Source organism: Cupressus sempervirens, chromosome 8 (assembly GCF_028749045.1).
Source record: "Cupressus sempervirens isolate cs-2001-9-10 chromosome 8, ASM2874904v1, whole genome shotgun sequence".
Lineage (NCBI taxonomy): Eukaryota > Viridiplantae > Streptophyta > Pinopsida > Cupressales > Cupressaceae > Cupressus > Cupressus sempervirens.
The window spans coordinates 810,147,700-810,436,057 of record NC_143125.1 but is presented as its reverse complement, the minus strand read 5'-3'; the positions used below and the strand labels follow the sequence as shown (position 1 = coordinate 810,436,057).

The window sequence follows — 288,358 nt, the reverse complement described above, 5'->3', positions numbered from 1 at the left end:
CATAACAAAGTAGCGACATGTTGACACGTGTTCTCAGTCGTCAGTGGGTCCAGGTATAAGTGCCATCAAAGAAAGAATTATGTACGTGGCGAGTTCTCATTGGGTCAATTGACTGACATGACAAATGCAACTCCTAGTTGTTCTCTCTGCACCACATGATCGTAGGATTTTTGAAGATCGACGGCGCAGTTTTAAATGAAAAATGTAGTGCCACTCTCTGTATTAATTAGACAAGAAAGCTTCATCCGTGAGGAAAAACAGAGTATAATACAAAGAGATTTCATCAGTTTCATCTTACGCGAGCAAAGATTTGGAGCCATTCTTGTGCAGAAGCAATTACTGAAAGAAAAGCGCACCAAGGTCTGGTAGAAATCGTGAAGTTCTCTGTTCGCGAAAAATTTGCAAGAATACGGAGGAAAATAGAGACATAATTCAAGTAAGTAATATTACCATAATCTTTGTAAGCTTTTCAGTTCTAAAAAGATAGTCCAAGATGCCTCCGAAGAAGGGATTTTCAGGTGCAATAAACTACTTGGATAGAAATGTGCATGATGATTTGCTTGAGTTGCTTCCTGAGTCTACTGTAGAAATGGTGCAAGTTAAGAGGTTAACCTCACTAAACCCTAGGCTAAGGATAGCTGATGGATTGTATGATAAGGGTAATTGGGTTCAGGATGCTCAAACTTCTCAAACTGGTTTGAGTTTATTCAAAAAATGGTTTGCAGAAAGGAAGTTATATGCCCCTCATGCCAATATATGGAATTTTGATCTTGGAAAGCTTGTTGTTCCCAGTGTGTTTATAGATTTTGACCTGCTTGAAGCTATAGCGAAAAATTATGATCAAGCCACTAAGGTAGCGAGAAGAATGGATGGTGAGGCTTTAGTTACCATCAGTCCAGAGGAGATTAGGAAAGTTTTCAGTCTGGGACCTCTCACTATGTATCATGTGCCCATTAACTTGATAGAGTTAGAAAAGGAATATGTGTCCAAAAGGGATGTAGTTAGACAAGGTGCACTGAAAGCCCACATAGGCCAAATTGGAGGCCTACCAACAATAACATCATCTTCTAAAGAACCATTCAAGAAATCATGCTTTAATGCCAGGGTAGTAGAGATATATAGGACCCTGTGTAGAGTCTTCGGAGAGGGTGAAGAAGATTTTATTCCGGTGAGCTTCATGTATATGATCACCCAAATCTCCTCTTTTGGTGTGGAAATAATTTTTGATTTTGCATCTTACCTGGCTAATGAGATTCACCAGGGATTGGTGGGGATTGCAAAGGGCAAGGTGGAAAAGGTTTGGGGTCAGTACTCCCTATTGATGCATATGTTTCTTTTTAAAGGGGCTACTTATTTCGGTAAAGAGATGGTTTTAAATAGGGAACAAGAGGGGGAGGCACTGCCAGTCCAATTATGGAGTGTAGACATGACTTGGGAAGCAGAAAATGCTAGCTTTGTTAGATCTGATAGGCACTTTGCCTCTAAACTAAGATGCCTCATGTTGAGTGACAATCCCAAAATTCCTAAGGCATTAATGCATCTTGTCAGGCCTATGGACAAACCCCATAGTCTAAAAGTTTCACATAATTGGGGAGATATTATCACATATCCAGTCTCAACTGTTATTAGGGTCTATGGATTCAAAGGGACACCCCATGTACTACCCTATCAGGTACCTTTAAAGGTAGGGATAGCTGAATTTTTGTGGCATTTGGGAGGAGTGGAGGAGACCTTTTTTGCACAAAAGGGGAACAGGATCAATTTTTCCTACTTGCACTATAGCTCACCAATTTGTGATAACTAAAGAAGGGTGGATCTTTCTCCACAAAATTTTGGATCAGTATAAGATGGCAGTGTCTCATGCTCATTTTTGTGACACAGAAGGTTTCTTAACTCTGCTCTTAGACTTAGGATCAAGCTTCGTCCAAGTCAGCATGATTTCTATTTTCCTGAAGATATAATAAGGAATGAATATTCTCTCCATGAGCAAGAAATAAAGAAAGAAAAATGGAGAATCTATTCAAAAGTTTTGGAATTCATTAATTTTTTTGACAAAGATTACAGTCCTCTTAGTAATGTTGAAACCAATGTAGATAAGATAAATAAGCTCATGAATACATTCTCTAAGATAATGGAAGTAATGAATGAGAAGAAACAACATTTTATTGATTCTTTTCTAGATAAAGCCAGAGAAGTTATGAGAAAATTGGGTTTCACTCACAACATTGGAATGGGTCCACTAGTTGTACGAAAGAAGAAAGGATATACTGTTGTTCAGCAGCAGATGCCCATTGTAAACAAAGAAAAGCAGGCAGTTGAATCTACTAGTATTGTCCTGGAAGAAAGACCCCCTGAACCTTCTCCCAAAAGAAGAAAAATTATAAGGGAAGAAGGATCCCCTGATGAAGGTTACTCACCTTCTCAAACTCCAATGAGAATTGAGGAAGAGCAGCTCACCAATGAGCAAATTGAACAAATGGGGTCACAAAGAGAAATTTTTGTTACTTAATCAGAAATTGATGAAGGGAACCCCCTGGAAACTCCTGTGCCAAGTTTTGAATTAACTGTAGCAGATTTCAGAGGAAGGGAATTGGACCCTATTTTGGAGCAAGCCAGTCAGCAATTTTTATCTGATAACAGTTTTGTAAGATCTAGGGCTTTCCATCAGTTTGCATGGAGGGTAAACATGCACATTTTTGAGCAAAGGTGTAAAAATATGAAAACAGAGCATCCAGAAATGGATGAGGCCTCCATTCAAAATCAAATAAAGGAACAAATGATGCAAGAGTTCCATAATATAACCCCTAATGAGGGTAGACAGATGGTAAAAAGTGCAAATATTTTATTATTTCCCAATTGGGATATTGCTGATGCATTAATTTTTAATTCTGTATCAAATAATTTAGAACTACAGGATCCAAATAAAGAGGAATTCTTGGGAATAGCATTCAGTAATGATCAAGTTTCCCTTGTTATGTGGTCACTAAGAAGAGGATCCAGGACTACTTCATCATAGCCTGACGATTCAGGACTAACAGGGAGTATCATTGTAAGGAGAGTTGCTGATACTTCAAATGTACAGGCAGCCCACATGAATGTGGATTATTCTAAATTTGCCTTGGCCACTGTAGAAAGAGAAGAAAAAGAAATGATTGATTTGCACAGTAAATATGAAATAGTGGTGGATGCTTACAATCAAGAGGTAAAAAAGAGAATTGAGCTGGAAAATAGGGTATCTCAATTGGAGAAGATACTTGAAAAAAGGAAAGTGGGAGAATCCAGTACACTGAGAATTGCATACCCTTCACAGTCATCTGTTGGATTAACCCCTATCATTGAAATACCTGACACCCCTGAAAGGCCCCAATTCTATACTGCAAAGGAATTTGAAGCAGAAAAAACCAAATTACATGAGTGGCAGATAGAATTTAGAAATCAGCAGGAAGAAAAATGGAAGCAGGGTGTGACATATCTGAGAGATAAAATACAATGGTCAACTTTTTATGATCAGTCGACAAGGATTGTAACCCTCATAGATGAGTTGAATAAAGAAAAGGATGGACTAACTTCTCTTGTGCAGAAATGGAGAGAGAGAAATAATGATATTACAATCATATGTATATCTGCAGTCCAAATGCCTTATCATCAAGTTGAGAAGATTTTTGATTTGTTGAATAAGTTAGAAAATTTTGAGAATGAAAGAGATTCTTTACAGAGAAGATTGATACTCTATTTTTCAAAATATCTTTCTGAAAAATTCACCTTATTTCCTTGCGCTTTAGAATCTGTTGATACAGTAAAGGAAAAAGAAAAATGGAAAAAGGAAATGGATGAGTTATTCGATAACAGAATAATAAACATCATTAGTGAGACTGGCCATTGGTTTTGGGCAAAGACAAATGAGGAGCTAGTAAAAATACAATTGTATTATACTGATATGAGAAAAGAATTGGATGATTTAGAAGAAAATGCAAATTCTTTAATAAAGATACAAAGAGAAACCCTAAGTTTTGATTGGCCAGATGATGATACTTTTAATAAATGGAAAAATTAGTTTAGGGAACAGATGTCAGAAGACAATGAGGAAGAAGATGCAAAATTAATAGTTACCTTTGTAATCAGCAATGATGACATGGAAAATCCCCAGGTTAAAGTGAGTTTGCAGGTAACAGAAGATGATACATCACTTACAGACCTCATGGGTATGTACTCCAAAGATGAAGAATAATTGTAAGATCAAATCACAACAACTAAGAAGCATAACAGAAAGGGACCCGCCAAGAAATGTTGTTGTAATTAACCTTTCTGTTATTTTGTTTTTGTCTTTCTTTAGAAGGACACCTGTCACCTTCTTTAGCCTGAAGCTTGTTGCATCTCACACTATTTAAGTGAGATCCCAAGGCTAAAGAAGGGTCAGAATTCTGTTTTTACTAAGTGTTGTGCTTAGTCCTTTTTTTGGTCCAAACATTTGAAAAGCAAGTTTGTAGTATACTTTTCTGTCAAAATTTCTGAGAATACATGAATGTAGAAAGAGCTGTGCTTCTTTTCTGAAGGTTTTTCTAGGTCTATTGTAAAGGATATAACATTTTCAAAGAAAATGAAAACAAATTATGAACTGTCCCCATATCAATTCTTTTTGAATTTTGTCTCCTTTTAAATACTTAGCTACCTTGATGTTGTGTGAGTAAAAGCTTATGCAATTGATTGCAATCTAGTAGGGTTGTATATCCATTTATTATTGTCGCTAATTCAATGGATTAAATAAGGGCTCTGATGAATGTGATGAGATTTCTTAGGTATTGAAAAAGATTTTTGAATGATAAATTCTGATAAGAATTGCTGATAGAATTTGTTGCAAAGCAACAAATTAGATCTAAGAATTTGCTATAGACTCTGAACCCCAATGGATTAGGCACTGATCAAAATTATTTCAGCCAAAAGAGAAGTATATTATAACTAGTATCATGAAATCAAATTTTACTTTTATTTCTTGTAAGATATTCAAAGTTGGCCAGCACTTGCCTGCATGGAATGTTTTAGCTTCATTTAGCCATTGCTGTTGAAAACATCTGCAGATCTATAGAAGATTTCTTGGCCATATCTGTTCAAGGGACGTGTTTACCAATTTGGTAAGAGTTATGTATATGTTTGAGGATTTAGAGATGAAAATCAGAATGAAACTAAGAATAATTCTCATACAGTTGTTCCATTTTTTAACCTTCCCCAGGTACACCTGCCCTGGTTTTGCAGAGCCAAAAGAGTAGAAAACCGTCTATGGTTTTGTTTGAAGTTGGGTCCTAGTACTTTGCATATGCAAGTGTTAATGAGAATTGGCTATTTATGTACTGATATCTATGTATTAAGCCTTTTGTCACTTAGTAGTTTTAGCACTGTTTTATAAATCAAAAACACCAACAAAATGGCGACTCTACTGGAGAATTGTCTAACACATTTGTAAAAAGTACTGCAGTTGTCTTTGGTCCTACTGTGTACGTGTGTGTCGTATGATCTTTGTTTTTCCCGTGGCTATATGGGAATCTTTTAGTGTCAAACCTTGAGGATTTAAAGAAGATAGAACCCAAGTACCATTGCTACACACTGACGCATCCAGCTTATCCAAGTGTCTTATCTAACAAGCAAGAGTTGCAGTCTTACAACATCAGTGATTGGTCTATCTGTGTCATATTCTTTGTCCCTACTTGTGTATTGGTTTCCTTCAGTCAGTAAAAGTGTTATTATGTTTTTCCCGAAAGAGGGTGGCGACTCAGTCAAGGTTTTGAAGCTAGTGCTTATTGTAACAAAAGAAGAATATGGCTGACAAGAGAAAAAACACAAGGGCTTACATGAGAGCCAATCCCGATGTATCAATGTACACTGATCTACCCCAAGGTGGTAGGAAGAACCAAAATAAGAAAAGAACAGATCCAAATCCTACTTGGAAACCCAGAGGTAATGCATCTGTAAATTCCCATTATCCACCAATAATAGGAAGAGAGTCATCTTCTCTTAGCTCTGAATCCGAAACTACAAGACTCTTAGGAGGTATTTTCAGTACCCCATTACCAGATGAGAGAGTTTTTCAAGACAAGGACGTATCTACTATGGGAATTGCTTCATTAAGACCAGAGCCTGTAGCAGATATAAATTGTGGGCTAGGATTTAGGAGTTCATCTGATAATCTTTTTAATCCCAGAGTAGCCCCTTATATAGAACCAAACCTTATAGATCTGGATGACCCGGCTGATTCCGAGGCAACCTCTGCAGACTCTAAAGAAGTGCAATCTGAAATAGGATTTTTGAAGAAATGGATTGTTGAGGAAGAAGCTAAACGCATTCATCTTGAAAAGGAGAGGGAGCGAGCCACTTTGGATGCAATAATAGAAAGAGATACTCTGCTAAGAAGGATGGCTGCTTTGAAAGAGCAAAACAAAAAATTAGAAGAGAATACTACAACTCTCCATAAGGATGTCTTTGGAGACGTTGATAATCTAAGAGCTAAAGTTCAACAACAGGAGAAAAGCCTAAATCAAAGGCAAGAACCAATTATTGCTCAAGTTCAAGCTTATAAACCTATTCAAGTTGATCCGATAGAGCCCACTGGAACAGCTCCAGATAAAGGGAAAGGCAAGGCTATAGGAATCCAAATAAATGAGCCTCAAGCTATACCGAGCAAACCTATATAACCCTCCATATCTAAATTGGATCTAGATCTTGAGAAGGCTCAAAAAGAGAGGGAAGATCTTGCAAAAGAACTTGAGAAGGTTGAGAATGAAGCTCAGGCTGCAGAAACTAGAAGGAAAATCCAATTCATAAAGTCTAATTCTGCATTGGCTTCATGGCCTAGTTTGTTTATCCCACCTACAAATCCTACACCAGTTAGTGGTCCCATAATCCTGACTCAGAAAGTACCTCAATCTGCTCTTACCTCATTTTCCACTATTGGCACTCAAGTCCCATTTGTCCCACCACCACCGTCCCAAGCTGCTCCCTTGAGTCAAGCTAATATAGGTAGTACCTCAAATGTTCCTGGTTTCTAGAAGAAACCTACATACCTGGAAAAGTATAGAAAAATATCATTTGCCGGTATTCCTGGTGCCCCCCATCCCATATCTTTTGATTTAAGGGATAAAGTGGTTAAGTTTTCTGGAAATAATGTTGTTACTGGTGAAGAACATTTGAGGATTTTCATTGACATGTCAAATGATTATGAAGTTGAACATGAGGACATGGTGATGAAATTATTTGTGCATTCACTAACAGAGGATGCGAGGGATTGGTTCAGGAGGTTGCCTAATGACAATATTACTTCATGGAGTGATTTGGAGAAATTGTTCAAAGAGCAATATGGGGACAATACTAATGCAGGATTCATGTTGAACGAGTTCAACAATATCAAGAAGAATCCAAATGAATCCACATTTGATTTCAATGTGAGATTTCAAAAGGGGATGTACAAACTTTTTTAATTTATGAGGTTAAATGAAGACGTCTGTCTCACAACCTATTTCAATGCTTTTGATAGCAAAATGGCTTATCAATTGAGAGATAAGGATCCTAAAACTTTAAGAGATGCCTATAGAGTTGCAGTGAATATAGAAAATAATAGAAAGGCATCTGGAAAACTAGGAAAGAGGGATGATCCTAAGCTTTTTAATCCTAAGAATAATAATAAAAGGGAGGGTGACAAAACTTCCATAGGAAAAAAGCCTAAAGAACCTACTATAGGCCACATTTTAGAAATGCTCAAGAAGATGAATCCCACTATTTTCAATAAGCCAAATGTTGCTGAGAGAACCCCTGTGAATAACAACAATTTCAATAGATAGCCTAGGATGCATAATTACCCTTACACCACTCAATGGAAAGATGGTAAACCAGTTCCCAACCAGACCGAAAATATGAAAGATAAGGGTACTCCAGACCCCCTGCTAAGGAACACTGTGAATATGAATGATGATGTACCATGGTGCATTATATGCCAATCACCTCATTCTGCTGATTATTGTGATGTTGCTCAGTCGTTCACCCAAGCTCAAGGAGTACAAGTTGAAGAAGAAACTGAAGAGAAAAATCATGATGATATAAGCTGCAATATGGTGAACACATGTGATGATTTGATAGATTCTGATTCAGAAGAGCTTGAGAATGATATTACTAGCCAGAGAATTGCTTACCAGTTACATCATCAGCAAATTTTTTCAGATGATGAAGGGTATGATACAAATAAGGTATGCAGTACATTTTCTGACATAGGTCTCACAACTTTAAGAATCCCCTCCAAGGAGGAAATTGATAGAATTACAGCCGAAATGATTTCACAATTCCATAGTAATTATAATTTGAGAAATAGAGTAATAAATAATGATGCAGGAAGGCCATCTAGTGTGTTCATTAAAGATACCACTCATAAGATGAATGATCAACACAAGAAAGTCAATATAGATGTGCCTAAGATCAAGGAGAACAAGGGTAAGAAATGGGAACCAAAGAAGAAGGTTCAATTTCAGATAGGTGAAGCAACAAAACCAATAGTGCAACCAGAGAAATCAGAACTAGATGTTATCAAGCAAAATGTGGTGCTTACTACTCAAAAGACTTCGATTCCAGGTACTATTGTAAAACCTACTGTGGTTGAACCTGTTGATATGATTTCCATGTTATCTCAAATTACTGTAAAAGTGCCCTTGTCTAAGCTTTTTAGAATTGAAGAGCATAAGAATAAGGCTTTTTCATGGTTGGGTGGAATAGCAAACAACAATATTATTGATGATCAAGCTGTATCCCAACAGACCCCATTAATAATAGAGGACAGTGGTATTATATCCCAGATTCCTCAGATGTTTTTAGATGATTCATCAGTTGCATTCATAGAAGATATTGATCCTTTTTTCCTTAGTCTAATCATAAAAGGGAAGACTTTAAAAAATTGTATGATAGACTCGGGAGCTTCCAACACTATAATGCCTTTCAAAGTAATGGAAGCCCTAGGATTGAAGGTGGATACTAAGCAAGGCAGATGCTGAGGGATGGATGCTAGAGAGGTTCCAATAATAGGTACTATAAATGCCTTACCATTCAAACTGGCTGCATTTCTTGAGGTAGAATTAACCATGTCTGTCCTTGTGGTAGATATACCTCCACACTACGGAATGCTACTCTCCAGGAAATGGAGTGCTGCCATGGGGGGGAGCCTACAATGTGACCTTACTTATGCCACCTTTCATATAGGGGACAAAGCTGTCAGGGTAAATAGGGAACCAAGGGTTAACCACATCTTAGGTGAAGAAATTGACAAAGATACCACTTGTTTCCTAGACACTGGGATTAATGCTTTCAGGGCTGAACTAATTATTCAGGAAGTGGAAAACTTGCCTGCTATCATTGAAAATGAGGTTGAATGTTGCATGAATTCACCAAAATTATGGACAATGTTCTTTGATGGGGCTAGTTCTAAAGAGGGTGCAGGGGCAGGTGTAGTCTTTGTATCCCCTGAAAATAACACTTTTAGGTATTCATTCACCTTGAAGTTTGCCTGCACTAATAACATCGCAGAATATGAAGCATTGCTGCTAGGACTCAAAGTGGCCATACATCACAAAATTAAGAAATTGTGTGTCATAGGGGATTCTGAACTGATTATCTCTCAGATCAAAGGAACCTACTCCTCCAAAAATAGGAGATTGAAACAATATAGAAATGCAGTCTGGGATCAAATAGAATTCTTTGATGCATTTGGGATCTCATAGAGAGATAGGACTCAAAATAAGATGGCTGATCTTCTGGCAAATGTAGCCATCAAGCCAAAAGAAATATCATTTGCAGGAATCTCCCAGATTGAGGTGCAAAACAGACCTTCCATACCTGACAACATTGAGAATTTGCAGGTGTTTGAAGATGACAAAGATATTACAATTTTTTTGCTAAATGAAGACAAGTACCATGGTTAGGAGATGGATTGCAATGGACTGATTGAAACCATAAATGGGAAAGAAACCATTTTTGGTCAAGAAATAATGCAATTAAAAACAAATAAGATGCCGAAGGGTTTGGTAGTCTTGGAAAATATTTTTGATAGCCAAGACAAAGTAAAATCAGGAGCAAACGACCCCAAACCCCAGGAGTTAGAAGAAATAAATTTGGGTACGGATGAAGTTCCTAAAAGGGTTTACATTGGCCAAGATCTGCCTGTTGAAATCAGGAAAGCATTGATTGACCTACTTAGAAAGTACAGGCATGTTTTTGCTTGGTCATATGATGACCTTAAGGCTTACAGGGAGGATCTTTTCCAGCATGTCATACCGTTGAAGGAAAATGTAAGACCTTTTAGGCAAAAACAGAGACCAATCAATCCTACCCTTGCCCCAAAAATGCAGGAAGAACTGACAAAATTGAGAGATGGTGGAATAATCAAACCAATTAGGCATTCCACCTGGGTTTCAAACCTAGTTCCTATTAGGAAGAAGAATGGAGATATTAGGGTTTGTGTTGATTTTAGGAATCTAAACATTGCATCTCTGAAAGATAATTATGGCTTACCTAATATGGAAGCCATGTTACAACAAGTGACCGGCTCTAAATTGATGTCAATGATGGATGGCTTTTCTGGATATAATCAAGTTCTAGTAAAAGAAAGTGAACAGTTCAAAATAGCCTTCACAACCCCTTGGGGAATATACGTGTATGTGAGGATGCCTTTTGGCTTGATTAATGCAGGAGCTACTTTCGAAAGAGCCATGGATGTAGCATTTCATGATTATATTGACAAATTTATGGTTGTGTACCAAGATGATCTTACAGTGTATTCTAACAAGGCTGAAGATCACTGCAAACACTTGGAAAAAATCTTTATAAAAGCCCTAGAATATGGGGTATCTTTAAACCCAAAGAAATGCTCATTTGGGGTCACAGAAGGAAAGTTATTAGGACACATAGTGTCTAAGGATGGGGTAAAAATAGACCCAGAAAGGGTAATAGCTATTGATAAAATCCCCAAACCAAAAAATGTGAAAAGTATCCAGTCCTTTTTTGGCCAGGTTAATTTTCTGAGGAGATTTGTTACCAATTTCGCTGAAATTAGTAGACCCATCTCAAAAATGCTCAAGAAAGGAGCTGTCATAGATTGGAATGGTGAACCTTCATAGGCATTCCAGGATATAAAGACTACAATAAAGAATGCTCCAGTGTTGAGGACCCCAGATTATGCAAAACCCATGCATATTTTTTTTTTTGCATCATTCCATACTGTAGTTGCAGTTTTATTATAGAAAAATCAAGAAGGATATGAGCAGCCTATTGCCTTTTTCAGCAAATCCCTGCAGCCTGCTGAACTGAAGTATGAAATAAATGAAAAGCAAGCATATGCTTTGGTAAAGGCTATAAAAGCATTCAGAAGTTATTTGGTAGGTGCTATTGTTATCGCTTTTGTACCTAGTGCTGCAGTCAAGGATATATTCTCTCAGCAGGAAGTGTCAGGAAGGAGGTGTAGATGGATCAATAGAATCCAAGAATTTAACATTGATATGCAGATAACAAAGTTAGTAATAGGTCAAGGTTTGGCCAAACTCATGGCCGAAACTAACCTAGAAGCTAATCAGATAAACCTGGTAAATGATGATCTCAGAGCTGACTTCTGTGACATGGACCAGTGTGACTGGTACACCAATGTCATACATTACTTGCAACATATGGAAGCTCCTCCCCATCTGCCTGACAATGAAAAAAGGAATACTAAACTGCAAGCCATCAGGTATATAATTGTTCAAAATAACTTATGGTGGAGAAACTTTGAGGGAGTTCTTTTGAAATGTGTTGATAAAGAAAGGGCAAAAGAGGTTTTGAAAGAAATGCATGCTGGAGTATGTGGAGGACATTACATGGCCAAAACTACTGCGCATAAGATAATGAGGGCTAGATTTTGGTGGCCTTCTCTGTTCAAGGATGCTCAAGTTATGGTTAAGAAATGTGATCCTTGTCAGAGGTTTGTTGGAAAGCTAAAATTCTCAAGAAATACTCCACTGAGGCCAGTTGAAACTCAAGCACCTTTTCAACAATGGGGTTTGGACTTCATAGGAGAGATCTTCCCCAAGTCTAGCACTGGCTATTCTTGGATTCTGGTTGCTACTGACTACTTTACAAAATGGGTAGAGGCTATCCCTACCAGAAATGCAACAAGTAAAGTGGTAAATAATTTCCTATTGAATAATATTATTTCTAGATTTGGATGTCCACAGTGAATTGTCACAGATAATGCTATGTGTTTTAGGTCTGAGGAGTTCATCAAGTTTTGTGATAAATATGGAATGACAAGAACATCATCTGCTCTGTATCATCCACAAGGGAATGGACAAGCTGAGTCCACAAATAAAAGCCTGTTGAAAATCATTAAGAGAACCTTGGATGATAATAAAAGGGCATGGGATTCCAAGTTACAGTTGGAAATATGGGCTGACAGAGTAATTGTAAAAAAAGCAATTGGGGTAGCTCCATTTGATTTAGTATATGGAATTCAAGCTAGAATGCCTTAGAACAACTTGATGGGACTATACAATTAGATCCAGTCATATGATGAAGATACAACAGATGAAATGAAAGAAAGAATGGATGAATTGGTAGGATTGACCGAAATCAGAAGAGAAGCATCTTTGAAGAACCAAAAGTTGCAGTTGCAAGTCAAAACACTCTATGATAAAAGAACTGTAAGCAGAAAATTTGAAAATGGAGACCTAGTCTTAATGTGGAATGCCAGAATTGAAGATAAAGGAAAACATGGCAAATTTGATCCTATTTGGTTAGGCCCATATCTCATTGAGAATGCTTGGGGTGAACATTCTTACATAATCAAAGATATATTTGATAATATTCTTGAATTGCCAGTTCATGGACAGTTCTTGAAGAGGTATTTTTCTTGAAAAAATACTTATTTTCTTCCATGAACAGTAGCTTTAGGGTTTCCTGTCATCTTTTTTCTGTAAATCCTTGTACAGTCGGGTTCTTCGTTTTTGTGTGTTGCTCTCTGAAGAAGTTGTCATCTTACCGAATGTGTCATCTGCTTTCTCATAGATTCTGAATTCTTGCATAGACTCAAGTAGTCTATCATCCCCAAACAGAGCCACTGTTGGTCTGACTTTTTGTGTAGTAGAAGTTTTCTGTTAAATCATAGAAAAGTCAGATGTTCTATTCCTAAGTGAAGCATAGGGTTTTGGATAATCCATCCATAAAAAGTAATCATCATGTAAACCCTATATCCTCTTTATTCATAAATTGTCGAGCGCAAAATTTTGATTTTTCAAAAAGAGACGAATATGTTGTCATATCCTTTTTTCCTTTTCTCCTGGGTTACCTTTCTTCTTATTTGTCCCAACCGTAAGATCCGAGTAGATCTACCATTTTCGTTACCTCGCTATGATAAGTTGCATGCTTATTAAGTATGGCGAGGTAACGAATGCTGAGTATTTTACGAGGCAGGACCGTAAAGTAAAGATACGGCGATCGAAGATTTGCTTATTAAATGATTTATTGTGCAGGTACACTTTCCAAGTTACCGTCCAAAAAGGATAGGGACCCACTAGAAATATCTGATATCAGAGCCGAAATGATGGTTTTTTCAGACGTTCTGCCACCTCACTATCGGAAAAATCAGACACTTCGCCGTTAGCGAAGTAGCAAAGCCTCGTAAAATGGTAAAAGGTCGGCAAGATCTTTGGTGACGTGGAATGATAAGTGACTACAGTAAATTTTGACATGTGCCAACTATGCAGAGATCTGATTCTCATCAATGCCTTTCTGACTGAATGTACAAAAGATCCTGAACGTCAGCTTGGAATGGATCAATGGAGCTCGCTACCTCGCTATGAAGAGTTGCGAGGGAGATAATTATAGCGACATAGCGAGTTGGGCACGCCGCCTTCTTTCTTAACAAGCCCTATAACTTATCTTTCGATCAATTCCAGATCAGATCCACTATTGTCGTCGCTTCGCGATGGCAAGGTGCTCGTTCTTTATGCATAATAAAGTAGCGATATGTTGACACGTGTTCTCAGTCGTCAGTGGGTCCAGGTATAAGTGCCATCAAAGAAAGAATTTTGTACGTGGCGAGTTCTCATTGGGTCAATTGACTGACATGACAAATGCAACTCCTAGTTGTTCTCTCTACACCACATGATCGTAGGATTTTTGAAGATCGACGGCGCAGTTTTAAATGAAAAATGTAGTGCCACTCTCTGTATTAATTAGACAAGAAAGCTTCATCCGTGAGGAAAAACAAAGTATAATACAGAGAGATTTCATCAGTTTCATCTTACGCGAGCAAAGATTTGGAGCCATTCTTGTGCAGAAGCAATTACTGAAAGAAAAGCGCGCCAAGGTCTGGTAGAAATCGTGAAGTTCTCTGTTCGCGAAAAATTTGCAGGAATACAGAGGAAAATAGAGACAGAATTCAAGTAATACCTGTCACCTTCTTTAGCCTGAAGCTTGTTGCATCTCACACTATTTAAGTGAGATCCCAAGGCTAAAGAAGGGTCTGAATTCTATTTTTACTAAGTGTTGTGCTTAGTCCTATTTTTGGTCCAAACATTTGAAAAGCAAGTTTGTAGTATACTTTTCTGTCAAAATTTTTGAGAATACATGAATGTAGAAAGAGATGTGCTTCTTTTCGGAAGGTTTTTCTGGGTCTATTGTAAAGGATATATCATTTTCAAAGAAAATGAATACAAATTATGAACTGTCTCCATATCAGTTCTTTTTGAATTTTTTCTCCTTTTAAATACATAGCTACCTTGATGTTGTGTGAGTAAAAGCTTATGCAATTGATTGCAATCTAGTAGGGTTGTATATCCATTTATTATTGTCGTTAATTCAATGGATTAAATAAGGGCTCTGATGAATGTGATGAGATTTCTTAGGTATTGAAAAGGATTTTTGAATGATAAATTTTGATAAGAATTGCTGATAGAATTTGTTGCAAAGCAACAAATTAGATCTAAGAATTTTCTATAGACTCTGAACCCCAATGGATTAGGCACTGATCGAAATTATTTCAGCCAAAAGAGAAGTATATTATAACTAGTATCATGAAATCAAATTTTACTTTTATTTCTTGTAAGATATTCAAAGTTGGCCAGCACTTGCCTGCATGGAATGTTTTAGCTTCATTTAGCCATTGCTGTTGAAAACATCTGCAGATCTATAGAAGATTTCTTGGCCATATCTGTTCAAGAGATGTGTTTACCAATTTGGTAAGAGTTATGTATATGTTTAAGGATTTAGAGATGAAAATCAGAATGAAACTAAGAATAATTCTCATATAGTTGTTCCATTTTTTAACCTTCCCCGGGTACACCCACCCTGGTTTTGCAGAGCCAAAAGAGTAGAAAACCGTCTATGGTTTTGTTTGAAGTTGGGTCCTAGTACTTTGCATATGCAAGTGTTAATGAGAATTGGCTATTTATGTACTGATATCTATGTATTAAGCCTTTTGTCACTTAGTAGTTTTAGCACTGTTTTATAAATCAAAAACACCAACACAATAGTAAAAATGATTTTTAGATATTTAAAGGGTGCACTTGATTTTGGATTATGGTATGATAGATCAAATTACTTAACCTTATGTGCATATACTAATGTGGATTGGGTAGACAATATGGATGACATAAAGAGTACAATTGATGGAGTATTTTTTATAGGAGGAAGATTGGTTTATTGGCTAAGCAAGAAGCATGATTGTATTTCTCAAAGAACAATAGAAGGAGAGTATCTAGCAGCAATGAATAATTGTAATCAAATCATGTGGATGAAGAAATTTTTGAAGGACATTGGAGTTGAGTTTACAGAACTTGTTATCATACACTGTGATAATACAAGTATAGTGACTATGTCTAAGAATCTTGTGTTACATTCTAAGACAAAGTACATATCTATTAAATATGACATTTTGAGAGATAAAGTTGTAGAGAAGGAGATCATATTAGAGTATATCAATACAAAGGAGTTGATAGAAGACATATTTACAAAGTCGTTACCGAATGATACATTTAAGTATTTGAGAGGTATTCTTGGGGTCATACCTCTACCTAATTATGAGTAGTTAATGCAGAGATTGCATTATTCCAATGATACATAGCACTGTTATTTATTTGGATTGGATGTTTTATGCTTCCTCTATCGGTGTGTATCTATGTTTGAGTTGAGTCATGAAGGACTCTTGGTAACTGGCATTTAACAGTGTCTTTGGACACTTTAGCTTGTTGAAGATATTATTGCAGTAGAATTGACATAATGATATCTTTGTCATCAATGTCAATGGGGGAGAAGATGTACATGAAAAACATCTTATGGTACATTAAAATGGGGGAGGTGATTTGTACATGAAAAACATCCCGTGGAGAAAATATTGATGCCAATTGGGGGACTATATCTATGGGGGGAGAAGTACATTGATAGAGAGTTGTTCCTAAGATTTAGATTGTATTTATGAAGAGGATTTGAAAAGAAAAATTGCATTTGAGAAGTTGCAACAAAGATATAGTTGGTATTCATGAAACTTAGATATTTTTCATCTATGTTGCCATCAATTACAAAGGGGGAGATTGTTAGCATGAATGTTGATGATATTCCTATGGGTGAGCATCCTAGCATTGTTTGAGCATTTGAGAGATTATTAGTATAATTGTGTGTTGCATTCATGATTGTGTTTTTCATTTATGTCAACATAGTAATGATTCTATGAAAACTACAGAGTAGCAGAAAGATATTGAGATCATTAGGTCCAAGGATTAAAGATGAGGAAAAGCATAGTTGAGGGCATGTTCTACAGAGTGCCATGATGACATGGCTAAGTGTATATGAATAAATATGAAGACAATTGACATTTATTTGAGATTTATTGAAGACAGGATTTTGGCAGAGTTCCTCATAAGCAGTTTTTGGTAATTGGATTATATCTCCTAACAAAGATAGAATATGGTTAAGAGCAACAAGATAGAGGAAGAAGACATGACAGAGATGGCATGGTTGATCTTATTAAGTATAAAGTTTCATGTATGAATACTTGTGAAGATTACAAGTCAATAGTGTCATGCAATTATGAAAAGATGTATTGTAACATGTATTGTATTATCTTAATGTGATCCTATTCTAATTATAAATTTAGAAAGCCTCAAGGATGACTCAATAATTAGTTTGAGGACTTGGTATAAAGGAATTTTTTTCCCTTGTGATTGAATGTGTAATTGTGGTAAGAAATTTTGATTATAGTTGTTAATGAAGTATATGTAATGGAGTGTGAAGACATAGATGTAAGATCTAGTGAATCTAATATTGAGTATCTTAAGATCAGACAAATATTTGGCATAGATAAGGCAAAATGAGTTGATAGAGAGATTGTATTTGGAAAAGAGATAGCAGTGGATAGTTATTTATTGGTATTATTCAATAAAGAATAATATAAAGGCCAATTGGACAGTCAACTCCATAGTCTTTCCCCTAAAGCTATTTGGACAATGGGTTCTTCTACCTTCCACAAGTCCTAATAGGGTTGGAATTTCCTTACAAGGATTCAAAGTCTCCTAACAAGGATTGACATGTAACAAATGTATTTTAATGACTCCTAATAGGATCCATCCTCTAACATGGAACTTATATATATCAATACATCACTTTGTGGGTACCATCCCCACTGCATTCTTCCCTTGGACAAAGGATTTCCCTAGTTAACAAACTTTTGTGTTATTGTTGTAGATGCTTAAAATCGACCAAAACACTATATTAATTCATTTAATATTTCTTTTGACATTATAATAAATTAATTATATTTTTCAGGTTCCTCTACTTATTTAATTAAATAGGTTCAGTTTTCTAATGTATTTAAATTTAATTTAAATGCATCCCCTCTAATGTGTTAAATTTATGTAATGTATAATACTCCACAAATCCATTTTTAAATAACTTTTAATTTATTTAATTCTCTCCACTTTATTAAATTCTTTAATCCTATGATTAATTTAAATTATATTTAATTTAATCTTAATCTCATTCTAAAACCTAGTCTTCACCCATCACTCTCATCCTTCTAAGCTTACCCATAAATTAATCTCACTTAATTATTCCTAAACACCTTTCTAAACACCTTTTAGCTCCTAAGTGTTTTCTTACACATGTGTGAGAAATTCAAGATCCAATAGAGCTTCCATTTATTCAAAAGTGTCTTACACTCATACACACTTGTCCCCCTTTCCTTTCTCTAAGGTTTCTCACACATGTGTGAGCAAACCTTAAGCCATCACTTTCATCCAAAAGGCTTATGTTGACCTTTGCATGGCTTGTCCCCTTAGTTCATGGGTCTCCCTTGTGGCACCTATGTGGATGGCACATAGATGCCACCTCCCCAAGGCATCTATCAAACCTATAAATAGAGCCCTTGTCTCAAGCATTTTCAATCTCCCTCATTTGCATTGTTATCATGCTAGTTTAGATTTTGAGTTTTTAGAGATTTTATGTTTTGAGCTAATCTTTGGTAGTTGTTTGCATTGTTTAAGTTTTTAGATTTTGCATTAGTTTTATGATAGCATTATATTGTTAAGTTTATTTCTTCATTGCATTCCATTCACATTCACATCCATGGAATCCTTTGAGGATGGCTTACTCATAGCCATTTCTTGAAGGCATTTCATGTACATTTTAGTATAGATTCACATTTTCATATTTTCATTTATTCATATCAGTTTGAAGGGATTCATTCATAATTGTGTTTGGGAGAAAACATCTACATCCCTCACACTTAAGCACACCAATGAGGCCTCTTATGTGCACCCTTGTTGAGATACTTTGAGGTTGCATGAGGATTTTTAATTTGTGGTTGCATAAGTTGTTAAACTCAAGTTTATCTTAATTGTATTTCATTTTGTTTCAAATCTTTCATATGCATGTGTACAACTAACATTTTCTTGTTTACGCATGCTCTTGATAGATTAGATTTTCTTGCATACATTTTGGCATGCTCGGTGGGACCCATGTCCCTTTTCCATTAGCAAAATCGATCAAAAAACTTGTCTTTTCACTATAAAAACCACTCATTTCCATCTCTATTAGGACATAGTGTTGTCTACGTAGATGCTTTGTCATCTCCACAGATCATCGTCTTTGCATTTTGGTGTCTCCACTAGATTCAATTGACAAAATTTGCCAAAAAAAAATGAGTTTTTTTTTGTTTTGTCATCTCTAAGGTTTGGATGTCTCTACATACTAAACTTTCATCTCCATAGTTTAATTTTTTTATCATTTGCATTGTGGACAACTAAAAATTAGTAGTTCACTTGATTTTCATCTCTGCCTTTGAACCGGTGCCTCCATCTTTGGACTGACATCTCTGCCTATAGAACTATCGTCTATAATGTTTTTGGCAATTGCAAGTTCTGTCGTCTATGTGGTTTGGCATCTTCATTCTTTTGCTACCATCTACGATCAACCAGAGTAAGTATCAAGTTTTTATTGTTTCATCTTCTATCATCTGTGAGTTGGTCATCTCTAAAGTTTTATCGTCTCTGCCTACATTCTATCATCTGTGATTTTTTTTTTTTTTAAAAGAGTATAAATCAAAATTTGAATTTTAGTGGTTCTATAAGATTGGGGTCATTCTAAGCTTATTTATGTATAGAAAAAATAACAACAAAAGTTAAAACAAATTTTCCCATAGATAGCTTTCACTTTTTTGAGATTTTGTTGAAGCTAATCAAGTTGTTTATTGCAGCATTACAGATGGGAGCATTTTAGAAACACCTAACCAAGTTTTCTTATAGGTTTTCTTTTATATTTTATTGCTCTTAGGAATGAACTTGAATGCTTAATCATTTTTCTTTGAATAAATGTTGCACTTAATGGGATAAATCAAACACACTCTTGAATGTCTGAACTTAAAAAAAGCATAATCAATTGAAAAAAACCTTTCATTTGGATGAATGTCAGTAAAACACAATCTTTAATGCCTTAAGGAAAGTCAAACTTTTTTTGGAATGAATACTTAGAAGTCAAATACACTCTTGAATGCGTAAAGGTCAAAGAACAATGCTATGATACACATTTCAATTTGGGTTTAAAATGAATCTCATCAAATCTTGAATGCTTAAGGTTCAAATAACATTGCAATGAAAATTTGGATTTGGTGCTTTAAATAAACACTCACTCAATCTTGAATGCATAAAGAAAATTTCTATATCCTTATCAAATTTCTTATGTTGACAACGCTCGATTTTCTTATGTTGACGAACTCTCAATTTCTTATGTTGACATCATTGTAAAGTTGGAAAGAACAATGCATGCTTAAACATGGGTGTCTTCACAAATAGATTACAAAACCTAATGCTCCATTAGAAAAGAACAAGTGTTTTTTTAAACCCAAGACCACTTATGTATTCACTCCTCTTGCGCCTTTGGGTGATCTTGAGTGCACAAGAAATAAGTGGCCTTGTTTTACACTTTTTAGGAGACCTACTTGGGGATTTCATCACCCCTTGGGACAACCTCAATTCTAGCATTCTGGTGAAGTATAAATATTAGGAGGTGAATCAAAAGACACCTCTCTTGGAAGTAAAATATTGTCACTCTTGGCTAAGCCCCGAAGAACTTTATACCTTTGGGAAGTGAAGGTGGAGATTTGGGTTATCATATCCTCCTGATTAGGTGACATTATTTTCTTTCATCTATAGATTTGGGCCTCACATACCTTGCATATATCGAGGACACCCCTAGCCAAGCTTGTATATCCTAGTTGAAACCTTATAGGATTGTTGGTGTGTTTGACGTGCTAAGTGCTCAAATAACCTCCCCATTTGAAGGGGACACACCATCTTAGATTTTTTTGTATATATATTTCATTGTATGCTTTGCATGTTATGCTTCAGAAAAATCCAAAAATATCATAAAAGTTTAAAATCCAAAAACATTTCAAAAACAAAAATAACAAAGAGAAGCTCTTGTCTTCCACATAACCTCTTCTATCCATCAAATTCATCACCATCATGCATATATTTTCTTAACCATTCAAATCTTTCCTCAAAATCTCAAATCCTCCTAATCATTACCTCATCTTCTTAATCATTCAATCAAATCCTTAATCTTCATCATATTCATGATTCATAATCCACATTGGGATCCAATTCCCTCATCCAATACTTTATACTCATGATTCTTAATCCAATCTCTTGTCAAATCTATTCTATTCTAATCAATTCCTAAGTCAATCCATTTACATCTTCAATCCAAAATCAATCAATCTTTCTTCATCTATTCAAATATTCTTCTAATTTAGATTTCATAAAATCTTTTACTTTGGACTCAGTAGCACCATCATAATCCTTGGACTTTAATCCTAGTTATCTTGAATGACCCAAATCTTATCAAGTTCATGTCAAACCTTCATCCAATATCAAATCAAATCAAAACATGTCTAATCAATACCAAGTCAAATCCAATCCAAATCAAATCAAACATAAAGTCCAAAATTTATCTTAGTCCCAAGTTCATATTTCATCCCACATCAAATCTTTCATCATCCCTCATCTAAGTTCCATGGATAAAAAATTTCTTCACCTAATGGTTGAAGATCTTCAAAGGCAATCTGGAGTTATACCTCCCATTCAACCTGCATATCAAATCAATGCTCAAAACTTCATATCTAATTCTAATCCATCTCATGTTCATTATTCTTCTACCTTTGACAAGGGAAATCTACCTCATTATCCTTCAACCACATATGATTCCATTCATATCTGACATAATTCCTCAAATATAAATGTCATTGCTAAAGAAATTGAGGAACTCAAGAATTCTAACTTGAGCCTAGCAAATCAAAATCAAAAATATACCTTTTTCCTCTTGCCCCATGTTTCAAAGACCATAATCCTCATATCCCATCCAACTCAAATCCTCCATGTAATTCTCTATACTTTGAGCTTAGTGTCTAAAAACATCATCCCAATCCCCTACCCATGTCTCAACCTCCACACAATCGTAATCCTCCAAAATCAACATCATCCCCACCTTGTAATAGGTTTATCTCCCTAGAAATCTTGTCTAAGTATAAAAACAAAAATAAAGTGATCCAATCACCCAAAGTCATACACCCAATTCCATCTCAAGACCTTCCTCCAAAGTAGGCCATTATGGATTCCTCTTCTCCTCTAGATCCAAGAATTTCTCTGTCCCATTATTCCCTTATCCCTAAAGATCCATTTATCCCTCTTAGTCCATCTCATGAACCCCTTCCTAATCAAGATCAATACATTCCATGTACCCTGCACATTACTGATTCCATTCCATCTCCAGAGTTAGCATCCATAGATCCTCCACTTCATGAAAATGCTCCTTCCACTCCATCCACTAATACTCCTCCATGTCAAGATCAAATTGCTCCATCTCATGGTTCCATTCCCTCCACTCCATTATATGATTCTATTCCAATTATTCCACCACATAATCCTCTTATAAGTCAAGATCAAAGTACCCCTTTATTTGTCTTTCATGATCCCAATCCATCTCAAGATTCTATTATCCCTCATAATCCCCCTCATGATCCTAATTCTCCACATGACCCTATCATACCTATCCAATCCACTCATGCACCCCATATACATGGCCTCACATCTTGTATTGAAAATGATAAGTATCTCATTGAAGAAATAATGTCTCAAGATGTTGTTACACCTTCCACACCTTTGAAATCCAAAATTCCTCCTTCCAAACCTGAATATTCCCATTATCCATATTCCAAGTCTATTTTGGGCCCTTATATCCATATTCCCATTCCTTCCTCATTTCTATCCATTTTAGGTCCTTATGTTCCAAACCCAAACCCTTCATTGCTTCCATCCATTTTGGGTCCATACATGCACCCATCCATCATATCCATGTTTGCTACTTCATCCCCTCACGCTCCTAATAAAGATCAGAAAAGGAACATTTCATTGAATTGCTTCCAATGTTCACCATCCATAAGCTCTCCATCCCATTTTTCCTCATGCAATCATAACATGGCCAATGGAAGCAAGTTGGATGTCAAAGATAAAGTGAATCAAGCCAAAAATCTGCAAAAATCCAAGGATCAACATGTCCCCTCTAAAAGACATGTTCAAGAAAAGAAAAATGTGATCCAAAGGAAAGAAAAAATTAGAAGGCCACAAAGGCTGAAAATAAAAAATGCAAAATTTATGTGGATTCCAAAGCTACTTAATGAATCCATGAATCTCAAAGAAAGTTTCAAAATGGCATCCAATTTTGTTAATCCAAAGGCTCCCTCATTCATAAATCATTCAAGCTTCCATTTTCCAAATCCATTTTGGGTCCTTATTTACCCAGATCCGCCATCCTAAATCCATCATCTCTTTCATCCATTTTAGCTCCCTATATCCCAAAATTAAAACTTTATCCTACATATCCTCCAAAATTTCCTCCATTTTGTCACCCTTCAAGGTGTGTGTCAATGACGATCTTTCAACCTCCTTCATCCACTCATTCATAAGTCTTCTAGCCTAGCATCCATCAACCATGTCTTCCTACCAACCACTCCACTCCCTTAATACAAACTATTTTATAGGTCCTTGACCTCCATTTTCCAACCCATTTAATCATTATTTTGACCATCCTACCAACATCTATGATAAAATAGTCCAAATTCCTTGAAAATAACAAATAAAAAAGAAAGAGAGATAAATATGAAAGGATACCATCCATATAAATAGATGCTTGAGTCCTCCCTTTGTTTTCCTATCATGAATCCAATGTCTTCCACCTCCACTTATCCATCCATTCACTTTTCCTCTTCCACTTGCACTCTACACTAGGGGCATGCTCAATCCATACCACACTGCCTTACATTTTCCATATACCATCCATCATCATTTTCCATCTTCGATCTTTTCTATCCTGTTCCTTTCATCCCTTCATGCTCACTTTTCATATCCATCTATTATCCTACATATTTTCATCCATTCACATATTTTATCTTGACATCCTATCCATATCTTGTATCGTATAGTCCTTGTCATGTTCATTTCCTCCATCCTCCATCCATACTCCTACATACTCAAATCCTTCTTTCACATTTCCTTGATCTTGGTTATCCCATCCATTTCATATCCCACATTTTATCCATACTCTTCATATCATTATCCCTATTTCATACCCTCCCTCCCATATCCCTTATTCATTCCACTTTCAGGCCTATGCTCCTGATCAATACCAGAGGCACAACAATAAAATGCTCATACATGCTTTGGAAATACACATTCCTTCCCTTCCTCCATATAATAGCCTTCACACCATCTTTCCATGATCATGCATCCTTTCCCACCATATTTCCTTCCATTTTCCTATCCTTCATATGGGGCATTTTTGGTAACTATTTTGAAACATGGTCCTTGGCTCCCCATTTTCTGATACCAGACCCTCTGGTCCCCCATATTGTTCCACAATTTAGATATCCCCACCTTTCTCATCCATTTACCATTCCTTGGATCTCCCTTGTCAATGGTCTCAATCTAATCCTTTTCATCAATTCAATCAATTCATTTCTCCTCTAATCTAACCATATTCCCTTCTTATAATCATTTCATACAAATCAATTTTCATCATCAATTCCTTCATTTTTTCATCTATTTGCATATACCTTGATCAAATTTCTAGTCTTCCATTGAGAAAAAATTCCTCTAGAGAACATTTATCACTTACTCTCTCACATTCCTCTTCCATTCCATCAAATTCTTCCACCATCTAATCACATCTTGTCCAAATTTTTCTGTTCATCATCTAATCTCATGATACTGAGCTTCACCACTACAAACTAAGCTTATCAAAATAGTGATTACAAACAAAACTTATACAAATTCACACTGAGACTAAATTATTTGAGAACCTTGTTCCTTTCACACAATTGCCAGCGAACAATCACAAACATTTCCATACTATTCAATCAAACAATCAATTTTCACATTATAAGATGTATCCTTCCTATATAGGCTTAACAAATTCACCATCAAAATAAAGTTCATGGCAAGAATTGTGGACTGAATGACTACTTGGTCATAAGGTCTTTTGTGTTGGAATGTCTTAATAGGAAGAGTGCTTCTGAGAGGGGGGGGTGAATCAGAAGTACTGGCCTTTTCTCTTGTTTTAAATCCTTAATAACATATAAATTAAATTAACATGCATGCATATAAACATTAAACAATGATGAGAAGCAAACATGCATCACCACATAACACTTGAGATTTTGGTGACCCAGAAACCCTCCAGGAATAAGAAGGTAAAACTAGGGTGGGGATGATACCCACAAAATTACTACAGCAATTGATTTCAACCACTTCTGATGGTTTTCCCTATTAAAGGCTTTACACACTGTCAGATGTGACCTGTTGAAAGGATTTACAAACACTTTACATGAAGTTTCACCCTATTAAAGGATTTACGTAAGGCTATTAAACCCACCTATCTCAATAGGATTTTCAATTTCCTAATACAATTGTGAAAGAGTATTAGAATAATACACCTGATTCAATACAATCTCTAATGTTGATCTTAGCCTCTTGATCTGCTCTTCTATCTCTGATCTCTTCTAGATCTGATCTGTTGAATGTATTTCCTATTCAATTCTAATCAACTAGATGTGTAGATGTTGTCCTTTACACTAAATCTTTTTCACCAATGTTCTACAACAACCTTAGTATTAGGTTATGCTCTTTCTTCTTGATTCCACACCTTCATCTATGGTGTTGTGGCTTCATTATATAGATTAGTGGTTCGTTATGCATTCTTGATTCAAGTGTTCCCACTCAAATCCTTGAAGTTCACCTATTGGCTACATGCAGTCTCTAATTTTCTGATTGGTTGCATGAGGATTGCATAGGTGGTTGGGAGGATTTGATCTTATCCTTTAATCCTATCATGATTCATGCATAACTATTTCACATCATGGTTTGTATTGACACAAACTCTTATGCTAATCCTACATTGCTCAGCACATGTAGTTTAACTGATGCTCAGTACTATATGTTTTTGTGTTTCTCGGCATCAGCTTTGTTTCCTATTTTACTCGGCACTTGTATTGCTCAGCACCTGCTAAATTCTATTATTCGGCACATGTTGGTATCATTTGCTCGGCACCTACTGTGACTTGCTCGGCACTTGTTTGAGTTCTTGCTCGATAAGCATTATGTGCTTGGCATCTGTAGTGTAAGTGGTTAAGTGTGTTGACACTCAATTGTCAATACAAATTATTTGATCAACAATCTCCCCCTTTGACATTAGTGTCTAAAACACTTAACTAATCATTCATGATCCAATCCTTATGTGTCCATTCTTCACTTACAAAATTTCAAAAAGATATTGTGAACAAAAATATATCTTATGACTCCCCCTGAGTTGATTATGCCTTATCATGTCATGAATTCTAATGTCTTGTGCCATTGTGCATGATGTTCTTTGTTTCTGTCCTATTCTTGTCTTCTGATCCTAATTGATGACGTTGTTTTCATATTATTACCAAAATTTTGTATTACCTTACCACTTCTTGATTACTTATCTCCCCCATTTTGTTATTTTCAATCATTCAACTTTATTCATGATCAAAATTTGGTAAATATACCTGTTATCTCCTTATCTTCTTGCTATATATATTTCTCCTCCTTTAATATATCTCCCCCTTAAAATATTATCTCCCCCTTTTTTACACTTACATCAAAGGGTTCTAAATGGTAATGCCATGCTTGGACAAAAAGGTTTTATTTACCTCAAGGATAATTTTGAGAGTTGCATCCCAGTTATTTAATGCAATGTCCAATGACTTGTGTTGGATTGCAAGCTTTGCTGCTAGATCTACTAGTCCTTCATATGTAGAAATATTCGGATCTTTCTTGAGGATTACTTCAGCATACATTTTCTCCTTGTGTAATACCTTCAAATTGGGTGTAATAGAGGTTTGAATTTGCATTAGCTTAGTTTTTATATTGGCCTCCTCGACTGTCAATGTAGCTAGTTCTCTTTGAGTGTGAAGCGTTTGTGCAAAATGCTTCTCACTATTAGCTGGGTTTGTTGGTAGCTGCGTGCTGGAAATCTGGAGACCTCTTTCCAAGTACAATATTTTCTAGTTTATTTCATGTGTGAAGTTGGAAAAATCACACAATTTTTTGTAGAGGGAAAAGATGTTCCCTAATACAATCTTTACCTTATCCAATTTCTTGGCTAGATCAACTTGTTCCAAAGTTATGTCATTTACTATCTTTTGATTGACCTTAACTTGAATCTTCTTCTCTAACCATTCTATGAGTTTAGCATTAGTATCATGGTCTTCATTATTTATTTGATCAACTATATCTGATAGTTGTTCAAGAATTGGCCAATTTGTATCTAGAGGCTGTAAACTAAATGCATCCATAAATATATCTTTGATTTCATTCATTGCCTATTTGTATTTATATTCCTTCCTCATTGTCTCTCGTCTCCTCTTTCTATCTAATGCACTTTGTATTTTGTTCATCTTTTCTTCAATCAAAGTGCTTGAATCATAATAGGGTATTTTAATTTCTTCAGCAAGCTTAGGAATGCCATAATGAATGGTCTTGGCTTCCCTAGTAGAACTCGAGCTTGGTCTACTAACTTGTAAAGCCAACATGTCAGTGCTCAGCTGCTAAAGAGGTTTAGTAGGAGTTCCTATTTTTGGTAATTCAACCAAAGTTTGTATTGCAGATTCCTCCTTATCCTGTGTTTCCTTCTTCTCTTCTTCTTGCTTGTCTCACTCTTTTTATGTGGTTGGGGATGTACTCATTGTCTGTACTGATGTACCTATGACTTCCCCTATTGTTGCACTTGGCTCTTGATGTGCTTGCATGGCTATTCTTGGTGGTGATGGAGGTGGTACAAATGAAAGTCCGTAATTTGAGTGATTTGAAGTGGTTCTTGTAGTGGCACCTCACCTTCCTTGATTTTATCTATTGACTTTTGTAGTTCTTCAACATTGACCAAGATAGTATTTGCACACAATTGTGCTTAAAGAGTTGTTTGGTCAAGGATCTTAGTGAGATCCTCTACAATTAGAGGACTGATGGTCTAACTAGTTGTATCAGTAACATCTTTGATTGTGATTGTTTCTACATGTGTGAAGGTGGAATGAGGAAGGCTTGAAGGTGCCAGATGTGTGTCATGCACATTCTAATCTATTTCATTTTCTTTATTTGTTTCCTCCTCTTCCTTTTCCTCTTCCATTTTCTTTTCTTCTTTCTTTTCTCTTCTCTCCTCTAGTTCGGCACTGGCTTCTACCTCATATTCCTCCTCAAATACATCATCAACCTTCTTGTATACCATTTTCCATGATTTTGTGGATTCCTGCATGACCTCTTCAATTTTATTTTGAATTATAGAGAATTCTCTATACTTGGGAGTGAATTTGTTGTTGTGCCTTTTGACTTCATTAACAATTTGACTTTTGGTCAAATCTAGCAACAAACTTGCTAGTGTAGATTCCCTTATTTCTTTCTCCACTTCCAAATAGAAATGACATTTATCTTCCACAATTTTGTATAACTCTTTTGGTAATCGCCCATCTAATTCAAGAGCTATATATTTATAGTCTTCCATCATTGCATATTCAAACTCTTCTATTTTGATTTTCTCTTCTTTAGTGAGCTTATAAAATTCAGTATTCTTCAAGACATTCAAACCATCATTCCTAATTTGTTTGCATAATTTGTCAATTGAAGTCTTAGGCTAACTTACCACCTTGAATTGGCTGATGTCTTCTTTGTCTTCATTAGTGTTAGGTTGAGCCACATACTTTCTTCTTCTTGGATCTACCTCAATCTTCTTGTTGGATTTCTTCCTTTTTGTTGTCTCTTCATTTGTCTTTTGAGTGGAAGTACATGTAGTAGCTCTTGTGGATGACTTTTTTGGTGCAGGCTTGGCCACTTTCTTTGGTTTTGGCTGAGGAGCAGGAGGTTTCTTTTCCTTTCTCTTAATAACTTTACCTTTAATGGAGGCTTCCTTGTTTTCTTCTTCCTTGGTAGTTTCATCTTTGCCTTCACCTTGGCCTTGGGTCAACTCAAGTGGCCCTTGTTCTAACTCATCTTCATCTTTCTAATCATCACCTTCCTCTTCATCATCACTAATTTCCTCAGCTTCTCCTATTGTACTTGTTTCTTCAACACCAAATTTATTCTTTATTTTCTTCACCAACTTCTCTTTCTTCTTAATTGATGTGGTTGTCTTGAGGTCTATTACTACCCTTGATCTAACAACATCATAGGTTCCAAATGCCTTTGTAGTTTTATCCATTTCCTCTGCAAGTAGTGTTGTGATTGCTGCTGAAGCTTGATCAACATCAAGCTCATATCCCAATGGCCTAATCCATCTTACTCTTGGGAGCACTGCTTGGATATAAGTATAGTCAATATCAACCAAAAAACAAATATCCTTTACATGCTTTTCCACCAGTGAAATAGGTATTCTCATTCTCCTTTTCATTGAGCTCTTGAAATCATCAAAATATACAGTCATTTGATCATCAAAACTATCTCCCATCTAGTCAATGAACTCATTAATTTGCTCAACAATTTTATTTGTTATGATCCCAGTTGACTTTGCCAAATGAGGGGAATTCCTTCATTACGTAGAAGAATATGCAAACTAATACTGACCCAAATTTACATTGAGATCCTTTATATTTTTTGATGGCTCCAAGATTTTCATTTATTTGCTGCAACATGAGCTCTGCAAGGTCATATGTGTGATCCTTCTTTACCAATTTATATGCAACATCAACAGCTATACAAGGCACACTATTCAATTTGTTGGACTGATAAAATTTGTGTGATATGACCCTCACAACAAAATCTAATAGGGGGTCTTTTACTATGTCAATTTTCATTCCCCTATTATTCCATTTTGCACTTGTGTTCTTCTCTATTGTTTCCTTTTTGTCACTTCTCAATGTCTTTGGTCGATCTAGGGTTGGAAAACTTGTGACCCTATGAACCATTTTCTTAGTAATTTTAACTGGTCCTTGCTCTAACCAAAATGATCCATCATGGATTCTGCTAAGTAATATGTGTATCCACTCAATTTTGAATACGATTGGAAAAATTAGGACTTTGGTTAAACCCTTCTTTTCTACAATTGAAAATTCATCTTTCAATATTCCATCATCACAGAGTTTGTTGTAGGCATTGTAGATTTCCAAGTCTCCTATGGCTCCTATTTTGCAATTATAACATTTTCGTATATCCTGAACCATAACAAATTTGTTAGGGATGGCTGATAGGGCACCTATCAGATCATTTTTGTATGCTACCTCTAGTATGGGCCTAAACTCAGGTTGTTTAACCTCATTGCTGACAAGTTGAATTTCATGGCTCTCTTTCCCTTTGGTGGACTTTGAACTAGATGTCATTTTTAACTGAATTATGGTTTGATGTTTAAAGTAAACTTCACAAACTATACAACTCAGCACCTAAAGGAAATACCTGGTTAAATGCTTGAGATCTCTTGGGTTGATGATGAATCACTAGAAATGGTTGATTGAATGCTTGAAAATTGCTTAATCATTCTCCTGGTAATCGCTCTTCATTTGAATGGCTCAAAATGAATTGACTTTCACCTTTAAGTAGCTCAAAAACCTTGCATTTAATGTATTCTTGTACCTTCACCTATCACTCGGCTTCCAAAGGTTTTCAACTCGGCATTTATTCTATTTCACTCAGTAGCTACTATCACACTTTACTTAGCATCTACTTGGTAATAATTGGTCTGTTCGACTCGGCTTATACTGGAGTCTTTCTCGGAAATCAAAGGCAACTTGGCATCTTCTTTCTTACTTTTGACTAGGCATCTTAACTCATGTAGATTTCTACTTTGCTAAACTTCATTATTCTTTAGGACTGATGTATGATACTTTCTTATGCTTATCAACCCAAAATGCTCATTTTGTTATTAGTTGGATGAGGTATGATCACTTGACCTCTTGGGTGAAGTGACCCATTGGATTTACTTGGTACATCTCTTTTTTGCCATGTCTTCTTTATGTCTATTCTGATGTGTGCCTCCTCAAATTTTCCTTTGCCCTTATTTACTTTAGTCTTGGGTTCCTTGGGCTTTGTTGGACAATTCCTGCGGAGATGTCTAGTTTTCAAGCAACTGAAGCAAGTAGTTTGGTTCAACCATCTTTTATAGTTCCCCTTGAAATGTGTTTTGATGCAATTCTGGGGTATGTGACCATACTCTTGACAATAATGACAAATTTTCCTTGTATTGTAGTCCCAATTGTAATGATGTACATAGTTGTTCCTTCTTACATGTTGATTTGGTGTCTACATAGGCTTTGATCTACATTCAAAGGCTCTATGTCCATCCTTCTTGCAATTGTGGCAATGTCCATCAAATCTTTGTGTCCTTATGACATTAGACCTGCAATCTTGTGTCATATGTCCTTGCTTGTTACACTTGTGACAATACCCTTTACTCTTAAGTATACTTTGCTCATTGATCCTTCTATTCCTACAAACATTAGTAGTATGCCCCTTTTTATTACAGTAATGACAAGTGGGTTTAGGATCCTTACCTTTTTCACTCCTTTTCTCAATACTCTTCAATGATTCACCAACTTCAGTGCTGGTGTATCCAAGTCCTGATGTATCATGGGTTGATCTTGGGGATTTCAGCAACTATTAAAAGTACTTGATAGCTTCACTTGACTTGTTGAGATTCTCTGTTGTTTCTTTTTCTCTCTTCAATTCATTCTGTAGTTTTTCATTTTGCATCCTCAAAGTAAAAATATCAATATCTTTCATATTGAGTTCATGATGAAGATTCATCAGTTGGCCAAGTGTATCCATCTGCATGTTTGAGATCCTTGTTAATTTAGTACATTTTTCTTCAAATCTATTTGCAAGATTTCTTTTGTCATCTTCCATCATGACTTTATCCTCAATTGCTCTTTTCTTTTGCTCAGTGATTTCACATAGCATCATGGCCTATAATTCATGCTCCATCTTACGAGTTCTTATCTCTTCTGCTTGAACTCTATTTTTCTCCATCAGTTCTGCTATTGCTGCATCAAATTCTTTGGAATCTCCTTTGGCAAATACTTGTGTGGTGTCAATCTCCTTGTAGTGAATATCATTTTTAGCTATAGCTATTTCCTTCCTTCTTTTTAAGGATTTTCTTAATTCCTCTCTAGCTTCCTCTACCTTGTGTGGAGCGAGATACATATCTATCACCTAGTTCTCAATGATCTTCCAAAGTTTGAAGACTTCCATCTTCAGATCTTTTCCTCCAAGTTGTTAAGCTTCTTCTTAAGATAATTTGGCTCTGATACCAATTTTTGGAATGTCTTAATGGGAAGAGTGCTTCTGAGAGGGGGCGGGGGGGGGGGGGGGGGGGGGTGTGAATCAGAAGTACTGGCCTTTTCTCTTGTTTTAAATCCTTAATAACATATAATTGAAATTAACATGCATGCATATAAACATTAAACAATGATGAGAAGCAAACATGCATCACCACATAACACTTGAGATTTTGGTGACCCAGAAACCCTCCAAGAATAAGAAGGTAAAACTAGGGTGGGGATGATACCCACAAAATTACTATAGCAATTGATTTCAACCACTTCTGATGGTTTGCCCTATTAAAGGCTTTACACACTATCAGATGTGACCTGTTGAAAGGATTTACAAACACTTTACATGAAGTGCCACCCTGTTAAAGGATTTATGTAAGGCTATTAAACCCACCTATATCAATAGGATTTTCAATTTCCTAATACAATTGTGAAAGAGTATTAGAAAAATACACCTGATTCAATGCAATCTCTAATGTTGATCTCAGCCTCTTGATCTGCTCTTCTATCTTTGATCTCTTCTAGATCTGATATGTTGAATGTATTTCCCATTCAGTTCTGATCAACTAGATGTGTAGATGTTGTCATTTCCACTAAATCTTTTTCACCAATGTTCTGCAACAACCTTAGTATTAGGTTCTGCTCTTTCTTCTTGATTCCACACCTTTATCTATGGTGTTGTGTCTTCATTATATAGATTAGTGGTTCATTATGCATCCTTGATTTAAGTGTTCCTACTCAAATCCTTGAAGTTCACCTATTGGCTGCATGCAGTCTCTAATTTTTTGATTGGCTGCATGAGGATTGCATAGGTGGTTGGGAGGATTTGATCTTATCCTTTTATCCTATCATGAGTCATGCATAACCATTTCACATCATGGTTTGTATTGACACAAACTCTTATGCTAATCCTGTGTTGCTCAACACATGTAGTTTAACTGATGCTCAGCACTATCTATTTCTGTGTTTCTCAGCATCGGCTTTGTTTCCTATTTTACTATGCACTTGTATTTCTTGGCACCTACTGAATTCTATTACTCGGCACATGTTGGTCTCATTTTCTCGGCACCTATTGTGACTTGCTCGGCACTTGTTTGAGTTCTTGCTTGGAAAGCATTATGTGCTCGGCATCTATAGTGTAAGTGGTTAAGTGTGTTGACACTCAATTTTCAATACAAATTATTTGATCAACATTTTGTTGATTTTATCTTTGTGTATTCGAAATAGTCTCCCCAATTGTTCCTTGATCTTCAATATCTTGGTATCATTTGAATGACTTAACCTGATTACACAGGTCATTTTGTCATATGATCTATTTTCATGATGCTTTAGCACATCTATGTTAGTTTCAAGTTATGGTTATGCATTTCTCATTGGGGGCAATAGGTTAGCACACTTTCCACCAAGATCCCTGTAAAGACTTTGGGTATGCCTAGACCTCTCTACTGTGTATATGTCATTTGTTCCATCATAACTATAAAAACTAAATCTATTGTCCTAAAGTCTTTTTTTTTTAGAGTCTAGTCCACGTAAAGGAATATTCTCATCTATGCTTCTATGGCATTTGGTGCATAAATCCTTTTGCAAAATCAAACTAGGGTGTGCTTTCCCATCACAACTAAATCCCATGCATTCATGTAGTTAAGCTACATTTAGATTAATCATTATCCAATTCACCCTGCTTCATTTTGATCTTACCAACAAGTCATGCAAGGCCTTCTTTTAAGCCTTTTCCTCCTCTTTTCCTTCTTGTGTCTATTTTTGATAAAATGGGGCCAAATATATTCCTTTTTGCCCCATTTCCTCAAGGGGGCGCCCTCCTCCCTTGTCATTGCTATGACACAACTCTTTCCAACTCTTTAGTCCTAAACACTATATTAATTGATTTAATATTTCCATTGACACTATAATTGGTTATTTATTAATTAATTATATTTTTCATATTTTTATACTTATTTAATTAAATTAATTTTTTTAAATAGGTTCACTTCTCTAATGTATTTAAATTTAATTTGAATACTTTCCCCTAATGTGTTAAATTTATTTAATGCATAGTGCTCCATAATTCCCCTTTTAAATAAAATCTAATTTATTTAATTCCCTCCGGTTTATTAAATTCTTTAATCCTATGATTAAGTTAAATCCTATTTAATTTAATCCTAATCCCACCTAAAACCTAGTCTACACCCATCACTATCATCCTTCTATGCCTAACCATTAATTAATCCCACTTAATTTATCCTAAACACCTTTTAGCTCCTAAGTGTTTTTTCACACATGTGAGAAATTCAAAGATCCAATAAAGTTTCCATTTATTCAAAAGTGTCTTACACTCTTACACACTTGTCCCCCTTTCCCTTGAACAAACCTTGAGCCATCACTTTTTTCCAAAAGACTTATATTGACCTTTGCATGAATTTTCCCCTTAGTCCATGTGTCTCCCATTGTAGCATCTATGTGTATGCCACATAGATGCCACATCTTGATCTATAAACTAGAATTTAAAAGTTTTATAACTTTAATCCAAATACAAATTTAATCCCTGATCCAAGCAGTAATTACATGGTATGTATTTTAAACTGTTGAAATCAGAAGAAAATTTATGGTTTAAACACAATTAATCAACTATGTGCTTAATAACAATAAAAACTTAAAGAATTGAAAGAATAAGAAAGAGAATAAAGAGGCACAAGCAATTTGATATAGAGTTCGTTTGGGTAGGACTACATCTCCAGGTCTGCTTCTCAATTAGAGGATCACTCTATTAATTCTACCAAAAAAAACACTTTGTTACAGAATCCAAGCTTTGAACATTCACAGTATCTTCTATGCACTTGAAAGCACTAGGCAATGTCTTGGTGCTTAAAAATTCTCTCACAAGGAAAACTATTCCTTTACAAAAACTCTCTCTGCAAAAATTGATCTATAAACTCCTTGTTATGAATCACTTAGAATTTCAAGATTCAATAGGATACAAATATATTAGAAAGATTGTAACTGGCATTGCTTGTAAACTAAGCAAATAATACTTAGAAATGCAAAAAATAACTAAGTAGACAAAACGTGCATCAGAAAGAACAAGAGACAAAATATTTGATTTTGGAGTTCACCAGACTTTGGCTACATCTCCAGATCTACAAACTTGCAAGATTGATGTAATTATTATGATGCAAAACTCATACATCACCATGGTCTTCCATGGAGTTACAATCTGCTTATCACTTCCATACTGTGATGATAGGAACTTGCTAGCAACATGTTCGTGCATAGCTCCTTCACCACTTTTTACAATGCTAAGCAATAAAATTGCAACTCTCTCTCAATGGGCATTAAGCCTTTACAAAAATGACTTTAAAAGTCATGAAAACTCTCTCAAAGAACTCACCAAGTTTTTATCTCTCAAGAGACCACTTAGCTTACTTACAAGAAAAACTCTTACTTCCCCAAAACTTGTTATCAAGAGTAAAATAACTCTCCAAGAATTTAAGAAATAAGAATACTCTCTCTTCTTACAAGAATTTTCTCTTTAGAGTTTTCTCCTCTCTAGGCTTACCTTTCAAAGGAAAATAATTCCCCTTTTATACTTGATATTGGCTATATTTGGCTTAAAACCATATAACCAATATAATTACTATTTACCTTATTTAAAATAACCAAATAACCCAAATCTCCCAATTTTACTACTATCATTGAAAAGAATGGCCCTTATAATTTTAGACTTACATTATAATATCCAAAATATAATAACCCATCCAAAACCATATCCAAGTAAATAACATCCCTTTTTGGCTTTTATAATTTTAAGTCATACAAAATAAACCAACCCCTTAACAAATAAAAATATATATCCCCTTTTTTTATAAAATAATAATCATAATAATATATTTTTCATATTAACAACATATTATATTTATACGTTATTTTAAAACTTGTTATATTATTAAGAGCATAAAATGAGGATGATGATATCATGATGACATCATCACCTCCCTAAGGCCTCTCTCAAACCTATAAATAGAGCCCTTGTCTCAAGCATTTCACATCTCCCTCATTTGCATTTATATCATGCTAGTTTAGAGTTAGAGCTTTCTAATGATTTTAGTGATTTTATGCATTGTTACTAACCCTTTGGTAGATGTTAGATTTCTTGAATTTATGCTTGCATCTCATGATAGATTACTATTGCTAGTTTGCTTCATTGTATTTCTATTTCACATCCTATAATCCTTTGAGATTGACTCACTCATAGCCATGTCTTGAAGGTTTTCTACACTCATTTAGTCTAGATTCACATACACTATATTGCATTTGCATTACATTGGGATTCAATAGTTTTCTTTGGGAGAGTACATCCACATCCCTCATTCTTAAGCACAATAACAAGGACTATTTTGGGTGCCCTTGTTGAGCTACTTTGTGGTTGCATGAGGATTCTAATCTTTTGGTTGCATAAGTTTTAAACTCAAGTTTAATATTAGTTGCATTTTGATTTGTTTTGACTCTTTGATATGCATATGTATAACTAATGTTTGCTTATTTATACGTGCTCCTAATAGGTTAGGTTTTCTAATTTCACTATTAGAATTAGGTTCATGGCAAAAACTTTGGACTGAATGACTAATTGATGATAAGGTCTTTTGTTGATTTTATTTTTGTGTGTCAACGATAGCCTTCCCAAGTATGCCTTGATCTTCAATATCTTTGTATCATCTAAATGGTTTAACCTGATTACACGTTTCATTTTGTGATATGATCTATTTTCATGATTCTTTAGCACATCTATGCCAGTTTCAAGTTATGTTTATGCATTACTCATTAGGGGCAATGAGTTAGCACACTTTCCACCAAGATCCCTAAAATTAATTTGGGTGTGCCTAGACCTCTTTAGTGCATATATGTCATTTGTTCCATCATGACTATGTAAACTACATCTATTATCCTAAAGTCTCTATTTTTTACAGTCTAGTCCATGCAAACAAATCTTGTCATCTATGCTACTATAGCATTTGATGCATAACTCCTCTTGCAATATCAAACTAGGGTGTGCTCTCCCATATGAACACAACTAAATCCCATTAATTCATGTAGTTAGGATGCATTTAGATTAATCATTATCCAATTCACCCTGCTTCATTCTGATCTTACCAACAAGTCATGCAAGGCCTTCTTTTAAGCATTTTTCCTTACTATTTCCTTCGTGTGTCTATTATTGAGAAAATGGGGCAAAATATATTCCTTTTTTACCCCATTTTCTTGAGGGGGCACCCTCCTCCCTTATCGTCGCTACGACACAACTCTTTCCACTCCTCTCCTCTCTGGAGCAACCTATATTTTCTTTTTTTGATATAATGTTGTCTCGACGTCACATCGAAGAGGGACAAAATGTAAACACTTAAAATCATCCCAAATGTTATATTAATTCATTTGATATTTCCTTTGACATTATAATTATTTATTAATTAATTAATTATATTTGTCATGTTCCTCTACTTATTTAAATAAATTTATTTAATTAAATAGGTTTAGTTTCCTAATGTATTTAAATTTAATTTAAATGCATCCTCTCTAATTTGTTAAATTTATTTAATGCATAATGCTCCATAAATCCCCTTTTAAATAAATTTTAATTTATTTAATTCCCTCCACTTTATTAAATTCTTTAATCCTATGATTAAGTTAAATCCTATTTAATTTAATCCTAATCCCATCTTAAAACCTAGTCTACACCCATCACTCTCACCCTTCTAAGCCTAACCATAGATTAATCTCACTTAATTAATCCTAAGTACCTTTCTAAACACCTTTTAGCTCCCAAGTGTTTGCTTACACATGTGTGAGAAATTCAAGATCCAATAAAGCTTCTATTTACTCAAAAGTGTCTTACACTCTTACACATTTGTGCCCCTTTCCTTTCTCCAGTATTTCTCATACATGTGTGAGCAAACCTTGAGCCATCACTTTCATCCAAAAGGCTTACGTTGACCTTTGCATGGCTTGTCCCCTTAGTCCATGGGTCTCCTTTGTGGCACATATTTGGATGCCACATAGATGTCAGCTCCCCAAAGCCTCTCTCAAACCTATAAATAGAACCCTTGTCTCAAGCATTTTTCATCTCCCTCATTTACATTGTTATCATTCTAGTTTAGCTTTTGAGTTTTTATAGATTTTATGCTATGAGCTAACCTTTGGTAGTTGTTTGCATTGTTTAATTTTCTATATTTTGCATTAGTTTCATGATAGCATGATATTGTTAGGTTTCTTTCTTCATTGCATTCCATTTACATTCACATCCATGGAATCCTTTGAGGATGGCTTACTCATAGCCATTTCTTGAAGGCATTCCACATACATTTTAGTATAGATTCACATTTTCATATTTGCATTCATTCATATTGGTTTGAAGAGATTCATTCATAGTTGTGTTTGGGAGAGCACATCTACATCCCTCACACTTAAGCACACCAACAAGGCTTCTTATGGGCACCCTTCTTGAGTTGCTTTGAGGTTGCATGAGGATTTTTAATTTGTGGTTGCATAAGTTGTTAAACTCAAATTTATCTTAGCTATATTTCAATTTTTTTCTAATCTTTCATATGCATATGTACAACTAACATTTGCTTGTTTATGTGTGCTCTTGGCAAGTTAGATTTTCTTGCATACAATTATGTATGGTGATCTTGCTATGGTTGTTGCATGTATTAATTACATGTTTCAAATTTAATATGGTTTATAAAAGTTATTTTAATTGGATAATTGATTCACCCCTTGCCCTCTTAGTTATCTTGGTGGACTTTACTTTCTAACATTTCCAATGGACACAATGTGTCCAGTCACCAACCACTCAACTTGCCAATTATTTTAATTTCCTTAGTTTTGATTCATCTTAATGATTTTACAAATTTATCCATTGTCCAATTCATATGGACCACACCATCATTTGAGCCTTATCTTACTATTCTGGATGATCTCGAGTGTGATTTTCTAACTTACATTGTAAAATATTCAATTATTCAAAATAAATGTTCATCCTGTCTCATTCAACATTACATTTTTCAGCTTCTCTGAAACAATGTTCAACGCAAGGTTCAGTGTTGAACCTAGAGCTCTGATATCATATGTAACATCCACTTTTATTAGGTTGTAGCTAACAACTAGCATATCATCAAAATATAGTTACTACTTCACATTCATGAGAAGGAAGTTTTAATAGTTATCTTACATGTTTATGCAAAAGAAAGAGATTAATGGTTACAATTAGTTTAACTAAAATATCAGATCTGACAATTAAAGGCATAATAAAATAAAACTAAATTGATCATTTAAACTTTGCAATACCCTAAATTTAGAAACTGGAATTCACCTAGGGCAACATCTTCAAAACCATGATTTAGTCCACATATATCAGATAGGGCATGAAAGTTATATCACTAAATCATAATAACCAATACCATTTAGGACAACAAAACTATTATAACATCCCTTTTTCCATTTCCAATAATAACAATTAAAAGTAAATAAAAGACACATTTATCATTTTATTCACATGAAGGACAATTATAACAACCATCAAGTAAGTTTGTCTCATATAGGTAGTTACATCTTATGATCACCGATTTCCTAATATATTTAAAAGAAAACTAATTACTAAGCATCAAAGGGAATAAATTATTAAACAATATTAATTATCTAACAATTTCTTCAACTTGAGGTTTCAAATATCATATAAGTAAAATACTCATTACTAGAAGATATTGAATGCAAATTGTATATGTTGGAAATGAAGAGAGTAACTAACAGGAGAGGGGTGAATCAGTTACCACAAAACAATTTCCTATCTGTAGATGTCAAATCAAACTTTACACTGATAATGCAATTCTTTATCCAGCTCAGTTAAACTAAGTTCTTACTGTAACTTAGTTAACAAAGCAATCTTATGAATATTAATTTGTTTTAACCTTTAGTAACATGGCTATAGAAGCATAAAGCATAGAGAAAATAACATGAACATAGATGACACCAAGATTTAACGTGGAAATCAATTTGGGAAAACCACCATGTAACTAGTTACAATATTTTCACTCTTATGAAGTAAGCCCTGTTAGGAGCTAACTTTGTTAAAGGTTACAATACATATTTTTAAGTATGGCCTTGTTAGAGGATTTAGATCACCCTACTGAGAGTGGCTTGGTTAGAGGTCTTCAAAACACTTCAATTTTGAAAAGTCACCTTGTTAAAGGATTTACAATCTAACTATTAAGTCACCTTTGTTAAGAGATTTCTTCATTGTTACAATGGTTAGAAGGTAATAGTAATTTGACCTAATTTATGAACTCAACTTCTTTTGTAGATTGAGATCTCTATTTTGGCTTGACCTATGGATCCTTATTGATCAAAATTCTTTGTAGCTTATCTTCCACACTTTCCTACTCTTCCTTTTTCTTCGATCACATATCCATCTTATTCCACATCATACATATCTCACACTTTACATTACACTCTTGATCTCTCTTATATATCATAAGCTTCGTCAAGTCATCTTGAATACCTTTTCAAATAATCATTAAACATCCAAAGAGTCAGCCTCAATTATTTAAATAATTTAACAAGTGTAATTTGCTAACACTCGATCAATATTGGAAGTTCTTTGATGCCTGACCACTTGATTAATACTAGAAGTCCTTTGATACCTAACCACTCGATTAATACTAGAAGTTGGATATCCTTCATTTCCCAATAGATTGATTAATACTAAATACCATTTATTGCCCAACTGCTTAGTTGATATTGAATATTGCAAGTTCTTCATTGCCTGACTACTTGGTTAATAGTGACATTTGTGTAACATCAATGACAAAATACAATTTGAAGAATTATTTCCAACAATCTCTCTCTTTGGCATCGATGACAATACAACATGTCAACATACAATAATAAACATATGAGCAATTAGATAATATCCTTATTTTGATTCTGATTCTCATCCATACCAACTCCCTTTGTCATTATGCTTGGATATTTCCTAGCTGCTTCTAATGAATTCTCCCTCTTGCATCTTTCATCACTTTATTGTGTACTTTTTTCATTATTCTCCCTCTTTGCTATAAAATCCATCATCTATATACTTTCATTTTGAGATACTAAAACTCTCCCTCTTTGCCATCAAATGCCAAAGGATACATACTTTGAAGTTACTATGTACTTTTTATACTAATTCATATGCAATATGCTCTACATTTCACACCTAAAGTGTGACAATATAGATCAACTTGATAGATCTTCAATGAAACTTGGTTGATACATCACTATTTTGTACTTTAGTGAGTATCAGATAGGGGAATAACCCCTAGTTTACCTCTTTGATACATAAATGCATCCTTAGGTAATGCCTTAGTAAATATGTCTACTATCCACTCCTTGGTGTTCACATATTCCAATCTCACCTCTTTATCTTGAACCAATTCCCTTAGGTAATGATACTTGATTACAATATGTTTTGTCTTTGTGTGCATCACATGGTTATTGGATGTATTGATTGCACTTGTGTTATCACAATATATAACCATTGGTTCCTTGATTTCCTCCTTCATTCGTGATAATAATTTCTTGACCCATATTATATTAGAATAATTAACTACTATAGCAACATACTCTACCTCTGCTATTGACTAAGAAATATAATTATGCTTCTTTCTTGTCTAAAAAATTAATCTCTTTCCAAGAAATAGTGCTCCTCAATTGGTGCTTTTTCTATCATCAATGCTTCTTGCCCAATTTGCATCACTAAAATTTCTTAACTCAATATTTCTTCCTTTCTTATAACATAAACCATATTCTTTAGTTCCATTTAGGTACCTCCAAATCCTTTTTACTGTCATCATGTGACTTTCTTTAGGATTTGCAGAAAACCTTGTAGTTATGCCAATTGCCAACACAATATTAGGTCTGGTGTGTACCACATACTAAAGTTTCTCAATCATTGATCTATAGGTAGTCTAATTTACCTCCTTTGAGTCACCATTCTTTGAAATTTTATGTTTAGTAGATATAGGTGTTCCAACTAGTTTGTAATCTTCCATTTTAAATGCTTTCAATGTTTCCTTGATGTACTTTGATTGAGTTATGTATATGCCATCTTTCATTTGAAGAACTTGTAGTCTAATAAAGAATTTTATCTCTCCAAATATAGACATTTCAAATTCTTTCCTCATTTCTTTAGCAAATTATTTCCATAACATCTCATGCCCTCCAAATATGATATCATCCATAAATATATCTACTAGCAATATCTTATCATGTGGTCCTTCCTTTATATACAAATTATTATTACCATTTATCTTTTCAAAACCAATTCTTACCAGATATCCATACAACCTTTCATACCATGCTCTAAAAGTTTGGTTTAGTCCATATGGAGCTTTGTGTAGTTTGAATACCATGTCTCTTTTGTTTGGATCAATGAAACCTTTAGGTCATTCAATGTAGACTTCTTCTTGTATGATTCTATTTAAGAAATCTGATTTTACATCCATTTGATATACTTTGAATCACTTTTTTACAACATATGCTAGTAGTATTCTAACTCCTTCAAGTCTTGCAATAGGGGTAAATGTTTCTCCATAGTAAATACCTTCTTCTTGTCCATATCCTTTACATACTAACCTTGCCTTGTTCCTTTTTACTTCTCCTTTCTCATTAAACTTATTTTTGAATATCCAATTTGTACCAATCACATTCTTATCCTTGGGTATAGGTACAAGAGACTAGGTGTTACTCTTTTCTATTTGCTTAATTTCTTCATTCATTGCCTCTATCCAACCTTGTTTTTCTAAAGCATCTTTCATAGATCTAGGTTCAAATTTACTAAGAAAGCATATACCTTTTAATTTTTTCCTTGTAAGGATGTCATCTATCTCTCCTCTAATTATTTGTTCAGGTGCATGATGTCTTCTTATATATTTTGCAAGTTTTGGTTCTTTCCTTTTTGTTTCTAAACTTGGTTCTCCATACTTGTGATCTTCTATCTTTTGTTTGGGCTTCTCTATCTGTGACTCAGGTACCTCCAACTAATTGGACTATAACTTAGGTTGTATTGCTTGTCACTCAATTTTCACTGCCTGTGACTTAGGTTGCATTGTCTGAACTAACTGTAGCTCAAGTTGTATTGCATGTGACTTAGGTCACACTGTCTATGACTTTCTAGGTAAATTTTGTTGTTGCTTAGCTTAAAATATTTGTGTTAAAGTCTCAAATTCCTCCTCATAGTAAACAAATTTTTTGTAGTCTCCAGGTTCTTTGTTGCTATGTTCTTCACTTTTGTTGACTTGTCATTTTGCACAATACTTAACGACAGAAATCCTTTTAAACTCCTCTCTTGAAAAGATGATCTGAGACCAACTCCAAGGTTTCGAGCAATCTTGTAACCTGCTAGAATTTGCTCAATTGAAGATAAATACATTTGTTCACAGGGAGGCCTTTGTTGGTTTTGACCAATTTCAGATAAGATTTTGAATCTGCTTACCATTTTGAAAGAATAAAAACACAAAAAGAAATATATTTTTGTATTTTATGTTTTTTTAAATGAATGCAATCTAACAATGCAACTATATCAATTCCTAAATTAACCAAGTGTTTGTAAAATAAAATAACAAAGATAGGGTAACAAAAAGTTTAAAAAAATAACTTGAAAAGTAAATTCTTAACAAACATAAGCTACAAAAAAACCACGTCTGAGAGTTAAGCCTTTGAAAAGATCAGTAGGTAACCAATGAAAATAGGAGCAATGCTTCCTCAAATCCACTGATGCAATCATCGATGGGAATTCAGTGACTGTAAGATGTTTCATTTTTCATCAAATCACAAGGCCACAAAAAGTGCACTCATGCGAGACAAAAAGCTATGTAGGAACAAAATGGATGATCTCTTCTCAAACTAAGTACATCAGTAGAATTTGTAAAACTGTAGTAAACACCAGAATTAAAAGATTGCTCAATCAAAATAACACAATAAAACAATTGGCTCCATTACACTCCATGAACATACATTCACAAAATATAACACACTCAAGAAAGAATCACTACACTCCAAATGTGAGCACCAACAACATATATTATTACATCAAAATAATGGCCTGAAATACATATTGCATTCCTGAATTTATAAGAAATATTATCCTCAATTTGTGTTGAGAGTGAGAGATATCTTTATGCAAACATATGCTTCTAAACTAATAAAGAAAATCTATTTATGTACAAGCTAACTGTGTAACTGGTGCTTAGCAGGATTCCATCCATATTTATATCATTAAATGGATGCATGAGCCTTAACATTTCTTAAAACAAAGAAAGCATGAGAAAATAAGAAGAAAGCCATTAAATGACATAGGAGTGTCTGAAAGTGCCAAAAATAGAAGCTCAACATTCACTAGATGTTTGTAGGAGTTAAATTGTCGTCAGAATACATTTTTCGATGCATGGAAAGCTCTAAATTTGGAACCGCTAATTAACTGTCAACGCAGCTCTAACTTCTTCAAAATCTTTATATGCACCTTGAAAGAAGTACACCTTAGAACTAGCACACATAGTGCACCTGGCACATCTCAGAAGCAGGTCCAAAAAATGCAAAGTTTTACCAAGTGTCAAAACTAAAATTCTAGCTTCTAGGTTTTGTTCCCCTTCATACCAAAGCTATGCCTAGGTATTTACTATTGAATTACTCAATAATCTCCATGACTTGGGTTGCATCTAGAAAATCTAAAGCTTCATATTTGTCCTTCACTTTTTTATTATAGTTTCCTTCCTCAATGCGAGTCTCTGCAAAATCTCCCAATTTTAATTCCAAATTTAATAATGCCTCTTCAATCCTAAATGTCTATCTAATATCATCATCAATGGAAGATTCTTCAAAAGTCTTCCAGAATTGTTCAACAACTAGTTCTATAGTCATCATTTTATCCCTCAAATCATCTTCAAAAATGTCTAAGCATGCATCACTGTAATATTTCTCTACCTCTAAAATTTTCTCTTGGGTTTAATCCTTAAACTTGTGAATATTTGCATGTAATATTTCCAATACTTTATTGCCACCCACAATCTTCTTTATCCAATCATCTATTTTATCTAACTCTTTTGATGTATATACATCCATTAACATCTAATACCTTTGACCCTTTATGGATTATAATGCTTGCATGTTCTTACCCCAACTATGTACTTCATCCATTAACCCAAAATCCTAGTTCAAGATAGCAACCAGCTTATCTACATTATTTTACATATTTTGCATATGGTGTAGCAGTTTGAGATTTCCTTATATAATCTTCACACCTTTCTCTTCAAAAATTTCTTGTCATTGCTGACAAGCCTTCAAAAATGGATCAAGCTACACATTCTCTTTATCCCTTTTCTCAAATGCTACATTTAAAGTCTCCTTAGAATTTTTAGGATTTTTAGGATATAATGGACCAACTACTTCATTTAGATATCCATTTAGGATCTTATTCTACTTTCAAAGTGTTATCAATTCTATCTCATCCTGCTCTAAGTGCCTAAACACTTCTTTGATTCCCGTTGTCACCATGAATTTGGCAGTGTCTACAATGGGTTTTCAAAGCATGACCTCCCCGATTTGATTATTTTTTGGAGTTAAATCCTCAATATCTGCATGCAAAGGAGGGATAGCAACATGTGCAAACAAGTCCTAATTCTGATCACTCATTACGAAGGCCAGTATTCATGCATCTTCTACAGGTGACTTAGGCTTCTTGAGAGCTTTAATTAATTCTCTCATTCCCTCTTCCTCAATAGAATAGTGTTGCCTTTTGTTTCTAACCATTACCTCTTTCCTCGACCATCTTGGAACATGTTCCATCAGATATTTATCCTTTGATGAAGATGGAGCCTATACTACTATACTTTTCCCCTTATTACTTCTCTTTGGAGTCTTCTCCTTTTGTGAGAGATCCACATTGGGCATCTTTGTATCTGTCAAGTCCACTGTCCTCACCTCTATGTCTTGAGAAGTCTGTTAAGGCTGCTCACATATTTGTCCTTCCTTTAACACTTCATTGACATGTATTTGTTGTGGCTCTTCTTCCTATTTAGGTTGCACTTGTTCTTCATTACTCGGAGGAAGAGGAGTAGTTGAACCTTTATCCACACAAAATGAATCTAGATTTGGTGATGGCAGAGCTATATCAGGTCCTTGTAGTCGTGGTGGTAGCTAATTCCAATCCTCTTGGTGAGATTGATTAGTCAGAGTATCCCTAATTTTATCTCCCACCAACTCAGTGCCAACCAGCATAAAATCAAAATCTAACATCTTAAAGATATTAGCCCCTTCATTCTCCAACTCATCGATCCATTATTGCAACTCATCCTCTGAAGTCATAGACTGAATAGGCTATGGAGGAATGGAGGGTGGTGTAATAGTGGAGCTTCTTCTCTATTTTAACTCTGTGGCCCTAGCAAGATGAGTCCTCTGACTCAAAGGGAGGTTGTTTTCTTCATCTTCATCAGCCTCTCCTGGAATAACCTCTGGCATTGATGGAAAAGGGATAACCTTTCTAATCACCTTTTGTCTCCTCTTGACTAGAGTTTTGATCTTTCATCTCTTAGGAGTAGATGGGGAGGCTTGTACCTCTTGTTCAGGTGGAGATACTTCTTGTTTTTCTACTTCAGCTCGTCCTTGCCCTTGTTCAATTGGTGGCACTTGAGGATTATCTTAGGTCTACATAATGTCTATATTCTCCACTCCTTGTAGATTCTTTGACCATTGCTGTGGTGGTGCTTGAGTTGTTCCTTCTGCTAGCTCAGCTTATTGGGGCGAAATTCTTTTCCTCTTGCCTTTACCCTTATGAGCCCTATAGTATCCAACTTCTCTGTCAAGTTGGTGCATTATTTCTAGCCCCACTAGAGATTTTTCCATGAAAGTGGGCATTGTTGCCTTGGCTCCTCTCCTTTTTACTGTGCAAGATGTAGCCTAGAAAACTACATTTTGAGGAACTGGATCCAGCTTGAATGGTCTTGTAGTGCCTACCTCTAAGTTACATTTTTGCTATCATTGCCAAACTCTTTTAGGCCAATTTTATGTTTGATGATTGGTACTATTATTTTAGAGATTATCAGATATTGTTTTACATTCAGTTTATTATATGATGAGATCACTTGGCACTCTATATTTCATGTATGATGATTATTCAGTGTTTTCAATAACTAATGATGATTAGTTAGATGGTTTATTATCACATATGTTTTATTATGGATACTTACCCCATATTGCATGTGTATGGTGTGCGTGTTTGTTTTCTTTATGTATGGCATTTTTGATGTGGTTAAAGAAGGGAGTCGTAGTCACCTGCTAGTTAGGATCTACACGATACACCACTTCCTGCCATTGCTTATTTAGGTTAGAATATTGTGTCTGTACATGCATGGATTTTATGCAGGTTGCAGGTACTGGGTATGGACTTCCCTGAATTGCCAGGATAAACGTACCCTATCACATTATCTCAATGGTAAGAGAGGGGAGATAAATCTTAAGTCCAAATCCTAAACCCTTTAGTCATTTGTCCTAATTGATAATTAGGACAAGTATCTAAGTCTAGTACCCTCTGAATACGTCATATGATGTTAATTTGTGATTATAACCCTTTGTTTGATTTAGTATGTGTTTTGCTATGATGGGTTTTCGTATGTTGTCTTTATGAGTCTTTGGTGTATTTTCTATTAATTAAGTCTAATTAAAATAGATTAAATTAATGATTTAATTTAATGGAAATTATTATGACACTTTAATATTTAATTGTATTTAATTAATTGAGAAATTAATTAAATAAAAAGAATTAAATTTGAAGATAAAAGTTTAAGGATAAATTTAAAACGTGATAATATTTATTTAATTTAATAATAATATATTTAGAGTTCATTTTTAAATAAATGCTAAATATTTTATCAATTAAGTTTCTAAAATGAATTAAAAAGTGAAAAGATATTAAATTATTAAAAGATTCTAGATCGCATGATGCGAGCATGAGTTGAAAATAAAAGAAATTAATAAAAAAGATAAAATAAGTGAAAATAATAATGTTATTTTAATTTCATAGAGTGTGCATGGGATTAAAAGTAATAAGGATTAAAAATAGAAGTCAAGTGGAAAATTAAATAAATTTATTTAATAATTCATTTAACGTGCATAAAAAGATAAAAGCAAAGATAATAAAAGTTAATTTGAAGTTGATTCTGGTGAGTGGAGAGTTCTCTCAAGTGAATGCACAATTAGTGCCCCGATTTGAGGAGAAAACTCTTTATGACAACTTTGGAGTTCATTTTTGAGGGACCGCGAAATTTGGAGACAATTTTTGGACACAAATTTTGGGAGACAAATTTTGGATGCGAAATTTGGAAGCGAATTTCAGAAAGAGAATTCTAGGAAAATTTTTAGAGAAAGGTTCTTGAAGAGGAGCGAATTCTCTCACAGTTTTCGGGGATTGCGTATTAGCATCAAGCTTAGGTAGGGTCTTATGTTTTGATCACTAAGTAATTACACAATTATCCTTTCTTGTCTTCTTCGTGTATGTGGATTATAAATTTGAATTCTCTGTGATGAAAGTTTAAATATTTCAATATTGTGAATTATTAATTGCTTGTCAATAATTTTTGTATACGTGAAGAATAATAGAGTTATCAGAAACCCTCGTTTTCTAGATTTAAGAAATTAAGATTTAATTTGGGAAGGGTTTGAATTTAAAAATGAAGATTCTAGATTAAAAATTCGAATGGTTGGAATTATTTTCTCTATCAGATTTTAATGGTAAATATCTATAAAAAGAAATTAATTAATTAATTAAAAATAAAATAAAAATTGTTTAATTATTTAAAATATTATTATGGGAAATCTAAAATAAAATGAATTAAATATCTTAATTGGATGGGGATTGTATCTAATTATACATGTTTGAAGGCGAGGGGGGCTTAAATTGTTTATTTAATTAAAGAAGAAATATTTTCTTAAAAATTATATATATATATATAACTTAATTGGGAGAACACATTTTTTTAGTTATTAAATATATATATATATATATATATATATATATATATATATATATATATATTGGGAGGGGGGGTTTAACCCCACCCCATCCCCTTATCTCTAAGTACGCAGCCTGCATGTGCAGGCGTACTATTGCACGCAAGCACTGCATGCGACAGTAGTCCGCCTGCCGCATGGCAGGCACCGTATTCTTTTGGCTGGCGGGCCCTAAACGCATGGTAAGTTTTAAATTTTAATTTTGTTTTATTACATTTTTAAAAAGTTACATTATATTAAATTTAATTTATTAATATTGATTTTAATAATGGTTATTTTTAATAATTGTTAAATTAATTAATATTAATTAAATTTAATATGGTTTATTTTAATTTAGTTATTAATAATTCTTATTTAATAATATGTTAATTATTAATTAATTAATATTTAGTAAAATATTAATATAGTTGTAGATTATAATTAAATTTTATTAAAAGATTTAAATTTTAATGATTAATTAAATGTTAATTATCTAGTTATTTCATAAATAACTAATAATTAACTTTATTAAATTTGATTTAATTGATTTCCAATATAAAGGGGAAATTTTGTTCTTATCCGAATATAGAAATGGGTTAATTGCAAGGGTTAATTCTGAAAACTTATTATTTGAAACAACTGGAACTTAAACCCTATTGTGTATTTCAAACCAAACCCAAACTATGAAACTGTATTGTTCTGTTTGTACTGATTATGCTTTGGGAGTTTTGGGGTTGTTTAGATGTTGACCAGTTTAGGTTGTTACCAGAGGCTCGGGGGTTATGTGATTATGATGTTATGATGATTTGTTCTCAATCTTTCTAAACCCAACCATGGTGATGTGTTGATATGCTCTATGATATGTATGGATTATTACTAGCTATTATTGCTTTCTAGTCTTCTTGTGTGAAGCTAAAGTGTATGTTTATGAGACATCTAACTTAACCATTTATGAGTCCTCAATCAATTATACTTGGGTTGCTTTCCAGTCGCCTTGATGGGACTGAAGTGTTTTCCTATGTTCTTGATGATGTCATGTTGTGACATGTTTTGACTTGACCTTTTTGGAGTCTTCGATCAATATTGTGATTTATTTTGGGATATTTTTCCAGTTGCTTGTTCAGAACTGATGGATATTGTAATTTATCATTGATGCCTTCAGTTGTTGTTAGAGAACTGTTGTGATCATTATGATTATCATTTGATGCTTTCCAATTTCCCATGGGAAACTGATGTGATTATTGTGGCTTATCTTTTAATGCTTTCCAGTCACTTGTATAGGACTGAGGTGACCTTGTGATTTGTAATTTCATGAGCCTAGGGTATTTTATTTATGTGTAGTGTCGAGAAGTGGATTGCAATGAGGGACGGGAGACCCGAAGTGGCTCTAGGGATGACTCATTGTAAGTTGTTTTTAATAAGTGATAACATTACACTAATTACTGACTTAATAAGATTAATTGTATGTTCTCACCCATGCCTCGAGTGCTAGTACAGACTAGGATGGGAGTCAAGAGAACACTTGGTTACGACCTTGCATTCCATAGTATGCCTCGTTAGTACGAGAGGATACTAGTGGATGCATGATCACTGGGGACTCGAGATTCCTAAGGGATTGCTTGGGTAACTTCCAACGTGATTCGTGTGATGAAACTTTCCTACTTGCATAGTAGGTTTCCTACATGTCTTTGTGTGCCTCTGGGTCTAGATGTCTATCTATGTTGGAACCTTTGAGTTAGTATACTTTTAGGATTTCCTATACTTAGAGAGTACTTGTGTTTTGTGTTTTGATATCCTGTTTGGGACTTGAGACTATCTCCTCAACGTGGTGGGAGTGGACCATTTAGGTTCCACGTGGTCGGGTGGTAGTGCTTTTTCACTCTTACCATTGAGATCCATTCGTAGTCACTGTGGCTGGAGCATTCTTTGTTGGCATTTACCTTCATTCTGTTCATGGATCATTATGGTGGATGGTTATATTTTATGATGGATGTTATATCTTTTGATGTATGGATGTATCTTGTATGGTGGTTGATTTCATTTATTTTACTGCACGTATCATGGATCCGAAGAGGATGATGTATTTCTATTTTTACATATGTATATTCTTTTAAGCCTTTCATACCCTGTGACATGTACAGTGGATGATTGAGCATTCTGAATTAATTTGCCAAGAGGCATTCTGAACAAATGTATATTATGGACTTTGGACTTTCTAATTATTCTTTCATGTGAATATTGTAGTTGTTAGATTTAGAATTAATTAAATTTAAATGTGACTCAACGTCTTGGGATCCTTAAGGAATGTAAACGGTTATGTATGTTTGTTGATGATTACATGTTATTGCTTCTGCTACTATGTGTTTGATGTTTATGTTATACTTTCTTACTTTAAAAAATATATTTAGCAAACTTAGTAAAACTTTAGGTTAATTCTTTTGGATCCCTTGGTAGGGCATTATAGGTCTTTTGATCTAGTCCTTGGTCAATTGGATAACATGCTTGTCCCTATGATTAATATCTAAATTTTCCTCCTCATCAATCTTTGCATTCATAATAGGTTGATCAAAAATCTTATCTCTATTATACAATGGATCCAGGACCTCTTGAGTATCTTGCTACACTATTTTTAAATAGACCTTTATCTTCAAGGCACTACTTATTAGATAAAGAGTCATCCTACAATAATCCCTTATACGGATTTCATAGTCATCTGTTGCATTCATCCAATGATCCTCTATTGCATCTTAATGTTGAAATTATTTCTTGTTACGTACTACACTCTTCCATTGTTATCAAAATAGGGATGAGGAGAGTTATATATTTCATCCAAGGGATATTGATCCCACTCAGACTCAAAAGTTAGAATATCATGTTTCTGAACCACACTAAATGGTCCTATAGTAATGGGCTACACCCAGGTTTTCTTATGTTGCTTTCTTACTCTCTCATATGCGGACAAAAGTTTTCATGCAATATGTAGCAATATTAGCCTATCACGTTGATACCTTGGGAGCTTCTTGGGATTGATAGTCATACCCGCTACCCTCAAATAACTAAATCTTTTAGATTGGATCTAGTAAGCACTGATTTCTATAATCTTTGTCGCTGCCTCATTTGACATCCTTTTCACATAATCCCCTTCAATGAACCAAATAATCCTGAAAAATAAAAGCACCACTCACTATTTTGTATTCCTTGCTATGTTCTGAAAGCTTTTTCTTCACCAACTGGGGGTATACTATATAAGGCCATGCACTTGCATCTTGCATGCATCCCTTTTTGAATAGTCCTTGATAGTCTGTCACTCTTGTAGCTAATAGATACACCAAATAGGATGTCATATAAAAATTTTGAGTGTTCTTGACTACCACCAGTTGCTCATCCAAGTTCTCACTAAGAATCAAAGCCTAATTAATTGGTATCTTTGTTGTTCAGATGGTCTCAATGAAGTGTACCATCCATATGTTCATGTGTCCTAATGTCGGTAACCCCATGAATCTACTCAAGAGTATTATAGAATAACTAATATCATCTTTCATATAGCCCCTTTTCATGTCCACTTTGATTGCTTTGCATCTAAGAGGAGTCTTCTTAATGAGATATGAGGATTGAATGATTTCAGATGCTTCCTCTCCATGTTCCCTGTACCACCTTTCTGCCTGATGATATGTCAATTAGATATATTGTTCTACTCTCAGAAGATGGAATAGCTTTTCTATGTTCTTAGGTCTCAAATCTAGCATGATCTCTTAAGTTATTCTTTTCATGGCCCTTTCTTCTGAGACATAGTTCTCTGCCAATGTCATGATCAATTTTGAAGACTATACTGATACCGAGTGATACACTACATTGACTAACCCTGATATGATAAGAGCAGATATCATCAAGGACCTCTTGGTAGGTTTGTTGCATAGAACTAGGAAAGCATTCTTATCGATATGACCAAGTTTAGTGTCTTGGACCTCTGAATATCCATCCTGGAAGCGTGATTTTGTCGGAACACCTTGAAACTTGAAAACCATTGGTTTTGAGGCCATCTTTACAGTGAGGGAGGACAAGGAAGAAGCCATTGAATCTATACAAAATCAACATCTATTAGTCTGGAGGTAGAAAAAACTAACAGAAACCCTAATGGCGACAAAAATGCCACCCAAAAACCCTAAATTGCCAAAACTATCTAAAAACAATAAAAAACCCCTATAAAACACCCCAAGAAGACATATTTTGGCACATCTTGTGCACCTCTAAGGTGTGCTAGGTGCACCTTCTCCCTTTATCAAACTCTTAAAATGAGAGTGTGCACCTAGCACACCTCACGAGTAGCACTAGGTGCACACCCTTACAACACAAAGGTTTTGGAAAGTGATAGGAAAGAGTGCACATTTAGTGCACCTCATGGGGTGTGATAAGTGCACACCCTTTATCATCTTCAATATATTTAAACATAAGTAAGGGTGCATAGTTGCACACCTTGGATAGGTGTGCACCTTCGCACCTTTATCCCAGGTAAGTGCCTTAAGTTTTATTAGTTTTAGGTTTTGTAAATACAAGGTGTGTACCTTTACCCTAGGTGTTGATGCCTTAATATTTTGTGTGCATTGTGTGTACGTGAGGGAAAAGGGAACCGAGTGCAGTGACGCACCTCAAGAACTACAATGGTGTGGGTGTGTGGAGTGAAGATTGAAAAAAGACAAGGAAAGAGGGCAGGGTATTAGGCTTTAGAGACTCAGGACTTAGCGCACCTCTTGGAGGTGTGCAGCTACGTAGTTGTGTAGCTACACATTTCCAAGGGGTGTGCTCTCCTCTTTGTGATTTAGTGCACCAGTGCACCTGGTGAGGTGTGCTAGGTGCACTAGTGCACATATTTACATGCAAAAAATGATCTTTTTCCTTTAGAACATGGTTTCTAAGAATCTGGGTAGAGACCCCAACTTAGGAAAGAACATTGTGCAAAACCCTAAAAAGACTCAAACCTTGGACTAGGGATATGAAAAGATAAAAAATAAAGTAGGGGGTCCTCATTTTTAAGCAAAATGGGGTGTGCATTGTGAAACCACAACAACTTCTTTCTACAAACTCATCAATCTTCACATGTGCACTTTCTATAGCTTTGTGAGTAGCAATACTCAAACATTTCTATGCCTTACTCTTATTGGAGTAACCTAGGAATATACCTTCATCACCTTTTGCATCAAGTTTTCCATTCCTTACATCTTTCAAGATATAGAATTTGCTTCCAAATACTTTGAGATAACAAAAATTAGGCTTATATCCATACCATAATTCATACGGTGTTTTGCCAGTACCTTTCTTCAGTTGAACTCAGTTTAGTGTACAAACTACTATGATGATTACTTCTCTCCAGTATTTTGGTGCAATAATTTTCTCAATCATTAGTATTCTTGCACATTCCACGATGGATATATTCCTTTTTTCTACTATACCATTTTCCTCTAGTGTCCTAGGAGCTAATACTTATTCTTTGATTCCTCTTTCGTTGCATAATTCATTAAATTCATTTGAGATGAATTCACCTTCTCTATCTAATCTCAAGTATTTTAGATTCATTCTTGCTTCCTTCTCAACTCTAGCCAAATACTGTTTGAACTTTTGAAAAGCATTAGATTTATCTTTAAGAACATTACACTCATCATCTTAGAATAGTCATCAACAATAGAATGAAGTATATGTCTCCATAGTAGCTTTCTATACCTATTGGTCCACAAAGATCTGTATGAACTAGTTTTAAAACTTCTTAAAAATTGAAAGACTTACTTCTGAAACTTCTTTTACTCATCTTTCCAAATTGACATTGTTTACACATGGCCATCTTAGGTTTCTTCAAATTTTGTATGCCTCTTACTCTTTTTTTCTTTCTTATGGTAACTAGGTTATCAAAGTTAACATGACACATCTTTTTATGACATAGCCAACTTTCCTCTATTTGTGCCAATAAAAATGTATTTTTAGTGATATCTAGGTAAAATAAATACCTAAATTGTCTGATTTCCTATTCCAACTAGGTTTCCTTTACCATCCAATAGCCTAGCTTTGCAAATCATGAATTATACCTTATATCCTATATTGTTCAGTTGTACCACACTAAGTAGATTGTGTCTTAGCCCTTCAACCCAATAGACATTGTCACATTTGATTCCTTTAGTTAATGCTATGAATCCCTTTCCTTTTACATAACATAGTTCATTGTTTCCAAACCTAACACTTTCACCATCATAGTGTTCTAACTGTTCAAACTTTGTTTTGTCACTAGTCATGTGATGAGAACAATAACTATCTATGATCCATGTATCATTTTTGCTAACATGAGAAATAAGTGTCATCTTTTCATTTTACTCATTATCAGATTCATTCTTAACAATAATATAAAATATTTCTTCTTCATTATCATTACTATCAGAATCTTTAGCAATGTAACAAGATTTATTACCTTTTTCTTTGTAGTCCTTGAAGTTCTTGAAGTCTTTTTTGCCTTTGAACCTGTTATTTCTTCTCTCATATTTATCTTCTTTGTTTGGACATCTTGTAGCAATATGACCAACCTCTTCACATGAGAAACAAATCAATCGAATTCTGCCTCTAAATTTTCCTTTCCCTTTTGATATTCTTTTTGCAAGCACGACTTCAATAACTTCAAGGTCTTCATCTGTTTCATCTTCTTCTTCATTATCAACCTACTTTCCTTTTGAGTTTCCTCCTTTTCTACTAATAGTTAGTTTGGCTTTGAAAGGAAATTCAAAGTTTGCTAGGATTAAGATCATAGTTATCAAAGTTATCCAATTCAAAAGTAGTCAATCTTCCCACAAGTGCATCCAAGGTTATATCATTTTTTGAATTGCATCTCATCTCTTGAATTGCTAAAACTCTAATTGCATAAATAGGAAGAAGAGTTCTTAATAACATTTTTTTCCAATATTTCCCAATTTATCTTTCTACTAAGATAAAACCAAAAATACAAATAACAATTACATGCAAATATAAATAATATCAAAAAATAATAGATCACATAGAAGAGAATGCAAGAAACCAAGATTTAACGTGGTTCACCCAATCCCTAGGCTACATCCACTAAACAACAGGTCTAATATTATTACAATCCAGTGATTACAACATGATTACAATCTATAATCCCTTACAACTCAATACTGCCACAAGAAGCAATTTTTGCATCACCCACAATGAAACAATCATGAACCCTTGACCCTTTTTATACAAGTATTTTGTCGCTTTAGGGTTAAAATTAGTTAGAACATGTTGGCCATAAAATGTCGATATAGTAGTCCCAAAAGTTATGGAGTATGTATAGTGCTTCCCTAATCAGTCACCACAATCTAACAATCTCCCACTTGGGGACTGATTAGGCTCCACAGTAAACAACATTCTCCCACTTGGAGACTGATCCTGTAGCTATGTCACTACTCCATGAGGCTCCCACTAGATCAAACCACCCTGGACTCTACTATTCTTTTATTCTTGTTTAGTTTAGAAGTCCAACTCAAGCTAAAGAGCAATTCCTCTTAGATATCTGAGAATCCATTTTACTACATTCCAATGCTCAATTCCTAGATGACTCATATACCTGCTAACAACTCCTACTGCATGTGCAATATTTGGCCTTGTACATACCATAACATACATCAAGCTTCCTACAGCTGAAGCATAAGGTACCTTGGACATCTTGTCCTCCTCTTCTTATGTCTTTAGACACATCTCTTGAGTCAACTTCAAATGACTAGGTAAAGATGTGCTAACAGATTTAGCATTCTCCTTAGAGAAACGTTGCAACACCTTCACAATATAATCAATCTGAGATAATGTCAATTTCATGCTCTTCCTATCTCTATATATCTTCATACCAAGGATTTTTTTTCTACCCCCAAATCCTTCATAGCAAATGCATGTGCTAATTATTCCTTTAACCACTTAATGTGATCCATGTTAGACCCAACTGCAAGTTTATCATCAACATATAAACATAAAATAATGTAGCTATTATCATCCCGTTGGGACTAAAAATTGCAAGGTCAATTTTGAGTACCATTGAAAAACTTGAGCCCTATAAATGCTTTTAAATGAGATTGTACCCAACTATCAGTTTGAGGCCTAAGAGGTGTTTAATGCTTCTAACACCTTTCATTTAGTGTTTCTATATGTTCCATGAAGTTAAACTAACATTTCGAACCATTATGCGAAGTCCCATTTTGAGCTAGTGTCAAAATTTGTAATTTTGCCTAAGTGTCAAATAGCGATCAAAGGCCTAGTTTGCATTTGAATATCTTTTACCCAGGAATATTTCATGACCTACTACTTTGGGGATGTTTAGTATTTATATCAAAGAACCTATGTTCCAAGTTTCAAGTCATTTTGAATCCATTTGACTAGGTTTCGAACCCCTCAAAGTTGGTCATTTACTGTTTTGTGCATTTGTGTAGTTGTTCACAATTCTGGGAAGCCTTGTTCGACCAATGATATCTTTGACCTAGTTGACCCAAATGAAGAAATTCTTTTTGCATTATGTTCCAGGGGTCAGACATTTCATATGTGCCAATTTTGAGATCACGATGAATCCATTTGGTCAGTTTGCTAACATGATTAAAAACCCAGTTTGCATTGTTTTGTTACGGCTAAGGTATCCAGATTGATTCGTACCCCTGTTCGGCATGTTATAACTTTGATCCTATGATTGGTAAGCCTAAATGGATTATGCTATCATGTTGTGTCCTAAAAATCCTTGAAGTATGCCAGTTCTTAAGTCATGACGAATCCATCTGCATACTTTCGTATGTCTGTACATTTGCCAAAAATTACTTTTTGAAACATTTCCCAGTTAAAATTTCCAAGTGCCTGTTTTCGAAAATTTGCCAAAAGCATCATGTGATTCATCATGAGCCAAAACCATAGATTTATATTCTCCTCATGGCAAAGAACCTATATCCTTGTTTTCAGAACCCCAAGTGATCAGCAACCTAGTTTTATAATGCCGAACTCGAGCCCAGTTTATGTTTTTTAACACTATTTGCCTGCAAGATAATTGAAGTATGGATGTTCGGCAATTAAAATATTTCAACTGGGAATTCGTCATGGGCTAAGAATTTTTAGTATGATAGAGTGTGTAGGATTGAACACTCATGCCAATTTTCATGGCTGGTTACTTGATTGAATCAATTTTTAAGGCCAGTTGACGAGTCTCTAGACACAAATTCACAATTTGCAAAATTGACTAAAAGTGGTCATGGCGAATGTCTTATTCAGCAACAGTGTTTTCTTGCTAGTCACAAGTCTCTAGTTTGTGGATTAAAGAAGATATTGTGAGAATGAACTACAATCTTCTTCCTATTTTTCTACATCGGCAATAGAGAGAAATAGGTGGCGATTGAGCTCTCATATGGTATGGTATGAAATGCTTTGAGAAAATAGCATTTTCATTTTAAGGCACAATATATGTTGATGGGATTTTGAAGACGGTTTCTAAAGCTAGAAAGTTTTAAGAACTTATTATTTAAATAGCACGTTATATGTTTAATAAACCATTTGGATAAATGTTTTTCTTCAAAAAAAATGTGCTAATGTTTATGATAAATAAACATTCAACATATACAATAAGAAGCCCTTTCTACTGGATGATTTTTTAATATATAAGGCAGCATTTTCTCAACTCCATCTACAGCAAGAATGAGTTATATAAATGGAACTCTGAAGCAGGAATTTGTACTGAGGGTTATTGAAGTGCATCATTATGTCTTGGAGAGTTTTTAGAACCATACGCTCTTTCAAAAGATTTTACATGAGGCATTTCAGACCTACTGTAGCAAAGGACCTGCAACAAACTTGACTGTAGAGTTGCTCTCTACATTTTTCAATAATTTACTAAAGAAAAGAAGTACTAAGAAACTGAGTGATAATGACATTGGTCTTGCTCTTGAAAACGTGGTGAAAATTCTTTCAAACTTTGAAGATAAAGATTTATTTGCAGAATTCTACAGGAAAAAACTTGCTTGTAGATTGTTGGTTGATAGAAGTCCAAAGGACTGTAATGAATGGAGCATGTTCACAAAATAAAGAGCACTGCCCACGCCCTGAAAAGGAGAGTCCAAGCAATAGAAAAAATGCAGGAAGACTCACTCTTATGTGAGCAAGAAAAAAATCACCAGTAGACTACTGTCTACACCCAATAATGTTAAGAAGGCTTAGCATTAAGAGGAAGACCCACCCTCTAAACCATACCTTGCATAGAAGTCAAACCAGAGCAGCTGCAGGCAGAGCATAAAAGCAATAAAGCTTTTAATCCCATATTCTTTGTGTACAGGTAACGTAGTGGTTTAAATACAAGTGCTTACAATAATCCTGATGTCTTAAATGATTGCGCCTTTTGTGAAGGCCATGTTGTGATGCATGGGGCCCTCGTAGTTGACCTGGACATGACAGTTGGAAGGAGACATTAGCATAATTTTACGCAAAGATGCAAGCATGATGATGTGGCACGCAAAATGAAGATGACATGAGATGTTGCCACATGTCTCGATCCAGCGGTGGGCACAAGCCTGCAAAACCAACATGCTCAGGAGATAAAAAATGCGTGAATGTGGAAAATCAACATGTGGCAGTGGGCCCAACTGGCAATGATGTGGCAAAGACATGCAGGTTCAGGTGAGATGTATCCAGATGACGACATGTGGCAAGATCAATGGTGTGTGCAAGCCCGCATTACAAAGTTGTAGGGTAGTTAAGAATTGCAGGAATGCGAGATGTTGCCACATGGCAGCGGGTCTCACACGTGGTGACATGGTGCTCAGGAGTAGGTGGTGATGTGGCAGTCAGGCGGGCCAATCACGAATCGACAGGTGGCGCTGGTCAAACTTGGGTTGACCCCAGATTTGAAGGATAGAGGAAAATTTTGAGGAGTTTTAAAAATGATTTTAAGTTATTTTTCAAAAAGCATGTCACATTCATATTTTAAATTTAAAAGGCATTTAATCTAAAGTTTCAACTTTAGATTATTTCAAATTTTTCAAATTTTAAATTTTCAAAGCATGCAGACCTGTGTTTCATACCAGAGGAGTATTTTTCAAAATGAAATTTAGAGGGTTTCCGAGAGGCTAGATATGCAATGTTATATATCTCTAGAACTGGGAGAGAATGAATTTTTTGATAATGGAGTCAGATTCTACACAAGAAGCCATTTGTTTGAGCTACACAAGGTTTTCTCTTAGGTTCCCAACTTGCAACCAAATTTAGGTATCAAAGTTCAGTTGTGATTTCCAGTGAGGTATTGACCTGAATGTGGGTAAAAGCGGTGAAAATGCAATTTGGGGTTGAATGTAACCACTTTCAAGTTAGTTGAATCAGGATTTCATGAGCATTTCATGAGGTTTTCAGATATTTTGATTGCAGAATGCTGTTCATCATTAAGCAGAGATATTTTCAAATCAGTTACAAGGTAATGATGAAATCAAATCAAATCAAAATGGTAGAGAGAAGAGAGAGGTTTTTCAGTTGCAAGAGATGGAATTCCAAGTGGATAGATGTCAGTTGCAAAACAAATCTGGGAATTCATCTTGACTATATCATTCTTTCTTTCTTTCATTTGAGGGGGTTGGCAGTTTTTCTCTAGATATACCAACAGGGTTCTAGTTCTACTGTTCAAACCAGGGGTTGTTGATGGTTTTGCTTCCTGTCTATTGAGCTAAGCTCTAGCAGTGAAGGCCACACACCTGTTTATGTGTAGATTTTCATTTCATTGTCATGTATTGTTATTCTAATATACTGGAATTTGATGCTAGATCATGTGAATTGTTTAGAGTTTCATTTTGTGTTACCAGTTTGTGTATTTAGTCTTTCCAGGGACAAATACAAAAGGGGATTTACGTGAGTTATCTGAGTCCTCTTATCTTGTCTCCTAATTCTTCATGTGTTAGTAACTTTGGGATTAAATGGATAATGTTCATTTGACTTAAGGCAGCTTGGATGAGTTGTATGTCAGATCTTTGTTGCTTTTGAGTCAAGCAATCAAGTAAATGCTTCATCATTCTGGTAGGGTTTTTGGGTGCATGAAGGGGATATTGCATAAGTATGGGATTTGAAGATTTGAGTTGATAAACTTGATTGTAATGCAAGCAAGTTAGGTCATCCTGCTGGTAATGAGGCACTGATCACTAAATCGGATGCAAGCTAATATGAATGTCGTTTGCTGAAAATCATTTTAATCAAATCAATTCAATTTTTCATGTTTTGTAGTGGGCTGAAAGGAATTAACCCTCACTCTCAACTTGTGAATATCATAGGATTTGTAATTAGCTATTGTAGATCAATGTCATTTCATAAGTCATTAGGAGATATAAGGGTTTTCATCTGCTTAATAGATTTAGGGATATGTTTTTACATGGGTATGGTATCAATTGAATCTAAGGTCTACCCGCCTAGGTTTAGCGAAGCCTAAAGTAGAAGAAGGGTCATGCCTTATAGTTGGCCCGGTGTCTGAAATGGCATGTTGAAAATGGGAGTTAGCTACCCCTAGATGTGTCATATTCTCATTGGGATAATTGAAAACCCTCCAGCGTTTTCAAACACCAACACATGCAACCTCTTAAAGTAAACAAAATTATATGAGTGACACCTATTATATCCATGCTCATGCATAAACCTAACAAATTTCATATACCATTACCGAGGTGCTTGCTTCAGGCCATATAAACTTTTCTTCAATCTTCACACTAAGTTCTCCTTACCTTTGACCTCAAATCCACGTGGTTGTGCCATATAGATCTCTTCATCCAAATCACCATGAAGAAAGGTTATTTTAACATCAAGCTACTCCAAATGCAAATTTTCAGTAGCCACAATACTTAAAACAATGCAACTAGAAGTCATTTTAACAACATGTGAAAATATCTCATCAAAATCAATGCCCTTTTTCTATGCAAATCCTTTCACCACTAACCTAGCTTTAAATCTTTTCTTACCTTCATCCTCTTCTTTTAACCTATAAATCCACTTATTCTATAAAGCCCTTTTACCTGCAGGTAACTTTCATAAATCTCATATCTTATTTTTCAGCAAAGAGTCCATTTTGTCTTTCATTGTAGATTCCCACTGAATCTTAGTATCTACCTGCACAAATTCATCATAACATTCAAGTTCACCAACATCAATAAATAAAATAGAATACAAAGAAGGAAAAAAATCTTTCTAGAGGTCTACTTAGCTTTGTTGATTTTCTAACATGCACTAGTGTCTGTGGTATTTGTTACAAATCATGAGGAATTGTTGGAACATCATCTTTTGGAGTATCATCTAGCACTACATAATCCTTTTCTTTCTTCTCATTTTGTTGTAATAGATCTTTGCACAATACTTTCTCATTGACTATGACATCCCTACTTCTTATAATTTTAGGATTTTCAAAATCCCAAAGCCTATAACCAAATTCATTAATACCATATCCGAAAAATACACATTTCTTTGACTTAGCTTCCATCTTGGTTCTATTTTTAGAATCTATATGAGCAAATGCTTCATAACCGAAGGTTCTAAAAAAAAAAACTCACATTCTTACTAGTCCATGCTTCCTCTGGAATACCACAACCCATAGCAGTAGAGGGACCTTTACGAATCAAATATGCAACAATATTGATAGCCTCTTCCCATGTGTGTAAGGGAAACCCTACATGCAAGCTCATGCTCCTTACACACTCCATTATAGTCTTGTTCATGTGTTCAACCACTCCATTTTTCTATGGAGTCCTTGCAACAATTTTCTATCTATGAATACCATTAGTGGAGCAATAATTTTCAAATTGATGACTGCAATACTCACCACCATTATCAGATCTGAAACATTTTAATTTCCTATCAATCTCATTTTCAACCAAGAATTTCCATTTTTTAAAAGTTTGAAATACATCAAATTTTTGTCTAAGGATATAAACCCATACTTTTCTAATTCCATCATCAATAAATGTAACATAATAATGAGAGCCACCAAGGGAAGATACCAGAGCTGGTCCCCATACATCTGCATGCACAAGCTCTAATTTCTCACTTTTATTTTCCTTCCCAGTCTTCACAAAACTCACTCTCTGTTGTTTTCCATACACAACTTTCATAGAAATCCATATTAACACATTTCATACCTAGTAAAACTTTCTTTGAATGAAGTACTTTCATAACTTTCTCACTCATGTGCCCAAGTCTATTGGGCCATAACATTGTATCATCATCTACAACATTTATTTGTTCTCCCTGCTAAACTGTAACAATTGTTCCTGAACATTCATTTTTCTCTAAAATAATTAAAGTAAAAGGAACAATAGGACCTATACAAAGATATAAGGTGCTTACTTTCACACCTTTTTCTACTACAAGGGAACCTTTTGAAAACTTATAATTTTTATCATTAAAAGTAACTACACAACCCTCATCACCAAGTTCCCTGCTGAAATTAAATTCCTATTCACCCTTGGAACATGTCTTACCTCATGTAGTAGCCAATGATTCCCATTCTGCAACTTGATCTTAATTTTTCCCTTTCCAACAATCTGATAGGGTTCATTATCACCCAAATAAACAAGCCCAAAATCTCCTTGGACATAATCAATGAAATAACCTCTATGAGGTGTAGCATGAAATGAAGCATCATAATCTAAAACCCATGAATCATCAATACTTTTGAAAGACAAAAGCAAAGCATCCTCTTTAAATTTTTTACTTACGACATTTGCCTCCTTGTTCCCTTACTGTTTATCTCCTTCATTTTTCTTTCGAATCCAAAAATATTTCTTCTTATGTCGTGGTTTCCCACAGTACCAACAATCATTTTGTCCTCTTGATTGAGATCTCTTCCCCTTTGATTTTCCTCTTGATTTCCCAAGATTTCTAGAATTATTTCCTCTCTTAGTTGTTTTGTCTTTTCTTTATGCATTCAAACCACTTCTGGATGTAGACCCACTTGAGAATTTCCTATGAGTTTCCTCACTCAAAATAACACCGATCACATCATCATATTTTAGGGTATTAGATCTAGAAATAGAATTACTCACAACCATTACCAAGGCATTCCAACTTTCAGGAAAAGAACAAAAAATTGAGAGAGCCATAATTTCTTTTTCAAAATTAATACCCACAGAAGATAACTGACTAGTAACAGTATTAAACTCATTTAAATGATCTACAACAGATCCACCTTCTACCATTTTCATATTAAATAAATGCTTCATGAGAAATACCTTATTTGAAGCAGAGGGTTTTTCATACAATTTTGCTAGGGTTTCCATCAACTCTTCTATCATCTTCACTTTTGTAATGTTAAATGTCACTGATGGTACCAAGCATAATCAAATGCTTCCAAGTGCCTTTATGTCTAAAATCTCCCAGTCCTCATTTATCATATATTCCCTGGTTCTTAGTTTTTCCTTCCAACAACTTCCATAAATCTTTCTGATAAAGATAGTCTTCCATTTACATCTTCCATAACTAAAATTTTTGCCCATTAAACTTGTCAACCCTCAACTTACCCTCGTCTGTCATCTCTCCCACTCAACCGTGAGACTGTCTTGCAGAGGATAATTGAAAAAAATAACCTCACTCTGATAACACTTGTTAGGATAAAACCACAAACAAAAATAACAATTACATGCAAATATAAACAATATCAGAAAATAATAGATCACATAGAAGAGAACACAAGACACTAAGATTTAACATGGTTCACCCAATCCCTGGGCTACATCTACCAAACAACAAGTCCAATATTATTATGATCCAGTGATTACAACCTAATTGCAATCTGTAATCCCTTACAGCTCAATACCGCCACAAGAAGTAATTTTTGCATCACCCACAATGAAACAATCCCTAACCCCAAGCCCTTTTATACAAGTATTTTTGTCGCTTTAGGGTTAAAATTAGTTACAACATGTCAGCCGTAAAATGCCGATATAGTAGCTGAGGAATTATGGAGTATGTATAGTACTTCCCTGATTATTCACCACAATCTAATACTTTCCTCCTATAGTTTTGATTGCACTCACACTTTCTTTGATTCTTTCACTATATTGGATAATATTTTCACCTTATTTCATTTTCATTTGATCAAACTTGCATTGTAAAATTTTTGCCTTAGCTCTTTGTGCATTTTTACCACCTCCATAGACTTTCTACAGTTTTCCACATTTCAAATGAAGTAGGACAATCTTGAACCTTATCAAATTTAGAATAGCTAGAGAGGAAGCTATATCAATCATCGTTATATTGTAATCTTTTGCCTCTTTCATCTGTTCCACACTCATAGGCTTAGATGGTGACACATATATGTTTTCCAAGTAGAAAAAACCAATATCTCCAATGGTTGATAGGTGTAGCTTCATAATTCCTTCCATGCTAAAAAGTTTTCTCTGATAAGCTTGGAAATATCCCATGTGTATGACATATGGATCTTTTACTTAGGTCTTTGAAACCTTTGCTACAAGCACCAAATGCTCTGATACCAGTTGTTGGAAATGAAGAGAGTATATGAGAGGGGAGAGGTGAATCAGTTACCACAAAATAATTCCCTCTCCCTAGATGTCAGATCAATATGTTCATTGATAATGCAATTCTTTATCCAACTTGGTTAAAATTAAGTTCTTGTTGTAACTCAGTTAACAAAGAAATCTTATAAATATTAATCTGTTTAACCTTTAGTAACTTAGTTTCATAAACATAAAACATAAAATAAATAACATGAACATAGATGACATCAAGATTTAACATGGAAACTCAATTTGGGAAAACCACCATGCAACTAGTTACGATATTTTCACTCTTATGAAGTGAGCCCTGTTAGGAGCCAACCCTGTTAAAGGTTATAATACATACTATTAAGTATGACCTTGATAGAGTATTTAAATCACCCTGCTAGGAGTGGCTTGGCTAGAGGTCTTCAAACACTTCAATCTTAAAATGTCACCTTGTTAAAGGATTTACAATTTGATTGGTAAGTCAACCCTATTAAGAGATTTCTTCACTTCTACAATGGTTAGAAGGTAACAATAGTTTGACCTAATTTATGAAGAAAGTTATTTTGCAGATTCATATATCTATTTTGGCCTAACCTCTGGATCCTTTTGATCAGAATATTCTTTGTAGCTTATCTTCCACACTTTCTTGCTCTTCCTTTTTCTTTGATCACATATCCATCTTATTCCACATCATACATATCTCACACTTTACATTGCACTTCTTGATCTCTCTTATATATCATAAGCTTTGTCAAGTCAACTTGAATACCTTTTCAAATAATCATTAAACATCCAACAAGTCAGCCTCAGTTAGTTAAATAATTAATAAGTGTAATATACTGACTCTCGGTCAATACTAGAAGTTCTTTGATGCCTGACAACTTGGTTAATACTGGAAGTCCTTTGATGCTCGACCACTCAATTAATACTGGAAGCTGGATATCCTTCATTGTGTGACTGCTCGATTAACACTGATTAACCTTCATTGCCTGACTACTTAGTTGATAGTGAATACTACAAGTTCTTTATTGCCCAACTGCTTGGTTAATACTGACATTTGTGTAATATTAATGACGATATACAATTTGAAGAATTGTTTCCAAAAATATATTTGTCTTGTGCAAGCTTTGGCATTTGGTGGAGAGGAGAAACATTTCCAAGGGCTTAACCTCCCAATCATGGACCCTTAAATATCCCCACACATTCTCATCTGAGAAATGCCCTCCCTACCCTAGAATTAGGCTTCAGACAACACTGCCCTACCACTGACTGTGTTGTTAGACAAAGCATAGAACCTCATGCAAGCATGAATTGTTATCCTCATCTTGCAGATGTAATTGAAAAGCCCAAAATAAATTGGATAGTAGAAAACATGGTGAATTTGGAATATCATGAACACTTGTCTCCTGGAAAGTATATGGAGAATGAGCACTAGTCTATCTGTTATACTCATAGTATGTCACTTGTGATATTTTCCAAGAAGAAGAAAATGAAATAGAAATCATGGAAGCTAATAAGAAAGGGAAACAATTGCATGGAAATGGAAAGAAAAAATATAAAAGAAGTCCACTAAGTGCATGCTCAATTAAAAGAAAGATCAAGGTGGTAGATAAATAGCCAAGCATTGGTTCCAAAAAGAATTATAAAGGCATTAGCTCAAAAATAATTAAACTCCATTGGTACAAATATTTGAACATAACATTTTAGAAATATAAGCCCAATGAGAAAGATAGAAAATCACTCAAAGTAAATCAAATGGGCCCTCTACTCCATGGAACAATAATAATGATAAAGATTCTCCCTCCAAAAAGATTTAAAAAATATATATGTATATATATTGGCATCATGGTACCTATCCACCTCTATTTGTATGTACACATATACGTGCACATGTGTAAATTTAATCTTTTATTTCTTTTGTGCCATTATATTGATTTACGCAAGCACACATGTGCACATACATACACATATACATGTATATGCAAGTATAGGCATCTTGATATCATGGTGTCGATATATATATATATATATATATATATATATATATATATATATATATATATATATATATATATATATATATATATATATATATATATATATATATATATATATATATATATATATATATATATATATATATAAGCATAATAGGAGGCTCCACAATAATCTCAAATAAAAAGTTAACAACTTGTCTTTTTTAATTTAATGCTTAATGTTTTCTTTAGCTAACAAGTGTTATGAACTGACGAATTAGCTCATGGTTGTCCCCTAGTATACCCTTGCTTGTCTCGCCATTTGTCCTTGGTTGTGTTGGTTTAAGACTCTTGCTTATTTTCTCAATGATAGGTGATGCCCTGTGCCTAAATCCTTTTTGGCAATGCTTCCCCCCCTTTGATGTGCTTCTACAAGGAAAATAAATTTTCCATGATAATATCACATTCCTCAATATAATCACAATTACTATAACAAGTTATTATTCATAAACCATCACAATAGCTAACCACCATATCACTCTAACTTTCTAAGATTTCAAGATAACAATATAGTAATATCATAACGATTAACCAATATATCATCTTCATATGAAATTATAATGATGAACCATCTTACCACTTCACATGATCATAACTAATTTTACCTGTCAATTGACATCAAATGAAATCTCAACGACTATATGAACAATTTTTAAATGAGCTAAAAATTGGGATGTAACATACTCTTCCCCTTGTGTTTCATATCCTTGTAAAAGGAGATCAAGTTATCCAAAAAGGAAACCCTAAAGGGGAAACATGTATTTAATAATACAAACAATTATTAAATGTCAACCATGCATAAAGATAAATAGTAAGATGGGAGAAATTGTAAATAGCCTTTTACTCTAATACCACCCTTAAGATCAACAACAATATAGCTACAAACAATGCATAAAAAGAAAAGAAAACTACAATGCAGAAAGAAAATTTGAGTCCTGATAAAAAGGCTAGATGAGGCACCCAATCACAATCAAGTCTCTATAATGTGGAGAAATAGAGTAAAACACATGGGAAAAAATCTACTCCAAAAAGAGATGAAGAAGCAAGCTACAAACTTAGTGAAGGATTGCAAAAGTCTCTAAAGTAAAGAATGTCCTAGAATATAGGAACAAAAGAGTGATCATGAAGAACACCACTGAAGCATGAAGAAGTTGTAAAATCAATCAAAAAGTAACAATAGATCTGAAGAACCTCCACTGAAATAAAACATGATTGGGTAGAGAAGACTGTAATGTGCATGAGTGCCCTCAAATAACAGTACTTGAATTAAGAGGCAAACAAAGGAAAACAAATAAACTTGAAGATATAGATGATATAAAACACCAAGGCCTAAAGAGTTGATCAATTAAACATGGAAGGTTGTCTCCAAAATATGAATGAAAAAAAAAGTGACCATATGGTATATGATCCATCTCACTGAAATGCATAGACACCCAACCATTGTATCCACCTAGTACATAGGAATAAATACTATATACATAGCTCGCTCCATCAAACCAAGGAAACATAAGAAACAACAGGTGAATTCTTCCCTAATGTAGACAATGGTGAGGTGGCAGGAAATTGATAAGAATGACCAAGAAGAATAACATGCCAAGGAACCAAGATCAATATGCATAAAGACTACATAATAGTGTGGTGAGGTGATCACGCTCTAGACAGAAATCACAAGGCTAATGTCATAGAAGGAAGACTCACTTGAAAAAAGTAGATGACAAAAAAAAAACAACAACCACCCATGACAGTTTATTAGTAGTGAACATACAAATAAGCATAAGATGATATATCCCAATTTAGAATAGATAAAATGACACTTTATCTTAGTGCACTTGTATAAACATGCTTACGAAAGGTGTCTTAAATATCAAAAGAGACATAAGGCTAATAGAATAGAAAGTACAACTCAAGATGAGTTATCCCATGTAACAAAAAGATCCCCAGACCTGAAACATCCAAGATATCCACCAAAATGCAAAACTACAAAAAATTGAATAAAATTAACTTTGAGTAGAATTTGGAAGAAATACCAACATGACTAGAAAGAACACAATACAATATTTCCAATGATATAAAGTTTTCAAAAAATGGAGGTCAGATGCTCAAGATATGTCCCCCCGAGTACAAGAATGAACCCCTAAATTTGACTAGATAAATAAGAAATCAAACAACTTTTAAATCCCAAAATACTTGCACCATTAGAATGAGCTCAGAACCAACTTTTCAATAATATCTCATTTGAAAAAAATAGATTATGTATGCTCAAGTTATGACCAAAAATCCACAAAGTACTCCAGAAAGGCTCGAAGGACAAATAGAAGTGCTAATGCAATGTTGACATCATGCCAATGTTAGCATTTCACAACATTAAATTTGATGACCATATGGTTGTCATTGCAAAAATATCCCTTGGCTAGAAAATATTATCAAAAAAACTAGGATGTCACTGGAAAAAAATTTGATTGCCACAAAAATTGCCTCATCACTAGGAAAAGAATCATGCCCGCTAGAAAAAACAAACGATACCAAAAAATCTTGTCTTGCCAAAAAAAATCTTGTTGGTGATAGGGAAAAAAAATTGGCGTTGGAAAATTATGTAGTCGACCAAGTGATAGGTGGTGCACTTGAGGCGATGGACCCATGTGTTAGGTGGTGCATGACGTTGGTGGTTGTCGACAAGTGGTGCAATGGTGGTTGGTCAGTGTTGGTTTAGTGCCGACGAGTGGGCAACTGCCTGACAACTGGAGGGCTAAGGTGGGTAGGGTCAAGGTGGTGTGAAGCCTGGAGAAGATAGTGTAGCTGACAAGGGCACCCTTGGGAAGGAGGTTGGGGTGCTTGTGGGGATACAACTCCACATGGAGCCTCTAGTACCACTCCCCCCTTTGATTTTTTTTTTTTTTGAAAAAAACCAAACTGCCCACACTTTTAAAAAATCAACTCCTCATGCAATATTTTAATAAAAAAATATTGTGCATTTTAAAATGCTTTTGAAATTATTTCTTGAAAAAAAATATCTTTGCTTTGAATTGCATGTGTAGGGGTTGTGAAATGTCCCTTTTCTGATTTGATATGGTATTTCACACCTCTAATCAGATTTTCAAAAATCAAACAACTGCTATCGCAAAGATCCACCAAATTTCTCAAGAAACCCCAAATCGGGTATGTTGAAAATAGTGCTAAAAGCTTCACAACTTCACAAATTATTAATGAATCTGAAAATGGAAATTTTTACAGAACTTTCAGCAGCATAACAGCCTACAAATTGACATTTCCAGATCCGTATAGCCTTTACACAATAGCTTGAAAATGTAGGACCAAAACTATGCTCATCGGGCTCCCGAAATAGCACAAAATATGCCCGAAAACACCACAAGAACACTAATAATCTATCTCAGAAGTTTAATCACGTCCCAATATATCTATTCAGATCTATTTTAATAGCTTAAAGTATAAAATACAGCAGCAACCAAAACTGATATGAAATACTCAACCGGAAACACCAAACTCTTACAAAAATACACCTGGAAACTCACAAATCTACACTATTCAGCACAAAGGCAAACTCTGTATGAGCATGCACATGGAATGGCTTCAAACTCCCGTCCTTAGCCTTCCTGGAAACCTGCAAAATCCCGTTCTTGGGTCTCCCTGGAAACCTGCAAACTCCCGTTCTTGGGTCTCCTTCTCCACAGGTTTGGCAGCCTCTGAAGAATAACAAAGAATGAGTGAAAATCAAGTCTGGAATCCCCCCCAAAATGCCTCCAAACCTCTTTAAAAAGGGAATAACTGTAACTCACGTCCAAGAGAGGTTAATGAAACATATTTTAATAATAATTATCATTTATTAGTCCAACGGTTTCCAAAGATTAACTCCCTTTTTTCGAAACTTCACTTTCTTGGGCCTGCCTGTCTTAGCAAAGATTATTATTATTTTATTATTTGAAAAGGGGACATGACAAGTCCTCCCCTCCCAAACATTGCTTGTCCTCAAGCAATGGCTGAACAATAAACCAATCAATCCTCCTGGATCCCAAATGTAGTCATGAACTATACTACTACCAATTAACACAGACTCCTGCAAGATCCTCTGCAATATGACCAAGAGGAATCCATAATCAAACTGGCAATTATAGCTCAACCAAACTCCAAAATCACCATTACCACAGTAAAAAACCCATGAGACACAAACTCTTAGAATATCAAAACCCAAGTAAAGTGGACTACCAACATAGTAAATACCATCAATGCATTCCACTGGCCTATATGGAATGTACAATCCAACTCTGCAACAATGGTGAATGCTCTCAAATGAAACTATACCAAGTATGGAGAATCCACACACTGTAAAACTCCTGCAGTCAACACAACTCTGTAGATCATTGGCCACTGTCTCATAACCATAACTCCCATGCACCCCTGATGGTGAAAAGCCATCACAAGATAAACAACAAGAAATGGAACCCAAACCAAATTTTCCTGCCATCAACTCCTCAGTATAAGGATCAATTGTTAACTGATGTACATACCCTGCACTATAATGTTGATTAAAAAAACCAACCTCAGTCAATAGCTCACCATGAACAAGTGATACAACCCACTGTGACTGATCACTAGCTAAGTCAGGAGATGTCATAGCCAAAGGAGTAGAATCAATAACAACACTTGCTGAAGCATCACTCCAAAACTCCTGCTCTAAGTCATGTATTATCAAGCTATCAACTACAGAACCTGTCGCCATGTCGTGCCCATCACAACTCTCATCTCGAGGCATCAAACTATTCCATAACTGATGATAAGCACTAGGAACCAAAGTACATCTCTGTATCATAATCTCATCAACATGGTCATCAAAGGTAAATTGATGAGCGCACCTCACAGTGTAATGCCGATAGAATGCACCAATCTCAGTCAGTGGCTCAGACTGTAATCTAGATAAAACTAACTGCAATTGATCATCAACCATGTTGGAACTGACTACTACCTCCAAAGATATCACCAAGGGAGTAGTATTACTAGCAGGAACCATGCCAACTATCGACTCACCAACATCACACATGACCTTTGATACATCTCTAGTCTCTGTGCCTTTAGTACTAGAGGCCACCACCGTATCAGGCATACAATAATCTGCTACAATACCCAACTCAACTAAACTTGACTCTAGTGGGAATGAACCTGATATGCCAATGTTAGTATCAAGGATGGATGCATCCCCATCTCCACTGTCTCTGACAATCTCAGCCATGGACATCCTCGAATCACCAAACACCATAGCTTGTGACTGTATAGAATCAGATAAAGACTGTAGTCGCTCTAACTCCATGGTCACCTTAGCCAAATGAAATTGTGACTCCTTGAAAGCCAACTGTGTACTCTCAAGAATCTCAAAAATCACCTCAAGCTGCTCAGTAAGCTCACTCACCTCATCTTCCTTGGCCAACAATGCATCATATGTTGTACTACCCCACTCCATAAGATAATCTCTGTCAGCTACCAACTGCATATAATTCTGTCTCAAAATCCGAATAGCCTCCCATAAAGAGTGGATCTCTGTCAAGGAAAGATAACTTCCTTCCTGCTCATCACTAGTAGGAGAACCCCATCCATAAACTGCTAATAACTGACGAGCAGCATCAAAATTTTGGCAAGTGATAGCAATGTCTCGGTCACTAACTCTCAACTGATTAGACACATGATGGCATTGGCTTGACTGTCTCCTACAAACCTCCTTTGATGCACTGTCTAAAGGAGTATCCTCAAAGTTACTAGTCTCTAGAGTATTACCATCCATGTCCCGTGAATCAACTCTAAAGCTCATATCAACATAGAGAGTATCAAAAACTGTAGCACTGCTGTCCAACTCCTCTGTACCCAAAGAAACTAAGTCTTCAAAATTGCCCACTACATCCTCCTGGATGTCATCAATGCCAATATGATCCTGGGACTCATCTGTACACACTGCCAAATATGAAAGATCATCAACACATTCCAGCAAGTATGGTCGACTGGATATATGAACAAAGCCCAACACCGGTGTATAAAAACTAATACCAACATCAGACAAGATACTGGCACAAGAAAAGACAACACCGTGTAATCTGCTAATCAAATCCATGATAGCACCCAAACAAACACTGCTACCAAAAAGTGTTAAAGATCTCCAGTCAACTGAATCCCAAATGCCAATATAACAATCTCGAGTCCATATCCGTAAACTAGAATCAACTGCTAACTCAAGCAAACTCCTCACCTGAGTAATATGACCAATACCAACTAACTCCACATACCTGTCATGATGAGATAATGAAGTCACAATACTATCTATGTTCACCTTCAGCTGGTTGGACAAATCATGTGAAGTACTACCAGCCTCAACCTCATGTGATGAAGCATCTAACTGTGCCTGGTACTCTTTCTCAGCAAAGTCATGAATGCTCAATATCTGCTCATCTCTACCAGGTATCTCACCATCCTGCACAACAACATCCTCATAATCATCATCTGAACCCACTACACTGTAGTCACTGCCTGTTGTAACTATACCATCCTGAATACCTGTGGCATCACCCTTTGACAACCTGTAAACAATTGTCTCAATTTGAGTATCAAGTTGACCGTTACTATCAATCTGTGTAATATCCTTTCCCACCACCTCCTGTGGCAGAGTAGAATCTGAGACCTCTACCTGGCTATCAGCTAGTTTCTCAAACTCCTCATGCAAGTTCTTGGAAATTGTGTCATCTGTCCTGTGAGAAAATCTGCCAAATAGAAATCCAGTCAACTTATCCACCTTAGCTGGGTCAGATAACATGTCATTTATACGTTGGTGCTCAACCAACTGTTTAGACATGTCATGGCTTATTTTCATAAGTTTATCTCGAATGTCTAAATAACCATCCTTTCTACTATTTTGACTCTGGCTATCAATTGTCCAAGATCGTTCCCTCTGAGACTCTGTACTATACCTGTCCATTCTGGATAAAATAGAGTGTAACCCCAATAGGATATAACTTCTTCAAACACCAAGAACTAACATGCAAATGATTAGAAGTAGCATGCAACCATAGATTTGGACATGCAACTGATTAGAAGCAACATGCAACCACCAAATTATGACATGCAAGATCTGGGTAGTTGTCAAAACTGACATGCAAACTTCTACAACCACCAAATTCACCAAGAACTAACATGAAAATGATTATAAGTAGCATGCAACCATAAATTTTGATATGCAACTGATTAGAAGCAACATGCAATCATAAATTATGACATGCAAGATTTGGGTAGTTCTCAAAACTGAAATGCAAGATCTGGGTAGTTGTCAAAACTGACCTGCAAACTTCTACAAACCCTCAGGCTGGCAAGATCATGGCTCTGATACCACTGAAATGTCCCTTTTCTGATTTGATATGGTATTTCACACCTCTAATCAGATTTTCAAAAATCAAACAACTGCTATCGCAAAGATCCACCAAATTTCTCAAGAAACCCCAAATCGGGTATGTTGAAAATAGTGCTAAAAGCTTCACAACTTCACAAATTATTAATGAATCTGAAAATGGAAATTTTTACAGAACTTTCAGCAGCATAACAGCCTACAAATTGACATTTCCAGATCCGTATAGCCTTTACACAATAGCTTGAAAATGTAGGACCAAAACTATGCTCATCGGGCTCCCGAAATAGCACAAAATATGCCCGAAAACACCACAAGAACACTAATAATCTATCTCAGAAGTTTAATCACGTCCCAATATATATATTCAGATCTATTTTAATAGCTTAAAGTATAAAATACAGCAGCAACCAAAACTGATATGAAATACTCAACCGGAAACACCAAACTCTTACAAAAATACACCTGGAAACTCACAAATCTACACTATTCAGCACAAAGGCAAACTCTGTATGAGCATGCACATGGAATGGCTTCAAACTCCCGTCCTTAGCCTTCCTGGAAACCTGCAAACTCCCGTTCTTGGGTCTCCCTGGAAACCTGCAAACTCCCGTTCTTGGGTCTCCTTCTCCACAGGTTTGGCAGCCTCTGAAGAATAACAAAGAATGAGTGAAAATCAAGTCTGGAATCCCCCCCAAAATGCCTCCAAACCTCTTTAAAAAGGGAATAACTGTAACTCACGTCCAAGAGAGGTTAATGAAACATATTTTAATAATAATTATCATTTATTAGTCCAACGGTTTCCAAAGATTAACTCCCTTTTTTCGAAACTTCACTTTCTTGGGCCTGCCTGTCTTAGCAAAGATTATTATTATTTTATTATTTGAAAAGGGGACATGACAGGTTGAACAAACCAGAGCAAAATATTTTTGCCACATATTTCAACTGTGACCAAAATTAGATGTGCTTTATATCAAAATGAGGGTTATTGGGCGCTACAAATCCAACGGTGAGGTTCATTTGGACTCAAAGTGCTTTGAAAAACAACCTCCCTCCAAATCCCAACAAAAGGGCCTCTGGAACCTTCAAACCATGGAAGCTCTAAAAAGCTCTTTAATATAGGAATAAACAGTGATAGATCTATGCTTTGATACCATGTAAGAATATGGATCTAGTAGTATGTAAGAACTACATATATCTGATATTATGTAAGAAATACATAGATTTGCTACCATGTAGAAGTCGATAAACACAACTTCATAGAACCCAAATGATCAACTACAAGCATATTAAAAGGAAGAGTGAAGGAAAAAGAAAGAAGGAGCTCTCAAAATGTGAGAGATCAAATTCACGTAAAATGAATTAAGAACATCAACTCATAATAAAAAAAAAAAAATTCTCATAATGATAGATACAACTCATGATAGGGAGAAAATAATTCTCAAGATATGATATGATATAAAATAGAATAGATCATATCCTTATAAAAGGAGATCAAGCTATCAAAAAAGGAAACCCTGAGAAAAATATATTTAATAATACAAATAATTATTAAATGTCAATTATGTATAAAGGTAAATCTTAAGAAGGGAGAAAAGGTAAATAAGCTTTTATTACTCTTAACAATTTCAAGAATCATTTACAAATACATAAAATCACTAACAAAAGAAAGTGAAAAACTAGCATAAACATAAGGACAATTTGATTACTTATCTATTTTTTATAAACAATTGATATAAATTTACAGAAGAGAGATTTATTTAAAATAAATGAAGTAGCTAATTAAAGAGATTAGATTTCTTTGAAATATCCATTCAAAGAATTTATATTTGGAAAATAAATCAAATACCCATTCATTGAAAGAGTTTGGATTTGGTTAAAATAAATGAGAAACCATGTTCAAAGAGATTAACTTTCTTTAAAATATATGAGGTACCCACTCTAAATTATTAAATTTGTACAAGGAAATAATATTTTAAAACTAACATAAAATATTTCTAAAATTACCTTTTAAAAATGTAAATTTAAATAATTTAAATATTAAATATACTTACACTTTTAGGTATTTTTTGAATAAATTTAAATTTTTACAAATATTTTGAAAGTTCAATGGTGAGAAGGGTTCATGAGATATAGATTTCAATTTTTCTTATTAAATAAATTTGAACTTTTAAGAAAATTTTGATAACTTGATGCATCCATTTTCTACCAATAATTCAGTCAAAATGCATAATAGAAAGATGTTAAAACTACTAAACTATTTAGTTGCGATAAGTATGGCGACCCACAACAAACAATGCAGAGAGCGACAATTACATTTAAAGCTAAGAATATATCTATTAGGCTTGGAATGTGGTGGATCCATGCCTCAATGTTTTGTTTACCCTCAAGAAGTTCACTCCGAAATGAATATATTCAAGATGTCACTACTAAGATTCATAATTCACTTTTCTTATTTTTCTTCAAGATTATAAGAGTATATATCACTATAATGAGAGTAAGAGCCTTATGATGAACCTCTTCCATAGTCATTTTATTCATTCAAAATTTTTGGAGCACAATCCTAACCTCAAACCCTGTGATGTTAGAACTTTAGACTCAACAATATTTATATCTGTGACTGAGCAATTAAGTAACTTTGCCAACAAAGTAAAGATACATTAGATCTTCAATTCTGTTGGCTTTATGTGTGAGTTTGAAAATTTTATACATATTGTTTTCAATAATCACGCTATATATAGCTGAGAAAAAGTATTTTTAGTTCTATAGACCATCCCCATGGCTCAAACTCATTAGTATAGAACTATTAAGATTCATAATTCACTTTTCTTATTTTTCTTCAGCATATTATAGAGTATATATCACTATAAGGAAAGTAAGAGCCTTATGATGAACCTCTTCCAAAGTCATTTTATTCATTCAAAATTTATGGAAAACAATCCCAACCTCAAACCTTACGATATTGGAACTTTTAGACTCAACAATATTTACATCTATGACAGACCTAGTAACTTCACCAACAAAGTAAATCGAACCATTTGGCTTTATGTGTAGGTTTGAGAAATTTGCCACATATTTATTTCAATAATCACGCTATATATAATTTTTCAATAATCACACTATATAAATGAGATAAAAAGTATTTTCAGTTCTGCAGACCTTCTGCGAATTCCCCACGGCTCAAACTCGTCAGTATAGAAAATGGCGAAGGCAGGATCGCGCTCTATCTTTGATCTGCCACCGGATTATTTCGACTTTGCTTCTACGAGTAATTCACATTCGACCTCCTCAAAGCTCCTAAACCTCTCCTCACTCTCCACTGACCATAGTCATGAAGAACAAAGGAAAAAGGAAGATGAAATAACCATGCGAAGCGGATTGCGTTGCAGTACCTGTGCAGCTAACTTCTCATCTCTCCAGCAACAGCGCTCCCATTTTAAGTCAGATTTCCATCGGTTTAATGTATGTTTTTCTCCTTAATTTCGCTTTTGTCAGTTATTTCAATTATTGTTTCTGGCAATTCTGCCGTTTTTTATTTTGGCTCCGCTGGATAGGCATTCATATGTAAATCTATTTGGCTTTGTTCAGTTGCCGCTATCTGGTGTGCCGGTTTTAGTTGCCAGCCACTTATTATTGTAAAATCACTTGCATAGCAGTGTTTTACGACAACGAATAAAACATCTGGATGATTTTGCAGTGTTTAATGGCAATGACTAAAATATCTGGATGGCTTTCTTATCAAATAATATGACGGAAAACACTCAGTAGTTATCAGGGCTAATTATTGTACCCTCAAATTCTCACAGGATTAACTTAGCAGTACTCAAAGGCTTAAACCTAAATTTTGGGATCCACAATGCTGCATATTTATATGAAAAAGGCTTGTGGCACGTCAATTCTAGAAATTCTAGACCATCTTGAAGGACCGAAAAAAAACAGTTAGCAAGAGGATGAATCCTTGGAACTCCAGATATAGCACAAACACTTGTCCTCTTGACGATTGTACATGTTTTGAGTGTTGGAAGTAATATTTGCCTTTATATACAACAGAATTAGACCATACGAAAAACCATTTCAAACAAATTAGAAATAATAATGTTTTCCATAGGGGAATAAACAAGACAAACATTACAAGGACCGACACACTAATAAGAATAAAAATAACATAATTGAAAGACACATTGTAGTCAACACTTACAAGAAAACTTGATTATGTCTAGTATCAACATTGATGTCTTCCCAATTAAAAGCTGATTTAATAGTATGGTTCTACTTAACAACATTGAAATCACGAATGAGAATGCTGATGTCTTTTTAACATTCATCCAATTTCCATTTCTGGAAGTGGGAGGAAGACTTCCTTTTGAAGTCGTCAATCAAGACTTTAGAGTCATTTCTCAAACTAATATCAGTAAAAATGATTAACTTAGCTTCTAAAAGAGCTTAGCAAATGACCATAACCTCAAAAAATTTATTATAATGAACAACAAGAAAACTAGCAAGCTAAAACATAACTCTGCCATTATGCTCATCACAAAAGTAGCAAACTAAAACTTAACTCTTCCATTATGGTCATGACAAACAGCTTCCATGCCAACATTTCTAGGGTTGTCTTTTAATGCGCCATCAACATTAATTCCTTATCATGAACTTGCTTGATGATCTTGAATCCAAACTTGATAGGTTTATTTTAGATTGATCATATTTTTCCCAAGCTTGACTAGTATGCCTAATTGTGGCATTGAAGATCTTTGATTGTGTTTCCACTTGATATTCCAGTAGATCAGAGTTGGAGAAATGCCATGCAGTGGTTAAGATCTTTTGTCTTCAACGAGGGTTATGGCTGATTCATACGAGTCCTCCTGAATAGAATTCAAGTCAGGGGTCTAAAAAATGACTGTATCTGTATACAATATCGTATCTGTGCCCATGCAATTTTGTGAAATTCCTATAAGACGTACACAAAATATAATTACTAATACTGACATGGTAATCAGTTATCTTTGAATATTCTAAAAGGAATCTCTCCTTACGTTTGATGGAGAAGTAATTGGGTTATTATTCAAGTATTGTTGGTGTTGGTAGAGCTTTATTTTAACTGTGTCAGTTAAACTAAGAAGAAAAATGTGATTGATTGTTTTTTAATTTTAGAGGCCTAATACGAAAGTAGTGGAATATCAATGTAATGCTGTTGATGTGAGTTTTATGCCACTACAACATGGAAAATTGAATACTTAGTATTCCGAATGAAATACGGAATCTCCAACTCTCTCTTGAATAAGGATGCTCATATGCTGGACAATGCATATTGATTGTGTGATCAAATGAGAAAACCTCAAGGTTCCTTCCAGTTGTGGACTTAACTCAGTTATAATGATGTGATAGGCTGGTTATTGCCAAGGGACTCGTGCTGTTCAATCAGTGGACATCAATTGCTTCAAACGATTCCAACCAAATAAACTGCAAAAGGATAAAGGGTTTAGAAAGCTACTGTACTTCTAGAATGCAAGAAACTGTGGATTTCTTTGTGCCTCTACTAGACTTAGTTAGTATTAAGATAATATCTTTAATATCTTTATTAAGATATTATCTCCTTAGTTAAATACTTTCTATAATGGTCAACTACTTGTCTGTAGTCCATCTTTCAGTCTAGATAGGAATGTTTCCTATCTTGTCTTCAATTTTGTTTCTAATTTCGTCTTTGGTCTACGTTGTTTTTTAGAAACAACATCCTTGTAATTCTTTATAAGGAACACATTTGTTCCTTTGTTAATAAATCAATCATCCGGAAATCCATTAATCTACCAATTCTTGAATCTTGTAACAGTTAGCCATCGACATCAACCAAGCTAGAGACAATCTCTTAAGGTGGATGTAAGATGTTCAAACTGTTACAATTCTATTAACATCATCCATTGATGCATATCAATGTTCAAGCAATAATCAAAGTAAAAACTCATAAATATGTCATTTGACCATGAACTTACAATCAACAAACAACTATTGGTTTTGATGCAGTCACAGATGGAGGGACCTCAAAGAGATCTGTCCAAATGTGCAACAAGAGTAAACACGATGGAAAACAACTAGAGATTAAGAGAATAATGTCAGATCCGCTTTCATTCAACTAGAAATCAAATTACAATCGGTTGGCAATGTACATGCCTTCATACATGCCAGGCTACAAAAAACCTTCTTGTTTACAATCTTCAGTCATAAACCATAAATCCAATCCTCATGATTTCTCTTATTAATATTTCGAGAGCTCCTTAAGAGATACATCACATTATAATATATTGGCATCGTGACACGCAAGTCAGCCGAAGAAAAGATTATATTTCACAGGAACAGGAAACGCATTACAACAGATAGCTTCGGGCCTAAATCATAAGGAACAAACCACATAAGCTGTGTAAGGGCCTTTAAACTGAGATTTAGGTCCACACATGATCCAAAAACATAGAAGTATGCGCCACTGAGTTTTGCAAGCTGTAGATATCCATCGCATGATCAAAATTCACCAACAAGTCCAAGAATAGGTAAGAACACCCTAGTCAAGAGGGAACGAATCACAACTTGAACAACAATGATCCAACTGAGCTGCAAACCTAGGAACATGATCTGAGATAGGTCATGATTACAATCTAATCATTGCAAATGTTAACTTGAAGAAATGAATGATTGCAAAATCGATCACACAGACTGTACAAATTGCCAAACTGAACAAAAGTTGGAACCAAAAATGTTATCGGTTGATGCAAAATTGTTCTGAATGATGCTCTTGCATCAGGTTTGGTCTAAGCGAGTTGACCAAAGAGGCATTCAAAATATCTTCCATTCGACTAAAGACTACTTCTAACCAACATGAAATGAATCCTAATCTAAATGAGGAAATGTAGAAACCATGCAATGCTCCAACATAACACAAGTAATCCATCATGAAGACCAACAATAAATTAGCTGTTACTTTGATTGCATTCTAGCAACAATTTCACCAAGTCTCCTCTCCTACTTTATTTCTAATGAGTTACAAATGAGGTGGCCTTGGCCTTTTATAGTTGTTCAATTACAATGAAGGGCTAGGTTCAATTCAAGATCAAGGGCAAAGATCTCTCCAATAATGCCCTACACCAACTAATAGCTACAAGCACTAAATGCTCATCCAATTATACGAAGGCACCAACCCCATGGGCCAGTAAGAAAATTACAATGATTTTGTTTATCAATCAAGAAATTGGTTACTTGAAGGCGTTAGATGCCTTCAACATGTACACTTAGCATAATATGACTAGATGATTTTGGACACATGTAGCCAAAATTCTCCAATTGCTAGAATTGGACATGTGCCACATCAACATTCTTATCTTGCAATCTTTGTAATAATTCCACTTCCCCATCTTTGAAATTTGAAAATCTTCTCATTGACATGACCTTGAACTTGCTTGTATATAAAATTTTAATGTCCTTTTGATGTCTTGAGCTTGATTTTGTTCTTGTTTGTCAACATGGATGCACTTTTCTTGCTTGGTGATCAACTTGTGCCTTGGTGATGTTCAAGATCTCCACATCGCCCTTGATGCTGAAATCATGCTCCCTCTTGAAACACTGAGCTCCTTGCCACTTCCGTCTCACCTTGCAAAACAAAATAATGCCCTTATTAAGTCCATGATGTGGTATGCATAACCAGAATGAAGATATCTTGATAACAAGACATCCCATTAAATCCCAATCCTGATTCAAATTTGATAGGTTATTCAATTCTTTCCCATGCACATGTTCATCGGACACATGAATCTACCTTTATAAGTATATAAAATTCTGAGTGAATAAACTCAAATCTGAAATTATTTGGGACTCCAGAATGCTGGATCACTTCCAGACTTTGAAATTTGAACATATATATGCAATTTGCAGCCTTTAGAGCCTGAGTTCTTTTGAGAAGCTCTGGGTTTGCATTATAATTGACATTGATTTCAATTTGATTCAATTTGGACTGATTTACCTCTTATAAGTCATCCCTAAACCATCTAGCAATCTGAAATTGAAAGGGGAAATTGTCAAAGGTAATGGAATATATTTTATCCTTGTCCATTATGGAATCCCAAGACGAAATTCATCTTGTGCACTTAAAACAAAAAAATCAATGCCAGGCTGTTCCTTTTGATCTCACGTTCAGATTTTATCATTAGTAGTTCCATTCTAAAACTACGTTTTGGTTTCAATTATCATCTCTTAGGCCTTCCAACCCTTCAATCACATCTCAACACCCTGCAATTGCTAAATTTTACCTCAATTTTACTTATTTATTGTCTGATTTTGAGCATGTTATTTGAGAAAATGAAGGGAATGATTGGGCATGGAGCACCAAGAGGGGTTGGAATCTGACCTCTCCTTGGACTCGGAGCACCAAAAGAGGTTGGAATCTGACCTCTACTTGGGCTCTCCCAAGTTTAGTCCTCCAAAAACTTGCTAAGTGTTAGCTCATAATTCATTTTTCAATATAATTTCAACTTTGATTTTCTTCAATGTTTGACTTTATTCGCCTTGTATTGCTTCACACGATGGGCATCTCCAATGTTTGCTGCTCAGTTCACTTCATTTCTTAACCAAACTCCTCAAATTCCATCAAGTTTTGATCTGTATTTATCATCCCTTTCCAAGGTCAAAATGGAAAATACCGATTTCACAATATGTTGCTCAAAGTGAAGGCATGCTGGTGGGGCAGTGTATTGAGCCCTAGAGAAGGTGGGAATCCGACCTCCTCTTGGGCTATGAGCCTCAAGAGGGTTTGGATTTTGACCTCCTCATGGTCTCAACCAAGAGTTACAAATTTTTGAAGTGTAAACATTACATCTATACTTCCCTTCAACTTTACATCTTGACATGTAATCCAATTATTTCTTGCATTTGACTTTAATATATGACATGAGGCATGGAGCCCCACAACAAGTTGGATTCCAACATGTTCTTGGGCTTGAAGCATCAAGTGGGGTCAGATTCTGACCTTTTCTTGGGCTAACCCAAGTGTCAACTCGACGCATTTCCTAGTTGGAGAAAACTCAAAGAGATCTGTCCAATTGTGCAACAAAAGAAAAAACAACGAAAATAACAAGTATATGGAGGAAGCCAAGAGAGATCAACATTCATTCACAAAATCACAGATGTGCAAAGGTTTGACAATTTGCCTTCTTGCATGCCAGACCCATACATGTCTGCTTGCTTACAATCTTTGGTTAGAGGCCTTAGGTCCAATTCTAATGATGTATATCTTGATGAAAATCAATTGATTCCAAAACTGTCAATCATGAGATACATTACATTACTATATATAGGCATCGCGACATGCAGGTCGGCCTCAAGATCCAATACATTCCCAAGAATAGGAAACGTATGACGACAAATCGGTCTGGTCCCAAATCATAAGGAACAAGTGGCATAAACTGTTTGAAAGCTTGCAGTTCTAGATTTAGGTCCTCACATGATCCAAGAACATAATTAGAACCTCCATCGAAGATTGAAGATTGAAGATCATAGATTTCCATTGAGAGATCGAAATCCACCGAGAATCATGAAAACTAGCAAGAACATGCTACTCGAGAGAAAGAATCACAACTCGAGCAACATAGATCCAAATGAGCTGCGAACCTAGGAACATGAACAAGGCTAGGTCTAGATCATACCCCAAAGATCTCAAATGCTGACTTGAACAAATCAAGGATCGCTAAACGATCAACAGTCTAGAATAAACTGGCAAACTGGAAACAAAATATTTTTGATTGATGCAAGATTGCTCTGAACCCAAGATGCTCCTATAACACAACCTGCTGCTTGGAGGGCAGGGAATTTTATATAAAATAAACATTTAATTTTATTATACTTTAAGTTATATTTTATAAATACTATTAGGATGTTTGAGAGTGGTTTCGGATTCATAGGAGTTGTAATGGAGGTTTTAGATATTGGGAGATCCAAAATTTTTTATACTCAGCCAAATTTCAGGAATTTGCATGCCTCCATGAGTAATATTTTTCACAGTTTTCTTTGACTTTCCAAGATAAGTTTGATATTGGAACAAGGATTTTCCAAGGATTTTAATTCATTTAATCACAAATCTCTTGACTGAACTCTACATTCTTGACTAGGTTTGTCCAACTCTCACTCATATCCTTGACTGACTTGAGTCTTCGAGACTTGAAAATTGCCCTTAAACTAGGGCTACCTGGGACAACTAACTAACTGCCAAGCCAAAAAGGGGGTCCCCATTTGCAATGAGGTGATGATGTGAAAACTTCACAACAGCTTCCAATAAAGCTAAAAGTAAGGACTCTTTATACATATGGGATACTTTAAGAATTTAAATGATCAATAGTCTTTCACCTACAAATGATTTATTTGGGAAGCCCTCAATAATTGAAAGGAAAAGGAAAAAAGGGGTGCTCATTGGAATGAAATATTTATTACAATTTGTTTCTCATATATTTGGTTCTAGTTCCCAATTCTTACCTTAACATCATGGAAATTGATTTTGTTTTCTACATAGGTTACTTATTTGTCTATATGTATCTTGCTTCAGCTTTACCAAATTTTGACTGGGGGCAGTTTGGTGCGAGTATCTCTTTCTCTCTCTATATCTCTCTATCTTTGTAGAGTACATGACATGCTTCTCAAGTGATGCTGTAATGTTACTATATTATTCAATGTCTTATACACCCATCTTTTGTATTTAATTTGTAATTGATTTAATATTATCTTCGCTAAGCAAGAAACAATGATCTTTTGAAGATTGTGCAATTGGATAAAATATGAAAAACAATTCGAATAAACGGTGATAACTCAATATAAATTTACTTCCTCTTTTTCCTATAAAATTCGACTTTGAAAATAAAATCAAAATATCTGTGTGGCTAATTGAGTTATGCTTTCTTCTTAGGTAAAATGGCGAATGAAGGGAAGAGATCCTATCAAGGAAGTGGAATTTGAGGAAGTTGCACAAGAAATGCTTCTGAAAGAGGGTGATGTTTCTAGCATTTCTGGGTCTGATGAAGATTCTGATGAGCTGACAATTAGTGATGGTCAGACTCATGCCGAGTCTGGGGTTGGAATTGCAACTATGAAGAGCCAGATTTCTGTATCTCTACAATCAGGACAAATCGTTTTGATTTGGAGGAGTTTGTGTATAGGTGACAGAGAGGACGTACTTGAAGACAGGAGTTCTATGGTTAAGGATGACGATGGTAAAAGTTTGCATGTAACTGATGAGGAGCTCATTAGGAGGTTGCAGTCTTTGGTTCAAGAATCTAGAGATAGGAAAAACTTTAGGGTTGTATTGCTTGCAAGTGGGGGACATTTTGCTGGTTGTGTTTTTGATGGAAATAATGTTGTTGCTCATAAAACATACCACAGGTATGAGAACCTTTATAATTTTGTAAAAAAAGTTTGTATAATTTTTTTTGCACTTTTCAATTGCATTACACATGATTTGGTTCTAATATTTAGAAATATTATTGTTCTTTATTGTGGTGTCTGTGTTTGTTTATTGAAATTAGTTTCTGGCTTTTAGAGTTTAAAGTTAACAAAAGTGTAGCTGTATTTGATAACACAAACTGAAATTGAAACAGTATGTGCAGTGAATCTTAAACACAAAACTATAGACAAGTTACGCAATAGCTTTACGATTGCTAGCAGAATATACAATATTTTCGTGAAATTTGTAATAACAGAATAATGTAATAACTTTTGTACTGGTCATTTCTTGTCCTTTGGTGGTTTATTGTTTGTAATCTTAAAATAATAGATGCTCTCTGAGCTATATTCGTATATTTTTCCCAAAATGGAAAAAATAATTCTTAGAGGTTTTACAAAAATGAAGTTTTTTTCGCTTGGGTCCAAGCACAAAATTGTTAGCAATTCATTTTAAAGAAATAATAATTTTGCCAAACAACACATGATCCCACAAATATAATGGATAAGTTTTCTGCAAAGCTACAACCTAGGTGGATGAGTAACAACAATAAAAAGCTTGAAGCTATCATCCACTTCCAATTTAATTAATGAAATCACAAATGGAGAGCTTTTTTTAAATTGTTGGACAAACTTTTTGACGTGAGCAATGACTGGCAAACACACCCTCCAGTATAGATGAAATGATTTTCACTTGGAGCTATGAACTGGTGAGATTACAAATGGGGGACCTCATCCCCATTTAACGCAGTTAAGGCTCAAACCCATGACCACATTGGATTCGAGAAGGCATAAGCTTGCAATCACAATGGGCCCAATGTGGAACTTTGAACCTTGGTGGTCACAAGGACACCTTAATCAACACAATATGAGAAGAACCACATCACAATTGAGACTTGGGACAACTGAATTGAAGAAAAGTTTCAGTAGTATAGGCATAACATTAACTATTATTAAGAAAGCTCATGCTCCAATCACTTATTTATAAGGTTAGAAAACCTAATTCCTGGGTTTTAAGATAATATTAATAAATAATTATCACCTTTTAAAGACAAATACGTAAAATTGGTGAAAGGAAATAAAGCAATTTAAAACATAAGCTGTTGTCAGTAGGTATTGTGTAGCCGACTGGTCCCTTTGGGAAGGTTATTGTTATGTAGCTAATGGGTCCCTTTGGGAAGGTTCCTATTATGTAGCTGATGGGCCCTTCGGTAATTGTCATGTAGCCGACAGACCCCTTCAAGAAGGTTCTTCGGAAAGTATATATACACCCTTTGGGATCATTGCAATCATCATCATAAGCATAATGTAATGTCTTTGGCATATGCGAATAATAGGAGTACTGCTGTTCTCTTCTATTGTTTGTATGCATTAATAAACCATTTACACCATACGGCAAACATTTGGTGCCAAATGTTTACATACATGTGCAATTTCTCATCTGATATAAGAGGCTGCTTGTCCTTGATCAACAATTCTTCTTTCCCTACACAACTTGAGTAAAGTTTGCATGTTAGGCTATGTTGGAAACTTATTGCTAATGCTCACAATTGTGTTGGTTACAAGTTGTTTTAACAACACACTGATCTTGGAATTAGTTAAAACTTATAAGGATTTTGAAGTGCTTTATATAGGAGTGGAATAAAAACTGTAAGTGTTGTGAGCTGCTTTGAAATTTGTTAGCCAGAGTCTCCAAGTCATCATTGTGATTCATTGATACGAGGAAGAGATACAGCCTTGAGGATAGAATTTCAGTGGTGAATCTACTCATGTTTTCTCCTCACGTGCCTTCCTCTTTTCTTTTGCATGCCTTTTTTAGCTTTTTGAGCCCACATGTAGGTGCAATTATGAGCACACGACTGTACATAGTATTCCCCATTTTATCAAAAATAGGTTCCTATTGAATATTTCCTTATCATCCTTTTTGTAATAATGTCTACACATGTTCTTGGGCTTGTTATAGTTCATCAATTCAACTAGATTTGATCAAGAAGGTGATCCCTGGTGGGAGTGCATCAACAAAACAACCCATGTGGAGTTTCAGAGAAGACTATATAAGAGTGTTGATTTTGCTGATAAGGTGATTAGTACGATAATAGATAAGCTTCTATTATTAGTTAATGGTTATCTATTTGTAATCTATTGTAAATATTAGAATGTTTCTAAAATTAGTTAGTCTGTAGTTATCTGTTAGCTTTCTTTTAGCTAGAATAGAATATTTCTATTCTTTACGATCCTTTCCTAAGGAAATATCGCTTTATTCTTTTGTATATATAGACCTGTCGGTCTCTGTTAATAACAAGCAAATATTTTACCAATTACTTCTGTAATATGGTATTAGAGCCAATACTCTAAATTTTTTCGAAAATAATTATAATTTCTTTGTTGAAATTGTCTGCCTTTTATTTTTGAAATTATTTTCATGCATATTTGCTTCCAAAACCTTTGGTTCAACTAGGGTTTTTTGTCAAAAAATTGCACCATTTTGTTTGTGACTCCCATGATTTATTCTGGTCTGCAAACTGGCACCCTTCTATTTGTAACTAATGCGACTCATTCCTATGAAAATCGAGGGTTATTCTCTGTTGCTCATGTGGAGGTTTGTTGGGTGACATTTCTCTGCAACTCATGCCCAAACTTTTCTGCCACTCGCATCCAAATTTCTCTGAAAAATGCACGTATATTTTGTTGCTTGTTTTTCCATTTTTGAAGTGGTCATTTTTTGCCTATTTGGAGGTGTCTAGGGTTTTTACAAACCTCTGGTCTTGATTCATGCCCATAATCTGCTGTTTTTTATGCAAATCAGCCATTATTTTGAAGCTTTTTTTGCGGCCAAGTCCGTTATTTAAACCCTAATTTTCAGTACCAGATCAAAAATATTTTTACATATTCTTGGTGGGTTTTTTGAGAGCTCAACTAGGTTGTCCGATTTTTCTAGGTGCATCGATTTGTGTGCCTCAAATTTCGAGCTTGCAAATCTAGAAATTGACAACATATTTTTGGGTTTTTCGAGCTCTCTTCTGGGCACTCCTTCAATTTTTCTGGGTCTTTTTTTTTCCTCAAAGTACATGCCTTCACAGATTTTCATGCATTTTCACTGGAAAACGTGCTATGGCATCTCTGACTAATATTTTTGCTCAAGGGAAATCATAAGTTCAACAGTCACAATTATGGCATGTGGAAACAACGGATGCTAACCATTTTCGAATATGGCGACAATGATAAGGTGGTTTTGGTTCTAAGCAGTCTTCTCAGTAGAGGTCCCCTGCTCCAACTTTAGAAGGCTTTAGGAAAAAGAACATTCAATGCAACTATTGCTACAAGTATGGGCATCTGAAGGTTGAATGTCGAAAGCGCTTAGCTGCCCTATCTAAGTAATCTAGTTTGCAACCCTCAGCGAATAGTGTGGAGCACTTTGAGTAGACAAAGTCTGCCTTTTACGCTTTTTGATAGCTTTGTGCTTTGGATAGATTAACCATTAAGGGAGGGTATTACGATAATAGATGAGCTTCTATTATTAGTTAGTGGTTATCTATTTGTGTTAAATTTTATGTGTGTTTCAAGTTACTTTCTCAAAGAAAATGTTATATGAGTTTAAGAGGCATGTTTCCATAGACATTTGTTAATAGCCATGATTAAGTGTACGAAAATAACATATATATATATATTGTATACATTAAATGAATTAAGTATATATCTCATATAAATACAAATATCTTCAATGCATTTTATCTTACTGAAACTACACTAACATTAACACTCCCTCTTAGTTACTCTCAGTTAGAGAGGATAAACATATAGGCAAATATTACACCATTGGCAATATTTAGGAATGACACATCAAGGAAATCTTTGATTTGAAGATTTCCATTATATAATATCATATGGGTATTGGCTTATCAGAATGTAAACAAATGACATTCACCAAATGCACTTTTGATGTCATATTAGGTAACATGAGTATTGGCCTATCAGAACATCAATCAAATGATATTCACTATGTACTCTGAGTAATGGCCTATCAGAACATCAACTAAATGATATTCACCAAATACTCAATGCGTTAATGGCCTATCAGAATATCAAGGTAAAATACTCACCAAATACCTATCATATATCTACACAAACAACTTATAGATCGTCAATTTAATGACATCTAACACTTAGTTGTTGATTTACAAGATAAAGCCTTTTATGATTTATTTCAACATTTACAAAAAATGTATATCATTTTTAAAGTTATTGTAAGGTCGTCACCTTTCAATAACTTCTGCTAATACAAGTGATAATCATTTGGAAGTTGTCACTTCCTCATGATGTACACAGGAAGCAAGCCCATACACATATGAAGTCACCACGAATATGTAATAGCCCTGTCTGGTTATAGCTAAATCAAGCATCAATTTCTTTCACATTATAATGGTTTGACATTTTGTTAAACACTTGGCAAGCAGCCCAATTACCACTGAATATATGATGTCTTAAATTTTTAAACACAATATCAGGATGCATAGCAAATTGATCACAAATTTATTTAATTTTGGCCTTATAAATATTGCATAAATAAATACCAAATGCCAATAAACAATTTTGAAATGATTTACATCAGCCTCTAAAACATTCATCAACAAACCATATAACAATATAATAAAAAGGGAATTTAATTGTTGGCTGATTGCTATAAATTAGAATTTGAAGCTAGCTTGTTTACTTTCAAACTATGTAATATAAACTGATTTTAACAAATTAAGAACCTGGTCTTTGCCATAGAATCTAATTGCAAAGTGAAATTGAAAGCTGCTTGGTCCAATTTCAAATTGGCATTCACAGTCTACCCTTACAAATGTTGGAGTTGATGAAAGCCAACTTCGAAGACGCCCAAGATCACTTGCATGCGAAAACCTATCAAAGGAAAGACAAGGAAGGAAGAGCGTGGAGCAAGGGAAAAACCCTAAATGGACATGAGAGACCACAAGAAAATATGTATTTACAATATGCAAGAAGTGATGTGATATGAAAATATAATGAGGGAGCCCGAATATAAAGAGCTCCAGGAATCTTCCAGAACGAGTTAGAAGATGCTAGGAGATAAGTGTGACAACTAAGCATACATCCACATAAGGTGGAAAGTCCTCGAACAATGTGAGAGGATAAGTATGACTTAGGAGAGAACAAACTCCCGTATTGTCAACAACATATAACGAACTCTTATGCTACAATAAATAAATAAATGCATTTACCTAAGTAAGCTTAAGTAAATAGAATAAATAATTAGTAAATTAATTATTTACTCTAATACCCCCCCTTAAGTTTAACTTAGGGAAATGCCTTAAGCTCGCAAAACTAAGATGAATGCAGAATGGGTCCCGGCAACAAGGCCATGTTAGGTACCCATGTACAATGCAACAAAAATGCAACCTCTGAAAACGGGGAAAGAGAGAAAACCACGTGGGAAAAACCCTCCCCCAAAAAGAGGTAAGAACCTAGTGAAGAATTGAAGAAGCCTCCAACTAGGGAAATTGTCCCCAAAAACAGGAACAAGGAGTGATCATGAAGAGCATCACTGAAGCATGAAGAAGCCACAAATCTGCCATCAAAAGAAAACTGCAACTGCTGATCTGAAGAACCTCCATGGAAGAAGAAGGCACGAACCGAGCGTGTCTATATGGTAGATGATCCATCTCATCGAAATGCATAGGTAGCCAACCACTGCAATCGCCTTGTACATAGGATCAACCATTGAATATACAGTTCACACTATCGAACCATCGAACCGTGGATGCATTAGAACAACAGCATAACCCCCCCTTAATGCAGACGGGGTGTGATGACAGGCAACTGAAAAGGTGGGCCAAAGTCTCCTGTAGACGAACCAAGAACGACGAGAGAGGGAAAGAGGTACAGACACCTATAAAGACACGGTTAAACTGACACTGCATGGGGCTAATGTCGTGGAAGGGACACTCACTTGACAAAGGGAGAAGGCCTAAAACAACAGACAACTATCCCCCCCATGGCGCTTTATGAAAATAGTGCATGTGCAACTGACTCAAAAACAACGTTCATGACCCCCGAAATGCAAGAGTGACACTTTATCTCAGTGCGATACAAAAAAGTGCTTCAAAATGATAGCTACAATGATCAAAACTGAAAACAAGCTGATACAAAACAAAGTACAGCCTAAAACAAAGGAAACCATGCCAAGAAAACGATCCTCGTGCCTAAAACACCCAAGATGTCCACCATATAGCAAGAACTCCAAAACTATGATAGAAAGAGCATGGGCCAAAAACTAAGAAAAAGGACCACATTTCTGAAAAGTACACAGAACCAGCTTTCTAGAAATATAAAATTTTCAAAAAACAGGCATTGGATGCAAAAGATACGCTTGCCGGAGTCAAAAACACAACTTTGGACTTTGACATAAAAAACGGGCAATAAAAAAGCATCAAAACTTAAAAATCCCTGAACCAATGTCTCTGTCTCGGAACTAGCTTTCCGGCGCTTCTTTCAGATCAGAAAAATACCTTCGTATGCTCAAGTTATGGCCGAAAAATCGAGTAGGTCAAAAAGGACCTAGAAGGAGACTGCAAGAAGGTGTGCTGACATCATGTTGACGTCAGGAAGTCAAGGGTTTAAAATTGACGGCCTGGAGGCTGTCATTGCAAAAAAGGAGCCACGTGGTAGGTCCACGTGATAGCCATGTGGCATATGGCTGACGTGGTAGGGTCCATGTGGCAAAGTGCCACATGGCACCCTTGCCACGTGTCACGCGCGCAAATGCGCTGATTGAGCAACTGTGCCACGTGGGCAGTGACTGGGCAGGCGGATCAAATAGTGTCCACGCAAGCGCTGATGAAGCGAGCTGAGGTGTCCTCGGGCTGACTGTGCAGTACTATCCGTTGACTGTGTGCTGTGTCCATGCGGCAGGTAAAGATTGACACGCAGGCAGAGCAGAGATCTGGACGGAGAGCAGCGGAAAGGAGCATTGCACCGGTGGAGGGGAGGTTTCGGGCTGCACCACCTGTGGCGAGTGGCGCGAAGGTGTAGGAGGGGTGGCCCGCGGGCGGCGGTGCTGCCAGTGGCAGTGGCCGGCGAGCTGCGCGCGGTTGCGCTGTGGCAGTGCGGCGGCGGGGTCTTAAATTTAAAAAAAAAAATTTTCCGCTCAAAAAATTGTCCGTACAGTCCGTACGATAGGCTTGCAAGCAAAATTTTTTGGCCTCCCAGAGCTCTGTCTCCAAAATCAGCAAGTTTTATATGAATCCTGACTGCAAACGGCCTTTTGGATCCAATGGCAGCATCCGTTTGGGCTAAAAGTGCTCCGAAAAATCGCTGATCCCCTGATTTGAAGAAAAAATGCACAAACAGACTAGGGTTTGTGACTCCAAATCACGGCTTCAAAAATCTTTCAACGAAGCAGCAGTAGGAAGGCTCTGATACCATGTTGGAGTTGATGAAAGCCAACTCCGAAGACGCCCAAGATCACCTGCATGCGAAAACCTGTCAAAGGGAAGCAAAGGAAGGAAGAGCGTGGAGCAAGGGAAGAACCCTAAACGGACATGAGAGACCACAAGATATTGCAACACAAGAAAATATGTATTTACAATATGCAAGAAGTGATGTTGTGATATGAAAATACAATGAGGGAGCCCGAATATAAAGAGCTCCAGGAATCTTCCAGAATGAGCTAGAAGATGCTAGGAGATAAGTGTGACAATTAAGCATACATCCACATAAGGTGGAAAGTCCTCAAACAATGTGAGAGGATAAGTATGACTTAGGAGAGAACAAACTCCCGTATTGTCAACAACTTATAATGAACTCCTAGGCTACAATAAATAAATAAATGCATTTACCTAAGGAAGCTTAAGTAAATAGAATAAATAATTAGTAAATTAATTATTTACTCTAACAACAAATGTTGCCCAATACTAATATAAAAATCACGCCAAATACAAGAACCCTTGGCATTCAAGCTATAAATCCAACACACTAATTTGATGCAAATCGAACAAACTAGGATATCCAAAATTACCGAACTCCAATCTGCAGACTAAACCCTCGTCCAGTAACCAAGAAATTATAATATTCAATTGTATAAATGCTCTTCAGCCACAGTTAATATAGAAAGAGGAGAGGATAATAAAACTCAAAAGTCCACAATATCTCAGCTGGGGATTCTCAGAATTAAATCTACAATACTTCAGCTGTAGATCCCAAGCCCTTATACTTCAGCAAGGGCACAAACTTCAAACTCAGAAATGTCACAAAGACAACAAGAGCAAAATAAGATAATCAAATAATTGGATGCTTTACTCATCAAATGGGCTCATATTTATAATCTCCAAATGGCACAAAGTTTCCCAAATGAACTTCACTTAAGAAGCTTCCCACACACAACATTAAAATATAATAAAGTGCCATTATAATCTGATTTATTAATTGCTTTTGGCTTCAAAAGTGACTTTTTCCACCATAATTTAAAATTTTGACACGTAAGGTCACTGTTTCTTGTTCCCATGATTTAAAACTTTTCGTCAAGGTTCTAACGAGCTATGATACTGAGGTGACCAACCAACACTATCAAAAATAGCAACCTCAGCATATTTATATGGATAATAATAATAATTCACCCGTCTTGCGAAACAACTGAAGAGGCATCAGAATCAAAATCTGACAACACCAAAGTGATCCTGACGATGAAAGATGATGAATGAACCTGATGGGGTGACTTATTATAATAGATACTCCCTTCAAGATTCTTGGAGCTCAAACTAGAAGCCTGAAATAAGAACTAAGAGCATCCTCCAACTCCTCTAACTCAACTGAGCTCATCAGAACCAACATATTGACTTACTATAAATAGTATAAATAGTAAGTCTCTCAAACAGAGTTTAAACACACCATAGACTGTTGGAAAGCCTGTAACCACACAATTGAGACCCTCAAATCCCATTGTTAGCTCATGGGGGTCACGATGGTGAACTGACCTGGCTAGTTGCAGGAACTTGCTAAAAATGGGGACATTATAGTCCTCCCTCCCTAAGATTGCTTGTCCCCAAGCAATCCTGGAGCAAAATGAACATCACAATCCCCCTGGATCTGAAAGGTAGAACTGTGTACTATCCCTACTTTGTACAAGAAACTCCTGTAGCATCAACACCCATATAACTGATATGAATGACAGAATCATTTGGAAAATGATTGTAGATGTCGATGGTGATGACAACCCATCGGAACTCAATCCAATTGAAATACCAACTCTATCCACACCTAAGTTCCCATTAAATTGATACTCACACCCAACTGCATTGTGGAGATAGTAACAACCATAGTTAATTGAAACACTACCACCAACTCCAACCTCTACCAAATTGTACCAGGTATGTAGATACTGCAAGGGGTCTAACTTGCAGCTGTCAATCCCATCTGCAAAAGATGGTGCTGGCCCATCCCATAATGGATGGTATGAAATTGGAGCCAACCTACACCGACATGAAACCAAGTCCTCTACCTGTGGGTCAAAAGAAAAGTGATGAGCACTCCTCACAGTATAATGCCAATAAAAACTCCCGATCTCTGTCAAGGGCTCATCATTATCAAACTGGGAATCAGAAGATGACTCCAATCTCTGACTCCAAACTATTCGTCGAGAAGGATCTTGGGCAACCCTCTCAGCAAACCCAACCTCAAAATTCCTGTGGGGAAGCATAGTAGATAGTCTCTACAATCTTTCCCACCAACCTCTGAATAGCACGAGGGCCTCGGAAAGGAGAGTACCCTCAGACACTTTGTATGAATCAGTGTAACCCGTGTGCGTGCACCCGGGTTAAAACCTGGGCGCACCCGGTGCGGGTGCGTCACGCACCCAAGCACCCCCGCCAGCGGCTTGTTCGCCGCCGCACCCCCGCCGCACCGGTTGAGCACCCGGGTGGGATGTGGTGCTCGGGCGGAGTGCTCGCGGGGTGCTTCTCGGGTGCTCCGGGGTGCACCGAGAAGAGGCCCAAATTTAAAAAGAAAAATACTTTTTGCTTTTTTTTTTGTTTTTGTTTTTTAAGTATGCTAACCCTAATTGGTTGTGGGTCCCATGTGGTCTATTTGAAGGCTTAATAAGACCAATAGATCTCATTTTCATTCATTATTTCATTTCGCCATTTTGGAGCAGCAAGGAGCTAAGTGAGAAAGAGTGTTTGGAGAAGCTTGTGAGAGATTAGTGGGTGGTTTTGCAAGGGATTGCAAGATCAAGAGGAGCAAGAGGAGCAAGAAAGTTTGATTTGGCAAGTGTCTCCTCAAGTTCAAGCCTTCAAGGTAGGGTTTTCTTTTATTTTACTTAGTTTGTTTGGTTTTAAAAATCAATTTATAAATAATAATTTTTAAATTTAGTATTTAATTTTACTAAGTTACTTTCAAGTTTCAAGTTTCATTCTTGAATCTTGTTGATAGTTGAATCTTCTTAGTTCTATGATTTTTTATTTTATAATTTATTATCTATATTAATTTTTAGTTTTTTTCATTGTTCTTAAAATAAAAATATGGCAATATGGCATATGAGCTAAAAAATCATAGAACTAAGAAGATTCAACTATCAACAAGATTCAAGAATGAAACTTGAAACTTGAAAGTAACTTAGTAAAACGTTTCAGCATATGCCATATTGCCATATTTTTATCTAGTATTTACTATTTAGCTTCATTTTTTAATACTTTAAATTTTTAAATAGTAAATGCTAAAATTAAATAGTAAAGTTTTAACTTTTAAGTTTTAAATTATTTTTATTTGGACTGAAATGTATCATGATCATTTTTATAATTTTATTTTCATTTTGTGAAATACAGTTTTATAAATGGCTTCTAGATCCAACCAAAGTGTAGAAGACATGGAAATTAATGAGCCAAGTGCATCTGATTATGAGCTTGAATCTGAGCCTGAAGGAAGTGATCATGGGGCTGATATAGGTGGTCAATTTGAGCCTGAGGTAGAGCTTCCTTATGTTGCACCAAGGGTGCCTTCTACTGATTGCCCTTCAGAGATTTTGAGGAAGTATACTAGGGGTCCTTATGACTCAAAGTCCCCTCTGAAATAGTTTGCTACAAAAATTACATGCCCTACACCTTCAGGGGTTGGCACACGCAAATGGAAGTGCAATATATGTGGAGTAGAATGGTTTGGCAGCATTACCAGAGTTAATTCACACCTTTTTTGGAGTGGCTATGGTGTGAACCCATGCATGTTCTTGTCAAATACTGAGAATGTCAAATACAGAATTGAAGTGAATAAACTATGGGGCATTCCTGATGATAGTGACGTTGCAGTGCCTAGATCTTTGTCTGCTAGGCAACATATAGCACAGTTACAGGGGCAGCGAGATACATCTACTCGTATCTTGCATCAGAGAGCAGGGACTATGTCACCTACACCATCATTCACCTCACCTACACACAGTTCAGCAGGGGACAGCAGTAGGGGGAAACGGAAAGCAACCACAAGTCGTAGTGATAGTAACCCCATTGCTCATTTATTTAACATGCATGCAAGGGACCAGTTAGATGATGCTTTTGGTGATTTCTTCTTTTCCAATGGCATCTCTACACATGTGGCTCGATCTCCCTATTTTGTGAGGATGATGACCATGATAGTGAATGAGGGAGAGCCATCATATGTGCCACCAGGTGACCACAAGCTGAGGACTACAGTGTTGGATAGAGCCTATGACAAGGTTGGGATCTTGATGGAGCAAATGAAAGCATGTTAGATGGAGTCAGGTTGCAGCATTATCATGGATGGGTGGACGGACATTAGTCATCGTCCACTCATCAACATTATGGTTACATGCACGGAGGGCCCATATTTTTTGAAGGCAGTTGATTGTTCAGGGCATTGTAAAGATGCTGATTTTCAGTTTCATGTGCTTAGGGAAGCCATTGAGGAGGTTGGACCACAAAATGTGGTCCAAGTTGTGACAGATGCAGCACATGTGTGCAAAGCTGTAGGGAGGCTTGTTGAGGTAGCTTATAGGCATATTTGGTGGACTCCATGTTGTGTGCATGCCATGAACAATGTACTTAAAGACATGGAAAAAATAGAGTGGATTAGAAAGGTGGTTAATGATGGGAGAGAGGTGCAAATGTTTATCTGCAATTACCATACTTCACATGCACTTTTCAAGAGCTTCGCAAAGAAGCAATTCCTCAAACTAGTTGAGACCAGGTATGCATCATATTATATTCTCTTGGAGAGAATGATTGAGTTGCAAGAGCCATTGCAACTCATGGTTATGACACAAGAATGGAATTGATGGCCTGAGTCCAGAATAGAGTAGGGGAAGAGGGTAAAGGAGACAGTGAAGAGTGATTAGTTTTGGAGTGATGCAAAATACATAGTCTCTATCATTACTCAAGTGTTTTAGGTTATTAGATATGGAGATGTAGATTCACCTAGCCTTGGAGAGGTTTATAAGTGCATTGATTCCATGCTTGGGTAGATGAGGGCTGCTGTACGTGAGAGAGACCCCACTCTAGCATTCTATACGGAGCACATTGAGCCTATCATTCACCGTAGGTGGGAGAAGTTGAACACTCCTTTGCACATGGCTGCCTATGCATTGAACCCGAAGTGGTACATACCTAGGCTTGGTAGAGTCACACCACTTCGGGATGATGAGGTGAAGAATGGGTTCTTTCGATGCATTGCCAAAATGTATGATACTGAGACTGCTAGTGAGATTCGCACCGAGTGGTCTGAATTTGCTAGTCTTTCAGGTAATCCTTAAATCTTGATTCAGTGCTCTAAACTCTTTATAATTATTAAATTATAAGTTCTTTTAATAATTAATTGTTACTTTACTTATAAGTTATAAGTATAACTTTATTTAAATTATTTATAATTTTAATATTATGTTGTACATTTTAAAATTTGTAACTTGTAGGATACTCGAATATTGCAAAGGTGGATCTGAAAACCTTGGCACAAAAGAATCCCATTTTATGGTGGAAATGTCATGGTTCACAAAAGTTAAAGATCACCTCACTAGCCAGTCGACTGCTTTCTCAGGTTTGTAATACTAATAACTAATTCCAGCCCTTTACAATCTTAACTTGAAGAGTTTTACCTTGCTGATTTTAATTTATGATTCATTGATTCAATAATTATTAATCATCGATTTACCATTTATCATTTGTTACAAATTGTATGAACATTTGTTTGTAACTTGTAAGTTGTAACTTTCAACTTTGTTATCTCAGGTGTCTAGCTCCTCAACTGTAGAGAGGAATTGGTCCACCTATAGCTTCATTCACTCTGTTAAGAGGAACAAACTTACCTCTAAGAGAGCGGAGAAGCTGGTTGTTGTACATGGTCACTTGCGGCTCAAACATCGCAAGACACACGAGTACAAGGAGAGCCCTGCAGCACGATGGGATGTGGAGCCAGAGGATTCAGCTCAGATTGATGAGGATGCCGATGCAGAAGCCAATGTAGGGCTAGTTGGTGTTCCTTTAGAGGATCAAGATCTTACCCAGGAGGAGACTAGTAGTTCCAGTGATGAGGACTTTGGCATAGGGGATGATTAGAGAGCACTTGAGAATCATCCATTCTCATTATTGGCATTTTGTCATTTTGTTGATTATACTCACATTGATATGGCTATGATACATTATTATTATTTCACTGTTTCATGCTATTCAGCTCATTGTCATCATGAGCATCTTTATGATATATGATATTCATAAAATCATATTTGAACAATGAATTTTGAATCTTGCATCTTGAACTAAGTTAATTTGTCAAATGGTCATTAGTAATAGTAATGGTTATGAAATTTCAAGTTTCAAGTTTGAACTTATGGTTTATGAATCACATTTTAATTTTCTCTATTCATTGTAGTCAACTATATTTGGTATGTTAATATTACATTGTTATATAATATATTGAAGTATCATTTCATAATTAGCATTTTCAATCATATATATTAATAATATTATATATATACTATGCAACCCCCTCCCCCCACTCCCTCTCCTCCTCCCCCCGCTCCCCCGCCGCCGCACCCCCACCGTCTCCCCGCCGTCCCCAAATTGAGGCTACCTTTTTCCCGCACCCGAAACTCGTCCCGATGTCCCCACACCTCCGCACCCCCGCGCCGGGTTAACACTGGTATGAATCTTTCCACACATCTGAACTCTCCAATAGATACTCCATGAAGTAGAAATCATATGTGAAAGCATCAACCTGTTCCCCTGTGACCCACAACTGATCCCTCTGAAAATGTGGCATTGCCAACTGTCCAATGCTATCAGCTGTATGAGATGAAGAAATAGATTCGCTTCTAGTAGAAGGAAGCAAATCAATATGAGAGCCCTACTCCCCTGATACTCTCAGCTCATCGGTATCTATTGCACCCATATCTTGGACTGATGTGTTGGCCACATCATCACGTCCATCATCCCCAATCGTAGAAGCAAACTCACCACCAACTACAATATGCAACTGAATTGGATATGGGGCTGGTGTGGTCTGAATATGCTCCAACTCCACAGTCACCTCATCCAATCGTGACTGTGACTCTTGAAGAGCCCACTGAGTACACTGAAGAGATTCCACAATCACCTCAAGCTCTTGCATGAGCTCCACCACCTCCTCTTTCTCTAACAATGTCTCATGACAGGTACTACCCCACTCTAGAAGGCAATTTCGGTCAGCAACTAGCTACGAGTAATTATGTTTTAAGATCTTGAGTCAATCTCTCGAAGTGCATGAACCTCTACTAGAGAAAGAGTACTATCACTGCTCTCATCAGACATAGGAGCACCCCAACTAGATGTAGCGAGCATCTGATGGACAACATCATGATGCCCAAGAGCTAAAGAAATGTCACTATCACTCACCTTCAACTGATTGGTCACATGATGTCTCTATAACCCCTGACTCCTATGCAATCTCTCTGTCTCACTAACTTCACTATGATAGGAAATTGAATCAGAACTGCCCACCACAAGATCACTCATACGTGTGCCATCATCCTCACACAACTCCACATCCGAGATACAACTACTAGGTACCTCAACCAACTCCTCATTCGAAGAAATGGAAGCCCTCGCAATATCAATCTCCTCGCATGTCTTAGCTTCCTCCTCAAATGTAAGATCATGCAAACATCGATCCCGAGACTCATCAAAAACCTCCTCGGAGTCATCACCCAATATCTGATAAGGGATATCATACCCGGTGTAGCTCATAGTATCATCAGATGGTCCATACCATTTGCATCCACATCTCCCGACTTCGTTGTGACACCTATATCACCAACATCATAGTTGGGTGACTCCATACATGCCTCATTCCCACCTAAGGAAGCATATCTTCTGTACTGGAGCAACACTACAGTAGTTGACATATAAGTCGCCAATAACAACTCCCTCCTTCGTTGAGTCTAAAAAGTCAGTGACAACTACATCATCAACTACCTCTGAACTAACCATAGTGTCTACTTTGGGAGCCTCAACCTGCTGAAGCTCAGTGCTGCTATCCATCACGGGCACATCCACGTCCCTGTGAAACTAGTCCATCATCAATACTGCGAATAAGATTTGTAGGTGCCGTACTAAATATGGGTACATCAGCATCATGGACACCTGTTGGGGAAAACTCAAGCTTCCTTCCCTGCAACCTTGATGTCGGCCTTCTAAAGGCAGAAACCATATACCTTGCCACCCTCTCAATTGTTACTGGATTCGACAAGCTCTCTACTAGCCTTTGTTGATGAAGCTTAAGTTTCTCCATAGTCTCCTGCAAAGCATTCATTTTTATGCTAACTTCCTCATTCCTCCATCAATCTCTAGAATTGCCAGTCCTATGTCTATCCATAGCTGGAGAAATTAAAGTACTGGTCACTCTAGTAATCAAATCTAAAAATCTTCAAAGTCAGCATTGAACAAAATGAAAACTAAGCCTAATTCCTGCAGGCTGGCAGGAAACCGCTCGGATATGACTGTAATAACCCTGTCTAGTTATAGCTAAATAAAGCATCAATTTCTTTCACATTTCAATGGTTTGACATTTTGTCAGATACTTGGCAAACAGCCCAAGTACCATTGAATATATGATGTCTTCAATTTTCAAACACAATATTAGGATGTGTAGCAAATTGATCACAAATTTATTTAATTTTGGCCTGATAAGTTTTGCATAAATAAATACCAAATGCCAATAAACAATTATGAAATGATTCACATCAGCTTCTGAATTCATTCATCAACAAACCATATAGCAATATAATAAAAAGGGAATTTAATTGTTGGGTGATTGCTATAAATCAGAATATGAAGCCAGCTTGTTTACTTTCAAACTCTGTAATATAAACTGAACCTTACAAATTAAGAACTTGGTCTTTGTTGTAGAATGTAATTGCAAAGTTAAATTGAAAGCCGCCTGGTCCAATTTCCAATTGGCGTTCATAGTCTACCCTTACAAATGCTGCCCAAAATTGATATAGAAATCACGCCAAATACAAGAACCCTTGGCATTCAAGCTGTAAATCCAACACACTAATCTGATGCAAATCGAACAAACTAGGATATCCAAAATTACCAAACTCCAATCTGCAGACTAAACCCTTGTCCAGTAACAAAGCTTGTCCAGTAACAAAGAAATTATAAATATTCAATTGTATAAATGCTCTTTAGCCATAGTTAATACAGAAAGAGGAGACGATAATAAAACTCAAAAGTCCACTTTATCTCAGCTATGGATTATCAGAATTAAATTTACAATACTTCAGCTGTAGATCCCAAACCCTTATACTTCAGCAAAGGCACAAACTTCAAACTCAGAACTGTCACAAAAACAAGAAGAGCAAAATAAGATAATCAAATAATTGGATGCTTTACTCATCAAATGGGCTCATATTTATAATTTCCAAATGGCACAAAGTTTCGCAAATGAACTTCACTTAAGAAGCTTTCCACACACAATATTAAAATATAATAAAGTGCCATTATAATCTGATTTATTAATTGCTTTTGGCTCCAAAAATGACCTTTTTTACCATAACTTAAAATTTTGACATGTAAGTGTAATGTCCCCTCTTTAGTTCGACATGGCATTGATCATGGATTTGCCTATTCCAGACTCTCGTAGGCAAATGGTGTGGAAAGAGAGTCAATTTTGCGGATCAGATGGTCATATCTTGCTCTTGAAAAAGTGTTAAGAGGTTATATTTTATCATTATGTGATATTGGGGCCTATATGTTATAATTTTAAGTTGAGTTGCACTTTTTATTTTATAAAATTACTTTATTATAAAAAGTGCATTATAATGAGAATTTATAAAGGATGTTTCTAGAAGTTCTAGCAACTTCTTAGAAAAGTGAATAAATAGAAGGCTGGGCCTCTCATTTGGACATGCTTGGATTTGAGAACTCTTCTACTTCTTCATTGTGAAGACATTTGTAGACTTTGGATCTGCAAATTATTATTCGATCTTTGGGAACGAATCACTCCCTTGGATTGGCGACTTTGAGGGTGTGAAATATCACCTGAATTGTTGCATAATTGGAGTTGGTATTCAGCCATCTCATTGGAGCTTATTGATAATTCGTTGTTAGGGTTTGTTTTGGTTGGAAAAAGGATTTCAGATTTGCCCTATCATTGGAGAAGCATTTGACAAGAGTTTGAAGACAGAATAGGTGCATTTTTTCAGAATTGGCAAAGCAGGGTTCAGAACCACATAATTGCTCATATCTCCTCAACCCCTTGGAGTTATTTTTTATGGTTTTACAGGGTTACTACCTAACCCTAGGCGCCCATTTTCCTTGCATTTGGGGGGTCCCAAAACCCTGGTATTATTTTTATCTAGCAGCCGTACAGGTACGGCCTGGTACGGCCCTGCTAGTTTGGGCAGCAGCTGCAAATTAAGGACAGTTTGGGGGTGCGGTTGGAGGTCTTCATCAGCGATTTGCATCAGAACGTGGTGTTTTTCCATAGTTCTTCAAACCAGGTTCTTGCATTCTGAAATATATGTCAATTTTTGGGTAAATTTGCTGCCATACAGTCATTGTAATAATCAGTCCAGAATTGGTAATAAAACAATTTCAGAATTTATTGCATTATAATTGAAATATCGTTCAAAGGCTTTATATATATATTGTAATTCTGCGATTATATTCTGAAAGTATCAAATCTGAAATTGCCATATTCTAAATATTGTTACTGTTATTATTCATTACATGCCAAGTGTTTGACAAAATTCCTAAGTTCAGTTTGAGGGTTTCAGTGGCCTTTATAAGAAGGGTCATTACAGTAAGGCCACTTTTTTTTGTTCACATGATTTAAAACTTTTTGTCCCGGTTCGAACGAGCTATGATATTGAGGTGACCAACCAAAAAATACTATCAAAAATAGCAACCTCAACGTATTTATATGAATAATAATAATAATTTACCCGTCTTGCGAAAACAATTGAAGCGGCATCAGAATCAAAATCTGACAACATCAAAGTGATCCTGACGATGAAAGATGATGAATGAACCTGATGGGGTGACTTACTATAAATAGATGCTCCCTCTAAGATTCTTAGAGGTTAAACTGCAAGCCCGAAATAAAAATTGAGAGCCTTCTCCAACTCCTCTAACTCAACTGAGCTCATTGGAACCAACAGATTGACTTACTATAAATAGTAAGTCCCTTAAACATAGCCAAAACACACTATAGGCTGCTGGAAAGCCTGTAACCACACAACCGAGACCCTCAAATCCCTCTGTCAGCTCATGGGGGTTGCGATGGTGAACTGGCCTGGCCACTGCAGGAACCTACTAAAAATGGGGACATTACAGTCCTCCCTCCCTAAGATTGTTTGTCCCCAAGCAATCTTGGAGCAAAATGGACATCACAATCCCCCTGGATCCCAAAGGTAGAACTGCGTACTATCCCTGCTGTGTACAAGAAACTCCTGTAGCATCAGCACCCAAATAACTAATATGAATGACAGAATCATTTGGAAAGTGACTGTAGACGCTGATGGTGATGACAACTCATCGGAACTCAATCCAACTAAACTACCAACTCTGTCCACACCTGAGTCCCCATCAAATTGATACTCACACCCAACTATATTGTGAAGATGGTAACAACCATAGGTATTTGAAAAACTACCACCAACACCAACCTCTGCGAAACTATCCTGGGTGTGTAAATATTGCAAGGAGTCTAACTTGCAACTATCAATTCCATCTGCAAAAGATGGTGCTAACCTATCCCATAATGGATGATATGAAATTGGAGCCAACCCACATCGACAGGAAACCAAGTCCTCTACCTGTGGGTCAAAAGAAAAGTGATGAGCACTCCTCACAGTGTAATGCCGATAAAATCTCCTGATCTCTGTGAAGGGCTCATCATCATCAAACTGGGAATCATAAGATGACTCCAATCTCTGACTCCAAACTATTGGTAGAGAAGGATCCTGGGCAACCCTCTCATATCGATTCATTCATTTGTTGACATCATTAATGCATTTTCTATCACCAAAGGAGGAAAGCTTTGGAAGGAAACATTTAGTTACCTGCGCGAATATCTGTTATTTTCCAAGCCTTTAAAATACAAACTAATATTAATTTCTCTTTATAAACAGCAAAATATTTGACTCCCATAATAATTCTTTTATAAGTGATAAGTAGGAGATAATTTCCACAGCAAGTCAAATTGTTATATTGCTATCAGGATTTAACTATGTGATTTTGAGTCAAACTTATTGACCCATGTTTCATGAGTAGTGATTCAACATGAATCCATCTCTCATGAGAATAAATGGAACACTCAGTAGTCATTGGATCTAGGTGATGCTCACAGGGGTGAAGCATCAGGACTTCCTGGGAGGTCATCCATCCCAGTACTACACCAGCTTGAGCACTCTTAACTACAAAGTTTATTCTATAAGTATTAAGTAAGCTTCTTTATGAAGCAGTCATATGATATAACATTTCCTTGATATCGTTTGTAGGTGTATAATCCGCCAATTATTTTTTAGTTCCAAAAGTTCCAAAACTTATCTATATTAATTTTTCAGTATATAACTGATCCAAAACAGTTAGCATGCATCTTCTATGCATTTCTAGCATATTAAACTGCAATATTGGACTCTTTACTTTTGGCATTCGTATTTACTCAAGCCAAATATTGTAAGGACACAAATTGTGCCACTATGGGAACAATGTCCAATGTTTACAAGCACTGGTAATGGAATTTCAAGATCTCCCTAATGATCAGATCTTGTAGATGTATGTGAATCCTGAGTCTATATTTGCTCCCTGATGTCAGATCGTAAATATTTAAGTACATATAAGATACCAACTTGTATCAGAAATAGCCCAACATTTTGAACTTGAATCAAATGGTGAGAGAGTGCCAGTAATGACTTCTTCAATTGATATGAGTTTACTCCAACACAGGTTCAAAAGTTTCCTGACTAATAAGTTGTTTCCAACAAAGAATTAATTATCATTATCACTTCCTAACACCTTCACAAAAAAAGTAGATGAACCCTTAGATGCTTGTCATGATTGTAATCACTTCCACACATTACGACACTCTAGTGGACACGACATTGGAGTATTACTGTACTTTTCCACTACAGAATGGAGCAGAATATGAAATATCCAGTGCTTTAATCAAAATGAAGTAATATTTGAGTATGTGTCCTGATGTATCCTCCAGAGATATATTCATTTGGTGAAAGGTCCCGAGAGAGTTTTACTATCAGTGAGCAATTACTTCTCGTCTTTAATCATAACTCTTCTGCCAACAAAGCACAATACCACTCATAAGCTTGAATGTAGTAAATAACATGTTTCATAGAAGGGATAAAAATTTCTTTCAACTGATTTAAGGGGTTCAGTAGGAACATTGAACTGTAAAAGCTTTGCTATTCCCATGTTATCAACTGGAATTCAAAACAAATTCTTCACTGCCACCTTCTGATGATTCTTCACTATAAGATCTTACCAATAATTTATGAAACCTCTCAGGTCTGTAGGTGACCTAGCTCTAATACCATGTGAAATTTTATGTGTGTTTCAAGTTTCTTTCTCAAAGAATATGTTATATGAGAGGCATGTCTCCATAGAGATATGTCTCTTTAACTCCCATTAGTTGTCAATAACATTTGCTAGTAGTCATGATTAAGTGTATGAAAATTATATATATATATATAAAAAAAAAAAATGAATTAAGTGTATATCTCATATATATACAAATATCTTCAGTGCATTTTATCCAACTGAAACTACACTAACATTAACAATTTGTAATCTATTGTAAATATTAGAATGTTTCTAATATTAGTTAGTCTGTAGTTATTTGTTAGCTTTCTTTAGCTTTCTTTTAGCTAGAATAGAATATTTCTATTCTTTACGATTGTTTCCTAAGGAAACATCGCTTTATTCTTTTGTATATATAGACCTCTCGGTCTATGTTAATAACAAGCAAGTATTTTACCAATTACTTCCGTAATAGTGATTGTATCGTGCAACAAATTCTTTCATTCGTTTGTTACTATGCTTTATTTGCATTTGAGACCTATGCAAATAAATACGATCATTGGTAAGTAGGAGATATTTTTCCACAACAAGTCAACTGTGTAACTTTTTGAGTCAAACCCATCTCTCATGAGAATGAATGGAATAGTTAGCACTCATTACATCTGGGTGATGCTCGTAGAAGTGAAGCATCGAGACTTTTTGGGAGGTCACCCATCCTAGTACTACTCCAGCTTGAGCGCGCTTCAATATAGAGTACCGTCCACGATTAAACTCACTTTGCTTGCAACCCCATTTGCAAAATCTTCAACAAGTCTTTTGGCTTATGAAACATTCATTAGAAAGCCCCTTAAGCTCATCAATTGATAAGTAGGAGATATTTTCTCAAAGCAAATCAAATTGTGTTAAGTCTATTACTATTCAATTGTGTAGTTTTTTGAGTCAAACTCATTGATCCATGTTTCATAAGTAGTGGCTCACATGAACCCATCTTTCATGAGAATGAAGGAACACTTAATGCATCTAGGTGATGCTCATAGAGGTGAAGATTCAAGACTTCGTGGGAGGTTACCCATCCTTGTACTACTCCATCTCAAACACGCTTAACTACGAAGTTTCCTCCATGGTTAAACCCACTTTCCTTGCAACCCCATTTGCAAAACCTTTAGAAAGTGTTGTGCCTTATGAACCATTAATTGGAAAGCCCCTTAAACTCATCAATTGATAAGTAGAGAATATTTTCCTGCAACTAGTCAAATTGTGATATTTCTATCATTATTCAACTGTGTTGTTTTTTGAGTCAACCTCATTGACCCATGTTTCATGAGTAGTGATTCGCCCGAACCCATCTCTCATGAGAATGAATGGAGCACTTATCACTTATGCATCTAAGTGATGTCTACAAAGGTGAAGCACTTGGACTTTCCTGGAGGTCACCAATCCAAATACCACTCTAGCTCAAGTGCACTTAATTATGAAGTTTCCTCCATAGTTAAACCCACTTTGCTTGCAACCCCATTTGTAAAACCTTCAACAATTGTTGTGCTTTATGAGCCATTCATTGGGAAGCCCCTTAAGCTCATCAATTAATAAGTAGGAGATATTTTTCCACAGCAAGTCAAATAGTATTATTTCTATTAGGAGTCAATTGTGTAGTTTCCCATGCTTCATGGGTAGTGGTTCACATGAACCCATCTCTCACGAGAATGAATGGAACTCTTAGCACTCATTGTATCTAGGTGAGGCTCATAGAGGTGAAGCACAGAGACTTTTTGGGAGGTCATCCATCCCAGTACCACTGTAGTCCCAGTGCATTTGACAATGAAGTTTCCTCCATGGTTAGAACCACTCTGCTTGCAACCACATTCGCAAAACCTTCAACAATTGTTGTGCTTTATGAGCCATTCATTGGAAAGCCCCTTAAGCTCATCAATTGATAAGAGATTTTTCCCCAACGAGTCAAAGTGTGATATTTCTATCAGGATTCAATTGTGTAGTTTTTTGAGTTGAACACATTGACCTATGTTTTTATGAGTAGTGGTTTACACAAACCCATCTCTTATGAGGATGAATGGAACTCTTAGCATTGATTGCATTTAGAGACTTCTTGGGAGGTGTGGAGTAGCACTGAGATGGGTGACCTACCAGGAAGTCTCAATGCTTTACCTCTTTGAGCATCACCTAGATGGAATGAGTGCTAAGTGTTCCATTTATTCTCATAAGAGATGTGTTCGTGTGAACCACCACTCACGAAACATGGGTCAATGAGTTTGACTCAAAAAAGCAATATAGTTGAATCCTAATAGAAATATCACAATTTGACTTGCTGTGAAAAAATCTCCTTAATGAGCTTAAAGAACTTTCTAATGAATGGTTCATAAGGCACAACACTAAGTTGAAGGTTTTGCAAATGGGGTTGCAAGCAGTATGAGTTTAATCATGGAGGAAACTCTATAGTTAAGTGCATTCAAGATGTAGTATTGGTATGGCTGACCTCTTGGGAAGTGCCAGTACTTCACCTCTGTGAGCATCACCTATATGCAATGGTTGCCAAGTATTCCATTCATTCTCATGAGAGATGGGTTTGTGTAAACAACTTATGAAAAATGGTTCAACGAGTTTGACTTTCAAAAATTGCAAAGTTGAATCTTGATAGAAATATCACAAATTTGGTTGTCCTCAACTATTTGAAACAATTGAATTTAGTGTTTGAAATTACACAATTGAATCCTGATAGAAATATCAAAAATACTGTCATCTCAACTATTTGAAACAAGTGAATTTAGTGTTTAAAATTATGCCAAGATGGAGAAGCCATTATGTTACACTTTTTAAAAAATATGATATTAGTGGTCACATGTTTAAGTATGTGTACAATTATAGAAAATGTTTTTTTGTATTCAGGAGTTGTTTTAACAATTCATATGGTTTGGGTTGTGTATTGTTAAGGGAGTAACAATTACAACCCTAGTTACTAAATTCGTGCATCCGAGCCTCAAACTGTACCAAGTTTGGATTCATGAACCGAATTGTGCTGGATTTTGACAGGATCCAGATTTGACCTTTTGGATTCGTTTGGATTCACGGTTTGCGAATTCAGATGATCCCACAAGGTCAAATTTCTACCTTGTACAAATCTGTCACGAATTCACGTGGACCTGGGATAATTCGACACAAATTCGTTACGAATCCATGAGGACCCAGGAGAATCATGCTCGAATCCGCATGAATCCTCAAGGACTTGAATGCCAAACTTGGATAAAGTACACACGAATCCATATATGTAATGCATATATATATTTTTATATATAGTGCATATATATATGTGTGTGTGTGTGTGTGTGTACTCATGAATCCTTACGAATCGTAATAGGAAAAAAATTTCACAAATCCATGAATCGGATTCTTGAACCTAAATCCAACCCTGAACCCGATTCGACAACTAAGATTACAACTAAATAGGGATAATCTCTCCTTGAATATAAGAGTAGACTTCTATATATACGTATATTCTATTGAAGAAGTGAAGTACATAATATTTGTGCTTTAATTGTTTCTACAATTGTCACTGCCCATACATTCAATATCGAATGAGCAAGTCATTCCTGTAATATCCCCATTTTTTAGCACATTCCTGCAGTTGGCTAGGTTAGTTCACCATCGCGACCCTTGTGAGCTGATTGTGAGATTTGAGGGTCTCAGTTGTGTGGTATAGGCTTTTCAACAACCTATGGGGTGTTTTGGCTCCATTTGAGGTACTTATCATTTATGGTAGTCAATCTGTTGGTTCCAATGAGCTTAGTTGAGTTAGAGGAGTTGGAGGATGCTCTCAGTTTTTATTTTGGGCTTCCGGTGTGAGCTCCAAGAATCTTGGAGGGAGCATCTATTTATAGTAGGTCACCCCATCAGGTTCATTTGTTATCTTTCATCATTAGGATCACTTTGGTGTTGTCAGATTTTGATTCTGATGCTTCTTTAGCCATTTTCGCAAGACGGGTGAATTATTATTATTATTATTCATTTAAATATGCTGAAGTTGCTATTTTTGTTGGTCACCTCAATATCATAGCTCGTTGGAACTGGGACGGAAAGTTTTAAATCATGGGAACAAGAACCAGTAGCCTTACATGTCAATATTTTAAGTTATGGTGGAAAAGGTCATTTTCGGAACCAAAGGCAATTAATAAATTAGTTTATAATGGCACATTATTATATTTTAATGTTGTATGTGGGAAGCTTCCTAGGTGAAGCTCATTTGGAAAACTTTGTGCCATTTGGAGATTATAAATATGAGCCCATTTGATGAGTAAAGCATTCGATTGATTATTTGCTTTTGTTGCCTGTGAGGAGCTTCGTAGTTTGTGCCCTTGCTGAAGTATAAGGGTTTTGAGAATTGAGAATTGCATTTGCAATCACTTTGCAATTTAGCTGTTGAGCTATAACTAAGATTGCCTAAATTCTCTACTATTTCACACTGTGGCTAAGAAGAGAATTGTTTTTTGTGAGTTTGTTACAGAGTAACGAGAATCGCCCAAAAATCGCGTGAATCGGCGATTCAGCAATTAGATTCATGGATGGCAATTTTTTTGAAGTCGAAAATCACCATCGCCAATTTCATCGGGTGAATCGCCTGAATCGCCCAAATTGGCAATTCATCCAAAAAATCGCCCAAATCGCTTGATAAAATCGCCAAGAAATCGCCTGCGGCCAGTAAAGTATGGACTTGTAAAATTAAAAAAAATCAGTTGTTTTTTTTACTTTCTTTTTGACCTATTCTCTTTGTTATAACCCTAAAGGGCCTTCTATTTGTTTAACATGAGTAGAAGAGAGGAAAACTGAGAGAGAAGAAGAGAAAAGAAAAGCCATAGGTTTCTAACTAGCAAGAAGGAAGAGCACAAAAGAAATCAGCAATCCATTTGGGGAGGTCATCAATTGCATTGGGAGCATTAAGGAGCTAATCTCAACACTCTCAACTCATTTGCAAGAGGTAAGTGCTCATTTTTTTTTTTTTGCATATTAGTGTATTATGCATTTTTTGTTAAATTTTTAGTGTATTATGCATTTTTTGTTAATTTTTTATAGTTTTCAAGATTTTTAGTTTAGATCTTGAATGTTCTTTATTTTTACTAAGTTGCAAACTAGGGTTTGTTGTTTTGTAGCTTTTATTAGCTTCAAGCTTTGATATTTTACATAAATTTTTTTATTGCAGCAGCCTTTGCTTTCATTTTTCGCAAATTCGCAATGGGTAGAAAAGATGAATGTTGGAAATATAACGAAGAGTTTCTTGGAAGAACCAAATATCAAACAAAATGTTTTTTTTTGTAAAAAAAAATAACTTTTGGGGGTATTTATAGATTGAAATACCACATTGCTGCTATATCTGGACACGATGTTACAATTTGCACTCACCAAACTCCTGAGGCAAAACGCACTTGCTTAATGGCATTAGAAAAAATTGAAAAAGACAAAGCCAATAGGAAAATGCAACTTGAACGGTTAAGGGGTATTGGCTCCCATGTTCCTGCATCCACAGCCACATCCACATCTGCATCAGCTTCTGCATCTGTAGGTTGTGTTGGAGAGGGTTCTTCTAGGCCTCCTTTTTATCCTAGTTCTTCTGCTCGTGCTAGTGCTAGTGCTAGTCAGTCACATACAAAGGCAGAGTCCTACACCAACCTATTGCAGCCTAGAGTGCGGAAAAACAGAATGGATAGTTACTTTGTGCCCCGCACTACTCCTAGTTTCCAATTCACGCTTGAGGGCATGGGTCTGAACAAGGAGATTCATGATGCTGCTAAAAAGGAGATATGCAAATTTTGGTACTTTTGCAACATTCCATTTATTGCAGCTAGGTAATTGATTCTTTTTTCTTTGTTTTCTTTAAAGTTAAAACTAAAAGTAAAAGTAAAACTTTAATTATATCTACTTGTTTTATAATTTGAGTCTTTGACATCTAAATTTTTATTTGTGACAAGGCTCCTTATTGGTAGAACATAATAGATGCAGTTGCTATTTGTAGTCCGGGGTTTAAAGCCCCAACTAAGGCTGAGTTGAGCGGATACCTCTTGGATGAGATGGTAGAGGACATGAGGGCTGAGCTCGAGGAGAACCAAAAGGAGTGGATTGCAAAGGGTTGCACTATCATGACTGATGGTTGGACAGATAGGAGGAATAGAACACCTCAATTTTCTTGTATCTTGTGGAGGTGATTGATCATTCTACTTTCTTACATACATAATTGTAAATTTTGATTTGTTGAATGCTAATTTGTTGATGATCCGTTTAATATTCTAATTCGTTGTTTTGTTACTTGTAGGATATACCATGTTCATCAAATCCATTGATGCTTCCACACATGTAAAAAATGCCACATACTTATGTGAGGCTATCGAGGAAGTCATAGCAGAGGTGGGAGAACAAAATGTGCTCCAGGTGGTGACGGATAATGCAGCAAGTTATGTTGCTGCAGGTAAACTTTTAACTTTTCAAGTTTTGAAAATAAATTTATTTGAATTTTGAAATTTGAATTTCTAATTGACTTAAAATTGTTGTAGGTAAACTTTTGATGGAGAGGCACCCCACCATATTTTGGTCCCCTTGTGCGGCACACTACATTGACCTCATGTTGGAGGAAATTGGCAAACTTGAGTTTGTCAAGTCATGTGTGGAAAGGGCAAAAAACATATGCAAATTCATTTATAATCATTCATTTGTCCTTAGCACAAATGAGGAAGTACACAGAAGGCAAGGAGTTAGCTCGCCCAGGTATCACGAGGTTTGCCTCGAATTTCATCACCCTGCAGTCCTTGTTGACATCAAGGGATGAATTGAGGAGCATGTTTGTTGGGCGGGATTGGATTTCCTTTTCCTATGCTACGACCATTGCAGGGATAGATGTGGCAGATTGCATATTTGATGAGGATGGTTTTTGGAAACCCGCTAGAGAAATCCTGAAGGTAAATTTATTGCAATTTAACATTTAGTATTTTACTTTTTACTTTAAGTTATATTATTATATATTTAAGTTTTGATTCAAATTTTTTGTTTTACTTTATATGTAGGTCACTGAGCCCCTTGTAGCTTTGCTACGAACTGTTGATGGGGAGAAGCTCTCTATGGGCTACATTTATAAGGGCATGGATAGGGCCAAGGAGGCCATCAAAGCCCAATATGCAGGAGTGTAGGAGAGGTATGGCCCTATTTGGGACATCATCAATAGGAGATGGCAGAATCACCTCCATCGACCCATCCATGCAGCAGCTTACTTCCTAAATCCGGCATTTCGTTTCTGTCCTGAGTTCAAGGCAGATGCGGAGGTTCTCACTGGCTTATACACAGTGATTCAGAGGTTGAATAGCGATGAAGATAGCGCTACTACGATTGTTGAGCTAGACCAGTTCAACAATAAAGAGGGGCCACTTTTCTCTGGCAGGATGGCCATAAATGCTTAGACAACACTACAGCTAGGTAAAAATTAAATAATATATTCAATGTTCATGAATCTAGATTCTAAACTTAAAGTTGATTATGTAATTCTAGAGTTAACTTGTAATTTGTAAATGAGACTAATTGTTTCTATTTTCCCTTATTGTAGATAGATGGTGGCAAATGTTTGGGGCCACAACCCCAAAACTTCAAAAAATTGCCATCCGTATTCTGAGTCAGCCAAGCAGCACTTCTGGATGTGAGCGTAGTTGGTCCATGTTCGAGCACATCCATTCGAAGAGGAGAATCAGGTTGACAGTGCAGAAGTTGAATGATATTGTCTTTGTTCATTACAACCTCCGTCTTAGGATTGGATAGATTTTGGGCACTAACTCCTTTCCGATCATTCTGGAGGAGATTGATCCAGAATCAGAGTGGCTCACAGAGGTTGTGGATCCAGTCTTCATTGAGGAAGACCGTGCGTGGGTTGACCAGGTGGATATAGAGGCTGAGGCAGCTAGAGCACGTTCTTCAGGCATTGGTAGACGCACACGTGCACACACAGGCACAGGCCCTAGCGACGTTCGTGAGCCCATCTTACATGTGGGAGATATGGTTTTGCAATCTTCTAGGACCTACATTTGACGCCTTGCGACTAGGCAGACTGGATACTTAGAGGCTGAGGCGGAGGCTGCAACCGAGCTTCAGGATGATGTTGAGGATGATGATGATGACTATGAGTCTGAGGCTTGAGCTGGAGCCTTATTTTTATAGTTTGTTTACAAATATTGATACTGAATCATTGATAGACATATGTTTCAAACTTTCATGGATCTTCATCTTAGATTCTTACATACATTTATGATTTGATGTCTTATGGATCATCTTACATACATTCTATGATTTAAATCATTATGATCATTTGATTTCTATTTACTTCAGCTGGCCTACAATTTACATTTTAGATAACATAGTTACATATGTGATGGATTTTATGTTCCATGTTTATGTATGTTAAGTTTTAACTTCTATTTCATGATGTTATAGTGTGTTTAAGTTATATTCAATAAAGAGTGCATGAAATAAGTTTTAAATTGTTAAAATTTTTAAATTTAAAGGGTTTTTTCAAATTTGCCGATTCATCGCCGATTCATTGTCGATTCATTGCCAATTCACGATTCGATTCGGCCTTGCCAATTCGGATCCGATTCCAATTCTTGTTACTTTGGTTTGTTAGCATTTCCTTTACTGTGGTTGACTGTGGTTGGGGGATACTATTTTGTTGAAAAATGCACTTGTTGGAGAATTGATATTTGGAGCCTTTTCTTGTTGGTGCTTCATTCTTCTATTTGAAAGATCTGATCCGTACATATTGGCATTGCCAAGGTTGGCATATTTGGTGGCTGAAAGGCATTGACTTTGCCATTTTTCAGACTTGTGTTTGATTGGGAAAGCTTGTGATCTGTTAGAGGGCTGTGTTGGATAGTACAGGGCCTGCATTGAATTTGAATGGGCCTGCAATCAGACCCTAAGAGCCCAGGAAGCTATTAGAGAAGGCTGCGATCAGTATTGGAGGCAGCACAAGTACTAACCCTTCCTAACGTGGCTGCCAAAAGTTACTGTCAATGACTGCTGTAAGGAATGTTGGAGTGTTAAGCACTGCTGGGCAGATTGTTGCATCTTTTGGTCTTTGTTTTCCTGCATCCATCATCCAGGTTCCATTGTAAACACATTCAGTGCATGCAATTTCAATTTTCAATTTTCAATTGTTAACTGGCATGAAAGCTATCAGATTTGCATTGAATTAAGATGGTTATTAGTCTATGTGATTTTGATAGTTTCAGCATAGGCATTCACTTGAAAATTGTGCTTACAATAATGATTTCAGTATTCAATATATATGTTCTAAATACAAATGTAATTAACTGAAACTTCACGAGGGATTTGTCATTACAGTTGTATTGAGTTAGCTTGCCAAGTGTTTGACAAAACGTCAAACCATTGAAATGTGAAAGAAATTGATGCTTGATTTAGCGACAACCAGACAGGTTTATTACAATTCTTGTGCACTTTTTTTCCTGATTCATTTCAAAGCCTATTCCTCAAGTTTGTACCATTGTTCTATCACACCTTCCCAACCCTAGGATCTCATTTCTCTTACTTATCAGCACATTAAGCACCAGACTTTGAAGGTCATGCTATATCAGTTGAAAGATGCTTTATCTATGTTGATAGTATATGAAGGAGGTTGAAATATAATAATCCTGCTGCGCAAGATTTGGAACAATTGATATTGAAGGAGGTAAAGTAGGAGAGGAGATACCAATTGCATTCAGGAATTATTGTTGCCAATACTTTTGGTTTATCTAGCCTGGCTGAAATGCAAACAGATAGAAGACATGTTATATGGAATGCAAGTTGATAGGAGTCATTGTTGTCATTGAAGGGGAAAGGCGCTTGTCCATGGTGGGTATATTGGTACCCAATAGCAGCCTCAATGGAGTAAAACTTCATTGATTGCTCTCTCATGCTTTTATTGCAACATATAGTGCAGGCAACAATGCCACTTATAGCGTTTTCAATCTGCGAATCTTCCTTTTGCACAGTGACAATAGCAGAGAACGGGTTGTTTTAAGCCTTTGAGCATTAAAATTGGCTACATTGTGTATCATTCCAAATAATGCTTTGAGCTCTCTAAAGCATAATTGAGTGAGCAGGTGAGAAAGATTTGATTAATTGAGTTAAGAAAATATTAAAATGTTTCTAATATTTAGTTAGTTTGTAGATATTTGTTAATTTTCTTTTAGCTAGAAGAGAAAGTTTCTATTCTTTACGATCATTTCCTAAGGAAACATCGTTTCGTTCTTTTGTATATACTATATATAGACCTCTCAGTCTCTGTTAATAACAAACAAGTATTTTACGAATTACATCATAATATGGTATTAGAGCCAATACTTCAATTTCTTTTCGAAGTTATTTGCTAAGATTTTTAGAAATCATTTCTGTAACTTTCTTTACAACTCGTTTAGGGTTTCAGTTTTGAGAAATCTGAGTGTGATAAGAACCACATTTGTTTTTGTCTGCAAATCACTGCAGATCGTGAGTGCAACTCATGACATCAAAATCGCGAGCTTCACAGGGTCATTTTTTTGGTTTGCTATCGCTGGGATGTTGTTTGTTTTCACTAAGAATCATTGCATATTTCCCATGCGTTCTGAATAAAGCGCTGTTTTTCAGGTTATTTTGAAGTTGTTTCTTCCAAATGCACACCATATACACCATCTTTGGTGTCATTTCTGCAATCTCCAGCGATAGACGCCCCCTCTAAAACAAAAAATGAACATTTTCTGCCTGCAAACACCATTTTTTCTTGCAACTTTGTCCTCCATGGCCACCGACTAGGGTTTTAAGCCTTTGAGCATTAAAATTGGCTACATTGTATATCATTCCAAATAATGCTTGAAGCTCTCTAAAGCATAATTGAGTGAGTAGGTGAGAAAGATTTGATGTATGGAGTTAAGAAAATATTAAAATGTTTCTAATATTAGTTGGTCTATAGATATCTGTTAGTTCGTTTTTAGCTAGAATAGAATGTTTCTATTCCTTACGATCTTTTCCTAAGGAAACATCGTTTCGTTCTTTTGTATATACTGTATATAGACCTCTCTATCTCTGTTAATAACAAGCAAGTATTTTACCAATTACATCCTAATATGGTATATTAGAGCCAATACTTCAATTTTTTTTGAAGTTATTTGCTAAGATTTTTCGAAGTCATTTCTGCAACTTTCTCTACAACTCGTTTAGGGTTTCAATGTTGAGAAATCCGACTATGATAAGAACTGCGTTTGTTTTTGTCTGCAAATCACAGCGAATTGCGTTTCAGTGTTTGGAAATTGTGACTACAACTCACGACATCAAAATCGTGAGCTTCACAGGGTCTTTGTTTTGGTTTGCTATCGCTAGGAGGTTGCTTGTTTTCACTGAGAATTGCTGTGTTTTTTTCCCATGCATTTTAAAAGCGCCGTTTTTCACTTTTTTGGAAGCCGTTTCCTCCAAGCATGCACCATATACACCATCTTTGGTGTCGTTTCTGCAATCTCCAGCCATAGATGCCCCTCTAAAACAAAAAACGAACATTTTTTGCCTGCAAACGGCATTTTTTCTTGCAAATTTGTCCTTCATGGCTATCGACTAGGGTTTTTAAGCCTTTGAGCATTAAAATTGGCTACATTGTGAATCATTCCAAATAATGCATCGAGCTCTCTAAAGCATAATTGAGTGAGCAAGTGAAATATATTTGATGTATGGAGTTAAGAAAATGTCAAAATGTTTCTAATATTTAGTCAGTGTAGATACTTGTTAGTTTTCTTTTAGCTAGAATAGAAAGTTTCTATTCTTTACGATCATTTCCTAAGGAAACATCATCTTGTTCTTTTGTCTATACCGTATATAGACCTCTCGGTTTCTGTTAATAACAAGAAACTATTTTACCAATTACATTGTAATATGGTATTAGAGCCAATACTTCAATTTTTTTCGAGGTTATTTGCTAAGATTTTTTGAAATCATTTCTGCAACTTTCTCTACAACTCGTTTAGGGTTTTAGTTTTGAGAAATATGACTATGATAAGAACTGCGTTTGTTTTTGTCTGCAAATCACGAAAAATGGCATTTTAGTGTCTGCAAATCATCATTGCAACTCACGACATCAAAATCGTGAGCTTCACAGGTTTTTTTTTGGTTTTCTATTGCTAGGAGGTTGCTTGTTTTCACTGAGAATAGCTGCATTTTTTTTTCGTGAGTTCTTAATAAAGCGCCATTTTTCACATTTTCTGGAAGCTGTTTCTTCCAAACGTGTGCCATATACACCATCTTTGGTGTTGTTTCTGTAATCTCCAGCCATAGACACCTCTCTCTAAAACAAAAAACAAAAGTTTTCTGCCTGCAAACGCCATTTTATCTTGCAAATTTGTCCTCCATGGCCGCCGGCTAGGGTTTTGCTCGAAACCCTAAATTTTGAGCTCGAATTTTTTTTTGATTTTAGATTCTTGGTGGGATATTTGAGAGCTCAATTGGGTTGTTAATTTTTTTTGGGTGTCTCGCTTTTTGTGCCTCAATTTTCGGGCTAGTAGATCCAAAAACTGACAACATATTCGTTCTAGCTTTTTTGAGTTCTCTTCTAGGTACTACTTCAAATTTTTTGGGTCTTCCGTTTTTTTCCTCGAAGAATTTACCTTCACAAATTTTCACGCTTTTTCATTGAAAAATGTGCTATGGCATCTTTGACTAATATTTTGCTCGAGAGCAATTCAAAATTCAACGGTCAGAATTATGACACTTGGAAGCAGCAGATAATAGCAATTTTTGAATATCGGAATACCAATCAAATTGTTCTAACTTCTGGGTGTTACACACATCCAACTTCCCCTGGTATTGATCAGGATACATTTGATCTGAATAATCAGGAGGTGGTGGTGCTTCTCATATTATTCGTAGTTGAAGGTCAACTCTCTCAGATTCCATTTGGCAAGACAACTGTCGAGATATGGGCACATCTCAAAAATCTTCATGAGACTTCTGACAAAAGCAAAGCTTTCTTCCTGAAGAACACTTTTTTTTTCTATTATCATGGATGAGAAAACATTTCTCCAGGCTCACCTGAATAGGATTCAAGAAATCCATGATCAGTTTCTTGCCGTTGGTCACAAGATTGAGGAAGAGGACATTGTGGTTATCACTCTCTGGAGTTTACCCAAGTCCTACGAGCATTTTATCAAGACTCTCAACATCACTTCTTCTGGTGTTGAGCTGAAGTTCACCGATCTCTGCGCACTTTTACTTTAGCAAGATCGGTGGAAACAATAGTTCAGTAAGAGTTCTTCCTCCACCTCCACAGAGCAAGCCTTTGTTGTTAAATTCTTTCAGAAGGATAAAGGCAAGTCTCAACAGTCTTCTCAACAGAAGTTTTCTACTCTAGCTTTAGAAGGCTCCTGGAGGAACATTCAATGCAACTATTGCCACAAGTTTGGTCACATGAAGGTTGAATTTTGGAAATGCTTAGCTGCCCAATCTAAGCAATCCGGTTTGCAGCCCAAAGCAAACAATGTAGAGGACATAGAAAAGACAAAATCTGCCCTTTATGCCTTCATGGCTAAAAGATGTTAAAGTTGTAGCTTCAGTCGGATTGATTCAATCTAATAAATATTATTATTAGTAAATCATCATTTCCTATATATACTTATCCATGTCAAATAATATATATTATTGTATATAATACATATATATTATTGTATATAATATATATATAATCTATATATATTATAGTGTATATATATTATAGTATATAATATATATATTATATTATATACATATTATTAGTTATGTTAATATAATATTATTAAGTGATGATTACACCATAGAGACATTTCTCCTCTCTTTTTTATATGAGATTCAAATCTGCATTTGGAACATATCAATCACATTGACAATGTTAGTACATTTGCAGAAACTGATCCATGTTACTCAACATGGTATCAGAGCCACCTGCAAATGTAGGAAGATGACAAATATAAATATCATTAGTGAGAGATGAGATTTGAATGAACAATGACCATGTATACAATAATAACACTATTCAAGATAATTGCAATTGATATTTCACTGCCCATCATAAGAGAATATAAAGTACTATCCGTCCAACTAGTTCATGCAAACAAATGTTACAGTATTTCATATACAAGGAAATGTCTATGTAGTGATATGCAATAGAACAATTCACAAGAAAGCTTCAATTCTAAAGTGAAATCTTCACAATTCTCAACTTGCAATATAGAATGACTAGTAAAGGGAATGAAATTAGAAAGTTGCAACACTTGGTAGCAACTTCACCCCCATAACAAAGAGAATTGATTTGATACTTCATGCCAGTTTCTACTAGCAACTTGTATATGTGTGGATGCCCTATCTCAGACGATACAAGATATAAACTGACGTTAGATTATATGTGGGCCTCTTCAGTCATTGGTCTTTCTACCTTCAATGCCCAATCTCTAGCTTCTACAGAAAGTGAGTAACGTTGGATTCTCAGTCTCACATTGAGCTTAATATCATTCCAAACCATAAATGATCCTCAATACCATTGTAGATGACATTCATGTCACATTCCACTTACTTGGTATCGTAGGCCATTTCCGTGGTGTCAAGTGTCTTTATTGTGAGTTGGAATGCCTCGAATTAATTGGTTTCTTCCTGCAAACTTTTCAAACATCCATGGAATCCACAGTGGAACTCAGAAATGTATTTGTTTCCACAAGATTGAGGCTATGTCCAATCTCAACTCTTAAGGGATTTTACCCTTAAGAAAAATGCAGTTTCATAAGGGATTCTCCAACATTCTTTTCGTTCTCTTTTCTCTATGTGTGTTCTTTCTCAATCTGCTCGACCTAAAATAAATCATCCCGGCTGAAAAGAGAGTATTACCATACGCAACATGCAACCGGAGGACCTTGATACATTAATCACCGACAATCATATAAATATAGTTTGACATACGCACAAGGAGGATGATAAAGAAGCTAGTGCTTGAAGTGAAATTTTAATAGCAATTTATTCAAAAGATTAACAGTGCAACAGTTCTGTATCAAATTTCAGCTTGTCTCAAAAGCCTGAAATAAATCATGATCAACCAACTGGACAACAATGTTGAAATTTAAATCTGGCATCGACTTTCAAAAGGCTAAGATTCAAGGATAATAGTAGAAGATCCAAATAAACAAGAATTCAGATGGGAAAATACCGACAATAAAATAAAGACCCTTCCACTTAGGTGCATAGAGAGGAAACAATTACATCTGATCAGCATCAACAAAGACTGATGTCAAGCAACATTGAAAGGGAACACCTATGTCAAGAGGAAAAGGTTGATATGAATTATCATTCTTGGTGCGAGCGATGTTGAGCAGTGAGGGAATGATTGGATGAACTGCCACGTAGATTGGACGTTGGACATTACCAAGAGGGAATGTGACCAATACCAAATAGAGCTATCGTATACCTTTAAAGACTTATCGAGGAGTGCTAAGAAATTAAAACACTAATAGAGTTTGAGGTAAGAATAGGTGATTCATTATTTAATTTTTCATACTATTATGAAATGCAATATACCTTATACTATCAATATGTTAATAAATACACTAGAACATATAGAGATAGAAAAGTAAATGAATGTTTTTTAATAATGGTATAATGTAAAATTGTTGTAAGGATGATAATCTTCAATAATGATATTTAATAATCTAATATTATTAATCATAAAGGATTTAATGGGTACATATGAAGATAGCAATATAACTTATTTGTATTATTGTGAAATACCAATATTGTTATTGAATAGAATAAGATATGAAATTTATTTATAAACAAGGAGAAGTATTAGTAATGAATAAGGAGGTCATCTAAAGGGCATTATCCTTGACTACATGAGATAAATATTCTTTTTTAAGTATAATTTCCAAGTATTGCATTCTTAATATAATAAATTGTTATTTTTACATTTGTATAAAAGTTGTGCCTTGATCTTTTCCTTTGAGAATGTTATTACAGGAAGAGAAATATTGAAATTTAGAGGGACGCTAACATTTGAGGCAACCTTAAAAGAGAGGGAGCATATAGAGGATATGATTCAGTCAACCTTTGGTGATCTTGATTATATTAATTCAGATGGAGTAAACCATGTCGTGATGGATTCACTAATGATATAAATTTGGAATACATGAATTGCAAGATGTGCGTAGTATAGGTTTAATCAAAAGATCAACCAAATACCTTTGCATGAACAAAGGGAATTTGAGTTGTTGTGAGACATTAATGAAGCTTTTAAGAATTCATTTAAACCATCTAACGAGTCTCTCTTTGATAAATGAAACTCGACATATGAGTTGTAGATTCATACATGTGGCACAATCATACTCAATCAAGTATTGGTGTATTGTGGATGAGTTTGAGAAAATGGAAGGACATGTTTGCTTCTATTGTTAAGCTCAATGAATGTTTGGACCTTCAATGGACAAAAAGAGCAAGTTGGAACTTAGAAAGGAGTTGTCATATTTCATACAAAATTGTTCAACAATAGGAAATTTTACATTGTGGGGGGAATAATAGTCAATGTTCCATTCCCACTTGGACCTTATTTAGAGGGGAGATGTTCCATTCTCAAATATTCTCAAATAATCTAATAGGACAATTTCTGAATCTTCATGTGTAGATAAGTATTCTTATCTTTTACATTTATGTACTCTTTGTAGTCTTCTTGTGAGGTTTTCACACCATCGCCCCAAAACTTTGGGGACCCCCTTTTTCGGGCAAGCCTTGGCATTTTTCGCAGGTGTTGTAAGTCTTTGTTTTCCTTAGCAAAATTTGGAATTGTCCAGAGGTTTCGATTTAAAAATTTTACACCTTGGACACATTTGGGCCAAGAGGGATTTGGTTTGGTTTATTTTCAACCCAGTGCTAACTTGATTTTTTGGAGCGTGTAATTTTATCCTTAGGCCAAACAAAATTCAACATCATTTTTTTTCGATGATTAAAACGATATCTGGCAGGATAAAATTGCAAATTTTTGGACTTAGATGGATTTTTGAAAATTTGAAATAATTGTATAAGCTTGAGCATTTTCAAAATGAATTTTTTGATTTAGTCATTCTAGAGAATCTTGAATTTTTTGGTGAAAAAGAAATTTTTTTATAGTGACATTGAAATTGGAAAATCAATTTTGACTGCTGCTAGGAAAAGGATTAATTTTTTTAAAAAAATAATCTCATTCATTTGGTTGAAATTTAGCCTAGAAGATTTTAGAAATGTTAAAGGAAATTCATAAATTGGAATTAAAAATTGATTTTAGCTTGCTAAATTCAATTTTAATGATATTTTAATTGTTAAAACGTTATTAAATGAAAATTTTGACATCTCTTAGGCTTACCTTGTTTCTATTTTGTAATTTTTGATCAAAATTAGCAATTAAATGGACCAATTTCACTATGGGCTAAGTAAATTTAATGTTGCATTTAAATCTGGGCCATTAATTAAAGGGCTAATTTAATTTTGTTTCTTTCCTCCAAGCAGCTCGGCCCACTTGAGGAAGGCAAGAAGTGTGGCATAAGAAGGGCTTCCTCTCCTCTTATTTTCTCGTTCCTTCTTCCTCCTTGGATGTGCAATTTTCCTCTAGAGGCGAATTTCAGATTTGTGCGATTTTTTGGAGAGGCAGATTTTTTCTTTTTCTTGGCGGCAATTTTTCTCCTTGCTTGGGTGCATTTCCGCCCTAGGGCAATTTTGGAGCAGATCTGATTTTTTCAGCTTGGGCAATTTTTGTGTTGGGTCTGATTTCTCCATCTTTTGCTGCGATTTCTCCTTCCGGATTTGGGCGGTTTTTTTTTTGGTGAAAGGGCAACATGATTCAAGGTCTGATTTTTGGCAAATGTGGGCAATTTCAAGTAAGTCAAAATTGTGATTTTGACTAGGGCATCATTATTTGAAAGGAGGATGGAAATTTCTAAGATTTGATCTGAACTAGAAGAGGGTGTGGTTATTGGTAAAGGCAGATTTAAGGTAAAATTCTATTCATTTTTAAGGTGAAGATTAGTTTGAAGGCGGATTCTATTCCTTGTTTTTGCTTGGTTCATTTCCCTTATTTTCTTCTTGCACTCATCATCCATCACTTCATCATTCCATTTCATGATAGGTTGAAGTTGGGAGATACAAGTGTAGATTTCATGATAGGAGGCTTGGAGAGGCAGAAATAAGCTAGACTACCCTAGGTTTGAAGTTGGGAGATATAAGTGTAGTCCATCCTAAGGTAACGAAGAGGCAGAAATAAATGGTAGTCCCACCCGTAGGCAAGAAGGTTGGAGGTTGATAAGTGTAGAGATAGGATTTGGAGAGGCAAAAATAAGCTAGATTCTATTGATAGAAAGAAAGTTGGAGATTGATAAGTGTGGTCCATATCATTTAGAACAAAGGGGCAGAAATAAGTGTTTAGGATGGTAGATGTTAGTGCAAGCAAGGATTCAAAGGGAACAAATATCAAAAAAGACATGGAAGACATGATGCCTAAAACCACCTTCTTCTTGAAAGTGAGGCAAATAAGTGATACCAATATCAGTACAGTGAACATGGTACAGTTGAGGGACAGATTGAAGGAAGGACAATCCCTCATGGCGAAGAAGATCTACAAGAGTAGAATTGTACATGCGACGACTTTCCCTCCTACCTCGCCTTGTCCAGAATTGGTAATGGAGTGTGCATCCCAATTTGAGATTGTTACCAAGTCCATTTTTGATGAAGGGAAGAGAGTGTTAGCCAACATCGGTGGACAAGTGGTCAAAGAAGTATTTAATAGTCCCCAGTTTAAAGGCATGATAGTGGTAATGATGGATTAGACAGCCAAGTTATTTCAAGATAATCAGGAGGCTTACTTCATTCATCTAAAGCATAATTGGTTATACGAAGGCAAAAACGGAGTTACTAGGTGATCAAAGCTTACCAAGTCAGATTTCAAATTAGAGTATGATGATCTTTTTGTGCTTTTCAGCCGAATCATGGGCGTGGCTCAAGGTATGCAATTTGAGAACTGGATGTATTATTTTATTGATGAAATTGGAAATGAAAGGAGAAAATTTGATTGGGCTAGAATCATAAGTGAAAATTTAGAGTTGCAACTTAGGACAGTGCAAAATTAAAAGCAATTTTACATGGGGTCCTATCTTTTCTATCTGATTGCGAGACTATATGAAAATCGTGGACTTAAGGCCTTAGGAGTGATTGGCAATGGGCCGGGGCAATGTTTGGTGCATGAGTGCTATCCACAGCTTCATTTGCACAACACCAAATACTATAAGATGTTTTATGATGCCTTTGCCATGACGATGGTAAGAATATTACAAGGGACACCTGCTAAGAGGCTCTCATCAGAAGCAGAATCAAAAGTTAAGAAGTATGGGAGTTGGTTCATCCAATTTTCACAATTTACATATATTAGAGTGGCAAGAAGTATAGTTTGTCCCAAGAGACTTCCAAGGTACCCACCCGACAAGATAGTTTTGATGGAGTTGGCTAGGCAACTTGAGCATTATGACAAGATGATGAAACTTAAAGGTGAGACAGGGATTACCTTCTCATTTGGAATAGGCAATGATACTTGCCCCAATCCTGTAGCCTTTGTAGCTGCGGAGAAAGAGTTAGAATGATATCATCTAGGATGGTATAGAGTGAGACAAGGGTTCGATCCTAATGGTCTTATCAAGGCATCTCATGAAAACACATTCAAACATATTCTTATTATAGAAGATTTTTGGGCCAATGCACAAGATGACTTTCATGTGAGAAAGCTAGCTTTTTGAAGGTTGTCAATGGGCATGATGAGGGCAATCAGATGGAGAGGCCTTGATATTCCTGATCAACTAGAAGATGATGAAAATGTGCTAAGAGGAGATTATGATACAGTGGATGGAATGGAGTTGAGTCAAGTGGATTGGGATGATCATCAAGATCCTTCCTTAGAGGCAGTTACAAGGATAGTTGATCTACACACTGAGTCATGGTACAATGGGAAGTTAATGCAATTACAAAATCATAAGGTACGCCTTACTTATGAGAAGATGAAACTAGAGGAAGGTCCAGCAGAGTTAGTCAGACATAAAGGTGAAGGCAGTAGCCAGCAACAAAGAGTAGTTAAGAGCAAGAAAAGAGGTTTTGAGGTTGAGAGAAGTAAAGAACATTAGGAACCTCTAGCAAAGAGACAAAATGCAACACCGTCAAGGGAGAGCATAAATGAGGCTAGAGGCCAAGAGAATAATACAAGTGATCTGATTAGCATCTAGGACTATTACAGAGGAATGCTAATTTACAAGCAAAAATAAGCCTCTACTATGGTGGAATGCCCTCCTTGTCTTGGCTGTTGGCCTTCACATTGTCGATAGTGTCAAAGCTCTCCACTTTGAGAGTAATGGTCTTTCTAGTGAGGGTTTTCACAAAGATTTGCATGCCTCCCCTGAGACGAAGCACCAAGTGGAGAGTGGACTCCTTCTGAATGTTGTAATCAGCAAGAGTACGTTCATCTTCAAGCTGCTTACCAGCAAAAATAAGCCTCTGTTGGTCTGGAGGAATGCCTTCCTTGTCTTGTATCTTGGCCTTCACATTATCAATGGTGTCAGAGCTCTCCACCTCTAGAGTAATAGTCTTCCCAGTCAAGGTCTTCACAAAAATCTGCATGCCCCCCCTAAGACGAAGCACAAGATGGAGGGTTGACTCCTTTTGGATATTATAATCAGCCAACGTCTGACCATCTTCCAGCTGCTTCCTAGCGAAAATGAGTCTCTGCTGATCTGGAGGAATCCCCTCTTTGTCCTTTCAAGCAGCACATCTTCGCATCTTTTCTTCTCTTTCATGTACTAAAACTTCTACCATTGTTTGCAAATTTTGAAGAGTCTTCTGGATATTCTTATCTTGAAAAACTTGTCCACCACCTTCATCTGCCATTTGTGATGATAGTTTAGCCCTTCATTTTCCGATCTCAGGATTGTATTCCTCGAACTTTCCTTCGCCTTTCTCAATCCTGGATCTTGTTAGCATTCAAATCTGCAATACTAGTCACCCAATAACTCTGATACCAAATTTATTATATATAAAAATTAGGCCTGAAAGGCATAAATGGTACAAATCATATAACCCCTTATTTCCCTAAAGACTAAACAATACAAAAAATTAGCCAAAATAAGGCTATAACAAAATAATATAATATTAGACCCTTCAATTAATTCCCCCCTGGAATTAACCTTTAGCCATTTTTGAAGATTTGACTTCATGTCAATTTTGGGGTCAAAATCTAACCATAAACCTTATTTAACATAAGGTTGGCGGGTTGTTAAAAACGTAAATAACCAATCTCCTAGATATACTCCTAGCCACACAAGTGGTGTGGCGGCAATTAAAAAATTTAAACTGCCATCGGTCGGGGGTTCCAACTCTGCCGGTGGCCACCGTTTTTAAAATGTCTGCAGCGGATAAAATTTAAATAAAAGGTTGCACATAATAATTTCAAAACCAACGTATGGTGTAGTGGCAATTAGTTGTTACTTGTAAAAGGGTAGTTGTGGGTTTGAATCCCACTAAAAACTTTTGCCACCTGCTGCCTAGCTGTCTTGTCGGAATGGTGATGTCATGTTGACATCATCCAAATTAAATTTTTTACCTGAATTTCAAACTATTATATCTTTCACATACAAACTCCGATTTTAACAAAACGAATGCTGCTGGAAAGCTCTCGACGAGATCTTCAATTTGAAATCCATTGTTGACCACTTTTGAGATGATTATTTTTTTACCTTTTGGTGATCTCTGTCCCTGGTTTGACTAGACTTTGACTGACCATAACTTTTGCATATGGACTCCGCTTTCGTCCGTTCGAATTGCATTGGATTTAGAATTTTGAGAACTTTAACATGGTGTTGATTTTTGGAGTTTTTGAGATACTTCAATTTTTGGTGAAAATATCCTTCGGATCAACAAGTGGACAAGGGGCCGTGGTAGAGGTGAGCTTTGATTCAAAATCAAGTGGTTACAGTAACAATACTGAGTACTCTCCTCTCTTGGAGAACCAACATGGAGATGATGTGACAAGCACTAGTAAAGAAGAAGATAGGCCAATTGATATTGAGGAAGTAAACTAGGTGCCCGAGGCCGTTGGTGATGCTTTGCTAGTCGAGCCGAATCCAGATTTGGGGAGAGGTACTGCACCACTATGGTTAAGAAAAATGCTTATGCCAAGAAGCGAGGTGGTGACTGCCCAAACAATTGAAGATATCCAAGGGTCAGTGGAAAAGGGTGATAGCGAGAAACAGAAACAAATTGCAAAAACGGTGGCAAAGGTAATTACGAGCGATGATGAGGGTCACCGAAAAGTTCAGATCGCTATACCAAAGGTTAGCAAGGCAGTGGATGAGATTGTAGCTCAGGAGTATGAGATAGTAGAGTATAACTTGGGAAGAATCACAAATGACATGGAATGTGAAGAGATCCAGGAAGGTATGATTTCAATTAGAGAAAGGTTGAGGAAGGAAAACGAGAGAATTGTGAAGTTGGAGGCCGAAAACAAGTATTGGAGAGATTGCCAGCCTATCCAATAGTTGCATTAGGCAACCCTTCAACAAGACAGTGGGAGCAACACAGAAGAGATATCGGCCTAGTTGCATGAAGTCAAGGATTGGATCCATGATATAATTCAAGATGGGCGAGATTTCTTGCCTTCCTTTATCTCGACATTTTGGTCATTAGTGGCTATTAGAGACAAATTCAGAGCATTTGAAAGGGAGTGGAAGGATTTCCTTTTGATCAAGGACTTAGCCATTCCCAGGCTACAGGTATTTTTTGAGCTACTGGAGAGATATTTGGAGAGAACCAAGTTGGTAGATGAAGGAGGAATGAGTATGGTGGAGTCTTGGTTTGTCTCCTTGACCATCAGATTGAGGATACTTGAAGAGATACGGAACGAGATTGCACAACACAGCCCAGACATTAACACTTCCATTTCAAACATGATGAGTGATGTCGGGGTTGCACTTGATTTTGAAGATATCAAAGAGGAGAACGTCAATGAGACGGAATTTGGATCAAGATTGGATGAGTTGAGGAAGGTGGCCATCAAGAAGAAACATTTGGGCACCCTTGCCTCCTTCAGTGCCTTTATCGGGTATGCAAAAGAATATGAGAAGATCATGAGAAGACACTGCAAGCAGCAAGCAACATGATGAATTCAGCTAAGCTCAAGATGAAGTACATGCTTTGCCCTCCCATGAAGGAAGTCAATGACAGGCTAGCCAAGTTCATCGCTTTGGCTAAGAAGATGAAAGAAAAGGGTAGAATTATATTAGAAGATCATTTGATGTAAGCCCAAGTGGCAATTTCTCCTTCTTCTTGGGTAGGATAGGTGTCTAATTCTGATTGGCAACTATTTTGGTGCCTTCTCATTGGTTGCCACTTTTCCTGTTTTTTCATTAGTCTATTGATGAAGTGGCGTCTTCTCATTGGTCGATGAGGTGGCAACCCTAATTAGGGTTTCTAGGATCTAATTTGGATCGTTGATTTTGCCTCTTAATCTCTATCATTGGTTGTAATAGTGGCCTCTATATATGGCCATTTGCTCTCATTTGTAAAGGGTTGGAGAAAATTGTTGCTTAAGATAATACCAAAATTGCTTCTTTATCATTGCTGTGACTTGCATGGTGATTAAGAAAACTTGGTGTTATTGCATGGTTTCTACTTCCAATAGTTAGAGTTAAATTTCATTGAAGTTGTTAAAGTAAATTTTATTTCAAGAAAGTTGTTAAGAGTAAGAGTAGATGGATAGTTGTATGGTGATATTAGTGGATGTTTGGTAGGGATCTATAAACTAGGCCACTAGCATCCTAGCGGCTAGTTAGGAAGCCTCGCATGGTAAAATAGTCTTTTTTTCTCGAATCATTACATCTATGGAGGTAGAGCCGTTGGTAAGCTTTCATTAGATTTGATCCCTGTCCATTTGCTAATCTTTCCATTCATAGGAGTAGGAGTAAATAGCAAGTAGTTAAGTAGTCGGATTTCATTCTAAGAAAGTTAGGAAGGTAAAAGTCATTACTAAGGGAGGTTGAGCTCTAGTTCCCATGTGGAGCTATTATGAGCAACTGACTCTCATGCAGAGCAAACACCACTTTAGAAGGGTGCAAGGCGCATTCTATGGGCATTTTGAGTGCCTTTTCAACAAGGAGTTGGCAACAAGAAGAGTGTTTGATGAAAGTTCGAAAAAGGTGAATCAATAATAATGCATATTCCAACAATTTCTAAATTTCACTTACATGAGAATTGGTTACTTCGAAGGTGAACTGAACACATTATCGAGGTATCCTATTGATAGGATAATCCTCATGGGACCGACAAGACAACTTATGCTAGTACAATCATATCTAACCAACCAGCATTGGCTAGGATTTGGGATTTCTTCCAGTAATCCTCTCCAAATCAGCAAATATTCACTTACCTCACTGTATAAGGCTAAGGCCATCGAATCTGGGCTCAATGGATCACATTGAAAAAGTCCAAAACGAAGGGGGACTTCGATTTCAGAGTATGCGTTCCAAAATAAAGAGGGCGTTGACCCATTTTCGCTACATGGAGGATCTATGGATAGATTTGCACAATGAGGTAGACATCATCAGAATGGACTATTGCAGGCTCACTCTACAACAAATCATTGATCTCGACTTAGTTCCTATTCCATAAGGGGTTGAGAATGATCGCATGATTCTAGACAAAGAATTTCTCAATAGCTAACTAGAGAAGTTTCTTCCTATGCCCATCTAATGACAGTAAAAAGAAGCAGTTTCTATCTTTGATAGATTCCAATCCATCTTGATGAAATCCAAGGCATGGTTGAAAACTAGAGGTCTTAAGAGAGTCAAGCTGAGAGCCAGAATAGATTGCACTCATTTCAGACCAATTGGAAGGAAATCTCAAATGGAGGTAAAAAGGAAAGATGGTTCATCCACCTTTGAGCCAAGTAAGAGTTTCTAATTGAAGCTCAAAGGAGGAAAAGTTGTCATTCCACCTTTACATTCTTCTCAAGCATCTCTTCAAGCACAAGAACCAGATGAAGAAGAAGTGATGATCCTATCTCCTCCACAACCTCCAAGAAACCAAGAGCCGTCTACCCAAGATGATCCATTCTTGACTGCCATAGACACTGATGTGGATTCCTTTGCCACCGTATTCACACCTACCATTCCTATTTCTGACGTGAATACATCAGTGCTACCTATCTCTTCTGCAACTACTATTCTCACAATGGAGCAATGTGAAAACTTGGAAATGTGTTTGATGCTTTTCCAACTCTCATAGAGGGACAAGTTTCCCATCTTGATACCTCGGTTACAGGGTTTGAGATGTTCATGTCAATGTCTTCCCAGAGACCACCAATGTTTCCAACTGTGCAAACAAAGGCGTGCAATACGATGACAAAGATAAAATCAGGATCAATGTCTGCCATAACAACCATACTAGTTTCAGCAGATGAAAGTTTCAACTTGCCCGAATGGTTAGGAAACACTACCATGAAGAGGAGAAAGACCAAGCTACCCACAGACGATCTTCCTTCAAAGAAGAACAAGTCTAAGCTTCCCATGCAAAAGGAAAAAGTTGTCTCAAGAATCCTTGTTGATTTTGAGAAAACTAAATACGTTAAGATTGCAAAACCTCTAGTGGATAAGCCAGTCGAAGAGCTTAATCGCTTTGATTACAAGTTCACCAAAGTTGAACTTGAAAAACAATCACAGTTAGGGTGTCAGCAGGATGCCTAGGATGTAGTCTCTACCTTGTCAAAGAAGAATGATGAACTTTGGGAGAAGAAGACTTAGTTGAAGTTGGAGAATGCTTGTCTTCACGAGATCATTCACCAACAATCTTCACAACCCGTAGTCACCACATCACTTTTAGTTCAAGTGAATCAAAGGGCTAAAGTGACTAAGGCCTGGTTCAAGGAAATCATCATAAAGGGAGTCCAATCAATGAAAGGCACTCAAGGTCCTTAAACGTCTAAGAGGTATTGAAGAAGGCAAGACCTTCACGAGATCATTCGGCAAAAATCTTGACAACTTGTAGTCACCACATCACTTTCAGTTTAGGTGATTCAGAGGGCTAAAGTGGATAAGGCTTGGTTCGAGGAAATCATCATAGAGGGAGTCCAATCAATAAAATATGTGCTCAAGGTCCTTAAACACATTGGAGTTATTGAAGAAAGACTTCATGACATGCTTTCTTCAATCAAGAAACAAATGCCTTAAACGAAGATCTCAGCACATGGGACAAAATGTTAGAAGTTGATTTGGATGTTTTAATCACATACAACATCATTCCATCTATGGACATGTTATAGGAGTATCAAGGACTCGTGTCACAAGGTGCACGTAATGGAAAGATTGCTGATGAAGGTACGAGAAGCCCTTGAAAGTTGCCAAATAGTGGAATGGGTTATTTGAAGTTGATGGGATGCAAAGTGCTCATTGAAGAAGACAACCTATTAGCAAAAGAGGACATGACTTAAGAATTCACTAACAGGGTCAATGCTGAATTTGACTCAGATCACTTTGGAGCACATACAATGAACACATTCGTGACATACAATTTTGCAATGGAACACTTGTGGGATTCCATTACAGAGAACTATCACAGTGTCAAAACATGTCATGCCAGTGCAGTCAAGGTTGATGCCATTTCATAAAAAATGGAAAGTTCCAGATCTTCCGATGCTTCATGATTGTATTGCCAAATATAAGGCTTTTGTTGACAATCTTTGAGATTGATTCAACATTCTCCAACATTTTCTTTTAGTTTTTTAGCATTTTCAGCTTTGGAGTTTTGGAAGATAGATTGCATATAATCTATGTGCATGTAATCCGATTACATAGACCTTTAGTCATGTAGTCAATAAATGTTGTTTCCTATTTTGACTTAGTCAAGGTGGTTGAATTTCTTCCATCTTATTCTCCTTTTGCTCACTCCTTTGCCTATATAAAGGAGTGCCCCTCATTGTAAAAATCATCTTTTATATATGAAAGAGAGCTTTGCCAAACTTGTGCAAGCATAACTTTGATTGTGTTGTGCAAATTTGAAAGAAAAGTGAATAAAAAGAAGCAGTTGGATTTGAAGCTTTGACTGGAAACAATTGTGATAGAACAAATTGGAAGCTATGACTATGATTTGTTCTTATTATCTTTGATTCATGTTATTTTTGTATGATTACTAGAGCATAGTGAGTAAAAGAAACAATTAGAGCTGAAGCTTTGACTGTAGTTTATGTTACTATCTCATATTCACGCAAATTGTTAGAAATAAGTTAGTGTAGAAATCATCTACTTTTGGAAGTCTGTACACCCCAATGGTACAGATTTATTCTTGCTTCATAGCCATTCTTATAGATTAGGAAAACTAGACAGATCGAAGCCAGTACACTCTTAATCAGCCCTTGATTTGGTGGTTGGTATTGGTATCAGTGTTTTCATCTATTAGATAGAAGTGTAGTTATAGAGATTAAACATTGCCCATTACTCATTCCACGAGTATGTGGATTCTTTCTTGAAACAAGAAGAAAGAATATTGGTAACATCCCTTTACATCATCTCTTAACTTTTTGCTTATCTTGAGTGGATCCAAGGAATGGTGAGAAGGGGGAGCCTTCCCTTTAAAGTAGGAGAGATTTTGTCTCACACATTGTGACTGGTCAACCTATTTTGCAACTGAATTTGCATAAACCATCGGTTACAAAATATCTACCCAACATGATAATTGTTGCATCTCATATTCATCTTATTATTATACAAGCATCAAGGTGTGCATGAATTTGTCAAACACTTCGCATCAAGAAAAATTTGTCAAACACTTCGCATCATTCTTGAGAAAACTTGGAAAAGAGAAAACAAGCACATTGTATGAACTTAAATCAGTGAGGTTCATTACATGTAACTAGTATACTCAACATTATAACAGCATGAAACTAGTACGGCCTGCACAAAAGTATGCTAAGCAAGAAAATGTAACACCCAAACATGCTAAACTATTACACTTCAAAATAAAAAACAATAACTATATTATTTTATATAGTGTTAAAGAGTGTTAGAACAATAGCTTTCAACATGTTTTAGTAGTGACATTATATGTCATATTTTAATATGATGCAGCCAGATGGTTAATACTTAATAGTTAACAGATAAAACTTAATATTGTGTTGGATAAATTAAATCTTGACACTGTATACAAACATACTCCTCCATTGATAGAAGTCTTTCTTTCTCTCTCTACATTAGTGTGTGGTTAAATATGGAAGTATATCCTAACAAGGCCTAAACACTGATCATCCTTGTGGATATCAATCCTCTCCTGATTTGCTTTAGACCATTTTAAATATTCATCATTCTCTAAACTTCAGATGTCTAAAATTTCTGGACTTGTATAAAATTTGATATTTTATCTTGTTGCTGTCTGTTGGTATTGGTTGTTGTGTATTTAAAATCATCTACCATCCGCATTCATGCTTGTGTGGTTTTTGTAAATCCCTTGACTTAGGAGGGTATTGGTTGACAGCTCATCAACTTTTATTTGTCTACATGCTTTTTGTTGTGCACTGCACACCCAAAAGTATTAAAACATGTTTTTAGTAAACTTCTGTCTAGTTATAAGCTACCATTTGATCACTGTTGATCCGCCAATTCTAGTTGCTACCTGTATGATCCATGAATACAGAATGTTCGCTTATACTACTGTTCTATGATTAACAGTGGAGTTGCTTTATTTCAAAATTCAAGTGTATCAAGTTTCCTACTTTTGATCCTGTATTGTGGACCCTGTCCTCCTTTCAGCTTCTTTATGAGGCAACTTTTTTACTATTGAATATTCTACAGGTATGTAGTGAGGGCAAAGGCAGGTGGAAGACAGTCAACTAAAGATTCAACTGGGAGAGCGCCAAAGTCTGGAGGGGCTTCCCTTCGGCGTTACAATGAAATGGCCTTGAAAAAGGTAATGTTTTTAGATCCACTTTATTATTCAAATATCTATGAATACAGAATTCCAGTGAGGATTTTTGGATGATGGAAATGCTTAACGTAGTGGTTGCTATTAGTGTGTATACTTGCATACTTGCTGGTTGAGCAGTGCATAGTCTACATCTTTATTGTTATTTAAGGTAGAGACACTTGTATTCTCCTGTATGCATTTTGTTTTTCTCAACATAACATAGTTCTATTGAGTGGACTATTTCTCCTGATAGCAACAAACATGTGTGTATCTGATGTCTTTCTTTGTCTTGCATTTAATAGTGCCTCTAGGGAATACAAACATGAAAGCTTTGAATCTACAAAATGTTATTCAGCAACCCAGAGACCTTTTATAGGGATTTTAGAACATCAAGGTATAGTAAAAACTTCTATAAGCTCTTAGTGTCAGAAACTTATAAAATTGATGACAATTGAGAGTCAAGGCAACACATGCACTAAAAACTTTGTTAATTTTTGAAGCATAACTTTCAGGCACAAGCCCTTGGAAAGGTGTTAGGATCATCTTTTCTTCTGATAATAACATTTCTTAGAGGCGAGTTTTGCTTGCCTTGATCTTATGACCAATATACATGAGTTAAGTCAGAAGAAAAAATGATTACTCATCACAATTAGTCATTTGAGTGATGATTTAGTATTAAATACACTATGTAGTGAGAAAGGCCATGGAAGTAGAATGTCTATATGGTATGGCATCATAGGCTTTTCATTACATAAAAAAAATGTATTGACCATGGAATTGAATATGGAATATGATCCATAAAACTTGGGTCTATGACCCCAGTGATACATCAAAGATGGATCCCTATATCAACTCTACACTTGCTCCTCTCACCAATCCCTACCCTTATAATTGATAGCAATCAAAAGTATGTTCTCATTAAATTAGTGTTCCTTGGGGACACATCCTAAGAATTTTTTTGACATTTCCTTGTATTGGAGATGTTCTAGGGATGCAAGGTTCCCTTGGTAATGTACCCTTGCCATCCCTAATAAAAATAAATTTGGCTCAAATGTCCTAAAGATTTAGAGCTTCATGGAGATTTTTATGTTGGAAATAAGGTTGCAAGTGATTGGGGGGGAGGGGGATTAGTTGTGACTAAATCCCTTAACATGTAAAACAATTACACCCTTAAAACCCTTTAACCTTGAAACTCTTATGCGTCAAAATCCTTACGAATGATTTGCAATAATTGAAACATGCAAGCATAAATTAGAAAACATCCACAACACATAACACAAGGTTTTGTTTAATTTTAGGAGGATCACTGCAAATGTACTAAGCACTGCCTTTGTATGTGGTATGTGTTTTTCAAATGGCAGCAACCTCTTATTTGAACTAAGAATAAGCCATGAATAGACATGTCCCATTCATGGGACATGTCTATTTGTTAATTAGATAACTAACATAATAAAAATTTAATCATGTTTATTTACCTTATCTTATATTAATTTCTCTCATATAATAAGCTTATATCTCATGTAATTATACCTCATATATAATTATATATAACCATAGTTTTATCCAACTGAAGCTACCAAACATCAACACTCCCTCTTAGGTAGGGAGGATAAACACAAGATAAATATTACACCACTGACAATCTTTAGGAATGACACATTAAGGAAATCTTTGATCAGAAGATTTCCACTATTTTGATATTATATTTGATATCATGAGTATTGGCCTTCAAAATGTCAACATATGATATTCACCGAATACTCTGAGTAATGCTCTCTAGAATATCAACACTTGCTATTCACCATGTACTCAATAAGGTAATGGTTTGCAGAATATCAACATATGATATTCACCATTTTGATATCACATTTGAGTATTGGTCTACAGAATATCAACATATGATATTCACTAAATACTCTTTGAGTAATGGCCTCTAGAATGAGATGCAAAATATTCACTAAGTATTGTGAGTAATGGCCTCCAGAATATCAAGTTGTATGATATTTACCATGTGCTCTATGTAATGGCCTCTAGAACATCAATTTGCATAACATTCACCATGTACTAAAAAATGTTTATAAGGTATGTGTATATGCATTCTCATAATGCTTACCATATACACATCCACCATGCAAAATATAATCTTTAATGATCTGCATAGACATTGAAAGATATCCATCATAATAAAAAAATTAAGTTAATGTAAGATCGTCACCTTTCAACAACTTCTGCAAATACAAGTGGCATCATTTGGAAGTCATCACTTCCACGTAATGTACACAAGGGGTAGGCCTATTAAAATCACATATTCACGAGGCATATTCATGAATCATAGTCGTCTTGAGTGCTACAATTTATTGATCACTGGAGAATCCATCACAACATGGTTTACTCCCTCTAAATCAATATGATCAAGATCACCAAAGGTTGACTAAATCATATCCTCTATTTGCTCCCTCTCTTTCAAGGTTGCCTCTAATGAAATGGTAGGCTCCTTCCTGCAAAAACATTCTCGGAAGAAAAATCAAGGAAAATAGCTCTTATAGTATGAATTGAAATTACAAATAAGAGGTTGACCACAGAAAATAATAAAGAAAATACTAAAGATATAATAAAAATACTTATCTCATATAGTCAAAGGATGATGCCACAATGATGAATCCCCTTTGAATTGATTTTTAGATGGCATGTTTATTGCATTATATCTTAGTTTGCTTCACTTCCTTTAAGCATAGTAAATATCTCCATATCCCAACTGCAATTAATATCACTATCGTTATGACTTTAACCATGTGGGATGCTGCATTCAAATCATTTAATTTGAAATTTGAATATCTCCAACAAATTTACTAGTCATCTCATATTTTCCCAATTTGATGTTTTGGGAACAATAAACATATACATCTACATTGTTCTTTGAGTTCGGATATCCTTCAAATTTTTTAATCCTTCCAATCTAGGTGGCTAGACACTAAAAAATATCTGATCAAATATCTAGTTGGCTTCATGCATTTAGTGTACCCGATATCAGGTTTGGCATATATATTGAATGGACTATTTCCTCCTCACACTCCTCGAACAAGAAAACGAGTGTTGATTTGATTTATATATTGTATTGTTCTTATATTTTATTTAGTGAAGGGATTGCATCCTTTGAATAGCGACATATTTCTAGGAAAAGACTCCTCTTCATAATTAGACGACTTCATAACAATCTCTTTACTCTTAAAGAATATTAATTATATATGCTGCATGCATCATTATTTATTTTGTGTATTCATATGACACCGAGAATGATAATGATTATCTTGAATATGAATACATGTCTATTTGTGAGTCCTCAACATACGATGAATTTGACTCTCATAGTTTCATTTTTCATACTTGCGATTACCCTTATAACATGCACCATATCTGCCGCATCTGAACTTGTTTCTCACAGTGACTGTGGATAGGGAATCTCTTACCTTCCAAGTGGCATTTTTTCCTATCTGTCAATTTGTCCAGCTTGGCATTCTCTGTCAACTTCATACTTGCACCCGAAGGTGACGATTTCTTATCCCTGTCCAACAGCTTCCTATCTTGGTGTTCAACCATATGATCAGGAATTCGGCTTAGTTCCTAACTGTCCCTTTATACTTTCTGCTTCCTTATCGAGGATTAACTGTTCTTCTATTTCACTTGTCCCATGATTGTTGTGGTTGAATCACCTGCTGTTTGCTCCATACTGTTTGTCTCATCTGCCCTTATGCAAGTGTTTTATAGTTTCGAATAATATTATCACAAAGGCATGAATGTCTACGGTGTAAAAGCAAATGTGTCGATAAATGAGTTTCCACGATAGCAATGAGGAAATGGTCCAGTGCATATCTGTTAATGCCCCACATCAAGAATAGAGACTCCAACACTATTCGAGCATGAAATGATGAATAAGGAAAAATGAGGACTCAAGTCCACCGGGTACGATTCTGAAAAAGATCAAGGAATGAAATATTCCACAGAACATGTAAAATGCATCTGCCTGAGATAATTTAAGCTCTGGCCAAGAATGTGCTCAAGAGCACAAAACAATGGAGTGAGGGATATTATTCCAACTAAAATGAAGTGAGGGATATTATTCCAACTAAAAAGTTCTGCAACAATTCCAAAATCCTGCCTAGGCACAAAGAGAAGCATATTTTGCAAGGGATAGCAGAAAAGTCCAAATACGAAAATTCTGCCACTACACCTAAGTTGCGCCCAGAAATACAGTAAATGTTAGAAAATTTCTATACAAAGAAATGTCTGCCATCACCTACTATTTATGGTCGGTCTGAAGGATTGCTCAAGATATGGTGAATACAAATCTCTGAATTCTACAATCAAATTTGCTCCCTATGATTGAAACCTGCTCTGACACCATGTTGAATTTTAGGAGGATCACTGCAAATGTACTAAGCACTGTCTTTGTATGTGGTATGTGTTTTCCAAATGGTAGCGACCCCTTATTTGAATTGAGAATAAGCGATGAAGAGACATGTCCCATTGAATGGGACATGTCTATTCTTTAATTAGATAATTAATATAATAAAAATTTAATTATTGTTATATATATATATATATATATATATATATATATATATATATATATATATAATATTAATTTCTCTCATATAATCAACTTATATCTCATATTTAATTATATCTCATCTATAATTATATATAGCCATAGTTTTATTTGACTGAAGCTACCAAACATCAATAGGTTTTTTATCGTGGACACCCAAACTAGGCTGAAAGTGTAATGTCCCCTTTTTCGTGAGAGTCAACTTTCAGAGGATTAACCTATTTCTTGATCCTCATAGGTTAATGGAGTTGTTTAGATGGTCTAGTTGGTAGAGTTGGAGACCAGTTCCCACTCTAGAGGTCAGGGATGTTCAGGTTCACTCTTTGTTTGAGTCAAATTGGCACACTTATTATTTATAGTAAGTGTATATTTGGGGAAAGTCAGAGTTTCTATCTTTAGAAGGGAACTTGGACAATTTGGTAGTGGTGTCGAGTTATGGTGACATTGACAGAGGTTCTAGTTGGGGACTTACTATTTATAGTAAGTCAAATTATGGATAGAGCTGTTTTTGGCAGGGTTGCTCAAACTCATGGTTTGCACAGTGTTTGACTCATTCATCAGTTGGCTCAGTTTGAGGGACATACCATTTATAGTTAGTCAATTATGCCCATTTTGCTATTTTTGGTAGTTGTCAGCCTTTATTTCTCCAAAGCTTTCTTATCTTCGGAGGCCAGGTTATTTAGAGTTTTTTGGCTATGTATAGAGGTACTTGCTATTTATAGTAAGCCATTGGTTGTTTGAGAGGGACCCTTACTATTTTTAGTTAGGCAATTGGATTTGTAGTGGAAACCATGGTTGACCTCCAGGTTCAAATGGTATAAAGAGATAATGATTTACTAAGGAGATAATAAAGTTTTTAATGGCTTTAATGGTACTAATGATTGATGGTTACATTAAAAACTAGTTATTTAACTTTATAAAGTGACTTTTAAGTGTGGGCCATTATATATTATTGAAAGTTACACTTTTATCACATATAACCTATGGTTGACAACAAGAGCAATTATAATGGTTATTTATAAAGTTATTTTAATGAAAGGGGCCACATGAATTTAAGTTATGGCTTTTAAATAACATTATTAATGGAGGACAGTTATTTAAATGTTTTCCTAAGTCAATGTGAGGACGTGAAAAAAAGAAATGCATTTAATAAATTAAAAACAAGAGTAATTGTTTACAAGTTGAGTGATGTTTAAGTTATGAGAAGTATATTTGTGAAGATACAAATCAATTTCTCAGCATAGGGAATTGGTGAAACACCCAATGAATTGTGCAATGAGAATGGATTCAACCAGGAGTCATTATTGAGCTTTCTTGGATGAAATTGGTTTGAAGTTACTTCAGATTTGTGTTGTTTATCAGCAGCAGCAGGTTTTTGCTTCTTAAGGCAAGGATTAATCATTCCTAGTTATTGCCAATTCATGGTATTAGTGGCCACAGCATATGTATATCAGCCGTGTGAGATATGAAGGGATTGTGAGTGTTTGTAAATGGTACATTTTTGATGTGGGAGTCTTCTTTTGCCAATCTGAACATGATATCCTCGCAATTCTACAAGGGGTTTGAAGTGCTTATTATTGAAGCTTGTGAAATCACCTAATGATTTGGGCATGAGCTTCTTGAAGGTGAATTGACTGAGTTGCTGTTATTTCATCATTACGTTCTTTGATGTATATTGCATTATTATATCTATCGGCATATGGTGCTACTGTAGATGCATACTTTATATCAGATTTTGTAATGACATTTGGATTGTGAGGCATAACAACTTATACAGTTATACTTAGCTTAGCACATGAATGAAGGTAATATAGGATTGTATGCCATTTGTTTGTCAAAATACTTAATTTCTGTGACTAATTTGCATATATATTTGCATATATATTTGCATTTGGGAATTGGAAGGATGCATGCTAAGTGTTTGTAAAAATGTCCATTGGCTGTAGGTGCACATTTTGCAGGTAGAAATCATCTGTGAGCATTAAAACAGACAGAGAGGATTGCATTTGCATTTTAGTTCTTTGTCTAGATATCTTAGTGATCATTTGTAAGTATTTAAATTTCATATGAAACCATTCCAAGTAAACAAAAACAATTTGAAAGTAAAAGACAGCAGGATAGAGGTTTCATGACAAGTGTTTGATAAAACTCCCTTGGGATATTATAGAGGTGAAGTTAAGCAATTGTTGGGGTTCCTATAGGAAACTATGCTGTAGATGAACCCACAATAAGACTAATACCTTGTTAGAAGTATAAGTTTGTTACAAATAGGGAATGCACATGCATTCTGACACACTGCCTTGAGCTCATCGCTCAATTGGCCTTGGGATCCAACCCTAAGGAAGACTTACTGTCTTAAAAACACAATTCAGACATCCATCTGATATACTTATGTACTGTATAGCAGCATCTATCCATGCCTAGGTCAATTCCATTGAAGTACAATCAGATCTTCCATTGTATTTCTCATACTCTTTCAGATGAGCAATTTAACCCTCACAAGATCTGCACAACTGCCTCCCAAGAAATCCCTGGCATCCACAACCAAACTTTGTACTGCACAACACACGAATCTCTTCTCTAATTCATCTCCTTATATCAAGAACAAGGTTAGCCAGGCCTAACTTTCAAACTCTCAATCCACCACGCCAAGATCAACGATCCTGATCAAACAAGCATTGAACCAACATGAATTTGTCTTTTATTATCACCTCGAGATCATAACTCTTCCTTAAAATGTTTTAGGAATCGTCCATAAAACATTTTACCAATTTTCTTGCAATGTCGGCCAAGAACACAAAAAGATCACCTATATCTAGGAAGTTCCCTTAAACTTGATTACCTAGATCAATGTGAGCTGCCAACTCATCAAATACATAATCCAACAACATACTTAGGCATCATGAAGACCAAATACACAATCAAATCCATCACATCCATTGGATTTGCCAACAGTTCTTGCCAACCCTCAAGAACACTGTCACCCTTATCTAAAACACTTGGAAATGCCTTGCGGAGCCTTAGAATGACAAACCCTTTTAATGTAGATGCATTACCATGTCCTTAACATATTCCCAGGTGCACAACCAAAGATCGCATCTTTCACACACGTGCGACATCAATCTTTTCAACTCTATTATACTGGCAGGCAATGAAATAGCCAGTCACCTTTTATTATCTCATAACCTGATCAAGTCACCATGTCAGCATTTGAAACTTGACATGAACTATGTAGACAACCTCTACAACATCCCATGAGGTGTGTGACTCATCATCCTCAACAAGCATCCTTCACCATGTCATTGAACATCCTGTTCTTTTGATAAAACTGCCTAACAAACATGTTGATATCAATGACAACACATCCAACTTGTCAACAATCTCACCCTTTGGCATCAATGACAACACATGATGGGCAAAACAAGTAATGCAATAAAAAGCCAACAATACTAACAACTGTATCCACAATGTACATCATTATCCTTCAGATTCTCTCTAACTCAACTCTGCTCTATCTCTGTCTGATATTGGTCCCCTTGCGGACAAAAGCTTCCCTTGATTCCATTTTGATTACATATTCTTCTCTCCAACAATTTCCTTCCCTTGGATGTACACTACTCTCTTACCTTTGCCTCTTCTCCTTGGCTGAACTCTTTTTTCCTGTGCACAAGCATATATTGTTCACATCTGCTTTCTTCTTATTTTGAACTTCACATCTCCTCTCTTTTCCAACTTGTTTCTCACATCTTTCTCCCCCTTTTACATCAATGACAAAGGTGTAGCAGCTGCACCTTCTCTGCTCTGTGACACTATCACATCTAACCACTGATCAAACATATCCAATTTAAACTCCTAATTGTCCATGCTAACTACTCCCCCTAATTAATAGCCTCCAAACACCAATCCAGTTGTAAGATTTCTCCATGGAATGCAGTGGATTGATGCAACCTCTTGCATCTCAGTGTTGATCAGGAGGAGCAATAACCCCTCATTTGCCTTTGAGACAGGCAGGAATGGGTTCCTTTTATCTTAACCTTACTCATCTTTCTCTTTGACTTGTTTGTATGCTTCTATTTTTCATCCATTCTCATCTTATCTTTTTCTTTGTTATCTGTATTCCTTTTCCATTCCGCCTTTTCTATCCGTACTATGCTTTGTGGTCTAACCATTCTTCTGCAACTTCAGGTTCTTTCTTGTTGAGTCATCTTCATTCTCCGTCATGCAATGTCTGGTAAAGTGTGCATATATGTTGTATTTGAACCTTACAAAAATATTTTGTTCACTTTCTTCTTCTCTCTTTGCAACACGATGATATCTGACCTTTTCTCTTTTTGACAATATTGGTCTTCTTCCTCATTCCACTACATACCCTTAGGTCATAGTTGTTCCTTTTTCCACCAGTGTAATGATCTTTCTTCTTGCAATTCACAGCTTTGTGGCCAGACTTTCTTTACAAAACACTTACCACTGAATCTCTGAGTTGTAGGTAGCCTTGGTGAAGTCTTCTTAGTCTTGTTCTTGTTCTTGTTCTTGTTCTTTGCCTTCTAGCTTTGGGCTTGTCTTGTCTAGTTTTATAACTTTCTCCTTCCATTCCTTTAACATATCTAGCACCATTGTTCTGACTTTCAAGAAATGCCTCAAGTTTAGCTGCCCTGATTCTAAGCTTCTCCATGTGGTCATTTGTAGTCACAATCTCTTCTTTAATAGCCTTAGTCCAGTCATAATTGTTGTCAGTAAATGTATAATGTAGCTGACGGGTAGAGTAGTATCCGAATGGGTGCGTGACGCTTTAGTCACCCCTTCGGAAAGGTATATGTATACGTCCGAGATGGACTTTGGAGTCATCATTGATCATTGTAGTCATTGTAATCGGATTGTAATCTGCAAGTGTATACATGAATAAAGTACCTGTTCTGCATTGAGTCGTGTTATACATGTGTTAAGCTTTTTACCCTGTACGGTAAACATTTGGCGCCGTTGCCAGATGTACCTGGAATGAAGGAATGAGGATTAATGCCGAATTTGCCAAACAAGGATTGGAACAAGGTAAAAGATAAAAATGAACTAAGTATACCAAAAGAAATTTTAATTTTAACACAACAAGCAGAGCTCAAACAGAGACTTCAGCAGATTGCCAAGGGGCACCGAAGGGGTGAAGAGGCTCGGACGGAGGGAGTGCACTCACCTAGTAGGTTGAGGAATGCCGAGGAATTGCTGGAAGAAACTTGACAACGCTTGAATTTGGTGAAGGAAACAAGGGAAGAATTCCTTAACCTGTATACACTGAGGGGAGAGTGTCCGAACGGAAGAGAAACAACTCGCACGGCTCGGAGTGCCGAGGGAGCACGAGCATGGAGTGATCTCTTCGTTCCCGATACACCAGACGAATGGATACAGGCAGAGAATAGAACGTCACTTGAAGACTTTTCACCAGACAATGCAGTTGTTGGGAACAAGACTGTTATCCAAAATAGCACAGGAGCACAAAACAACGTGGGAGTCCAGAACAACGCGAGAGTCTAGAACAGCGCGGGAGCTCAGAACAGCACGGGTACACAAGTACCTCAGAATCAAAGGCAAGTAATGATGGCTGGCCCTAAAGAAAAGTTACCCAAGTTTCACGGTGATGGTTCAGTAGACCCTATCAGACATTGTAAAATGTGTGAAATCATATGGACAGCAAGTGGTGTGACGGATGAGGATGATTGGGTAAGACAATTTCCAGTGACCCTATGGGGTGTGGCGATAGACTAGTTTTCTGACACTAGTCCTCAGAAACTTAATACATGGGAGAATGTTAAAAAAGAATTTATAGTAGAATTCAGATTGCTCCGAGATGATAATGAAATAGTGGCAGAGATATACAACAATAAACAAGGAAAGAATGAGACAGTCCGAACCTATGCTAGGCGACTGAAAGAATTGATCGGAAAGATGGAGAGTCAACCAACGGATGGGTTGAAAAAATTGTGGTTCGTGGAGGGGCTACGGTTGGCTCTTAAAAAGAAAATGAAGATTGTACCATTGGCATCGTACACCAATGCGTATACTCGTGCCATGGATTTGGAAAGCGAACAGAAGACGAGTAAGAAGAAGAAGCATAAATCCTTTGATTCAGACGATTCATCCTCGGAAAGTAGTAGCAGCGATGAGGAATCGAACAAGAAGGTGAAAGCACTACAGAAAGACATGCTTCAGATGATGAAAGAATTCAAAAATTTGAAAAAGAATCCAGATACAGTAAAGGGAGAACTGTGGTGCACAGATTGCAAGGAGGATGGCCATACAAAGGGTTCATGCCCGAAGAAGCAGTTTTGTGACATCTGCCAAGTGGCGGGGCATTCCCTGAAAGAGTGCCCGTTTAACTTGAAAGCAAAAGGACACTAGCAGGTGTTACTAACGCAAGAAGCATCAAACAATAGTAATAACACGGGCAATGATGCAACTTCAGGTGGATATCGAAATAATAATAGACGCGAAAGGGGTGGAAACAATAACAATAACAATGGAGGCCGGAGTAGAATACAATAGATGTGAGTGGACGGCGATGATACAGTGCCGGGCATGTAATCTTTGGGGTCACTTTGCGAGGGACTGTACTATGAAGGAGACGCCGTAGCTATTGTGCAGATGGTGTGGTCCAGGGGACCATGACGATTCAAAATGTCGAAAGCAAAGCGTAAATTTATTAAGTATTGGAACAAGTAATGAGAACGTGTTGGCGATCACGCGGGAAGCAGTTTTGGAGAACCCATTTCAGGAGGTTGTGTAGGCACAGAATGAGAGAGTACTGTGTAGCGTTGTTGAGCGTATGGCGAATGCAGTAGAGAAGGCTATGGGTACACAGCAGGAACACCCACTAGCGCTGGAGACAGTGAGGACAGAGGCAATTTTTCTTGATGATGTCGCAGCTCTAGCATCTCGGGCTCGCTAGGTTATAGATTCGGCAAAGACGCAGGCGTTGGAGTCAGTAGGGAAGGAGCTAGGGAGAGTCATATCCTTCATACGGACGGGATGCCCAGCTGCTTTTACGGTTTGTTTTGAGGAGAGGGGATGGCCCGATGTGGAGACCACGAAGATGCGACAAGATTGGTCCATGACAAAGGAACTTGAGACAAAGAGTCGGATTGAGAGACTAATTCAGGAGATAGTGGAGTTACACAAGGAGACGTGCTACACTCTTCGGAGGAGTCAGGTGGATCAGGTAGCAGCTGAGACAGCTCGGGAGGAGTCAGCTGTCAGGTTAGCCTTTTAGAGGGCAGCCTGGGAATCTGAGAGGGCGGCCTGGCAATTCTAGAGGGCAGCCCTATTAATGGAAAAAGAAAAGATGGCAGCAAAAAAGGAGAAGGAATTGGGAGAAGTCAGAGAGATGATGCAGTCAACCCTAGAGCTCCAGTTGGAAGCAGAAGCAGAGCTGAAGATCAGAAAAGAACAGGTCTACAAGCTAAGGGTAGAGGTGAACGAGTTGCGGACGCGGATGACCACTATGCCAGGGACGCATCCCTTTGTCTAGTACTTATGCTTTGATGCATTTTGTTAGTAAAATTTTGTTAATGAATTTTGTTGTCTGGAGACTTTTCTTTTGGGGTGGATGATGTTGTCGGTAAATGTATAATGTAGCTGATGGGTAGAGTAGTATCCGAACGGGCGCGTGACACTTTAGTCACCCCTTCGGAAAGGTATATGTATATGTCCGAGATGGACTTTGGAGTCATCATTGATCATTGTAGTCATTGTAATCAGATTGTAATCTGGAAGTGCATACATGAATAAAGTACTTGTTCTGCATTGAGTCGTGTTATACATGTGTTAAGCTTTTTACCCTGTACGGTAAACAATAATCATGGAAGGCTTCAGTCACATTCTTATGTTCAGTCTTTGTCATCAAACATATCTGATCTTGTGCAGCTCTTCTCTTGGTTCTTATCACGAATGATCTGATCTTTAGAATGATTTATCCTTACATACCTTGGTGTTCTTTACCTTGTCTCTGGTATTTGAACTTCTTCTCCACTTGTGTGTGCTTCATCTTCTCTTCTTTTTGTGACTCTAGGACTTGGTGTTGTGAACTTGTTGATGTTGTCTTTGATCAGTGCACTCCTGATGATCATCCTCACTGTACTGGGTAGTATACTCATGTTTCTCATCCACTTTCCGATTAACACTATCTGCTAACTTTTTCAACATATTATTGTAGCACCTATATGTCTTTCTCTTAGTAGAGTATCCAAGGAATATATCTTCATCACTCCTCGCATCAAACTTGCCTATATGTTCATCTCTCTCGATGTAGCATTTACTACCAAAGATTCTAAAGTACTTGACAATAGGAACACTGCCACACCAAAGTTCATAAGGTGTCTTGCCAGTTCCTCCTTTAATCTGGACTATGTTAAATGTGTAAACAATAGTGCTGACTGCTTATTTCCAGAACAAGTGAAGAACATTTCTTCCAAGCATCATAGTCCTACAATGTCTAGAACTGATATATTCTTTCCACCACACCACTCTTCTATGGGGTTTATGATGAAAAAAACTGTCTCCTTATTCCACACAAACAAAAAGCATTGAACTCACTTAATGTGAATTCTCCTCCTCTGTCTGATCTCAAGCACTTCAACTTCTTCCCTGTTTCATCCTCAACCATGAACATGGAAATTTTTAAGTTATTAAAGGCCTCAGACTTTTCTTTTAAGAAAGTTACTTGTACCATTCTTGAGTAATCATTAATGAGCAACATGAATTAGTTGTCAACTTGTAGGCTTCTTGTCTTAGCAGGGTCACATAGGTCAGTGTGAACGAGATCTAACAATCGGTTAGAATTTTGTTGGAATGGAAATTAACTCTTGTTAGCTTACCCAACTGACATTCCTTGCATAGCATGAGTAGGCTTCTTCATTCTAGGAAAATCGCTAACAACAGATTTAGAACTAAACCGTATTATCAAGGTATAGATGACATAGCCTCATATGCCACAATTAGCTTTCATCTATTTGAGCAATTAAGCAACTGCTCAAATGAAATAAGTTACCTTTTGTGTTTGCTCCTGTTGCTATCTCCATGCCAGAATTGTTCAAGATCTTGAATGTGTCTTTCTTGAAATGGAGGTTATATCCTTTGTCCATTAGGGGCCCAACACTTAGAAGATTATGTTTCAAACCTTCAACATACAGTACATCATTAACATTGTTCTTTCCATCCAAAGAAATAGAGCCTCTGCCTTTGATCATACCACCGGTATTATCTCCCCATCTCCCCATACCAATCATACTTCTTAAGACTTACAATTTGCACTTATCACCAGTCATATGATGAGAGCATCCATTGTCTATCACCCATGTATCTTCGACAGTTTGAGCGGCTAGGGCTTTCTCTTCAACAACATAATTAGTAGTACTAGTAGCTATAGTGTCATCAGTCTCAACATCATCTTCCTCGATGGCAATGAATTTACTTGCAAGCATGGGATCTGCAGGTTTAATATCCCTTTTTTTTTAACATAAATGAAAGTGAATTTATCACCACTCTTATCAACTATATAAGATTCATCATCAGAAACAATTTCATCATCATCATTTACAGCATAATGACATTTATTCATAACAATAGGTCTATTCTTCCATTTTTCAGCTCACTCTCGACATCTAGAAGCAAAGTGACCTATCTTATTGCATGAAAAAAATTTGAGAGGCAATTTCCTTTGTACTTACTAATAGTAGCTCTAGATTTTACTTACTAATAGTTGCTCTAGGTACTCTCCTTGACATCAGTGCTTCAAACCTTAAGTGAAGCTCTCTGTCTTCTTCATTTCCTTCTCATACTTTTCCATCCATGTTGAGGGTATCCTCTGATTTGATCTCTTCATGTCCTTAGTGATGGAATATTGTCATTTATGTCAGGATTCAGAGGATTGATATTGTCATTGATGTCAAAGGGCTTCAGAAGCAAGACAAGATTGCCAATGTAACTAATATCAATGTCAAAGGATGATTATGAAAATCATAATGTGTGAACGAGTTTCAGACCTGAAGGGCACCCAATAGTATATAAAGAATAATGAAGAAAGTAATACTCACAAAGTAAACGAGTTACTGAATTATTATGAAACATATGCAAAACTCTTATAAAAGAAAGATGATAAGTAGAAAAGTAAAATAAAAGAAAAAATTTGGCATGAAAGACTATTTACACAAGCAGTGATTTTTAAGGAGTCTAACAGAGGCATCAGAGAAGATGGTCTGCTGAATGTAAAGTTTACTTACAGATTTCTCTTACAGAACTGAAGTATGTGTGTTTTTTTATTTCAGGTACAGTCACTGCAAATGAAGGATTCAATGTGCTGCACAATATATATAAATTCAATGTAAATATGATATAATAGTTCCTTCAAGTTTGATGTCTGTATTGCTATCTGCCCGCGTTAGTCAATTTCTATGCAAACAATATCGGGCAGCATACAGTGTTTATACAAGGGTGGTTGGGTATATGGGTGAATGGGCATGTCTCCAAAAGGAGATATGACCATTCACTGATACACCCGATTGGTGGTATGGTCACACCCGATTGATTAGTCATAACAAAACTAATGAATTCAAGACCTAACTATGTCCATTGCAATAGATCATGATCAGTATAAATACGATCATTACTGAGATCATATCTCAGATATAACATAATCTTTATATGCACAGTCGATTTTGAATGCTGCGATCACCATAAATAATGCAGATTATATTCATGCATATATACATATCAATATTCAAAACATATTGACATGTATATATACACGAGTATATTCTCATATAATCAACGCAATTGTCTAAACCGAAGCTACATGTTTCAACACTCCCTCTTAGCTAGGGAAGACAAAGTGCATATGAGTTCTCATTATAAGAAATAATATCCTCCAGATATTTTAAGAAAATCAAGTCTCATGATATTCTTTCAATTTTGAATGTACACAAATGTCAAGTCTCATGATATCTTTGATGGCATATCCATAGATATTAAGTCACATAATATCCACAATGAGTTTAAACATATTGATCTTCAATAGATATCAAGTCACATGATATCCATCAATTATGCTCTTTTAACTATTATGAATTTTCCAAGAATATCAAGTCACATGATATTCATCATAATAGCAATCTAATAATTTAAAGTTGTCACCTTATATTTTTAGAGTCAACATTCCAATATAAAAGATTGTTTCCTTTTAATAGTAAACATAGGGCAGGCCCATGAGTCATAGAGTCACACATATGACAAAAGAGTTTACACTTTAAGCATCTTTATTAATTAAAACAAATTTACAAGGTTTGAGACTTGCATTTTAACCAAGCCAAGTTTCTTTTTGAAATGATCAACCTTAACTTTAGGAAGTGCCTTGGTAAGAATGTCAACTGTTTGATCACTTGTATTGATATATTCTAAATGAATAGCTTTGTTTTCCACCATGTCTCTTACATAGTGGTAAGGAATTTCTATATGGTTGGATCTGTCATGAAACATTGGATTCACGGATAACTTGATACAATTATGGTTATCACAGTTAATAGAGGTAGGTTTCATAGGCTCACCAAATAAGTTAGAAAGCAACTTCCGAAGCCACACTGCTTCTCTAGCTCCCACTGCTGCTGCAATATACTTTGCCTCAGTAGAACTTTGAGCAATAGAAGCTTGCTTTTTGTAGATCCAAGAGATCATAGCTGATCCTAAGCTGAATCAACATCTTGATGTGCTTTTTCGTTCTTTCACACTTTTGGCCCAATCAAAATCAGTATATCCGAGTAACTCCAAGCTGGTATTCTCATATTTAAGTTCATACCCAATATGATGCAGGAGCATCCAGTGGTGTAAGGGCAATCCTATATCACCCAAAAATATGCTGAGTGTTAGTTTCTGTTTAAAGTGTTTTCATTTCTGAATACCCATTTGGGTCAAATAAAGATTCCAACTCTCATAGTTCCACTATTGGTTTTCTGCGTTAGAGTTTTTGAGCACCTTGGGATATGTGTCAATGCAGAAAACGAGTTATTTTGTAATTGAGCCATAATTATGATGAGTTAGAGGGTGCAAGTTGGAGGGATGATTATATTTGTAATTTAAAACACTCCAAAAAAAGAATAAGGTCAAAAGGCTTTACAGTTTGAAAGTTATTGTAGTTTTAAGTTGCCTAGAGACCTCCTAAGAGTGCTTCTGAGTCAGATTTGAGGCAATAAAGGACCTCGTACGGGCTCGAAAAATGGGGGACAAGCAAAGCTGGTTCAGAGGGCTATAGAGCGCTTCGAGAGCTTTCCGAAAATGTAAACTATTCGTCAATTGGAGTCCCAGATCAAAAGTTATGCTTCTTGGAAGTTGGACTACCATTTCTGGATTCTTTTAATTTTACACCGGCTTCTAACGTGATTTCTAGAACCTTCTGTTTTGGTGGTGGATGCCAGATGGCATATTCTAGAATGTATTCCTAACTCTAAACCTAATTGGGGTTTATTTAAGAACATTTCTGGCATTGTAAAGGCAGTTCTTGGTGGAATTTGAGAGAAGGTACTATGAAGAGAATTTTTTCTCTAGGATTTGATCATTGTAAGCCCATAAGACATGTATTTGGGTTTGTTTACATCTACTGAATTGTACTGTCCTCCACTTAGCCAGTTTGGAGGTATGTTGTCGTTAGCCCATTTTTGTATGGTCCCGAGGGCTAACCAGGACTTCTAAAGGGATCTTGAGGTTATTTGGCCTAGTCAAATTTAATTACAGGCCAAACGGAGTTCATTTGTTGGGTTTTCAGAAAGACTTGCTATTTTTAGTAAGCCAATAAGGGGATGCAGTGCCTTCAATTTTCAGTGACAGGATGAGATGCGTTTTGTTGGGCTCTTTCTGATGAGCTATTATATGTGGGATTTCGAGTTTATTTGGTATATTATTTTAATATTTGAAGTTACAACGGTAAAGTGACTATTTAAATTAAATATTATAATGTTTCATAAAGTCACTTTATAAAAAATCAAGAGTCCCCCTTTTGAGTACATACATGGACTTTGTAAAAAGAAAAAAAAGAAGTAATATTAAAACTCATGTATTATCCCACATTGGCAAGACGGAAGCGTGGAGCAAGTGAGGAAGGGATTAAAAGAAAGAGGATAGCTCTCATTTAGGCATGCTTGGAAATATCAAAGAAATTGAAAAATTTGTTGGAGATTATGTTTCAATAGTTTGGAGGACGAAATCCCTTCAAGCTGGAAATCTTGACGCCATTGAAAGATATGGTCTTGAGATTCAACACAGTAGCAGTCCGAAAAAGCGGAACCGAAAAGGCAGGCTGAAAAAGCAGGTATGAAAAAGCTGTCCGAAAAAAGAGGAACCGAAAAAGCAGGTTGAAAAAGCGGGTGCGAAAAAGCAGGTATGAAAAAGCTATCCGAAAAAAGCGGAACTGAAAAAGCAGGTTGAAAAAGCAGGTGCGAAAAAGCAGGCCGAAAAAGCAGTTCGAAAAAAGCGAAGTAGAAGGGGCAGCATAGAAGAAAATTATTACAGCCATCTACAACCAGGTTCTTTGTTATGTATTGTTTTTTAGGGTGTTATAAGCTTTCAGCTATAAGTGTGCATTATACCAGCATTATCATTTTGTAATCCATGTAAATGCCGAAGTCTTGGCCATATTTCATGAGCATTGTAATTTTCATTGCAATTAAGAAGATAATAGTTGCTGGTGCCATTTAAGCAATTTAATATTATTATTTATCAGCTAGTTAGTTTGCATACCAACTGTTTGTAAAAATGCCAGTTGGCTGTAGGTGTTCATTTCTCATGCTTAGATCATATATATGCACTGAATATTGTCAAAATTAGTAGCACACTCATGTTAAGTCATTGTGTAGTCCATTGTAGTCTTCTAGCACAAGATTTTCATTGATACAAATTGAAGAAAAAGTCATTTGAAGCTAGCTGAAATACTATATCAGTCATACGTCCATTGCATGTGAATTGTTTGATGAAATTCCTTGAGCTTCATCAACATTTTTTGAGGGCAGATTAGAGGTGGGTTATTACAGTGGTATCAGAGCTATAAGTCCTGTCATACTGTGGAGGTCTTATAGGAAATTCGGAACGGCCAGATAGAGAGGAAAGTGTTTGACGAAATGTCAAAACACTAAAATCAGAGCATTTATGTTTGAGCATGCGAAAGGGGCCTTATAATTTCCGTTATACTAGAGCAAGACAAAGTAGGATTTCAGACCTGCAGAGCAAACAATCTAGTTCATCCGTGTAGGTGGACATAGAATCCAGTCATACAGACACAAAGGAGGTATTCTTTGATCAAGACGGCAAATATGGGAGACAGGAATGCTCGAGATCCTGGAGAGAAAAGATTCTTACAGTTATTAGAGACCTTGGCACAGGGACAACGATTAGCAGAACAGAGGGCATAGGAACAAAATCAGAGAATGGAGCTTATGATGCAGATGATGGCTCGTCAAATGGGGTTGAATGCTAACATGGGTGGAGGAAATAATCAGAATGGTAATAATCAAAATGGTAACAATCAGAATGGGAATAATCAGGATGGGACACATAATGGAGGTGAACAAGTTGGGAACAATTTCGGTCATGCTCCCCAGCAAGCTAGACAGTGAGTTCAAGGCCCATGATTCCCACGTTTCCTCCTAGAGCCACAGAGCAGTCCGTACCAGAGCCCCAGATCACTGATATACAGGAACAGTTGAGAAGAGATTGGGAAGCCGGAGGTCTAGATTTTACTGCTGCAATTACCTTTAGGGAGTATATGGATGTGCGGATGAAACATATGCCACATGGACATGACAGAAACCAGAGCTATGAGCTATGGAAGAAAGTAGGGAAACTTCAGTTTCCATATTATGATGGCTCGGGGAAGTCTACAGCAAGAGCTTGGGTTCAAAAGCTTGATACATACTTTCAATTGAACCCTATGCCTGAGGAAGAGGCTATTAAGTATGCAGCAATTCATCTGGATGTGTTAGCACATGAGTGGTGGCATCATGGTATGGTCACTATGGGTCATGCACACATTACCTCATATGTGGAGTTTACGGAGAGACTGATTGAACGTTTTGATAGGAAGGATCCAGAACTCCATTTCAAGGAGTTAGCTCAGCTTAAACAATGGGGATCATTGGAAACATACATTTCAGAATTTCAGAAACTTGCAGTGTTAGTAACAGATGTATCTGAACGGAGGATACTGGTTTTATTTATGGATGGGTTAGCTGATCCGTTGAGAGGGTGGATTAAAGCTCTCAACCCTCCCACTTTGCAGGAAGCCATTAAGAAAGTTCGTGACATGGATTCCTCTTTAGCTTCGAAAAATAAATTCCAGGCAAAGAGTTTCCCTTCGAGGAAAGATAAGGACAATAAATCTTTTCATAGAGAGGGTCAGCCACCTAAGGAGGAAAGTAAGAGGTTGGACAATGAGACACTTAATGATCTCAGAAAGAAGAAGCTTTGTTTTCATTGCAAGGAGCCTTGGGATTTGTCACATAAGTGTCCATTGAAAGCAAAAGCTAAGCAGATGGAGTACTTTTCAGCCGAAGAGTCAGTGGATGGAGATTCAGAGCAGTCATCAGAATCAGATGGAGATGATAATTCTTCACATGAGGAAGCACACAGTGATAGCACGATAGCTCAGTTGTCCAGTACATAGGAGGCCGTCACTTTCAGAGTTAGGGGAACTTTGGATGGACAAAGATTTGTGGCACTCATTGATACAGGGGCAACACATAACTTCATTGATGAAAGGTTTGTGACACGCAGAGGGCTACATACAGAAGAGCATAGGGGATTTAAGGTGATGGTTGCCGACGGCTTCAAAATCGACTGTACCAAGAAAATCTCCAACTTGCAGCTTCGTTTGGGAGATTATGACATGGTGGGAGATTTCTTTGTTGTCAACATTGGTGATCAGGATATGGTGCTTGGGATGAATTGGATGAAACCTCTGGAAGAGTTTACATTTAACCTACAGAAAATGGAAATGAGGTTTGAGGCCAATGGAAAGAAGATAGTACTAAGAGGTTTGCCAGATGGGAGACTATGAGTGGTGTCACTCAAGCGGATGCAGAGTTTCTTTAGACACGACTAGGTGCAGTGGGCAATAGAGTTCAGAGTAATGCCTGAGGTGACAGAGCAACATAAACAGGAGTATCCACCTGATGTACAAAAAATAATAACCAAACATACTAAGGTGTTTGGTGAGATACCACCAGGGAGACCCCCGGATAGGGGAATCGAGCATGTTATTGAGTTAGAGGAAGGGGCTAAGCTAGTCATCATCACACCCTACCGCCATCCAAAGAGATATAAAGATGAAATAGAAAAGGCAATCAAGGAGTTGATTGACATGGGGCACATGACCAAGCAAGAGTCCTTTCGCTTCTTCAGTAGTATTGGTGAAGAAGAAGGATGGTACAATGAGGATGTGCATTGATTATAGGGAACTAAACAAGAAGACAATCAAGAATCGATACCCTATTTCGCCCATCGATGAGCTTATTGATGAATTGCACGGTGCCTGCTACTTCTCTAAGATTGATTTGAGATCCGGCTACCACCAAATACGGGTTAGAGAGGTGGATGTGGAGAAGACAACTTTTAGATGCCACTATGGACATTTTGAGTTCTTAGTCATGCCCTTTGGGTTGACTAATGCCCCCGCCACTTTCCAGTCCTGTATGAATAGAGTATTCAGAGATCAGTTGAGGAAGTTTGTGTTGATCTTTTTTGATGATATACTGATATACAGCCGTACTTGGGAGGAACATTTGAAGCATATTGATGCAGTGCTCAACATTCTAGAGAGGGAGTCATTATATGCCAAGATGAGTAAATGCGAGTTCGGGATGATAGAGTTGGTCTATCTAGGGCACATTATTAGTGCAGGAAGTGTTCGGGTTGACCCAGACAAGATCAGGGCCATTCTAGATTGGTCACCGCCAAGGAACATTTCACAACTCAAGGGATTTCTTGGGCTTTGCGGGTTCTACCGCAGATTTGTGAAGGGATTTTCACAGATAGCAGCACCACTTACAAATTTGACACGGAGAGACAGTTTCAAGTGGTTAGAGAAGGCTCAGGATTGTTTTGACAGGTTCAAGGAGCTGATGAGTACATGCCCTGTTTTAGCCATTCCAGATTTCACCAGGCCTTTTGAGCTGCAGTGTGATGCCTCAGGAGAGGGCGTAGGAGCTGTCCTCATGCAGGACAAACATCCCATTGCATATGAGAGCAGGAAATTACGAGGTGTTGAGAGAACTTACAACATCTATGACAAAGAAATGCTAGCAATCATGCACGCGCTAGCTAAGTTCAGGCAATACTTAGCAGGGAGCCGATTCACAGTAAAAACAGATCATAACAGCTTGAAACATTTCCTTGGACAGAAGGATCTTAATGACAGGCAACAAAAATGGGTGAGTAAGTTACAGGCTTATGATTTTGACATAGTCTATGTCAAAGGGAAGAAAAATATCGTCGCAGATGCTTTATCTAGAAGGCCTCATATGCTTGCTGTTGGGATAGTCATGGACGATTGGAGAGAGTTGATCTTGGCAGAGTATGCCAAGGATAGTTGGGCATCTAGTGTTATTGAAGGAACTATTCAGGATAGTCGATACACTGTTGTAAATGGTTTGATCATCTCCAAGGAAAGGATTTATTTAGTACCTGGATCTGCTATGAAGCAGAAGATTTTGAGGGCATTTCATGATGCACCATTGGCAGGACATCCCGGATTCTTTATGATGGGGACACAACCCAAGAACAGAATGGACACAACAAAAAAGAGGAAATTGTATTAACTGGGAAAATAAGCTAGTACAAACAGTACAGAGAAAATAAACTTCAAAACATGCCCTAAGGGCTTACAATAGCATAAATCTGGAGATAATTTCTCCTTTCAGTACCTCCTCTCAAACTCCACTCCGAACTGCCTTTTACAATGCTAGAAATCTCCTTAAATAGACCCCAGAGGGCTAAGGACTAGGAGTACATTCTAAAAAGTGCTAGTAGGCATCCAACGACCAAATAGAAGGTTCCAAAAGTTGCGTTAGAAGTTGACGCAAATGTAGAAGAATCCAGAAACGGTAACCGAACTTCCGGGAGGCATAACTTTTGAACCGTAGCTCCGATTGACGAACCGTTTACATTTCCGGAAAGCTCTCGAAGCGCTCTATAGCCCTATGGACTAGCTTCGCTCGTCCCCCATTTTTCAGCCTTTTTTGAGGTCATTTAATGCCCCTAACTTGACTTTGACGCATTCTTAGGAGATCTCCAAAACCCGGAAAACTGCAATAACTTTCAAACCGTGGGGCTTTTTGACCTGATTCTTTTTCTGGAATGCTCTAAATTACAATTACTTTCATCTAGCCAATTTACACCTCCTAGTTCACCAAAATGATGGCTCAATTACATACTCCTATTTTTTCGAGATTTACACGAACACTGATAGTGGAACTGTGAGAGTTGGAACCTTTATTTGACCCAAATGGGTATCCACAAATGAAAACACATGAAACAGAAACTAAGTCTAAGTACATTTTTTTGGGTGACACAGGATTGCCCTTATACCTGTGGATGCTCCTGCATCAGACACCCAGGGTAGATTGAAAAGTGACCCTGTCACTTTATGAATGGTAGAGGAAATCCCAAATGGGAAACCTCAGCTGCTGAAATTCAAGTTGAGTCCTCGATCGACCGTCCTTTCCACTTCACCAAATACTCTTCATACTGCCTATTTCTGGTACTCCTCCCCACACGATGATCTAGAATGTCTTCTATCTCCTCCTTAGAAGCAGGAATTGGACATGGCTCTAAGACTGGTTCGTCATCTACGCCATCATCATGATACTCTGTTAAGTCTGCAATGTTGAAAATAGGAGAAATGTGAATACCATCTCGCAGCTCCACCTCATATGCATTTTCTGAGTCATGTTTCTTTAGAATTTTGCAGGGGCCAAATTTCTTAATTTTCAGCTTGTTGTAAGTACCGACTGGAAATCTTTCTTTTCGTAAGTGCACCATGATTAAATCTCCTACTTGGAATTCCTTATGTTTTCTCCTTTGATCAGCCCTAGCTTTATACTCTTGATTCATCTTGGTAATGTGTGCTTGAACCTCCTCATGTAGACGCTTGATATGTTCAGCAAATTCCTCAGCTTCAACACTTGTCCTCTCCCCTTGTTCTATCTTCCTCAGCTGTGGTGCAGTCCTTGGGCTACTCCCATATACAATTTGTTATGGTGATTTTCTAGTACTCCTATTTACAGAGTTATTATAAGCAAACTCTGCCTGTGGTAGAATCAAATCCCATCCCTTGGGCTTATCCCCAACTAAACATCTCAGCAAATTGCCCAGACTTCTGTTTACCACTTCTGTTTGGCCGTCAGTCTGCGGGTGATGTGTGGAACTGAATTTCAAGTCTGTTCTCAACTTCTTCCACAATGTCCTCCAGAAATACCCCACAAATTTAGTATCTCTGTCAGAAACTATACTCCTTGCGAGACCATGTAGTCTCACCACCTCTCTGAAAAACAAGTCTGCAATATGGACAACATCATGAGTTTTGTGGCATGGAATGAAATGTGCCATTTTGGAGAACCTAACAACCACCACAAATATTGAGTCATTACCCCTTTGTGTCCTTGGCAATCCAAGAACAAAATCCATACTTATGTCCTCTCATGGCTTTGATGGAACAGGCAATGGCTGATACAGTCCAGTATTGTGGCTAAATCCCTTGGCAACTTGACAAACCTGGCAACTCTGTACAAACTTCTTCACATCCTGTGAAATTTGAGGCCAAAAATAATGTTCTCTAAGAATGACAATGGTCTTATCTCGACCAAAATGTCCTGCCATCCCTCCACTGTGTTTCTCCTTTAATCAGATTTTCCCTCATGGAACTCCTTGGAATGCACAATTGACTACCCTTGAACAACATGCCATCCTGAATCAAATAGTCTAACTACTTGGTTCTATCTACAACAACAGGCTCTTTACAAGCTTTCCATCCTTCAGCAAAATCAAGATCCTCAAGGTACAAATTCTTGAGTTCATCAAACCCAACTACTTCAACCTGCATTACTGTAAGCAACAATTGTCTCCTACTTAGTGCATCTGCAACCCTGTTAGATTTTTCACTTCTTTGCTTCAACACAAATGTATAGCTCTGCAAGAACTCTATCCACTTCATATGCCTCTAATTCAATTTACCTTGGCTATTTAGGTACTGTAATGCCTGATGATCAGTATACAAAACAAATTCCTATGGCAATAAATAATGCCTTCATTTCTTTAAGGCTTGAACTATTGCATAGAACTCTTGATCATAAACAGAATACTTCTTCTTTGCATCATTCAAATTTTCACTAAAATATGTAATAGGCTTAACTTCTTGGCTTAATACAGCCCCAATAGTGCTGCCACTAGCATCACAATCCACCGGGAACACTTTTCGAAAATTTGGAAGTGCCAACACAGGCTGTTCTGTCACCTTCTTCTTCAACAATTCAAAACTTCTCACAGCTCCTGTAGTCCATTTGAACTCTTTTCTATCCCCTCTTATTGTATCAGTTAGGGGTGCACATATGCCACTGAAATTCTTAATAAACTTCCTGTAAAAACTAACCAGACTATGAAATGATCTTACCTCAGTAGCTGACCTTGGAGTAGGCCATTCCAAGATGGCTTTTACCTTCTCTAGATCCATTTTGAGACCTTCAGGTGATATAACAAACTCCAAATAGACTAACTCCCTTTTTGCAAAGATACACTTCTTCAAATTAATTAACAGTTTCTCTTCCCTTATCCTTTCAAGGACACTATGTATATGCAATAAATGTTCTTCCAAAGTCTTGCTCAAAATTAAAATATCATCCAAATAAACAATAACAAATTTTTTCAAGAACTTTTTAAGTACCTCATTCATGAGCCGCATGAAGGTGCTTGGGGCGTTCGTCAATTCAAAGGGCATGACTAACCACTTATAAAGACCCTCCTTGGTCCTGAAGGCTGTTTTCTGGTCATCTCCTTCTCGAATCCGTATCTGGTGATAACCACTCTTGAGATCTATCTTTGTGAAGTATTGAGCTCCACTCAAGCAGTCCATAAGATCATCCATTCTTGGAAAAGGAAATCGGTACTTGATAGTTATCCTATTTATAGCTCGAGAGTCTGTACACATCCTCCACTCTCCATCCTTCTTTGGTGCGAGTATTGCAGGTACTGCACATGGACTTAGGCTCTTCCGAATCAGGCCCTTCCTCAATAGCTCCTGAACTTATCTATTTAGCTCCTCTGTTTCAGTAGGAGTCATCCTGTGAGCAGCCTTGTTAGGCAAACTAGCTCCTGGAATCAGATCTATTTGATGACTGATTTGCCTTACTGGTGGCAATCCTTTTGGAACATTATCAGAGATAATATCTCCAAACTCCCCTAGTAAATCTGAAACTTCAAGTGGTATTTCACTACTACCTTCTTTATCTTTCCTAGGAATCAAAGCATAGCACATACGTTGATGTTTCATGCCATCTAAAAACTTCCTTCCATCAACAAGACAAATTCTAGCACTGCTACATACCTTTTCACCTTCCTTTTTCACGGGCTTCAATTTGTGGCGAACTCCATCCTTTGTCAGAGAGTATGTGTTTGCATGTCCATCATGTACTGCATGTCTATCAAACTGCCATGGTCTACCCGACAATAGATGGCAAACATCCATCGGAATAACATCAGAGAGAACTTCATCATGGTAACTCTCAATTTTGAATTTCACTAAACATTGTTCACTTACCAAGACCTTATGATCATTTTTTACCCAAGCAATCCGATAGGGCTGGGAATGTTTCTCCCTCTTGAGCTTCAGTTTAGAGACCATCTCTTCTGATACCAAGTTATTAGTGCTACCTCCATCAATGATCACGTCACAACATTTATCCTCACACTTGCATCTGGTACGGAACAAACTCCTCCGTTGTCTTGGTTCAATCTCACCACTTAGTAGGACTCTTTCATTTACCAAGGTCTCTCCTCTTTCTGCATCCTCTGAATGTGATGATTGTGCATCCTCATCCACATGAGCAACCCTAGCTTGGCCATCAGCTCTCCTATCTGTCCTTCCTTGTCGTTGAGGGCATTCAAAGGCAAGATGACCTTCTTCATTGCAATGGAAACAGGTACCATGGAAGCCTCCTCTTCCTTGTCCACGTCCTCTACCTCTTCCTCTTTGATTTCCAAAGTCTTGATCACGGAAGCGGTTGAAACCCTCATTCCTCTGGTTCCTGCTAGTACTCTCATCTTAATTTTTTTTTTGGGTTTCATTTCGGCCTCCAGATGACCTATCGCTTCCCCTTCCTCCTTGACCACGCCCTCTTTGTCTCCCTTCAAACCTTTTATTCAGCTTCTCTTCAACTCATAGGGCAAACTGGTATGCCTCTTCAACGCTGGTCATTCTTACCAGACTTAATTCCTCCTGGATGCTAGGTCGCAACCCACTGATATAACAAGCAACCTTCTTCTTATTTGCTTCTGCATGCCCTGCTCTAATCAAGAGTCGGTAAAACTCCTCTGTATATTCTTGGACTGATCTTCCTGCTTACTTTAACCCATGCATCTTCTTAAACAAATCAAGCTCGTAGTCCACAGGAATGAACTGCTTCTTCAATTTGTCCACCATGCGATCCCACCTTGTGATCTTCTCCTTTCCTCTTCTGTTTCTTTCCAATTGGACCTCTTGCAACCAGATTTTGGCATGGCTTTTCAGTTTGGCCTTTGCAAACTTAACCCTATCTGGGTCCCTGATATCCTTATACTCAAAGTATTCTTCCAGTTCATTGATCCAATCGATCAACTCATTTGGTTTCAGATTTCCTGAAAATACACCCACTTCAATTGTAGGTCTTTTCGCAAACTTAGTAATGGCCCTAAAAAGCCTTTCCTTTGCATGATTCAGAACTTCCCCGTCAAATTCCCCTTCTGGTCCAATTTCGTCTTCTTCGTTGTCATCCTCACTTTCATCACCTGCGGCCAAAGTTGTTCCTCTACGGAGCTCCTCCTGCAATGCTTGTACCTGCCTTTGGAGGGCTCTAACATCCTCAGGATTAATAGCTTTGTCCCTTCCGCCACGCTCTCTTCCTGGAGGCATCTTTGAACTCGAACCCACAACCACACAGTCCTGGTGCAAACTGCCTCACAGTCGGCGCTCTGTCTACACACTCAGGAAAACCAGCTTTGATACCATTTGATGAGGACACAACCCAAGAACAGAATGGACACAACAGAAAAGGGGAAATTGTATTAACTGGAAAAATAAGCTAGTACAAACAGTACAGAGAAAATAAACTTCAAAACATGCCCTAAGGGCTTACAATAGCATAAATCTGGAGATAATTTCTCTTTTCAGTACCTCCTCTCAAACTCCACTCCGAACTGCCTTTTACAATGCTAGAAATCTCCTTAAATAGACCCCAAAGGGTTAAGGACTAGGAGTACATTCTAGAAATTGCTAGTAGGCATCTACCGACCAAATAGAAGGTTCCAGAAGCTGCGTTAGAAGTTGATGCAAATGTAGAAGAATTCAGAAACGGTAACCAAACTTCCGGGAGGCATAACTTTTGAACCGTAGCTCCGATTGACGAACCGTTTACATTTCCGGAAAGCTCTCAAAGCACTCTATAGCCTTATGGACCAGCTTCGCTCGTCCCCCATTTTTCAGCCTTTTTCGAGGTCATTTAATGCCCCTAACTTGACTTTGAAGCATTTTAGGAGGTCTCCAAAACTCGAAACCTGCAATAACTTTCAAACCGTGGGGCCTTTTGACCTGATTCTTTTTCTGGAATGCTCTAAATTACAATTACTTTCATTTAGCCACTTTACACCTCTTAGTTCACCAAAATGATGGCTCAATTACATACTCCTATTTTTTCGAGATTTACACGAACACTGATAGTGGAACTGTGAAAGTTGGAACTTCTCTTTGACCCAAATGGATATCCAAAAATGAAAACACATGAAACAGAAACTAAGTCTAAGTACATTTTTTTGAGTGACACAGGATTGCCCTTATACTTGTGGATGCTCCTGCATCAGACACCCAGGGTAGATTGAAAAGTGACCCTGTCACTTTATGAATGGTAGAGGAAATCCCAAATGGGAAACCTCAGCTGCTGAAATTCAAGTTGAGTCTTCGATCGACCGTCCTTTCCACTTCACCAAATACTCTTCATACTGCCTATTTCTGGTACTCCTACCCACACGATGATCTAGAATGTCTTCTATCTCCTCCTTCTTAGAAGCAGGAATTGGACATGGCTCTTATACTGGTTCGTCATCTGCACCATCATCATGATACTCTGTTAAGTCTGCAATGTTGAAAATAGGAGAAATGTGAATACCATCTGGTAGCTCCACCTCATATGCATTTCCTGAGTCATATTTCTTTAGAATTTTGCAGGGGCCAAATTTCTTAATTTTCAGCTTCTTGTAAGTATCGGCTGGAAATCTTTCTTTTCGTAAGTGCACCATGACTAAATCTCCTACTTGGAATTCTTTATGTCTTCTCCTTTGATCAGCCCTAACTTTATACTCTTGATTCATCTTGGTAATGTGTGCTTGAACCACCTCATGTAGACGCTTGATATGTTCAGCAAATTCCTCAGCTTCAGCACTTGTCCTCTCCCCTTGTTCTATCTTCCTCAGCTGTGGTGCAGTCCTTGGGCTACTCCCATATACAATTCGGAATGGTGATTTTCCAATACTCCTATTTACAGAGTTATTATAAGCAAACTCTGCCTGTGGTAGAATCAAAACCCATCCCTTAGGCTTATCCCCAACTAAACATCTCAGCAAATTGCCCAAACTTCTGTTTACCACTTCTGTTTGGCCGTCAGTCTGCGGGTGATGTGTGGAACTGAATTTCAAGTCTGTTCTCAACTTCTTTCACAATGTCCTCCAGAAATACCCCACAAATTTAGTATCTCTGTCAGAAACTATACTCCTTGGGAGACCATGTAGTCTCACCACCTCTTTGAAAAAAAAGTCTACAATATGGACAGCATCATAAGTTTTGTGGCATGGAATGAAATATGCCATTTTGGAGAACCTATCAATCACCATAAATACTGAGTCATTACCGCTTTGTGTCCTTGGCAATCCAAGAACAAAATCCATACTTATGTCCTCCCATGGCTTTAATGGAACAGGCAATGGCTGATACAGTCCAGTATTGTGGCTAAATCCCTTGACAACTTGACAAACCTGGCAACTCTGTACAAACTTCTTCACATCCTGTGAAATTTGAGGCCAAAAATAATGTTCTCTAAGAATGACAATGGTCTTATCTCGACCAAAATATCCTGCCATCCCTGCACTTTGTTTCTCATTAATCAGATTTTCCCTCATGGAACTCCTTGGAATGCACAATTGACTACCTTTGAACAAAATGCCATCCTGAATCAAATAGTCTAACCACTTGGTTCTATCTACAGCAACAGACTCTTTCCAAGCTTTCCATGCTTCAGCAAAATCAAGATCCTCAAGGTACAAATTCTTGAGTTCATTAAACACAACTACTTCAACCTGCATTACTGTAAGCAATAACTGTCTCCTACTAAGTGCATCTGCAACTTTGTTAGATTTTTCACTTCTATGCTTCAACACAAATGTATAGCTCTGCAAGAACTCTACCCACTTCATATGCCTCTGATTCAATTTATCTTAGCTATTTAGGTACTGTAATGCCTGATGATCAGTATACAAAACAAATTCCTTTGGCAATAAATAATGCTTCCATTTCTTTATGGCCTGAACTATTGCATAGAACTCTTGATGATAAACAGAATACTTCTTCTTTGCATCATTCAATTTTTCACTAAAATATGCAATAGGCTTACCTTCTTGGCTTAATACAGCCCCAATAGCGCTGCCACTAGCATCACAATCCACTTGGAGCACTTTTCTAAAATCTTGAAGTGCCGACACAGGCTGTTCTGTCACCTTCTTCTTCAGCAATTCAAAACTTCTCGCAGCTGCTGTACTCCATTTGAACTCTTTTCTATCCCCTCTTATTGTATCAGTTAGGGGTGCACATATGCCACTGAAATTCTTAATAAACTTCCTTTAAAAACTAACCAGACCATGAAATTATCCTACCTCAGTAGCAGAACTTGGAGTAGGCCATTCCAAGATGGCTTTTACCTTCTCTGCATCTATTTTGAGACCTTCAGGTGATATAACAAACTCCAAATAGACTAACTCCCTTTTTCCAAAGATACACTTCTTCAGATTAATTAATAGTTTTTCTTCCCTTATCCTTTCAAGGACACTACGAATATGTAATAAATGTTCTTCCAAAGTCTTGCTAAAAATTAAAATATCATCCAAATAAACAATAACAAATTTTTCCAAGAACTTCTTAAGTACCTCATTCATGAGCCGCATGAAGGTGCTTGGGGCGTTCGTCATTCCAAAGGGCATGACTAACCACTCATATAGACCCTCCTTGGTCTTGAAGGATGTTTTCCACTCATTTCCTTCTCGAATCCGTATCTGGTGATAACCACTCTTGAGATCTATCTTTGTGAAGTATTGAGCTCCACTCAAGCAGTCCATAAGATCATCCATTCTTGGCAAAGGAAATCGGTACTTGATAGTTATCCTATTTATAGCTCGAGAGTCTGTACACATCCTCCACTCTCCATCCTTCTTTGGTGCGAGTACTACAGGTACTGCACATGGACTTAGGCTCTCCCGAATCAAGCCCTTCCTGAATGCCTCCTGAACCTGTCTATTTAGTTCCTCTATTTCAGTAGGAGTCATCCTGTGAGCAGCCTTGTTAGGCAAACTAGCTCTTGGAATCAGATCTATCTGATGACTGATTTGCCTTACTGGTGGCAATCCTTCTGGAACATTATCAGAGATAATATCTCCAAACTCCCCTAGTAAATCTGAAACTTCAGGTGGTATTTCACTACTACCTTCTTTATATTTCTTAGGAATCAAAGCATAGCACATACGCTGATGTTTCATGCCATCTAAAAACTTCCTTCCATCAACAAGACAAATTCTAGCACTGCTACATACCTTTTAACCTTCCTTTTTCATGGGCTTCAATTTGTGGCGAACTCCATCCTTTGTCAGAGAGTATGTGTTTGCATGTCCATCATGTACTGCATGTCTATCAAATTGCCATGGTCTACCCAACAATAGATGGCAAACATCCATCAAAATAACATCAGAGAGAACTTCATCATGGTAACTCCCAATTTTGAATTTCACTAAACATTGTTCACTTACCAGGACCTTATGATCATCTTTTACCCAAGCAATCCGACAGGGCTGGGGATGTTTCTACCTCCTGAGCTACAGCATAGAGACCATCTCTTCTGATACCAAGTTATTAGTGCTACCTCCATCAATGATCACGTCACAACATTTATCCTCACACTTGCATCTAGTATGGAACAAACTCTTCTGTTGTACTGGTTCAATCTCACCACTTAGTAGGACTCTTTCATTTACCAAGGTCTCTCCCCTTTCTGCATCCTCTAAATGTGATGATTTGTGCATCCTCATCCACATGAGCAACCCTAGCTTGGCCCTCAGCTCTCCTATTTGTCCTTCCTTGTTGTTGAGAACATTCAAAGGCATGATGACCTTCTTCATTGCAATGGAAACAGGTACCACGGAAGCCTCCTCTTCCTTGTCCACGTCCTCTACCTCTTCCTCTCTGATTTCCAAAGTCTTGATCACGGAAGCGGTTGAAACCCTCATTCCTCTGATTTCTGCTAGTACCCTCATCTTCATTTTTCTTTTGGGTTTCATTTCGGCCTCGAGATGACCTACCGCTTCCCCTTCCTCCTTGACCTCCCCCCTTTTGTCTCCCTTCAAACCTTTTATTCAACTTCTCTTCAACTCGTAGGGAAAACTGGTATGCCTCTTCAACGCTGGCCATTCTTACCAAACATAATTCCTCTTGGATGCTAGGTCGCAACCCACTGATATAACGAGCAACCTTCTCGTTGTTCGCTTCTGCATGACCTGCTCTAATCAAGAGTTGGTAAAACTCCTCTGTATATTCTTGGACTGATCTTCCTGCTTGCTTTGACCCATGCATCTTCTTAAACAAATCAAGCTCGTAGTCCATAGGAATGAACTGCTTCTTCAATTTGTCCACCATGCGATCCCACCTTGTGATCTCCTTTCCTCTTCTGTTTCTTTCCAATTGGACCTCTTGCCACCAGATTTTGGCATGGTCTTTCAGTTTGGCCTTTGCAAACTTAACCCTATCTGGGTCCTTGATATCCTCATAGTCAAAGTATTCTTCCAGTTCATTGATCCAATCGATCAACTCATCTGGTTTCAGATTTCTTTAAAATACACCCACTTCAATTGTAGGTCTTTTCCCAAACTTAGTAATGACCCTAAAAAGCCTTTCCTCTGCATGATTCAGAACTTCCCCGTCAAATTCCCCTTCTGGTCCAATTTCGTCTTCTTCGTTGTCATCCTCACTTTCATCACCTGCGGCCACAGTTGTTCCTCTACGGAGCTCCTCTTGCAATGCTTGTACCTACCTTTGGAGGGCTCTAACCTCCTCAGGATTAATAGCTCTGGCCCTTCCGCCACGCTCTCTTCGTGGAGACATCTTCTAACTCGAACCCACAACCACACAGTCCTGGTGCAAACTGCTTTACAGTCGGCGCTCTGTCTACACACTCAGGAAAATCAGCTCTGATACCATTTAATGGGGACACAACTGAAGAACAGAATGGACACAACAGAAAAGGGAAAATTGTATTAACTGGGAAAATAAGCTAGTACAAATAGTACAGAGAAAATAAACTTCAAAACATGTCCTAAGGGCTTACAATAGCATAAATCTGGAGATAATTTCTCCTTTCAGTACCTCCTCTCAAACTCCACTCCGAACTGCTTTTTACAATGCCAGAAATCTTCTTAAATAGACCCCAAACAGTTAAGAACTAGGAGTACATTCTAGAAAGTGCTAGTAGGCATCCACCGACCAAATAGAAGGTTCCAGAAGCTGCGTTAGAAGTCGATGCAAATCTAGAAGAATTCAGAAACGGTAACCGAACTTCTGGGAGGCATAACTTTTGAACCGTAGCTCCGATTGACGAACCGTTTACATTTCCAGAAAGCTCTCGAGGCGCTTTATAGCCCTACGGACAACTTTGCTCGTCCCCGATTTTTCGGCCTTTTTTGAGGTCATTTAATGCTCCTAACCTGACTTTGAAGCATTCTTAAGAGGTCTCCAAAACCCGAAAAACTGCAATAAGTTTCAAATCGTGGGGCCTTTTGACCTGATTCTTTATTTGGAATGCTCTAAATTACAATTACTTTCATCTAGCCAATTTACACCTCCTAGTTCACCAAAATGATGGCTCAATTACATACTCCTATTTTTTCGGGATTTACATGAACACTGATACTGGAACTATGAGAGTTGGAACCTTTATTTGACCCAAATGGGTGTCCAAAAATGAAAAAACATGATACAGAAACTAAGTCTATGTACATTTTCTTGGGTGACACAGGATTGCCCTTATACCTCTGGATGCTCCTATATCAGACACCCATGGTAGATTGAAAAGTGACCCTGTCACTTTATGAATGGTAGAGGAAATCCCAAATGGGAAACCTCAGCTGCTGAAATTCAAGTTGAGTCCTCGATCGGCCGTCCTTTCCACTTCACCAGATACTTTTCATACTGCCTATTTCTGGTACTCCTACCCACACGATGATCTAGAATGTCTTCTATCTCCTCCTTCTTAGAAGCAGGAATTGGACATGGCTCTAACAGTGGTTCATCTTCTGCACCATCATCATGATACTCTGTTAAGTCTGCAATGTTGAAAATAGGAGAAATGTGAATACCATCTGGCAGCTGCACCTCATATGCATTTCCTGAGTCATGTTACTTTAGAATTTTTCAGGGACCAAATTTCTTCATTTTCAGCTTGTTGTAAGTGCCGGCTGGAAATCTTTCTTTTCGTAAGTGAACCATGACTAAATCTCCTACTTGGAATTCCTTATGTCTCCTTTGATCAGCCCTAGGTTTATACTCTTGATTCTTCTTGGTAATGTGTGCTTGAACCTCCTCATGTAGACGCTTGATATGTTCAGCAAATTCCTCAGCTTCAGCACTTGTCCTCTCCCCTTGTTCTATCTTCTTCAGCTGTGGTGCAGTCCTTGGGCTACTCCCAAATACAATTTGGAATGGTGATTTTCCAGTACTCCTATTTATAGAGTTATTATAAGCGAACTCTGCCTGTGGTAGAATCAAATCCCATCCCCTGGGCTTATCCCCAACTAAACATCTCAGCAAATTGCCCAGACTTCTGTTTACCACTTCTGTTTGCCCATCAGTCTGCGGATGATGTGTGGAACTGAATTTCAAGTTTGTTCTCAACTTCTTCCACAATGTCCTCCAGAAATACCCCACAAATTTAGTATCTTTGTCAGAAACTATACTCCTTGGGAGACCATGTAGTCTCACCACCTCTCTGAAAAACAAGTCTACAATATGGACAGCATCATGAGTTTTGTGGCATGGAATGAAGTGTGCCATTTTGGAGAACCTATCAACCACCACAAATATTGAGTCATTACCCCTTTGTGTCCTTGGCAATCCAAGAACAAAATCACTACTTATGTCCTCCCATGGCTTTGATGGAATAGGCAATGGCTGATACAGTCCAGTATTGTGGCTAAATCCCTTGGCAACTTGACAAACCTGGCAACTCTGTACAAACTTCTTCAAATCCTGTGAAATTTGAGGCCAAAAATAATGTTCTCTAAGAATGAGAATGGTCTTATCTCGACCAAAATGTCTTGCCATCCCTCCACTGTGTTTCTCCTTTAATCAGATTTTCCCTAAGGGAACTCCTTGAAATGCACAATTGACTACCCTTGAACAACATGTCATCCTGAATCAAATAGTCTAACCACTTGGTTCTATCTACAGCAACAGGCTCTTTACAAGCTTTCCATGCTTCAGCAAAATCAAGATCCTCAAGGTACAAATTCTTGAGTTCATCAAACCCAACTACTTCAAGCTGCATTATTGTAAGCAACAACTGTCTCCTACTTAGTGCATCTGTAACCCTGTTATATTTTCCACTTCTATGCTTCAACACAAATGTATAGCTCTGCAAAACCTCTACCCACTTCATATGCCTCTGATTCAATTTACCTTGGCTATTTAGGTACTGTAATGCCTGATGATCAGTATACAAAACAAATTCCTTTGGCAATAAATAATGCCTCCATTTCTTTAAAGCCTGAACTATTGCATAGAACTCGATCATAAACAGAATACTTCTTCTTTGCATCATTCAATTTTTCACTAAAATATGCAATAGGCTTACCTTCTTGGCTTAATACAGCCCCAATAGCGCTGCCACTAGCATCACAATCCACCTGGAACACTTTTCTAAAATCTGGAAGTGCCAGCACAGGCTCTTCTGTCACCTTCTTCTTCAGCAATTCAAAACTTCTCGCAGCTGCTGCAGTCCATTTGAACACTTTTCTATCCCCTCTTATTGTATCAGTTAGGGGGTGCACATATGCCACTGAAATTCTTAATAAACTTCCTGTAAAAACTAACCAGACCATGAAATGATCTTACCTCAGTAGCAAATCTTGGAATAGGCCGTTCCAAGATGGCTTTTACCTTCTCTGGATCCATTTTGAGACCTTCAGGTGATATAACAAACCCCAAATAGACTAACTCCCTTTTTGCAAAGATACACTTCTTCAGATTAATTAACAGTTTCTCTTCCCTTATCCTTTCAAGGACACTACGAATATGCAATAAATGTTCTTCCAAAGTCTTGCTGAAAATTAAAATATCATCCAAATAAACAATAACAAATTTTCACAAGAACTTCTTAAGTACCTCATTCATGAGCCGCATGAAGGTGCTTGGGGCGTTCGTCAATCCAAAGGGCATGACTAACCACTCAGAAAGACCCTCCTTGGTCTTGAAGGCTGTTTTCCACTCATCTCCTTCTCGAATCCGTATCTGGTGATAACCACTCTTGAGATCTATCTTTGTGAAGTATTGAGCTCCACTCAAGCAGTCCATAAGATCATGCATTCTTGCGAAAGGAAATCGGTACTTGATAGTTATCCTATTTATAGCTCGAGAGTCTGTACACATCCTCCACTCTCCATCCTTCTTTGGTGCGAGTACTACAGGTACTGCACATGGACTTAGGCTCTCCCGAATCAAGCCCTTCCTCAATAGCTCCTGAACTTGTCTATTTAGCTCCTCTGTTTTAGTAGGAGTGATCCTGTGAGCAGCCTTGTTAGGCAAACTAGCTCCTGGAATCAGATCTATCTGATGACTGATTTGCCTTACTGGTGGCAATCCTTCTGGAACATTATCAGAGATAATATCTCCAAACTCCCCTAGTAAATCTGAAACTTGAAGTGGGATTTCACTACTACCTTCTTTATATTTCTTAGGAATCAAAGCATAGCACATACGCTGATGTTTCATGCCATCTAAAAACTTCCTTCCATCAACAAGACAAATTCTAGCATTGCTACATACCTTATCACCTTCCTTTTTCATGGGCTTCAATTTGTGGCGAACTCCATCCTTTGTCAGAGAGTATGTGTTTGCATGTCCATCATGTATTGCATGTCTATCAAACTGCCGTGGTCTACCCAACAATAGATGGCAAACATCCATCGGAATAACATCATAGAGAACTTCATCATGGTAACTCCCTATTTTGAATTTCACTAAACATTGTTCACTTACCAGAACCTTATGATCATCTTTTACCCAAGCAATCCGATAGGGCTGAGGATGTTTCTGCGTCTTGAGCTTCAGCTTAGAGACCATCTCTTTTGATGCCAAGTTATCAGTGCTACCTCCATCAATGATCACGTCACAACATTTATCCTCACACTTGCATCTGGTACGGAACAAACTCCTCCGTTGTCCTGGTTCAATCTCACCACTTAGTAGGACTCTTTTATTTACCAAGGTCTCTCCTCTTTCTGCATCCTCTGAATGTGATGATTGTGCATCCTTATTCACATGAGCAACCCTAGCTTGGCCCTCAGCTCTCCTATCTGTCCTTCCTTGTCGTTGAGGGCATTAAAAGGCACGATGACCTTCATTGCAATGGAAACAGGTACCACGGAAGCCTTCTCTTCCTTGTCCACATCCTCTACCTCTTCCTTTCTGATTTCCAAAGTCTTGATCACGGAAGCGGTTGAAATCCTTATTCCTCTGGTTCCTGCTAGTACCCTCATCTTCATTTTTCTTTTGGGTTTCATTTTGGCCTCTAGATGACCTACTGCCTCCCTTTCCTCTTTGACCACGCCCTCTTTGTCTCCCTTCAAACCTTTTATTCAGCTTCTCTTCAACTCATAGGAAAAACTGGTATGCCTCTTCAACGCTGGTCATTCTTACCAAACTTAATTCCTCCTGGATGCTAGGTCGCAACCCACTGATATAACGAGCAACCTTCTCCTTATTTGCTTCTGCATGCCTTGCTCTAATCAAGAGTCGGTAAAACTCCTCTGTATATTTTTGGACTGATCTTTCTGCTTGCTTTAACCCATGCATCTTCTTAAACAAATCAAGCTCGTAGTCCACAGGGATGAACTGCTTCTTCAATTTGTCCACCATGCTATCACACTTTGTGATCTTCTCCTTTCCTCTTCTGTTTCTTTCCAATTGGACTTCTTGCTACTAGATTTTGGCATCGCCTTTGCAAACTTAACCCTATCTGGGTCCCTGATATCCTCATACTCAAAGTATTCTTCCAGTTCATTGATCCAATCGATCAACTCATCTGGTTTCAGATTTCATAAAAATACACCCACTTCAATTGTAGGTCTTTTCCCAAACTTAGTAATGGCCCTAAAAAGCCTTTCCTCTGCATGATTCAGAACTTCCCCGTCAAATTTCCCTTCTAGTCCAATTTCGTCTTCTTCGTTGTCATCCTCACTTTCATCACCTGCGGCCAAAGTTGTTCCTCTACGGAGCTCCTCCTACAATGCTTGTACCTGCCTTTGGAGGGCTCTAACCTCCTTAGGATTAATAGCTTTGGCCCTTCTGCCACGCTCTCTTCGTTGAGGCATCTTCTAACTCGAACCCACAACCACACAGTCTTGGTGCAAACTGCCTCACAGTCGGCGCTCTGTCTACACACTCAGGAAAAACAGCTCTGATACTATTTGATGGGGACACAACCCAAGAACAGAATGGACACAACAGAAAAGGGGAAATTGTATTAACTGGGAAAATAAGCTAGTACAAACAGTACAGAGAAAATAAACTTCAAAACATGCCCTAAGGGCTTACAATAGCATAAATCTGGAGATAATTTCTCCTTTCAGTACCTCCTCTCAAACTCCACTCCGAACTGCCTTTTACAATGGCAGAAATTTCCTTAAATAGACCCTAGAGGATTAAGGACTAGGAGTACATTCTAGAAAGTGCTAGTAGGCATCCATCGACCAAATAGAAGGTTCCAGAAGCTGCGTTAGAAGTCGACGCAAATCTAGAAGAATCTAGAAACGGTAATCAAACTTCCGGGAGGCATAACTTTTGAATCGTAGCTCCGATTGACGAATCGTTTACATTTCCGGAAAGCTCTCGAAGCGCTCTATAGCCCTATGGACCAGCTTCGCTCGTCCCCCATTTTTTGGCCCTTTTCGAGGTCATTTAATGCCCCTATCCTGACTTTGAAGCATTCTTAGGTCTCCAAAACCCGACAAACTACAATAACTTTCAAACCGTGGGGCCTTTTGACCTGATTCTTTTTCTGGAATGCTCTAAATTACAATTATTTTCATCTAGCCAATTTACACCTCCTAGTTGACCAAAATGATGGCTCAATTGCATACTCCTATTTTTTCGGGATTTACACGAACACTGATAGTGGAACTGTGAGAGTTGAAACCTTTATTTGACCCAAATGGGTATCCAAAAATAAAAACACATAAAACAGAAACTAAGTCTAATTACATTTTTTTGGGTGACACAAGATTGCCCTTATACCTCTGGATGCTTCTGCATCACTTTAAGACATATCGGGAGGTGAGAGAGCGCTTCACTTGGAAAGGACTCAAAACAGAGGTGCTTCAGTTTGTTAGGGAGTGCCTAGTATGTCAGTAGAACAAATAGGAACATTGCTTTCCAGGTGGTTTACTACAACCCCTACCCATACCAGAGAAGAAGTGGGATAGCATTTTCATGGATTTCATCATAGGCCTCCCCAAGTTACAGGGTCAGGATTGTATTTTTTTTGTGGTAGACAGATTGACGAAATTTGCACATTTTTTTGCAATTTCGTCACATATTCAGCAGTACAGACAGCAGAGCTATTCTTTCGAGAGGTATTTAGATTACATGGGATGCCACGGAATATAGTCAGCGACAGGGATAGTAGGTTTATGAGCCACTTTTGGCAGGAGTTGTTCAGGTTGTTTGGAGCAGAGCTAACTTTGAGTACCAGTTACCACCCCCAAACTGATGGGAAGACAGAGATAGTGAATAAATGGGTTGAGGGGTACCTTCGAAACTACATTGCAGGAGAGCAGAAGGCTTGGGTGAAGTGGCTATATCTAGGGGAGTACTGCGATAATACCTCTTTTCATATGTCTATTCAAATGTCCCCTTTCATGGCACTGTACGGGTATGATGCTCCTAATTTTCTGGATTTGTTATTTGGGGACAGTAGGGTGCCTAAGGCCAAGGATATATTGCAGGAGTGTCAGGACATTATGTGATCCTTGAAGGAAAATTTTCAAAGGGCACAAAATCAGCAGAAGCAATATGCTGATCAGCATAGGGTTGAGAGATCTTTCGAGGTAGGAGACATGGTGTACCTCATGTTACAGCTGTATAGACAGTCCTCTCTCAAGAGGAGTGGAGTAGAGAAATTGAAACCACACTACTATGGACCATTCAAAGTAATCAGGAGAGTGGGTGAGGTAGCTTATGAGTTGGAACTGCTTGCAGATAGTAAAGTGCATAACGTGTTTCATGTGTCATGCCTTAAGAAGGCATTGGGGCATAATGTGGTGCCTTCAGTAGTATTGCCACCTCTCGATGATGAGGGAAAGCTTATCTTGATTCCCAAGGCTATACTTGACTCCAGGGAGAGGGTGCTTCGCAGGCGGACTATCAGGGAGTACCTAGTAAAGTGGAGGAACCTACCAGTTGAGGATGCGACATGGGAGGCAGAGGAGATTATTCAGCATCCTAAGTTGAGATTGCTTGGGGACAAGCAATTTCAAGAGGGGCGGACTGTAATGTCCCCCAATTAGCCAGTTTGGAGGTATGTTGTCGTTAGCCCATTTTTGTATGGTCGCAAGGGCTAACCAGGACTTCTAAAGGGAGCCTGAGGTTATTTGGCCTAGTCAAATTTAATTACAGGCCAAACAGAGTTCGTTTGTTGGGTTTTCGGAAAGACTTACTATTTTTAGTAAGCCAATAAGGGGATGCAGTGCTTTCAATTTTCAGTGATAGGATGAGATGCGATTTGTTGGGCTCTTTCTGATGAGCTATTATATGTGGGATTTCGAGTTTATTTGGTATATTATTTTAATGTTTCAAGTTACAACGGTAAAGTGACTATTTAAATTAAATATTATAATGTTTCATAAAGTCACTTTATAAAAAATCAAGAGTCCCCCTTTTGAGTACATACATGGACTTTGTAAAAAAAAAAAAAAAAAGTAATATTAAAACTCATGTATTATCCCACATTGGCAAGACGGAAGCGTGGAGCAAGTGAGGAAGGGATTAAAAGAAAGAGGATAGCTCTCATTTAGGCATGCTTGGAAATATCAAAGAAATTGGGAAATTTGTTGGAGATTATGTCTCAATAGTTTGGAGGACGAAATCCCTTCAAGTTGGAAATCTTGACGCCATTGAAAGATATGGTCTTGAGATTCAACATAGTAGCAGTCCGAAAAAGCGGAACCGAAAAAATAGGCTGAAAAAGCGGGTACGAAAAAGCTGTCCGAAAAAAGCGGAACCGAAAAAGCAGGCTGAAAAAGCGGGTGCGAAAAAGCAGTTCGAAAAAAGCGAAGTAGAAGGGGCAGCATAGAAGAAAATTATTACAGCCATCTACAACCAGGTTCTTTGTTATGTATTGTTTTTTAGGGTGTTATAAGCTTTCAGCTGTAAGTGTGCATTATACTAGCATTATCATTTTGTAATCCATGTAAATGCCAAAGTCTTGGCCATATTTCATGAGCATTGTAATTTTCATTGCAATTAAGAAGATAATAGTTGCTGGTGCCATTTAAGCAATTTAATATCATTATTTATCAGCTAGTTAGTTTGCATACCAACTGTTTGTAAAAATGCCAGTTGGCTGTAGGTGTTCGTTTCTCATGCTTAGATCATATATATGCACTGAATATTGTCAAAATTAGTAGCACACTCATGTTAGGTCATTGTGTAGTCCATTGTAGTCTTCTAGCACAAGATTTTCATTGATGCAAATTGAAGAAAAAGTCATTTGAAGCTAGCTGAAATACTATATCAGTCATACATCCCTTGCATGTGAATTGTTTGATGAAATTCCTTGAGCTTTATCAACATTTTTTGAGGGCAGATTAGAGGTGGGTTATTACATGAATGTAGTAGCATATTTTACTGATAATAATATTCCCCTTTTCCCCTGTTGCATTTATTCTGGTTGTGGTTTGTGCCTTCATCACAATAGTACCTTGAAGATACCTTAATATATGATTCAAAACAATAAGTTGAATCTCACGAGATTCACACATGAACTGACTCAATGCATTAACAACATAGTAGATGTCAAGTCAAGTATTTACAAGATACATCAGAGACCCAATTATCTGTTTGTATAAAGTAGGATCAACTAATCTGGATTCAACACTTGCTTCCTTTAGCTTGTGTAAGTTTGTTTCCATAGGTGTAGACATAGGGCGACAGTTCCACATTCCAAATCTTTTCAAAATATACACTATACTTCTTTTGATGTTGAAAGATATTCCCAGATTTTGACATACTTCCAAACCAAGAAAATAACGAAGAATTCCTAAGTTTATTTCGAATTCTGAAACCAAATCTTTCTTACACTGATTAATGAGATCTTCTTCCCTTGTAATCAGAAGATCATCAATATAAAGAATTAGAATTAGCATATAACCTTTAGTTACCTTAAAGTATTTGCCAATCCTTTCATACCAGGCTTGGGGAGCCTGTTTGGGTCCATATAGAGCCTTAATCAGTTTACATACATAAGAGGCAGCAGCATGTGTCACAAACCCTTCTAGTTGTTCTAGGTATACTTCTTCCTCGATTTTCCCATTAAGAAAAACAATCTTTACATCCATTTGATGGATTTTCCAACCTTTGGCTGTTGTGATGGCTATTATAGCTCTAACAGAGGTGTATCTGACAACTGGTGCAAAAGTTTCTTCAAAGTCGATTCCTCCCTTTTGAGAAAAACCTCTGGCCACAAAACAAGCTTTATGTTTTTCAATGCTCCCATTTGTAGCATCCTTAACTTTGAAGATCCATTTTGAAGACACAACAAATTTTTCCTTAGGTCTCGGAACTATGTCCCAAATATTATTTTTTAGTATAGATTGGTATTTTTCCAGCATGGCATCTTTCCAAGCTTGATGTTTAAGTGCTTCAGAAGTACTTGAAGGTTTAGGGTTTGGACCTTCACACATGAAAGCATTGTATCTCAATTTTCTATATCTCTTGCTTTCTCAGAAAGTTCCTGAAGGTGCTCTAAATCCGTCTCCTTCTTGTATTATTTTCGCTGCCCAAAGTGGTCTTTTAGAGTGATCAAGACTATCTTCTTGAGTCTTGGGATGGATTTCAGTTTCAGTTGCAGTCTCTTCATGGTACTCTGTGGTATTCTGCACGGGAGATCTGATTAACTCAATGATGTTCTGTCCCTAAAATTTGGCAATTTCTATTATAAAGTTGTGAGGGTAATTTTATCAAATAGTTCGCAGACTCCTGTACTAACTCCAGATTTGCCTGTTCTTTCAGTGTATCTTAAAATCGCACAATATAGATTAATATATAAGAAGCATTACATCAAATAGTTATCCAACATTATCAGATGCTCCTACAACAAAGGTAATTTTATGAAAGTTCAAATGCTGGCTAGAACATAACACAAATGCTGTTCTAAATATCCACTGAAATTACAATGCCAAGTAGCGTGACCAGCTGATGCTATAAGGAGTTTACAAGTTTAAACCGACTCAGTGGTTACAAGGAACTAATAACACTGATTGCTTATTCAGGTATAACAGTATCCTTCCGAGATATCATTCAATCAACGTTAGAGCCAAAGGAAAGATTGAATACAGACCTGACCTCTTGGAGATGTCGTTTTGACTTGTTTGGAGTGGAGCTAGGTCCTGTTACATACACCACTCACTTCCCTCCTATCCGACTCTTCTCGAGATTAATGAAGGAGCTTATCCGTGTGCACACAATGACTCCAACTCTTTTTAAAACCTGCAAAAATACCTTGCTACAACCGTTGATGAGGATGTGTGTTAAGGATGGCGTTGGAGTTCTTCACTCACGCACAGACCTTTTTATGCCTGTTGTTTGTTCAAGATGGAAGTTCTTGTACTGCCGTATTCACCAGTAATACCCACTGACGTTTAACCCAGACGACTGGTATTTGATTTGGTTTTTCTTAATAACCTCTTGTGACTCTTGCTTGCGTAAGGTGACTTCTAATACTATATATTAAAAAAAAAAAGATCATTCACCTGTCCCAATTGCTATTACAATCGTGGTCTGAAATAACAACCAAACAACCTTCCGAAATGTAAGTTACGTTTCCAGTTGTGAATCCTTCAAATGTGGGTGATATGCCTTCTGTCAATGTTAAGCTTGGAGTTCTGCAAACTTGCTCATTGCATTATTCTTGCCAATTTTCTTGCCCAATCTACACCATACTAAGAAGATTAGGGTGACGTCTAACCTTCTTGAAATCTCAGACCTGAGGGTTTTTGTCCTCAAGGATTAACCAGTCACATTTAAGCAACCAGAACTTAAAGTTGTTTGTGCTCATAAATTTCTTGTATGTTAATCCCAATGCAAGGACGTGCATATATAACCTCAGAATGAGGGAAAGTACAAAGTACAAAGAATGTGGGATTAAACGACATTTTTGTCCTGTAGTCACTTAAAGCTATTATAAAGTAAATAACTTTAAAAACATTAAAGTTACTTAGCTCTGCTTCATTTAATAAAGTTCTGGAATAAATTAAATTAAATTCCTCATTGTGTCTGGAAGGCATCTTGCGGAAAAATTGATATTAATCTATCCAGATGTGGAGATAGATTAATTTTGTCTCCTGGAACTAACATCGAGAAGGGGACATGACAGTCCTTCCTTCCTGGGATTGCTTGCCCTCAAGCAATCGCAATGCTGGGTGTTGCAATATGGACTCGCCCTCCCAAGTGGCATCCTCATAAGGCAAGTCTCTCCATCTGATCAAATATTCCCTGACAGTCCTATTGCGTAGCTTCCTCTCCCTGGATTCAATCATCTCCTCTGGTACCAAAACCAGTTTACCCTCCTCATCAAGTGGGGGTAAACTCTCTGAAGTCACAATCTGCTGGCCCACTGCCTTCTTGAGGCACAAGACATGAAAGACATTGTGTATCCGGCTATCACCGGGTAACTCCAGCTCATACGCAACCTCCCCTATCCTCCTGGTGATGCAATAAGGTCCATAAAATCTAGGCTTAAGTTTCTTGGCCTTGCTTTTCTTCAATGAGCTTTGTCTGTAAGGCTGTAGCCGAAGAAAAACTCTATTTCCAACCTCAAAACTCTACTCTGCGCGATGTTGGTCAGCGTACAACTTCCGCTAATTCTGCGCCTGCTGAATATTATCCTTGAGAGCTCTAAGGATGTCCTGCTGCTCCTCAATCCAATCTCTAGCTAATGGTGCTCTACTGTTTGACAAAGCCAAATCAATAAAAGAGAGAGACTCATAGTCGTAGAGTGCACGGAAAGGAGTCATTCGAATAGACATATGATAGGTGGAGTTATAACAGTACTCCCCCAAGTACAACCACTTGACCCACGCTCTCTGCTGATTTCCAATGTAGTTCCTCAAGTAACCTTCCACCCACTTGTTCACTATCTTGGTTTGGCCATTAGTCTGTGGATGATAACTTGTGCTAGGAGTCAATTCTATACCAGTCAATCTGAAAATTCCTGCCAAAAAGTACCGAGAAATCTACTATCTCTGTCACTTATAATGGTTTTAGGTAATCCATGGAGTCTAAAAATCTCTCGGAAAAACAATTCAGCTACTTGGGAAGCTGACCAATTTGCAAATATCGGGAAGAAATGCGCGTATTTGGTCAACCTGTCCACCACTACAGAGATGCAATCCCTGTCTTGGACCCTCGGCAACCCGGTGATGAAATCCATAGAAATGCTCTCCCACCTCTGAGCTGGAATGGGGAGGGGTTGAAGTAATCCTGCTGGAAAAACCTGTTCAGACTTGTTCTGTTGACAAGTCTGACACTCTTTAATATGCTAAAGCACGTCATCCTTAAGCCCCTTCCAAGATAATCTCTCTCTAATCTACTTGTAAGTTTAAAAAAACCCAGGGTGGCCCACTGTCGGTGCATCATGTATGGTGCGCATAATGTCCTTAAGTTTAGAATTGGGCACTAGGTAGATTCTATCCTTATAGTATATAATATCATTCAGTACCTTGTATTGTTCATCCTGAAGTATGCCATCCAAAATCTGACATGCATGTGCATTTTTGGAATACTCCACTACTAGCTGTGATCTCCAATCCGCTGAAATTTCAGAAGTGACGTAACAATCTAGTACCGGGGGTCTACGAGATAGAGCATTGTCATGTCCCCTTTCTAATGACGTAACTCTAACAGAGAATTTGCCTATCATCGACTCTCGTAGGCAAATGATTTTGTAAAGAGAGTCATTTTATTTCCAGATGATTACATTTTTGCTCTCGGAGAATAATAATTCAGTAAGTGGGGCCTGCCTACTTGTTCTAATATTAAATTAAGGTTGTACTTTAACTTTATAAAGTTACTTATTTAATTTTATAAAGTTTAATAATTAAAGTACATCATAAAAGATAATTCCGGAAAACTTCCAGTAACTTCTCAGTAAAGTGAATAAATAGAGGACATAAGGCAGCCATTTGGACAAGCGATTTTGTGGATTTGATTTCTATTTCAATTGAGGCAATTTGTAGTCATTGGTCTGCAAATTTCCACTAGGTCTTTGGGAACGAAAAATCCCTTGGATCCGCATAACTGAGGAGGTGAAATATTCCCCCGAAGGGTTGCACACTGGAGATGGTCTTCAGCCATTTCATGTTGAAACTATTGCTGGGTGACGATTTGGAGGCCTGAGAATTGGCGAAATTGGAATAAGGGAACCCTCATTACAGCCGACAACAGCAGTTCAAAGTATCTGTGAGCAACGATTTGCTTTACAGCTTGAACGCATTATTCAAGAGACAGACCGAAGGAGCTAATGCAATCAGTAATCGCACCAGGAGTAGATTAATTGCAAATCCGTCTGGGTCACCCGATTTCAAGAACAGGATCGCATTGGGCGGAGGTGCATTTGGTCTTTCACACCGGTTCAACTTCCCTTGCAATCCGCTGGTTTGGCATTCCCATTGGGCGTCTTTGCAAATCGCGATTTAGAAGAAATAATCTTAGACCGAAACCAGTTCGGAAATTCCTCACCATTCAAATCGCCGCCGAATCACTGTGAATATTGAGGATGCGGAATGTTGACTTGAAGGGCCAGTGAAGTCGTACGCGGCGGTACAGTCTGGACGCGAGCTGTTGAAGACTACGAATCGGCTTCCGTTCAGAAAAATGACGAATTAATGAGGTGCGGGTGTCAGTTGAGTATCGACCTAGAATTCATTCAGTCACCATTGAGATAGCAACATATATTAATTCAGACACTGTCGCATTTAGCGATTAATGGTAACGGCAGTTGTCAGGTTTCTTTCTTGATATTGTAAGTCGAAAATCTTAGTTATTCAGATTGTTATTTGCTATACCATAATACTTGCAATAAAATTATTTTCTTGAATTTGTTGTTACTTATCCACTGCATTTAGTTACAACTATGACTGGGTGAAATAGACATATCATGGATTAATCATGTTTCATGCCAAGTGTTTGACGAATTGCCATACTCCGGTATTGATATTTTAATAACTCATATAGTGAGGGTCATCATAGTGGTTTCAGAGCTTGTTGCAAACTGTTTGACGAAACGTCAACCCCCTGAAGTATTAAGATTTTGGTGTTAACAAAGCAATAATCCTGTTGGGGTTATTTCAGTGGTATCAGAGCAGTATTCCTGCCATCCTGTTGGGTAGGACATCTTATGCAATCATATTCCAGATATTATATTTGCAGGAGGACTAGATATAAAGGCAGAGATATGGGGGAAAGACAATCACAGAGTCCACCGAGATTTCCCAGAATTGATGATGATGAAACCAGAGAGTTTTACAGAATCATGACTACAAGACAACAAGAAATAGCTCAGTCACTATAGGCTTTGAATACTATGATGGAAAGAGTTGTTCAGCCCAGGATTCAGGAACAAAGAAGAGGTACATCTGATCATGATAATAGAAGTGTGGCAGGCTCACAGGGGGCTCCTAGGCGCAGATCATGGACAGCGAATAGGCCTACTCGTCCCACTTTCCTAAGGGAAGAGGCTCAGGAGATAGGAGAAGATGACTTGCCAGATGATTTCTAGGATGATCTCAGAGCTGCTACTGCAGAATGACAGGCATTATCCCCGCATGTGCGTGAACTATTGAACTTTGATCGCTATCTAAACCAAAGGAGAGAACATATGAGGAGCAGCCGCCAGAATAGGAGGCCTAGAGGAGGTCATGATAGTGAGTTACAGCGAGCTGTTAGCAAACTCACTTTACCATTTTTCGATGGTAGTGGTCAGATGACAGCACAAGCTTGGATTCATAAGTTGGACACCTTCCTAGCATTAAGACCTATGTCTGAAATAGATGCCATTAGGTATGCCACCTTGCACCTGGAAGGCGCAGCTCATGATTGGTGGTCACATGGAATGGTTACTTTGCAGCACAATCAGGTAACATCGTACCAGGACTTTGTGGATAGATTGGTTGAGTGTTTTGATAAGAAGGATCCAGAAATTTATTTTCGTGACCTTGCACAGTTGAGACAGTTTGGTAATTTGGAGGTTTATATTAGTGAATTTCAAAGGTTGTCAATCATGGTACAGGATGTGTCTGAGAGAAGGTTAGTTATATTATTTACAGAAGGATTGTCTGAACCTCTCAAGGGATGGATTAAGGCATTTGACCCACCAACACTGCAGGAAGCTATGAGGAAAGCACGGAGTATGGAGCTTACAACACCTTCTAGCAGGTTCACCTCTCGGAGTACTACCTCTTTCAAAGACAATAAGAAGTTTGATAAGAATAATGGGAAGAGCATTGAAAACAAAGGAAAATCTACTTCGGCTCTGGATGCAGAAACATTAAACGACTTATGCAGGAAAAAATTATGCTTCTATTGCAAAGGTCCATATGACAGGGATCATGATTGTCCTTTGAGACCTAAAGGAAAAGCCAATAGAGTTATGTGGGCATATTACGAAGGAACAGATTCCGACAGTACAGCGCATAAGGATGATCACAGTGATTCAGAGCCTGAGGAAGAAACAGGAAATTCAGAGCAAAAAGAGGAACCTGACTTGCATTTACAGCAGGGGCGTTTGTCTAGCATTCAGCAGGAGGGATCTTTTAGATTACGTGGTGTTTTAGCAGGACAGAAGGTGATCACATTGGTTGATACAGGAGCTACGCACAATTTCATCGATGCACGACTGGTTGAGCGCCGTGGTATTAAGACAGAAGAATTTGAAGGTCTCTGAGTACAGGTTGCTGATGGATATACTCTTAAGTGTAACAGGATGGTTAGAGACATGCCGTTACGCCTGAATAATTATGAGTTCAAAGCGGATTACCATGTGGTCAATATGGGTGACTTGGATATTGTTTTGGGTATGTCATGGTTACGTTTATTGGGTGAGGTCACTTTTCGACTCAAGGACATGGAGATCAAGTTTGAAGTAGATGGGAAGCAGCATGTGTTGAGAGCTATCCGGAATAGTGACATCCGAACGATTTCTCTTAGACGTTTGGAAAGATTGGTGAGACATGAGGATATTGAATGGGCAGCCATGTGTACTCTCATGCCTACACAGGAGGAACAACAAAAGGCAGAATATCATCCCGACATACAGAAATTGAGGGAAAAGTATAGTAAGGTATTCAGCGATATTCCACCTGGTACACCACCTGATAGAGGAATTGAGCACATCATCGAATTAGAAGAGGGTGCTAAACTAGTCATGATCACTCCATACAGGCATCCAAAGAGGCTCAAAGATGAAATAGAAAAAACCATTAAGGAGCTTCTCGCGATGGGACACATCAGACCTAGTAAGTCTCCTTTTGCTTCTTCAGTAGTTTTGGTAAAGAAGAAAGATGGTTCTCTTCGGATGTGCATTGATTACAGAATGCTGAATAAGAAGACCATTAAGAATCGATATCCTATTCCACGGATTGATGAGCTGATTGATGAGCTACATGGGGCATGTTACTTTAGTAAGATAGACTTGAGATCCGGGTACCATCAGATTAGAGTTAGAGAACAAGATATAGAAAAGATTGCCTTTAGATGTCATTGTGGACACTTTGAGTTTGTAGTGATGCCATTCGGGTTGACTAATGCACCAGCTACGTTTCAGTCCACCATGAATAAGGTTTTCCATCATCAGCTGAGGAAGTTTGTATTAGTTTTCTTTGATGATATCTTGGTATACAACCGAACATGGCATGAGCATATGGAGCATCTAGAGACAGTACTGAAGACCTTGCAAGCAGAGTCCTTGTATGCCAAAGAGTCTAAATGTGATTTGGGCATGACCGAGTTATTATACTTGGGACATATTATCAGTAGAGAAGGAGTACGGATGGACCCTGATAAGATTCGTGCTATTGTGGAGTGACCTATTCCTGAGAACCTGACACAGCTGAGAGGGTTCCTTGGTTTATGTGGCTTCTATCGCAGATTTGTTTGTGGATATTCGCGACACGCGGCTCCTATGACAGATTTACTTAAAAAGGGAGCTTTCGTTTGGACAGCAAAGGCACAGGCTTGTTTTGACAGATTTAAGGAGATCATGACTTCATGCCCGGTACTAGCATTGCCCGATTTCTCGAAGCCATTTGAACTCCAGTGTGATGCTTTAGGAGATGGTATTGGCGCTGTTTTGATGCAGGACAAACACCCAATTGCATATGAGAGCAGAAAACTCAGTGGGCCAGAGAAAACATTCAGTATTTACGACAAGGAGATGTTAGCTATCATGCATGCATTAGCTAAGTTCAGGCAGTACTTAGTAGGTGGTAAGTTTTGTATAAAAACTGACGACAACAGTTTAAAACATTTCCTTGGGCAAAGGGATCTCAATGATAGACAACAGAAATGGGTAAGTAAGCTACAAGCATATGATTTTGATATATCTTATGTTAAGGGCACGCAGAATGTGGTAGCAGATGCTTTGTCACGCAGACCACATCTTAGTTCGATGATTGAGATCTCTGAGGACTGGAGGCAACTGATTATTGCAGAATATGTTAGAGACCCATGGGCATCTGGGATAGTTGATGGGACAATTGTTGATACCAGGTATACACTTGTGGATGAATTGATTATTTACAAAAGCAGGATATTTTTAGTCCCAGGATCGAAGGTGAAGCAGTCTATTATGCGAGCTCTTCATGATTCACCTACAGCCGGTCACCCCGGATACTTTAAAACATATAGACAGGTGCGAGAATGATTCACTTGGAAAGGACTCAAGACAGATGTATTGCAGTATGTCTGTGAGTGTCCTGTTTGTCAACAAAATAAGCAAGAACACACCTTTCCAGCAGGACTCCTACAGCCACTTCCTATTCCAGATCAGAAGTGGGAATGCATATCCATGGATTTCATTACCGGGTTGCCCAAGGCTCAGGGTCGTGATTGCATTTATGTGGTGGTAGATAGACTAACGAAATATGCTCATTTCTTTCCCATCACCCCTACTTATACCGCAGTACAGGTAGCTGAGGTATTCTTCAGAGAGGTTTTCAAGTTACATGGGATACCCCGCAATGTTGTCAGTGACAGGGATAGTAGATTCTTGAGTCATTTTTGGCGAGAGGTATTCCGATTATGTGGCACTGAGCTCACACCCAGTACCAGTTATCATCCGCAAACTGATGGACAGACAGAGATAGTAAACAAATGGGTGGAAGGCTACTTGAGGAATTACGTGGCTGATCAGCAGAAGGCTTGGGTAAGATGGATTTATTTGTGTGAATATTGTTATAACACCACTTTTCACATGTCTATTCAGATGACACCTTTCCGAGCATTATATGGGTATGATGCACCAAGTTTCATTGACTTGTTAATGGGTGATGTTCGGGTTCCTCGTGCCGGGGATTTGATTCAAGAAAGTAAAGACATTATTAGCACTCTACGAGATAACATAGCTCGGGCACAGAATCAGTACAAGCAATATGCAAATCAAAAGAGGACAGAGAGGAGCTTTGAGGTGGGTGACATGGTTTATCTAATGCTTCAGCCATTTCGACAATCTACTCTCAAAAAGAGTGGGTCAGAGAAGCTTAAGCCTAGGTATTATGGGCCTTTCAGGATCACCAGGCGAATAGGGGAATTGGCTTATGAGCTTGAGCTTCCAGCAGATAGCAAAGTATATAATGTGTTTCATGTATTGCGCCTCAAAAGGGCGTTGGGATAGAATGTGGTACCTTCTACCATATTACCGCCTTTGGATGATGAAGGGAAATTGATCTTAGTGCCGGAATTCAGTTTAGAAAGCAGGGAAAAACAGCTCCGCAGAAGGGTAATCAGAGAATATTTGGTTAAATGGAGAGATCTACCAGTTGAATATGCTACTTGGGAAAATGAAACAATTTTGCAGCATCCAGCTTTGAGATTGCTTGAGGGCAAGCAATTTCAGGAAGGGCGGATTGTCATGTCCCCTTTCTAATGACGTAACTCTAATAGAGAATTTGCCTATCATCGACTCTCATAGGCAAATGATTTTGGAAAGAGAGCCATTTTATTTCCAGATGATTACATTTTTGCTCTCGGAGAATAATAATTCAGTAAGTGGGGTCTACTTGTTCTAATATTAAATTAAGGTTGTACTTTAACTTTATAAAGTTATTTATTTAATTTTATAAAGTTTAATAATTAAAGTACATCATAAAAGATAATTCCGGAAAACTTCCAGTAACTTCTCAGCAAAGTGAATAAATAGAGGACATAAGGCACCCATTTGGACAAGCGATTTTGTGGATTTGATTTCTATTTCAATTGAGGCAATTTGTAGTCATTGGTCTGCAAATTTCCACTAGGTCTTTGGGAACGAAAATTCCCTTGGATCCGCATAACTGAGGAGGTGAAATATTCCCCCGAAGTGTTGCACATTGGAGATGGTCTTCAGCCATTTCATGTTGAAACTATTGCTGGGTGACGATTTGGAGGCTTGAGAATTGGCGAAATTGGAATAAGGGAACCCTCATTACAGCCGACAACAGCAATTCAAAGTATCTGTGAGCAACGATTTGCTTTACAGCTTGAACGCATTATTCCAAGAGATAGACCGAAGGAGCTAATGCAATCAGTAATCGCACCAGGAGTAGATTAATTGCAAATCCGTCTGGGTCACCCGATTTCAAGAACAGGATCGCATTGGGCGGAGGTGCATTTGGTCTTTCACACCGGTTCAACTTCCCTTGCAATCCGCTGGTTTGGCATTCCCATTGGGCGTCTTTGCAAATCGCGATTTAGAAGAAATAATCTTAGACCGAAACCAGTTCGGAAATTCCTCACCATTCAAATCGCCGCCGAATCACTGTGAATATTGAGGACGCGGAATGTTGACTTGAAGGGCCAGTGAAGTCGTAGGCGACGGTACAGTCTGGACACGAGCTGTTGAAGACTACGAATCGGCTTCCGTTCAGAAAAATGACGAATTAATGAGGTGCGGGTGTCAGTTGAGTATCGACCCAGAATTCATTCGGTCACCATTGAGATAGCAACATATATTAATTCAGACACTGTCGCATATAGCGATTAATGGTAACGACAGTTGTCAGGTTTCTTTCCTGATATTGTAAGTCGAAAATCTCAGTTATTCAGATTGTTATTTGCTATACCATAATACTTGCAATAAAATTATTTTCTTGAATTTGTTGTTACTTATCCACTGCATTTAGTTACAACTATGACTAGGTGAAATAGACATATCATGGATTAATCATGTTTCATGCCAAGTGTTCGACGAATTGCCATACTCCGGTATTGATATTTTAATAACTCATATAGTGAGGGTCATCATAGTGGTTTTAGAGCTTGTTGCAAACTGTTTGACGAAACGTCAACCCCCTGAAGTATTAAGATTTTGGTGTTAACAAAGCAATAATCCTGTTGGGGTTATTTCAAGCATCAGCAACAATATTATTTTTTCCCTTGACATATTCAATGTCAAAATCATATGCTTGTATCTTGCTGACCCATTTCTGCTGTCTTTCATTCAATTCCTTCTGTTCTAGGAAGTAACGTAAGCTATTATGATCAGTTTTAACTGTAAATTTACTTCCTACCAAGTACTACCTAAATTTTGCTAATGCATGCATTATGACCAACATCTCCTTATCATATGTGGAATATAATACCTCGCTGCCCCGTAGTTTTCTGCTCTCAAAAGCAATAGAGTGACGGTCCTGCATCAAAACAACCCCTATTCCACTTCCTGATGTATCGCATTCTAAAACAAAGGGCTTAGAGAAATCAGGAAGCGCTAGCACTGGGCATGAGCTCATCACCTGTTTTAGCGTATCAAATGCTACCATGGTGTCCTTTGTCCAAGAAAAAACCCCTTTCTGTGTCAAATTGGTGAGGGGTGCAGCGACCTGTGAAAAACCCTTGGCAAACCGCCAATAATAGGAACATAGACCAAGGAAACCCCACAACTCTGAAACATCCTTCAGTGGTGGCCAATCCAAAATTGCCCTGATCTTCTCCTAATGCACCTTAACTCCCTCAGCTCCAATCATATGACCCAAGTAAAGAAGCTCAGTCAACCCAAATTCGTGGTTAGATTCTTTTGCGAATAGAAAGTTCTTCGCTAAGATACTAAGAACCTCATCCAGATGCTGTAAATGTTCCTCCCAACTTCTGTTGTAAATTAATATGCCATCAAAGAATACCAAAACACACTTCCTTAACTGTTTTTTAAAACTATGGTTCATGCAAGATTGGAAAGTGGCTAGTGTGTTAGTGAGCCCAAATGGCATCGCCAAGAACTCGTAATGTCCGTAATGGCATCTGAAGGCTGTCTTATGCACATCTTTCCGGACCCGTATCTGATGGTACCCTGAGCGAAGATCTAGCTTAGAGAAGTAAACTGCCCCATGAAGCTCATCCAACAACTCATCAATGCGGGGAATCGAGTACCTATTCTTGATAGTCCTCTTGTTCAGTGCGCGGTAATCTATGCACATTCGAAGGTGCCATCCTTCTTCTTAACCAACACTACTGAGGATGCAAAGGGACTCGAGCTGGGTCTAATATGCCCCATATCCAAAATCTCCTTTATCGTCTTCTCTATTTCCTCCTTGTAATGCCTAGGATGACGATAAGGTGTAGTAATAATAGGTTTAGCTCCCTCCTCAAGCTCAATAATATGCTCAAATCCCCTATTTGGAGGAATCCTAGGAAGCATATCCTCAAACACTCTCCTGTGCTTATCTATAACTGATTGTATGTCACAGTGATAACATTGTTCTGTACCCTGTGTCTTCTTGGATGAGATGAAGCATTGAGTAGCCCACTCTATATCCTCGTGTCTGAAAATAGCCTCCATCCTATGAGCTGAAATCACCCTGGGACTACTATCAGATATAGCTTTGAGGATCACCAATCTATCATCCTATAAAAAATCCAGCTGCATAGTCTCATGATCAAATGTATATCGATGGAGAGTACTCAACCATTGTCTTCACAAAATAGCATCCAGTCCATCCAGATCAACCACATAAAAATCAGCCTCTAAAAGATAACCATCAAACTGAATTTGGAGCCTGGCTACCTTCTCTGTGCACCTCAAAACTTCTCCACTAGCTACCTTAACATTAAACTCGGGTATGGCCACTGTCTGTAATCCCCTCCTAGATACCATCTATGTATTGATAAAATTATGTGAGGCTACTGTATCTAAAAGGAAAATAATACACTGGCCTCTAACAACCCCTTTCACCCTGAAAGGATGACATGCTGGATCACTCGAAAGGGTAGCTAAAACTGGAGGCTGTTCAGTATGGGTTTGTTTCTTCTTATCTTTACCGGGCTGCCCCTCAACTTCCTTCTCCTCCTCTCTGTCCCCACTATTATCCTCTTCTTGTGGCTCTTCCACCTCTTCCTCCTACTCAGAATGGACCTCAATGTAGTGGATTTTGCCTTTACCCAAGCATCTGTGATCAGGAGTCCAAGGCTCCTTGCAAGTAAAACATAACTTCTTTCTCCTCAATTCATTGCATGTCTCGAAATCCAATCTGGAGGTGTTTGTCTTTTGCTGTTTTTTATTCCCCTTAAAAGAACTGGATCCCTTATAGGATTTCTTAGGAGGTTGGGACAATGAAGTAGGTGTGTCCAAATCGTGAGCAATCTTAATGGCATCATCCAAGGTGTTTGGTTTTAGGACTTTGACTAGACCTCTAAATCTGTCTTGTAATCCTTCAGTGAATAAAATCACCTTGCGTTGCTCGGACATATTCGGTACCATCACTGATATCCGCTGAAACTCATCTATATAGTGATCCAAAGTCCCACTCTGCCGTAACTGGGCCAAATCCTGGTAATAAATCTCGATATCTTTCTTGTCAAAACGGGTAATCAGCTTTGAGCTGAAAACCTCGTATGAAGTGATGAGTCCGTGATCCTAGGTAACAAGTCCATGGTGCCACCAATCATAGGCTGCCCCCTCAAGATGCATAGTGGCAAATATAATAGCTTATGTTTCCGTCATGGGCTTGAGTGTTAGGTAGGTGTCCAATTTATGAATCCATGCCCTGGCTGTAGTTTTATTGCTGCCATCAAAAGTGGGAAGTGTTAATTTGTTCATAGCATGTTTAAGATCCCTGTTTTGCATCTTGAGCCTCCTATCATGTTGAGGTCTCTCAGTTTCCCTCTTTTGGTTCATATATTGACTAAAAGTCAAATTTTGTTTAATTGGATCTGGAAGTACATCCCACTCATCATATATAGCTATAATATTATCAGGTAACAAGGCTGGAGTTGCGGGTTGAGCCACTTCTTCAACATTATTTCCCACAAAAATAGGCATCAAGGGTCTATCTGTATTTTGAGTAGGAGTTCTTGCTGTACGGGGTGTTCCTTCTATGCTACCCCCCTACTATGGTGGTTGGGCACTCTCCTATTTATAGGAGCTAACTGCTGCATGACACCTGTGAGCTACTGTAACACTGTAGCAATGTTATTTTGCCCTTTTCTAATGGCCCGCATGGTTTCCGTTACTTCCCTGTCTATTGCTTTGTCATTTCGTGCCATTGGAGAAACTAGTGCTTGTTCCTGAACCTGTTCAAATTTAGTAGTTTGTTCAACCTATACTTCTGGCCCAAAGCTTATATCCTCATCCACTGAATTACTATCTTCCACCACAAGATGTTCTGAAGATTTTGTCTTTTCCGACTGAAGATGACAGAATGTATACTGCCTTTTACTCATTCATGAACCTGCAAAAATAGTTTTCCCCACAAGCTGGCAGGGTCTGTGGCTCTGATACCACTGTAGTATTCTGCACAGGAGATCTGATTAACTCAATGATGTTTCGTCCCTGAAATCTGGCAATTTCTGTTATAAAGTTGTGAGGGTAATTTTATCAAACAGTTCGCAGACTCCTGTACTAACTCTAGATTTCACTGTTCTTTTAGTGTATCTTAAAATCGCACAATATAGATTAATATATAAGAAGCATTACATCAAATAGTTATGCAACATTATCAGATGCTCCTACAGCAAGGTAATTTTATGAAAGTTCAAATGCTCGCTAGAACATAACACAAATGCTGTTCTGAATATCCACTGAAATTACAATGCCAAGTAGCGTGACCAGCTGATGCTATAAGGAGTTTACAAGTTTAAACCGACTCATTGGTTACAAGGAACTAAAAAAACTGATTGCTTATTCAGGTATAACACTATCCTTCCGAGATATCATTCAATCAACGTTAGAGCCAAAGGAAAGATTGAATATAGACCCGACTTGCTGGAGATGCCGTTTTGACTTGTTTGGAGTGGAGCTGGGTCCTGTTACATACACCACTCACTTCCCTCCTATCCGACTCTTCCCGAGATTAATGAAGGAGCTTATCCGCGTGCCCACAATGACTCCGACTCTTTTTAAAACCTACAAAAATACCTTGCTACAACCGTTGATGAGGATGCGTGTTAAGGATGGTGTTGGAGTTCTTCACTCACGCACAGACCTTTTTATGCCTGCTGTGTGTTCAAGATGGAAGTCCTTGTACTACCGTATTCACCAGGAATACCCACTGACGTTTAACCCAGACGACCGGTATTTGATTTGGTTTTTCTTAATAACCTCTTGTGACTCTTGCTTGCGTAAGGTGACTTCTGATATTATATATTAAAAAAAACAATAAGATCATTCACCTATCCCAACTGCTATTACAACCGTGGTCTGAAATAACAACCAAACAACCTCCCGAAATGTAAGTTATGTTTCTAGCTATGAATCCTTCAAATGTGCGTGATATGCCTTCTGTCAATGTTAAGCTTGGAGTTCTGCAAACTTGCTCATTGCATTATTCTTGCCAATTTTCTTGCCCAATCTACACCATACTAAGAAGATTAGGGTGACGTCTAACCTTCTTGAAATCTCAGACTTGAGGGTTTTTGTCCTTAAGGATTAACCAGTCACATTTAAGCAACCAGAACTTAAAGTTGTTTGTGCTCATAAATTTCTTGTATGTTAATCCCAATGCAAGCATGTGCATATATAACCTCAGAATGAGGGAAAGTACAAAGTACAAAGAATGTGGGATTAAATGACATTTTCGTCCTGTAGTCACTTAAAGCTATTATAAAGTAAATAATTTTAAAAACAATAAAGTGACTTAGCTTTGCTTCATTTAATAAAGTTCTGGAATAAATTAAATTAAATTCCTCATTGTGTCTGGAAGTCATCCTACGGAAAAATTGATATTAATTTATCTGGATGTGGAGATAGATTAATTCCAGTGTAACTTGGGTGCGCGCACCCGGGTCAAAACTTGGGTGCACCCGGTGCACGTAAGCACCCGGTGCGGGTGCGTCACGCACCCAAGCACCCCCGCCAACGGCTTTTTCGCAGCCGCACCCCTGCTACACTGGTCGAGCACCCAGGTGGGACGTGGTACTCGGGTGCTTCCCAGGTGCGCGGGTGCTTTGTGGGTGTTCGCGGGGTGCGCCAAGAAGAGGCCCAAATTTTTTTTTAAAAAAATACTTTTTAATTTGTTTTTTGTTTTTGTTTTTTAAGTATGCTAACCTTAATTGGTTGTGGGTCCCATGTGGTCTATTTGAAGGCTTAATAAGACCAATAGATCTCATTTTCATTTCATCATTTCATTTCACCATTTTGGAGCAGCAAGGAGCTAAGTGAGAAGGAGTGTTTGAAGGAGCTTGTGAGAGATTAGTGAGTGGTTTTGCGAGGGATTGCAAGATCAAGAGGAGCAAGAGGAGCAAGAAAGTTTGATTTGGCAAGTGTCTTCTCAAGTTCAAGCCTTCAAGGTAGGGTTTTTTTTATTTTACTTATTTTTTTGGTTTTAAAAATCAATTTATAAATAATAATTTTTAAATTTAGTATTTAGTATTTAGTTTTACTAAGTTACTTTCAAGTTTCAAGTTTCATTCTTGAATCTTCTTAGTTCTATGATTTTTTATTTTATAATTTATTACCTATATTAATTTTTAGTTTTTTCATTGTTCTTAAAATAAAAATATGGCAATATGGCAATATGGCATATTGCCATATTTTTATTTTAAGAACAATGAAAAAAACTAAAAATTAATATAGATAATAAATTATAAAATAAAAAATCATAGAACTAAGAAGATTCAACTATCAACAAGATTCAAGAATGAAACTTGAAACTTGAAAGTAAATTAGTAAAACGTTTCAGCATATGCCATATTGCCATATTTTTATTTAGTATTTACTATTTAGCTTCATTTTTTAATACTTTAAATTTTTAAATAGTAAATGCTAAAATTAAATAGTAAAGTTTTAACTTTTAAGTTTTAAATTATTTTTACTTGGGCTGAAATGTATCATGATCATTTTTATAATTTTATTTTCATTTTGTGAAATGTAGTTTTATAAATGGCTTCTAGATCCAGCCAAAGTGCAGAAGACATGGAAATTAATGAGCCAAGTGCATCTGATTATGAGCCTGAACCTGAGCCTGAAGGAAGTGATCATGGGGCTGATATAGGTGGTCAATCTGACCTTGAGGTAGAGCCTCCTTATGTTGCACCAGGGGTGCCTTCTATTGATTGCCCTTCAGAGATTTTGAGGAAGTATGCTAGGGGTTCTTATGACTCAAAGTCCCCTCTGAAACATTTTGCTACAAAAATTACACGCCCTACACCTTCAGGGAGTGGCACACGCAAATGGAAGTGCAATATATGCGGAGCAGAATGGTTTGGCAACATTACAAGAGTTAATTCACACCTTCTTTTTTGGAGTGGCTATGGTGTGAACCCATGCATGTTCTTGTCAAATACTGAGAATGTCAAATACAGAATTGAAGTGAATAAACTATGGGGCATTCCTGATGATAGTGACGTTGCAGTGCCTAGATCTTTGTCTGCTAGGCAACAGGTACATCATATATAGCAGTTACAGGGGTAGCGAGATACATCTACTCGTATCTTGCATCAGAGAGTAGGGACTATGTCACCTACACCATCATTCACCTCACCTACACATAGTTCAGCAGGGGACAACAGCAGGGGATAATGGAAAGCAACCACAAGTCGTAGTGATAGTAACCCCATTGCTCATTTATTTAACATGCATGCAAGGGACCGGTTAGATGATGCTGTTGGTGATTTCTTCTTTACCAATGGCATCTCTACATGTGTGGCTCGATCTCCCTATTTTATGAGGATGATGACCATGGCAGTAAATGAGAGAGAGCCATCATGTGTGCCACTAGGTGACCACAAGTTGAGGACTACAGTGTTGGATAGAGCCTATGACAAGGTTGGGATCTTGGTGGAGCAAATGAAAGCATGTTGGATGGAGTCAGGTTGCAGCATTCTCATGGATGGATGGACGGACATTAGTCATCCTCCACTCATCAACATTATGGGTACATGCACGGAGGGCCCATATTTTTTGAAGGCAGTTGATTGTTCAGGGCATCGTAAAGATGCTGATTTTCAGTTTCATGTGCTTAGGGAAGCCATTGAGGAGGTTGGACTACAAAATGTGGTCCAAGTTGTGACAGATGCAGCACATGTGTGCAAAGCTGTAGGGAGGCTTGTTGAGGCAGCTTATAGGCATATTTGGTGGACTCCATGTTGTGTGCATGCCATGAAGAATGCACTCAAAGACATGGGAAAAATAGAGTGGATTAGAAAGGTGGTTAATGATGGGAGAGAGGTGCAGATGTTTATCTGCAATCACCATACTTCACATGCACTTTTCAAGAGCTTCACAAAGAAGCAATTCCTCAAACCAGTTGAGACCAGGTATGCATCATATTATATTCTCTTGGAGAGAATGATTGAGTTGCAAGAGCCATTGCAACTCATGGTTATGACACAAGAATGGAATCGATGGCCTTTGTCCAGAACAGAGCAGGGGAAGAGGGTAAAGGAGACAGTGAAGAGTGATCAGTTTTGGAGTGATGCAAAATACATAGTCTCCATCATTACTCCAGTGTTTCAAGTGATCAGATATGGAGATGCAGATTCACCTAGTCTTGGAGAGGTTTATGTGTGCATTGATTCCATGCTTGGGCAGATGAGGGCTGCTGTACGTGAGAGAGACCCCACTCTAGCATTCTATACGGAGCACATTGAGCCTATCATTCACCGCAGGTGGGAGAAGTTGAACACTCCTTCACACATGGCTGCCTATGCATTGAACCCGAAGTGGTACATACCTAGGCCTGGTAGAGTCACACCACTTCGAGATGATGAGGTGAAGAATGGGTTCTTCCGATGCATTGCCAAAATGTATGATACTGAAACTGCTAGTGAGATTCGCACCGAGTGGTCTGAATTTGCTAGTCTTTCAGGTAATCCTTAAATCTTGATTCAGTGCTCTAAACTCTTTATAATTATTAAATTATAAGTTCTTTTAATAATTAATTGTTACTTTACTTATAACTTTATTTAAGTTATTTATAATTTTAATATTATGTTGTAAATTTTAAAATTTGTAACTTGTAGGATACTCAGATATTGCAAAGGTGGATCTGGAAACCATGGCACAAAAGAATCCCATTTTATGGTGGAAATGTCATGGTTCACAAAAGTTAAAGATCACCTCACTAGCCAGTCTACTGCTTTCTCAGGTTTGTAATACTAATAACTAATTCCAGCCTTTTACAATCTTAACTTGAAGAGTTTTACCTTGCTGATTTTAATTTATGATTCATTGATTCAATAATTATTAATCATCGATTTACCATTTATCATTTGTTACAAATTGTATGAACATTTGTTTGTAACTTGTAAGTTGTAACTTTCAACTTTGTTATCTCAGGTCTCTAGCTCCTCAGCTATAGAGAGGAATTGGTCCACCTATAGCTTCATTCACTTTGTTAAGAGGAACAAACTTACCTCTAAGAGAGCGGAGAAGCTGGTTGCTGTACATGGTCACTTGCGGCTCAAAGATTGCAAGACACGCGAGTACAAGGAGAGCCCTGCAGCACGATGGGATGTGGAGCCAGAGGATCTAGCTCAGATTGATGAGGATGCCGATGCAGAAGCCAATGCAGGGCTAGTTGGTGTTCCTTTACAGGATCAGGATCTTACCCAGGAGGAGTCTAGTAGTTCCAGTGATGAGGACTTCGGCATAGGGGATGATTAGAGAGCACTTGAGAATCATCCATTCTCATTATTGGCATTTTGTCATTTTGTTGATTATACTCACTTTGATATGGCTATGATACATTATTATTATTTCACTGTTTCATGCTATTTGGCTCATTGTCATCATGAGCATCTTTATGATATATGATATTCATAAAATCATATTTGAATAATGAATTTTGAATCTTGCATCTTGAACTAAATTAATTTGTCAAATGGTCATTAGTAATAGTAATGGTTATGAAATTTCAAGTTTCAAGTTTGAACTTATGGTTTATGAATCACATTTTAATTTTCTCTATTCATTGTAGTCAACTATATTTGGTATGTTAATGTTACATTGTTATATAATATATTGAAGTATCATTTCATAATTAGCATTTTCAATCATATATATTAATAATATTATATATATACTATGCAACCCCCTCCCCCCACTCCCTCTCCTCCCCCCCCCCCCCCCATGCGCTCCATCGCCGCCGCACCCCCGCCGTCCCCCCGCCGTCCCCAAATTGAGGCTATTTTTTTCCCGCACCCGAAACTCGTCCTGACGTCCCCCCGCACCGCCGCACCCCCGCGCCGGGGTAGCACTGATTAATTTTGTCTCTCAGAACTAACATCGAGAAGGGGACATGACATACTCCCTCTAAATCTTAGGGGCAGGAGTCTCTTCTTGAGATACATCAAATGTATCTAGTTCGTCGAAAGTTTTGGCTCTGCTGAAAGCAATGTCTTCCTCAAGAATGACATCTCTGCTTAGTGCTATTTGCTTTTGTCCTAGTATGTAGGTTCTGTATCTTTTTACTGTTTCACTAAAATCAATAAGGGTACCCTTTCTTCCAAAAGATTCTAACTTTGTCCTCTTCTCCTTAGGTACATGAACATATACAGGATATCCAAATATCCTTAAGTGACTGATGTCAGGTTTCTTTCTAGAAAATGCTTCTTTAGGAGTCTTATTGTCCAAATATGAGTGAGGACATCTATATTGAATATAGACTACTGTGTTGGATGCTTCAGCCCAGAAGGACATACTCAAATTTTGATAAAAAATCATAGCCTGAGCAACTTCTAGAATAGTTCTGTTCTTGCTTTCAGCAACCTCATTTTGTTGAGGATTTGTAGGGGACTGTGAACTCCCTCTTAATCCCAGCGAGTTTGCAAAACTCTTTGAATATTTCAGAAGTATACTCTTTCCCATTATCTGTTCTCAGAACTTAATATTCTTACCGGAGGAGTTCTCAATGATAGTTTTGAATTCTTTAAACTTAGAGAGAATCTCTTCAAATTCTTTCCATTTAAGGAAGTATATCCAAGTCTTCCTTGAAAAATCATCAACAAATATGACATAGTACAAGAAACCTCTTATAGATGGTAAAGACATAGGTCCATATAGATCATAATATACTAGTTTCAACACTTCTTCAGTTTTGCTCAAACTACGAGGAAATTGTTTTTTAGTGTTTTCTCCTAAGGCACAACCTTTACATGATTCATTGTGAATATGGCTTAACTTGGGCATTCTGGTTACTAACTTCTCCATTGATGTTAGAGCACAGAAGTTGATATGACCTTGTCTTCTATGCCATATTTCATTTGAATCTGAGGTCTCATGTACAAGTGCAAGGTTTGTCTTAGCACATAGCTTATATAAAAGTCCTTATTGTACTCCTATTGTTAGAGCCTTCTTTATGGTTGAATTTTTAGGCCATGCTAGTACTTTACCTCCCATGAATGCAATTCTATAACCATCACCTTCAAGTGTAGATATAGATATATAATTCCTCTTAATACTTGATAGATAAAGAGCTCCAAAAAGATGAATAGAACTTGCAGATTTCAATTTTATTGTGCAAGTCCCAATTCCTTTTACGGAATGTGTAGAACCATCACCAATTGTAACTTATTCATCTGTTTCTATTTGCATGCTTTCTAGTTTATCCTGATATCTAGTGATGTGGCTTGAAGATCCATTGTCAACTATCCATGTATTAGATTTGGTTGATCTCTGGCTGGACAATGCTGAATAGAAGGCATATTTCTCAGATTCATTGCCTTTATTTGACTTTTCAGATTTTGCAAAAGATGCTTGAGGTTTAGATCGATCAGGACAATTTATTGCATAATGTCCAAATGGATCACATCTAAAACATTGAATTTTAGACAATTCTTTCTTCTGTTTGGATTGTCCTTTTCCATGAAAGTTTCTTTTCCTTTTGTTGTTTTTCTTCTTTCCCTTCTTATGAGAGTTTGTATAAAGAACTTGAACATCTTCATCTAGGGTTTTGTGTTTTCCCTTAATCATTAATCTCAATTCTTCTTGAAGACAATCTGATCTTAAACGATCTAGTTTTAGGATTTTAGACCTAGCACATATACCTTTTGCAAAAGATTCTCATGAGTTTGGAAGTCTTCCTAATGCTATTAAGGATAATTCTTGATTTTCAATCTCATCACTAAGTGCAAATAATTGATCTCTCAAATCTGTGATTCTCATGAAGAAAGCATTTATAGTCTCTCCTTTATTCATGCTTACATTATTCATTTTCCTTTTAAGAGCAAGTTTTCTGCCTGTATTATTAATTATAAATGCATTTTCAAGAGCTCGAAACATACGATATACTGTTGTATGTTTTGCCACAATAGGTACTATGTGGTCTTGAACAGCATCCACAATTATCTTCATAGCTTTTTCATTTTTCTCGATCCATTCTAATTTCTCAGGATCATCTTTAGGTTCCTCTTTGTCCTCTCTCACAAATGAGTCCAATTTGTTTTCTTTTAACATCATTATATGAAGGTTCGAGGATTCAAAGTTATCAGCACTTCCAAGGTGATGTTCGATTCTTAGTATGTTTGTCATCTTTGTAGAGAGAGTGGACTGTTATTTAAAGTGAAATCTGATCCTTATAAACTATAGTGCGATCTTTCCTTAGCCTTGCTCTGATACCATGTAAAGTTTACTTACAGAGTTCTCTTACAGTACTGAAGTATGTATGTTTTCTTATTTTAGGTACATTCACTGCAAATGAAGGATCCGATGTGCTGCACTATATATATATATATATATATATATATATATATATATATATATATATATATATATATATATAAATATATATATTCAGTGTAAATATGATATAATAGTTCCTTCAAGTTCAATGTCTATACTGCCTCCGATCTGCCCGCATTAATCAATTTCTGTGCAAACAATATTGGGCGGCATACAATGTTTATACAAGGGTGATTGGGTATATGGGTGAATAGGCATGTCTCTTTTGTCTCCAAAAGGAGACATGACCATTCACTGATACACTCAATTGGTGGTATGGTCACACCCGATTGATTAGTCATAACAAAACTAATGAATTCAAGACTTAACTAAGCCCATTGCAGTCGATCATGATCAGTATAAATACAATCATTACAGAGATCATTTCTCAGATATAACACAATCATTATATGCAGTCGGTTCTGAGTGCTGCGATCACCATAAATAATGCAGATTATATTCATGCATATATACATATCAATATTCAAAACATATCGACATGTATATATACATGATTATATTCTCATATGATCAGCGCAATTTTCTGAAGCGAAGCTACATGTCTCAACACTGAAGTTATATACATATTTATATGGTGGTCAATGAAGAATAAATCTGTCACAGAATACAGAAATTAAGATATGTATACAGATTTATTAATCTGATATATAAATTTAAAGAATGAAATCAAAGAAAAGTAAGTACATATAACATTATGATTGGGGCAGATATAAAAGAAATTGGTGAAGCATACATCAGCGATATTATAAACAAATACAGTTTTTCAAGATAGCGTACTTGCAAAATTATAGAGTATTTATTAGTTGCGCATATGCGATTGAATGTCAGAAAATAAAAAGAATAAATCATACGCAGTAGAGTCTCCAACAACGATGGACCATATATGGTAGTGACAGTTTGGGGATATAAATATTCTTTACAAAGAACGAAACATGATTAGAGGGCAGTATTAAATTATTTAGTGAGCAACAAAGAAATGATATTTATGGAGATTTACGACAGTCTTGTTGATAAATAATAACTCACGATGAGTCCGCAGAAACAATAGAACGTTTGTGAAGTTTGAACAAAGACATGATAGACCCGATAGTATGCAAGAATGGAAGGCAGTGATAAGTTCAAAGGGATGAAGAAGAGAAGAGATATAGGTATTGTTGGTTCAGTCAAGCAAATAAATTACTAAGACATCTCTTCGATGTGTATTCACTGGATACAGTAGACTATGAACTGCCGACAATGATCCTACAATGTCAAAGACATCCAGCGATATATCTGAGGGAACACATATATGCCGTTGGTTCTGAGAAATAACAGAACCATTCGAAGATTTGTATGCAGTGATAATATATACAGGGACAACATTGAGAGAATCTCCACATCAGAAATAAAGCAACTCAATTATGGAAGTGACAGAGACGTAATAGAAGTGTCATCAGAAAAGCTATCGCACAGGAGAGAACACAGCGTATAAGTTTTGGCAATGATACAAATGAATAAGACATTGAAAAGACTGAATTTATTCACGAGAGCCAAACAAAGTGCACATCCACAAAACAAGTGAATAGCATATGTGGAATATAAAGCATATGGCATCAAAATTTTGTAAGGAGCAGTGTCATTCTGAAAATCGTATGTGGGTAAACAATCTTAGTCGCATATCATAAAAACGGCGAAGTTGGACTGAAGAAAAAGTGTCACCCAGGCATAAAATGAAGCCACGCAAGACAAAGGAACTTAATAGAATTGGTTTGTTAAGGGTCAGCGGCTAAGCTATCAAAGCAATCATAATATAATTTAATAAAAACGGAAACTTCAATAAAAGAAAATTTATAATAAGTCACCGCAGATTACAAAGTACGAGTAAGTAATAATAAACAAAGATTATTATCATTATAAGTTGGAAGGATGGGTCATTTCAAAAGGGTATCAATCTTGTATATAAAGATTTTGGAAATAAAATTATTAGGAGAGAGAAATGTGCAGATGTAATAAAGAAGAATATTTATGAAGAGTGGAAGAAAGGATAGTGTGTGTGGACCAAATCAATGGAGTAAAAAAGATAGAAGAATATATTCAGATTTATTAAATCTGATACATACATTTTAAACAAATGTTTGTATGATAAAAGAAAAGATTAAATAAGATGGATTACTGCTCTATAGAAGATATTTAATAAGAATATTTATTATTTTCAGATGTGAGTGCATATCCAAAGCAGATATATACCGGTTTGTAAGAAAAAAAGTCGTGCTAAAAAGGGTGTCCATCATTAGTTGAATTAGCAACATTGCCAAGGTGGAAAAAGTTTGTGTGTAGTAAGTCGGTGCTCACAAAGAAGACAGTAGTGGGGGTTGGTGCTTCTAGTAGGTCGGAGCCAACAAACTAATTTGTAAAAGGACTAGTTTATATGTAAAGCAATTATTTGCTGTGGTATTTCCTGCATTGGGTTTCTACGTAAATCTTGTGTCCTTGTGTTGATGTGCATAACTGTTTATTTCAGTATTTTAAGTTACTGTTTGGATTTAAGTTTTAAATTGGCAAAATTGTTATTATACCGATTCACCCCCCCTCTCAGTATAATTGTATGTTCTTCACTTAGGTACATTAGCTTTGAATGCAGTCTCAACCTTAGGTAGTGCATCACCAAAAGTACTCAATGAAAATGTAGTAAGCTTACCAATCAGCTTATCTCTTTTTACATTTGTCACAGTTCTAATTTCCTCAATGGCTGCAACTTTGTGACAATAGGCAGTGGCTAGTGATCTCAGCAGCTTTGCAACAATCTCATCTTCTTCCACGATACCTCTAGGCTCTAGAACATCTCATTGCAGTCACAATATCATTTACCCTAAATGTGAATGAAGTAATGTTTTCTTCTTCACTCATCTTCAGCCTTGATATATATCTTTCAATCTCCACAACTTGACAACCTTTACCTCTTTGTCTTCTTCATATGTGCAAGGAAGCAAAGGTATGCGAAATTGCTTCCTACATTAATCTTGAGAGGACGATTATGCAAATAACAACTATTACAAAGATTTTAAGATACATACAAGTGCATAAATGAAACAACATTGAACACATAACACATTTATTTATCATGGGGAAACACTTATGGGAGAAAAACCGTACATTGTAAGCCCTGCATAATGTATTATTGAACCAATGAAGATCACAACACACTTGTAATGCAAGTTCTTAAAAGAGTTAGTTTCTCTAAAAATAACATTTCTTGAATAAAATACCTTTTGTGCAACAAGATCCCAAAGCTTGTATCTTTTCACACCATAATTGTATTTGATTTTTGATAAAAAGCTTTTTATCCAATTTTGTTTGCTTGTGGCCCAACCATGTTTCCATTGGCATCTTATCAACAAGCACTGAAGTAGGAGACTTGTTTATCACGTAGCAGGCAGTGGCTACAACTTCAACCCAGAGCTTTTGTTCCAATCCAACACCACTCAGCATACACCTTGTCTTCTCCATTAAGGTCTTGTTCATTCTTTCTGCGACTCCATTCTATTGCAGAGAATATGGAGGTGTCTTCTGTCTCTCAATACTGCAATCTTTACAAAATGCATCAAAATTATTGGAGCAATAGTCACCGCCATTATCTGTTCTTAAACATTTGATCTTCTTTCTAGATTGCAACTCAACCATTGCTTTAAACTCTTCGAAATGATTAAAAATTTCAGATTTACTCAAGAAATTAAACCCACATTCTAATACTGAAATCATCAACGAAAGAAACATAATAAACTAATCTACCAATAGAAGTAACATCAACTAGACCATATCCATTCAAATGGATTAGATCCAAAATACATGGAGACTTATGAGAAGTTGAGTAAAATCGAATGCGGTTTTGTTCACCATAGATACAATGCTCACAAAAATCAAACTCGATTGCAATCATTCAACCATCAAGCAGATTCTTATTTTTCAAGGTCTGTAGACCCTTCTCACCTATATGGCCGAGTCTCTGGTGCCATAACATCATCTTTTCTACAAGCAACTTTGATTCACTAGATAGAGCACCCCTGGCTACCCAAAATCCATGACCATCTACTAAAGAAGAAATCCTCTCCGTTTCCAACAGAGTAGCCTTTCTTGCAATCTTATCAAAAGTACTATTGCACTCAATCGTGCATGCATCAAGTTAGTACAATGTACCCAATTTGCTTCCTCTTGCTATCACCATTGCACCTCTTGTCATTTTTACGTCTGCTTTAGAAAACTATGCATGCACATTTGTTAGTCGCGGGATATGCAAGATACCATCGAATCTTCTAAGTCTACCATAAAAATTTTCACATTAGCACTTGCACAACCAACAATATCAAGAAAAGAGTTATCACCCAAATACACCTTACCACCATTAAACTTTTCATACTTACTAAACCAGTTCCTATTAAGAGTCATGTGGAATGATGAAAGAGTTATCAGCCATGCATTGTCACCTGCATGAGTAGCCAAGATTGCAATAAAGGCTTCTCCATCTTCCTTCTTGGACTTAGAATCAGGATCTTGCTTCTTCTTCTTCTTCCTCTTCTTTTCTTCTTTGCAGTCCTTTTGGAAGTGACCGGGTTTGCTATAGTTCCAACAAATTGTCTCGGGCTTACTAGGGGATTTTTATCTCCCCTTATTCCTAGACTTAGAATGACCATGTTGGTTTTTGTTCTTGCCTCTTTCACTTGATCTTCTTTGAACACTCAAATCCTCTTTGACATGTAGAGAGACCTTCCTTCTCATCTCCTTAGAAAGTAGACAACCAACAAGTGATTTTTTATGACATATCTTACTTAGCTTCTTTCAAAACTTCTTTGAAGTAGATTCTTAATGGACATTTATTAGAGTTGAGTTTGCAAGACACAATCTTATCAGACCTTTAGCTTTTCTATCTATTACATCATATTGGTAGAGCTAAAGTTGGATTCGTAGGCCTTAGGACATTTTCATCCGCTGCTTCCCATAGATCTTGATCAATTAGTAGATCTTCCATCTTCAACTTCTACATTTCAAAGTTTGTACCAAAAAATTACTCTACATCAATCCTCCCCACATGCTTGCTATCTTTACTATCTTGCAATATAGAAAATGAAATACTCTGCACAAGCTCCCACTTAAACCTTGATTAGCTAAAAAAACCCTGTACCCAACAAATGGAACCAAAATTGGCTAGGCTGTAATATGACTTAAAGGAAGCAAAGGTTTGCAGAATTGCTTCCTATGCTAATCTTGAGAGGACGATTATGCAAATAACAACTTAACTATTACAAAGATTTTAAGATATAAACAAGTGCATAAAATGAAACAACAATGAACGCATAACACAATGATTCATCATGGGGAAATGCTTATAGGAGAAAAACCCCACATTGTAAGCTCTACATAATGCATTATCAAATCAATAAAAACTCCAACACACTTGCAATGCAATTTCTTACAAGAGTATCACCTCCACTCAATCCGGGAGGAACTTCACAAATGCCCTTCTAGCACCTGATCTTGCAAACAAAACTCAATGCTCAAACTCCTCCCCAAGCCCTATTTTAATAGTCTTCTCTCAACCTAGAAACCGCTTGTGGTTTACCATTTTACAATATCATGTGCAAAACCTCTTTGATACGTGTATTATCCAAAATAGGCATGAACCAGGTTAAAAATAGTGTCTCACGTCCAAAATCTTATTCCCTATTTTTTACCTTCATAGTTGTCATGACAAGTGTCATATAACATCTAAAAATGGTCCTCCTATATTATACTATGGACAGGGCATATTTTGATAACTCATTTTACCTTTCCCAAGGCACCATGTAGAAAACTTCCCAACTACTTTTGGAACTGTCTAGAAAATATTGCAAGGTTGGGACACATGTTTTCTCAACAATTTCATTGGTTGTCTCCAATTCCATTACATTGGTCATCTCTTCATTTGTAAAAGCACTCAACAAACCTTCCTTGGTCCTAATATTTGCTTTAGCATCAACGATCTCTTGAGTAGTAGGGTTTGGGGGAACATTGTATATAAACTGGTAATCCTCCAACAATCTCCATCGATACATATGAGATGGACTATAATGCGGCTCTTCCATAGAGCGTAGCGAGTTCCATCAAACCTTGGATTGTTCTTGTAAGGTTCCTTCTTCAGATCTCCCTCAAGCTGTTGGACTTCCTTCAAGGGATTAGGCTATGATACTAATTGTTGGAAATGAGGCAACAAGCAACTGAGAGAGGGGTGAGAGTGGGTGTGGTGGTGAATCAGTTGCACCTAAAACCCTTATTACTAATTTGCATCAAAATTCTTATGTTTTCTAAATAAAGACATCTAAAAATAGACTAGATAAAGATAACTAAAAATAAAGCCTAAATGACCATTAACTAAGGTTCCAGAACAACCAACTAAATATAGCAAGAACTTAGGATACTAAACATAATCTAATATGTTTACCCTTTCAACTTGTGCAACATGCCTACAATTTGATCTCCAATAGGTGGTCGACTTGAACGTGTAACTCCAAACACGATGATTTTTGGACCATTATTAAAACATCAATAGAACCGTTGTCCAAATAAAACACTTGTCATTCATATTTTTGGTGCTCAAATTGTTCCTTTGACTATTCAGTTTATCGAGATGAGGAATAGACCTGACAACCCATACAAGGTTAGGAGTAATTCCATAAATGACTTTGTGCTACTTGGAATTCTCAAAAACCTTTTTAGATATTTAGGTGACAGAACAAAATGAAATATTTTAAAGTGAACCTTCGTGGTTCCTTTAGTGGCTTGAGAGTGCTATAAATTTCCCTTTTTGGTCTGTTCCAACTTTTTTGGGAAGTTCCATGGTTCTTGAGAATGCCAGCTTTATCAAGCAGTTTTGAGTGGGAGTGAGCTTAGGTGATCAAGATGAGTCCAATGGTACTTTCCAAATGCAATTTCAATACTTCGAGAGATCCTATTTCTCGGAGAGGTTCCTATTTTTGGAAAGAACCAATTTTCATAAGGTTTGGTTTCACTAGAATTTAAGGTTATTTTGGTGTGGTCAAAATCCATATTTGGATCATTTTAGTATTTTCCAACTTGATGGCTTTGTGGAAATATAACTATTTTTAATGATGAAGTGAGTCATACAGTTCAAAAGTAAATTAAAACTATGATATTTCTCTAGAAAGCTATAAAAAACTATAAAATGTAACTTTAGACAGATCCCGAGGGGTAATAAAAGGAGGTTGAAAGAAGTCATTTCCTTATTCTTGATATTCTAAATATTTGATAGTTTCTTGAAACCCTAGTTGTGGAGGTTGAGTAGGTTTGTTCAATAGTTGTTGTAGGATGAAAACCATAAGGTAGAGATAGGATTTGGGAATGAAAGATCTTCCTTACCCAATATTGCGTGATTCATATAGAGTCATTTTGTGCTGAAAGTTGTGGAATTAGAGATTGGACATAAGTGATTTATCTTTGTTGTATTTAGGAGTACTATCAACAACAAATTTGTTGAAGTTTTGCAAGCAAATAACAATTTCTTAAGGAAAGATAAAATTCTTTTAATGTTGGCCATTTTATATTAACTTTTATGAAATTAGAGGGAGGTTCAATTGCTTGTTTAGAGTGTGTACTTCTCTCTCTTCTTTCTTTAGGTACATGGATCAGCAATATTTGACACTGTATCTTCAGGATGCTTTGCAGCTTCGAGATCACATCTTGCAGCCTCAGTCCCCTTCGGCGCCGTTTATCGATCTTCTCATCACCTCATTCTTCGCTCCTAGGGCTTTGGCCAAGGGAACGAAGAGACCCCTTTGCCAAACTTTGACTCACACTAGATCCGTGAGACCTTGTAGGGGTTATAGTCGACAACATTACTCGACTCCGCACAGTTCATCGAGGTGACTTGGGGCTTGCCCTTGTCCTGAGCAGTGCCCCTTTATTCTTTGACTACTCGCCCGTGAGGAGTTGTTAGGTGGTTTGTCACTCTTGGTTCTTGGTCTTTTGCTTTCTTGTTTTGTCTTGCTCTTCTGCAGACACTGTTTGGTGTTTTTGTTGCTGGCGGTTTCCTCCCTGTATGTTTTTCAGTCCCTTAGACCTTCATGGTCTTTTGTTGGAAAATATATTTATCTTATCTTATCATATCTATCTTATTCTAGGAGGTTTCCATTTTCTTGGAATACTTACGCAATAAAATGCTACTCACCCTAGGGTATGCTGATGTCATGAAATAAAAGAGTTATGTTGTCTACTTTTTAAATTGAAGCGAATACTAGATGTCCATGTTTTGGAGTAATCATTGGCCATCATTTTTGAAGAGATTATAGTCAGGTGTTGAGGAGATGTAGGAAACAATTAAACAAGGATTTCTTATATTGCTTGGGGACATCGAATCCAAATTCAGCTAGCTGCAACTCTTGTCTTTCATGCAAGAAGAATGTATCAGTTAATAGAAGTTTATTGTAGCACATTTTAACACATCCCTACCTCTCAATCTTTTATCCACAACTTGTCCGCTCAGACATTTCGGGAATGGGAAAACACTGGGTCCGTCTTCTTGCCATCCCCTCCAAATAGAAAAAAATATGGAAATGTCCTTGAACACGTCCACATAATCGAGGATGAGAAAAAACACAGCAAATGCCTAGCCATCGCCAATGTAGTTGGGGACATCTCATATGTCCCTTGTCTATCCCAGGGATGGCCAAGCATCCCTTGCAAAGAAACATTTTCTCGATATATGCTAAAACAAAAAATATTTGTGATATCAAAAAGTCTACTAATTTATTATGACAACATTAGAACAACATCAATAAACATATCATTGCATGATGCAAGGGAGAGAATACCCAAGGCGGAAACCCCAAGTTACCCTTGGTAAGAGTTACACACAAAAGCTGTTTTGAATAAATCAAGGAACAAGAGGCCATATAGAGCATTCAATAGGTGTGATTATTTCACTTCACATACAAAGAAGACAACATGCTCGGTTGTGAGACCTTTCGGGTTGTGGTCATATACAATGAGAATTGTAAAATCAGAGTCCAAGCTCGCATCTTCTATGTTCTTTTCCTCTAAGATGATCCACTCCTACATCTAACCAAGCTTCTTAGATAGCCAGCTAAGCCACAAGTTGACTAGTTAGGTGGTGAAGGGTGATCCCCGTAATGCCATAAACCATGTTTACCGTACAGGTAAAGTAAATGAACGCATACAGAAAATAACAGCAGAATAGTAGCATAGTATCCGCAATAGTAAGTGAATGATGATTTACAATGATCCCAGACGGGATATAAATACTACTGCCGAACCTTCCCGAAGGGGTCTGTCGGCCACAATTGTTCTATCCGTTACAAACTATTTACCGTTGGACCGTCGGCTATAGAAACACCGCCGGACCGTCGGCTACAGGAACACCGCTGGACCGTCGGCTACAGGGACACCACCGGACCGTCGGCTACAGAAACACCGCCGGACCGTCGGCTACAGGAACACCGCCGGACTGTCGGCTACAGGAACACCGCCGGACTGTCGACTACAGAATGCAAAATACTGCCGGAACCATCCAGTCGGCTAACAAACCATAATAGAAAACAAAGAAACAACAACAAATGCGAGAACAAAATATGGACTTCTTATTTGCGCCACAAATGTGGAATTACAGAATTCACAAATACAATATGCTAACCCGCATCGGCACCTTCATTACGGTATTCTGTAAGACAAACTGCCAACTATCACCTAGAGCTGTCTTAGACAATGTTCGGGGCTTTCTTAAATAGGCAATTTTATGCCACCGGGGAAGGTTCTAGATGCTTAAACTTAATATCTAGGGCCGATAGACCCTAATAATACATATAGAGTTGGCTAAATACATTTTTGACATTATTTTAGAAATTTTGGTAGCCCAACTTTGAAAGACCATAACTCACGAACCGTTGCTCCGATTGAGTCACTAGTCTTCTTGCAAGGAATAAAATGTGCCATCTTGGAAAACCTGTCAACCACCACAAAAATAGAATCATGCCCATGCTGAGTCCTTGGTAATCCAAGAACAAAATCCATGCTGACATCCTCCCACGGCTTCTCTGGTACAAGTAATGGTTGATACAACCCTGTATTTTTCTTTACTCCTTTTACCATCTGACATACTCTACAACTCTGTACAAACTTCTTCACATCTTGTTACAACTATGGCCAGTAATAATTCTTAGCAACCAAAGAAATGGTCTTATCTCTGCCAAAATGTCTAGCCAATCCTGCACTATGCTTCTTGATAAGATTCTCTCTCCTTAAACTTCTAGGAATGCACAGTTGGCTTCCTTTGAACAACATACTATCCTGGATCATGAAATCCAACCACTTTGTCTTGTCAAGTGTAACAGGTTCTCTACAAGCCTTCCACGCTTCACCAAAATTAGGATCATTTGGATACAAGGTATTGAGTTCCTTGAACCCAACCACCTCTATCTGCATTTCTGTTAGCAAAAGTTGTCTTCTACTAAGAGCATCTGCAACTCTGTTAGACTTTCCACTCCTGTGTTTTAAAACAAATGTATAACTTTGCAAAAACTCCACTCACTTCAAATGCCTTTAGTTCAATTTTCCTTGACTATTCAAATATTGCAAAGCTTGATGATTAGTATACAAAACAAACTCCTTAGGAAGAAGATAGTGTCTCCACTTCTTCAATGCTTGAACTATAGCATAAAATTCCTGATCATAAATAGAATATTTTCTTTTTGCATCATTCAACTTCTCACTAAAATAAGCAACAGGTATACCTTCTTGGCTCATAACAGCTCCTATTGTAGTACCACTAGCATCACAGTCTACTTGAAACACCTTGTTAAAATCAGGAAGTGCTAAAACAGGTTGCTCAGTAACTTTTTGTTTCAACAGATTAAAACTCTTATCTACTCCTACAGTCCACTTAAATTCTTTCCTATCCCCTCTCATTGTTTCAGTCAAGGGTCCACAAATACTACTAAAACCTCTTATGAACTTTCTATAAAAGCTAGTAGTTCATGAAAAGATCTTACCTCTGTTGGACTCCTTGGAGTAGGCCATTTAAGGATAGCCTTCACTTTCTCTTGGTCCATTTTCAGACCTTCTGCAGAGACTACAAATCCTAGGTACACCAACTCCTTTACAAAACTACACTTTTTTAGGTTTATCAGCAACTTTTCTTCCCTCAACTTATCAAACACCAGATTGTCAGTACTTCCACCATCAATGATCACATCACAACACTTATCTTCACATTGACACCTTGTGCGAAACAAGCTCCTTTGATCAGGTTCATTCTCACCAATCAGCAGGACTCTTCTGTTAACTAGGACTTCTCCTCTTTCAGCATCTTTAGAATGTGATGATTTGACATCTTCATCAACATGTGCAACTCTGGCCTGGCCTTCTATTCTTTGATTTGTCCTTCCTTGGCGCTGGGAACATTCAAATGCTCTGTGCCCTTCTTCTCTGTAGTGAAAACATTTTCCACGGAAGCCTCCTCTTCCAGATCTTTGTCCTCTGCCTCTTCCTCTTTGATCTTTATTGTTCTGATCATGGGAACCATTGGAATTGTTTTCCCTCTGGTTCTGACTGCTACTCCCAGCCTCATCCTTGTTCTTCTAATCATCATTACGGCCATCATAAGATTGTCCACCAGATCTTTCACTGCGACCTTTTCCACTATTCTTGTTGTCAAATTTCTTGCTCAGTTTCTCCTCAACTCTTAGGGCAAACTGGTATGCCTCCTCAATATTGTTCATTCGAACCAAACTTAGCGCATCTTGAATTCTTGGCCTTAACCCATTAAGATAATGGGCCACTTTCTCCTTATCAGCTTCTGCATGGCCGGTTCTAATGAGAACTCGGTAGAACTCTTTAGTATACTCCTGAACAGATTTTCCTGCTTGCTTCAACCCTTGCATCTTCTTCAACAAATCAAGCTTATAATCCACGAGAATGAATTGTCGTTTCAGTTTAGCTATCATCCGTTCCCATCTGGTGATTTTGTCCTTCCGTTTCTATTTCGCTCCAACTGAACCTCCTGCCACCAAATCTTTGCATGTCCCTTCAGTTTTTCCTTCACAAACTTGACCTTATCAGGGTCCTCAATATCTTCATACTCAAAGTACTCCTCCAGTTTATTGATCCAATTGATCAACTCCTCTGGGTTAAATTTTCCCGAAAATGTGGGAACTTCAAACTTAGGTCTTTTTCCAATCTTGGAGATGGCCCTAAAAGCCTCTCGTCCTCTGGGTTTAGAACTGCTTCTGCTCCGACATTGTCTTCTACTTCATCCTCATCCTCGCTTTCATCTCTTACGGGAAGATTTATTCCTCTACACATTTGTTCTTCCAATGCTTGCATTTGTCTTTGGAGGGCTCTAAAACCCTTAGGTGTAACACTTACAACTCTTCCGCCACGCTCTCTTCGTGGAGGCATTTTTGCGCTTCCATTGAAACCCTAGTGCAAATTGCCTCTCAATCAGCGATCTGTCTACGCGCTCAGTCTAAACCACGGTCCTTGTGCGAACTGCCTCATAGTCGGCGATCTGTCCATACACTTAAGAACTCTAGCTCTGATACCACTTGATGAAGGGTGCTCCCCTTAATGCCATAAACCATAACAAAAAAACAAAGAAACAACAGCAAATGCAAGAACAAAATATGGACTTCTTATTTGTGCTGCAAATGTGGAATTACAGAATTCACAAGTATAATATGCTAACCCACATGGACGCCTTCATTACAGTAATCTGCAAGATAAGCTGCCAACTATCACCTAGAGTTGTCCAAGACAATGTTCAGGGCTTTCTTAAATAGGTAATTTATGCCACCCAAGAAAATTCTAAATATTCAAACTTAATACCTAGGGCCGATAGACCCTAACAATACATATAGAGTCGGCTAAATACATTTTTGACAAATTATTTTAGAAATTTCAGTAGCCCAATTTCGAAAGACCATAACTCACAAATCATTGCTTCGATTGGCTATTATAACCACTTTTTGGAAATGCCAACTCCTGATCTACAGTCATTGAAACAATGCAAGTGCCCTTCCATCGAGTTTTCGGACCTCATCCAGGCACTTTAAGGACTCCAATGATGAGCTTGAAGATTTTTCTACAAATTTTCCCACCGAAAATCCACAATAACTTCTCCAATACTTAAGCTGTAGCAATGTGATTTTTATGGAAGCCTTATAACTTTAAAATGAACCTTCATCTAGAAAATGAGAACATTTCAAGTTCGTATGAGAGACTTACTAAAAATAACAAGTTCCCATAAATAATAACCACTCTGTCTACTAGTCCTTATTAAAATAGAAAAAGACTGAAAAGAAAATATTTTTGGGTGATGCAAGATTGGTCTTACACCCAGGATGCTCTTGCATCATTAGGTATTTAATTACATTATAGGTCCAATCTTGGAAGAGCAAACCAAAACCCAAGCAAAGGACAACATAAGATCATGCACTCTTAGGAATAGGTCCAAACACAAATTAGGAGTCGACTCCCAGTTGCGCAAGACACCACGTCAGCATAGGAAACTGCGTCAATAAAAACAATATGCCTTGCTGGATGAAAACTACAGGAAACAAAGACCACAAAGAACGAAACAAAACTCGAAGACTATGAAACATCAGGACATGCACACTTAGGACAAGGATCTAGGATAGGTCCTTGACAACATATTAGTTGCCTGCAACCTGAAACCAAAAATAGCAACGGCTACTTCGCAAACAACAGACTAGTACAGAAAAACAAGATTTTTTTTTTTGTTTGATGCAAGATTGCTCAAAGACCCAAGATGCTCTTGCACCATGAAAGGAGTGTAACCGCAATTAAATTAATCATGTCAGTAGTGACACTGACAACTATAGTGTAGTAGCAATAGATATATCATGATTCAGATTTGTAGTTAATGATATATAATAATTTTATTTAACAATATCACTAATAATTTGGAATTCTGATTTTATTGTTCAAAAGAATTTCAAACATTTGTATTTGTGTTCCAGTGCAACAATCTCCTTTTATATTGTGAATGAAATATGGATAGACATGTCAAGGGACATGTCTATTCTTTAATATTTAATTAATATAGTACTTTATTATTTAACTACACAACCTCACACACACATATATATCACTCTTGTATATAACTTCAGTGTAGTCTTATAAGTTTATCCAACTGAAGCTACCAAATATTAACACTCGCTCTTAGCTAGAATACAAGATAGATACTACACCATTGATAATATTAGGAATGACAAATTACCATTTTGATATCATGAGTATTGGCCTCCAGAATATAATATTCATCAAATACTTTGAATGATGGCTTGCAAAATATCAACAGATATTCACCATTTCAAAATCACATGAGTATTGGCCTCCAGAATGTCAACATATGATATTCACCAAGTACTCTGAGTAATGGCCTGTAGAATTCAACATATGATATTCACCATGTACTCAATAAGATTTGATATCACATTTGATATCATGAGTATTGGCCTCCAGAAGATCAACATATGATATTCACCAAATACTCTTTGAGTAATGGCATCAAGAATGTCGAGATGGAAGATATTCACCAAGTATTGTGAGTAATGGCCTCATGAACATCAAGTCATATGATATTCATCGAGTACTCTATGTAATGGCCTCCAGGATATCAATTTGCATAACATTCACCATGTACTCAAAAATGTTTATAAGATATGTGCACACACATTCTCATAATGCGTACCATATAAACATCCACCATGCAAAGTATTATCTATCATGATTTGCATAGACATCGTAAGATATCCATCATAATAGAAAATTAAGTTGTTGTAAGATCTTCACCTTTCAATAACTTTTGCAAATACAAATGATCATCATTTGGAAGTCGTCACTTCCTCATGATGGGGGCAGGCCCATTAAATCATGCAGTCACACATGGAATTTCGAACTCCCTCTGAATATCAATTATATGAGCTCCTCATTCAAAGTTGCCTTTGAAGAAGTGTCAAACTCCCTCTGAATCTGATATTATTCTCCCTCTTCCTACAAGAACATTGTCGGAGGAAAAGATCAAGACAAATAGCTCTTATAGTACGTATAAAAATACAAGAGAGAGACTACAATGAGTAGATAAATGAAATACTTAATAAATACTTATCCATACAAGTTGCTCCATGAAGGTCCATATGCATCTATACAAATATCCATCACATTGCAGTTCTAACCAGGAGCATTCATTTGCCTCCCAGCCCACAAGAATGGCTGTGCCTCCAATCCGTCCATCTCACTAGTAATTGAATATTTTTCTCTCTATACAAATTGACGTTTTGTTTAAATTTATTAATTTAATAATTCTTTATGTATGTTGTCTGATTTTATTATCTTATTCAGAAAATATTTCTATTGGGTCATGCTATTGCAGTGAGAGGCATTTTGACATCTCATGTTTAAATTTAACAGTTCTTTATATATTTTTCTTGTCTGATTTTATCAGCTTAGTCATGAAAGATTTCTATTGGACTACCTTTTGCAGTGAGAGGTATTTTAACATGTCATGTTATTGTTACACCAATTGCTAGTACATTACCACATCTATTACTTGAATAATTTTTTAGCTATATGAAGCTGGACTCCACGGTTTTTTAAATATATTTTATAAGCTTATATTGGAAGACAGACATACTATAGATGAATTCTACATTCAGTAATCTCTATTAAATCCTATCCCTTCTTTGCAGTGATAAAACTTGGGTAGATCTATCTGTTTATGACCTTTAGAACAATCTTCATATTTTATTGACACGGGTGTGAATATTTGGCCTTTGGAATATGTTTGGATACATATCTATGTCTACAAAACATCTATTTTCTTCCTCAACCTGTCTTCCATGTTCTATCTCTTTTTAGCAGTTTTCATATGTCACCATTCACTGATAAGTGTGTGTCTGCTTGCATTCAGTAGAATTTTTTTGCAGAATACTATCAGCAATTGCTATTTTGTTAAATTGTAACAGTTTTCTTTTTATGTTTTTTTCACTTCTCTGGTGAAATATTGCAGAGTAATCTTCTTATATGATTGTTCTATACAGGAAATTCTAGAGTTGCTTGCTGTGTGGAAATGTTACTTGGACTTAGCATTGAGCATATATGTTCATGCTCCTTCAAGCAATGGTCAGATCTTTTTCGCTGGTGAAAACCCACCTCTGAGTTATCATGATACTCGTGTTAGACGCATACCATTCACCACACGCAGACCAACACTGAAAGAAGCAAACAGGATCTACAGTCAATTGACATGCATACACTTCCCTGAAAGAGCAGAGAACCAAGTTCCCAAACAACCAGAAGAACCAGCTACAAGCTCAGATAGAGAGAAAGAGAATAACAAAGTGGTAACTGAAATCAAAATGAAAAACAAGAAGAAAATACAAAAGGAAATAATTCCTGGAGTTTCTTCTGAGTTGGAACATTTTGATGGTTTATGCATTTCTGATGTTAGTAATGTCAGCAACACAACAATAGTAAACCAATCAACCCCGCTCCACGAAGCAGCAAAATCTGGTAACACATCACACGTTCTTGAGCTGCTGGAGCAAGGCAATGACCCTTGCATTAAAGATGAGAGAGGTCGGACACCATATGTATTGGCAGCAGACAAGGATACAAGAAATGTATTTCGGCGTTTCATGGCTGCATATCCTGATAAGTGGGATTGGCATGTGGCCAATGTGCCAAGTCCACTGGCAGCAGAAACTGAAGCTGCCCAAGCGGCAAAGCAGGTAATGTGAATTTTGCAGATCAATTTAAATGAATTCTAAGATGCTGGAGTTTTGTTTAATGTGAAATGCATTGGCTTCAAAAATTGTCTAGTGGACCTCTGAAAAACCATAACTACATTTTTCAAGGCAACACGGAAACATGCTTCTTGTGTTCATAGATGATTGGTTTCTTTTTCGAGCATTCTTTATAACTAATCATTTCAATGCAACTTCACTTTTTATTCTTCCCATAAGTTCAGTGGTCTCTGATCCTACTTTGAAATTTCTGCTTAACTCCAGTGATCATATGATGGCTTTATTTTGTTGACCTCTTTGTGGTGGAAATGAAAAGATTCTATTTTCTTTTTCAGTAAAAATAAACTTATGAAGAGTAAAGGGAAAAAGATCCTAGGTGAAGATCACTTGGAAAAGATGGGTTTTTTTAAACAGAACAGCCATATAGATGGAAAGGAGCATAGAGGATCCAGAGATTATAATCTTGTTGATACAGACTAGAGTTACCCAAAACTAGATATATTAACCAATGATACATATGTATAAGACAGAAACATATAAGATGTGTCACTAGAGGTTATTAGTGAGGGTTACCTTCAGGGGTTTGGCCCGTTGAGAGGTCAGATATGTTGACTAGTGTGGAGTTTGGTCCGGAATCCTACTTCAGCATCTCAGGTTTACACTGCTGTACTTCCCTGTGTTTGCTCACCTAGGAATGCATTCCAGGGGTTAGTTTGGTCCTTGAACTCAGATTAAAATTCTTTGAGTTGAAGACTGAAGTCTCTCTTGGGGATAGTGCACTGCTGAATTCGTTATGCACCCACTGTACATGTGGCTGCAGTTATATGAAGATTGCTTTGGTAACAATGATATTATTGCAAAGTCTTCTTCCTGTTTTTTTTGAGCCAGTCAACTACTGTTTTAAATTTTTCTTCATGCCTTAATATTGCTGAGCAATAGGTTGATACACTTCCGCTGGTGGTTAAACTGTATGCCTTTGGCTTTGATGATTTTGGCGACGCCTCAAGTTTCTGTTTTTAAGTTTTATTGATTCTATATTCATTTACCATTCATAAAACCTTATTGAGTCATGCTATGTTGAAATTCTCCAAGTTTCTGCATTCCTATAGGTCTTTTACTAATCATTATTGGAAAATAGATTACACCATCTTGTACTAATCTGTTGTGGATTGTCTTTTAATATTCTCGATATTCTCACTGGTTGTTTATGTTTGATCTGATTTTCTAGATAGAATCCTCTCTAACCTGTTACGTTTATAGGCTGAGAAAGATGCCAAGAGGAAAGCTAAAGCAAAGGAGATGAAGAAATTGCGTAAAGAAAAAGAGAAGGAACAGGTAAATTGGCCTTGCAGTCAAATCTATTTTCATTTCTATTGGCCTTGCAGTCAAATCTATTTTCATTTCTATTGGCCTTTTATCCCATTAAGGACTGAATGGGAATGTTCAGATTGCCCTGCCTTTTGAACTTCTGAAGCAGAGAGGGCTCATTATTGTCTCCAACATTAATGAACGCATTTTTTCGTAATCTAGATTTGACACTTAGTACTGAATAAAACAAGCTAGGAGAGAATTGAACTTTATAATTAGTCCAACTTTATTTTATAGTGAAATATTACTCTTATGATATATTATTTTTCTCTTTTCTCAGTTAAGGGTGACGTTTCTTCTGCAGGCAAAATCACTGAATGAACAAGCAGCTTCTGCAATTGTGCATTATGGACAGGATGGTGTGTCCTACCTTCTTCAGAAAGGAAAGACATTGCCTAACATGAATTCACAGGCATTTCAAGAGGTTGCTGTCAAATGTCATCAAATCATCTTGAGACTTAAAATTTGTTAATGACATAAAGGTTGACGGGTTCTAAGAATGTATATTTGTTTTCTACAGGAATTATTGAAGGCACAAGCGATAGAGAGAGAAAAACGAGCTGCAGCTGCTATGAAGAGATTTTCAGTACTTGGCAGCAACTCTGGAAATACTGCTTCTGCTCAACCAAGCAGTGTAGGAATTAGGGATGTGAGTTCTGAGCTTCGGTGCTCATGCTGTACAATCTCACTGGCTGGAAAAGTACCTTTCCATAGATACAACTATAAATATTGTAGCACGTCATGTATGCACGTCCATAGAGAAATGCTGGAGGATGGATAAATGGTGGTGGGATATTTTTGCAGTCGTTCTTAGTGGTTTGGCCAAGTGGATATCCTATGTATGATGCTGAGGGGAAATTGAAATGTCTTTTAATACTTCGAGAATAAAGAAGCATTTGTCACTTACAGTTTTCCAGATTACTCATTATATATGTGTGATATTTGTAAACAATTCACTGATAGGATCTAACAATCTGCACAATGGGAGTTGCTACTTTATTTTTAAACTCATTGAATAATGTTTTTTTAAATTTAAATTAACATTTCCTTTACACATAGCTTAGGTGGATGAAAAGGATGGTCCTAATAAGCCATGTTAAATACCCACATACAAAATGTTTTTTCCCAAAGAGAAAACCTAAAGAAGCAAGAGTGAATAGATTCCTGCCAAGAAGAGACAGATAAGCCTCAGAGGATCATCATCTTTCATGCTACAGATGATATAAGTGGTTAAAACAGAGAGTCTTGTAACGAGGATTGGAGTAGGCCTCCTACAACAAACAATGTATATCCCTTTTGGAAGAAAAAAAACCCATATATATCTGCTGAATTCTCATTACAAAGGTGGAATCAAGAAAAATGACGAATATTACTAGAAATGTTTAAATTTTGCCATTCCTCTTCTGAAATATATCTGGATGTAATCAATAGACTTTAGCTATACTGTATAACTACAGAATTTGTCATCATGAAAATATGTAGACGTGAAGAAGATTGAGCACGAAGGCTTTAATGTATTTTCAAAATGTCCAAAGATGGCGTTGAATCAATTGGAGAGCTATTGTCAAAGAGGATAACAAAGTGTTAATACTCTTTATCGAAGATCTAGTGATGTGAACTACAAAAAAATGTGAGATGGGACTAAGTATTAATCTCAACATGTATGAACTTAGGGATGAGAATTGTCACAAACATTTGACACAACTATTTGTTTCAACCTTATAAAATTCAACTTTTGTATTGTCTTTTGTTTGGTTTTTCATAAACCAAATCAATATTTGTGTGTCAATCTAATTCAATTTGTGTTCTACCAAGTGAATTTGCAAGGTTGTCATGCTGCAGTCTTTGATCTTTGATTAATGCCAAACCTGGAATAAATGTTTAAATATTAACGCCAATGTATGAGAAAATAAATGATAGATTAGGGAAAGATGACACAAGTGATGATAACTTTGCTTGGCTCATTCAAGTAGCATCTCTTTTTGCTTTGATAGAAGGCGTAGAAGACATTGTTAGCTGTGGTTTATGTACCCCTCTTTTTTGTTAGCCGTGGTTTATGCACCTCTTTTTTTTGAAACTTCTCATTTTGTAGGTCCAATGTTGCTTGATTGCTATGTTCTTCAAAGTCCTAACCCACATTGTTGCTTCGTTGCAAGTTTTGTAAAGTCTGCAAGCTATGACCATGCTTTCAATGTTCCTGTGACCTGATGACATTGTCATCCAGTAGTCTGCCTTCATAAATTGATATCTTCTGACTAAAGCTTTGAAGCTTTGGAAGTAAGCACTTGCCCAACGAGTTTTTCAAGGTGCAGTCGTCATGATGTTATTTTGCATTAAATGAGTCGATCTTGGTGTAATATCTCAAATGGGACATGTTTCTTGAACTTGGTGAAAAATAAGTCTTGTCATGAGGTGAAGTACACTATTTAAATTTCTCATGCACCACCCACATTAATAAGCTAATTAAAGTTGTTATAAACCAAGTACAGTCATTTCTTTGCCACCTTGTTCTCTGACCACTTGCAAGTTACGCCAACTGCGAATTCTCCCTTGCCAAGATGGGAATTCCTGTCCTAGAAGGATACAATAATGAAGAGCCCAAACCGGTGCTTCAACCTAACCTTGTGATGTAGGAGCTTCTTGGGCGTAAGGGCAATCTTGCATCACCCAAACATATTTCTATTTTCAGTTTTATGTTTTCATTAAGGGCTATTCCTCTACATAGTTGCTATTTGTGGCAACTTTCTAATTTTGGTAAGTTGGTCTTATGTGCTCAAATTGTTCTAATCTCATATGTGGAGGTTCATCTTAGACATTTCAGCCTGCCATATGATTTTCAACGCCATATCATATGTATAAGTGTAGTTATTGTAGATTTTTGGTACGAATTTTGGCCATCTAAACTTTAGGCTCAACGATGAAGGCCTAAATGGCTTTGAAATGAGGTCAAACATCAATTGATGGACTCTTGCGCATTTAGATGTAGAACTTTAGTTGTCATTTTTGAAAAAGTGCTATAATAGCCCATCAAGTCAACGATTTGTTAGTTATGGTCTCCAAAAGTGGGCCATTTGAAAATGTAATTTGTAAATTATTTTGAGTTAATTTCTATGTAATAAAGTGTATTAAAATAATATAGTATGAGGTTGGTTGACCTCAAGAGTTATTGCTTGGTGTCTAGAACCTTCTTGGACAGTGAAAAATGACTATATAAAGAAGACTTGTAGGTTGTCTAGGGTAGTTCTGGGTGATAGTCGCAACTCTATTTTGTAGATTGTTGTTAGGAAGGCGCTCATGTGGGTTTGCATATTGTAATTCTGAATTCTGTAAGTGGATATAATAAGAAGCCCATATTTCGTTCTCTCAATTCGTCGTTATTTCTGTGTTTCTATTGTGTGTTTGTGGGATTAAGGAGAGCACCCTTCATCACCTTATAGAAGTGGAGATGGAACAATTTGATATCATTTCCGGTATGTTGACTGCCACTTGAGATCTAAGAACCAGCCACACTCGTTATGATAGCGATATTTTCGAGCTGGAGGGAGAAAGAGACCCCGTTAAATTTGACTTTATCCTAATTGTGGTAGAAAAGGAAACAACTCTAGACTTCATGGTGGACCTCCTCACTATGTTGAATGCAAACATGGAAGAAGAAGATAATGTGAAGGTGGACCTAGAAGAACTCTAGGCCGTTACTTTTCTTGATAATGAAAATTGAATAGTTTCCAATTTCTTTTTGTAACCGTTGTGGTGGAAAGGATTAGCTAGTGTTATCTAAATGATTTTTTTTTTGTAATAGAAAAGGGGAAAAGATACATAAAGAAAGACATAATTTTGGGTTTTATCTGTTATATAAAAGATTGTGTTATTTTAAGTTTTTTATATATGAATGCATATCAAAATATTGTGTTGCCATCCTCCAAGCCTTTGTTTCTATGCTTTTATGTGAATTGCTTTCAGATGATTTTCAAGGTTACGTGTTATGTAATCTTTGAATAACATCTATGGGCAATCTAAGGTTTATTTCACCTATCCATACTATGGGATGTTTGAGGTAAATGAACATTGTTTCATATATATTCATTATTTGTTTTAGCGATGATGAAGTTTTTTTTCTTTATGTGCACATTAATTTCTTTTTTTGGTTAAAAGCATACTGATTTCCCATTCATTACATATTTTACATGAGGGAGCTATACCACTAAAATTCAATGATGGGTTTGGCGTAATTGGGCCTCACATCTGTCCATTGTGAGTCTTCTGTTACTTTTTTGGGTTTGTAAAGTCATTTCAATAATTGAATTTGAGGCAACAAAACATTAACCAACAAATATTTTGATAGCTTTGCTAGGGAAAGACAAATTTCTTTAGGTTTTGTGCTATTTTTGAATCCCCACAATCTTACTTTTGGTTGTCGACTCTATTTTCAAGACCACCATTTGTATTAACCCTAAATAAATTTTTACATAGATACCATTGGTTTTTGGAAGAGGTTAGCAGTATACATGATAAGGTACTTAAATTTTGTTGGAATGCCTTAAGGCAAAGCATTATCGAAGCTAAGAGTCTTAGTTTGTAGCCTTTTGTAGACTACCAATCCGCTTCACTCCTAAAATGCCTAAACCAAAGGCTTTGCTACTTAAAGGATCCAAGATCACAAAAAATGAAGACCTCGAAAGAGGTTTCCTATAGTCGTGTAAAGAAATCAAATGTACACCACACTTCCCGTCTCTTGGAAACCACTTCGATTGAAGAACTGCAAGAAGAAACCTGGAGGACTCATGGAAGAGACTTCTCAATTAAGGAATGCTTATGCTCATAGAAAACAACATGTGCATTCTAGTGGTTGATCTTTATATTGAAAAGCCAACTGAGATCCAGAAGGACCAAATCTTCGCATAGTTTCCACCTGGAAATGATCAAGACACCCTCACCAGCTTAATTGTGTCTAGTAGGATTTCATGTTTTAATGAGCCTATTCCATCTAAGGGAAGAAATGTTTTTCTCCCAAAAATAGTTAGTCTACGTTCATTCAAAAGCTACATTCTCATAAGGGGAAATGGGGGCAGACAATTGAATGCCCTTTGCATAAATGAGTTTACCTTGGGCAAATGGGGTTGCAAGTAGTGTGGGTTTAACCATGGAGGAAACTTTGTAGTTAAGCATGCTTGAGCTAGAGTAGTACTGGGATGGGTGACCTCTTGGGAAGCCCCGATGCTTCACCTTTATGAGCATCACCTAGATCCAATGAGTGGTTAAGTGTTCCATTTATTCTCACGAGAGATGGATTCATGTGTTAATCACTACTCATAATATATGGGTCAATGAGTTTGACTAAAAAACTACATAGTTAATCCTAATAGCAATATCACAATTTGATTTGTTGTAGAAAATATCTCCTACTTATCTACTCAAAGTATGCCAAATTAACCTCTGAAGTGAGCATGGTGCATGCATACTAGCCCCTATCAAGAAAGGGATCATTTTTCTCACATGTAAACAAGTTTGCATGAGGGTCTGTGTGTGTGTGTGTGTGTGTGTGTGTAAATTTTGTAAATACACATTTTGCTTGAACTCCTTTTTGGTTTTGTCTCACATGCTTTGTTCCTTTCCTCTAGTCATCCTTCACTGCTTTGACTTTGTACACAATAGATATGATATAATCCATTTTCTCTTCAGTTCTAGGTTCTCTTTGTTGTTTCCTGTCCTCGTCCCCATTTAGAGCTAGTGTTTTCCATAGTTTATGCACCTTGCTTTTTTGAAACTTCTCATTTTGTATGTCTGATGTCACTTACTCACCATCTTTCCCAAAGTCCTAACCCAAGATGTCACTTTGTTGCAAGTTATGTAAAGTTTGCAAGCCACAACCATGTAAAGTTTGCAAGCCACTCGCCTGCCTTCATAAATTGATAACTTCTTACCAAAGCTTTGAAGCTTCGAGATGCAAGTGCCTACTTGATGACAAGTTTTTCAAGGTGTAGTCATCATGATGTTATTTTAAATTAAATGAGACAATCTTGATGTAATCTCTTAAATGAGACATGTTTTTTGAAATTGGTGAAAAATAAGTCATGAGGTGAAAAAGTACAATGATTAAATTTCACACGCGTCACCCTCATTATTAAGCTAATTGAAGCTATTATAAATAAAGTACATATTCATTTCTTGGCCACCTTGCTCTCTGACCAACATATTGCAAGTTATGCTAGTTGCAAATTCTCCCTTGCCAAGACAAGAATCCCTATCCCAAGAGGATACAATAATGGAGAGTCCAAGCTAGTGCTTCAATCTGCCGTTACAAAACTTTAGATGGAACAACTTGATTTCATTTCTAGTATGTTCACTACCACCTGGGAACTAAGAACCAACCATACCTATTATGTAGAAGAGTTTGTTCTTTTCAGTTTTTCATATGAATGCATATCTATAATTTGTGCTACCATTATCAGGGCCTCTATTTCTATGTTTTTTTGTGAATTGCTTTCATATAATTTTCAAGGTTATGTGTTATGTTATCTTTGAATAACATCTATGAGCACTTTAAGGATTATTTCCCTTGTTCATGCTATGGGATGCTTGACATAAATGAACTTTGTTTCATTTATACTCATTATCTATTTTAGCAATGGAGTAGTTTATTTTCCTTACATGCACACTCATTCCTTTCCTTCACTTTTTGGTTAAAAGCATACTAATTTTTCATTCATTGTATATCTTACACAAGGGAGATATACCTCTAATTTTCATTGATGGTTTTGGTGGAATTGCACCTCCCATCTATCTGTTGTGAGTGTTTTGTTATTTTTTGGGGTTTGTAGAGTCATTTTAATATTTGAATTTGAGGCAGTAAAATGTTAATTGAAAATCATGAAGGTTTCTAATGCACATTTTCTCTTTGGCTTAACTGCTTAGCAATTTCCACCCATATCAGAAAAGTGGTATCCCTATTGTTAATATTTGACCGAAGATCAACGCGGGATAGCAAAAATATGGTAGAGAGTAGGAATTTTATCCATATGTTAAGAGGAAAAGTTGATGCACATTCCCAATGGTCTATCCACTTATAATCTTTACCCATCAGTCTAAAAACTATGCCTAGCTCAAGGTACATCAATTACATCTTTAACACTTGTGGTGTAGCCAAACTATTAAGCATTTCTTCTTTGCATGAGAAAAATTTGTTTTTAATATGGGTATGCAACAAGGGTAGTGTTGTGTGGTCTTCACATCATTGCCCCATTGGGCATGGGGATCCCCTGCCTGGCTTTGGCAGTAGGTGCTCTAGTTTGCCTTAGTTTTCTAGGAGTTTTCATAGTCTTTGGGTCTTCGAAAGATGGGTTGAGAAACTTTGGCCCACGTTGGAGTCAAGTCACTTGAGAGGATGAGAGCTAAGTCTGAATGAAATATGAGAAATTAAAATTCAACATGAGATTGCAAAGTATGATGAAGTGAAACCGTGACATGAAAATCAGAAAATTGAAGAAATTTAATGATTAAATTCAACATATGGATGATAAAAATAAACTTTGGGAATGATTGAGGTCCTTTAGGAAAAATAGAGAGGAAAATTTCAAGTTTTGAAAAATAATCCAACACAATTTGTTTTAGTAAGCTTGGAAGATGTCCAAGACAAGGCTTCACTCTACTCTTTACCTCAGACAAGGCTATCCAAGACAAGTGTCACTTGTGGATCACCTTGGATATGGTTGTCCAAGTGAAGAGTGAAATCCATACTTCCCTTGGACACCAATGTCCACACACCCCCACTTTTCAGTCCTTAAAAGTGGCTCTCCAATTGAATCCTAAGGCAATTTCAAACATGAAAATGGGAGTTTAAAAGGATTAAGTTTGATTCAGGCCTATAAGGAACTTATTTTTCACCAAAATTAGATTTCCTTGGTGAGAAATTTGTTATCTAATCTCATATTTTAGGATGGAGTTCAATCAAAACCTTAATATGATGATCCAAAGGTGAAGTTTCAAGTGAAAAAGCAAGGAAAATAATCCCAAATTGAGGAGAAGTTATAAATTTTCTAAAAGTGGAGAGTGGATATGTACCTTTGGACAAGAAAAGTTGTCCAAGGGAAGTGCAATCTTCACACTTGCCTTGGGCAAGGCTCTTCAAGGGAAGGGTGGAATATGCACTTGTCATGGACACACTTGTCCAACCCTCTTTGAAATTCTGCCACTCTTTTGGGGTAAAAATAATTTGATCCACCCATTATGACTACCCAAATTTGACCTAAATATGACTTAATGAAGTGGGTCAAGAAAAACATTCATAGCAAAAAATTCAATCATAAAATATAGTAGGAACATAGTAATTAATTAATTTCATAATTAGATTAAGTTGGCCAACTATGACAAGGTGTAAAACTTCTCCCAAGGAAAAAAAAGTTTAGAAAGATCAAGTACTTGCAGATTTGAGTTTGTGAACTCAAAATTTTGTGACCATAGGAATATTACATTATCTTCTTTGAATGCTTACCAATATATTTGGTGTCCTTGTTGACAATACTCTTGTTTTACATTGATCTTCTCTATGTCGACAATGATTGCATGTGTATCAATATCCAACAAAGTTACCTCTAGATGATCTACTACATGTTTGACCTGCACTCAATGGTTTGATGTCCAAAATTATTGCAATTGTAACAATGTCCATTAAACAGTGCACCTCTTGAAACATTTATATATTTGTTTCTACAAACATTTGATGTATGAACATGCTTTCACATTTATAAAAAGTAGGTTTAAAAGGTTTCTTACCTTGTAACATGATAAGATCCTTAGGTATTTGCGATAGGTGCTCAAATCCATATTTGAATGATTCTCCAACTTCAAATTTGTTGTTACTAGTATATCCTAGGCCACTTTTCTCTTTGGGTCTTCTTTGGTTCTTTAATTTCTCATCAATTTTCTACATGCTCTACTCATACCTTGTGAGTCTCTCATTAGCTTCCTTCTCAACTTTTAGGTCATTTTTTAGTTGTTCCATTTATTCTCTCAATCTTTCATTCTCAGCTTGTATTTGCAAGCTCTGATCACCAGTTTCACTAAAGTGCTCATGTAGCGTGTGATTATCCAACTGCAACCTCTGTATAATTGTATCTTTGCCTTTGATTTTTTTTCAACATCTCTTTTCTATTTCCAGGATTCCTTTGGAACTTTAATTTTCTCTCATTCTTTCAAGTATTTAAGCCATTCTTAGGGTTTGAATATTTTGTTCCATTTTCTTGTTGATCAACTTTCCATTTAGAGAATTATTCTTTTCTTTAGATGTGCAATTATTGGTTCAACTTCTTCCAAATTGAATCTTCCTTCTGATAGTTGCTTAATGATATCAAAACTTATCTTTAGCTATTATGAGAATTTCTTTCTTTTGGACAATGGAACTTCTGACTATATGCATTAATTATGGCCTATAATCAACCACACTTCAACATGGTCCGTACATGTGAAACCATCCTGAAATTTACATTGAATCGTTCACCCGAAATGATTCGAAAAATCAACCTATTGCCTCCTAACTAGACAAATTTTTCCCTTGCTCTCAAAATGATAAGTTGGCAACCAGACCTTTAGTACAAAGGATTTTTATTAAGCTATATAACATGCAATTAAGGCTAAATTAAATGCAAGCATTAATCTAAGAACGAAAGAAATCAAATTATACTGTATGAATGCATTTAAAGCTAATATGAGATTGTAATGTAAGAAATTAAACTATGGAAGTATGAAAATGAGTAGATATTCTAGCATTAATTCGATGCAAAATCAATTCGACCCCCTTAATGAGGAATTGAATGCTCCTTGAATAGAATCCCAGGATCGATCAACAATTGAGATCAATTGAGATGAACGGTCAAGATTGAAGATGAGACTCAGTTAGAATGGAAAATTTCATGTGTAGACAAGGTTAACTAAACCAGATCTAAGTGTGATGGAGAGTTAACTGAGTTTCACCTGAGTGTGAGAACAAGTTAACTAAGTTAATTCCATTTTGAGAGATAGTTCACTCAGAACTTCCATTCCAAAACTAGAAGATTTGTAGGGAAGATTTAATTTAATAAAATAGGATATGACCTCATAAATGCATATTTTTAATTAATTGAATAATTAAATTCAATAATTAAAATGAGGACATTATCTTATTAAATTAAATACATATTTAACTCCTTTGTACATTAGTTAAAGAAGTAATTTAATTAAAGTATGAACACTTATAATTAATTTAAACTTAATCAGTAGGTTTAATGTAGCTAATTTGAGTCAATACTTAGGAATTGAATAGAGAGCATGATTAATGTAGATTAGGGTTTTTTGCATTTGACACTTAGGCCAATTAGTGATTATCAGAATCAAAATTGCGTAGTAAAACAGGACTTAGGATTGATCATATAGACCAGAATTGGTTTAGCATGGCATGCTAGTGTAAATAATTATTATTTACACTTTACTTAAGTTTACTTAGGTAAATGCATTATTTTATTATTTATTAGGTAGAAACCTAGAAGTATGTGTACTCATATGAGTTGTCATATTGACAACACAAGAGTTAGCAACTCTATTTTAGCACATGGTGTCTACAACATTGGAGTTTGCATAATCAATTGAGTTGTCATATAGAAAACATAGTTGTTCACACTCTAATTAAGCACATGGTGTCTACAACATAATTTTATGTGACACACCTATGTAAGCTTATCCTCTCATCATCACACTAATGTTCATGCTCAATGGAGGATAATACACTCTTGGTGGACATGTGCTTAGTTGTGAGGCTTATCACTTTGCTAACTCCTAGTCATTTTAGAGGCCTTTATATATAGGCACGTCTATTGTACTTGTAGATTATTCATTTTCATATTTTTATTATGATCATACATCATTTGGTCCATATTGTGCTAAGTCTTGTGCTTCTTGATCTTGCCGTCATTTTGTCTTAAGAAAAATTCTTACATAGTATCAGAGCTATACCAAATTCTTATATAGTATCAGAGCCACAGGAGCATCATTTCATAGCCATTGGAGACCATTTTTGCTTCACCTCTCGGAGGGCCACTGATTTAGATTTGGCAAATCTGCAGTTATTGGGAGCGTCTAGAGCCAAAGCAGACCTCACCATTGCGTCCAGAGCATCAACTCGATGAAATTTGACTATAAAATTTCCTACCCTAGGCCATAGTCAAAATTGAGGCAAATTTGTTTTGCAAACTGACACCCAAAGGCCCAATTTTCAGAATTCGGTATGGGAATTTTTTTTTTTTCAAATCTGCATTTTTAATTTCACTGCAATTATTGTATTTTTTGAATTATTTTTTCAGCCTATCAGGCCTGTAGAGAATTTTTTTTGTAGGAACCGGGTGGTCAAATCTCGGCCCCCACGGTGGAATATTCCACATAATCCGCCTACATATTTTGTAACTGGTGACTTACATAATCTTGCATAAACCTAACAACCCAACATAATATTCCTTCTACAAACTAGTGGTCCAAACTTCCGTGGCCCTTAAGCCACTACAACATTCATGGGTTCTTTCTTTTAAAAACATTTTTGCACTGAAACATGGTGCATGTGGGACTAATTCCCACTGCCCCCACCGACCTTCTCTCTCCCACCAGTGTTAACTTACACCACTAACACCCACTCCATCTTTCAACCACTTCATCCTCCTATCGTCAATCAAAAACTCTGGCAACTCCTTGCTCTCGGTGACTTTCCTTCACTGGCTACAACCCTCCCTATTTTCCCATTTTCTACCATTGGCCCACTGCTGAACAAAAACTCTGGCACAAACTTTTGTCATTGTAGACAACTTAGTCGCCACATGACATTCTCAAACCCTGGCTCATTACAGATCCACATTGCACGATCACATATGTAGGGCCCGATGACACATCAACAGGCATGTGACATTGCCACGTTAGATCTAGTCAACAATTTTCTACAGTGACACATCAATAGTGATATCATCTTCCACATCAACCAAGCAAAGCCCTTTTTTCATTGACATCATCTAATCATGACATTAAATTTGATGACCATTTGACTATGACCAGTAGGCTAGATTGCACTGCCATGATGACTGTTTGGATGTCAAATTTAACATAGCATTTTATCGATCAGACCCCTCACTATATTTAGTTTTGATTTGATAGTTCGACTTTAGGAGGCCATATCTTAGTCATCTGAACTCCAAATTAGGTGCAATTTTTTGATTTTGGCTAGAATTTCTTGAAATTTTTAGTGGTGCTATTATTTTGTAGTTTTGGCGCACAAATTTGTCATAAATATTAGTTTTTGGTGACTGTACTTGTCCAATCCTACATTTTGCAACTTCAAATGCTCTGTATAGGCTCATCTGGACACATTTTCAAGTTCCACTTTTTTGAAAATGCATATTTTTCTATCTAATTTCTAAATGGGCAATCAGATTATAGGCTTGTGTGAATAGAAATACCACTTTTAGAAATAGTTCTTTTTTTGCATTGTATTGCTTTGATAAAACTTCAGAATTGTTGTATATCTAAGCTACATTGTAAAATACCAAATTTGAACTCCAAGAGGAGGTTGTAAACAATAAAATTAGAAGACCACTAAGGCCAAAATTGGCAAATGGCTATTGTAATCGCACTAAGTATAAAGTTCCAAAATCATTCATTTCGGGGGGGGGGAGGGGGTTGGGGGGTGTTCTTGATTGAATGAAAAGGGAGGGGTGTCTCTTGTTCTTGTGTTCCTCTTTTCTAGCTATTATCTTTCATTTTTTGCATTATGGGAATTCTCAAGATTCCAAAATTAACACCACATAACTATGCCACATGGTTAGTTAAAAAATGGTGTAAATTGATGAATGAAGAAGTTTCTCAATATGTAGATGGTTCTTTTCCTAAACCAATAGGTGATCAAGTACCTAAAAGTGAAATTAATGCTTGAGAAAGAGCATATAGGAAAGCCCTAAGTATTCTTAGGTTAGGGGTTGAAGACAAGATCCTCTATCAGATCATGAAGTATGATACATCCAAGGAAACTTGGGATGCTCTTAAAAACCTATATGGAAAAATGGCTGAGGAGGATGTCTACAAGATAAAGATGAGCTTATCTCCCTAGATCCTAAGAGCTTTGATTCTACTCAAAATTTTATCATTAAGGTGAATGATTTGAGAACAAAACTTACTGATTGTGGTAGTCCTATTAAAGATGACAGGTTGATTTATCTCATTCACAATAAGCTTCCATCTGAGTACTCCACATTTTTCTCTTCTTTCAAAACCACAAAGGCTACTCTAGGGTATTCTTATTAGAAACTCACTTTTGATGATTATGATCAAGTACTAGAGGATGAACAAGCTAAGTTGATAACAATGGGGATTCTCAAGTCAAGTCTAAGACATTGGTGGCTAATCATGAGGGTTCTAAAAATTCAACTAGTGAAAGTTCAAACAAAGGAAAGGGCAAAAAGAAGAAATGGAAAGAAAAAAAAAAGGGGATATAGAAAAATCAACATTAAATCAAAAATAAGGCAAGTCTTCTCGTAATACCAACAAAAAGGGGGACACTAATAAGGATTCACTGATTAGTACTCACCTTCATTGATGACTACTCTCGCTTTATTTGGGTATTCTTCATGGCTCATAAGAGTGAAGTGTTTGAAAGATTTCTCAACTTCAAGGCTCAAGTAGCAAAGCAGTCAAGAAAAGCCATCAAAGTTCCTTGAATAGATAATGGGGGGGAGTATGTGAACTCAAGACTAGTAGACTTTTGTACTCAAGAGGGAATTGACCTTCAACATTTAATGCCATACACGCCACAATAGAATGGTGTTGCCAAAAGGAAAAATAGAACCCTCAAAGAGATGACTACTTGCATGCTACTACATAAGTCTCTTGATCAATTTTTTTGGTTTGAAGCAATGAATTGTGCTAACTACATTCATAATAGGAGTCCTCATAAAGCTTTGGATGGTATAACTCCCTTTTTAGCTTGGGCTGGCAGGAAAACTTTTGTAAAGAACTTTAGAGTCTTTGGTTGTCTAACATGGGTAGGAATACCTCCATAGAAATGTGAGGCATTGGAATTTCAAAGAAAACCTTGCACCTTTGTTACCTATGTGGACTCACATAAAGCCTACAAGTTACTGTATCTAGAGCCACATGACATATTCTATGAGAGGAGTGTACACTTTGAAGAAAGTTGTCTGAGATTTACTTCTTCAGCTCTTCCTTCTTCCTCCTTCATTGAAGAGAGTGGCAGTGATGATAGTGACTTGGAAGATGTTTGTCCACAACCTAAATAGAGGCATCAACCAACTAAGGTTGAGGATATCCCTTCTACATCTTTTTCCACTAGACTGAAATGGGCTTAGTTGACATTGGATGCAACATGACCATTGGCAGGGAATCCTTTAGATACTAGGAGGACAAGATCACAACACAAGTCACTCCCACATGCTTATATTGTAGTTTCTTCCAATCCACAATCATTCAAAGAATCTTTAGGTATTCTAGAATGGGATAGAGAATTGGAGGAAAAATATAATTCTCTTATGAGAAATGATACATGAGACTTAGTCTCTCTTCCTAAGGGAAAAAAGATAGTTCGATGTAAGTGGATCTATTGGACCAAGTTTGCAGCGGATGGAAGTGTTGATAAACATAAGTCTAGACTTTTTGCAAAAGGTTTCTCCCAGGTACTTGGCATTGACTACATTGAGACCTTTGCACCAATTGCAAAAATGAACTCCATTTGTTTGACACTAGCTATAGCAGTAACTTAGAGATGGCTTGTTCATCAGATGGATGTGAAAAACACATTCTTGAATTGTTATCTTCATGAGGAGGTTTATATGGAGTAGCCATAGGGATTCATTCAGGATTCTTCCTTGGTTTGCAAGTTGAAGAAATCTATCTATGGACTTAAATAAGCTCCAAGAGCTTGGTATGCCAAGATAGATTCTTTTCTTCTCTCAATAGGGTTCACTAGATGTCATTCCAATCCAAATGTCTACATTCTTCAGAGGGATGATTCTCATTTGCTACTTGTGATTTATGTTGATGACTTGATCATTACAGGGAGTATGAAATCTATCATTGATAGTGTCATAGCTACTTTGCAGAATAGGTTTTCGATGATAGACTTGGGTCTACTTCATTATTTCCTTGGCATCGAGATACATTAGTCTTCATCAAGGATCACATTATCACAACCCAAGTATGCTCTTGATCTACTTGCTCAATTTCACATAAGTGACTGCAAGACTACATCTACTCCATTCCTTTCAGGTGTTAAGTTAAAAGTGAAGTGTTCCACTCCACTTGTTGATGCTACTTTGTATAGATAGTTGGTTGGAAGTCTCATCTACTTGACACATACACACCCTAACATCTCATTTGTAGTTGGCACGATTTCTCCCTTCATGTAAGAGCCACATGAACTTCACTGGAAGGCAGCCAAACACATCTTGCACTATATCTAGGGTACACATACATATAGGATATGTTATGTAGCTAGTACTAGACTATAGTTAGTGGGTTATATAGACTCAAATTATGCAGGAGATCTTGATTCTCACATGTTACTTCAAGATACATGTTTCATCTTGGTTCCAACCCCATTTGTTGGCAGAGTAAAAAGAAAAACACTATTGCTATTTCATCGACTGAGGTTGAGTATCGAGGAGTTGTGACTGCAGTGACATAAGCTATTTGGCTACAAAATATTCTGAAGGAGTTTGGTTTTGATCTACCTAGACCCATAGTCATCCATTGTGATAATTAGAGTGCTATTAAAATCTCCAAACGTCTAGTGCAACATCAGTGGACAAAACACATTGAGGTTCATATGCACTACATTAGAGAGTTGATTCATGAGCAAGTCATTACATTGTAGTATTGTCCTATAGAGCAATAGATTGTAGACATCTACACCAAGCCCTTCATTGAGGTCAAGTATATTCATTAGCAAGATCTCTTGGGGGTGAGCTGTTTGTCGAGGGGGGGTGGGGGGGGGTCACATGACTCTTCTCTTCTTTATTGTACTTATCTCTCTTTTTGGAGGGTTTTTCGCATGAGGTTTTCCCTCTTTCTCCATTTTTAGAGAGATTGCATTTCATTACATTGTATATATAGCATTGAATTTGTACTTGGGTACCTAACATGGCCTAATAGCTGAGACCCATTATGCATTTCATTATAGCTTTTGTGAGCTTAAGTGCATTCCCCTAAGTTGCACTTAAGGGGGGATGTTAGTGTAAATAATAATTATTTACACTTTACTTAGGTAAATGTATTATTTTATTATTTATTAGGTAGAAACTTAGGAGTATGTGTACTCATATGAGTTGTCATGTTGCCAACACAAGAGTTTGCAACTCTATTTTAGCACATGGTGTCTAGAACACTGGAGTTTGCATAATCAACTGAGTTGTCATGTAGACAACACAATTATTCGCACTCTAATTAAGTACATGGTGTCTACAACATAATTTTATGTGACACACCTATGTAGACTTATCCTCTCATCATCACACTAACTTTTGTACTCAATGGAGGGTAATCCACTCTTGGTGGATATGTGCTTAGTTGTGAGACTTATCACTTTGCTAACTCCTAGTCATTCTAGAGGCCTTTCTATGTAGGAACTTCTAGTGTACTTGTACACTATTCATTTTCATATTGTTATTATGGTCATACATCATTTGGTCCATATTGTGCGAAGTCTTGTGCTTTTTGATCTTGGCATCATGTTTCCTAAGGCAAATTCTTGCATGGTATTAGAGCTATACCAAATTCTTACATGAAAATCAACCAATTTTGGGGTATTACATTTGCCCCTCTTTGAATGAAAGTGTGAGTAGTACGTTTGAATTCAAATAAATAAGAAGTATGAAGCATAGATCAAGAAATGAGATTGGTTTTGAAATTGATGATACAAAGACCAATTGATAAAATTTTAAAGGTTATCTCTAGAATGAAGCTTAGCCTTAGGGGATCTAGATAAAACATGTAGATACTGGTATGTGATAAGCTTTTAAAGGTTATCTCCATAATGAAACTTAACCTTAGGGGATCCAGATAGAATACCTAGATATCGAGATGTGGTAAGCTTTTAAAGGTATCCAAATACAACATCTAGATACCGAGATTGATAGCACAAAGATTGTCCAATTTCATAGAATTGTTCCTAGAATGAGATTCAATTCTCAGGAGTCGAGGTTTAGACTATCCTGATACCTATCCATTAAAAGATGACAAGATTAATCACGATCATAGAATTATCCCCAAAACAAGGCTTAATCCTTAGGAATCAGGGTTTAGACTATCTTGATACCTATCCATTGAATAGTGATCAAAAGAAAGAGCTTAGAATTATCCCTAGAATGAGTCTTAATTTGTAGTAAAAGTTAGGATTATCTCCAGAACAAAGCTTAGCCCTCAACAAGAATTTGGAATTATCTCAAGTACAGAGTTTAATCCCCTAGAGTCCAAATAGAAAATGTCAATATTGGTCCATAAAAGATAACAAGGCCTACCATGAGTCATAGAATCATCCCTAGAACAAGGCTTGATCCTCACGAGTCGGGGTTAGACTATCCCAATACTTGTCCATTGAACTCTGACAAGAACTGTTATAAGATTGATCAGTTGATCGAAAGATAAGATAGATACCATAAATGCTAGATAGAGGGGAACAAGATGCCCCAAGTGATTAGATGCCTCAATTGATGAGGACATAAGATTGAGATTGAGTTGAAGCCAATTTTGGATGATTAAATGATGTAATCATCCTACCCCCTCAAGAGTGAAATTGAAAGATGACACACCATAAATGTGACACAAAGTAGCATATCGAGAGATACTAAAAAAATATGAGATTTAGAAGAATATAGAAGAGATTAGAATGATCAGAAGAAAATTTGGAGTCAATTCAGAGTGATTTCGAGGTCCAAAAGACCAACTTTGACTAAAGTTGATTTGAGTTGACTTTTTCCAAAAATGTGGAGAATTTGAAGAAATATGTGATTTGAAAAGATTCCAAGATTCACACCGTATCAAAAAAATTGGACTATACAAGCGTTTGATCACGTCGGTCCCAAAAATTTAAAGTGTGAATTTGAGCTATTTAAGTGTCTCAGATTTCCAATTTGATCTTGAAAATGATTTCAGAGTAGACAAATTAGCTAGGGGTGATTTTTTATGCCAATTAGAGCACTTTGAAAAATTAGGTCAAAACCTATATAAGGGCCCAAAGGGTCATTTTCAATTCATTTGTGCTTTTGTCTTTTGTAGAGAAGAGAGCTTTGAGGAGAAAATAGTGGTCCTTGTGCATTTGCATCCTTTTGAGCGCTCTAGATGACATAGCTGGCCGGTGGAGTATGGACATCATGTGAGTAATCAATAATCTTGCTTTGCATTTCAATTTTCATGCTTTTCAAGGTATTTTAGGTCATTTTTAGGTTGTTTTGAATTTTCTTTGTCAATTTTTGTGTGAGGATGTCTCTCCTCGTGCGAACCTAATCGTTATTCGCATGAAGAAATGCCAAGCCAGTACTTCTTCGCTTAGTTTTATGGGTTTCCTTGCATGGAGGATACCCATCTCTCATGTGAGAAACCCTAATTTTAGTTTGGTTTTTGCTGGTTGTTCAATCACTTTTTCGTGTGACAAAGTGTATACTCATGCCAAGATGTGCAATCTCATGTGAGATCTTGAATATTTGCACACAATTATAGTGTAAAATGCAAATCTTGATGTTTGAAATTTGATTTTTGTTGTATTGTTGCAGTTTCTTCCATCATTTTGCATTTCTAAGACTGACCATTTGCCTGTTGTTTTTGTGCATGTAGGTTACCTATTTTGATGTCAGATTTGAATCCCATTATCTACCTTACAAAGCTTTGTTGCGACAGTTAGATGATGTTGACATGGCACACATTGATAGGCTCAGATTGTCATGTCTTTTCTAGATTCCACCATTGCTAGTGAATCATGACCTATTGACTACACTGGTTGAGCATTTCCATTCAGAGACGAACACCTTCCATCTGCCTTAGGCAGAGATGGCTATCACCCTAGAGGACATTTATAGGATACTATGGATCCTGTTCCATGGGGCATAGGTTGTTTATGACATAATACCACAAATAGGTATAGAGGCACTAAGGGCTATCTTCTAGGAGGACCTTATCATGGGCAAAGCCATTAGCTGGGAGTAGCTAGTGCGTACCTATGGTCCCACCCATAGGTTGCCATAGTATTGTCTATATTCATCAGTTGCTCTCTGATTCCAAACAAAGATCATAATGGACTAGAGTGCAGATGGGGTTAGATGTTGTAGTTAATGCTGGAGGCACCCAAGAGATATGGATGGGGTCAGTATATGCTCACTCAAATGTTCCACAAGATGCATGAGATAGTATATCATGAGAGGAAGAGCATGGCCACCAGGGTCTATATTCTTTAGGTATGGGCACGAGAGCATTTTCTTGTGATAAGACCCATTTTTTTGGATGAAAGGCAACCCATGGAGCCTTATATATGTCAATATAGAGGCTAATTGACCCAAACAACTCTGGGGAAGACTAAGTAGTGGAGAGCTGAATTGGATGATTTGGTAGCCATAGTGCAGAGAGCATGGAGGGAGATAGAGGCTTGGGATGATACACCCATAGAGTTGAGTTACATGTTCACATCTTAACCACTACTAGGTCACTCAGTATAGGATGTTGAGAGGTTCCTTCTGACATGGGTGTGGCGATAGTATAGTCGGCCACAAGATATAAAATAGGAGTATTGCTCATACACATGGTTCATGAAAGATCTGGACCGTGGGTGGTCCCCAAGATTAGACCTAGGCAAGTCAATGATTGATGTGCACAACTTGGTTGTGACATAGTGGAATTACCTAGTGGTAGTAGCAGATGGGGGGATGACTCCTGCATATTAGTCCTATTTTGTGAGTCATTTGTTTCCATGATTCAAAGACCTAGTAGGGATGGCTAGATCTATTGAGCCAGTATAAGCACTGTAGGCACCACTATAGAAACCTCAACAGAAGAGAGTGAGGCCTAGGACATGCTAATACTTATTCCTCCTTAGGAGATGAGAGTAAACCCAGGTGTTGGTGGAAGTGGTACAAGACAAAAACATCCTAGAGGAGAGATGGGTTCCTTAGGAGCTATTGGAGGAGACACCCAGAGGCCACAAATAGAAGTGGAGTGGCCAGTCATGTAGCTAGTTGAGTAGGGTGAGGGTGATGAGGAGATGCAGGACTAGCTTGCTACAGGGGCCTAGGCTAGAGATATCCTAGCACAAACCTAGGACGCCTTAAGGAGATTGAGAGATAGAGTACGAGTAGCACATCGACAGTTAGGTTAGTTTCATATACAAGTTGTGGTGTGGGACACCTAGATTGCAAAGTGGGATCAAGAGATCCACAATTTATGGGAGCATCTAGAGTGAGAGGCTCGAAGGTCAGAGTAGCAGCAGGATGAGATCTAGTTGTAGTCAGCTAGAGCAACATATTTTTTGGAGTGTATGTGGTAGTAGTGCCAAATGAGGCAGAGTAGGTGCCCAAATTTTCCTAGTATGCATGAGAGTTAGGGGGAGCATGACCCCCAGTGAGACCAGACATGCCTCCTCCTCCTCCTCTGCTACCCACAAGGGTTGAGGGGGAAGGAGAGAGTTAGCTCTTTTATTTTGATTTTGGTCTGGCTATATATCGATTGGTGTGTCAGTACCATTTTGTACTATTTTTGAGTTCAAAAATGCTCAAGTAGCACCAATTTTTGCACTGATGTACTCTTTTGACTTGATATAAATACAAGATTTTTTTATTCGAGTACCTTTTGCATGTGTCATCTTCTCTCTCTATTTTTTGTTGAACATGAGATGTTTATGCTATGATTATGAATGCAAATTTGATATGATGTATGGATGTAGTATAGATGAGATGAATCATGATAGTATATATGAAATGTAAAATGTGAATGAACTAACATCTCATGTAGTGTTCTATTTTGTTGATAGTGACAGGTATCCCATGAAGATCAATAGGACAAACCAAAGAACTGAATGCTTGTGGAGTCGTGAAGAAACATGATACTTTAAAGAAGCCAAAAATCCCTCATCATGAAGGATGCAAGCACATTAGTGATCAAACCATGTGCTTATGCAATGTAGTTCTATGCTAGACACAACCCTAGGTTTGGTTACCAAGCTTCAATAATTATCATCATTGAGCATTTAGTGAAATCTCACATGTCATACAATTCCCACTAACATTAAAATCATGGAAATGTGAATATGACACATGTTCTAGTTGTGTCGAGATTAAATCTAAGAATTTGAGGCAAAAGAAGCTAGAATGACTAGAACATTTGTCCCTTTTAATGTAGCAAGCGAACATAAGAATCAAAGCATAAACACCAGGATGACCAAAATTTTTCTTACGTATAGACACACCAAACACATGAGAGATCCTTCTTATGCTAAGAAATCAGTAAATATTTTATCTAAAATGACCCTTGCATTGGTAACTTGAGACAGAAGTGTGCTAGGTATACTCATAGTGACCCGTACATTCACTTAGCAGGATGAGTATCTATATTTACTATAGCATGAAGAGTTAACTCCAAAAATCAAGGAGAAGATTCAACCTTACTAATTTATCAATATAAAAGGAGTTAAGGTACACACAAATATCCAATACAAGATAAATGCTCTTATAGTGGACATCCCTTTTATATGGATGCTTCAGATCATTCAAACTAAATCATCAAACAAAATGAAAAGAAAAGATCATACCCCCAATCCTCACTTCTCTAGTCGAAAGTGCCATCATCAAGTTTTTCAAAGAGATATGATAAAGAAAAATAAAAACAAACAAAGAAATCTTAGCGTATCTCAAACAAATTCATCATTTTGAGTTCAATTTTTGCTATTATAGGATTGATGTGAAGTGTCAATGTTTAGAACACATGTGAAAGAAATCTCTTTAGTAAGGTGGAAACAGTAGATAGACACAGTTAGAACAACTATTGACTGAAGTCAAAGAGGAATCTTCAATAAGAAGAACCTTGGTAGGAACCAAGTGATAGTAGATAGACATAGTTAGAACAACTAGTGACTGACGCGAGAGAGATCTTCCATGAGCAGAATCTCAAAGTGACACAAGCAATAGTAGGTAGACACAATTAGGAAAATTGGTGACTGATGGGAGAGAGATCTTCTGTGAGAGGAATCTCAAAAGTGACACTAGAAATAGTAGGTAGACGTAGGTAAAAGAACTAGTGACTATCATGAATGAGATCTTCCATGAAAATGAATCTCAAAAGTGACACTAGGGACAATAGGCAGATGTAGTTAGAACAACTGGTGATTGTTGTTAAAGAGATATTCCATGAGAGGAATCTTAAAAGTGACACTAGCGATAGTAGGCAGATGCAATTAGAACAATTGGTGATTGATGCCAGAGATCTTCCGTGAGAGGAATCTCAAAAGTGACATTGTAGGGTGTTGTCCCTGAGTTATGACAAGATTCAATCCATGGATGCATTAGCAAAAGTAGAAACTAATGTAGGAAAACAACTGCATAGGAGCCAAAAAATGTGTTGCAAGATAGACCATTTTGAATAAGAGGTGCCTATTTACCATGTTTTCACCTTCTTGGCATATATTCTTTTTTTCTACCATGATGCCTGCTTGCTAGGTTTTCATCAATGGCACCTTTTTTTGTTTTTCATTTTTTTTATATTTTTGTATTTTTGTATTTTTGTATTTTTTTGTATTCTTCTCTTTTTTGATTTTTTTTGGTATTACCAAAGTGCCTATTGCTGGATTTTCACCAAGGTAATATTTTTTCAAGACTTTTAAGTACATACAGAGAGCTTTTGAAATTAGATCAGCTGTAGAACCATTTTATATGGAGAGTGTTGATGTGCTCCTTGAGCACCTCTCCCTCGGTTGTATAAATTTGGTAAGCACCATACCTAAACATTGTAGTGACTATGTAGGGACTAAACTAGTTGGGTTCAAAATTTCCTTTTTGTACCTATTGTTGTTGAAGGTTTTCTCTTAGAACAAGATCACCTAGTTGGAAGTCACATGGCTTAAATTTCTTATTGTAGCTTCTAGACATACACTGTTGATAAGCTCCAAGATGATCTCATGCCACTTGCCAATGTTCACCTTACAACTCTAGCTATTAAATCTAAGATATTTTTTAGTCATCATTAGTAATGAGGCCCTTCATGGAGATTCCTAGAGTAGGAATCTCAACCTTAATGGGAAGCACAACATCTGTTCCATATACCAAAGTGAAGGGCATTGTACCTGTTGGAGTTCTGATACTTGTTCTGTAAGCCCATAAAGTAGGATTAATCTGAAAGTGCTAGTCCTATCCAGATTTGTTAACTGTACAATGCAAGATCTTAAGGATTTCCTTGTTGGATGCTTCCACTTGACCATTACCCTGGGGGTAATAAATAGAAGACCAATGTTACATGATTTTGAACCTTTTGGACAACTCCTTAAGATCCTTGTTTCTAAACTATCCTCCATTGTTAGTAATGATGGAGGAAGGTACACCATACTTGAATATGATGTAATTCATAATGAATAGAACTACACTTTTTCTATTTGCTATAGAGAGAGGGACTACCTCTACCCACTTGGTGAAATATTTTGTAGCTATAATGATAAACTTATGTCCATTTGAAGAGGATGGGTGAATTTGACCCACAAGATCAAATGCCCATTGTTGAAATGGCCATAGCTTGATGGATGGAACTAGTTCCCTAGTTGGAGCATGAATCAAATTTCCATGGAGTTGGCATTGTTTGTAGGACTTGGCATATTTGATTGCCTCTTGCTCCATATTTAGCCAATAGTAACCAACTCTAATAAGTTTATGAGCTAGTGTCAAGCCATTAGAGTGAGATCTGCAAATGCCCTCATGTACATTGACTAATGTGCGATTAGACTCCTTGGGTTCTAGACACCTAAGGAGTGTTCTGTCGAGATCTCTCCTAAAAAAGTTATCAACAATAATAACATACCATGAAGCACTATGGATAAGGTGACATTTTTCATTCTAGGTTAGATTGTTTGGGATGGTTTGGTCATGCAATTAAGAGTTTATATGGTGGTAGTGAGATGAATTGTGTCTTACAATAGAATAGATCATTCAAGATTCAGGGGAATTATAGGCATGGTAGAGTAACATTTCCACTAGGAACTCATGTTGAAGATCATTCTCTAGCATCTATAAGATGGAAACAAGAGTAGCCATGCCATCAATTGCTTTGTTGTCTACCCGAGAAATTTGTTGAAAAGTGATATGAGAAAATTATTTCTTCAGGTCATCCACCATGCATTTATAAGGGACCAATTTCTCATCCTTTTTCTAGTATACATCATTGACCTGGTTGATTATGAACTATGAATCACCAAATATGTTTAACTCATCCATTCTCCATTCAACTGCAATCTTCATGCCATTAATTAGGGATTCATATTTTTTAATGTTGTTTGTACAAGGAAACAAAATCTTGTAGACCTTAGGTAGTGAATACCTATGTGGTGTTACGAATAGAAGCCCAACACTAGCTTACTGTTGTGTGAAGGAAACATCAAAGAACATCTCCCAAGTTTGGTGTGTGGGTGTAAGAATTGATTCATTAGGGAAATCAATGTTTAATAGAAGAAGACTTTGCATTGGTGATTCTGCTAATTTATCAACAATTGCTTGTCCTTTAATAGACTTTTGTTCAACATACTAAATGCCAAACTCACTTAATATCATGACCCACTTAGCGAACCTCCCTATTAGAGCTACTATGCTTAGTAAGTATTTTAGTGGATCAATTTTAGCAACCAATTGTGTAGTATGGCCAAGCATGTAGTGTCTTAGCTTTTGGGAAGTGAAGATGACTAATAGGAAAGCCTTCTCAATGATACTATAATTCATTGCATAAGAAATTAGTGTGTGACTCAGATAGTAGATAGCTCATCCCTTGTTATGATTATCTTCTTGAGCTAGAAAAATTCCCAACAATAACTTTGTTACTGAGATTTATAGAATAAGAGGCCTCCAATGAATGGGGGTATCAAGATCGGTGGATTAGCAAGGTATATCTTTATTTGTGTTAAACTCTATTCACAATCTTGGCTCTAGTTATATTTTACAACTTTGTTTACAGTCTTGATAAAACTTTGTGACCTATTTGCTAGTTGTGAGATGAATCTACGAATAGATTCAAGTCTTCCCTGTAAGCCCCTAATTTGACTAATATTACAAGTTGGAGACATATCCATGATTTCTTGAACTTTCTCTAGATCAACCTCAATTCCTTTTGCAGAGATAATGTAACCAAGTAGTTTCCCAGATGCTACACCAAATGAACATTTCTTAGGATTAAGTCTCAGACTAAATTTTTCAATACAATCTAGGATGGGTCCCAAATATTGAACGTGAGTGTTGCATTTTGTGCTTTTGACCAAGGTATCATCCACATAGTCTTCCATTGTTTTATGCATCATGTCATGAAAAATGACAATAACTACCATTTGATATGTGGCACCAACATTTTTTAGACCAAATGACATCACGTTCCAATAGAAAGTTCCCCATGCACAAGTGAAAGCCATATTTACTTGATCTTTTGGTGCAATTTTGATTTGGTTATAACTAGAAAATAAATCCATGAGTGAGTACATTTTAGATCCTACTGTCATGTGCACTATCATATCAATGTTAGCAAGTGGGAAATCATTCTTTGGACATGCTAAATTTACATCTCAAAAATCTTTATAGACTTTGATAGAGTTGTCATGCTTGGAGATTGGAATAATTTTTGAAATCCATTCAATGTAATCAATAGCATGGATGAATCCAACTTTTAGAAGCTTTTCTAGTTTAGCTTTGACAAGTAATGCAACACGAGGATGCATTTTTCTAAGTTTTTGTTTGACTGGTTTAACTCCTAGCTTAATAGACAAGTGATGCATAATGAGATTAGGATCTAACCCTAGTATGTCTGAGTATTCCCACACAAAGCTTCTCTTTTTCTCTTGGAAGAAGGCAATGAATTCCTCTTTTTCTTTTGGAGATAGTAAATATGCAAGATGTATCATGTACGATTGTTTCTCTATTCCCAAGTTGATCAGTTGTGTTGGTTCTATCAATACTGATGATCTTTCCTAAAAATGACTAGGAAGTGAATCAAATATCTCATCTGTAGACACCTTAGAGAGGTTTTCACCCTTGGATACGTCTTTTATTTTTACTATTTTAGGTTTCAACACTAACACAATGTGGTTTTCACCATCGAACCTTTTATTTCTTTTCTTTTTGATTGTATGACTGAGATATTTGATGTCAGCTTCAATCATGTTTATGCTTTTTTCACTAGTGGAAGACAGTATAGGTTCAAAAATGTTTAAGTAACAAGCAAGAGAATAGTCATTTTGGAATGTAGGGACTTCATAGATGTATTAGAATTCTAGTCTATGATCTCAGGATAGGTGAGTGAAAGAGATGTGACAGGTTTGATTGTGTTCATGGTACAATCATCAAATGCTTGGACAAGAAATTTGAGACTTAGTGCAGCTTTGTTCACAAGTGTGTTTGAATACCTTTGTGTTCTAATGTTATTAATTAAAGACTTGATGATTCTAGTTGGATAAGACACATCCAACCTAACCCTAGACAATTCACCTACTTCAAACAGATTTGCATAGACATGAACTTGGTCTATGTCTTTGTTTGTAGTTTCTTCTGAGAGAGAGTCAAATTCATATTCTTGTCAATCTATGATACATGGAGATAGACTGTAGAATTCCCCAACAATGGTACTCAATGCATAAAGCATGAATAGACTCTCCTTGTTCTTGTTGGATATAGGGAGAATCAGGGGTGTTGTCAAAAGAATCACTATCAGTATCCATAGTGCTAACACATGGTGCAAAGTCATTTGGTTTTGTGAAGAATTCAACAATATCATTAGGAATTGGATAAGGATAAGGATACTCATTGTCAACATTGTCTTCATGGTCATTGAACTTATCTTGTGACTCATTTTTAGATGAATTCTTAGGTTTTGGTATAAATTTGTTAATCCCTAGATGGAAGGGAATCTTCTTGAAGCCTAGACTAGATGTATCTAAATTCCTTCTAGCTATCTCTTTGATAGGATCAACATACCATTTTTGTTGCATCTAATAGGACCATTCCTCTTATATCCAAAGCATTTCATGAGTTTTAGACTTGGACCATACTTTTTAGGAGTAATTTCATAAGACTATTCTGTGAGGTCAATTGGAGTTTCCTCTTTGTATATCCATGCAACAATGGCTCTATTTTCATCTTCCTTCTTGAGAGGTACAACAAATTTAACAAAAGTACCATTGTATTTAATTTCAAGTGTTAGCACAAAAGGTCTCTTCACTTCAGGTGGTCTCCCATAATGACCAGGAGACTTGGGAAGAGATGTCAAAGACAAAACTGGTTCTATGTGATATTCACCCATTCCAATTTCTTTCAACTTGAATGATTTCTTGGTTTTTTTTGACTTATTATCATGACGGTCTATAGATTCCCTATTTGTAGGTACAAAGCTTTAAGCAAATTTCAACATGTTACAAGTATAGCTAGTATTTGTAGTTATGGTGACTTCAGAGCCATGAAATGGAAACTTTATTCATTGATGTTAAGTAGAAGGCACAACTCACACTTCATGTATCCAAGATCTTCCTAGAAGAATATTGTAGGCTAAGGAAATGTCTAGGACTTGACAAGTGACATCCCTTTCTATAGGACCAACTCAAAGAGGCAACACTAGAAGACCCAAAGATTTGCACTTGACTTCATCATATGCTTTGATGGTTATCTTGTGACAAGGGTAAATTCACTCCTCAAAGTAGCCCAATTGTCTGAGTACAACAGAAGAGACAATCTTTAAACCGACTCCATTATTAATGAGCATACAATATACACATTTCTAGTGTATCATGACCTCAATGTGCAGAGGTTGATTATGTTGATGACTTAATGAATTGTCATCCTTCTCAAAGAAGGACATATAGTAAGGTGATATTAGATGACCTACCATGGATTAGAACATCTCAAGATCAAAATCTTGAGGTACATTTGCCTCAGTGAGGGATTTGTCAAGAATTTTCCTATGAGTAGGTGAGATTTTGAGTAGTTCAAAGATTGTGATTTGAGAATTTGTTCATTGTAATTGATCAAGGATACTATAGCTAGTAGATATAGAAGTTTTTGCGAGTTTTTTTCCTTTGCTAGATGGATCAGCAAGAGGTTTGTCTTTATTTTGTTTTAAATCAGGAGTAGAAGGTGCAGAGCCTTTGAGTACCACCTTGGTGAGGGAATGTGTAACAAAATTGGTGCAAGATTGTGATGGTTCATTGGTAGATGTATTGGAAGTAGGGACCCTTAAGATAAATGGTGTCTTAGGTTCAGTGTTACCTTGTTTGCTCTTGATGGTGATAACATCACAATACTCAACACCCACCGGTTCAATCATGTGGACTATCTCATCATCATCATTAGAGTACATATAGTTGATCTTGTTATGAGATTTCTATTTTGAATTTTTTATTTTTTCATAAGATGAGAATGGATCCTTGAAAGTCTTGTAATCTGATTTCTTGTTATGTCCATCCACAACAATGTCACCATCGTCAATTAAGTTTTGGACTTTGTGATGCAGGTTAATGCAGTTGCTAGTTTTGTGACCTTTCTTTTGATGGTACTCAAAAAATGCTATTTCATTCCACCATGGAGGTTGTGGTTGTGGATCATAGGGATGGGAGTTATCCAATAAAGAAATGAGCTTGTTTTGTAGCAAGGTCTTGTAGACCACATCCAAAGGTTCACCAAGAGGTGTATATTCTCATCTTGGACGTGTGACCCAAGATGAGTTCTTCAATTTTTTTTTAGACATCTTATTGTTAGAAGGAGGTTTCTCAACATTCTTGGATGCTTTGAGACTATCTATAAGATTGAAAGCTACCTTAGTAGGTTTAGCAGTACTGTTGTTAACAACTCCATCATGCACAACCTCTTAGTTCTTGTTCACATACTTGGGTTTGTCCTTTTTAGAGGTGGATCCTTATTTGGTGTCCTTCTGAACGGCTAACTTACCCTTTTTGACCACAAATTCCTCTATTCGGATAGCTTGTGTCACCATGTATCCAAAGGTGCGTGGACCTTGAAGTTGAATTTTATACTCGAAGTCAGGTAAAAGATTACTAGAAAAGATGTCAAGTTTCTCCATTTCAAGGATTTTTCATGAACATTTGGTGTAAAGTTATCTCCATCTCTAAAGGAATGTGAGGAAAGGTTCCCCAACTTTCTATTTAAGGTTACACAAGTCTTGTATGTTAACTGGGTGTTGTATGTTGTGAGAGTATTGTTGGAAAAATAGGTTAGAAATCTCATAGAATGTTTTGATACTAGAAGGAAAGTGTGAGAAGCACTCCATAGGCTAACCATCTAGACTTCTTCGCAATAGATGCATGAGATATGTCTAATTATGCATTAATTCCATAGACAAGGCACCAAATTCCCACAAGTGATCTTGGGGATCAGACATTCCAAAGTATTTATCATACTTAGGTAACTCAACTCCTCTTGGAAAAGGAGGCATGTATATACTCTTGTCAAAAGGAAATGGACAAAGAGCATCTAAGGTGTATGTTTTTGTAGGTTTGTCTTTATCACACATCATTTAGGCTAACTATTCTTGCATGATCTTCAGTTGTTTTTGCAGTTTAGACATTTTAGTTTCCTCTTTAGATGTAATGATAGTTTTGACATTAAAGTGATGAGGTAGCTTGGCTCCCTCTTGAGCAAGTTTGAGAAAGTATTTCTCTTTCTCTTTGTTAAGCAAGATTTCCATGACTTTCTAGAAGTTTTTGTCCTTACAAAATTTTCTGATATGTTTGGCAAGTATTTCTACCTCTTCCTCAGTCTCACCAGTAAAAGGTTTCTTAAGTCTTTCATTCCTATGTTGATCTTGGTCTCCACTATGTTCTCCATGTTTTGGTTCTTGATAAGCTATTTTAGGAATGTGATAATTTTCAGTGTATGTTGGTTGAAAATGTTGTCTGGATAAGAATTCTACCATGTTTTTTGGAGACATATGACCTTTCCTTGTTTCAAGATCCTCTTGATACAAAGGGTTCCTAGTTTGTTGTAAGTTTATGGAAAATGTTCTCTAGACACATGAGATCTAATAGGTGAAGGAGATTGTGAAGACTCATCACTAGATGAACTAGACATAGATCGTGTATAAACTAAGAAGTGACCTCTACCATGATTATGACCCCTAGCTCTACCTCATCTAAGTCTAAGGGGATAAGACACATTTATACTTCTTGTTGCTACAGTCATAGACAAGGACAAAAAGAAAAAGCCTAAACAAGGACCACACTAGAACACAATTTCAAAAAAGTGAGATAAGAGTGTTGTATACTTAGGTATGAGTCATTTGAGTAATGTATAGAATAGCTAAATATTATGACCATTATGACAAAAAGTATGACAAACACAAAAGGACAAGGACAAGCTAACTGGGTAATGAGACTAGTTTGTGTGCAGATCACAATTTGTGAGCTAAGCAAGAAGCTATTGTTTAACATTGTTTGTAGACATATAAGTGGTAAAATGTTGTAGATATAGATCAGACTTAGAACCTAGATAGCTTTGACAAAATAGTTTGACAATTTTCAAGAGAATATCTCATGCAAGGATCCTTAGGGAACCACATGAGAAAATAGAAAGAACTAGGTGAGGACTTAAAACAACAATTTTTGGACAGTTTTCTCACACAAGGACCTGCACAGAGCTACACAAGAAGTTGATAGATTGATAAAAGGACAAAATTCTAGCATAAAAAGATAGTTTTTGCAAGATCTCACATGGAGATCCGTAGGGAGTTGCATGAAGACTTTCGCATAGCCACAAAAGGAAGTGCTAGCAAGGTGGTTTCTTTTGTGAAGTTTTCCAAAACTAGGCACGAGAATTTGGATAAACTAACAACTTTGACTAGATTTTGAAGAGATTTTGCAATTTTTAGATAGTTCTGGATAGATGGTTGATTGTGTTTATAGATTTTAGATAGATAGCATGATAGTTTTCAATTTTTTGATAGTATTGTGGTTTTCAAAAAGATAGTTGTTTTTAGATAGACATGGGAAGCAACCAGTAGTCGCAAATAATCCAACTAAAGAAAAAGAAACTCAGAGGCATAGGGGAGTCTTGACCTTTTATTTGTTTGATAGGTTTGGACAAGTTTAAAGACTCAAGAACAAACACACTTTATTCCTAAAACCAAAAATGTTAGAGGAAGCAAAACCTTTTTCTCACAACTTATGTGTATGTGTTCATCTCACACAGCTGTGTCACCCCATTAGAGGGCACCCATGTTTTTGGTGTATTCCAAGGACTCAATACCATATACATTGAATGAAAACCCTTGCAGTAGGGGTCAAGTGTATATACCACCTTCCAACATCCAAGTACATACCTATTGTGAGAATCTATAAGAGAGATTCTTCCCCCTCCTTACACAAAGATTATGCCCCCTTTCGCAGGTGAACCAAGTAGCAACTAACTAAGAACTTTTTACTTGGATTTTTTTCATATTAATCCTCAGTGGCTTTGCAAGTGAAGTTAAGACCAAAAGCCCACACCAACATTTGAAAGTGTACATACTTGGCTAGCAAGACTAGGGTGGGTGATGGCTAGTGCAATAGACAGGGCCTCCTCTTGATATGCGATATGAAAAATCAAGAGGAAGAAATTAATATGGCTTTGGAGTCTTTTTCTCTATAAAGCTTCTTTATTATAGTGAATTAGAATCTTTGGAAAAAGGAGTGTGCTCACTTGGGTCACTCCAACAAGCCCTCTAAAGGTTGACTCAGACTAGTGGTTCAGATCTAAGGATCCAATTTTTTGTTTCCCCTCAAGGGGAAAGAGCACACTCCTCTACCTCATCACCTTTCCTAGAGACACAAGACATATTCATCACTAAGTTAGCTTAATCAATCCTAACTTATCCTTTCTCAAGATTTTGATTCCCTAAAAGGAAATCATTATCCTTTCATAGAAAAGACTCATACAAGAGAACCACTAACTTGCTTGCCTCCCTTGGGTACTATATTTCTAAGGCGTCTAGGTTTTTGATTTTCTAGCATTTGTGCCCTAGAATTTGTGGATTGATTAATAGGGTTTGAAGACACAGTTGTGCATTATTTTCAAACTGCCAGTCCAGGGTTTGGACCCACGTTTTTGCTCATAACTCCTACTTGGCTTGATGGATGAATTTCATATTTTAGGGGGTTATTCAGCAACCCTAGGTGCCTAGATTTATTGCTTTTGGAGTGACAAAAAAATGCTGCAATATTTTTATCTAGCAGCCGTACCAGGCTGTACCTATACGGCCTTGTCAGTTGGGCAGCAGCAGCAATTTTGTGAGTCAGTTTGGGGCAGATGGTGAGGTCTTCATGTGGCATTAATTCAGCATTCATATCTGACAAAATTGGAGCTATTCCAGGTGCACAAACTAAAGATTTGATTGCCAAAATATTGCATGTTATGGATTAGAATAGTCAGCACTGTCATTGCATAAATAGTTATTTCCAGTCATTAATAACTGTTGTAAAAGTTTCATCATTTGCATTCCAAATCTGAACTGGGTTATTGTTCATGTCATAACATTGCATTGTCAAGAGCTTGATGTATTAGAAGTGCATAGTTGTGACAGTCTCTCATTGTAATCAGTTCTATTTGTTGTCATAAAATCAGAATTGCATTGGACTTCATATTTGAGTTTCATATTGTCATCTATCTCTTAGATTGGTAGTGTTATAATCTGGAATTGTTGTTCATACATTATTGGCATCATATATTGAGGTTTTGTTGTACAACAATTAGTAATATTGCAGCCTTATTCGGTTACATGCCAACTGTTTGACAAAATTCCTAAGTCCAGTTTGAGGGTTTCAGTGGCCTTTATAGTAAGGGTCATTACAGTGGTATCAGAGCTATAAGTCCTGCCATCCTATGGAGGTCTTATAGGGAATTTGGAACAGCTGGAAAGAAGGGAAAGTGTTTGACGAAATGTCAAAACACTAAAATCAGAACATTTATGTTTGAGCATGCAATAGAGGCTTTATAATTTCCACAATGCCAAAGCAAGACAAGATAGGATTTTAGACCTACAGAGCGAACAGTCTAGCTCATCTGTACAGGTGGTCATAGAATCCAGTCATACAGACACAGGGGAGGTATTCTTTGATCAAGACTATGACTACAATATGGATAGAGGTGGGAATGCTGGTCCAGATCAGTGAGAGGAAATATTTTTACAGTTATTAGACACCTTGGCACAGGGACAGTGATTAGCCGAACAAAGAGAATAGGAACAGAATTAGAGAATGGAGCTTATGATGCAAATGATGGCTCGTCAAATGGGGTTGAACACTAACATAGGTGGAGGAAATAATTAGAATGGTAACAATCAGAATGGGAATAATCAGGATGGGATACAAAATGGAGGCAAACAAATTGGGAAAAATTTCGGTCATGCACCCTAGCAAGCTAGGACAGTGAGTTCGAGACCTATGATTCCCACGTTCTTTCCTAGAGCCCCAGAGCAGCCAGTACCAAAACCCCAGATCACTGACATACAGGATCAACTGAGGAGAGATTGGGAAGTAGGAGGTCCATATTTTACAACTGCAATCACCTTTAGAGAGTATATGGATGTGCGGGTGAAGCATATGCCCCATGGACATGACAGGACTCAGAGCTATGAGCTACGAAAGAAAGTAGGGAAACTTCAATTACCATATTATGATGGCTTGGGGAAGTCTATAGCAAGAGCTTGGGTTCAAAAACTTGACACATACTTTCAATTGAACCCTATGTCTGAGGAAGAAGCTATTAAGTATGCAACAATTCACCTGGATGGGTTAGCACACGAGTGGTGGCATCATGGTATGATCACTATGGGTCATGCACACATTACCTCATATGTGGAGTTTACGAAGAGACTGATTGAACATTTTGATAAGAAGGATCTAGAACTCCATTTCAAGGAGTTAGCTTAGCTTAAACAATGGGGATCATTGGAAACATACATTTCAGAATTTTAGAAACTTGTAGTGTTAGTAACAGATGTATCTGAACGGAGGCTATTGGTTTTATTTATGGATGGGCTAGTTGATCCGTTGAGAGGGTGGATTAAAGCTCTCAACCCTCCCACTTTGCAAGAAGCCATTAAGAAAGCTCATGACATGGATTCCTCTTCAGCTTCTAAAAATAAATTCCAGGCAAAGAGTTTCCCTTTAGGAAAAGATAGGGACAGGAAACCCTTTCATAGAGAGGCACAACTACTTAAGGAGGAAAGTAAGAGGTTGGACAAGGAGACACTTAATGAATTGCATAGGAAGAAGCTATGCTTCTATTGCAAAGGCCCGTATGAGTATGGCCATGACTGTCCTATGAGGCCAAAAGGGAAGACCAATCGAGCAATGTGGGCTTATTATGAAGACTCAGATTTAGATAGTTCAGAATATCATGATGAGGATCCCGATGAATCAGAGGGAGAGCAGGAGATAGACAGTGCAGGGCAATAGCAGGGAACAGAGCTACATTTACAGGAAGCACGACTGTCTAGTATCCAGAGAGAGGGATCTTTTAGACTTCGGGGAGTTTTGGCTAGGCATAAGGTTATTACATTATTGGACACAGGTGCCACACATAATTTCATTGATGCACGATTCGTGGAGAAGTGTGGACTCATTACTGAGGAGTTCGTGGGACTAAGAGTCAAGGTAGCTGATGGATACACTCTTCGTTGTGACAGGATGGTACGAGACCTACCTTTGCACCTGAACAACTATGAGTTTAAGGCAGACTATCATGTGGTCAACATGGGTGGCATGGATATAGTACTTGGAATGTAGTGGCTACATTCATTGAAGGTGGTTACCCTGAGACTAGAGGATATGGAGATACAATTCGAAGTGAATGGTAGGACTCATGTGCTTAAGGCTATCCGTAATGGAGACATCAGGACTATCTCATTTAGGCGGCTGGAGAGATTAACTAGGCATAATAATATAGAGTGGGCAGCAGTTTGTACTTTGACACCTACACAGGAGGAGCAACATAAGACGGAATATCATCCTGATATTCAGAAATTGAGGATTAAGTACGAAAAGGTATTCAATGAGATTCCACCAGGCAGGCCACCGGACAGAGGCATTGAGCATGTTATTGAGCTGGAGGAAGGTGCTAAGCCTATCATGATCACACCATATCGACACCTAAAGCAACTCAAGGATGAGATCGAAAGGACCATCGAGGAGTTGCTAGCTATGGGGCACATTTGACCAAGTAAGTCACCTTTTGCATCTTCTGTTGTTTTGGTAAAAAAGAAGGATGGAACTCTTCGGATGTGTGTTGATTACAGGGAATTAAATAAGAGAACCATTAAGAATAGGTATCCCATTCCTCGCATTGATGAGTTGATAGATGAATTGCATGGGGCTTGTTATTTCATGAAAATTGATTTGAGATCAGGATATCACCAGATCAGAGTCTGTGAACAGGAAATTGAGAAAACTGCTTTCAGATGTCATTATGGGCACTTTGAGTTTGTAGTCATGCCTTTCGGCCTGACCAATGCACCTGCCACTTTCCAGTCCACTATGAACAGAGTTTTCACCATCAGTTGAGGAAATTCGTGCTGGTGTTTTTTGATGACATTTTGATCTATAGCCGATCATGGCAGGAGCATCTAGAGCATTTGGAGACAGTGTTGAGCATTTTATAGAAGGAGTCCTTGTATGCAAAAGAGTCCAAATGTGACTTAGGGATGATCGAGCTGTTATATTTGGGACACATTATTAGTGCAGATGGAGTGCGGATGGATCCTGAAAAGATTCACGCTATTGTTGATTGGCCTCCACCAAAGAACCTTACACAGTTGAGGGGGTTCCTTGGTTTATGTGGTTTCTATCGCAGGTTTGTCAGTGGCTACTCACGACATGCAGCTCCCATGACAGATCTACTGAAAAAAGGGGAATTTGTGTGGACTCAGAAGGCACAGGACTATTTTATGAGATTTAAGGAGATAATGACTACATGCCCAGTTCTAGCATTACCTGATTTCACGAAGCCATTTGAGCTTCAATGTGATGCATTTGGAGAGGGAGTAGGTGTTGTACTTATGCAAAATAAGCACCCCATAGCTTATGAGAGGAAGAAGCTCAGAGGCCCCAAGCGTTCATTCAGTATATATGATAAGGAGATGTTGGCCATCATGCATGCTTTGGAAAAATTCAGACAATATCTTGTGGGTAGCAAGTTTTGTATTAAAACTGATCATAACAGTTTGAGGCATTTCTTGGGACAGCGGGACCTGAATGATCGCCGAAAAAAGTGGGTAAGTAAGTTGCAGGCATATGATTTTGACATCTCATATATCAAGGGAACTCGGAATGTTGTTGCAGATGCTCTTTCTCGAAGGCCACACCTCACTCTTATGGTTCAAATATCAGAGGATTGGCGACACTTGATTATAGCAGAGTATGCCAGGGATACATTGGCCTCCGATATAGTGGAGGGAATAGTGATTGATACCAGATACACACTTGTAGATGATTTAATCATTTACAAGAACAGGATTTACCTAGTCCCAGGAGCGAAGGTTAAGCAACTGATTTTGAGAGCATTTCACGACTCACCGACAGCAGGCCATCTCGGGTACTTCAAGACTTATAGGTCAGTTCAAGAGAGGTTAACTTGGAAGGGACTGAAAGTTGATGTTTTGCAGTACGTTCGAGAGTGTCTTGTTTGCCAGCAAAAAAAACAAGAACACACCTATCCGGCAGGGTTCCTACAGCCACTTCTGATCCCTGACAGGAAGTGGGAGTGCATCTCCATGGACTTTATCACAGGTTTGCCCAAGGTAGAAGGACGAGATTGTATTTATGTGGTGGTAGATAGATTAACAAAATATGCTCATTTATTTCCTATCACCACTACCCACTCAGCAGCTCAGGTGGCAGAGGTTTTCTTTCAGGAGGTTTTCAGATTGCACAGATTGCCTTGGAACATTGTGAGTGACAGGGATAGCCATTTCATGAGTCATTTTTGGCAGGAGGTATTCTGGTTATGTGGCACGAAGCTTACACCCAGCACTAGCTATCACCCACAAACCAATGGTCAGACGGAGATTGTGAACAAATGGGTGGAAGGGTATTTAAGGAATTATGTGGCAGCTCAGCAGTGAGCTTGGGTCAGATGGATATATCTCTGCGAGTATTGTTACAATACTACATATCACATCACTATACAGATGACACCCTTCATGGAACTTTACAATTATGAAGCACCAAGTTTCTTGGATTTGTTGGGCGACAGCCGGGTACCCAGTGCAGGAGAATAATTACAGGAGAGTAAGGATATAGTTGCTACTCTCAAAGATAATATTGCGAGAGCTCAGAACCAGCAGAAGCAGTATGCAGACCAGAAGAGGACTGAGCATAGTTTTGAGGTGGATGATATGGTTTACCTCATGTTGCAGCCATATAGGCAATCTACCCTTAAGAAAAGTGGTGCAGAGAAACTCAAGCCATGCTATTACGGACCATTCAGGGTTATCAGGTGAATTGGTGAGGTGGCTTATGAGTTGGAGCTTCCGGCAGACAGCAGGGTGCACAATGTGTTTCATGTGTCCCACCTCAAGAAGGCGTTGGGTCAGAATGTGGTGCCTTCTGCAGTATTACCTCCTTTAGACGATGAGGGAAAATTGATTTTAGTGCCTGAATCCATCCTAGAGAGCAGAGAAAAGCAGCTTCACAGAAGAGTGATCAGAGAATACTTGGTTAAGTGTAAAGATCTACCTGTTGAGGATGCTACTTGGGAGGGGGAAGCTATTTTGTAGCACCCGACATTGAGATTGCCTGAGGCCAAGCAATTTCAGGAGGGGCGGACTGTAATGTCCCCTCTTTAGTTTGACATGACATTGATCATGGATTTTGCCTATTCCAGACTCTCGTAGGCAAATGGTGTGGAGAGAGAGTCAATTCTATAGATCAGATGGTCATATCTTGCTCTTGAAGAAGTGTTAAGAGGTTATATTTTATTATTATGTGTTATTGGGGCCTACATGTTATAATTTTAAGTTGAGTTGCACTTTTTATTTTATAAAATTACTTTATTATAAAAAGTGCATTATAATGAGATTTTATAAAGGATGTTTCTAGAAGTTCTAGAGAAAGTGCATTATAATGAGATTTTATAAAGGATGTTTCTAGAAGTTCTAGCAACTTCTTAGAAAAGTGAATAAATAGAGGGCTGGGCCTCTCATTTTGGACATGCTTGGATTTGAGATTTCTTCTACTTCTTTCATTTTGGAGCAAATTTGTAGTCTCTTGGGTCTGCAAATTATTATTTGATCTTTGGGAATGAATCACTCCCTTGGATTGACGACTTTGAGGGTGTAAAATATCACCTGAATTGTTGCATTTGAGGAGTTGGTAATTCAACCATCTCATTTGGACTTCATTGAGATTCAGTTATAAGGGTTTACTTTGGTTGTAATAAGGCTTTCAATTGTGCCCTAGCATTTGTGGATTGATTAACAGGGTTTGAAGACACAGTTGTGCATTATTTTCAGACTACCAGTCCAGGGTTTGGACCCACATTTTTGCTCATAACTCCTACTTGGCTTGATGGATGAATTTCATATTTTAGGGGGTTATTCAGCAACCCTAGGTGCCTAGATTTATTGCTTTTGGAGTGACAAAAAAATGCTGCAATATTTTTATCTAGCAGCCGTACCAGGCCGTACCTGTACGGCCCTATCAGTTGGGCAGCAACAGCAATTTTGTGAGTCAGTTTGGGGCAGATGGTGAGGTCTTCATGTGGCATTAATTCAGCATTCATATCCGGAAAAATTGGAGCTATTCCAGGTGCACAAACTGAAGTTTTGATTGCCAAAACATTGCATGTTATGGATTAGAACAATCAGCACTGTCATTGCATAAATAGTTATTTCCAGTCATTAATAACTATTGTAAAAGTTTCGTCATTTGCATTTCAAATCTGAACTGCGTTATTGCTCATGTCATAACATTGCATTGTCAAGAGCTTGATGTATTAGAAGTGCATAGTTGTGATAGTCTCTCATTGTAATCAGTTCTATTTGCTGTCATAAAATCAGAATTGCATTGGACTTCATATTTGAGTTTCATATTGTCATCTATCTCTTAGATTGGTAGTGTTATAATCTGGAATTGTTTTTCATACATTATTAGCATCATATATTGAGGTTTTTTTGTACAACAATTAGTAATATTACAACCTTATTCGGTTACATGCCAACTGTTTGACAAAATTCCTAAGTCCAGTTTGAGGGTTTCAGTGGCCTTTATAGTAAGGGTCATTACACACCCAAAATGATTTGGCAAATCAACTTGTTGCCTCCTAACTAGATTGATTTTTCCCTTGCTCTTAGAATTAGAAGTTAGCAACCAGACCTCTAATACAAAATATTTTTATTAAGCTATATGACATGCAATTAAGCCTAAATGAAATGCAAGCATTAATCTTAGAATGAAAGAAATAAAATTATACTATATGAATGCATTTTAAGCTAGTATAAGATTGTAATGTAAGAAATTAAACTATGGATATATGAAAATGAGTAGATATTCCAACATTAATTCGATGCAAAATTAATTCAACCCCCTTAATAAGGAATTGAAGGCTCCTTAAATAGGATCCCAGGATCGATCAATGGTCGAGATCAATTGAAATGAATGGTCAAGGTTGAAGATGAGACTTAGTCAGAATGGAAAATTCCCTGTGTAGGTGAGGTTAGCTAATTCAAATTTGAGTGTGATGGAGAGTTAATTGAGTTTCACCTGAGTGTGAGAAAAAGTTAACTAAGTTAATTCCATTTTGAGAGATAGTTCACTTAGAACTTCCATTCATGAACTAAAGAGAAGATTTGTAGAGAAGATTTAATTTAATAAAATAGGATATGAGCTCATAAATGCATATTTTTAATTAATTGAATAAGTAAATTCAATAATTAAAATGAGGACATTATCTTATTAAATTAAATACATATTTAACTCCTTTGTACATTAGCTAAAGAAGTAATTTAATTAAAGTATGAACACCTATAATTAAATTAAACTTAATTAGTAGGCTTAATGTGGCTAATTTGAGTCAATACTTAGGAATTAAATAGAGAGTGTGATTAATGTAGATTAGTGTTTTCTACATTTGACACTTAGGTCAAGAAGCAATTATCAAAATCAAAATTGTCTAGTAAAATAGGACTTAGGATTGATCAAATAGACTAGAATTGGTTTAGCATAGCAATGCACCAAGTTTGGGGTATTACACCAACTTGTCTTTCAAATCTTGTATCTATTTATTATTTTCCTTCAAATATTCTTCCATTCTTTTCCCCTTCCTATACATTTCCATCTTCCTAGATCCATTCTCAAGATGTTGTAATTCCCTCTAGAGAGAACTTTGTAAGAATTTGTTATAGCTCGAATACCATGTAAGAATTTGGTATAGCTTTGGTACCATGTAATAATTTTCCTGAGGCAAGAATGAAATGCCAAAATCTGCAAGCTCAAGAGATAGCACAAGAGAGACAAGATATGATCAAATGAGAATGGATATCAATTTATTGGATGAATACACACTAGAAGTGCCTTGTATATAAAGGCAATTAGAATGACTAGGAGTTAGCAAAGAGATAAAAATCACACACATGTCCACCAATAGTGGACTATCCTCCATTGAGCACATGATTTTTTGTGATGATGAGAGGAAATTTTTACATAGGGATATCTCATAAAGAGATGTTGTAGACAATATGTGCTCAAATAAGTTGCTAACTCCTCTGTTGTCAACAAGACAACTCATATGACTATGCATATTCCTAAGTAAAGTGTAATAATAATTAATTATTTACACTAAAAAACTTGCTTTGATACTAATTGTTGAAAATGATAGGTATTGATAGGGGGGAAAGTGAATCAGTAGTACAATTCAATTTACCTATTTAAAATTTTAACCATAAGTATAAATTAATAACTTTTAACTTGAAACAATATAAATCTATTTACCTATTTGCTAAAATTTAAAGTAATGCAATGGACAACATATCTAGAATACACACATAACACTAAGATTTTTGGTCTCATAAAAACCCTTGGTTAGAGGGAACAATTGTGATAGGAATGACAACCACAACTCTTCATTGCAATAAAAATATTTGGCTTGTTACGAGCTACAATTGTCACCTTCTAAGTGACTCAACTTGTTATAAGTGACTAATATATTGTTAAATATTTTTGAAGTCCTATTGAAGACTGAATTTCTAAGGGATTTTATCTCACTATTACACTTCTTTCCCTATTATGGGATTTACATGAAAGTCATGTCACAATCTTTCTGTAGCTTCTCTGAGATCAAATCTATGATCTCTCCTTGATTCTGCATTAGTTTACCATACCAACATGTAACTCTCATAACTCATTCATCACGATACATATCGCCTTTTAATATCTTCTCACCTTTGATGAAAAAGCCTAATTAGGGTTTCATATTCTTCTATAGCTTTCTTAAAAATCCATCTCTATCTTGAATTTTCTCAATTCTTTGACCGCATCAGCTAGATCTAGCTTTTTTTTACCATTACCTAGGTAGAAAATAACTTTATTTCCATTTGCCAAAATGTTTCTTGAATTCTCCACAAAATCTATTCTCAAATCTCCATAAACCATTTTTTTGGTCTTTTTGATCTATGTAAATTGTTTCTCCTTTTTATCAAGCTCGATGAATATATCAATAACATGAAAAACTCCATATATATTTGTTGAATTCTTATTCCAAAGGTGGAATCAAGAGAGATGAAAAATATTACTCAAAATTTTTAATTCTTGACATTCCTCTTGTGAAATATGTCTAGATATAATCAATAGACTTTAGCTATACCATATAACTATATAATTTATCATCATAAAAATATGTAGAAGTGAAGAAGATTGAAGGATTTTAAGTATTTTCATGATGTCTACAGATGATGTTGAATTAATTGGAGAGCTATTTTCAAAGAGGATAACAAAGTGTCAATAATTTACCAAAGATCTAGTGATATGAACTACAAAAAAATGTTAGATAGAACTGAGTATTAACCTCAACATGTATGACCTTGGGGATGAGAGTTATCACAAGAGTTCAACACAACTACTTGTTGTAACCACATAAAATTCAACTTTTGTAATGTCTTTTTTTTGGTCTTTCACGAACCGAATCAATATTTGTGTGTCAATATAATTCAATTTGTGGTTTTCCAAGTGAATTCACAAGGTTGTCATGTTGTAGTCTTTGTTATTTGATTGATGAAAAACTTGGAATAAATGTTCAAATATTAACACCAACATTAGAGAAAAAAATGATAGATTAGGGAAAGATGACACATGTGATGACAACTTTTATTGACCCATTCAAGCAGCATCTATTTTTTATTTGATATAAGGGGAATTCATCATTTTTTATTTTTATATGTTTAGTTTTGTTGTCTATTAGTGTCAACCACTTAGTCATTTAGAAGGTAGACTTGGTTGGTCATCACTACACCCCAGTTAGTCTACATAGGTTGAGTTATGCATGTGTTAGACATGTAAATAATCTTGTATATATCAAGCTCTATAGGAGTCAAGAAAGTCTATAGCCACTGACTATCCCTATGGAAGCCAAGTTATCTAGTGTATAGTGAATGCCAAGTAAAGTAGAGTGAGTATGTGCTAAGTCATACAAAATGAGCTAAGCTAGTAGAGGCCAAGTGCCAATAAACAAAATCATTAGGACCAAACATCTCAAACTATATGTGCCAAGTAGCACTATTGGAACAAGAATGTTTGGAATGACAAAAAATATGGGGTAAACCATTTTTGACAAACATGTAAGTGATATTTAATGATCATAGAGTTTGTTATGTGTTTTGGCATGGATCACTGATCCCTATGAAGGAAAGTTAGCCAATTAGATTAAGAGGGAAAAAGCAAGCATCTAGATCATCAATTATATTCTAGAAGACTTTATAGATATCTATTTAAGGGCATATCCAAAACCTATTCTACATGATGCAAAGTGTGGAGAATGTGTATGTGAAGGGACTGTGTTTTGTTGGAATTAACAATGGGAAAGTAAATTATGAGAGGGGGAGGGGGGGCATGAATCAACACTTAAAAAATTTAACCATAAAACATTCACCACATATCCATCTTATCATTGTCATGTAATTGAAATAGCTAGCTAAACATTTTCATCCATAGCATGAAACAAATAACACATAAAACAATCAATTTGTTACCTAGATACCCTCCAATGAGAAGTAAAATTGGAGTGGAGATGACACCCACAAATCTTTATTGTTGCAACTATAAAGTGTAGCCAATTATGGTTAGAAGAATTTTGACCATAAACTATGATCTACCCTATGAAAGTTCTACCCTATTAAAGACTTACAAAGACTATTAGGTCACCTTGTTAAAGGATTTAAACACCGTACTAAAAGTGTGCCTTCTTAGAGGAATTAAACTTGAAATAAAAAAAGCACTCAGTTAAGAGATTTACGCAAAAGTCTGTTAGAACTTGAAAGGTACCAAGGCTACTCTGTTAAGAGATTTTCATTGATTCACCTATTAGAATGTTTCAATAATGATCCTTTGGTTAGCACCTCTCTACTAGATATCATATCTCCTCTTTCTTGATGTGTACTTGATCCTCTTGATCAGATGTATCTCTTCTATCCTCTCTCTACTTTTCTCTATTCTCTAACTAATTATTAAATTCATAAAATTATCACAACCTCCATAGCCATCATGAATTCTCTCCACACTTAGCATTTTTCACTCTTGCATCTCATTCTCTTCCTTCATGCATACAAACTATTTAGGATTTTTCTCCTTGAGTAAACACAAGTTCGCTAGGGTTAGGTTAGAATCAATGACTATGGTTGGTCCATTTTTCCACTTAGAATATCCCTCAATTTGATTGGTTGCATATAATACATAGGGATTTTTAATATATAGCTGTATAAACCTTCTATAATCCTAAAACAATCATTTAGTCAACCCAAAAATGGGTTGCATAGAAGTTTGTACCATTACAAACAACTATGTCCAAAACTGTTCACTCGACAATTGAAGTTGCTGATGCTCGACATTCACTATATCTTCAATGTTGTAAATCAATTATTGAATGACTCGACATACTTTGTTTACTCAACTTTTGAGTGTCTTGGAGCTCACTATTTTCTTGACATAGTCTATTTATATTACTTGACATGTATTGTCTGGCAACTTATGCTTGGCATGCTTTGATCACTTGGCTCGAATTGAGCTCAGCTTTCTTTGATCACTCACGTTGCACTGTAATTTTTTTGAATAATGACTAAGTGTTTTCTCACTATCTTGTCAAAACCTATTTGAGATTAACATTGGTATTGCAAGAAAAGTTTTTGAAGAAACAAAGTGTAGCGATCGAGAGAAGTAGTGAAGAGAAGAGAAGAGATATATCAGATAGGAGATTAGATCAGAGATTGGAAAGAGAAGAACTATATTTAGAATTGCGAGTACAAACTAAAGGATTAGGTATTGATAAATTATAGCAAGTGAATCAAGGTAAATCTCTTAATAGAGTGGTCCTAACAGAGTGCTTACTTTTTGTAAGTTTTAAATCCTTTAATCAAGGTAGACCTACTAGTCTTGTAAAATCCTAATACAGAAGACCCCTTACAGGGTAGATCATTATAAGTGATTTTTATACCTAATAGGTGAACTTTGTTACTCCAATAGTGAGAATTTGTGGATGTCATCCAAACCCAATTTTATCTTAACCTTGGAGGGTTTTTTAGTAACCAAATATTTTGTGTTACATGTTTACATTTATTCTTATGGATGTGATGCATAGTTAGTTTTACTCTAGCATTTCAATTTTAAGGTTATATTGTTCATGACCTAGATATGAGATGGATTAGTGGTGAATATAGTTAAGTTGTTATTTTTTTTGAAAGATAAAAATTTAAGTGATCCTGATTCACACCCCCTCTCAATATCTCACTTTCCCAATAATCTTCCAAAAATTAGTATCAGAGATTTATTCTCTTGAAATAAGTTTAAACACTTGAGAGTTGAGAGCTTGGAGGTGGAGGCTTATAAATTGGGGAAGATCATTGAAAATCATATGCTTGACATCTTAGATCATACTGCAACAACTTGAAGAAGAAAGAGAGGAATTGAAGAAGTCTTAAAGAAAATGAAATAGATGGCTATTTAGAAAAATAATACACTATCAAGAAGTGGAAACTAAAGGAATTTTTGACAATAGTAATTCTAGTGAAAGTGATGTAGCTATAGCAGATCTATTAGAGGAGTAAACCATTCTTGAATGAAGATGTTAGAGGATTGAAGAGAGAACATGAAATCCAATCAGTAAGGATATGTGAAGTGATTGGACAAAAAAATAAAGATGAAGAAGACAAATTCATGGAAGAAGAGGACAAAAGACAAATGGCTATCATACTTGATGAAGGAAAATTTGATGCACAAAAGCTTACAAATAATGAGCTGGACATGGTGAATCAAATGCTACTAAAAAATCAAGAATTGAATAGAAAGGACATAGAGATTGCAAATCTGAAATCATAGAGTGATCAACTAATGAATGAGTTAAGATCTTAGAAGGAAATTATGGAGAGAATGATAAAACCTAGTGAAGCCATTAGATACTTTGAAGAACTGATGAGATCACCAAGAACACCTAGTGATATCATTGGACTAAATATACCAAGCATTCTTCATCCACTAAAGAAGAAAAATCATCCAAGAATGGAGAACAAAGAAACTTAGAATACAAACCTACATTCTATCATTGTGGACAATTGAGACACATAATAAACATTTGTAGAAGCAAGATTGGCAAGAAAAATCATAAGCCCAAGATTAATGGACATTGTTTTAACTACAAGAAACAAGGACACCAAACACATGAATGCAAGAAAAAGTTAGTATTATATCTATTGCAACTAGATTTGAAGAATATTTTGATAACCAACAAAAGTATAGTCATAGAGCACAATATTGTAGATCTAAGGAAAAATCTAATAAGACATCCAAGAAGTAAGGGCATGCACCTAAGCAAGGTAATTCTCATAATTGAGATTATAACACATGGTATAGTTGTTAGTATTGTGGAGAATATGGCCACATTCCAAAAAATTGCATTAGGACATATTTTAGAGGCAATTATAAGAAATGGTTGAATGCAAGTTTATTTTCTTTTAGTTTTCACAAGACTAGACATGTGAGAAAGAACTGTAGGACTGATGCAGGAGCATCCGAAGGTATAAGGGCAATCCTGTGTCACCCAAAAAAATGTACTTAGACTTAGTTTCTGTTTCATGTGTTTTCATTTTTGGATACCCATTGGGGTCAAATAAAGGTTCCAACTCTCACAATTCCACTATTAGTGTTCTAGGATAGAGTATTTGAATACCTTGGGATACGTGTAAATGCTAAAAAAAAAAAGGAGTATGTAATTGAGCCATCATTTTGGTGAACTAGGAGGTGTAAATTGGCCAAATGAATGTAATTGTAATTTAGAGCATTCCAAAAAAAGAATCAGGTCAAAAGGCCCCACGGTTTGAAAGTTATCGCAGTTTTTCAGCTTTTGGAGACCTCCTAAGAATGCTTCAAAGTCAGGTTAGGGGTATTAAATGACCTCAAAAAGGGCTGAAAAATGGGGGACGAGTGAGGGCTATAGAGTTCTTCGAGAGCTTTCCGAAAATGTAAATGGTTCATCAATCGAAGCTACAGTTCAAAAGTTATGCCTCTCGAAAGTTCGATTACCGTTTCTAGATTCTTCTAGATTTGTGTCAACTTCTAACGCAGCTTCTAGAACCTTCTATTTGGTTGGTGGATGCCTACTAGCACTTTCTAGAATGTATTCCTAGTCCTTAGCCATCCAGGGTCTATTTAAGGACATTTCAGGCATTGTAAATGGCAGTTCGGAGTGGAGCTTGAGAGGAGGTACTGAAAGGAGAAATTATCTCTAGATTTATGTTATTGTAAGCCCATAGGGCATGTTATGCAGTCTATTTTCTCTATACTGGATGTATTAGCTTATTTACAAAGTTAATAAAATTTCCCTTTCCTGTTGTGTCCATTCTGTGCGTGGGTTGTGTCCCCATCAAGGACCTAAGCACCAACACCAAGAAATGAACATATCAAAGGAAAATGAAATGTTAATGAGATGGAATCAAACTTGAAAGATGAAGGTAGAAGCTGGTAGTAGTGGAACAAGTGAAGCTGAGATCATCCAATCTAATGGATAAAGTGATCAATCTACATCAAACTAATCATGAAATTATGTAAGGAACTGTATATTTGAATGTCATATCATACACAAGTTCCTTAAATAAAATGTGCTCAATTTAATATTTGCATAAGAAAACATATATTGTGATAGATTAGTGGAAATAATAGAGAAAAATAAATCAAATACACTATTGGTGCCAAACATCAATAATATTGTTTGTATTGATCGAGCATTGCAATATGAACTAAGTGCTTATGATGACTGAGCTGATGTGTTTGTTGAGTTAAAGGAGGCTAGTACCGAGTGAGTTTTTTAGTTGAAACCAAGTTGAGAAAGGTTGAAGTAATGGCCGAGTTGATGAGACAACTAGATTCCACCAAATAAAGTACACAAAATTTATGGGTGGCCTAATTCAAATGAATGAAGGTATTTAGTGGGAATTTGAATAAATTTTGCACACCTTGAATTCATATTTTGAGAGTTTAAGAAATTTGAGTGAGTTGTGAAGTGATTCCAAAGGCAATTTGAGCTAAATTATTGATGAAGTGTAATTGAGCATTGATTGTTACAAGTTTCAAGTTACTTAGGAAGTGAAATTCAAACCCTAAATGAAGAAATGACATCTAGATCAACATCAATGATAAAGAATATGAGATTAACAATAAATGACTAAGAAACCACCATGGCAAGCAGGAGTAGACATGGGAGAGGATGGGGAGGTTCAATATTTCAAAATTCAAAACTTGTCCTTGGTAGGAATCCTCTGGGAGGAGAGGATCAGAAGCATGGATCATAGGGAAGGGAAGTAGGGAGTTAGGGGACTATAGGATTAGAGATGTAGTAGAGAATGGAGATGGGGAACCATGTGACAAGGGAAAAGGTATAAACAAGTATTTCTTGCCATCCAAGGTAGATAAATCTGGGGTACCTCCAAAAAAATGGTCATCTCTTTTTGGAGTTAAAATTACTAGTAAGTCTTCTTTTCCACCGGTCAAACTACTCTCTAGTTTGGAGAAGGGTTCTTGTGCGATTACAATTCCTGATAAATTGGTAGATCATAACATTACTATGATGGCTTCTACCTTGGTGGGTAAGTTCATTGGAAAAAGGCTGAATATAGATATTATTAGATCCTACACATAGAAAAAATGGAAGCTCAAGAGATAGATCATTGTAATGATGATGGTGAAAGGTTTCCTATCTTTTTATTTTCCATGCAACATGTATTTTTCAAGCATTTTCTATGAAGGACCGTAGATTTTAGGCCGCTTAACCCTAGTTCTTCAGAAGTGGACTTTGAAGTTGGACTTGAATGATGATTTTTTTGTGCTAGCTCTAGTCTGGGTTAGACTTCTAGAGTTACCTTTGGAGTTTTGGAATGAGGATGCATTTGTGGGAATAACAAACTCATTTGTTGAACTTTTGTCAATAGACGTGATAAAAACTTCTAGAAGAAGACTAATATATGCTCGCATTTGTATTGGAGTTCATGAAGGGGATGATATGTTAGAGGTTGTGTGCTTTCATTCTAAGCTTGGAATGCATGTTCAGAAGTTGGTCTATGAAAGTGTTCCTTTCACTTGTTTTCATTGTTTGAAATCAGGTCATAAGGCAAATCAGTGTCCTAAGGCAGTTGCTAAAAAGGGAAGGAAAACTACATTTTCCAAATCTGGAAAGGAGAAAAAGATTTGGAAAAAGAAGGAATTTAAGGATGGTCAAAAGATTTTGGAGATAGTTGTGGAAGCCCCAATTAAAGGAGGGAATAATCTAGATCAAAATGGATTAAAGGTTGATAATGATGAGGCTCTAGTTTTGTCTAGGCCTAAGATTACAGAGGTGGAAGTTCTAGTTAGGATTCTTGGATCTTTCAAAGACAAAGAGGATTCAGTTCATTCTAGGCCTAGGATCTTAGAGGTGGAAGCCCTAGGTAGGAGTCTTGGATCTTTCGAGAACAAAAAGGTGGGTGTCCTAACAAAGCATGCTATTTCCATGATCATTGAGAAGGATTATTCTAGCAAATTTAGAGATGGATGGACTAGTTTTTCCTGGCTCTAAGATCATAGAGGTGGAAATCCTAGTTAAGATACCCGAGTTTTTTGAGGCCAAAGAGGAGGAAATCCCAGTAAAGTAGGTTGGTTCCTAGAACATTGAGAAGGATACCATAGTTAATTTAGAGATGGATGCACTTCAAGAAAGTGGATTACTAGGGGGTGATGTAGGTTTGAACAAGGAGAATTCAATAGCTACAATCCATAAGGATAGGATCTAGAATGATTTTAAGATGCAAAATCTCAACAAGTTACCACCTCATATGGAGAGAAAGGGGGAAATGGTTTTGAATAAGGAAGTGGAGATAGTGTGGGAAAATCAAGAGATAATGAAGTCTGGGCAAGGTATTTAAAAGCAACATGAAATCATGGAGATTTCTTCATCTACTAAAAAGGACCAGTCTATTTCTTGTAATTTGGAAGAGAGATTTAGGACTATGGTGAATTGTTCTTCTCCTAGTAAGAAGGTAAGGATAGATGAATGGATGGAGGAAAACAAAGGGAGTGGATAAGAATATTTCTATTCACAAGAAAAAGCCTACTTTGAATCTAGCCCTGCATGAGGGTTTGCTACTTTTGATTTATGAGCATTTCAAGGCTCAATCTTGAAGCAAAACCCCCACCCAGGAAGTTCCAGCATCCAAGGAGATAGGGAGTTCAAACTTCTTGTCTGACATAGATGATGTTCAGAGTATAAATTCAGAGGATGAAGATGAAAACCCTTGATCTAGAAAGAAGGCAAATGCTTTTGAGAAGAAATCACCTTTGTCAACTAAAATCCCATGCAGGAAAAGTCCTAAGGGGATTGGGTTTTAAATTGTTGGACAAGGAGATGACGAGTGTAATGAGGAAGGGGATGAGATGGATACTAATGAAGAGAATAAGGAGGAGGATGTTAAGAGGGAGGAGCCGGTAGCTAAAAAATAGAGGAGGTCTAAGGAGGAGAACATACCCCTAGTGGGGAATATAGATCCTGAGCCTAAGATCATAGCCATTCCTCTTTCCCCAATTTCCCCTCCTTGGGAACACGACAAGGAGAAGATAGAGGATGAGAGTGGAGAGGCAGTTATAAAGGATAGGTGCATTGCTTGGCAATTTTTCAATGTTAGAACATCAAAAATGGGAATAGTGAGAGAAACCATGAACCCTCATATCCTTGAAGGAAAAGAGGGAAAGCTCCAGATGGAGGAACTCATTGATCTAACACTGGTGGCTACTATTGATAATGTAATGGAAATTGGCATTGATTTGATAAATAATTCTAGAAATAGTATATAAACAATTTTAGGTCAATTAAATGGCTCTACCATGAACTGGAGGAAGTCAAAGAAAGAGTGGGTCATTTGGAAAACCAAGGGAAGAAGTTAGAACATTGAAATTTGATAGATCAAGGGGATGGCCACAGATTGGTGGAAAAAAGAATTTAGAATCTAGAAAATTACAATCATAATTTGGCAAACCAGATGATTTCAATTCTGACTTCTCTTAATGAAAATATCTCTTCTCTTTCCTAAAAGCTAAAAGCAGGGGCTTCCTGGAGGATAATGAGGATAAGGACAAAGCTGGAGATAGAATTGATGAGGACATGACCTATAGACATTACCTTCAACAACTTGGATCAGATGGTCGAGGAGATCTAGAAGGCCTATGAAGTAGTGGAAATGATGTAGGAGCTAGAAAGAAAGACAAATGAGTAATAAAGGTTTTTCATTTCTTGTCTTTTGGTCTATCTAGTTTCTATAGTTTTTGGTTTTTGGCTTTTTGCCTATTCATTGTTGTAGCATTTGGGTTGGCCATAGTGCTGTGGCTGGGCTTTTGTGCTTATTATTAGGATTTTGATATGTATGGATTGTAGCTGGGATTTTGTTGCTTATTATCAACCTTTTGGTATGTATTAACTTTTGGGTTTTAGGATCCTTGTAAAACTTTTTATTCTAATCAGAAACATCAACGATAAAGAAACAAGGAAAATATGTTAGTAATGTTCAATTTGTGAAGAGCGACACTTGTCCTCTACCTAAATACTAAGATTTTCTAGATCTTGCTATGAAAGGAGATTTAATGGGTGCATTATCATCAATACCACCTAGGGTTATTATGATACATGATGTACAAAGTTGTTATATGTGTAATATTAGTGAAGTTGTTGACTAGAAGATTCAAATGGCATATTAGAAATTGTATGATAAAGGAATTTTGAAAGATGAATACAAGATTATGGAGAAGAAAGGGTTAACACCCACCCTAGATTTTTTGAGAAATTTCAAAATTAAATGGATAAAATCCATTTTGAGCCAAATTCATGATATGAAATTATGGCTAGAGAATGGGCTAGTGAAAACTAAAAAGAAGATTATACATGTAGTTATAGGGTATCCCTATTTTGAGAAGAAGAAGAACACGAGTCCATAGAAAAGATGCTATTGAGGAAAATACTAAGGGCGAGTAGAATGGTTGTGGTGTGCCAATTTCTAGTATCATAGATCCATTGATAGATTTTTTTGTACGTGTGATAGCACATAATTTTTATTAGTTGAGCCAACTAAACAGTGTGTCATGTATGAAATTAGACCAAGCATGGAAGATTGTAATGAAAGATCATGAGTATGGTCTTGCCAAGCTCCAATGGTTACAACTGGCAGTGAATCTTTTATCAATCAAGAGAGAAAAGTAATTCTATGTGTAAGTTTAGATCTTTGATCATGTGCATTTTACTTTATGTCCAAAATCATTTTCCTATTGTTGGTAATGTTGTTTGGGAGCAAGGGAAACTTGTTACTAGACAAATAAGTGAATATATTGCAACTTTGGGAGACAATTTTGAAAATGTCTTGGATCAATACTTTGATAAGTTTAAACAAAAGATGAAGAGAAGAATATGTATTCCTACATACTTAGAAGAGAAGTATTACGATGATGTGTGTTTTCTTGTGGAAACTGATAACACATCTGTTCAAGTCATTAAGTCAAGGGTGGCTTGGCTTAAACCATTTTCTTATGAAATTGATATTGATGATGTGAGTGCAACAATCACTACATTTCTTGCTAAGGATATTCATGTAGAGGCTGAGACCTTTGGATAATATGAGAAGCAAAGGAAAGGATAAGAATAAATGTTAATATTAATTCATTTGATAGAAAAAGGAAGAAGATGATAAAATACCTAGAAGAGAAACTAGGCACACAGACTGAAGGTGAAGGATCTCTAATGATTACACAAGGCCTTGGAGAGGATAGAGAGATTGTGTAATGTCCCCTTTCTAGCATTCATAGCATGATGTTGTCATTAGCCTATTTCCCCATAGTCCCGTAGGCTAACTAGGACATTAAAGGGGCTTAGAGGCCATTTGGCCTAGACAATTTTAGTTGTAGGTCTTTTTGAGGGGTTCTGAGGCAACTTTGGGCATACTTACTATTTATAGTAAGTCATCTTGGACATGGCCAGACATTCAGTCACAGTGGTATGTCGATGGTAATTGTTTAAAATTGACAGGAAGACTTATTTATCATTGATAAGATTTGTTATGCATTGATAAAGCCATTTTATAAAGTTAAATTTAAATATTTAACTTTATTAATGCATAGACTATAGTTTGTGGGAAATATTTAAATTAAAAGAGTTTCCTTTATTTTTATAACACATTGGAGACATAAGGTACATAAAGGGAGTTATGTTTTATCCCACATTGAGAAAATGAAGGATTGAGCTCTTGTGAGAACACTATAAAAGAAATGGAAGAGCTTTTTTTTTTGTATGCTTGGATGAAGATTAATGTTATGTTGCTGGATATTTGATTATCGGGCTTGGAGGACGCAATCCCTCTTTGCTAGCATTCTCTTTGCTGTTGGAAGACACAGTCAGGAGGATCAATGGTGTTTTCACTTCAGGAAACACACTGGGTTTCATTTGGGGCGTTCGCACAAAGAAATTTACAAGGGTTTGAGGTGCAGATCTGAAGTTAGTTATTGCTATAGTGCTGCATGAACAATATTTTGCTACAGTCGGCATGAACAGTATTTTGCTACAGTATAGCGTGAATAGTGTTGGTATCAAGTTTACTTGTTTTTTCGGCTAATTAGAAGTTTGGAAGGCTGCCAACTACATCTGCAAAATACTACGGCAACTAATTCCAAGTTTCTTCTATCAAATTTTGATACTTTGCATAATAATTGTTGAATACAAGTCTGAATAGTTGTTGCAGCCTTTAAGGCAGCTGTAAGTGCACATCTACATTTAAAAATCACCCTTTATCAATAGATTGAAAGAGTTTCCAGATTTTTCATATATTGTTGAATGTGTGCCAAGTGTTTGTGAAAATGTTATGATGTGTATTATGCATTTTAATGTCACTTCATAGTTGTTCGTAAATCTACTCATTGGAAAGCAATTTATTGAGGAAATCAGCTTTATGAGTTTGCATACAAAGTGTTTGACAATATTCCTTAAGTTAAATTTCTACAAGTCAAAGTTCAAATCAGGGGAGGATATTACAGTGGTATCAGAGCTATAAGTCCTGCCATCCTATGGAGGTCTTATAGGAAATTTGGAATTGGCAGATAGAGGGGAAAATGTTTGATGAAATGTCAAAACACTAAAATCAGAGCATTTATGTTTGAGCATGCGACAGGGGCCTTATAATTTTTGCAATACCAGAGCAAGACAAAGTAGGAGTTCAGACTTGCAAAGCAAACAACCTAGTTCATCTGTACAGGGGGGTATAGAATCCAGTCATACAGACATAGCAGAGGTATTCTTTGATCAAGACAACAATATGGGTGACCGAGATGACAGGAATACAAGATTAGGTGGAGGCGGGAATGCCGTTCCAGAGCCTGGAGAGGAAAGATTCTTACAGTTATTAGAGACCTTGGTACAGGGTCAACGAGTAGCAAAACAAAGGGCATAGGAACAGAATCAGAGATTGGATCTTATGATGCAGATGATGGCTCGTCAAATGGGATTGAATGCTAACATGGGTGGAGGAAATAATCAGAATGGTAACAATCAGAATGGAAATGATCAGGATGGGACACATAATGGAGATGAACAAGTTGGGAACAATTTCGGTCATGCACCCCAGTGAGCTAGGATAGTGAGTTCAAGGCCCATGATTCCTACATTTCCTACTAGAGATCCAGAGCAGCTCGTACCAGAGCCCCAGATTATTGATATACAGGACCAGTTGAGGAGAGATTGGGAGGCCGGAGGGCCAAATTTTACTACTACAATTACCTTTAGGGAGTATATGGATGTGCGGATAAAACATATGCCACGTGGACATGATAGAAACCAGAGCTATGAGCTACGGAAGAAAGTAGGGAGACTTGAGTTACCATATTATGATGGCTCAGGAAAGTCTACAGCAAGAGCTTGGGTTCAAAAGATTGACACATACTTTCAATTGAACCCTATGCCCGAGGAAGAAGCTATTAAGTATGCAGCAATTCATCTGGATGGGTTAGCACACGAGTGGTGGCATCATGGTATGGTCACTATGGGACATGCACACATTACCTCATATGTGGAGTTTACAGAGAGGCTAATTGAACATTTTGATAGGCAGGATCCAGAACTCCATTTCAAGGAGTTAGCTCAGCTTAAACAGTGGGGATCATTGGAAACATACATTTTAGAGTTTCAAAAACTTGCAGTGTTAGTAACAGATGTATCTGAATGGAGGATACTAGTTCGATTTATGGATGGGTTAGCTGATCCGTTGAAAGGGTGGATTAAAGCTCTCAACCCTCCCACTTTTCAGGAAGCCATTAAGAAAGCTCGTGACATGGATTCCTCTTCATCTTCAAAAAATAAATTCCAAGCAAAGAGTTTCCCTTCAAGGAAAGATAAGGATAGGAAACCTTTTCATAAAGAGGTTCAACCAGCTCAGGAGGAAAGTAAGAGGTTAGACAATGAGACACTTAATGATCTCAGGAAGAAGAAGCTTTGTTTTCATTGTAGGGAGCCTTGGGATTTGTCACATAAGTGTCCATTGAAAGCAAAAGCTAATCAGATGGAGTATTTTTCAGCCGAAGAGTCAGTAGATGGAGATTCAGAGCAGTCATCTGAATCAGATGGAGATGATGATAGTTCTTCACAGGAGGAAGCACGTGGTGATAGCATGAAAGCTCAGTTGTCAAGTATATAGGAGGTCGTCAATTTTAGAGTTAGGGGAACCTTGGATGGACAGAGAGTTGTGGCACTCCTTGATACAGGGGCGACACATAACTTCATTGATGAGAAGTTTGTGACACGCAGAGGGCTACATACAGAGGAGCATAGGGGACTTAAGGTGATGGTTGCCGATGGCTTCAAAATTGAATGTACCAAGAAAATCTCCAACTTGCAGCTTCGTTTGGGAGATTATGACATGACAGGAGATTTCTTTGTGGTCAACATTGGTGATCAGGATATGGTGCTTGGGATGAACTGGATGAAGTCTCTGGTAGAGTTTACATTTAACCTTGAGAAAATGGAAATGAGGTTTGAGGAAAATGGTAAGAAGATAGTGCTCATAGGTTTGTCAGATGGGAGACTTTGAGTGGTGTCACTCAAGCGGATGCAAAGTTTCTTTAGACATGATCAAGTGCAGTGGGCAGCAGAGTTTAGAGTAATGCCTGAGATGACAGAGTAGCATAAACAAGAGTATCCACCTGATGTACAAAAAATAATAACCAAACATACTAAGGTGTTTGGTGAGATACCTCCAAGGAGACCCCCGGATAGGGGAATCGAGCATGTTATTGAATTAGAGGAAGGGGCTAAGCTAGTTATCATCACACCTTACCGCCATCTGAAGAGATGTAAGGATGAAATAGAAAAGGTAATTAAGGAGTTGATTGACATGGGGCACATACGGCCAAGCAAAAGTCCTTTTGCTTCTTTAGTAGTATTGGTGAAGAAGAAGGATGGTACAATGAGGATGTGCATTGATTATAGGGAGCTAAACAAGAAGACAATCAAGAACCGATACCCTATGCCGCGCATTGATAAGCTTATTGATGAATTGCATGGTGCATGCTACTTCTCCAAGATTGATTTGAGATCCGACTACCATCAAATACGGGTTAGAGAGGTGGATGTGGAGAAGACAGCTTTTAGATGCCACTATGGACATTTTGAGTTCTTAGTCATGCCCTTTGGGTTGACAAATGCCCCTGCCACTTTCCAGTCCTGTATGAATAGAGTGTTCAGAAATCAGTTGAGAAAGTTTGTGTTGATATTTTTTGATGATATACTGATATACAGCCGTACTTGGGAGGAACATTTGAAGCATATTGATATAGTGCTCAATATTCTAGAGAGGGAGTCATTATATGCCAAGATGAGTAAATGTGAGTTTGGGATGACAGAGTTTCTCTATCTAGGGCATATTATTAGTGGAGGAAGTGTTTGGGTTGACCCAGACAAGATCAGGGCCATTTTGGATTGGCCACCACCGAGGAACACTTCACAACTCAAGGGATTTCTCGAGCTTTGTGGGTTCTACCGCAGATTTGTGAAGGGATTTTAACAGATAGTAGCACCACTTACAGATTTGACACGAAAAGATAGTTTCAAGTGGTCAGAGAGGGCTTAGGATTGTTTTGACAGGTTTAAGGAGCTGATGAGTACATGTCCTATTTTAGCCATTCCAGATTTCACTAGGCCTTTTGAGCTGCAGTGTGATGCCTTGGGAGAGGGCATAGGAGCTGTTCCCATGCAAGACAAACATCCCATCGCATATGAGAGTAGAAAATTACAAGGTGTGGAGAGAACCTACAACATCTATGACAAAGAGATGCTAGCAATCATGCACGCACTAGCTAATTTCAGGAAGTACTTAGTGGGAAGCCGATTCACAGTAAAAACAGATCATAATAGCTTGAAACATTTCCTTGGATAGAAGGACCTTAATGACAGGCAATAGAAATGGGTGAGTAAATTACAGGCCTATGATTTCGACATAGCCTATGTCAAAGGGAAGAAAAATATTTTTGCAGATGCTTTATCTAGAAGGACTCATTTGCTTGCTGTTGGGAATGTCATGGATGATTGGAGAGCGATGATCTTGGCAGAATATGCTAAGGATAGTTGGGCATCTAGCATTATTGAGGGAGCTATTCAAGATAGTCGATACACTGTCATAAATGATCTGATCATCTACAAGGAAAGGATTTATTTAGTACCCGGGTTTGCTATGAAGCAGAAGATTTTGAGGGCATTTCATGATTCACCAATGGCAGGACATCTCGGATTTTTTAAGACATATCGGCAGGTGAGAGAGCGCTTCACTTGGAAAGGACTCAAATCAGAGGTGCTTTAGTTTGTTAGGGAATGCCCTATGTGTCAGCAGAACAAACAGGAACATTCTTTTTCGGGTGGTTTACTACAGCCCCTACCCATACCAGAGAAGAAGTGGGATAGCGTTTCCATGGATTTTATCACAAGCCTCCCCAAGGCACAGGGTCGGGATTGTATCTTTTTTTTGGTAGACAGATTCATGAAATTTGCACATTTCTTTGCAATTTCGTCTACATATTCAGCAGCACAAACAACAGAACTATTTTTTTGAGAGGTATTTAGACTACATGGGATACCACAGAGCATAGTCAGTGACAGAGACAACAGATTTATGAGCCACTTTTGGCAGGAGTTGTTCAAGTTATGTGGAACAGAGCTCACTCCGAGTACCAGCTACCACCCCCAAACTGATGGGCAGACAGAGATAGTGAACAAATGGGTTGAGGGGTACCTTCGAAACTACATTGCAGGAAAGCAGAAGGCTTGGGTGAAGTGGCTACATCTAGGGGAGTATTGCTATAATACCTCTTTCCATATGTCTATTCAAATGTCCCCTTTTATGGCACTGTACGGGTATGATGCTCCTAATTTTTTTGATTTGTTATTTGGGCACAAAATTAGCAGAAGTAATATGCTGATCAGCATAGGGTTGAGAGGTCTTTTGAGGTGGGAGATATGGTGTACCTCATGTTACAACCATATAGACAGTCCTCTCTCAAGAAGAGTGGAGCAGAGAAATTGAAACCACGCTACTATGGATGCTACTATAATAGAATTTAATTAACCTTTCCATAATTTATTTAAATTTAGAACATACTAAAACAAATATACTAATTACAAACAATAAGACAATTGTCTTTAAACTCTCGTCCATCATTACTTTCATAAAGCTTAAGCACTAATACTAATATTAAGTTAAATATTATTAACATAAATTTAAAGTAGTCATAAAATTACAACTAACAAAAAAAACACTTTAAAATAAATAAAACACTAACCTAAATTCAATCTAACAAAATCTTAATCTAACTTAAATAGAACAATTAACATAATACTAAACTAAACTTACAAATTCTATTAAATTAACTAACTTAAATCAACTTAGTCATAACTACAAACTAAATTTAAAATAACTTACAATTAAAAAAACTTAAAATTAAATTAAACTAACAATAATCTTAACATTAAAAAAAAACACAAAACAAACTAAGCATCTATCTTACACCCCCGTACACACCCCTATGCCAAGTGGCATGACAAGAGCCCCACCTGCCAAAGGTCTGCATGTCGCCCGAGGGCCTGCGCATGCAGGCCTGTTCCTATCCTTGTCCCATGCTTCAAACTAAGCGCAGACAGTCTCGGGTAAAATACATGCATCCCAAGGATATAAAAAAAAGTGGGGAGAAAGTAATAAATTGCTTACTAAACTATGAGAAAAAACAACCAATTAAAAAGTCTTTCCCTCCAAGTTGAGCGCCCAACTTGGTCAGGGTGATGGGGATGGGACAGGGTGATAGGGTGACATCACCCTCCCATCAAGACAATATTACTTGCCAAACAAACTTTGCAACCATACTTTTTTTTATAAGAAAGTTTAAGTGACGTTTCCCCAAGGAGATGGGTAAGAATTGATAAAATAAAGTTTTGTAGGTGAGTTTAGGATATTTAGTTATACTTTAAGTTTTATTTCTTTAGTTGGTAGTAATTATTTTATTTATTATTGTTTTATTTTTGAAAGGAAATTTAAATTAAAGGATCACTCAGAGAATATTCTCTGTTCAAGGGAATAAGTAATCTCTTTCCCATACAAAATCCAGAGACTTTTAGGCTCTAGGATACAAATTTTTTTTGTGTCATATTTTTTCTAAGTATAGAAAATTTTAAGAACAAAAGACATAATGTAAAATTATTTATCTAAGTATAAATTCTAAAGTTGATATATTACTAAGAGGGGATTAGATTTTTTTTTCTTTTCAAAGAAAATCTATAAGGATTTGTTACAACTTAATATACCAAAAATTTGAATTATCCGTTTTAATCAATAATGCAAGAATTGCTTTGTTTTCTAATAATCATGTAAACTGAACTTTCATCCATAATATGATTTTCATTCCAACATATAAGAAAACTTGAAATTTTTCCAAATTGAACATCATCATTGTTTCCATCCAATTTTTGATGTTAATCCATCTAAATTTAAATCACGATTAAATCACATGATAAAAAATTATACTCAAATACCAATTTTATTGGTAAACTTGATTCAAAGGCTCAGCCGAGAAAGAACTAGGAAGAAAACCCGGTGTCGTTTCCATTACAAAAAAGTTTGAAATACAATTACATAGGATATCAATCCCAAATTTCAACAATTTACTTGAATTTTCTTCATGACCTTCATCAAGGGATTTATAATGATTTCTACAACACATTTCAAGAACCATGGATGGAACAGAATTCTGAATAGGTGACAACAAGAATGACCAAGAACAATTCAACCATGCATATTCACTCAAGGTTATCACTATATGATTCACAATGAATCAACACTAGGAAAAGGTGGATTCTTCCAACCAGGAGAAGTCAAGCACAACACCAAATAGATGCCCAATCGGGGCTATTAACCAAGAACTTCCGTTCTTCTATTTCAACATACCATAATCATACAAGGTTTGTGTTGATAGGTAGGGGCCCATAACACCCTACCCTTTCTCCCTCTTCTCATCCTGAGAAGAGACTCTACACTGGTTGGAGTTTGACTAAACAAACCTTTCCCAAAATTGGTCACTTCTGCCCTATCCAAGGGTGAGTAATACCAAAACACCCATGCAAGAAAATCTCAAAATTTCAAACATAAACATGAAAATAAATCATCCAAAATAACACGATTTTCAAATCTTCCCAACATACCCACAAACATACAAACATTCAACACACAACAAGGTAGCATAAGCATGAAACAAGAATGAAATCTGAACAAGGGAGATGATAATTCCTACCTTCACAAAGAGGTAATGGCAAATGAATAAGTTTGAATAGAGCTTCCCTTTCCTTGCTTCAATCTTCAAGAACTCCTCTCTAAATGCAGAGATTGGGTAGCAACCTCCATTAGACCAAGAAAGGCCTCTAAATAAGCCTCAAACTCAATCACCCAAAAGGATCAATAACTTCTCCTACCCACTAACAATTCTAGAAACTCCTAACTCAACCCACACTATGGTTAAACGCTAAGTGGAGGTGGGGTAATGAAACTCATGGTAATCACTTGCAATTTTCGCACAAAGGTAAAATGAGACTTTTTGAGTGATCTCAAAAGTGAAAAAAAGGGGCTTAGGGGTTGGAAAAGACCCCCAACCCATATCCATACCCCTTGGGTATAAATATTTCACATTTTAAAGCCTTAGGGATAGGTTTAGAGCCAAACAAAGGCTAGGAAAAAAAAATAGGACCAACTAACAAATCTAAAATGCAGATTAAGCACTAATCCGAATTAAGGGTGACTAAACTCAATTAAGAACCAAATTAGCAAACTGACACTAACTAAATCTGACCTAGGTCCAAAGGTTACACAGCTAACCCTAATCAGCACACTGAAGAACATAAACAATTCACAAGTGTCAAGCAACACCACAAGAACATAGTTACGAACATTAACATTCACTGAACACAAAAATAAAATACATACATCTCATAGTTAAAATACTTGAATTACGAACAACAAGGTTTCAAAATTAACACATAGAGATCAGTTCTGTTCCTCCATCAGTTTCCTCGGCTAAAAATATCTGTACACTCATTGCACACATCAATAGTCCCAAAAATCACATGTACATATATAAGTATCAGAAATTCACATAAATTGAAACATACATCAATCAGGGTTTCTTACATCCTACTTATATCCTTCATCATAAAGATTCCAAAATTAATGTGTTAATTTTGCATTTTACTTAATTCATCAACATACATATGCATAAAGCATTAAATGACGAATATCAAATATCTGAAAATAGCATCACACAACATGAAATAATATGATATGTTCAAGTATCTAATAATGTCTCGACATCTCAAGTTGTGAGTAACAAAAAGATAAAGTAACAACTAAGGCTACGAAGAGGCGGGGTGAGGCCTCACAGTATGAATTAGTGGTGAATATAGTTAAGTTGTTATTTTTTTTGAAAGATAAAAGTTTAAGAAATCCTAATTCACCCCCCCTCTAAGTATCTCTCTTTCCCAATAAACTTCCAACATATTAGCCATGGTTTATGCACTCCTCTCTCCTAAAACTTCTTATTTTGTAGGTCCAATTTTTCTCGATCGATATCTTCCCCAAAGTCCTTACCCACAATGTTGCTTCTCACAAGTTTTGTAAAGTCTGCAAGCTATGACCATGCTTTCAATTCTCTTGTGACCTGATGACATTGTCACCCACTATTTTTCTTTCATAAATTGATAAATTCTGACTAAATCTTTGATACTTCAAGAAGTAAGTACTTTCTTGACAATGAGCTTTTCAAGATATGGTCATCAGGATGTTACTTTGAATTGAATGAAAAAATCTTGGTGTAATGGCTTAAATGGGACATGTTTCTTGAATTTGGTGAAAATTAAGTCTTTTCTGAGGTAGTGAGGTAAAATATTTAAAATTTTCATGTGCACTACCCTCATTAACAAGCTAATTAAAGCTATTATAAATAATGTACATATTAATTTCTTTTTCACCTTTTTCTCTGACCACCATCTTGCAAGTTATGCCAACTATGAATTCTCCCTTGTGAAAATGCAAAATCGTACTCTAGAAGGATACAATAATGAAGAGCCAAAAAAAAATTCTTTAGCTTTGACTTATAGAAGTGGATATGGAAAAATTTGATATCATTTCTAGCTTTTTCAGTACTGCCTGAGATCTAAGAACTAGCCACACTTGTTATGAGAGCAATATTTTTTAGCTCAAGGGAGAAAGAGACCATGCTAAATTTGACTTCATCTTGGCTGAGGTAGAAGAGGAAATGGCTGTAGACTTCATGGTTGACCTCCTTAATCTTCTGCATTCGAACGTGGAAGAAGAAAAAATGGAAGATGAAGAAAATGTGAGAGTGGACCCAGAAGGAATCTAGGTTGTTACTTTTCTTGATAATGAAAATTGATTTGTTTCCAATTTATTTTTGTAACCGTTGTCATGGAAGGAGTTACTAGTGTTATATAGAGGAATTTAATTGTAATAGAAAGGGGAAAAAAAACATAAATAAAGACATAATTTTGGGTTTTATAAGTTATGTAAAATAATGTGATCTTTTAAGTTTTTTATATGAATGCATATCAAAATTTGTTTCTATGTTTTTTTGTGAATCATTTTCATATAGTTTTGAAGGTTATATGTTATGTTATATTTTAATAATATCTATGGGAACCCTTGAGGTTTAGTTTACCTATCCATACTATGGGATACTTTCCCTAATTAAACTTTATTTCATTTATGTTCATTATCCATTTTACCGACTGTGTAAATTATTTTCTTTACATGCCTATTCATTTCTTTTTTTGGTTATAATCATTTTGATTTCCCATTCATTTTATATCTTACATGAGGGAGCTATACTCTAAAATTCAAAGATGGTTTTGGTGTAATTGGGCATCACATCTATCTGTTATTAACATCTTGCTACTTTTTTGGGTTTGTGGACTCACTTCAATATTAGAAGATGAGGTACAAAAACATTAACAAACAAATATTGAAAAATCTACTGATGAAAGACAAATAGATTTAGTTTTTGTGCTATTTTTACTTCCCCACAATCCTACTTTTTGACTGGCAACTCTATTTTCAAGATGATCATTTGTATCAACCCTAAATGAAATTTCACAAGGATGTCATCAATTATCAGAAGAGTTTAGTAGTATACATGATAAGGTGCTTCAATCTTGTTGGAATACCTTAAGGGAGAGCATTTCCATAGCCAAGAGTCTTAATTTGTAACCTTTTGAGGACTAGAAATCACTTCACTCCTAAAATGTCTAAAGAAAAGGCTCTGCTACTTAAAGGATCAAGAATCATGATCATTGAAGCCCTGGAAAGAACTTTCCTATAGTCATGTAATAAAATCAAATGCATACCACTGTTCCCCTCTCTTAGACACCACTTTGAAGGAAGATACACAAGAATAAACCTAGAGGACTTGGGAAAGAGAATTCTCTATTTAGGAATGCTCATGCTCTTAGAAAGAAGCACATACATTCTAGCAGTTGATCTTGATATTGAAAATCCAACCAAGATCCATAAGGATAAAAGCTTTTCCTAGTTTCTACCTAGAAATGCTCAAGACACCCTCATTAGCTTGATAGTGTCCAATAGGATTTCATGCTTTTAGGAGAATATTCCATCTAAGGGAAGAAATGATCTTGTCCACAAAATAGTTAGTCTACGTTTATCCATAAGCTACATTCTCCTGGGAGAAAATGGGGGTGAACAATTGAATGCCCTTCACTAAAATGGGTTTAACTTGGGAAACTCAAAGTATGCCAACTTGACCTCTAAAATGAGTAGGGTGAATGGATACTATCCCCTATGGATCATAAGGGATCATTTTCTCATAGCTGGTAAACAAGTTTACATGAGGGTAAATCTCTCTATCTCTCTCTTTGTCTCTCTGTAAATTTTGTACATACACTTTTTTGTTTAAGTCCTTTTTGGTTTTTTTTCATGTGATTTATTGCCTTTCCTTTCATTCATCCTTTCTTTCTTTGGCTTTTTACCCAGTGGATATGACATAATCTATTTTCCCTTTAGTTTTGGCAATTGTTTATTATTTCTAGATCTTGTTCCCTTTTAGAGCTATAGTTTCTATATTTTATGTACCCAAATTTTTTGAAACTCCTCATTTTGTAGGTCCGATGTCACTTAGTCACTATCTTTCCCAAATTCATAACACATTATGTCAGTTTGTTGTAAGTTCCACAAATTTTGCTAGCCATGACATGCTTTCAATGCTTTAATACTCCCACAACCTAATGATGTTGTCACCTAGTCACCCACCTTAATATATTGATAACTTCTAACTAAATATTTGAAGCTTTGGAAAGTAATAACCTACCTGATGACACATTTTTTAAGGTGAGGTCATCTTGATGTCATTTTGTGTTAAATGAGGCAATTCTGCTACAATCTCTCAAATGGGACATGTTTTTTGAACTTGGTGAAAAATAAGTCGTCATGAGATGGTGAAGGACAATGTTTAAAATTCACATGAAAAAACCTCATTAATAATCTAATCAAAGATATTGTAAATAAAAAATACATTCATTTATTTGCCACCTTGTTCTTTGACCACCATCTTGAAAGTTACACCAGCCACAAATTATTTCCTGCCAAGATGGAAATCCCTATCCCAAAATGATACAGTAATGAATAGACCAAACTAGCACTTCATATTGACCTTATATAAGTTGAGATGAAAAACTTTGATAGTATTTCTAGTATGTTGACTATCACCTAGGATCTAAGAACCAACCATGCCTATTATGTAAAAGATTGTGTTCTTTTCAAATTTTTATATGCATGCATATCAAAATTTTGCCATTTCTATGTTTTTTTGTGAATTTCTTTCATATAATTTTTAAGGTTATTGATGGGCCAAAACTAGGAAAAATTAATATGTAATATTTAACACTTTGAATGAATTTCAACTTGGTCTAATCATGTCAATCTAGGGGTGTAAGATTCTGAAAGGTGTTTGGTAATATACCATCAAGGGGTGTAGGTTGTGAGCTTATTGATTATGGATGTAACTACAAAACAAAAAGATAAACCTATAGAAAATCAAAAAAATTCTAGTGATAGGAACTATCACTTCCTTGGCGACAAAACATTAGAAAAATAATTAAAAACATCAATCCATAATAAAAATAACAACAACAACAATTTATGAGAGAAATAATAGTAACAAAAGTTATAGAAATGTTTCATTCAACTCTAAATTAATTAATATGAAATCACTTAATAGATAAAAACAAGAATATCTAATTTAACACATAGACTAAGTATAAAATCAAACTCTTAAATAATACACTAAACAAACACACCAAAATAAAATATCATCATTTTTCGCCAAAGATTGGGCCCCTACTCCCTGGCTTGCGCGATGAGTAGAGCACAAAAAAATTCTACACTACTATGATCATGAAAGAATGTTGTTTTTATTTATCAGGTAGTGATACATTTTAGATATGCATGCAATAGTAACCTTTGTGTATGAAAATATATACTTCTATTAATATCTATCCAACTAATATTACATAGCACATAAACATACACACATCTATCTATCTATCTATCTATCTATATAGTTTGAGTTTATAAAGATAACATAAAACAACATGATTTTATTTTGCTAAAGACCAAGAAGGATTGGCGTTCATACAAAATAATTAGGTGGCCACAAAATAGAGACTAATTTGTTATAATAGTGCACAAATTTAGAATATAATGTGGCTTGTCTGTACCATCATTTCCTTCATCGTAGAATTGACAATGTCTGGTGTTGGGTCAAATTCATTTATGTTCATTGGTACATAGATTTCCTTGATGTCCCCTCCAAAACGTGGATGATATCTTCATTAAATATTGGTGAAAATATGTGTCTTTGTGCCCATTGGAAATAATAGATAGCTATAAAGTACAATCAATTTTTTTTCAAAAAAAAGTGCATTCTCCATATAGTTCCATTATTATCATTTCCACAAAATATCCATAGTAAAATGGTAGAGAATAAGAAGTTGGAAAGTAAAGGTCAATGTTTCTACTAGCATGTTACCACCATCCAATTTACTCGTAATAAGATTCTTGCCTAGCTTGTAATTTGTAACAAACAATATTGATTGTTTTATCAAGTAATGTGCATGGCATATTGGTAGACATGTAGATTTAATAAGAGTTGAATACTTGAAATTGTGGGGCCTCCCATTTTCTATTAGCTGGAAAAGGTTTTGGTTAGATATGAGATGATATATTTCAATTACCAAAAAGTATGCAAAATCTAGTGGTGATAAGATAAAATCAAAGAAAGGAGGTTGTGTGTACGAGTCTTTGGTAGAAAACCTCATTTTCTTGCCAACCATGAGATATTTTATGTTCTATTTCTCTTTGAAATGAAAATTAATTTTCTTGGCATTATAAATGCTAGGAAAACACAATTAGGTATTCATTATTCATATATTTTATCTAATAACTAAAGTAAACATTACTTATATATATTGAAATATATGCAACAAAAAATAGGAAAATGGTATAGAAGTTGAATATAGAAATGTAAATGAAGGCATATGGGAAGAATAATTAAGGGTGTAATGTAGGACATAAAAATCTCTCATCAGTTATGTGTTATTTTATCTTTGAATATTAAAATCTATTGGCACTCTAAGGTTTATTCTCTTGTTCATCCTATGGGATGATTAGTGTAAATGAAATTTGTTTTAATTATACTCATTATCTATTTTAGTTATGGTTTATATTTTCTTA

General features: G+C 36.7%; 3 protein-coding genes and 1 long non-coding RNA gene across 4 annotated transcripts; 3 read left to right on the top strand and 1 right to left on the bottom strand.

Annotated features, from left to right (window-relative positions):
- Positions 1 to 78,523: 78,523 nt before the first annotated feature.
- LOC149544874 (zinc finger protein-like protein) lies at positions 78,524 to 222,072 on the top strand. Its single transcript, XM_089795432.1, has 7 exons — positions 78,524 to 78,834; positions 86,303 to 86,775; positions 136,763 to 136,877; positions 218,993 to 219,682; positions 220,958 to 221,032; positions 221,370 to 221,489; positions 221,586 to 222,072. The coding sequence occupies exons 1-7, from the start codon at positions 78,574 to 78,576 to the stop codon at positions 221,844 to 221,846; spliced, it is 1,995 nt and encodes a 664-aa protein (XP_089651558.1). The 5' UTR covers positions 78,524 to 78,573; the 3' UTR covers positions 221,847 to 222,072.
- Positions 113,609 to 114,458, top strand: LOC149544877 (uncharacterized). The gene is made up of 2 exons (XR_016355299.1): positions 113,609 to 114,063; positions 114,175 to 114,458. It is a non-coding gene; the product is annotated as an uncharacterized LOC149544877 (long non-coding RNA).
- LOC149544876 (uncharacterized) lies at positions 114,413 to 115,594 on the top strand. The gene is made up of 3 exons (XM_089796457.1): positions 114,413 to 114,814; positions 114,920 to 115,325; positions 115,453 to 115,594. Exons 1-2 carry the CDS (start codon positions 114,584 to 114,586, stop codon positions 115,040 to 115,042), a joined length of 354 nt encoding a protein of 117 aa, XP_089652583.1. The 5' UTR covers positions 114,413 to 114,583; the 3' UTR covers positions 115,043 to 115,325; positions 115,453 to 115,594.
- On the bottom strand, positions 128,208 to 132,375 carry LOC149544875 (polyubiquitin 11-like). The gene is made up of 2 exons (XM_089796552.1): positions 132,352 to 132,375; positions 128,208 to 128,687 (listed from the first exon to the last, which is right to left on the bottom strand). Exons 1-2 carry the CDS (start codon positions 132,373 to 132,375, stop codon positions 128,208 to 128,210), a joined length of 504 nt encoding a protein of 167 aa, XP_089652678.1.
- Positions 222,073 to 288,358: the final 66,286 nt, after the last annotated feature.

Bases quoted from the DNA above. Each gene is read 5' to 3' on its own strand.
- LOC149544876 (XM_089796457.1), top strand. From the start codon at position 114,584: ATGAGGAAGTACACAGAAGGCAAGGAGTTAGCTCGCCCAGGTATCACG. The intron at 114,815-114,919 runs GTAAATTTATTG...CTTTATATGTAG, and splicing joins CCGCTAGAGAAATCCTGAAG to GTCACTGAGCCCCTTGTAGC.
- LOC149544874 (XM_089795432.1), top strand. From the start codon at position 78,574: ATGGCGAAGGCAGGATCGCGCTCTATCTTTGATCTGCCACCGGATTAT. The intron at 86,776-136,762 runs GTATGAGAACCT...AATATTCTACAG, and splicing joins GCTCATAAAACATACCACAG to GTATGTAGTGAGGGCAAAGG. The intron at 219,683-220,957 runs GTAATGTGAATT...TTACGTTTATAG, and splicing joins CTGCCCAAGCGGCAAAGCAG to GCTGAGAAAGATGCCAAGAG.
- LOC149544875 (XM_089796552.1), bottom strand. From the start codon at position 132,375: ATGGCCTTAGCCTTATACAGTGAG. The intron at 128,688-132,351 runs GTAAGTGAATAT...GCTGCTTGAAAG, and splicing joins CCTTAGCCTTATACAGTGAG to GACAAAGAGGGGATTCCTCC.